Genomic DNA, 288,358 nt, shown 5'->3' on the forward strand with positions numbered 1-288,358 from the left:
TGGGAAGAATCAAAAAGAATGACGTGGCCTCCATGTGTCGTGGGGAAACACGACACCAGAAAATGAATCCAAAAGTGATCAAAGGTCTACCCAACTGCTTGTAGCAGAAAATTTTGCCTTTTTGCGGTGAGGATTTGTTAAGTCTGACAAGGATAAGCTTCGTCAGTTCACGCAAAAGATGATTGTCTGATACTTTTCGGATTTGTGGAGGACGTTTCCGTTTGAAAAAGTGTAACGTCATTAAAACAAAAACAACTGTTGTTTCATACTACTCTAACTTCATTGCTAATTAGGTATTATTCTCCTTTCCTCCGTCTCCTCCGTCCGCCTTGCTGACTTCTTCTGCTTCTCGTAGTTTAGCCTGAATTGCTGCCGTCAGGAAATTTGTTGCATCCCAATCCTCCTGATATTTTAACAATCTCCGAATACAATTTTCCGGTGATAGCATTTCACCTAGACTTTCCTTTAGATTTCTCCATCCGCGAGCATCCAATCGCAATTTGGACTCTCAGGTGAGGTGCCCAATTTAAACCTGTAGATGAAGTGGGGGTATCCTCCATGGACTGTTAGAAACTGGGTGAGATTATAACTGATCGCCCGTTGTTTCCCCTTTAGCGACTCGCCGATGGAAGGGATTAACTTATTTGTCCAATACCAATAGGAATAACGCTTAAATGATTTTCAAAAAGAGGATAGGGCACGTGATCTGCACAGATAAAATGCTTCTAAATTGTCCCATAACGATCCTATTGGCGCTCCCCGGAGGGTTTATGTACGCTTCCGAATAAAGTTCCCTAAAACATTCCATCTTGTTCCGGATGACTAGCTTGAGGTTCTTGCGGGCTTCCTTATCGGCGTGCTCCTTTTATCCCTGATTGGTCCTACGCCCTGCCCTCCGAGCTGCTCTTCTGGCCCGGTAGCAAGTCGTTCCAAGGCTGGCCATTTCTTTATTCAACCAGTAGTTCGGTCTTCTACTGAGGAATGTGCGTCTCCTAAGCGTCGATGCCTTGGTGTGCCATTGTATTATATGGAGGTCTTAGACTGATCTAGCCACATCTCCTCCATCCCTAACCGACAGACAGAAGACACGTGTACAAATTTGATAGCTGTCGAAATATTAGTTTGCGGGTTGGAACTTTTTGAGTGAAGCCACTCTTATTAGTTTGAAGAAAATTGGTAAAAAGGAATTTCGTGTGTTATCAACATTGCTTTTTAGCGAAAAAAATACTGTTAAAGCCAAGGATTGATTGGTAAACATTATCCAGACTTTGCACCAGGGAAACCACCATCAACATATATCTTTCGTAGCGATCTAGACGATGAGATCACCAGCATACTGAAGGAGCTTAATTGAGTTGCCGTTGGAAGTGTCCTTTGGGGTATCAGCTGTAAATAACAAGAAAATGGTAGCGAAACGTCGATGCCTTACGAGATGAGAAAGGACTAATGGTTGCCTTCCTTCCTTCCCATTGACTTGGGTCATGCATAATTGTGGGCTTTGAGAAAATGATTCGAACGAACGTCTTCAGGAGAACAGATGCTTTGCGGCAGGTTATAATTGCAACTGGCAGTTTTGGTATATCGCACAGAGATTTTATCTTTCTGCACGTATTTGAACTTGATGTCAGAAAAAATTTCATCCACAATCAGGCGGCCGTAGTATCGCTCATAAATTTCGTCGTCGTCGTCGAGTGGGGGGCCAAAAATTCTTCGTAGGACTCTTCTCTCGAACGCAACTAAGAATTCGCAATTTTTCTAGCTAAAAGCCCAGGTCTCTGAGGAATGCATGCAGACTAACAAGATCATTGTCTTGGATCGTTTTTGTTACCTGAAATAGGCTCTCTCGGCTGCCAACAACGTTGCGCAGATTTTGTGGTGGTAGCTGCTATCGGTTGTCATTTAGCATTACTCTGATCCTAGTCGGTGGCTATGCTTTATTTCTTGGTTTTTGATGGCTATAATAACCAAGTGTACTTTCAGGTCCCTATCCAGGTCCTCATTATGAATGAACCAGGGAGCGCCTACTATGCTTCTAACCACTTTATTTTGGAACGTTTGTCCGACCTTGAGGTTTGATTCTTTGGCACAGCTCCAGAGCTGACTGCCATATGTCCATATGGACCTTAAGATTAGCACCACCAACCCAATACATTTGTCTGTATCTGGTATTTAGCTCGTCCTTTTTTCTTAGGATCTTATCTATCTATGTACTGATAAAGGGGGTAAGTTGCTCTCGAAATATATATCTAGATTGAAAAATAAAAATTGTAGTTTGGAGGAATTCCTTCAATATTCTCCCTGAAATAAGTTCATAGTTCATAACTTAATTAGGAGGCACATTTGTTTTAATTTCTGTCCTCAGCTCATTTAGCTTTACACGACGCATCAGGTAATGGTACACTTCTCTGACTGGGGTTAAACATGTAGACGCTTGTGTATGTAGGGGCTGGAAACGAACCCATTCACCGTTTTCCTGTATAATGGGTGGGATTTGTTGTCTGAGTCGTTTTAGATCTTTCGCAGTCTTCCACAGTAAATAGCCTGTGTCTTTTGTTTTGTCAGATTTGAGGAATATCTGTTGGAGGACTCGTTTTAAAGGTTTTGTGTAAACACAAAACTTTATTAAAATCGGTTTACTGTCTGTTTGTCTGTTTCTCTGCCCGTCACGCGCATTTTTCTCGGAGACGATTGTAGCGATTGACACTAAATTTGGTAGAAAGCTAGGAACTGTAAACGCTCACGCATATAGTGAGTTATATCCTTTTACATGGAATTTGCCGGGGGTCCCCATACATGCAAAGAGGTGTGTTCATTTTTTTTCATCAAATATAGTCATGTGGGTTATCAAATTAAAGGTCTCGGTTCGTACTTTTTGAAGCCGTTCTTAGTTTTGACATTTATTGGAAAGGTGGGGAGCGCGGGGGGTTGAAAGTGATCATTTCTTTAACGGACCCCGGAACTACTTAATCGAAAAATCTGAAAACAGTCAAGGGGCTCTTACCGATACCTGTTCAAATTAAGTTAATAATAGTACATCACTATAATTTTTAGTAATTGGCAGGAAAACCCCCCTTAAGTTCCTATTAGAATCACGAAATTTTGTAGCAATGCAGGCTACAACATAGACCATGATCCTACCAGATTTGATGACTACTAACAAAGTTATAATAGGTCAAACTGTCGCTTCTATATATAATAAATTCAAGACTTTGAATGTATATTGACACTTGAAAGTGGATATTCTCACATAATATATGCATATTATTAGTATGTAGCACTAATAGGACAAATGCACACTCAAATTTCTTTATAAAAGAAATACACAAAACCTTTCATACCTGAAGCGTCTCGCTTCCGGTTTCCCGACTTGTTATATTTGCAAGGACTTTAGCTTGTTTGTCAGAAAGTCTAGGGTTTTCTTCCTTTCCGTTGTGGGGTTTCTTCGCCATAATTTGGGTGCTGTACGTTTGCCTGCAATTTGCTCATTAATCTCAACAGGACAGTCAGTATACATACAGTTCGTGATGAGTGTAAGTGCCTCTCCAAGCCGCCTCCTGTATCTTCATCGTTAGCAGATCATTCTCCTTATCGAGTTGATAAGCAGTGTTGATTTGATTATTTATACATACGTTTTCGTGGATGCGTTTTTTTTAATTCTGTCCACTTTGTCTTCCAATCAGCCTGGGAAGATAGTCTTTTCTTCTCACTTTTTCGCTGACCAGCATCATCACAGGCCAGTGATCGTACATTATATTTTCATTATTGACAACATGGATGTATTCGTCTGACATTCCCTTAGTTGTGAAAAAATTGATAACATCGGGTGTTTTCTTGCGTAAGTCGCCCATGTTGGCTTACCGTTGAAGTGGAAATTGCACTTTTATGCTCGTCCCGCTACAAATAATGCTCTGCCTCTAGTTGTTGTTAACCTAGATCCCCAGAATTCATCTTTTGCGTTAAAATCACTTCCTAAAATGAAGGAGCTTCTGATGAACTGGAAGAGTTGTGCGAAATCTTCTTTTTAAGGTTTTGTGTAAAACAAAGTTATGTTTAAGGGGGCTCCCCATACATGTGAATAGAGGGTGCAGAATTTTTTTTCATAAAATATAGCCATGTGAGCATCAAATGAAAGGTGACAATTAGTACTTTTCGAAACTGGTTCCATATTTGACATTGGGTGAAACATAGGGAGTGACGGCTCAAAATATGATCCCCAAAAAGTGTAACAGGTCTCGTTCTCAGAACCTACCCAACCGAAAAATCTGAAAAAAATCACAGTGATGCATCTCTACAAAATCTAGGCCTCAAAATACATCCGGTTCCCATATCTGCACAAATAAAATTAATAATAGTATATTTCCACATTTTAGAAATTTACCAACCTCCTTTATGTCAATCCCAGAAGTAAGAAAAGGCATGGGTGTAATAGATAACATAATGTACAATTTGGTCAAGTTTGAAGAAAATCCAACTATTACTAACAAAGTTATAAGGGGTGAAACTTTGCCATTTTTTGTGAATTTTGTGCATTCTACAACCTTTATGACGTCATCATCACATATCATTTCATCAATACCACAACGAAATGAGTACTTATGAATGGGGTTGCAAAAAATTATTTTGTTTTAGTTTTTCAGTCATTTGTATATGAATATCAATTACTCCAAACAGACATCTGTGTATGTAGTTATATTGTATATGCGTGCTAATGAAGTTTGCAGGTAGTGTGTAACTCAGTTAGATATATTTGTACATTAAACCAGCCATATTTAATATACGTACTATATATGTCCATATGTATGCTTTTGTGCCCGATCAGTTTATATACGTGCATATATATGTACAGTATTCGGAAATAGGCAATTTGTTTGTTTAGGGCGAGCATAATATCTATGGCCAGTCTTGTAGTTTCGAAAAATATGATGGAATATGTTGGATTTGTAGCTATGTACGAATAGAAAAATGTGCGTTGAAGTTTCTTACATAAGATAACACAAAACCTTTACACCCGAAGCACGAGCTTCCGGTATTCCGACTTGTTTAACACTAGATCGGGGCGGACAGTATATTGAGAAGATCTTCACATCTTCGTTAAATAGTTGTACACCAAGAGTCAGAAGCTGCATGTTTTTGTGGCGCAGTAGGGTTAGGAAATAAATAAATTTCGAATGTTGTTAATTCGACCGACAGATGCCACCACCGGTGTTCCCCGTGTCGGAGTAGGCCTTGACATCTGTTTAGAAGAAATTGTAAAAAAAATAATTGAAGTCTACAGTCAGTTCCCAACCGCTGACCGAGTCGGTCACTTTCATTTTCATTTCATTGGAATTAAATTTAAGTTGTTAATAAATAAATATAATAAAACATACAGTTAGTATAGTTATACAATAATTGGGGACTCCGAATAACTCGCAGCAAGGCCAGTTCGGACTGTTTTTTGTGTGCCGCTCGTTGCGAAGACAGCGAAAAGTGGTTAAACCGTGCGCCAGAAGGAGCCAGACGCAGCACCGCGAATGCGGTTTCGAATGAGCGGTCACAAGGAATTCTTTTCGTGGACCGCCGTCGTCGTGGTCGTGGCCGCCATGTAGTTGAATTCTGCGGAGGACGCTATCACTGCAAGCCGCCGCAGGCAAAACTCAAATAAGGCCACAACGAGGTATCATCCAACATTACCACCAGCAGCAACATAATCAACAAGCGCATCATCAACAACAACTTATATTATTAAATAGGGTTAAGTCATTATTCTTTTTGTAATTTTTTGTTAACATTAATAATCATTGTAGAGCCGCCGCAAGAGACGGCGACGACATTTTTTAAATTCGCCGTTGGCGTTCTCCTGGTCGAGTTTTATTTTGGGCTGCGCTTCAAGCGTCCGCTCCGGAGTGTGTCGGTGGTTTTTTTATTTCCCTGTAGTACGGGCATTTGGGGGGTACGGTCTGCCGTCTTCAAATTAGGATCTTTTAAATTTCGGTTTAGCCGCGTCATCGACTCAACTCACATCATTAAAGTTAGCTTTTGTCATGTCGCTAGACAACAAACACGCGGCACGCCCATCTGACCCTCAGGTGACCGCCCTCGCTGATGGGTACCTGAGTCAAATCAGGATTATAATTTCGGGCGAGTGCAATGCTGACCACAATGCCTCCTACTGTACTGTAGTGTACCGTAACGGCCTTGAATCAAGTGTTCTAACACACTTCAAGACCCTGGTCCAATATGGAATTTTGCCCAAACGATTATTATTATTATGATTCTATTTCGATCTTCATGTTAAGGATAAGTTTTGAATTTTGCTTAGGTCTTCATTATTATCGAACGTAAGCAGGAACGCATTTTTCTCGGAGATGGTTGTAGCGATTGACACCAAATTTGGTAAAAAGGTGGGAACTGTGTGTGTGGGAACGCTCACGCATATAGTGAGTTACATCCTCTTACGACGAATTTAAGGGGGGTCCCCATACATGCAAAAAGGGGGTGTAAATTTTTTTTCATCAAATATAGTCATGTGGGGTATCAAATTAAAGGTCTCGGTTAGTACTTTTCGAAGCCGGTATTAGTTTTGACTTTTGCTGGGAAGGTGGGGAGTGCGGGGGGTTGAAAGTGGTCATTTTTTTAACGAACCCATTCTCAGAAACTACCCAACCGAAAAATCTGGAAAAAATCAGAGGGCTGCCACTATATGGTGCCCAGGCTCCGAAATACCCTCCATATCGATACCTGTTCAAATAAAGTTAATAATAGTATATTACTATAATTTTTAGTAATTGACAGGAAAACCCCCTTAAGTTCACCCCACAATCACAAAATTTTGCAACAATGTAGGCTACAGTATAGATCATGATCCTGCCAAATTTGGTGAAAATCGCACTATTACTAACAAAGTTATACTAGGTTAAATCTGCGCTCCTCTGCAAATTCAAGACTATGAATGTCAATATCACTTGAAAGTGGCTATTTTCACATAATATATGCATATTTTACGTGCTACATGCTAATGGGACAAATGCACACCCAAAGCTCTTTATAAAAGAAATACACAAAACCTTTCATACCTGAAGCGTCTAGCTTCCGGTTTCCCGACTTGTTTTAATATATTCACGACGACTAGGATCTTAAAACCCTCTTCCTTTAGCTCTTCTACAAAAGTGTCTTTTTGGCACATTGGGTGCAGTCCTCTATGTAAATTTCTTTAGCTTGTTGAGCTTTTCGCTCAATTCCTCATTTTCCATTTCCAGAGGTGTTTTCGCTACATTACTTCTTGGTTTTATAGTTTTAGGTTTTCCTTCCTTTGGTGTTAGTAGTATTTTTTTTTAAATTGGGTTACAGTTTTGATCTATGATGGTGATCTTGTAACCTTCGAACTCCTACTAAAAGGGTCTATCAAATGCAATAAAAGGTTTTCCTCAACATCTGTAGAACCGACATCCTGAAAACGTGGATTTTCCAGTAAACTGGTCTGAAGTATATATTTTATTATTTTGTTTCATTGTATATGAGTCGGTATAATTTATACCTCTTGCCAGTTTCAGTGGTCGTTATATTAGAGTGTGCGCTGGGACGCCGCTCATTTTTGTTCACGGCACGTCGGTTATCTAATGGTTACCTAGGACTACCACTGGAAGTGTGAATCGGCTTGATCCAGACATGGACAAGGGTCACTGGCCTTGGCCGAGCGATCAGAAACTTTAATTAGTGCATCTGAACCTCTTCAACCCCCATAATACAATATATATCAATACCGTCAGCATAGGCCGGGTGGATTTGAAGAGGATGGTGCCTCTCGCATTAACTTCAGCAACGTGGCCCACTTTATGCGGTGCAGGTTAAAGAGGATGCATGACAGGGCATCTCCTTGCTTAGACCAATAGTCTCACTCCTCTATCTAGCAATCTTTCCAATTTGGCCGAGATACCGAATTCTCCCCTGGCCCTGTATAGCGTTACTCTGATTTTACTATCGGGCCTTGAAGTCGACGAAAAGATGATGCATCTGATTGCCATATTCTAACATTTTTCTTATCATCTGCAGCAGAGAGAAAATATGATCTGTTGCTGATTTGTATGAAGCCTCTTTGGTATATTGGTATTTGATATGCGGCTATCTGGACTAGTAACATAGTGGAGAATATTTTATAGATAATTGCGTGATATCCTGCTTTGTCCTTAAGCAAAAGTTGATGGGCCGCTTGGTGTGTTTAGCCACCTTAATATTTAACCAGTTCGGTTGGCGACTTATGATTTTTAAGCTGATGAATTGAGCACACTGTTTTTTCCATTCTAAATGATGCCAGCTTTTGTCCGTTCTCTACGGTTGGCGGGACCTCCAACTCGATGATATTTTGATTGTTAAGTGGCTCATCGAAGTATTCAACCCAACGGTCGAAAATCAGATTTCCCTCATCGGCATCGAGGTGTATATGGCTTCATCCTGCCGACATAACTGGCTAAGGATGCCATTATTCTACACGTCAGTACAAATTGAAATAAGGTTTACTTTTATGTAAATGACCCGTTCTTTGGCGTCTCCATATTTTGTTTAACCTGAACTCTGTATATTCTGATCATTTCCCTCCTTTCTAAGCTTATAAGGCTCACCCATTATTTCGTCAAATACAGTAAATTTCCCTTTCGTCCTGCAATGTCATCAGCTGTCTCAGAACAACCCGAGTGTCTTCAGTAACCTTCCCCTGCTTCGGTGTAAACTACCCCTATTTAAATTACAATTCCAGAAAATTTCCGGGAAAAATCTAGTGTTTGGTGAGATCCTGCTGGTTTCAGTTTAGCATTAAGTGAGCCGCAAAACTGCGACTTTGGCAGAAAACCAAATCAGCAAAAAAAATATTCACGAAAAAGAAGTCCTGCTAGAGTCCAAAATCTGGTAGCATATAAGGATATTGGCTAACTATAAATTTATCTACAATGACGGGAGAGTAAATGGTTAACAAGCAAACAAAGCCCATAGTCACCCGAACTTCCAACAAACCAAACCTTCCTGAAGGGGAGTTTTCCATGAATGTAAACCCGATTTCCTCTGCTTCCTCTAATCATAATGAGGAAGCTTCTTGGCTGAAAAGCTGTCGCTGCAGCCATAATCTAACACAATAAACTTCGCGTCTGCCCGAGTGAAATGAGGTTGACTTAATTGCGGTGCAAATGAAAATGTGCATATTCTCCAAACAACCATTACACGCTACAATTACCATCATTTTTCACCTATTGAACTACTGGATTAAAGCACTTAATTTTGGTGATTAATTCCCACAAAGCGGCTCAAAAGGCCGAAACAATAATGAGCACTGGCGAACATTATGCTGGAACGGTGTAGGAAACATCGGTGCGAGATGCGCTTGTTGCTTCTCAAAACAGTACCGTGGAGCCCCACAATGAGGCCACGTTGGGGCCCCGTTTGGTTTCTGAGCCACGCTGAACCGCCGCACATTGGCTTGGCGGCAATTCAGTTTTCGTCTAACGTTCGCCCCATTCGCTACGCCATGGAGTAAACAATACTTTACTTATCCGTGCCTCCAAGAAAAGATTGCCGAAGTCATATCGTCAAGTGCTTGAGGAAACGCTCAATTTGTGAGATTAGTGAACAATTGAACCAAATTTACAATCAATCGAATATCGAAATTGAAACCAAAACGCGGATTCGTGTGAACTTTTCGAGGTATTGCATGCAAGTCGTGATTGCTTTTAGAAAGGTAACGTTCGGATAGCTCCCGGGCTCCGTGCTGGATGGTTGCAACCTAAGTGCAGTGCAGTGCATTTGGAGTGAATGGAAGTGAGACCAACCTACTAAGTGCAGTTCTGCTGGCTTGACATTTTGCTGCTGTGCCTACTTATCCATGTTGAGACTGCAATAATGTGGTATTTAAACATTGTGCAATAAAGGTGTGGATTAAGATTGCAGATACTCCCAGGATAAAAGTGAGTTTAAGCAAGGATATCTTATGTTTGATCAATTAGTGCTGTTTTTTGGATTGCGAAATATTTCACTATAATCTGAATTTTATCTGGCAACCTAACGGTTAAATTTGATCAGACGTCCTATAGGGATTTAATTGCGCCCCGTATATGGTAGGACAATTGGAGCGTATAAACTGTTTGATACAATACATAATTTCACACATCATACACACAGACTGGCACGCCAATTAATTTGAAATATTGCATAGGAAACGCATACCAGACACATTTACAGTACAAATCCAAAGAATAAATTTTGCACCAATTTGGAATAAACTTTGCATGCGCTACATTCCTCTGTGCAGAGTTTTTAATGTAGCGGATATGTTTCTGATGTGTGGCTTTTAGTTTAAATGCAAAATGATTCCGAAATTCCAAATATGAATTATTCTTTTTCTTAGCAACCGTGTCAGGCATAAGGGGTATGGTGAAAAGCAATAAATATTTAACTCAATCATATTTTTTGGTGAGATACCCAACAAAGTTTTCAATTCCATTCTTGATGGAAAACAGTGATCTGAGAGCTGAACACGCTCTATTGATAACCATTTATTCTGTCAGGGAACCCACCGTGACGAACTGTTTATTATAACATTCATATAGGGTGAACTAGATGAAGCTCGGTTCATATAAAAAATTAAAATTCATTCATCAGAAAAAATAAATTCTTTTCCTGGCAACAAAAACTTGGTTGATTCATATAGTTTTTATGCCAAACTAAAATTAAATTAGCGTTTATGATAACCCCGCAGGTTCAGAAGTTTGATTTTCAAAATCACTTCCCCCGCAATAAATTGGTATACATAAGTGGATTGCAACCAGGAGAAATCAACAAGGATCTCATTTCCCTAGTCCTGTACGGTAAAGTACGGTTCATCAAAGAAAGGATTAGTGTTCAGTGTCTGACGGCACTGAAACAGGATGATCAAATGAAATCAGTTATCGTTCAGGTCTTCCAGTCAGAGTAGAGGTTGTAACAGGAAATACTTAGCTCTCCTGAATGATCATCAACTAACCATTGAATCTTGCAAAAAAATTCGACTTCAGGTCTTCCAAAACTACTCAACTTTCAATGGTAATGGGTTGGTTCCGCTTGAGGGTAAAATTACCTACCTGACGTAATTGGGGTGACGAAAGAATTCGAGAATTTTGTGGCTTAAAGAGTTTCACTTCAACTCACAGTCCATTTATAAATCTTGCATTTTTCTTATTTCGCAATTCACTCTAGACAGAACTTGCAATAATCCCAATGTAAAAATTTAAAAGAATGGTTCTTTCATATATTGTTTTCTGGAGTGGTTCCCCTTATTTGGAAGGTAAATATAAATGCCAGGAAATCTTTCATATTAAAGATAGTTTCAAGATATTTATACCTTTGTGAATACATCCTATATTTTAATCTTAGTCGTAACAGATTTCAGTCCAGAATTTGCTCCTGCCGCCGTTGAAGATCTGTAGCCCATTTTGAACCTTGGCCTTCAGGATGTTTTTCTTCCAGTCATCTCTACCCATCGATCGCGTCCTCCAATTTCGAAATCTGAACAGTGATGCCTTGCCTTCGCCAGCAGAATCTACCCAGTGCTTTCAAAGTTTTTCCACCGGCCTTCGTCCGAATACTCTTTGAGGTATCCGAGTGTCGTTCATACGTTGATCGTCGAACATTACTTTCTACAGTAGATTTCGGTAAATACCTACCAATATGCCTGCTTGAAGTCAACGAATATTTGATGGACGTCGATGTTGAATTTCCAACATTATTTTAACACCTGTTTGACCATAAGTAACTGGTTAATCGCTCATCTTCCAGTCCGAAAACCTACTTGGTATTCACCAATAGTCATGTCGGTGTACAGTCTAATTCTGCGTGAAAATTTTATAGGGCGTACACAGTTGTAAGTTGCACTTCAGCTTGTCACCTTTTTTTGCGGATAGGGCATTTCAAACTTTTTCACTATTCTTGTGGAGTCTATTCTTGGTTGCAGATGAAGAGAACCAAAGTGTAGATAGCTTTCATAATCCATGGATCGCCTGGTGTGATGGGTTCAGGGGAGATGTCATCTTTACCGGACAACTTATTGATTTTGGGCATTTGATTGGGTACTCTATTTCTTCTGATTATGCTCTGCCATAATTCTTGTAGACTCTGGTGATTGACTTGAATGCAAAGGGTTGAGTAGGTTGCCCAGTAACCGCTCGAGAAACCTAACTAGCGCTGTGGTGCGCCGTTTTGATGCCAAAAACCATGACTTCTATGGTAAAAGCAAGGGGGCGGAATCTATTCCGCTCAAGGCTCGTAATATTGACGACGGGAAGAGCTTTCCCATACTGCAGAACTAGAACTACTACTACTACTAGAAATCTCTCTGAGGTCTTCAAAGAATGGTTTACCTAGTGTCCGTAGCCTGGCTGGCTGGGCAACCGTCATAGAGGTGCCTAAGGGTTTCCCGTTCTTCTCCGCAGCTTCGGCAGTGCGAATTATAGAATATATCGAGTATGGCCTCCATATAGGCCAGTGGCCTCTCCAGACCGTAATCTTGTTTGCATTTGGACGCGTCTGGCACAAGAGCACTCGGTCGCTGTGACTCAGAATGGTTATGCTACGCTTGGGGTCAGGCTTCCAGTATCGCCAGTGCTGATAAATCCTGAAAGACGATAGGCGGGGTTGAAGAATTCTTGGAAATAAAAGGCCCATCTCTTACGTGTTTCACTTTCGCACCCATTCATTACCCCGTTTTGTACTGGTAGGTGGGTGGGTGGTTTTGGAATAATTCACGCATCAGGCTCTGCTTTTGTTGTTGCTCACAGCGTTGTCTGTATGTGGATGTATTTTCGTTTCTTTTGCTTTAATATTTTATTAGCTGCCCTTCGGAGATTTTCGTAATTATCTCTCTTGCTCCTTATCATCATCGTCAACGGCGCAACAACCGGTATCCGATCTAGGCCTGCCTTAATAAGGAACTCCAGACACCCCGGTTTTGCGCCGAGGTCCACCAATTCGATATCCTTCAAAGCTGTCTGGCGTCCTAACCTACGCCATCGCTCCATCTCAGGCTGGGTCTGCCTCGTCTTCTTTTTCTACCATAGATATTGCCCTTATAGACTTTCCGGGCTGGATCATCCTCATTCATACCGATTAAGTGACCCGCCCACCGCAACCTGTTGAGCTGGATTTTATCCACAAACAGATACTCGTGGTATCGCTCACAGATTTGGTGGCTATGTAGGCTACGGCTTCTTCCTTATGCTTTGCTCTATATATTGTTTGCCTGCCTTGTTTTTCTTTTGAAATGATTCCTGGCATTCATCGTTAAACCAACCGTGAGATTCTGGGAAATAGGACCTAATCGTGCTTCCAGTTTGGCTGCTATTATTCCGCTATTGAATTAAATTAAATTCAAATTAAATTTTAAGCTGGAAAAGTAAACAATTTTTTCAACTTCAAATTTTCGATTGGGTTAGTTTTATTCGCCAGGTGTTTGAAATTCGGCACCTGTAGTGTTTACCATGTAGTGGTTAGAGTCGCAATTTGCTCGTCGATATGATCTCACGTCGAGGATGCTGGATGACCATCTTTTCGTGATGGTCTGGATACGCTCATGCCTTTTGTGAATGCGCCTGTGTGGGAAGCATGGCGATTTTCTGATTAAATATCTGCTACTTGCAAAGTCAATGAGTTGGTCCTTGTTGTTTCCAACCTTTCGTAGGCAATGAGTCGTATAGTCTTTCTAGACTGTCATAAAATTATTCTTTGTTTACTTCAGTTAAGGTATATATGTTGAAAATCCATATATTACAATATTTTGCTTTAATGCAATCTTTCGTATATAGGTTTGCCCAAGTCCCCATCTACAATGAAAGCGACTCCTAACACACGTTTCCCTGTCGGCTTCCTACTTTTAAAGATTGGGTGTGATCTCATGCCATCTCGTCACCATTCCAATTCATTTCCAGGGCTGCATAGAATCCTGAACTTGTACTTGTTGGCTTGTTGAAGTAAGTCTTTGACATCACAATATTTGCTCCGTGATCTAACATTCCACGATCCAACAACGTAGTTATTCATTAATTTGCGCAGTCATTTGCATGATATCAATCCTGTCCGGGACTGTTCATTCTATCTCTATACATACTATTTGGTTTCTAGATGGATGAAGGGATGTACCGAACCCTGGCGGCCCAGGTCAATTGCATTATACCGCCTTGGCGAAGGGGTGTGATCAGGTAAGATGCAGTATGGTAGAGTTATGGGCATCCACCTCTACTTTTTTTCGCATTCCCCGATCACGGTTTTTTTGCTGAGGATAGTACTAATTACGTTGCCTTAAACCCCCCTCTTTTACCCGGGTTTGGGATGAGCATGCTATATACATAAGTTGGCAGAGTTGTAAGCCATCATGGGCTAATTAAATTTTTCTGATGATGGAACAAAATGATTCTGCTGATAATACAAAGACTCTCCCTATCTACTCAGATAGTATTTTGTTTAGGGATTGAGGAATCCTAAGTCCGCATCTACTTGATGTCGGACCGAACCAAATGGAGATTAACTTACTCCCATTTTTTATGGTCCACGGACTCCTTTTTTGTTTAACACCCAAAGTTCAAAAATCAAAAGAGGAACGAAGACGGCTTCGGTTTCGTACCAGGGCAGAGGCAACTCATCAGACGCTGCCTCATCTCTACAAAACACGCCAAAGATGCGAATTATATCCAACGTAAATCCGCCCACAGTTCGGATCAAAGCAGGTAGTATTACCCAGGAATGTTCCTCGCGTTCATCAATTAGAATATCCAAATTTTCGAGGGAGATACTGCCTATTCGGAAAAAAGTCCCATACATCTGGTTAAGTTGAATATTGGCTTCTTATCCACGATTATCAGTAGCCTAAAAGGCAGAAAAGATATTTCCCTATAATTCTCTATTGTATAATGTGGCAGACCACCATAAGATAAGGATACTGAAGTAGAGGAGAAGTCATTTTTTGCTATCAATTTGCTTAACCGGACCATAGTCACAGACATTGCTCCAGGAAATCTGAGAATTTGCCGTGGATTAGAAGAAGGGGATGACTGTTGCATTTCCGAAGAAGGACAACTATCCTGAGTACGACAGTCGCAGGGATATTTAAGTGATTCGGGCCACTGCAATCGACAAGAGCAGGTTAGCGTCCATTCTCGATCATCTTACACCGGCAGCATTCACACTCTTCGAGTCATTGTTGAGCAAGGTGCAGAATTTAGATCACGACTCCACCTGCTGTTCATCAATTCCGCCAGGCTTCTGTCACCTATTCACTCCTTTTTGCAGTATAGGGTATCCACAGGGTCTCAGTATCCAATATAACTACGTTTGCTCTACAAGCACTAAGCCTGCAGCAATAGAAGAACCCTAAATCGAAAACAAATATACATGGCAACCGGGGTTCAAATCTGGGAGAGATCGAGCTTAACAATTAAGGGTTTGGCTTTCCACCATGGTAGCGTAAGACCTACCCAATAATCATTTCCCATTTACAAATTCGCCAGGGTTGCAAATATGTATTTAATGCGCCTAGGCTATGTATTTCTGTTAACCTCTTTCATGTGAAAGCAATGATCTAATAAGTACTGCGCCAGGATGTTTGCTCTAAGGTTTAATTTCTTGCAGGCTTGCAGATCATTATGACTGGCATTTGCATCACTTATAAAATACCCGACCTAAAGAATCCTATTAAGTTCCCGCGTTAGATATTCGATGGCGCTTAATGCCAAGTACAGGAACTTCTTTCAGATTAACTTTCCTCCGCAGGCAATCCAGAGCACCTTTCCTTCTTATGTGAAGGTCGCGCGCTAACCTATTGTCAGGTATGAATGAATCACTGCTCGAAGAATTTGACTGAAGAAGATTTTTTCTTCTTCCGTTTGGCGCGTAGTTACCATTATCAAGTCCCAATGGCGGCTTACTTCGAACATGTTGCTTTATTTGCTTAGTTTTCCTTTGCAGAGAGTAGTCGTTACTGTAAGAGGAAATGAGACTTCTCTCTTTCTGGTTTGAGAGTATTTCAAAAATTCTTGGTGGCTTTTACAAGCTCCTCTTTCTATCCCACCTTAAGTTTTACTTACTCCTTATCAGATGTGATATTCTTCCGAATAGCGCCCTTAGCATTGTTGTCGCTAGCTGCTAGAAAGTTATTGTCTTGCTGAGATGACTCATTTACCTAAGGTAGTTCTCGGACATTATCAAAATGTGTATGAATGAATGGATAGATAACTTTTGTGGGGCCATGTTTTGGGACCTCAAACTGCAACCTGGCTGGTTATTTTATGCCCTTCTAATGGTCCTTGAATAATCCCGTCCCATTTGCGAGGGTTTGGAGGTATTCGTCTAGTTGCACCTGACCAAGCTCTTTTCAGGCTATGTCATTCCGCAAGTGCTAGGCAGTATAATATATTAAAAGAAGTCATCCCATTCTTCTTATCGCAAAGTTTACATTCGATCTCCACTAAGCACTAGGCACGCATTATATGCAGATGCTTCGATAAAAGATAGTAACTAGTTACTGAACCTATGAGTGTCATGATTTTGATTTTATATAATATGAGAATGCCATCCGTTTTGATTTGCTTTTATTCTGTAGCTAGAATTTACTATGCTTATTTAATTTCCCAGTCCAAGTGTAGATTCTGGTGCTTAACACTGTGATTGGTAGCCTTTCTTGCATTTGCATCTACTTTTTGATTACTATCAATGCCTTTATGTCTGCATTGTCCTTCAACATTACTTCGTTTTCAGTTGCCAGGATCTGAAGGTTTCGCCAATACCTACACACCAATTTACATCTGATTAGAAGTTATATACAATAGGCTTTAAACTTGCCTCACTGTCGGAAAAATGTGGATTTTAGCACGCCTGTACTTCTTCTCTGACACATTTCTATACGAGAAAATCAGCATCGCGTGCTCTCATTATGCCCCTCATCATCTATCCTACCTTTTCAGAAGCTGCACTATTAGGATCACGGTCTCCCAACAGCATTTGATGAAATTTTCACGGAGATATAATGATTTTCAGCTATATGGAAACGGACCTCACTACATGGCCCATTTTCTATAGAGCAAAATTGCCTGGTGGTCGCTTTGGTTACAGTTTCTCACTAACAAACTAGATCATTCTCTTTTCCAATGTGGCACTGACATATGTCAAATCAACTATTGAATACGAGCCTGGTATTAGTTTCAACATTGCCTGCAAACAAGAGAAGTGCGGAGGTCTGAAATGAGGCAGTTACTTAATCTCTAGCAGATAAATCGAATTCAAAATCGGGAATATTCAAAGAATATACACTACAACTTATATATGAAGGGTATCTTCGTCTATCCAAATATTCCTACATAAAAAAATCAACAAAACCTTTCATACCTGAAGCGCCGAGCTGTATGTAGACGACTGGGTGCCTGTTTGCTCATGCCCCTTTACTGTCAATACTAGGTATCCAAATCTCCAAAAATATCCAACCAAAAATCTTAAAAAAATCACAGTAATGCGTATAATGCCTTGGGTTCAAAGTTACCCTTAATTCCAATATCTCCACCAAATTTGTAAATCAACATAACTTTTTTTTTCAAATTGTTCCAAATTTTCGACTAAAATTATTTGTTGGCCTATAGAAGAGGTTAAAGGGTAGTATAGGTCGCAAGGCGAAACATGGATTGGTACCCACGATGAAGCATAAAACTTGGGAAACCACAACACCAACAGCTCTACCAAACCCTTTCTCCACCTCCACGTGGTGACCATTGGGAGTTCTTTCTTAACGAAGAGCTGCACACGAAAGAGGACAAAGGATAAACTATACCGACTGGTCCTCCAGGTTGGGGGTTGGGAAAGGCTGACAACCATGCACGGAAAACAACTTACTACGAAGCCACAAAAGGAGGCTCGGACTGAATTGACTGCACAACGGCGAACGTAATAACGAAAATGTAATAACGATTTGCACATTTTATCATGGAACGTGCGCTTCTTGTACAGATCGAATGTTGCCCAGCAGCTAGTCAATACCCTGTCCCAGTATAGGGCTGATGTAAATTAAATCTGCCGTTATCGGCTTTGAAAATATAAGCGAATGTCACTCTGCACTTGCGAGGCAAATTTCGAAATATAAGCCTCATTAACGTTCATACCCTACAGAGGAAACTGCAGAGTCGGAGAAGGATACCTCTATACTACTCTATACTAATAATATCAAAATCATACTCGGAGATTTTAACAGCCAGCTTACATAGGAATACCAATGATAACAAACTGAGATTCTTCAATTATCATTGTCACACGAAATGGTTGTTGTAAGAACCTGGTTTGCGCGAAAAGCGTTCCATAAACATACATGCCTTACATGTGCCATCAGTTGCACCATCTTTTCATCGACTTTAAGGCCACCTCTGATAACATCGCCAGGGTAAAACGGTACACGGCCATGAAAGAATTCTCTGGCCCAACGAAATTGATAAGGCTGACTACGCTGACTCTAACCAATGTGCGAGGCCAGATAAAAGCAGCAGAATCACTCTCGAAGCCATTCGACATCAACAACGGTCTAAGACAAGAAGGTGCCCTATCGTGCTCCCTTTTTAATTTGGCCGTGAAAAAAGTGATCCGTGATGCTGAGGTAAATCTGAGAGGCACCATCCTCATTAAATTCACTCAACTACTGGCCCATGCTGACAATATCTACATCATGAGAAGAACAACCTGCAAAGTACAAACTGCCATCATCCAAATCGAACAGGCGACGCGAGATCTTGGATTGCACATCAATGAAGGCAAGACGAAGTATATACTGGCAACTTCAGCACCAAAAACCAAAAAAACTAACAACATCAAATCGCACTGGTCAAACGAGAACGATAAAGACAGGAGACTACAACTTTGAGGCGATTCACAAATTCTCCTATCTAGGGTCGAAAATCACAGCCCATAACAACGATGAACGATGAAATCCACGCATGGTTGGTGTCAGCCAACAGAGCCTATTTTAGCTTACAACCGCTCCGCTCGAAACTACGCACCATAGGATCAAAGATCTAACCAGTTTTCATGTATTCTTCGGAGACTTCCGTAGCCTACACAACGACGAAACCTATGAGCGATACCATGATGGCTGTGGATGAAATCTGGCCCAATAGGTTGCAGTGGGCAGGACACCTAATCCGATCCAGCCCGAAAAATCTATAAGGGCAATATCTATGGTAGAAAAAAAGACTTGACAAACCCTGTTTGAGATGGAGCGATGACGTGACGAATCGCTGGACTTTGGCCCGAAACCAGGATGTCTTGGGTTCCTTATTAAGGCAAGCTTAGACCGAATACCGGTTATTGCGCCGTTGATGATGATAGCAGACTGAGGAGTAAAAATAAGTAGTCTGAAAGAGAAGTCTTTTTTTTTATAGATCGTTCTGGGGTAGCTGCGTCTTTATTCGTCTTCCGCTGTCTTTTCTTGGCCGTGTCTCGAAAACCCAGCGGGCCTGTAGAACCCGCGATTCCATGGCGTACGAATTTCTTTCATTTCTGGTTCCGAGCTGCTGAGGAAATCCATCTGGTTCTACGCAGCATTTCCACCTTTTGCTACATACGTATTATCTTTTATCCTTTTATCATCCGGTTTCGTAGATCCCTTCCCGCCTCCAAAAAATTTTATAATACTTAAAAATTTAAACAAAAACAACAACGGTAAAACAAATGATCGCCGTCTATTTTTCTTCACACATTTAGTATCACAATGCTATGTGATTTAGCATGCTCGTTTGCAATCGGGTGCATTTCTACCTAACGGTTTGATACCGGTAATTGAGACATTTTTAGGTATGTCATTTTATGAAATTATAAATACGCGCTGGTTTCGCGTTTCGCATGACGGCTTGATGAGATGATGGAATGCATGCGAATCAAAGGGATCGAGAGTTTGCGTTTTGTCAGGGCATGAAATTGGTTTAGCTAATATCAAGATTTCAACGAGTGTGGAATAAATTTAGTTAAGACATAATTTGAAAAACTTTTTATACCAAGGACTATCAATTTTCTGAGTATAATGGACTACTACTATCTGAGCACCCAGGGGCCGTGTCTCTGCCCAACCAATACAAACACACGTAATCAAACGCATTCCAATTTGTGAGCCAATTTGAAAAAGAAGATAGAATACAAGCAATATTGTTCAGCAACTACCTTTCTTTCCGATAATCTTCCAACATGAAAGTTTGAACTTCTTAATGAAATTCAACCTCGAGTGACGCACATCATTGCAAATCACTTTTTTAAACATTGGAAAGTGAATATATTTTTAGTGCAACACTACATAAATACAATACTATTTTTGTTCCTTCAAGGATTGGGAATAAATTAGCCGTTTCATGTTTCCAATGGCAAGTCATCGTTAATTTCTTTCTCATACAAATTGATCTCATCTGAATATTTTTGACTTCCAATTTCCTTGCACAAAAATGCACTTTCGGTTTCCACGCACAATACCAACCTTGCCCCACAAAAATCGCTTCATACCTCACTCAAGAAATGTAAACAAATGCAAATTAGCAAGCATTCGAAGTATCTTAATCAATGATAAAATCGATTCAGACTTTCACGGTCAATCGGAATTATCACCTATGCCGCTTCGATCAAGTTTTTGTTAACTTTGCCTGAGAATACCTCAAAAAAGTCTTCATCTAAAAGTTGATTGCTTGATCACATTATGCGAAGTGGATTTTCTCCGATTTCCATTGTGGCGTGGTCCACGCGACCATTCAAGCTTTCATCGCCGCGTCGGATTAGGCGACTGCTTTGTTGAGAGGAGTTCACCTATGGACCCTTGCGTCCACTGGATACCTGATCCACCTGAACCTACTCCTGATGATAATGCTCGGTACCGTTCAGATGGTATTTGCTTTATGAATTAATAAATTCAAACAATTTCTGATTAATTGAGCGTACTTTGAATGCAATCTGTATTGTGTGCACGAGTGTGTGTACGGAATGGGGTCTCACCGTTAAATTCATCACCGTGGATCCCAGCAAAGAAGCCACTGCTGACCGTCCAAGCATTAATTGCGTCAACGGATTATTGGCTTTGTACCGTGAGCAATGGCAACAATCGTCTTCAAGCGGAAGAGAACTTGTTTGGTGTGCGTTTTTGCTTTTATGCATAAAATCATAATTTATTATGCAATCCCATATAAATGGGCAACTATGACTCCGGCATGAATGTGCCTTTAATAACTTCATGTAGCCGTGATATGATTGGATGGTAATTGGTAACCGTTAAAACGAGTGCGCACTCTAACTTGCTAAATGTTTAGTATTCCCCGGACAGCATCTGGGTTTGCTAAATAAGAAAATCGATTCTACCTGCATTTATGATATAAGATTCATTCTCTCAGAATAACAAACGCAACAGTATTCGAGGGATTTTCTCACCTCACAGAGTCCATCAAAGATAAATAGATTTAAACACATTCTTAAATAGACCCAGAAGAAACAAAATGAATTTTAAAAATTGAAAACAATCACATTTTTCATAGCGAGGTAGGAGAACAGCTAATATAGTACCGAAAGCCATGGCACCCCCAGGAGGATAAATTAGCTGCCGTTCGCACTGATAACTTATCTTGCCTTACGAATCAGCATATCGACAACACCTACAAAGATGGCACAACTTAGGTAATAACTGGTCGCCCATTGAGCCGATTTTGATACGCCCGAATCCCGGTACCGAGATAAAACCATGTGCAGTATCCGCTTTAACCACCTGTTATTATATCTCCGAGAATGCTGAGTAGGAAAAGCAAATTCGTCCCGAACAGGCATGGTCTATTATTTTCGATGGTTCAGCAAGAAATGTTAACACCAAATTTTTCAACCTCGGCGAAAGCCAATTTAAATAAGTAAATGTTGTACTTCGTCATCAATCTTAATTGTATTCTCACACTGGAATCCACGGATATAAGCAACACTTAGCGAAGATGCAAACACGTTGACCTTTTCGGTGAATTGTTTCATATGGTTCATTTCCGACCACAAAAATATGCCTAAACCCATATTCATCACAGCGCACGAACTGCGAAAAAAATCCTTAATTTATAGTAAACAAACAAATCTTTTTAACGGGGAAATAATAGGAATACGCTTTTCTAACAAAACGGGGACAGCAAAATTACTTCAACTGCTATACATAATAGAATCTCAAAATCATGAAGACAAGATCCCGACGTAGCTGAGAACCGCTCAACGATACTAAAGGGGCCCTTTAAAAATTTTGGTAGACACGGTGTCAACTACCAGATACAGAAGATCTAGACAGCTGTGGTTCAAACAATTCGGCTGAATGAATTTATCGTCCATGCCTGTTATCGTGGGCTTTCTGCAGGGTACTCAATAACTTGTTCATAACCTACTTCCCGGAACTAAACAAGTTTCCTTTGCAAAACATTGTCAATCAATACCGAGTGATTGTGAAAAATAATCGATTTGTATTTCCGACTACAGACCCGATCTATCTATCATCCATGAAGTTTAACTTGTCTCCGTGTGGAGTCATCAATTAGCCGTACTAATCAAAGGAGCAAATCGAATACTCCATCTGTGAGTGACAACTAAGTAATGAGAACAAGCTTAGTAGCTAGAAATGCAGGCCCGATTTCTAATCGAACTTCAATCGTAATTGAAGATTATGCTGAAAATCTTCCCGACGCTAGACCAAGGAACCCAAAGCGACAGTTTTCTTCAGCAGATGACATCATGCCAGCGTTCATGGAATTTCGGATGATCGTTTGATTTGCGAAAGTACTGTGACATAGACTCATAGTCTGATTTGCAGCTAATAACGTTATTCGTCTCCACAATCAATGACCAAAAGAGGTTTGTGTTTTGGGTCCTGGACTCAATCAATGGTTAAAGGGAGAAAAGAAAAGCTTTCAGAGAGATTGCACATTACGGACGTCATGGCAAGTTACCACCTGTCCAAAAATATTCCAGAAACCTATTGCATTTTCTAATTGCAGTCGCCCATACCATAAAAGCTTTCAGCAAAGGACAAGAACACCTTATTCTTCTAAAATCAGAATATTTTATAACAATCTCATCAGTTTGGAAAGGGGAAGCAAGCCCCAGTTAGGTTAGGGGCAGAATTCTTGAGAAGCCAAGTCTGCAATTTAGAAAGATCATGAGTCTTATGACTGCTGTATTAATGGGGTATATACGTGCCAATCAGACCTACGTGCCATCTTTCACGGTTCGCTGAAATACGCTTTAACTCCCACAGGACTTCCAGAGAGATTGGCATTCCCCCTCTACTCTTCTGCGTCAATTGTTCTTATGATGACCCACTCATCGGCCATCTCGCCAGAGTGGGTTGCACTACATGGCGTAGGAGGCAATGTATTGGTGACCCTTCCTTTATGTGACGTCCACTGCCTTCCGATCACATCGCCCACCGGTGGCAGGTCTGTTCGTCGGCCAAGTTCTTTGTTTGAATCAGTATCAGGACAAAAAGGACACTAGCACAGATCAGTTTAAACTTGATCTTGGCATTGAGATGACTGCATTTCTAGATTTTAGACAAGGCAGCGAAAGTGGATCTTGCATTGTTGTTGCGTCTAGTAATATCCGGTTCGATGCCGCTGTCGGAAGAAGGATGCTTACTAGATATTCAAATTGATCGACTCCTTCGATGTACTCCTCTCTAAGAAAGATAGGGAAAGGGCGATAGCCCATCAGACTGAGAACCTTGGTTTTGTTAGTGTTTACCTTGAATCCAATCCTACTCGCCTCTCGTTCCATATCCAGAGCCATTTGACTAAGGTTCGTGATCCTGTAAGGGAGCGAACAGGTGTCATCTATTCAACTCCTCCCGTTGTTTTGGCCGGTGTTACTCTTTTATCATCGACCAAAAGCCCGGTCGAAACAACTGCCGTCGATGGTAAACGACCAAAAGGCAGCTGCAAGCAAGGAAGCAATGGTGGTTTGATACGCTGGATGGGGATTTGAAATTCTCTCGACTGCACCTAGATCAGTCTTTTAATAGAAAAAAATGGCGCTTGTGAATGGGGCAAAGGCAAAAGAAAAAGAGGAAGATGCAATCCTATCGATGCGCTTTGGATTTCAAATTTATCTGAGATTTTACCTCGGTGCAGCACATGGGATTTCGCGCCATCATTTGTCGCTCTGATAACAGCTATTAGTTCTTCAGCACGCCAGATACACTCCCTGTTCACGCTGTTAAAAACGTTCAGAAAATTGATGTAGAACAAATGAAGCGAAGATCTGAACTCCGTGCAGTTTTAAACAAGTCGGGAAACTGGAAGCTGGACGCTTCAGGTAGGAAAGGTTTTGTGTATTTCTTAGTACGTAGCACGTAATATATGTATATATTATGTGAGAATATCCATTTTCGAATGATATTGACATTCATAGTCTTGAATTTGCAAAGAAGCGACAACTTTGACGTATTATAACTTTGTTAGAAATAGTGCGATTTCCAGCAAACTTGGTAAGATCATGCTCTATGTTATATCCTATATTGTTACGAAATTTCGTGGTCATAGCATGAACTTAAGGGGGGTATTGTAGCGAATTACTAAAAATTATAGTAATATACTATTATTAACTTTATTTGTGCAGATATCAGTGTGGAAGGTATTTCGGAGCCCAGGCACCATATAGTGGCAGCCTCTTGATTTTTTTCAGATTTTTCGGTTTGGTAGTTTCTGAGAATGGCCCCCGTAAAGGAATGGTCACTTTCAACCCCCCGCCCTCCCCACCTTTTCAACAAATGTCAAAACTAAGACCGTCGGCTACTAACCGAGACCTTTAATTTGATACCCCACATGCCTATATTTGATGAAAAAAAAATTTACACCCCCCTTTTGCATGTATGGGGACCCCCCCTTAAATTCGTCATTAAAGGATGTAATTCACTGTATGCGTGAGCGTTCACAGTTCCCAGCTTTCCACCAAATTTGGTGTCAATCGCTGCAACCGTCTCCGAGAAAAATGCGTGTGACGGAGAGACAGACAGACAGACAGACGGACAGACAGACAGACAGTAAACCGATTTTAATAAGGTTTTGTGTTTACACAAAACCTTAAAAAGCATTCATCATTGATGTGGACCATGGTTGAGATCTCTTTCGATCAAGCTTCGAGGTGTTTTTTTGATGCGTTTTAAGATTATTTCCACACGGGTGGAAGTAGCAGATCTGCAGAAACTGCAGGTAGTGCAATGAACATCTCTGCGGGGAGACTGTCGAGCTCAGCGGCCTTACTCGGTTTGAGTGCATTGAAGGCCGAGATTATTTCGCTTCTGTTAGGAGAAAAAATCCGTAACCCACTAGCCATTTCATCTGTATGTGACACAGGACCATCAAACGATTTGCGACCACATGCAAGTTCTTTCGTGATGCAGTATACGCTTCTGAATTCATTGCATTTTGCAGCATTTTCCGCTTCCCTGATAAGCGCAATAACAAATTTCTTTTTGTCACAGCGCACACTGCATTTGTGCGCGTCACGCCCGCTGTCACTCGCAGCGGTCAGAAGAACCTTCAATCCCTTCCGTTAATCCATCCGCTCCTACGATTTCGCAGTCAGCTAGATCTTATGATGTCCTTTCGGGACGCAGATGAAGATGCCGGTTTGGTGGCGGTTCAATCTCCATCGATATTCTCAGGCAAGTTACTCAGGGTACCTGTCATCTGATCAGCAAAATAGTTCTCTCTCTGTCGAGCGGCAGCTGGATCATTCAAGCGGTCGGTGTTGAACTTGCCGAATCCTAGCTTTCGAGCACTACGAGAAGTGGTGGCCGCAACAGGCAAGCAAAAGTAAAGGACCAACTGATGGTGATCCCTTTCGTCGATTACAGCACCTCTCTTGTTTCGCACATCCAGGGAGACAACTCCGAAATGTACGACTGACTGCAAAGTGGTCAATCTGATTGCTAATGCTGTGTCGATCAGTTGAAATCCAACTGACCTTATGGCAACCTCTGTACTCCTGCTCGCTTCTCTGTGCTAACAACGACGAGGCAGCAGATGCTGCAGAAATTCACAAACCTCCCATCATTATATTTACAGTCGCCAAAACTGTCGCAAAATCAGGCCTGATTGCCCTTCTCGAGTACATGGACTAAGAACAGCGACTAAGTATTGGGGCAAGAAGCTATCCTCACACACCTCGGGTATACTAATCAGACGTAGAATCTTTTCCATTGAAGCAAATACGGCTTTTAAGCCAAACGTGGTATATATCGCAATTTATAAGAAACAATTCAATGTTTGTATGTATATTGACGACATCAAATTGTATACCAAATATCAAATAGCAGTTTGGCTTCATACTGAGCATCAACCTCTAATTGAGTAGAAAGATCGCCATATAGTTCCAACCAATTACAGCATGCTACCTGGCAGATAATAAATTGTCTCCTTTGATTTTGAAAAGTGCAGAATAAGATCCCATGTTGAATATACTTTTGGTCTAAAGAGAAGAACATCCACGAAGAGTGCATCAAACATTCATCATTGTCCGGCGTTAACATCGAATATATGGCTAATGGTGTGCTATTTTGTGTGAGAGAAACATTCTTTACAGCAATTCAAGACGTTTCGCTGTCAACAAATTATGATAAACGGCACCTTCTCTATGGCTTCTTGAATAAGTTCAGTTGTCGGTTACTCAAATGTGAAGAAGAAGCACATAATATCTACATGTAAGATGGTAGCTAGTACCGAGTTAAATAAAGATCATAATCCCGCTTGCGGGCATGGGGGACAAGAGGAATGATTCTCCACTCCATCTCTCCCTCTCCCGAATCTTTTCCCGGGGCTCCTAACAGTAATTTCAGGAGTTATTTGTCACCCAGATATTGTGCATAATTGTCACCCCTGGCACATTTTTTTTCTGTGACCCTAATATTATGCGGACTGTTCCAGTTTCAGTTTCACGCTGTGGATTGAAGTAGGGGTTTCTTGTCCTTAATGGACTGCTGCCCTCCACCGGATTACTTGTCTTTCTTGATTAATAACACCGACTTTGATACAGTGGCCAGAAGAAATATTCGAGTTATCCTCACTGGTGTCGTCACGTCCATTGAAACAGATGATCGAAGCTCATGAAACGTTCGGAAAAGCACCTCTATATGGCCTTACCTATATTAACAATTACAAAGCATAGATTGTGTCTCCCTGTTCCACTGATTCTACAATTTAATTTCACTTTAGGATTTCATCCTAGTAGAAAATTCCGAACTCGAGGTGAAAATCATACGAGCCGCCCCGCCGAGAAAACTCCGAGCCTAGAGAGAATCTCACCCGATTGCTCCTCTCCTTCTTTGGGGGGCCAGCGACTTTACGTGTTCATTATTGGTCAGAAGCGGTTGAGAGCTATCGGCTTCTAATGGCAACTCTTTTATTTGCATACGCGTTTTAAGAAAAGCTTCGATAAATCCGCCCCGTTAGCCTTTCCAGTGTTTCAGTTACACGTCACCATATCGCAAAATTATGGGACATACTTGTCAGCCACGATTGTCGTGCTGAGGCATCCCTCATTTGGAGGCTCATTCTTTGAAATGTCTTCTGTGAAATAGTTCTTGCGCTAAGCACTCATGTGTTACGACGAATAGAGTTACTGGGAGAAAATTCGTGGCTCGGCTGAAAATTATGCTCGTTTTCCTTCTCCAAACAGTCTATTAAATTTTTTTCGTGGGAATACGACTAAACACTGATCTATGTTTTCTAAAGGTCACAAGTGTGGGCCACTAGCCGTAAAGTTTGCCACTTCTAAAAAATGTTGTATATTTTTGCCTGGGACTTTATTTTAAGAATGCAAGTGGACTGAAGGATGACTTCACAATTTCCACGTCCAAAATCCTTCTTTACGAAGGCAGATTTGATGGGAGAGTGAGGTAAAGGGGATGATTTCTCCAGGATTCGAGTTTTTCTCAGAGAGCCAAAATAGAGAACATTTAGCAGCCTGATCCCTAACCCAGACAATGTTGAAAGAACCCGCATAATTTTCAATCCTGTCTGAAGGTTCTAGATTCTACCAAACGTGAGCTTCAAAGAGGCTTTCGCTCTTCCAAAGGATGGCATTCCAAATAAGGTCAGAGTCTACTTTTTAAAGATATAGGAATTTAAAGTAGATTAAAACGGTAAAAATAATGAATATGATATCAATTTTGTTGGAAAAAAGGATTTGGTTTTGACTGCTTCGAATAAAGCACAATCTACCATAGAAACTCAATTTTCAACCACTTCCTCAAGCGAATGGGACCATATATCGGGGAATGCTGGCTTGCAAAAGTCCAATTGTCTCTCTTCTGTTAGCGCAGTCTAAGCAATTTCACATATTCTTACAGTAACCAATTCGAAGGTGTAAAATTACCCCCGTACCTATTCGTGGAATTTGTCCCTTTCAATTTGTCCCTTTTCATGAACTGTGTTTTGCACGAGAGGTCGCGTCGGCTCATTAAAAACTCCGCTCTCCCATATATTACAAATTCAATTAAAAACCACAAAATTTAATAATAATGGATCTATGACGCTAAAGCCACCAAACAATAATTTTTTATGGATGCAATAACGTTTCAATAACAACTTGTAGATCGCATCAAATACAGTGATTTTGCTGTTTTTGCTTGGTTACATTGCTAAATGAAATGTTTGTTGGAAATTAAAAATAATCTCGTTTTCGCCATATTCACGCAGGCTACGTTACGCACATTGATCAAGTGGCATCAAATCTTTCACGAGCTAGATACTGTAAGCTTTTAGACCAAAATCTTGCCATCAAATCTTCCATAAAATAGAAAATAATTGAAAATAAATATCGCAATCACCCAAAACCTCAACCATCAAATATTGGCTGAAGCCACTGTTGAAGTGAAGCACATGATAAGCTTCTACACAATTGTTTCAAGATATAATTCAATAATTAAGATACACATAGAATATACTTTTGGTCTACAATTCCCCAGGAACAAAATTGTACAAATTCTTTCACCATATTTGGTCCTAAATGCTAATCGTGTATTTTCTATTATTGGAGAACTTCAATAAAAATTTTCAGTAAGATGGGGAATTCACACTGGGGAAAGCGGCACTCAGTTTCTACCTGTACTACCCCACCAAGACACAGTGAAGTTTTACCCCACCACCACGTCCATTAATAGATAAGGGGTAGCTTTCTCCAAACTACAATGTTTGGTTTTAAATGTAAATATTTCGAAAGCGACTTACCCGCTTCATCAGTACAAAGCTACTTTGTTTTGTTTTGTTGAGGATGTTGGTAGTCCTGAGTCCGCATCCACTTGATGACGGACCGGACCACTTGGGAAGCAACTTATTTCCTCTCTTGTGGTCCACGGAATCCTCTTTTTGGGTTAAACACCCAAGTTTATGAAAAATTTTGACTGACTGTTTCGTCCAGGGCAGAGGCAAATCATCAGACGCTGCCTCGATTCTGCGCTTCGCTCCATTTACATAAATATAATCGCAAACACGACATGAGTGCGAATTATATTGAAGTGAAATCTGTCCTAAGTTCAAACCTAGACCAGGCCGAAGTTAATTTTTTTGTTGAGAATGTTGGGAGTCCTGAGTCCGCATCCATCGTGATGAGTTGCCTCTGCCCTAAACGAAACCATCAGTCAAGATTTTTGATAAACTTGTGTGTTTAGCCCAGAAAGAGGAGTCCGTGAACCACAAGAGAGGAAGTAAGTTGCTTCCCAAGTGGTCCGGTCCGTCATCAAGTGGATGCTGACCCAGGACTCCCAACATCCTCGACAAAAAAATGCATTTCGATCTGGTCTAGGTTTGAACTTAAGACGGATTTCACTTCAATATAATTTGCACTCTTGTCGGGTTTGCGATTATGTATATATAAATGGAGCGATTACCACCTGTCGTTACTTTCGGTCACGATGCTCCCAGGGCAGAGGTGAAGCAGCGTCTGATGAGTTGCCTCTACCCTGGACGAATCCGTCAGTCAAGATTTTTAAAGCTACTTTGTACTGATGGAGGAGTAAGTCGTTCCCGAAATATATATTTACATTTAAAACCAAAAATTTTAGTTTGGACAAAGCTACGCCTTGTCTGTTAATTTTACGCTGGACTACAAGTAGAGACGAAAATCTAATCACGTCCATCTTAATTACCCGCCCTTTTGCACTCACCTTTATGACACCTCTTCTCTCCTCTATGAACCTTGAACAATCGACAAATATTATGTATTCTAAGTCATTTCATGTAAATATGCATTCAGGGCAGTTGGACGACTCTCCTGGATGGCAACCAATCGTATGACTTTAGCCACGAGTAGCTTGCGATAACATTTCAGACCTCCGATGTTGTATAAGCCAGCCCTTCCTTTCATGAGAAGTCATGAGCATAGTCTAAGTACCCTCTGAAACTCATCCTGCTATCGATTAATACCGAGTCACCAACCTGGACATTGACAATGCTCTTTCTATTGGATTAGTGGCAAGGCCCGGCGCCGATCTTGCCTCCGCAGGATCTAGTTTAACCAATGGTAACCATGTTCTGATGATTTAACAGATTTTTCTTGTCTAAAGCTCCACGTTTCCGATCTACTTCAAATCTATAACTACTGCCAAATTATTCGCAAAATTAGTAACGATCGCCTCTCCGGTATTTTTAGTCCGAGTATTCCATTATATGATACATTACGTTCTAGAAACGAGGGCAAAACATTCGACCTTGTTTCATATAGTAGGAGTTTCTCTGACAGTAATTCTCGATTATCCTAGTTTTTCCAAAGTGCCCTTAACCCAGCTTCTGTTGCTAAATCAAACGCATTTTAATATCCAGCATCACACTGCGTTATCACTTGTCTAAGACCACGGTATCCTGAACGACCGCATACTTCCGAAAACCATATTGCAGCTCTGACACCAGCAAGCAGATAGGGTCTTTGAATGTGATAACAAAAACGAATTCCTAAATTTTCTTGTTAGCGGAGAACACGCGAGATGTAAGAAAACTGAGAAGCAATAAAACCATCTATGGCAGCAAATGAAACGTGCATAATCTAACCTGCCTAGTTGAAATCAAAACCTTTCACAACTTATATATAATTCAAAATTTCTCCTAAAAATGGGTAAAAACTTTTTGAAGAAATATAAAATTCACCGTTCATCATACTTGTATTATGTCAGCTAGGATAATATCTTTACGATCAAGCCAAGTAAAAGCCATCGAGCTTACTTTAGTACCTACAAAACGTGTTCGGCAGAGAGCCAGCTGATTTCCGCTCTGCAACAACTTGTCCAGATAGCTGAGTGGTTAGAGCGCAAGGCTGTCGTACGGAAGGTCGCGGTTCAAATCTCACTGGTGACAGTGGAATTTCTATCGTGATTTGACGTCGGATACCAGTTGACTCAGCGCAAGGCTGCCAGAGTCTATCAGAATTGCTTCGTATTCCTAATGTTACTTTCATTATCGGTGGCGGCGAATTTTTGAGAAATTGAAGAATTTCATCGGCATACGACCGTGTTGACCAAGAAACGGAAGTGCCAATAGATAGGTCACATATAGAGAAAGGGCCGCAATTCCATGGCAGGCGAAGTCATGTAGAGAAATCTACTGTACCAGCACGGCCGATGAGTGGGTCATCTAAAGCTATATATTGGAAAAGGAATGCACACTTCTCGCGAAGTTCTGGAAGGAGCTAAAAAGATTTCAGCGAACTGCCAACCCTGGCGCTTAGACGTGGGATTTATGCGCTAGGCTCATCAAGGGGTTTATGACAACCATAAATATATAATACCTCGATTCAGCAAGGGCCTTTTCAACACAGGGAATCCTGTGTGACTACTCATTTAAGTTTCCCCCACATTTCCAGTATAATTTTTGTAGGTTAACCCTCATTCTCCTTATATGAACAATTATTTCGCAATAAGTCCTCCTATAAAGTTAATTTAGCGTTGATCAATCAAATAATCACGAACCATATGGCCAATACGTATTTTATGTAATTTTTGCTAGACATTCAGTATCCATGATTTTCACTAACAACTTCTGTGTGGCTGCTCATTAATCTAGAGCAGTCTAAGCACATTTGTAGCAATCATGTCTGCTTTTTTTTGTTGGTTCGTACATGAAGTGGACAACCGCTTCAGCTCTACCACATCAAAGTCGAGGTAGAGCAGGCACTTGTCTCTTCCAGCACAACCCCACGGGACCCCATCTAGGAATTACTTCGTAAGGTTGGTTTGCCCTCATCCTTCTGCTCCTTTCTGCCTCCTTTTTTCTCCTTCAGCAACCGAAAGCCTATTTCCTTCGACCTCAGCGTCTCAGCAACTATATTCTCCGAGCTTACGATCCTGAGCAACGCTTGGTTCAGATTCCCCCTCACCATTGTGAACCTTAGACAGTTAAACATCACATGTTCTGGATCCTCCGTTATGCCACTGCATTTAGGATAATTCGGTGAATCAAATAACCCAAAGCGGTGCAGGTTCTGCTGGCAGCAAGCACCGTGCCCCGTGTGGTACTAGATAATGTGGTAGTTAGTGTTAGTTAGCATTCGGCAGCATTTTTACGTGAATACTCTAAAGTGCTCCCTTAGGCTCAGTTTTTTCGTCAATAATCACCCCAGGTATTTGTTTGCCGCATATGATTTGATCGTATATCCATCCATTTTCACAGTAGCTCTTTCTAGCCAGGACTCTACCGCTCTCACTGTTTCCGTCCCGTCTCCACATCCTCTGGGTGCTTTGCTGTAACAACCACAGTTACATCATTCGCAAAGCTCACAATCGTAGTCCTCTCCGGGACGGGAAAAGCAAGCACTTACTCCATCACATATAGCAGCCCGCAGCAGAGCACCCAGTACTGAAGCCTGTGGTAAACCCCGCCGTGGTAATGCACTCTTTAGGGGCTTCATACGTACCGTACCATAGAGTCCTCTCTTAGAGGTAATTAGCTACCAGGCTCATTAAATACCCGTGTTCCAGTTGACCGAGTTGAATGCGTTTTTTTACATCCAATGTGAACACGCCTTTTACCAGATTATCCACCATTCTTATTGCATCCACCGTTATATGACCGAATTGAAAACCAGTAACTCCGACAAGTCATTGCTGTTTTCAACGATGGGTAGGAGTCTGTTGTAAATAACTTTCCATCATCTTCTCCATTGTATCCAACAGACGACATGATGCCGGATCTCTAGGTGGGTTGGATTTGGGAAACAATACCAACTTTTGATTTTTCCACTGAACAGAGAATATTCCTCGAAGGTGTTAGCGAGAAAGTCGGACCTAGTCTTCACTGACTCCAAAGCTCTGTTAGGAGCGTCATCCAAACTTTAGGCCTTGATGTCGCCGATCTGTTATTGGAGGTATTATGCCCTTGTTGAGCTGGACCAGTGTTTGCCTTCCGCTCTTTGTAGGATGAGGAAATAGAGTGATAACAATATCTTTCACCAGTCACGGGCAGGTCATATGAAGCGATCTTCGGAGCCTTTTCACCACTCTGTAGACCCACCCCAAGGCTGTGCATCGCCTAGTCGCACAGCTGTTTGAAGCAATTCTATTTTTGTTATTATATGTGTTTCAATCAAGGTAATATTTCAGTTTCTCATACTCCTATTCTTGTCTCCAGCAAGCAGCCTATTCTTTGAATTATCGACATCGGGAAGAAGAGCAACATAACTTCAAAGCGTAAATTTTGCCAGCATTTTAGTGAACACATCGTCTAGACCCGATTTAATTATACATCATTTTACGCGACTTGTTCGCCCATGTCGGTATTATCTTTGTTCCCGTTTGTCACAATTTTATACTTCTCCCAATTAATCTTGAACTCTCCCTCCTCTGTCCCTCACTGCCTGTAATGTCGCCAATATCGAATTAGATTTAACTCAACTCAATTGGCTTACAACTCGGAGTAACCCTCTCGAAGTGTCGAAATTTATTTTCTGGTTCAGTTATTTGCGCCTGGCCGAAGAGAAGAGCCCCGTCCATAGTGCATCATTTTCCGGAAAAAATACAGTTCACGTAGCACCCCACCAGTTGGTTAACCCTTTTAATACTCTATTTAATGGCTCAGAAAGGCAGAGTAGCTCTGCTTCCTCTCGCATTCTTTCAGGTCTAATGCAATCATCGAAAGAACAAACCTAGTTGGGATGCGAGACCAACTGTCAGTCTTTAGATATAAAATTCGTCCGGGAACTAAGATGGTGCAACTTCTATACACTGGGAATCATTTTGTGCCGAAAATCTCTTTTTTAAATTGACCAAATATGGAACCACTAGATCTAGAATGGAAGTCAGCCTTTCATTATATTCAGATGTTCGTTCCCAAGAACGATTGCCCTCTCTCGATATATTATTCTTCATAAGAACCAAGCGAAGAACAGCCATTGATGAAGAACCGCAATGAAAAAGGATCCAAGATAGATCCCTGGAAAACACATTTGGAGAACAGGGACAAAATAAACACTCAAGAAACTCGCAATATAATTGAAATTGGACATGGGTAAAGCAACACCTAGGAATTTAAAAACTGGCATCTGATGCTTCATTGAGTCAAAATGGCTGTTGGAAACTTGAGTCAATAAGTTGAGGCACTTAGCTAGATTGTCAGTGAAGTTAAATACTTTGGAGGCGGTACATGCTAAAACTATGTTCCATCGTACAATAAGACCACCTGAAAGTTGGCCAATCATTGGCATACCTCACAAGAATTTTTAAGCTGGGCAGAGGAGAGCGATGCGATGGTAATTATCAACAATTTAAGTCTTTCCATTTTCATGGGTAAGATTTTCAACGCGTCTTTTTAAAGCAGACAAACATTCCTTCTATACTAGAGGAAAGTAAATGCTACTAAGTTGAAAGGAGCATGGTGGCCAGATCAGCGGAAAAGTTAGCAACTAGTGGTAAGACTCCTGGACACAATGAAGAAAAGCATGATACCTACATATTGCATAAAAACTCTTCAAAAACGATAGCATCACGGACGCAATATAAAGAGTCTCGAAACTGGATTTTAGAAGGTAAACGGCTATCCGTTAAGCCGTGGTATAGTTTGCAGAGGACACAAGCATTAGCCAGAGATCTGAGCTATTTAATATTGCGGAATAGAATATTGCTGATTGAATATCCTTGTACCGCTAATACGAGGGCAGGACAAAACAAGACACTTTGCAAGCTCGACTAAGGATGTTAACATAATGAGAATTAAACCGACCGTGTCGAATCTTATGCCAAGATCTTGATACTTGTAAGAGGAAATTACTGAACGAAACTGGCCATCCAAGTAATAAACAAGTATCGGGAAAAGGAGATTCCAGGGAAAAAGCATTTATTAACATTAAGTGCCAACTTAACAACAACGTGACAAAGTGTCGAGGTTTCATTGCAGGTGATTAAGTTCTACAGGCCGTCAGGACCACAACCGACATTAATATCAGGAGACAGAACAAGAATGGAAGATGCATAAGGTGAAGAAATATCGAATTTATCCGAAAGCTCCGACATGAGACCAAAAGGGCTTAAATTCGCAGTGCTCGAGAGAGCCTTCAAAATTCAATAGCTGTTTGGAGCAAGCATTCCCAATTAGGGTTTTTCTGGACGAATGTAAGACTTTAAAGCTAACAAGATTCACTGCACTGCCTGTGTGACGAAATTTTAACCGAGGCCGGTGCTACGTCCGTAAGGTATCACGAATTTGTAGTCTGAACTAAACCTGGTATGCAATGGGGATAAATCATTGAAACAATGGTTGCAAGATAGAAGAGCGCTTAGGTCCAATAAACTGAGCTAAGAAATTCATTTACAACTAGTCGGTTTTGTGGAAACCGAAGTTGGGAGCCTTGTCTATCGGATCGATTTACACGTAAGTTCGAGAGGGAAATGGGGAGCATCAATTGGAGATAACTAGATCGAGGTGATGGTTATTATAGTTATGATGGATGTCAAATCGTAAGGCGGGATCGGAATTCATTAACGCCAGGGGAGCTAGAAAAAAGGAAGTGATATGTTTGGATGGGACTGGCAGACGTCTTCTATTCAATTGAGAGGAAATTGGAGTCCCCACAGAAGATGAACGAACGGTCCGGATATTTAGTTGAGAGAACATCCGCCAGCCTGTTTTATACGCCCAAAAGAAGCTGGACAAAACATGGAAAATAAACTTAGGAAAAAATGAAAGGATTCCAATTCAAAAGTGTAATACGAGCAGTGATTGCCTCATAGGGGCAAGTGCTTAACAAGGTGATAAGGACACCAGAAATATACTATTTCACAGAAACTAAAACACCTCCACCTATGAGTTTGGCTGAAATCTACACATCGAGGTCGCAACGAAGAATTGAGTGCGCATCAACAAGCTCAGAGTTAAAAGTACTACTGGCAAGCCACGTTTCAGTAAGGCAAATAATATTGTGCAATGCGGACGATATCCGCAAATCTAATAGCTTAGTCCTGAGATCACTCACATTTTGGTAGTGCAATGTGAACGGAATTAAATGTGTCACCGAAGATGCCGATTTCTTCGGAAATTTTCGAAGCGGTTCAGGCGGTTGAAATCTTTGGTAGAAACATCTGACGACTAGAACGATGGTAGATTCAATTCCCCGAGTTTGCGTGGGTATATTTTTTTAAATGACGCAATACATCGGCCCGGATTGCTGTTCTTAGTCAGTTATGTACAAACAAATGGAGATGGCAAGTACCCCAGTCTATGTCCCACCTAACTCAAAACGTATTCATTCGATGTATTGGACGCTAATCTGGATTGGAAACGTTATTTGGGGGGCATGACAGCACAAAAATTTGGAGCAGTCGTGGGGCTGATGTTAAAACCTCCTGAGAGAGTCTCTGATCTGATAACACAGAGTCTGAAGGAACTACTTTGCTGTCAGTGGTCAATGTAATATCTCCGCTCAATGCCGCCGGTAATGTGCCTTGGGTGGAGTTGTCAGTATACAAATTTATACCTGCAGTATGCAGAACCGCCTCTTTAGAAGTCATATTCCATGATTTTGGATTGATTGCACTCGCCGACTTGCTTGATTCATTGTTAAGTCGTAAGGTGCCCGGAAAAGATAATGCATAGGGCTAGAGCGAGACAGTTCCAGTATTACGAACCATTTTTCTTGAATTCCATCAACAAGAGTAGCACGGCCCAATTTCTATAGGACAACCGGGACAACAGTACACGCAGAAGAAGCTACCAAAAGAGTGTTGGTGGAGCTACACCCGCAGAAGCATCAATAGTTGGCTGAATATCAGCAAGAGTCACATATTGCAGATGTAACAATCCCACAGCAGGCTATATATCGTTATCTGAAAATAACACCCAGTTCATACGGAATGCTTTGCGATCACTCTCAGCTTACAAGCGAACAATAACGCGACATTCTCCCTCAAAAATTCCATTACTATATGTCGTTAAAATTGCTTAAGTGTTCTGTCAAAATTTTCACTACATCCTGGGGAAATAAGCATTGTTAGAGGATGTGCGTACATAAGAGATTAGATTTTCATCTGCTATTTGTAGTCTAGCCTAAAATTGATAAACAAGGGGTAGCTTCCTCCAAATTACAATTTTTAGTTTTCAATTCATATTTATTTCGGGAGCCACTATAACCCCCTTATCAGTATAAAGCTACTACTGAGTAGCGTTGTACTGGTGAAGCTACTATTGAGTAGCTGTGTACTGATGAAGGGGGTGAGTAGCTATGTACTGACGAAGGGGGTTAGCTCCTCCCGAAATATATATGCATTGAAAACTAAAAATTGTAGTCTTGAGAAAGCTGTCTATCGATGTATGTATATACCAAAAGCCAGCCATTATTCTTTCTGATTAATTAGTGTTAAGGTGTGTTCGCCTGCCCTTTATGACAACCAGAAGTCTATTAGTAGAGATCGTAAAACAAAAGGTGGCGGGGTTAATATTTTCGTTCGATGTATGGTTCAATGGAATTAGGTTGGGGATTGGCAACTATTTCTCCGAACGTAGGCGTTCAATTCGTCTCTTTCTGTGTTATCTGGACCCTCCTCCTTTTAGGTGTAGGTTTGGATTTGGCGTTACAAAGGGCATATGAAATGTGTCAGAATAATTTCATTTTCCATTTCATAACTCACTGACACTGACACAGGAAACCCAACGTAGCCTAGATTGCAACAAAACAATTTGAGGTAATTTCACAGCACGGAGCAGCGCAAATATAGAAAATCATCAAAACATTCGCACCAGCAGCACCTCATATGAGCCATAAAACTTTCTTCCTATGTTGAAGTCATTAACGATGGGCGCAATCTTTACTTATTTTGCAGGCAGTCAGCAGTAAAAGTAGAACAAACACATAAAGCTGTGAAAGAGATTTCAACAGAACTTTAATCCCCACGTACACAGCATCACAGCAACATTAGAAGCCACTTACACACGTTTCCCCATGTATGACTTTTAATTTGATAACGGTTGCAGTAATAGCTCTCAATCAAATATGGGTAACAAGATCAAATCAATATGTCGAGTGTTATTGCAGAAAGTAGTGCTAAATTAAATGGCTGACCATCGGAGTCAATTGAACCAGAGGGGAAACAGTGATATGTGGAACTATTTCAATTTCTTCGCTATTTGTTGGTTCTAGGTCTATTCGAGAAAATCTATGTTTTCTGACCGAATCCATTACCTCCTGACTTCTGGCCCAAATTAACGCCCACAACACTCTGTGTGTGGTGGAAAATCATATTTCCATCCCATTGTCTGAAATCCAGTCTTCAAGGGTAAATGATTCAGAAGGACTGCACTTCCCGCCTTAACTACTTTTGAATGACCGTAATAAGTGCACTACTCCTAACTTTTTCCCATCACTGTTCGCACCCTAACTTCCCATAATTGCCGCTAGCTCACTTCACATTTATGGCAGCATATCTAAGTAATATCTTGCATTCTTCTCAAGATATCATTGTTTCACTTGGGAACGGTAAAGCGAGTGAACATAGTACTCAACTGTTAACTGCCAACAGACGGCTTCCTGCCTAGGCAGCATTTACTCGAAATGCAAGCAAACTGACTTTGACTGGCTGAGAAGCGGCCGGACAACTTAATATTTGGAGTAGCGGATGTGCCACAACTAGCCCCAATGTGGCCAAGTTGAACGCTCCCCATGCGTGAAGTGGCTGCACAATATCCATCGCAATCTGAACATGGAAGTCCAGTATCTGAAATTGTGCAGTACAGTGTGCAATGCGGAACAGGTGCTCGAATAGATAGATTCTATCTCTATGGACTGCAATTTATTAGCTTGCTTGTAATCGCAGCGGAATATAGCCCAGAGATTGATTGATTATTAATAGGAGCAGCATAATGGCATGTTATCGAATTGATAGCCAAGTTACAGTGTTGTAAAATACACTTTCAAGCGAAATGAACAAACCCAGAAAAGATATGTTTCTTTCGCAAGCAAAATAGATATTTGCATTTAATTTATTTTAAGTTTACATCAGCTCACATCCAAGTGAGTGCAAAAATGGCTTATGTTCGTGTCGTGAACTACTTGCGTGTGGAAAATATTCAGGCAGATGTAGTTGTTCAATTAAGCATATATAACAAATTTCACAAGACCAGATAGGAATGCTTTTATGACTTCATAATCACCAGAAGCGTGTTACCGGTGCGAAGACATGGCACTGAAATAAATTATGAAACTAGATCAAATTGTTACCATGTGATCATAAATACATATGTGGTATCGAAATCGAACGACCTGCATAGAAAGCTGAAATGACCAGGCGAAACATGCGGATGATATCTAACAGTGACGAATATTTTGTGTAAAATAAGTAAGTGAAAGTAACTGGGAAATTCTATAATTTTATTGTCGTTGGTCCTGATAAACGAAAATAGAATAAAGTGCTACTCGAATTTGGATAAAAAGAGGTGAGAAACGAATAAAAGATAATATGACAGAAACAATAATCGAAGTCAAAATATAGGACCACACAAAAGTCTGAAATGGCCACAAATGGAACCCTTCGTCGATGATTTTGGGAAGTACTTAACTCTGCAATCGAATAAATTAGTTCAAGAATAAACAGATCGGATACCTGATAACCTCAAAGTTTGGAATGGCTCTCTTATGCAAACTTTCGACGAGATCTACACGTAATGAGGAAAACGATTGTATGTAATCTTTTTGCATTATTATGATATGCTGGCGGCCTACTTTGCCATGCATTCTATGATATTTCTTATTAAGAGTATACTTTGAGATTTTGTAATTTTACTCATATTGGACATAATTTTCACCAAACTTTCCAGTTTCGTTGCCTATTTTGCATTCTTTTTATATTTGATAAATTGATAAAATTAATTTGAAAGGATTTAGCTATTCTTATTGTAGATACAGCTCGATAATTAGAACTCACAGAAATTAGATAAACAATTCATTTACATGTAACGCTCTGAAATTAGAATAAGTGGTTCTAATTTCTGAATTTAGAAATTCGTTTTCTGCTTATAAGATCATTTTTAAGGTCTTGTGTAAAACAAAACCTTGTTAAAATCGATTCACTGTCTGTCACACGTACTTTCCTCCAAAACAGCTAAACCGATCCGAACGAAATTTGGTGGACAGATGGGAACTAAAAAATCCCACGCATACAGCATGACAGAAGTTTAAAGGGGGGCTCCCCATACATACAAAGGTGGAATTTACAATTTTTTCATCAGATATAGTCGTGTAGGGTATCATATGAAAGATCTCGGTTAGTATTTTCCGAATACTAATAATAATTTTCGAAGCCGCTCTTAGTTTTGACATTTGTTTGAAAGGTCGGGAGTGCGGGGGGTTGAAAGTGATCATTTCTTTAACGGACACATTCTCAGAAACTACTTAACGGAAAAATCGGAAAAAAGTCAAGAGGCTCTCCATACCGACACCTGTTCAAAGAAAGTTAATAATAGTAGTTACTACAATTTTTAGTAATTGGTAGGAAAACCCCCCTTAACTTCTTCCTAGAATCACGGAATTTTGCAGTGAAGTAGGCTCTAGGCATAGAGCATGATCCTACCAAATTTGGTGAAAATCGCACTACTGACAAAATTATAATAGCTTAAAAGTGGATATTTTCACATAATATATACAGATATTACGTGTTACATACTAATGGGACAAATGCACACTGAAATCTTTTTATAAAAGAAATACACAAAACCTTTCATACCTGAAGCGTCTAGCTTCCGGTCTCCCGAATTGTTTCATCTATATTTCAACGGTTGTACAATCTTGTCCACGATGGTAAAATTCATTAAGCCAGAGTGTTACGTCCCAGGTCTTCGTATTCAGAGCACAGATGTAATGTCTTTATGTTCTGTTTGTTCCCCTGGTTTCATTTGCTTAACTGACTCTTCAATTTCAGCTGTGTTGATAGACGGAATTTTTTCCGGTGATGTCTACTCCAAGAATTGCTGCCATCTCTGAGGACCGATTCACTGGTTCATCAAAATATTACTATTGTCATTAACACAATCGAGGTATTGCTAGGTACTCTGCTGTCGCCTTTTGACAAATCAAAAAAACTTCCCTTGCTATGCTAAGTATCCAATTTATTTTAAAACTCTTTGAAGTGGGTTGTTTGAGTAACAGCGATTGCCTTCTTTACTTTACGTTTAGTTCCTCATAAACTAGCAACTAAATAAGCAGTGTTTTATGGACAAGAGGATTGTAAAACAAGCTTTTTTTGTCATTTAGACATCGTCGTTTCGAAACCAAGTATCCCCGCCTTAGTGACTCTAGAAGTTGCGAAGGTCTTTCTATGCGCTGCGCTCTTGGGAGGATTCCACGTTTTCTTGTTCCTTGTTAGGTCCGCCAGCCACATTATCTTATCTCCTTTCTCGCCACTCAAAATATATAAAAAGGAATGGCAACCATTTCATAAACGAAATATTGATAAGTACAAGAGCGTGGGCACCTCCAAAGTCGAAAATGCTTTCGCCATCCTTATTGGGCGAAACCTACTTTACGTTCACCAGTTGTCATTTTCCTTTTCGCCGACATAACCAATTCCATGCATAGTTCTTCTCTACTTCCAGCAAACTCGTTAGATCCTTTGCTATTCTCAACTGTCTTAATTAAGCTGTTTTTGTATATTTTTTATTCGTTGTTGTGTATATGTTTTATTTCGTGATCTGATCTGCTTTTTGTTTCGTGATTAAAACCCCCTCACACTTAAAACACTACAGTGGGAATTCGCCCATATCCTTCAACTGATCGATTTCACGCTGCCCGATTTTCACCAACGCAGAAATTTCAGTAATGAATGTGTTCTCTCAATCTGTAACAATTTAATGGCTAATTTCGCCTGAATAGAAATTGTGGTCTGTAATACATCGTTCAATATACAAAATATGGACACCTTTGATGTGTTGTCCGCAGAGTACAGACACTTTTAGGGGACGTCAGTGCAACAAGCTACCTCCTGTACACCCTAGCTACTGGATAGTATGAATTGAGCTTAAGACTCTCATGTTACGTTCAAAGGTGGAGTGAACATGTTCGCTGAGTTATCCGGAAATCAATTATCTCATCTTATTTTTAAGATTTTGTGTAAAAGAATTTTATATTAAAATCGGTTTACTGTCTACTTTTCTTTTATTTAATCGTTAGAAGGCGGAAAGATTCAAAACCTTCTGTTAGCTCCTTCTTCTTTTACTCATTAAAGCCATTATGGAAAGAAGGCGCGTGTTGTTCCTTCTTTCCTCTTCTTCCTAGTGGCATGTGGTCCACGATATTCTCAGGTGATAATAGCGCTCGTTTGCACCACGGCAGTTTCCACCTCCGTGTTTGCTTATCAATTGCATTAAGTCGCAAATAACTTCGTCATTTAATCTACCTTGAATCATCTGGGACAATTCTATAGGTCTAGCGTCCTTTCGATAAACATTCTCATCTCCTTTACCATTCCCAAAATAGATTCAGTCCAAGCTAATTGCCAAGAAGATAGTTGGGTAAGCTGGCATTGCATATGTTCGCCAAGCTGTCGACGGGGCCATATCTACTAACACACAAACTCCTTCAGCGGAAGTTCGCTCTAATTTCTTTTCTTTAATGCCAATTCTTAGAAAACAACTGGATAAAGCAAGATCGAGTCAACAACTCTCGAGATAAGGAGAGGACGACTTGACTTGAACCACCTATATTCATCAACATTTTAGCTACCAATATGCTCATTTCAGACGCTTTTGTGTTAAATTTTCTAAATGTGAACTGAATTTTAGTCTTTAGTAATTCATGATTCCGAGATATTTGAACGCTGGTCCCGAATATATAGTTCACATGTCCATCCTAATCTCTGTAGATTCCTTCCTTCGTTACGTGATTAGATCTACCTCAATTTTCTTTGGGCAACAGTAACGCTAAAATGCCACCACAGATTATTATTCACAGAAGAGGAACCAGGGTGGATCCGTGCGGAATCCGTCATCCGAAACGTGCAAAAGGACTTCTATAAACATTCCCACCAGATGGGGGGGGGGGGGGGGGGGGGATGGATGGATGGGACTGCCTACTTTAGCTGAAGCCTCAGTTATTTTACTCCTACTCGTAAAATAAAGGACATTCCTCACATCGAGAGTAACCACCGCGTAAGATTTATTGGGCTGCAATGCTGCCTCCGCATTTTTGTTTACCGTACAGATCGCATTGACAGCAGATCTCGTCTTTCATAATCCATATTGTCTATCTGAAAGACTACTCTATTTTTTGCTATCGGTAGAAGCCGTTTGCCGATGCTATTTATTGGGTATATGTGTCAAAACACGGAGAATCGCCCAGAGCCCCGTTTTTCAAATGTCCAGTTTTAGTTCTCGAAACGACTGTTTGCAACTTTCGCGCCTTTCTATACTTCTTATCAGTATCGCTGGTGGTGGTTACTGTCGATATGTTCATCGATTACCAGCCATTCTTTAATAATGTATCACTGAAACTGGTTGCAGTGAATCCGTCTTCCGTACTGCTAGAGTTGACATGAGTTCTTGTGCTGCTGTTCTATGCGGCGATGCAACTTTTCCACGCGATGCAACTTTTATACACAATTTTCTCAAAACCGCCTGGATCGCTTGAAACGAAATTTTCTGAAAGTATAAATTTACAGGTAAAAATTAATACCTGGAATTTGTGTGAAATTTAAAAGTGGGCACTCCATCCATGCAAAAGGAGGTGCAACATTCATTTTCTCCTAATATAGTCGTGTGAGGTACCAAATAAAATTTCTCAATTAGTATTTTCACAGGCACGCCAGTTTCTATATCAATTGCAAAACAGGATAAAAAGGGGTCAAAAATTGTGAATATAAAATGAGACAGAAATCATTTACGGAAACTACCCCATCCGAAAATCTGAAAATAGCCACTATGATTATTATTATTCTGTTAAGGGAAAGTCGCACCGCGTCCTTAAAGACCTATTGTGCCCTTTTTACTGGTTATATTGCACCTATTGATCATAGTACCTCAAGCTAGCCTATAACTTTAGTATGTTCCCTACTTCCAGATCTTTCAATTTTGCATCTGGTATTAAGTGTGTGTTCTCCCAGATGCCGCAACCTACTTTGCACAAGTGCCGGAGAGGTTTCGTCACACTCCTGACAAAACCTGCAAGCAGGGTCCGTAGATATCCCTAGCTTCGTGTGTGGAGTCCCTGCTCCCTTCTTGGCTAGTTCGTCCGCTGCCTCGTTGCCTTCCAACCCAGCATGGCCTGGAACCCAAAATATCCAGACCTTGTTGAACGAGCCGAGTGTATTCACTCTCTCAAGTCATTCCCATACCAGTTTAGACTTCACCTGGTTGGAGCTAAGTGCCTTGATCGCTGCTTGGCTATAGTTCCTTTAGAGATTAAAGGAGGCAAATTTGTCTATGGCGTATATTTCCGTCTAGAATGTGCTATTGTATCTGCCACATTGACTCAAAGTACATTTTCCTTGGACCAATGACACCAGAACCCGCTCCCTCTGCTGTAAGGGAACCGTCAGTGTACCAAGTAATCAGTTGCTGGTTTAAGCCGTATGTCGCAGCCACGCTCTCCCAGTTTTCCTTGTTACTCCAACGTGTTTTAAACTTCTTATCGAAGTGAAACCTCGTTGTCATGTTATTCCTTGGTAATTCGGGATATCTCCTAGAAAGAATATCAATCTTCCTTCGATTTAGGCAGCCCCCACCTCACTGATACTACCGGTCATCCTGAATATTGCCCTCCTTCCCTGCATCTGTATGTGCCGATGGAGAGGGGTTAATCCCAGAAGGACCTCCAGGGATGTCGTTGAGCATGTCCTCATTGCCCCACTGATACACACGCAAGCCCGTCTTTGGAGCTTATGTAATTCCGTAGCTTGTGTGCTGAGTTGGGTTCTTTCTGCCCAGATTACCGCTCCATAAGTAATCATTGGCCTTACTATTGCAGTATATATCCAAAATAGTATCTTCGGGCTGCAACCCCATTTTTTCCTGCTATGAATCTACAAGTCATCAGAGCCTTCATGGCTTTCCGACATGTGTCTTCCAGAGTAATTTTTGGTCTAGCGTAATTCCCAAATATTTGACCTCTGTTTCTCGTTTCACCTCCATATCATGTAATGTTATGGCTCTCAAATGCCAGGGTGTTTCCCACTCCCTTGCGGCTTAGGGTATCTTGTATCTCTATGTGCGATATGTTATTGAATGCTCCTTCAATATGCAAAAACGTGCACAGTGCAATTTCTTTTGTTTCTATGGCACCCCGTAGTACCTCTGTCAGCTGATAAAGAGCAGTTTCAGTTGACCGTCCTGCCCGGTAAGCGTGTTGACAGTGATGCAGGGAATTACGCTTTAGAAAGTTAGTTCTAATATAGTTGTTTATGACCTTCTCCACCGTTTTGAGTACGAACGATGTTAGGCAAATTGGTCTGAAAGATTTAGGGTGAAAAGGATCTTTTTCCTCGCTCTCCCTTACCACCCTCAGAACAGACTCTAAGATAATTCCTAGGCCTCTCTGAATTAGTGCCGGGAAAATGCAATCTATTCCGAGAGATTTCAGCGGTTTAAAAGTTCCCACTGCTCACCTTAGCCTAGCTTCTGAGCATACCTCTTTTGCTAGTTTCCAGTTCTCCTTTCTTCCCCTTTTATTCGTTGTTGGAGTGTCAGGCAAAATGTTGTCGCCTGCCACCATGGGGAGCCCAGGAAATGAGTTCTGAGAAGCAAATGTACCATGTCCTCCTCATTCTCGGTAAATGTCCCATCTTCCTTCTTCAAACAGATAGATGATATTCCTCCCTCTTTGGCTACAGCCTTGTAAAGCCTGGTTGCTTCTGTAATCTATTCGATCCCTTCGGAATTCCCTGTAGCTGTTCCGTTTTGCTTCCCTGATCGCGTTGCTATACGCAGTCAGAGTGCCACAATGATGCGCCGATATGAGATCTAGGCCTCACATAATAGAATCATATATTACCAAATCTTTGAAATTCACTAGGAAACCATCTTAAAGTTTATCCTTGGAGTACCAAGAGTACCAAGTAATTGGAAAGGTCATGAAATTTCATATAATCTGAAAGGAATAGAACTACGTCTACGGTTTATTGCCTGAATTTATGGACGCATATGTTCTAATTGAATAAATTCATTTTTTTAATTTAGCAGAAGGGAGGAAGGAATGCGAAAATGACCTGCTACAACCCAATTTTTTTGCTAGGTACTTCTCAAAAAACACTGTACCGCGTTCTAGAAGTGTTTCTTTTCGTTACTGTAGAAGAGTGATTTCCAAATCTTGGTTTGCATTGTTTAACGGCCTTTTTAGCTCTATCATTTAAAATACAGAACATAACAAGGAGTTCCACTCATTATCGGATGTAATTATAACCTCGATTCAATGCTCAGTCGAAATTTAAGATATATTCTCGGATAGTTAGTGCTTCAGTTTGGATCTCACCGGTGCAAAATTACTTAGATGTTCTACTGACATTCAAAAGAATAGAACTCCAGCTACCCTCAAAGGCAAGGTCAAGATGTTCAAATTAATCTTACAAGATATAATTTGGACTGAATGTGTTCCACATTGAATGAAAATACCAGGGATAATTACAATTTTTGAAATATTGCTGTACTAGGTCAAATTAAGATTACTTGAAAATTCGTACCGTTTTCCATTTTCATCAAATTAAGATACAATTGCCGAAAACTACTTACGAAGATTACCTAATCGTGTTTGTAATACTTTCAAACAAAATCCGAACTGTTTTTTTCTGTATCTTCCTCCAGCGGAATCTTAGTTCAAACCTCATTTCAGGTTTTTTTCTTTTCTCTGGACCTTGTACGATCCAATTTACATTACATAAATTCCATTACAGAAAAAAAACGTATTGATTGAAAATTATACGATATTTAAAATCGCTAAACATTATTTTGGAACAATACAATCTGTATAAACATCATATAAAAGATGCAGAATCTGAAAACGTTTTCGATGTGCGGAGCAAAAACAACTACCATAGAAAAATGGAGTTTTGATTGAGTAGATTTGGGTAATCTGGAAAGTATTGGATGCAATAGTATTTTCATTTTTTTTAATGGTTCGGAGTTTGAAAATACATAAGTGGCTTTAAATTAGTAATTACCTTAAGATAGATGATAAGTTTTGGAAAGTTGATACGTGTAGCATAATTTACCGCACAGTACTTTCAATGATGTACCTTCAATTAACATACATTTTTTACAATCGTATACGCTAACTACTCAACAAAGTGAAATTGTTCGTATAATCACGAAAAAATATCCCCGCCCATACTATAGTGTTTTGTTTTGCAGTATACCGTTGAAGTTATTTAACAATTACAACGAAATTTAAAGCTTAGACATCTAGGATCTCTCTTAATTTTTCCAACACAATGACCAGCGCCTTATCAATATTTCGTTTCTTCTCTATAGAGCAACTGCTTATGACCTTTCATAGTGCGTCAGAAAACCGCCGTAGACCTCGATCGCCCCGCAACCTGGCTGACTATAACATTCATGTTTTCAACAAAAATTTTACTTTAGGTGGTTTCAGTCTCGCATGTCAGTTCAGATTGCTTTATTAATAATTTTCTTTTGCGGTAGGGAGGTGAAATTGCATTTGTGCACAAAGCACCAGACTCTTGTCCCAGTCAAACTTCCGGCTAAAAGCCCCACACGCCCCTTGAAGCTTCCAGGACTCTTAACGCGGAACTGTTTGACACATGACCTTGAGCATAAGAGCAAAGCCCCCAAAGGTTCAGACAGCCTCAACTACCATGGCATCTCCCATTTCCATCTACCTCTTTTTCGCCTTAAAAACGCCTTGAGTGTAACGTGACACTCGGCTCCACGTGTTTTCGCAACATGGCATCAATTATAAGGTCCGGGAACGCAAGGCACCCTCTCATCGGAAGGTTATGACTTCTGCAGAAGAAAAAGGTGTGGCAGACATCATCTACCACAACCTTGCAATAATTGCAGTCGGGCGACTGTGATTTCTCGATTGTGTGCGGGTAAGATTCAAAATTTCCATGTCCGTTGGTTTAGCCGCATGTCTTTGATGAGATGCGCGGTCCATCCACCCTTCGATGTTCTTTCCCAAGATTATTGTCATCTACAGAGAGTACGGGGTCTGTTTTCACAAGCGAGGACTTCCTTATTTCCTCCGCCTTTTCCGAGCTGTGTTAAGCTTCGATCGGCGGAATTGAGAACGATCGGAATAGTTCTCGCTATCACCATTACTGCTGGTTCTGAGACGACACGGAGACACAATTCGCAGAGCGCGTCATCTTTGTATTTGCGCTAGGAGCTTGCGGTGCAACTTCGGAACTGAAAAGAAGGAGGGACTGAATCGCATTCATCAACACGCAACGCCTGCTGGATAAGAAACGTCCGACATTGGACATCAGCTGGAAAATCGTAAATATTCTAACCGCAGCCTTGTCTGCGGTGTCTTTCATGATGCTGAGGTATTTCACCGCCGACTTCGACAAGACCATGGTTTCACCAACCTGAATAGGGAGGACTGTGACACTCCTTTGTCAGGACAGCGATATCGGTTTTTTCCAGCTTCATGTTCAGCCATTTATCTGCTTCCTCACCGCATCACCATTCCCACTGTGCGCTGAGCTTGCTCAACTGTGTGTGCGGTAACAAGTGTCTCAACGTCATCGGCGTATCCGACCAGTTGCGAATCATTAGGCATCTCGAATCGTATAAGGCGTTCTAAAAATCCGGACCAAGGATAGATTCCTGAGCCGCCCTCGATGTGACCTTCATTTTGCGCCGCTCTTCCCGAGTCTCGTTGAGCAGAGCCCGGTCCTTTAAATAGCCCCTCAATATCTGCAGTAGGTTTCTTGGAGTATGGAAACGATTTTTCAGCACATCAAGCATGTGCCACTACCTCACAAAATTGAAGGTATTTCTTACCTCTATGGTCACAAAAAGCACCACTCACCGACATTGGCGAATGTGTGCCTCAGTCAGTTTTACCGCTTGGACCACCTCTTCAATCGCATCAATTGTGGATCGCCCCGCTCTAAAATCATCTTGTGTTGGTGAGTAATCTCCCGCAGCGCGTATTGTGTTAAGCAGTCTTGGCTTGATGAGCTTCTCAAACAGCTTCCCAACTGTGTTTAACATACTGAGAAGACGGTACCCTGAAAGCGCCTCGGGATCACCGTTGGCCTTCCTTACGAGCACAAACTTCACAACCCTCAAGTGGTGGGAAAAAACACCCGCTATGAAACATGCGTTGAATAGACTGAGTAGGAGGTTTCAGCACTTCGCTGAGAATACCATCCGGTCCTGGTGCTTTTTTGTCCTTCATGGATAAGATTGCCTCTTCTAGTTCCTTTCCATTGAAGAATAGGCATTCTTCAGTACTCGCCCTTCCATCGACAGCGTCATATCAGTGTGCATGTTTTCTTCCGTCTTCGTTGCTAATAATTGGTTGGTAATAATCCGATGCCCCATGGCTCCTGGTTAATGTCGCTAGCTCCTGCCAGCAAGGTGCTTTCTGCCTGTTGATTTTGTGGCAGAGTTCCCTTTTCCACTTTTATATTCTTCGGATTTGAAAGTCGCCTCATCTTCATCGAAGTCTGAGACAGCTCCTTCGTAAATTTGCAGATTCAACTGTCCACCAGTACATAGGTATCTTCCTCGGACGGAGTTCCCTTTCCGTGAAATCTTCCAGTACCTTCCATTATTGGACTGCTGATACTAAGGACTAAATAGCAAAGGTTACGTGAAGAATAGTGCCCTCGCAGCCAACGCGTGGAAATGTCGGAGTGCGACCGATATGTCGGCATCACCAAAATCTGTGTGCCTCGAGAAACTAGTTGGTACATGTCCCATTCGAGGGCTCTGGCGCTAAAGTTTCATCCGACTAAAATTATCCCTTTCGTGTTTCTAATCTCGCCCTCTAAGTCGGCGAGCCTATTCCGAAAAGCAAACATAGATTCTTTCGATAGCTCTGTCTTGCACCATCTGCCCATCAGATCGTGAGCCGCTGCACCCCTGTGCATGTTTGCAGTATGTGGATTCTGGTGCTTGCCTTGGCACCGCTCGGAACCGAGGACATGAGCCACATCTTCTTTTTGTATACCGCGGTCCTTGCAAAGGACACAACATTTTGTCGACTCGCAAGTCTTCGCTTTGTGCGCGGGTTCGCCACACTTGTAACACAGACTGTTTCTGTCCTGCCCTTTGCAAGCCCCTGCTATCTATCCGTAGACCCAGCACTTAAAACCGAGGATGGGGCTGCCCGTTGCTCTATCCTGCAAATGATCTATACGATCTAAATTTCCCCAGATTATAGATTTTGGCTTGCTGTCTCCCCAAGGACAGTGAAAACGGTAAATTTTTGAGGTTGCTCAAATCTGGGTAATCCCTTTCTATCGCTTCCTCCACCTTTTCCGTGTTAGTGAGACAATGTAGATGCCGTATTTTAAGGGTGTACATGAGTTTCAGGTTGGATATCAGTGCTTTCGAGCCTAGAATGCTCTGAACTGTCTCGCAGAATGCACTATTCTTTGACCCCAGCTCGACAAATATATCACCGGTTCGAGCTCGCGGGGTAGATTTAACATCTACCTCATCGTCTTCTGGTTTGGCATTGTCGCAAACTTCTCGACGAACTTCCACGAAAGATCTCCCTTCGTTCGATCTGGTGAGGATGGCCTCTGACCGTGGTTTGCCCCTTCTCTTTTTCTTTGACGCTGATGTCGTCGTAGTCAACTTCGAGTTTACTTCAGTGGAGTCATTTCCGTCGCTATTGAACTTAGGTTGTTGTTGAGTTTTCTCCTTTTGCGACGCTGTTTGGTTACCACTTCGTGAAATGTTTCTTGCTGCGCCCTTATCGGCAGATCCACGCTGTTTTCTCTTCGTCTCCATTTATCGATTCTTCCTTCCCTTCGTTAGCGATGTTTTTTTTTTGGTTTTTCTTTGGTCCTATTCGGATTTTCGCTAGTATGTAATAAGGTCCAGCAATTCTTCCATCTCCATTATGCCATTTTTCACATCAATGGAAATGTTTCGTTGGAAAACGGTAGCAGCCTTCATTTCCCCTAGTACTGCCCCGCACTTCTTGAGTAGCCTTTCTTCCTCAACCCTTGTGTTTCAGATGAGGTCCACCCTCTCCAGTGAGATGACTTACGTTTCCGCCTGGTTGAGTTTGTCATCCTTTTTCACGAAAAACTGGTGTCGCCCAGATCGGAGCTTGCCGTCTTTTCTCGTGGTCCTTTCTCCGACCTGGAATTCGATATTTTTGGCCGTTGGGACTCCCTTTTTCGCAACTAGTCGCCTTCACCTTTAGGGCAGTGGCCCTTTCCACTTTTTCAGTAGTTGACCGTCGTAACTTCGCGCTTCTTGCAGAGGAACGTATACTGAAACCTCCCATTTTAGCTGCCAGAAGTGATGAGCATTGTGTATTTTTGCTCCTTCTGAAAATTTACGATAATCATCGGTTGTGTCGTTGTAATTGTTGTTGCTGTTATTGTTATCGATTATGTTGTCGTTGTAGGTTGGGTTCAAGCTGCAATCATTGTAGATATATAAAGCAGAGCAAAAGCTTCAACGATATCAGAAAATCTGAAAAGGAAATATCCAGGTCTGGATGTGTATGAGAGACCACTGATTCCCGCTTTCCGCCTCTAAAAGTGAAACAAATTTTTTGTACTGATTCGATACATCGTGATTGAGCAGATCTTCAAATCTAAGAAAAAAGAAAGCAGTGAGATTCAGGTGTGTTCGATAAAAAAAGTAATATTCACAAGAGAAACAATGCGACACTCCTTCAAAATGAAATAATACCATCGTAATTTCGAGCGAAAGTATATTCATACTTACATACAACACTCGAAATACTTTCTTTGACTACAAACAACCAAACATTACAAAGTGCCTTATGAATATCTAATCACCATCCGCGGTACTTTCTGTAAATTTTCTATCTTAATTTCATTTTATTCACCTCAAACCGCTATTTGTATTGCAATAGAAGCAAATGCTCAAATATCTGACGGAAATATCACGCCTTCTGCAAATGGCATGCAAGACACCTCCCTGAGGACATACATTAAACCAATACCTCACCTCAATAACAATTTGCATTTGAAATGAGGAGGCCAATTATTCAAATTGTGGATAGCATCTGATGACGAATGCTCATCTCAATCGTGGGTTATTCAAAGATGAGGCTATGCACACCCGCGATGGGTACAAGTGTTTCTTTGAGATACTCATAAGTGTATGTCGCAACACTTGTATTTAATAAATACATGGCCCCTGCATTACGGGCAGATGTTGTACGAAAGTTGTTTGACTCAATAGAAATCTACGGTAATTAAGAATATTGAGGCATCACGGATTCAAGTAGGCATCACATCACATCACATTTTGCTACTAATCAATTGATTCGTTCTGGAATTAAAGTAGGGGAGTGAGTAGAATATTCGGTTAGATTGATTAGGTGGTTATGCCAGTTTTCGAAGCAAACAAATCTCAATTATTCGCGGATATTTGAAGATGTTGGCAGAGCCAAATGGACCTTGATTTGAAGGATGTATACTCCTAATCAAGTCTATATTTGTTTTTTTTTTTTGTGCGTACACGGAGGTGGAAAATCTTAGAAAGGCACGTCCGCCGCCCGAACGGCGGAACTACAGCGGGCGCGTGTGGGATTCACACCCACTAAAAACCACCCCCGGTCTCTCCAGCCCCAGCCCCGCGGGACCACCATTGAGGTATTACTTCGCGGGGTAGGTTTGCTCTTAGGCACTCATCATTCTCCCATTTGCAGCTTTCCTCCTTCTTTGTTCCTTCAGCAACTCCTCCTGCATTTGGATGATTGCGGAGCCAACCGAAAGCCACTTCTCCTCGGACTCCAGCATCTCAGTAACCAAGCTCTCCGGGGTCCCGCTCCTGCCCAGCACCTGGTATAAGCTCCTTCTCTCCATCGCAAATCGTGGGCACTGAAACATCACATGCTCTGGATCCTCCGGTATGCCATCGCATCTGGGACAGTTCGGAGAATCATCCAACCCAAAGCGGTGCAGATACTGCCTGTAGCAACCACCGTGTCCCGTGAGGAACTGGGTAATGTGGTAGTTGGTCTCCCCATGTTTTCGCTCAAGCCACACCCTAATGTTGGGAATGAGCCTGTGCGTCCACCGACCTTTCGTAGACTCGTCCCATCTGCGTTGCCAGAAATCAAGCGACTCTGACCTTGCCGCATTTCTACGCTGTGCATGCCCCTCCATATGTCTTGCATTGTACAGGACACTCATTTCTTTGGCCAGAATGTCAACCGGAATCATGCCTGCCACCACCAATACTACCTCATCTGATGTGGTTCTAAAAGCACTGCAAACCCTCAAAGCCATCCGCCGGTAAACCGAGTTCATCTGCTTCCGTCTCTGAGAGTTTGCAAGCGACTCTGCCCACACAGACGACGAGTAAAGCAGGATGGAACGCACCACTCCGGCTAGCACCAACCTCCGGCAATGTTTCGGTCCACCAATATTTAGCAACATTTTTGCAAGTGCTGTGGTGGCACTGGCTGCCTTTTGGCATGCATACTCTAGGTGTTCCCTAAAACTCAATTTGGTGTCAATTATTACCCCCAGGTATTTGATACCCGGCTTTGATACGACCGTATGTCCACCGACCTCCACTTGTACAGTGTTATTTTTCCTGCGTTTCGTTATTAAGACCGCTTCCGTTTTCGCGTCCGCCAAGGTCAGCCCGGCCTTTTCTAGCCAGGACTTTACCGCTCTCACTGTTTCCGTTGCGTAAACCTCCACATCTTCTGGGTGTTTTGCTGCAACAACCACAGCTAGATCATCAGCAAAGCCGACAATCGTAGTTCCCTCTGGGACGGGAAGAGCAAGCACCCTATTATACATGATATTCCACAACAGGGGACCAAGTACTGATCCCTGTGGTACCCCGGCTGTGACAATGTACTCTTTGAGGCCCTCATCCGTCCCGTACCAGAGAGTCCTCTCTGAGTGGTAGTTTTCCACCAAATTCGCTAAGTATCCGGGGACACCTATATCAGCCAACGCCTCATTAATTCTATTGCAGTTGGCCGAGTTGAATGCGTTTTTGACATCCAACGCCACCACGGCACAGCAGCCGCCAGAAATCAGTGCACCTTTTGCCAGGTTTACCACCATGCCAATTGCTTCCACCGTAGAGTGGGCGCGTCGGAAACCAAACTGGCGTTCCGACAAACCATTGCTGGCTTCGACGATGGGCAGGAGTCTGTTGTAGATGACTCTCTCCATCATCTTCCCCATTGTATCCAACAGGCAGATAGGACGATACGACGCTGGGTTTCCAGGTTGCTTGCCAGGCTTCGGAAGCAACACCAACTTTTGCTTTTTCCACTGGGCAGGGAATATTCCTTCTTTTAGGCACGCCTCAAAGGTATTGGCGAAAAAGTCGGGCCTAGTCTTCACTGCCAGTTTCAAAGCTCGGTTGGGGATGCCATCCAAACCTGGGGCCTTGTTGTCACCGAACCTACCACATATTTCTCGCAGCTCCTCCACAGTTACAGACGGTATTATGCCGTCATTTAGCTGGACAAAAATTTGCCTTCCTCTATTTTCGTGGTGAGGGAACAGAGTGGTAACAATCTGTTTCAGGAGGCGCGGACAGGTTACCTGGGGTGATTTCCGCAGCCTTTTCATCACCACCCTGTAAGCCTCGCCCCAAGCGTTTATGTCGGCATGGTCGCACAGCTGTTTGAAGCAGTTCTTTTTGCTCCTCCGCTCCAGCCTGTCCAGCCAAGCATACCACCCGGCATTCTGCGAAAACTCTTTTTCGAGCTCGATCCGCCCTTGATCTCTATGCAGATTGCCTGGTGGTCGCTGTGAGTATAGTCCTCACTGACATGCCAAGCGATTCTACTAGCTAAAGTGGCGCTCACGTATGTCAGGTCCACTATAGACCCCAGGCCCCTTCCCCGGAAAGTGTACGAAGACCCAACATTCGCCAGTACCACGTCCAGCTCCGCGAATGCTTCGAGGAGAAAACGTCCCCTGACATTAGTTATCCGGCTGCCCCATTCAAGAGCCCACGCATTGTAATCGCCTCCTATTATGATCGGCCAACGTCCTCTGGCATCCAAAACAAGAGCAGCAAGCATCCGCTCATACTCGACGAGTGTAGCGCTGAGTGGAGCATAGCAGTTATAGATGTGGATGCCCTTCACCTTCGCTCTGATGAAGCCCTCCTCCGGGTGCTCCATTATTTCCTGGAAGGCTTGTTCTCCACAAATCCACAGCGCTGCTTGGCACGTTTGGTCTTTGACCCAAACGCTACCACCGCGGTTTCGGTATGGTTCACTTAGTATGGCCACATCGATGTTTTTCTCGCGGATGGTTTGCGCGAGTAGATCCTGCGCCGCCTCGCAGTGGTTGAGGTTGATTTGTATCAACCTCATCTGCGATTTGTGCTAAGGGCTCTCCTGTATTCCGGGCACCTGCTGCTGCCCGCAATGTGCCGATGGTCCACACCCTCCTTTCCTTTGCACAGTAGAGAATTTGGGTCAGCTCCGCAGTCCTTGCTGATATGGCCTTCCACTCCGCATCTCCTGCATTGCTTTGACCTGTCATTTGGGTTAGTGCATACCTTCGCAATGTGACCAAAGCCAAGGCATCTAAAGCACCGTTTTAACGCCACCTGTTCCCTAAGGCGACACATAACCCAGCCTATTCTCACTCTCCCTGCTGCTAACAGTTTGAGTGCGTTCTCCAGTGGTAGGCTGATGATGGCGGTTTGTGTTCCCCCATAGGCTTTCCTTAGCGTTTTCACCACTGACTCTTGTGGTCCGGCAAGATCGAACTGTTTCTCCAACGCTTCGCGAACCTCCTCCTTCGTCGTGATTTCATCTATATCTTTGCAGATTATAGTGATCTCCGGCCTGCTAGCTCCTATGTCGGTTTCCTGCCCTAAAGTCTTCCCGATTTGGCTTAAGAATTTGTCCACTGTTACATCGTTGGATTTCTTAAGTTCCAACATAAGATCTCCCTTCTGGGACCGTCTAATGCGGCTGACGTTGTCTCCCAAATTGGTGCGTTCGGGGTCTGCCTTCACTTTCCTGAGAATGTCGGCGTATGACCCTTCGCCCCGTTTGGAAATGAAAATCACCTCCGGTCTAATTTTCCTCCGATAATTTCTTTTCCGCGGTTCTATCTTCCTCCAAGCTTTCGCATCCGCCTTTGAAGAGTCGATCCCTTTTCTCGAGGTAGCCACTGCAGTATTTTCACTGGCAGCTCCAGACGTATTATTCATGAACTCCGCCTTTTTGGGAATTGAGTCCTTTTTTCTTTTCGGGGTTTGCTGGCCTGTTGAGTCATTCAGCTTCTCGCGCAGCCTCTTCCCCGGTTTCTCCCCTTTTGTGTTTTGAACCGGCGTAACTTGAGTTGCCTGGTTCACTTTTCCATTCGGCGACTTCCCTACTCGTTCATCCTGGGCCTTGCCGTACGTCAAACGGATGCCTCTTATCATGACCCTTATATTTTGGTGAATGTTCCTGCGCTCCTTTATAAACTCACACAGCTCCATGATCTTTTTACCGAGGGCAGTAAAGGCAGCTCCAGACTGATCATTGCCCAAAACATCGCTCGGGTGAATCGGCGTCAGTGATTCTTCCTCATCGAAGGCTCCCGCTATACGCTTCCCACTAGGGGTAGCGAACGTGGGGGCTTGTGCCCGTGTGGGAGGGGATCTGCGAAAAATCGAGCTCCTTCTGAACGGAGCCATCACTGGAGCCAGTTCAAGTTCCTCCCGTATGCTTGTAACATTAGATGCCACAGTAGCCAAGGTTCCCACTACTGGGGCATTGCGGTCGTTGGATATCGACGGCCGGGAGCCCGCTTGCTCACTCTCAAAAACCTCCGGTACTGGGTTTCCGAAGCCCTGCACCGTAACTTCATTCTTCTTCTGCTCCTCCATGTTTGGTTTTATTTCTGGGTATGCTTCCCATAGCCAATTTCTATCCACGGGTGGGCGTTTACTTCCCACCTACCCGGCCTGCGCATTAACATGCCCATACACGCACATCTCCGGATGCGTGCATGTACATGGCCATGACGCATTCGCCGAGCATTCCCTTATCCGCACGAAGGGACGCGCCTGATGGGAGATTTGGCAACTCCACACAGGAATCAAGTCTATATACTATCCGTACCAGGGCCTATGAACATTCCTTAATGCTATGAACTCCAGGAATGACCTTAATTACATATATTTACGTTCGGGGTCCACCATCTAGGATTGTTGAATCGTGACCACTAATGCCGGTTTCAAAAAGGGGCGAGTTAAGTCCGCCATCGTCGTTCAGTTCGGGTTGCCACTTAACCAGAAGGCGCACAGTGCACCCGGCCGCCAGTTGAACTGAAAGCACTATCCACGTATCGGCAAACCGCAACATCATTAGTTCAACTCTGGACTTGGAAGGCTTTGTGGCGCGGCAGGATTCGCAGCATTCGAAATTTATTTCGAATGTTGCGAGTGCGAGCAATATAGATGGCGCGGATCTATCCACTTTGCGTAGCACGCCAAGGGAGTGGAAGATCGCAGTAATTATGTTTTTCAGACCTGTCACTGATTTTTAATATTGGAGTTTGGAATTGACAAAAGAACACTGAAGTCTTTTTGATTTGGAAAATAGAATTGGAGTTGAGTTCGCTGACTAGAATTGATGTTGAGTTCGCTGATTAGAATTAGGACTAATAATATGTAAAACCATTAATATTAAATGTTCGCTTAAATATTTTAATAAAAATATAAGTAATGTTAATTACTTAATTGGTGACCCCGGAACTCGCACCAACAGCATCAACAACTAAGATCCCGAATTCCCAGAACCTGCAAAATTGAAAAACTCAAGCACATCATCATCCCCATCAACAAATCGCAGTCTGCGCAAGCACAATCGCTCAGCAGGCAGCCGCAACAACCGATTGGAGATAAGTAAGAGTTCCGCAGCCGCAGCCGCCATCGCTGCCGCAGCCACTTTCGCCGCCGCACTCAACTCCACCATCGCCGCAGAGGTCGAAGCCGCCGCCGTCACCGCCGTAGCCGCTACCGTCGCAGCCGACACCAATATCACCGCTGCAACCATCGCTATCGCAGCAGGAGCCGAAGGCTCCGCCACCATCGCCGCCTCCTCAGCAGGTGCCGCCGTTTTAGTTGTTATAAGTTAATTGTATTTCACTCTAAGTCAATATTAAAAGTGAATAATTGTCCACCATCGCCGACATTGGTGAAGTTCTATTAACGACAAAAATTCGTCCGAGCAACACGGCAGAAATAGAACTTCCAAAGACTGAGAAATCCTTCCAAAACATCAGTAGACCGTACGGCAAGCGATTTTCACGCGTTCGCATCTACAGTTGAGTGTGGAGTGATGTGGTAGACATCACGAAAACGTGTCGCATCTTCACATCCCGAGTCGGAGCAGAGGCAAGAAAAAAACGCGAGAAAACCTTCTCTACACAGTGTACTGCGCGACACACGTCGGACCCTCTCCAGAAGTAGATTTTTACGCGACTTCCCGTACGCACGCCCTCCTGCACAACACCTTTCACGCACCGGACTAGTCATCATTGCCACAACGATCAACAACAGCAACAAACGGACGTCCCCAGCACCGCCAACGCCGCAGCTGCAGCCGACAAACTCGACCAGCGCCGCCGTCAAGGAGTTATACTTAAGTGAAATTATTATTCATTTATATATAATATTTATTTATTCAGTTAAAAAAAAAATAGTAATAAAAAAATTGAAATCGCTGCAAGAGACGGCGTGCAGGTATTTAGCATCGCGAGTCCTCCATTCTCATTGGTGGTGTTTTTGGTCTGCGCTGGATAGCGTCCGCTTCGTTTTTTCTCGTTTCGTGCGTGCATTTGTGGGTGCGGCCTGCCGTGTCGGTGTAAAGTTCACCGTGATTCAGTATAAACTCACCGCGTCTACATCTCGTACTTAAGAAAAATGTCGTTTGACAATAAAGACGCGCCAGGCCCATCGGACCCACAAGTGACCGCCCTCGCCGTACGCGTTCCTCCGTTTTGGCGGCGGAACCCCGAGCTGTGGTTCGTGCATTTGGAAGCACAATTCCAAATGTCCGGCATCACATCGGACGCGACCCGCTTCAACTACGCGGTGGTCGGCCTGGACGAAGAGTCCATACTTCTGGTGTCCGACGTGGTGAAGTCGACATCGTACGTGCAGCTCAAGAGCGAGTTGATCAAGCGCCTGTCGGCAAGCGAGTCGGCAAAATTAGACCACTTGCTGGCGGGTTTAACGTTGGGTGATCGAACTCCCAGCCAATTGCTTCGTGAAATGAGGCAATTGGGTGGGAGCAAGATCGGCGACGATCTCATCAAGTCGCTCTGGCTGCGTCGGCTCCCGGAGGGCACCCAGGCGATCCTCGGTTCCTTGGAGGAACTGGCAGCGACGGCCGACCAGGTCCAGGAGGTGTACGTACGCCCAACCTTGGCGGCCGTTCAACCACCGTCGGATGAGGTGGGTGAATTGAGGCGCGAGATTGCTGCATTAACAGCCAGTATGGCCGAGATGCGGGCGACGTTGGACGCTCAGCGTTCGGGCGCCAGATCGCGAGCACACTCGCGGTCTGCCATCCGAAAAGGGCGATCAGGTAGCAGGTCGTCAAGACAGTCCACGGACCCAGGGATTTGCTGGTACCACCGCAGATTCGGGGATAAAGCGACAAGATGTACGCTACCGTGTAGATTCTCTTCTACCGCAAAAAACTAGGTCCGCGGGGGGTCTTGGCGGCGGCCACCCAGAACGCAGCACCACGTCGCCTAACTATTTTCGACCCCCTCAGCAGGCGCAACTACCTCGTCGACACGGGTGCGGAGGTTTCGGTTCTTCCCGTACCCCAGCATCATCAACTTTTCCCTCAACCGCTCAAACTTACGGCAGCAAATTCCTCCCGCATAAACACGTACGGGTATAGGCAAGTGGACGTGAGTCTTGGCTTGCGTAGGACGTTTTCGTGGCGTTTCATCCTGGCGGATGTCAGCTTCCCCATACTAGGCGCAGACTTCCTGTGTCACTATGGATTGCTGGTGGACTTGCAAAACAAGTCTCTTATAGATTCCACGACCAACCTTAATTCGTCGGGACATATGGTATCTCACCCAGGCAATAATCTTTCCGTTCTTTTAGAAGACATTACCGACTCTCGTGTTCGGGCACTTCTCCAAAAGTTCAGCCAGATTACTACCAACTGTGGTCTCTCCAAACCAGTGAAGCACAATGTGCAGCACCACATTATCACTACTGGTTCCCCGATCTTCTCGAAGGTGCGTCCTCTACCATCTCAGAAACTGGCAATTGCACGGAAAGAGTTTGAACAACTCGTTCAACAGGGTATCTGCAGGCCCTCAAACAGCTGTTGGTCTTCCCCACTGCATATGGTCCCTAAGCCAAACGGCGAATGGCGCCCATGTGGGGATTACAGAAGGCTAAATGCACAGACTGTTCCTGACCGATATCCAATTCCACTCATCCACGACTTTGCGCATCACCTCGCGAATTGCCGCATCTTTTCGACTTCGACCTTGGACTTAACCAAGGCTTATCACCAAATTCCAGTAGCTCCTGAAGACATTCCAAAGACGGCAATATGCACACCCTTTGGACTCTTCGAGTTCACCCGAATGACTTTCGGATTGTGCAATGCGGCGCAAACCTTTCAAAGGTTCATTCACTCAGTCCTGCGAAACCTCGAATTCTGTTTCGTATATTTGGATGATGTTTTGGTCGCTTCTTCCACTGAGTCTGAGCACTTAGCCCATCTCGAGTGCATTTTTCAACGTCTCCTTGAGGCCGGTTTAGTCCTAAACGTTGAGAAATGCAAATTCCTTCAACAACAGGTGAGATTCCTCGGCCATTTCATTTCCCCTGAAGGAATACAGCCCGACCCAGACAAGGTGCAAGCGATAACAAGCTTCCCGCGTCCAAAGACAGTGAGGGAGTTGAGGAGGTTCTTGGGCATGCTAAACTTCTACCGTCGTTTCCTGCCCAAGGCCGCCCATCTCCAGTCCATTTTGAACGCGTACTTGTCTGGCCCCAAAACTAAGGACACACGAGAGATCGTGTGGTCTGAAGAGGCTATCTGCGCGTTTGACAAATCTCGTCAACAACTGGCTGACGCTACGCTCTTGGCATTCCCTCTGCAAGATGCACCCCTAGCCGTTTTTGTTGATGCCTCTGACATCGCAGTAGGTGCTGCCCTTCACCAAAAGGTGGACCAAGTTTGGCAGCCGTTGAGCTTCTTCTCGAAGCAGTTGAATCCCGCTCAACGGAACTACAGCACCTACGATCGCGAACTGCTCGCCGCATACCATCATCCATCAAATACTTCCGTTTCTCCCTAGAGGGCCGGCCATTCACAGTGTTCACGGACCATAAGCCTCTCACGTTCGCTTTGAAACAGAAGCCCGACAAAGCGTCCCCTCGTCAGATTCGACACCTGAGCTTCATAAGTCAGTTTACGTCGGACATCCAGCACGTGTCCGGGAAAGACAACATTGTTGCTGACGCTTTGTCTCGTGTCTCCGAAGTCAACATCCCCGCCTCACTCGATTTCTCGGCTATTGCCAAGGCGCAAGTGGATGACGCAGCACTTCAGAGCCTCAGGTCCAACCCCAAATACAAATTTCGGGAGTTGCCCATCTTCGGCTCAAACCTCTCGCTCTGCTGCGAAGACTCGGAAAAGGGACCTCGGCCATACATTCCGGCCACATTTCGCAAGGAAGTGTTCCACGCAGTTCACGACTTGGCGCACCCCGGCATCAGGACAACAAACCGGTTAGTCACCGGAAAATACTTCTGGCCCTCCATGAACAAGGATATCAATTCCTGGGCCAGAGAGTGCATCGCATGCCAAAAGTGTAAAGTCTCCAGGCATGTAAGGAAAGAAGTGGGCTCATTCCCCCGCACTACCAAGCGTTTCCACACCATACACCTCGACATAATAGGGCCTTTGCGAGACTCGCACGGTTTTAAGTATTGCCTCACAATCATCGACAGGTTCACGCGGTGGCCTGAGGCAATACCTCTGAAAGACATTACGGCGCAATCATGTGCTGAAGCCCTCTGTCGAGAGTGGATACCTCGCTTTGGCGTCCCTGCAGTGGTCATCACTGACCAGGGAATGCAATTTGAGTCCACCCTTTTCTCCGAGTTAGGCAAACTCCTTGGTTTTAAACGCCAGCGGACTACGGCATACCACCCACAATCCAATGGGATGTTGGAACGTTGGCACCGGACGCTGAAAGCCGCCATTATGGCACGCGACGACCCGTCCTGGACGCAAGTCTTGCCTCTCGTCCTACTCGGCCTTCGTACAACCCGCCGAGAGGAATTTGCTGCCAGCCCCGCGGAGCTGGTTTACGGGGAGAACCCAAGACTCCCAAGCGATCCGGTCTTCGACAAGAGATCGGGTCTCACGGAGTCGGGGTTGGTGCGTCTGCTGAGGGACAATCTCCGGCGCATCAAGGCGCCACCACCCACTCGACACTCGTCCATACCTGCTTGTTCGCCCAAGGAACTGGACACATGCACGCATGTGCTGATCAGAACGGATGCCGTCCGGAAGCCGCTGCAGCCTCCATATGAGGGCCCGTACCGCGTTCTCGAGCGGGGAGAACATTTCTTCCAGCTCGAGATCGGTGGTCACAAAAAGGCGGTCTCTTTGTCCAGGCTGAAACCCGCGTGCGCCCCGAAGCAACGTCGTGTCCGCTTTGCGGATTAACGGCGAACGAAGTTCGGGGATCAGTCGCTGAAACCCCTAGGTTTCATCTGGGGGCGGAGTGATGTGGCGCGGCAGGATTCGCAGCATTCGAAATTTATTTCGAATGTTGCGAGTGCGAGCAATATAGATGGCGCGGATCTATCCACTTTGCGTAGCACGCCAAGGGAGTGGAAGATCGCAGTAATTATGTTTTTCAGACCTGTCACTGATTTTTAATATTAAGTTTGGAATTGACAAAAGAACACTGAAGTCTTTTTGATTTGGAAAATAGAATTGGAGTTGAGTTCGCTGACTAGAATTGATGTTGAGTTCGCTGATTAGAATTAGGACTAATAATATGTAAAACCATTAATATTAAATGTTCGCTTAAATATTTTAATAAAAATATAAGTAATGTTAATTACTTAAGCTTTGAGACGAGAATTTGAGATATTTTTCTGTGGGAAAGTTTATGAAAAATGTTCATTAGCAATAAAGATATCCATACAATTCTTGGTCAAACAAACGTGAAATCCTCGCTCACATCCTAAACAAACATGTATGGCCGGTTGGCCGAATCATTTTTCATTCAATCACCGACCGCCTGAACAGTCAAAACTGACTGATCAACGGTATTTGGAATTAGGATAATTTAGTAAAATATTTGTTGGGGATAAATAATAGTTTCTCGCATGTGAGAGTTCGGTTTGTATAGTCTGTGCAGTACGGAAGCGGTTGAAATTTTGTAAGGACCTGTGCGTCTAAGAACAACTTAGATTGTATCTAAAAGTTCAACCAACAATTGATGATTATCATATGCACAAATAGACTGAAAACCCCTTGTTCGTAGAACAGGGTTATGTACTAGATTACGCGCCTCTCATTCAGTTAATCATTTAATTGTAGGAAAAATACACACATTCACTGAAAATCAAACTTCCAGTTTTGTATTCTCCTCAGAGGGAAGAGCTAGTAAAAAGCTTATTATACGCTTCTTGTGTTGGAGAGGATTTAAGCAAAGCAACAAATCGTATGACATTTTCTGATAACTAGTGTCAGCTTGTTCACCAAGCACCAACGCATCAGAGTATCTAAATCGGATTGCAAGAGAGCACAACCTAGGAAAACTTCAGTGGATAAGCAACGAAGATAAGAGACTCTGCCTGATCGGTTAGAAAAGTAAAAGAGACGTCATCGTCAATGGAGCGTTTGGTGGAGTGCGGCAAAGATTTAAACTTCTTTGTGACAGCAGCGGTTATATACCTCACTTTCCGTAGTCTGTCACTTAAATTCCGAACAACAAAGTTATTTAGAAAGTGTAAGCGATTTTTTATTTCATAATACCTGTAGCGAGTCAGGAAGTTTGAAAGCGTAAATTACTTGCTTTGCTAAAAAAAGACAAACAACATCACCGAAGTATTCAAAAACCTGGTGCACCTGGGCAGACCTGGTGCCCAAAATGCCCATTCACATGCTGTTCTAGGCAAAAGCAACTAAGATATTTTTATTCTTTATTTATGGATCGATTAGTATTCGAACTTTGTTACTGGCTAGGCTCTAAATAGAACTTCATTTCTTTGGGTTATATGCCTTCACCTTGAATCAAGAGATTCCATTCCTTAGGTAGGATATCTTAAGAGCTTGTCATTTCTTCTGTTATTCTTGCCACTCATAGTCACGTGGTCATTGAATTCTATAATGGATTTTCAGACCTCTGCGACTGTAGGCTGAAAGGTATTGCCGTACAGATTTCTGAGGAGTGTCTTTGCCTACTTTAACGTGAAATGACCGTCATTACTTCTAAGTTTTTGAAATTTGATAATCTTCTTCGATGGTTGAGTTTAATCGTATACGGAAGCAATTGACCTAAGCTGTTCCTATTCCATCTTCACTGTGTTATCCTCTTTCTATTCTGTCATTCCAAATGAGGAAGATTGAATTTTCGCAATTCCCGTTTCATTGATAAACAACGCGGGTTAAGATGGCATAAAATTCAGTGAGTTCCGCAGATAGACTACTAAAAAACTCAAAATTTTGGGGAAGCTTAATTTCTTAGGTTTTGTGTAAAACAAAACCTTATTATTAAAATCGGTTTACTGTCTATCTGTCTGTCCGTCACACGCATTTTTCTCGTAGATGGTTATGGCGATTGACACCAAATTTGGTGGAAAGGTAGGAACTGTAAATACTCACGCATACAGTGAGTTACATCCTTTTACATCGAATTTAAGGGCGGCATATATTACGTGCTACGTACTAATGGGACAAATGCACACTCAAATGTCTTTATATAAGAACTACACATATCTGAAACGTCCAGCTTCCGGTTTCCAGGCTTGTTAATTTTGCTTCCTGCAATATAATTTTTAATTAAGTTTTTTCGCGTTCAATTTCATACGTCTTAGCTCTTCACTATTTTCGCTTTGGATGTTAAATTTAATTTACTCAGTTGCGGATAGCTGAGTGGTTAGAGCGCAAGGCTGTCGTACGGAAGGTCGCGGTTCAAATCTCGCTGGTGGCAGTGGGATTTGTATCGTGATTTGACGTCGGATACCAGTCGACTCAGCTGTGAATGAGTACCTGAGTCAAATTAGAGTAATAATCTCGGTCGAGTGCAATGCTGACCACATTGCCTCCTAGTGTACCTTTACGGTCTTGAATGAAGTGCTCTAACACACTTTAAGGCCCTGATCCAACATGGATTGTTGCGCCAACGATTATTATTATTAGTTGTGGACAAACTCTTTTCTTGACGACGCATGGGCTGTGTTTGATCCTTCGATAAGTTGAAGTTTCAGCTCGGGCGAGATTGGTTGCTTTCCAATCCTTGACCTCGAATACGCATCCAATCTATCAACCACACAACATCAGCCCGTCTCAAAATGCTTTGCGCATTTTCGTTAATCAGCATGACGACATATGAAGTACAGTCAAAATCGGTTATAATGACACCGGTTATAGCGACAAATCACTTATTACGACCAATCTTCCAAGTCCCAATCAAGAACCATACAATTTCTTCGCAGGTATCACGAAATATCGGCTTTAGCAACGCTTTTTTTGGATGAATTCCGGAAAAAAATCGGTTATAACGACTTATGAGGATGATCCCCTTATGCAATTCTATTTTTTGCGACAATTTCTACCATTTGGAAAGCAGAAGAAAAAATAAGGAAGAAACTAGATGAAGCTAGATTAAAAACTGAAAAGGTCGAAACCAGTGCACATCTTGATATAGAGGAACCATTGCTCAGTTGGTATAAATCCCCAAAGGAGTGCTAATAGTGTGATAGATGGACCGATTTTACAGGAGAAAGCAGACGATTTTGCAACATTAATGGGTAAAACAGATTTCATGTGCTCACAGGGGTGGATTCAGGGTTTTCGCGTATGTCACGGAACCGTTCCCATGCACTGGGGAACTTACTTGTGTAGTTGGAGTAAAGCTCCGAGAAAATTAGTCAGATAAGCAAATTTATAACATTGACGAGGTAGGGGTATTTTCCAAGATTACACCTTACACAGATCTCAAATTTAGAGGAGAAAAGTCCAACGGTGGGAAAATGAGCAAGGAGAGGATAACAGTTGGAGCAAGTATGAAAGGAGAAAAGAAAAACCTGATATTTATTAGAAAATATAATAATCCCCAATGCTTCAAAAATAGTAGGTCACTTCCAGTACAATATGAGAGTAATTCAAACACTTAGATGAATTCTAAGATAATATATTCGAAACTGGGACCAAACACTAGAAAAAGTAGGGGAAAAACAAACTATTAGTGGCTTATTTGGACATACCGGGTAAAACGACGTACTGGATATAATGACCAAATGCCCCGTCTCTTAAAAGTGGCTATACCCTGTTTTGACTGTATATAACTTCTTCGTACTTAACGACAGACATAAAGTAGGAGAGTTGGTGTTTGTGGACCCACGGTCATCTTCGGCCACCAATCAGTTCTTTTTACGCGTGTTCTCATTGACGAACTCAACCCTTCAGCTAGCTATTGAACTACCACCAGTTTGTCATATGGATCGAGTAGACCTTTTTTCGTGAGGATTTTCGCTAACAATTTGAGAGCTCATTAGATGACTGTTAAATCCGTTAGCTGATGCGAGGTTACATCCAAATTCCACGCGTCCGCTAGCCAATCGACTAGACAATTCTTCCGACGTACAGAAATAATTTGTCTACATGCTTTCCGGCCAGTACTTTTCGCGAGCGAGAAGAATCGTCTCTCAAAATATGTTAGTTATTCTGACCAATCACAAAGTTTTTCTCTGGAGAGGAGGTGGGAATGAAATGCATCTTAGGAAATCCTCAGTCTGTAGATCGAGTTTTCAGGTACGATCTGCTGGAATTATGGGCTTCTGAATACAGGCAAGCCCTTATGTCTAAGATGTTATGGCCAGCACCTTTCGCCAGTGCGAAGATTCGTTTTTCAAAATAGTTAGTCTGATCAATCACAAAGCTTTTCTCTGGAAAGGAGGTGAGAATGACATTCATTTTAGGAAATCCTCAGTTTATAGATCGAGTTTTCAGGTACGAATTGCTTGAATTGTGGGCTTCTGAATACGGGTAAGCCAAGATGTTACGTTCCAGAGTCCAGTTTCAGTATCGAACGCACGTGATTGCACAGATATTGTGACAACGTCTTCTGCGGTAACGTGGCAATTTGTCGTATTGAAGCGGCCCAACTCTTTAACTTTGACATAGAGCAAGAAGAACATCGATTGAAGGTGTGAGATGCCTCCTGGATCTTTCCTAGCGATCGTTGCATTCATCCAGGGCAGAGGTAACTCATCAGACGCTGCCTCACCTCTGCCTTAAAAGCAGCATGACTCAAAGTGGCGACAGGTGGTAATTACTCCAGTTTCTTTTCTTTTTCGCCCTCGGCAATGATTTTACTTTATTCCTTTTCATTAATTTTCGTTGCATTGTATCGAACAGACTACGTTATGTTCTTGCAAAAAACAATTGGCGAGTGTTCTTTTTTTGAAGTTACTCAATTTTCACCAAAAAAAAAATGACTTTGACGAGTCGTAAAAAATAGTTACGATAAACTTATCAAAAATTCCCCACGTCATTCTCCTCTTCTTTAAGTAAAAGGAAATCATGTTACGATAAAAATGCGTTTGAGTTTTGGTACACCTTTTTGACATGAACGAGGCCTTATAGGGGGAACTTTAAATTCGGTCGAAAAACTGTTTTCTTCAAAATTTCACATATCACTTCATATTCTTCAGAGTTCAAAGTATTTTTTAAGCCAATGAAAAAAAATCGATTCCTTGAAAATGTTACAGTGCTATTACCCCTTAAAAAAAGCGAATTACAAGAATGTTGCTTAGTTTTTAAACTAGACACAATAGCATGTTGATCATCCACTTCTTATATGCGACACGCAACTACTTGTTGGTCTCCTTGTCTGATGGTTTCAGAATAGTTCTTCGATTGCTTGCGTTTTATATTGTAGACTTTCTTCGTTGGCTAGATTGGATTTTGTTACTCGAATTTGGCGTTTAAGGACCTCTATAGAAACAGTTTACAGGAAAAGATTCATATCTTTAACCGCAGCTAATAAAACTCCTTTCTCTATCCTCTCCTCTAAAAGGTTGAAAGTTCTAAGTAGTCATTCCACTATCTCTTACACAAATAATTCAATTAACTGAACTCACCTCCTGGCACCATTCGTTACTGATCACCGCTCCAGTTGCGAATATGTGCTCCTAATATCACTTATAAATCGTTGAAAGTTGCCGCCAATTGATTTTACTACGCTCACCTACTTGTACTGCAACATCCATTGAACTTACCATGGAACCTGAAGCAAGTGATTGGACCTGCCTCAGGCTGTCTGCTCCGAGGTAGGCCTTGAAAGGAAGTCAATGTTCTAGTTATTGGATGCTGACTGCAAGCGTACTGCACTCTGCACCACTTACAGATAATAAATTCTGCAACACCAACTAGTTCGCTGAAGAAATCACCAACATTAATTTCACTATTAAATGGAGTAAAATGCGTAAAATGGAAATGTAGATTTCGTCATTGAACTAGAAAGGAGACAACTTTGTGTTTAGATGAAATATGACCATTAATTGATAAGAATTAATTCATGAAAAATCTATTTGAATTAAATTTATAAATTTTCGGAAGAGGTAGAAAAAGTGTACAATTCAAGGCAAATTTGGGTAGGTGGCGGACGATGTGACTAGATAACATGGACTAATTAACATAACAAAATCTTATCATTGATTTGAATGTTGGCACCGAACTTGAATAAATACGTTTGACTCAGCAATCTAGCAAGCTGGGTTACTAGGTTGCTGGTGGTAGATTAGGAAGTTGGAAATAAAAAATTATGAACTTTCCAAGTTGTTCAAAAAGATGAATGAATACTTTTCCTTATGATATTAGAAAAGCAATGGTGATACACCCGCGGCTAACTTTGTTACATAAAATTATACCAATCCTTAAGCAGTTTTCCCACCCTTTGGTCTGAAAAACTTCTGCTAAACTTTTTAGTGAATTGTAGTGTATATAATGATTTAATTCCTATTAATTTCACGCTCTCAATAATTGATTATAATGTTATAAAATAAGTTGGAATACCGGAGCTGGACGCTTCGGGTAAAAAGGTCTTGTGTTCACCTTGTGTAAGAAATACCCCATTTGCGTGTACCTCCAATTCAAAATGTTCCTTGATATACATATGTATTTCCAAACTTCAACTCCGCCGTTCATATGAAGATGGCGACATACACGTCTTAGAATGCAATAAATTCACGTTAAATAGACAGCCTTCTATAGCTTTGTTAATAATAGTGGAATTTTTGTCAAACTTTCCAAAAGTGTGCATTATTTATAACCGTGCCAAATTTTGTGTTTCTAGGTTGCACTTAAGGGGGTTTTCATGTAAATTTCTAAAATATGGTGACATATGGTACTATTATTAACTTTATTTAAGCAGAAATGGGAATGGGCTGTATTTTGAGGCCTAGATTTCGTATGGATCCACCATTGTGATCGTCACTCCACTATGCTTCACTCGACATAAAAAATATCATCAGTTTCGAAAAGTACCCAGTAGTATTAGTATTTGATACCCAATACGACCATATTAAGTGAAAAAAAATATACACTACCCTTTCACATATATGGGGAGCCCCCTTAAACCTAGTTTACCACCCCACACGTTCTCACCAAATTTCGTGACAATTGGTTTAGCCGTTTCCGAGTAAATCGGGTGTGACAAATAGACAGGCAGACGGGCAGATAGACATGGAATCGATTCTAATAAGGTTTTGTTTTACACAAAACGTTAAAAATGCTTTAAAACAAAAAAAAATCACCTGCATTGTAGGCAAGTCTGTTTATTCCTAGACCTTGCGATTACTATTATTGCATAAAAGCCGTCCGCTATAGAGGCGGTTTCATATAGTTTCTAGTTCTCATTGGAATTCTTTTAAGCTATCACTTCTGAGGTGATATATTTCTATTCTTTAGAAAATTCAACCCAATTTTAGGGATTTTTTTTCCTTTACTTTTTATCATAAGTCGAGAAACAAATAAAAATTTGATACAAAATCCATGTCATAACACCAGCAACAGGTTGAGTTTATTCCGCGTCAATGCTCTTTCTCACTGATGCAACGAAGCCTCATCTCCCTGCCACTGTGCAGGCCTCTGCACCAACGAAGTTCTTCGTTTGAGATATATTCATGCCAGCACACTCCGATGATACGTCGCAAACAGCTATTGACAAAAGCTTGGAGCTTTTAGGTAACGGTGGAGTTCAATTTCTATGTGTTACTCCCATAAAACAACACAGCAAGGACACTAGCACAAAACAATCTCAAGTTGGTGTTTAGGCAACTGCATTTCCAGATTGTAGACAGGGCGAAATCGATCGAAAGCGGATCTAGGGCTGTTAATGTTTAATCCAGTTTCTTGGAATCTTGGTTTTGTTGGTGTTGTTGTTATTTTCAGTCCAACTCCACTTGCCTCTTTTCTCAAATCCAGAGCCATTTAGCCAAGATCCAGAGAGAGTAAAGATATGTTATTAGCGTAGTCGAGGTGTTTGAGGAAATCTCGTGGTCCATTGAATTCCTCTACGTTCTCCGGACAAGGCAGCATGAAAACCGCTACTGATACAAAGAAGAAGTAATATCGGTGACAGGATACAACCCTGGCGAACTACGCTTTGGACCTCAAAATCCTCTGAGATTTTGCCTCGGTGCAGCACGTGACATTTTGCACCATTATATGTCTCTGATAATGGCTATTAGGATTTTCGGAATGCCATCCTGTGTAGAGCACTCCAGCTACACTTCCTGTTCACGCTATCGAAAGCTTTCTCGAGATCAATGAAGAGCGAGTACAGCAAAGATCTAAACTCCGCACGTTGTTCCAAAATAATCAGTAAGTGTAGATGTGATAAATGGGAAGATGCGGAGCGGAAACCAGCCTGTTCTCTATCAATCAAGTTTTCAAGATTTTCGTTAATGCATTCCAGAATTATTTTAGCTATTCTCTTTGCGACGGCAGGGAGCACGCAGATACACCTCCAAATGTCACATTCAAAACGGGTCCCTTCTTTGTGAATTTGACGATCATCCCCTTCTTCCACTCTCTGGGAACGATCTCGGATTCCCAAGATTTCCATACGAGTGCCAGCAGCAGAATTGCAGTAACTGCAGCCGCAGGGATAAATAACTCTGCGGAGAGACCGTCAAGTCCAGCGGCTTTAATCCGTTTGAGTGCATTGATGGCAGAAATGATTTCTCTTCTACTTGGAGGATTCATCCAATGAAATATGATTAAGAACTACGGCGAAGTATTCTTTCCACATCTTCAATTGTTAATATAGTGGATGAGAAGTCGACCGTTGATGTCCTTCACAGGACCATCGAAAGATTTGCAACCACACCCCTTTCGTGATGCGATATACATTCCTTAAATCATACCGATCTGCGGCATCTTTCGCTTCTCTGACCAATGCAATAGCAAACTCTTTCTTGTCATGGCGTATACTACGCTAAACTTCTCACGTTTTCGCTCGGTATCGGAGTTCGAACGCATTACACCCGCCATCACTCGTAGCGATCAGTAGAAACTTCAACCGCTTCCCTTCATCGATTCGCTTCCACGATTCCGCAGCCAGTCAAATCTTATGACGCCCCTTCGAGCCAAGGTCGATAACCTGAGTAGAACCCGAGAAAAGAGTATTTTTGTTGGCGACCTGCCTTTGAGTATACGCCTGGGAATTCTTCTGTCATCCGTACGCTCTACTCGATCTGTCCACTAAAGCGTGCGAATCTTTATATGGCTGGCAGCTTTTAGTTCATTATATATTAGGTACAATTCACCGTAATATCTCATTCATCGTCCGATAACGACTCTCTTTCGACTTTTTAGAAGAATTCGACCATTCTTTTGATTATTTTTGACACCGCTTTATAACATGTACATAACAATGTATATGGCATGGTGTGGTTTATTCTTCTACAGCTCTCGAAGCATAACCTCATCTCATTTACAAATAGGCCAATCTTCCGGCAGAGTTCAAATTAAACAGCGTTTGGGAGCTCATGAAGCTTGATTGTCATTCCCATACTTATTGTTTTTTGTAGCTGCGCAGATATTCCGTGCACACCCGGCGCTGCGCTATTTTTGGACCAGTAACAGTGGGGGTCATTTTCCATGTACTAGTTCCATATAGCAACACGGAAAGAACAGTAGCACAGAACAATTCCAAATTGATCTTTTTGTTGAGATAACTGCATTTCCAGATTTCAGACAAGGCAGTGAAAGCGAATTTAGTGCTATTAATCCACCCAGTTTGGTACTAACATCCGCAGCAACGAAGCTTCCTAGATATTCAAATTGATCCACGCTTTCGATACCATTAAGACTGCAGCTTGACATATCAAATATTGCAGGTATGCTTTTAATACCCAAATCTCACCTACGGCTTTTCTTGTGGAAAACTATGCCCTCTTGCCTTTGTTGATACGTACTCGGGGGTATTTGTTCCAATTGAGGTTATATTCAACAAGATACTTGGCTTCATTCAATAGATGAAACCTAGTTCAAAAAGAGATAGCAGTCGAATTCCTCCAGGTTTTCCCTTCTGATACAATATAAGAAACTGGTTGTGTTGGGGTTTATTGTCAGATTTCCTAGATCACACTAGCCTCCTACTAAAAGCAAACTATAAGAATGCTTTAATTATGAATCTCATAATTAAAATACTGATATCAATCGCTTAATCCTGAGTTTAACACTTTTCCCTGCCCTGGACGAAACTGTCAGTCAACTTTTTTTACTTTTCCCTGTTGAATAAGTCTATCAGTTCGTCTGCTAAAAGCTTCCACAATAGTGGCAGAACTCCACCTTTGTCTATAATGGTGTACATGATCTTACCGCATAAGGTTGTTTGAATAAGCTTGATATCATAAACTTAAACGAGTTGTTATCGAAAACCATCTCTTAGTTGTTAAAAGCAGTTTCAATCCTTGATAAAATCAGATAGGAAACTGTTTGGCAAGATTTCCCCGGTTGGTATGCAGGCTGGTTGGGGCAAAAGGGCAAACTAGTATCTCACAAGTTCTAAGAAGGAAGAGGGTCAAGCTGATTGCCTTGTAGATTTTGGAATATGTTTAGTCCCACATTGACTTTGTTAGGAAGGCCATTCCAATCAGGACGGGGGTGTCCGGCACTCCAGGGTTTCGGGTGCAAGACCATTTACCCTTGGCACCATTCACCCGTTGCCTGTTAATTAATTTGGTAATGGGTATTGCCCACCAAAGGTTTCATTGGAAGAAAAGTGAATGTCTATCTATGTGTTGCCCCCAAAGGGTTGAACAATGTATATATCCCTTGGTGCCGTATAGTGGATATTGGTCCCACCACTCGCACTTACCCGAAATGCGGCTCAGTTCCCCCCACGACATCTGGAGGTTCTCGTACCCCTCTACTGTTCTGCGCCAAGTGATCTAGGGGCAACCCACTCAACAGCCATCTTAATAGAATGGGTTCTACTGCATGCCGTAGCCAGAAATATAACTGTCATACTCCCTTCATGTGTAACCTACCCAATGCCACTTCCGCTTACCAAATTGCAGGCCTATGCGTCAACTAAGTTCTTCGTTTGTAATATTGTCAGGTCAACGTCCCCCAATGATACAACGCAGACAGGTGTTGACGAAGGCTTGGAGTCTACGAGTGACAATGAAGGTCACTTTCTATATGCTACTCCCAGAAAGAGCACTAGCACAGAACAGTCTCAACTTGATCTTGGTGTTGACATAACTGCATTTCCCGATTTTAAACAAGGCAGCGGAATGGATCTAGGGCTGTTAATACGTCGGGTAGCATAGTCGATTGAACTCCTCCACATCCTCCGGACAGTGCAACATGAAGCACGCCAAGATGCAACCCTGACTCAAATTCCTCGTGACATTTTGCGCCATCATACGTCGCTCTGATAATGACTATTAGTTTCTCCGGAATCTTCCTGCGTTGAGCACTCCAAATACACTTCCTGTTCACGCTGCCGAAAGCTTTCTCGAAATTGATGCAGAGTATGTGAAGTGAAGATCTAAACGCACTATTTCAAAATGATCGAAAGGTGTTGATGTGGTCAATCCCAGATGATCCAAAGTGGATACCAACCCTTCTTTGATGCGTTCAAGGATATTTTAGCTATTATCTTTGCGACGCCATCTTCTTCGCCCATCATCTGGGAAAGGTCGCGGATTTCCGTACGAGTAGAGGTATCACATCTGCAGAAATTGCAGGTGCAGCGATAAGTAATTCTGTGGGAAGACTGTCAAGCCCAGCGGCTTTACTCTGCTTGACTACATTGATGACCGAAATGATTTCCCACACATCCGCATAGCCATCTCACTAGCTGACTAGCCATTCCATCCACAAGAGGTGTAACTTCTCCGGATGTGATACAACCAAGAACCGTGGTGAAGTGTTCCTTCCACCCATTCAGCTACATGTCATTATAGAGGAGTCGATCATTAACCTTCTTCACAACATCATCGAATGGTTTTGCGACCACATGGAGGTTTTTTCGTGATGCGGTACACATCTTTATCTTCCCTGACTATCGCAATAACGAATTCTTTTTTGTCACGGCGCATACTACATTCGAGATTTCGCTAGGTATCGGAGTTCGAGCGCGTCACGTTCGCCATCACTTGCATTGATCAATTGAGCCTTCAATACCTTCCATTCATCGATCAGTTTCCACAATTTCCACAGGTAGCTAAATCTTATGACGCCCCTTCGAAACGCAGCCAATAACCTGCGTAGCACCCGAGGAAAAAGCATTTTTAATAGCAGTCCAATGCTTATCAATATTCCCAGGCGGTATAAGATAACTCTTCCCCAAGCGGTCGATTTTGAACTTGAGGAGTTGCAGTTCTCTAATGTTGCGAAAAGTGGTGGACGCAACACACAACTCCTCTCTCGATACACAGATTCAGAAGACAACTCCTAAATCTACTGCTGATCTCAAAGTAGTCAATCTGGTGACTCGTACAGTGTCCATCAGTTGAAATAGTCAAGTTGTAAGTAGATCCTAAATTATGTCTCTTAAAATTAACTTCCAATCTGCAGATCTCATCATTTATGTGCTTGCTTTGCGTTCTTCTGCAGATGTTATCGCGGCACCTTTTAATTCTAAATATCTGCCTCATTTGGCTATTGTAGGCCGCTCCTAATATTGTTTATATGCCGCGTTTTTCATCGGTTGCCTGATGGAACTCGATGAAACTTCGCCAAACAATTCATTCCATTTGCGCCGAGGTTAGTGGCCTATGGTTTTCTGTGCTTTCGCCTTCGCTGTGTTTTTCAGCTCACTCCACTTCGTGCCAATGCTATCGGTTTTTTTGACGTAGATCAATCATGTGCAGGATTTGGTCTTCTATCGCTCCTACATATTTTAATTCTATTTGGCGGTATGTGGGCACTTCAGGGACGCTAAATGCAGCCTGTTTCTCAGTGAGGGCTTAATCAATCTGGTTGGACATGGTACATTCCAAGTCCTCTTTTGGATCTTATGGTGAAGGAAACAAAGCGATGAGATTGCCATATTTCTGCTACAAGTAACTTCTATGAGGCATTAACGTTCTAATCAGGTGTATCGCGAAGGTAACGGCGGCCATAATCTTCTTCCGTAGTCTACATAACGACAAAATCTATGAGAGATACCATGATCTTTAAGGGCAATATCTATGGTAGAAAAACAAGACGAGGCAGACCCTGCCTGAGATGGTCCGGATGCCAGGAAGCTTTTAGGGATACGAAATTGGTGGACCTCGACGCAAAACCGGGATGTATGGAGTTCCTTATTAAGGCAGGCCTAAACCGGATACCGGTTGTTGCGCCATTGATGATGAGTCTTCCCCAGTAGTTCCAACGTGGACCAGCTCTTTTCCTATCTTTGCGTTGAAATCGCCGAGTACTATTTCCACTTCATTCGAGAGCAATGAATCAAATATTATTTCAAGGCGACTATTGACTTGTCTTTGACTGAGTCGTCTTTGTCTTCCGATGCAGCATATACGGTGATTAGTTTTCACTCGGACCACATACACTTCTGTCTGTGATGTTGCGGACGAAATTTTCGTCTGTGCCGCATTCTCGCCCTGATTGTGCTTTTCGGCTTTTGGAAATAGTGTTTGTTCGACGGTTAACTGCCTAAGAATTTCGTCCCCTAGACCGCCAGCACCTCTATGTTGTACTTGTCAACCTGTTCAATGAATAATCTAAGAGTGACAGTTCTGAACAGAGGGCATATGGTATAGGTTTGCATACTCCTTTCTTCGTTACCGTAGTCCTCGTTGTATTTGCGATCCGATCCGAAACTCAGTTTTGGCTTCCAAGCTAAATAATATTGTACTGTGAAAGGATAGCTAGCATGTCGCACAGTTTCTAGGGGAACTATGTGTTATCAGTAAGTTTGATTTATTGAATAATTAAGACAGGGCATTCTGCAGGGTTCGTTAAACTTCATATTCATTTTGTCCTTGAAGAGGCGAAACTTTTCCTATTTCTAATGTAAAATTTCAACAATTGATCATGCATAATTTTGCAAGTTGGCTATCGATATAAATATATAGGGCTCCGCCCTTTAATAGCTGTAGACGTAGCTGCTATAAACTCCACCGAAATTGCTGCAGTTAACAATTCACTGCAATTTATTTATGCAAAGTCACTGCAGCTTCCCACTCCTCGTAAATGAAAGATTTCACTTTCAAATCTGCCAAAAATATAGTGAATGCAAACCAACCCAAAGGCAAAATGCCAAAGACAGAGCACTAATTGATCAATCGGTTTTCGTTTATGTTGCGATTTATAACTCGATTTACCCCACATTTGCATGTTTTACAGCTCCCATAACAATAGTTGGCAGCGCACGTGAACCACAAATAAACACAGCATGAACAAGCTCAGAATGCTAATCGTATCGGATCAAAATGATTTCGACAAAAAACTTTCGAGTACAATCAAAAAATTCAGCAGCGAAAGAAACTTATTTTTCACGAACCTGTACAACAACTCGATGAACCTGGGCAGCATAACAGACCTGAACCACTGCAACGGCGGAAAGTCGTTTTCGAAAACCACTGGCAAATCCATCTTTCGCGGAACTCTGCTGAAACGCTGCAAAAGTTCAAAAGATATCTACGATAAATCCTTTGACCTTGACATTAAAAAGCTGAAAGACGAGGATCCCACTTTGCAGCGACAATCATTCAATTTGGACCAATCTGATATAAACTATTTATACTCGCAAAATAGACGCAATACAGTCAAGGAGCTTCGTAAGAATTTCGAGAATGTACCGAACAATAACCAGAACCAAGGCCAGGAGTCGACCAACACGTTGCCATCGAAACCTCCGGCTGGAAATAAGAAAGTTCCCACACCTTTCAAACGCACAGAATTGGCTGCCATTGAAACGGAAAAGCGTCTCAGTTTCCGTGAAAAAGCCAAGCATGAAGGAGCTCCCATGCCGAGGCGGCTTTCTCGCCATTCATTCTACATTCAACGAAACGGCTACGAAACCATCGAGGACTATGATGACTACGATGGTCGTGCTCGAGCCAAACTGAGGGCTCAGCACTTGATGAATAGCCGGGACGCGAGCAAACCACCCATCAAAGTACGCAACGGTAGCAAAATTCAAAATGGCGAAGGTGGAGGTGGCCGCCATATCAATGTCGAAGCCATTTTGCAATCACGACTGAATTTGTTGGAAATGCATTCGTTAAGTCGACGTTCCTTGAATGCTGCCATTGTACGTGACAACAATTTGTATAGGAATATATTGAGCGATAGTTTCGAAGATAGTAAATTTGGTATCAAGAAGAGCGGTAGCGTGAACAAAATCGATTTGGAGATATTAAAGAGTGAACTTGATGACTTCGTCGATCCAACATGGCGCGCTAACATTGCATTGGGATATGGCTTTCGGTCACAGCGGTCACTGAGTACGAGTAGAAAGGTATGAATTGGTATTTAATGTGAGCAATTGTTATTTATTGTCGTGTTTACTTGCCGAAGGTGACATTGCCCCAATGGCTGGGCGTACATACCAAAAATAATCCAGTTGAGTTAAGAAATATCAAACCAAAATAAAAAATGCTTCACTTTTCAACAACTTTAGGCCAAGGGTTTCTCTTTTATATTCGCAATGAAAAAGAAAATTTTAATACAGGAATCAACTCTATACTCAATTGGTACCTATGAAAATTTCTAAGCAGATCTTAAGTTACAGTTGGAGTACCCCACATGTTGCTCGCATTTCTGCTGAAAAAGAAAAGCTCAGTATACCATCTAAAGTGCCTTATGAGATATGAGAACCATCTTGGGCGCCTAATTGTAAGATAGCCTAAAAGAGGTAAATTTGACCGGACTCCCGATTTCTTATTATCATCATCTTGATCATCAACGGCGCAACAAACGATATCCGGTCTAGGCCTGCCTTTGACATTCTAGTTTTGCACAGAAGTCTGCCAATTCGAAATTCCAAAAAGCTGTCTGGCAGGTTCTTTTTCTAAAATAGTTGTTGCCAATTGGATTAGGTACTAGCACTGAGGAAGGAAGCACGTGGTCTCCAAAATAATTGTATGCGGAAGGAAAATAAAAATATTTACAGTATAAGGAACAATACCTAGTTCTTTTCTTAATTTATATATTAACTGTAAAAAAAAACATGGACATTAATTTCAACTTATTTATTGCCATTATTGATTGTCCGGGTTGGATGACCTTCGCCCATGCGGATTAAGTAAACCGGAAACGCAACCAATCGAACCGGATGTTATCCACAACCAGGTTGTAGTATCGCTCATAAATTTCGTCATTATAAAATCTACGGAATTGTTCATCCTCATATAGCGAGCCAAAAATTATTCAAATGATTCTTCTCTGGATTGCGGTTAAGAGCTCGCAATTTTTCTTGCTATGAACCTCGATTCCTTACCCCCTTTGATATTAAATAGCAAAAGGAGCGGTTATACTGAATACAACCTGGCTTACAATACACAATATATCAATTGCTTAATTGCTTTTTCAGGAGGCGGAAATCCTTAAAAGGCTTGCCCCGGGGTTTATGTGTCCTGAGAGTGTTGGATTTCTCCCGACTAAAACCACTACTCGCTAAGCTGCTAACTGATTACTCCTCACGAGATTTAACCCTTTGCCAGTATGCCCTTTATGAGAATAAGTAGTTCAGCTTAACTCTCTTCAGTCTCGACAGACCATATCAAGTTTTCAGGGGGCACGTGATATCATTGCGTAGTCGCGGGGTAGGTACGAGGCAGCTAACTGGCCCGAGCCCCTTGTGCTTCATGTATTGGGGTGTCGATGGCTTGAATTATTATAAGACATACTGCTGCATACTTGCAGCCATGTGCTAGCAACCACGTGGTCGCACAACAATTCACTGTATCACATACACAGCACAAACACCGCGAAATTTTTCACGCGCAAATAATCGAAGGACATGTGCAATGCTTTTCTTCCACCACACAAATTCAGGCAATGCACCGGGAACCGAATCTCCTGTGTGTAGTCTTCTTGGTAGATTCCCATTTCAGACCTCTCTTAAAAGATACCAGGGAGCGTCTATTGTGATTCTTAGTATATTGTTTTGAAGAATTTTAACAGCTTTCTAATTTGCTTCCGAATAACTTATTGTCAATAGTGAGCTATAAATTCCTCCCGAACAAACAGTACAGTATATTGGTCGGCGTGGAAGTGATGACGTAATTGCCCATTCTAATTCTGGCGTAATTTCGCTTCAGGCACTTTGTAATGAGGACCGCTTCCGTGTCTTTCTCCGCAAGTACCAGTCCAGCGCTCCCTAACCAGACCTTAACAGCTCTGATTGCTTCGCATGAGTATCACTCAGAATCCATTAGATGCTTTGTGACTACAACCAATGCTATATGATCGACGTAACCCACCACCGTGGCCTACTCCGGGATCGTAAAACTAAGTACATACTTATATTTTCATAATGTTCCACAGTAGTCGGCCCAGTACAGAGTCCTGTGTGACACCTGCAGAAACAGCGTACTCCTGGGATCCTTCATTGATATCATACCAAAGCCTCCTTTCTGCTAAATAGCAATCGACAATAGCAGCGAGCTAGGTGGGAACACCAATCGCTATCTGGGATTTCCGTATTAAACTCCAACTGGTCGCATTGAACGCATTTCTTACGTCCGGAGTTACCACCATGCAATATTTGCTGGAACTTCCTTTCCGTGAATCGCATTCTTGACCAATTCAGTAACCAATTTGATGGCATCTATGGTTGATCTGACTTTACAGAATCCGTATGTCTAGTCTGAAAGGTCTCATTCGCTCTCAATAACCGGGAACAATCTATTGTTTCCCCATAGTGTCTAGAAGACATATGATTCCATAAGAGAATGGCTAACTAGGCCTCCCTTCATGCCGTTCTATGTGTGTGTCTGTCGCATCTATTATTTTAGAAACGGTTATTTCGATTGGTATGAAATTTAGTAAAAAGGTGGGAACTGTGAATCCAGTTATATGCAGTGAATAACATAGCTCTACTTTCACCGCATGTAATCATGTCGGGTATCAAATGAAAGGTCTCTCTGCGGAAGGTGGATGTAAATTTTTTTTCATCTAATATCAAATGAAAGGTCTCGATTAGTACTTTCCAAAGCTGGTATCAGTTCTGACGTTTGCTGCGAAAGGGAGCAGTACGGAGGCTGTAAAGTAATTACCCACCGACCTTTCACTGACATTCTCAGACATTCGAACCCATTTTTGTCATTTGTTATTATTATCCTTATCTACAGGTACCTCTCAACTTGCTCAAATTATAATCGTTTAATGTCACATTCTGTCTGGTGAGTGTCTTCTCCTAGTTTGTGTCATAATTTTCGTTCGACTTATCACAATCTCATCCGATGTCGGATTTAACCTGATCTAGAACTAAGTGCCAAGCATTTAGGCTAAGACGATCCTAGCTACTTAAAAATGTGCAGGGGCTTTCATAGTGGTGGTCGGTAGTATGGTAGTGGTAGGTATATTTCTGCATGGTTTGAATCACACGGATGTAGGACATCGATTAGCCAAAGAGCTAAAGAGATTTCTTTGGTCTCTAGTGGCCTGTCCTACAACTACCGAGTCGGTTGTTCTTTGCAACCCCTGATCCGACTTAGCAGACCTTCTGCTCCTCGCACTCCTCCTCTTAATAATGGACATTATGAATTTGTAGATGTTTGGTAAGCAATTAATCGGTCCGATGTCTGCGGGGTCCTTCTTAGAGATAAGGTAGATAGTCCACACAGTAAGGAAGGATGGAAACTCTTCAACCCGACTAATAACCTGGATTTAGCTAAGTGAATGTGCTTTATTTCTCGAGTTATCACAATCTCGGCCGATGCCGGATTTTACTTAATACTAGCGCTAAGTGCCAAGCATTTAGGCTCGGGCGATACTACCTATTTAAAAGATAAAGGGGCTCTGGTGGTGATGGCCGGTGATAGGTTAACGGGAAAAATCGTCGAGAACTGCCCACAATATTGAGTATATATGCAGAATGGTGTATTTCTGCCTGATTTGAACTAGGCTGTATGATAGTTCCCGGACATCAAGGGAAACCGTGGGGGATTTAGGTACAAAACTCATAGCTGATAATATTATGGAAACTACAACCACCCGCTTGAGACCTCAAATTTCTTTAATTTCCAGCAGTAGTGGCTCATAGTTCACCTTTTTCTTCACGTATTTTCGTTCAATACTGCTATTATGAGGGATAACAGGGATAATATACGCGGAGCGACCCGCCTTATCAACAGACAGCACGGCAGGCTTGTTGGGAGTTGTATAGCGATTAGTTAGAGCTTGCTGGTCTCAATACATGCTGCAAGCAGAACAATCAGGTACGGCCTGCGGTTCGTACCGGTAAACCAAACAAGCTCCCGTGATCAGCCAGATATGAAATAATCTAACATTTCTAATGCGAAACCATACATTCTGCATTGGTCGCTCATCACTCGCTCTTTCACTATGAGCTTTTTATAAGCTCGAGTGGCGACCACACTGTCTTGAATGGCACTTATTAATCCTTTCGTCTTAGCAAAGGGCTCCCCAGCACACAACCATCTGTTCGACAAATGGCGGTCAAAAGAAATGCATATGTTTACCGAGCATTGCCTTTGTCTTCCATTCATCGCTCTTGGTCTTGTTTCATTCAATCCTTCAAGTTAAGTGGAGTCAGCCCGCAATCTGCCTTACAAAGAGCCGCATGAAGGGGATTCGCCTGCTCTTTGCTGTAAAAATAAGCGCCAAGCGAGTCGAGTTGGCGCTGATGTTGTGCCGCCACGTCAACCACACTACTGCCTCCGATGTCACGAGGCAGGTTTATTCGCTCCATGGTAGAATTTGGATAATACATTCGGAACTTGGGCATAGTAGACCATATCCGCCGCTGGACGTTTTCCAGATAGGTCTTCATTCACGGCAATATTCCAAATGCATACGCCAGTGAAGGGATGGCGAATACACGCAATGAACTTATTTTCTTCTTCCCGGAGAAATGCGATTTCAGCACCAGCTTCACATGCCGCAGTAATTCGGACAGCAGAGCATCCTTCAGATCACCAACTCAAACATGGGTTCCTTGCGAAATTCCTAGGTACTTGTAGAAATCTGCCTCGGTCATAGCTTGAATGTGGAGGTTACCAATGCTATGTCCGGCAGGCGGTTTCTGATGTTCTTTGCGGATGGCTCGAATTCGACATTTGTCTAATCCAATTCCTATCCGAATATTACGGCTAAACATGTCTATTATTCGCAGATGTTCACTAGTACCAGCAAACAGCTTGATGTCATTTAAGTAGATCAAGTGTGTCAGCTCGCACTTAGTACCTAGGCCATAGTTTATTGCGAAAGCATGCCTTTTAGTATCATTCAGTAGCCATGAAAGGGGGTTCAGTGCCATACAAAACCAAAGAAGACTCAACGAGTCACACTGGAAGAAGCCTCTCCGTATGTGGATAGGCTCTGGGGTGTGTACCCTCACATGAATGCACTGATAAGATGGTATGCCACCATTCCATGGCTGTCGCCAAAAATTCTATTAGTTTCGGATTAATGCGGCGCAGATGCAGGACATCGATTAGCTAGGTGTGCAGGACCTTGTCAAAAGCCTTGGCATAATGGATATAGCAAGTAAACAGGGGTGTGTACCCTCACATGAATGCACTGATAAGATGGTATGCCACCATTCCATGGCTGTCGCCAAAAATTCTATTAGTTTCGGATTAATGCGGCGCAGATGCAGGACATCGATTAGCTAGGTGTGCAGGACCTTGTCAAAAGCCTTGGCATAATGGATATAGCAAGTAAACAGATTTCTTTACCCTCTAATAGCTTATCCTATAACTACCGAGTCGATAATAGCTGCTATTTGCAACCCTTTGATGACCTGCTTGCTATGTGCTAACCGACTGTATATACTGGTGATCCTTTTGTATCAGAAATGTTGCACCCTATCAGAACAGAACCCCTCCAGTTCAGCTGTTTATAACTCTTCAGTAACATCCGCAAAATTCATGTCTAGCATAATAGCATGGCGGGCGCCTTCCGCGATAATCCACTTAGCATGATCAGTATACTGGGCGGATAACCCCCAAAGTCCACCCCAATATTCTTTCACTTCTGTTACCGAAAACTGCACTGTCTGGACGCTCTGTTGGGATTCGTTGAGTGATCTGAAAAAGCTCCACTGGTTCCTCGCGTACATTGCACTCTGAACCCGCCTGGAGTGACTTATGCCATACCATCGCAATCGTTCTCTTTTCTGCTTTAGTGTGTCCAGAATTTCAACAGCGGATGTCTCACTAAGGATGGCATTTTCTCAATAAACCCTCTGCACTTTATTTTTCACCCATCTACTGATCTACTGATTTCAGTTAGCCTAGCCTTTTCCTAGGATTTCTTTCTTCCTCCTACGACCTATTAAAAAACACACAGTTTGGGGGCCAAATTTTGACTTATCTTTGAAAGCTGCTTCTTCCTCCTATGAAATATTAAAGAGGACCCTAATGTCTTTCACCATGTTTTTGTGACTTCATGGACATTATGCTTTATAAGTTTGAACAGTTTTTGCTCCAGCCTGTATGAACGATAATTCTTACAGATCAGCTCTCTGTGAGCATTGCCGGATTACTCCTTTTAGATATACGCTAACCTTTCAATGCAACCATTTTGTTTTTATCTTACTGGGCTGATTCTAAAATTGACGAACACCTTCTGTTCTTGAACGAATTCACTAATTAAACTGATCCTTCTTCACCCTTTGTTATTGGTTTTCTTAGTAGGGTCTTGGTTAATTTTCTACGAATATTAGAACATTAGAAGCTTCGGTGGCCAAGTAGGCGTGTAGGCCAAGATATTGGTGCAAATTGTGGCGCAAAGCTTTAGTTCACTATTACACTATCAGTTGCGGTGACGATATTTTGAGCTAACCTGACCTGAAACTAATTATATTGAAGATGGCCAAAAACAGTTCATAAGTCGCCTGAGGCCGATGGAATTACAGCCGAATTGGTTAAATAGGGAGGCGACCGATTACACCAAGGGGTTCATCAACTTGTGCTCAAGGTATGGGATAGCGAATCAATGCCTGACGATTGGCAACGAGGCATTATCTGTCTCATACATAAAAAGGGAGATATCACACAGTGCAGCAATTATAGAGGTATTACATTGCTGAGTACCATCTATAAGATATTCTCCGCTATCTTACTAGGCCGGATAGCCCCATACGCCCAGAACATCATTGGCCCATACGAAAGAGGCTTCACTCCAGGCAAATTAGCAACAGATCAGATTTTCTCTCTGCGACAAGCGATGGAAAAACTGTTGAAACATGGACAACAGTTGCACCATCTATTCATCGAATTTAAAGCCGCCTATGATAGCATAACCAGGGTAAAACTGTACACGGCCATGAGAGAATTCGGTATCCCGACGAAATTAATAAGACTGACTAGGCTGACCCTGACCGATGTGCGAAGCCAGATAAAAGCAGCAGGATCACTCTCAAAACCAATCGACATCAACAACGGTCTACGACAAGGGGATGCCCTATCATGCGTCTTCCTTAACCTGGCCCTCGAGAAAGTGATCCGTGATGCCGAGGTAAATGCAAGAGGTACGATCCTCTTTAAGTCCACTCAACTACTAGCCTATGCTGACGATATCGACATCATGGGAAGAACCACCCGAGACGTACAAACTGCCTTCATCCAGCTGCACATCAATGAAGCCAAGACAAAATATATGGTGGCAACGTCAACACCGACGACGAACCAACCGTTGTTGGTTGGTTCGTCTTCGGTGTTGACGCACTGGTCAAACTGGAAGAATAAGGATAGGAGAATACAACTTTGAGACCGTTGATAATTTCTCCTATCTAGGGTCGAAAATTACAACCGATAACAGCTACGATGATGAAATCCGCGCACGGTTGTTGTTAGCCAACAGGGCCCATTTCAGCTAACAAAAACTGTTCCTCAACTTTTCAATATGGGATATTATAGTGCCGATAAAGAAAAGTTACTGGACAGGTCAAAAAGTCCCTCCTTTGTCATCGGTAGACACGTTTGGTCGCATCCACAACACTGCAGCAAAACTCAGAAATGATGAGTCAAAACAGTTCGATGCGAAACCAAGCGCAGTTGCATCAATAATAAGATGTCTGATGTGAAATTCGATTGAAATGTTTATAGTATCGAATCAAAAAAAAATGTTTGTGTCGATGTATCCGCGCAATTTAATTATTTGAAATAATTCTTCTTCTTTTTCTTCAGCCTTTGTCCCGTTCACAAGCTTGGTCGGCTCGTCGTGATCGGTTTCGCCATTTGGCTCTATCCAATGCCTGATCTGGGTGCAATCTCGAGGCTTTTAAATCCCCATCCAGCGTATCAAGCCGCCCTTGTTTCTGACGGCCTTTTGGTCGTTTACCATCGACTTCGATGTTCAGACCAATCTTGGCAAGTGAATTCTCGTTAGCACGAATTGCGTGACCATACCATCGAAAACGCCTTTCTCGCAATTTTTTTACGATCGATGCAACCCCATAATGATCGCGGATATCCTCATTTCGGATGTGATCAAAACCTGTCACGTCCAACGCAAAATCTTCGTCTCCATTACCACAAGACACCGTTCATTGTCTTTTATAGTTGGCCAACACTCAGAACTATAGAGAGCGACAGGACGGACGACATTGCGGTAAATCTTAGATTTAAGACGTTCATTGATACGTCGATCACAAAGAACACCAGTTGTGGAACGCCACTTCATCCAGGTTGCGTTAATGCGTGAAGCAATTTCAAAACGCAGTTCTCGCTGATAGCGTTGACCCGAAGTATTTAAATCGCTCAGTTCTGGGCAGATCACTGCCGCTGACAGTGTTGTTTAGATTCAATCTGAGACCGTGCTGCATGAGGCGATCATTCCATTTTTGAACAAGTTGCTCTAAATTATTTTTGCTATCAGATGCTAGGAAAACATCATCTGCATAAAACAGTGTATAGGGCGCTGGACGTTAGATATCCCATGTGACGGTCCCATAACAAGAACGAAGAGGAGTGTTGAATGTGGTGCGCTTCCTTGATGAACACCAATAGAGACACGAAGCGGTTTTGATACACCCGCCATACTTCGAACTATACTTTTCGGATCGTGGTAGAGCAATTGAACCCAACGCACGAGTTCCTCTGGCACTAAGTGTTGTCGTTAAGCATACCAGATGAGTTCGTGTATCACACGGTCAAACGCCTTCTCTAGATCCAGAAATACAATGTAAAGAGGGCGAAGCTTCTCAAGGTATTTCTCCATGATTGCGCCAGTAGTTTAACAGTTTTTGACCAATCCGGCTTGATTCACGGTTATTTCAACGATTTCGCGAATACGGTTGTCAAGAATGCGTTCAAAAATCTTCATGGTATGAGCAAGTAACCGAATCGGACGGTAATTTGAACATTCTGCTGGACTACCTTTCTTTTTCCATATAGGAACAGTGGTACTTTCTTGCCAATCAAATGGTGTTCTTCCTTCCTGAATAACCCGATTAAAGAATCCACTGAGCCACAGCTCTTCGATTTCCAGAGCTCAGATACGATGTCGTCAGGTCTTGTGGCGTTTATTCGTTTTATTACTATTCACTAGTGATATTTATTTATCTTGCAAATATCGATATTTCGGAAACTTCTAGACTTGTTAGCACTGATGAAGGCAACAAGTGGTCTCCGAAATATCAGTATTAGCAAGATAAATAAATATCATTAGCGAATAGAAATAGCAAATCTTAATTATTTCAAATTGAAAATCGGTATTACTTTTCGAAACCAGTAGTAGGGCTCGAAAAAGCACGTCTTTATATGAAATCTAGACTTCGAAACACATTCCTTTTCAATGTCTTCTCGAATAGAAGTGATTATAGTGTATTATTACATTTTGCAAATTCGTTGGAAATCCTCATTAGCATTAGATTAGAAAGTTCGGTGCAAATCCTAACATTATCAACGAATTCCTATAAACTTACTGCACTTAAAGTTATCGTATAATGTCGGTATCACATTCTGTGAACAATCTGTTATACCAAAGGCTAACATCCACTGCTGCAACTTTTGCTAGCTGTAAACTACTAGGCAATCTCTTTAAGATCTTGCGCAATACAATAAAAGAAGTAAATTTTGATTTTCCTTAGACTAGATGGCCCATTCTGATCCTACCTTTTTCAAATCTTAATTTCTGTGAAATTAACAAATATTACATGGGGAACATATACTACTACTAGTGAGGTATAACACCATCAATGACGCTTAAAACATATGTCGACCTAGGTAGGGAAAACCAAACTCTTCGCCTTTTTGAAATCATATCAATTATTAATATAAATAGACAACTCGGTAATCATCTTCTGATACCCCTTTTTCAATGGCGCTACTATATGCTGGATGTTTAGTTCGAGCAGTTATCTACCGATTTGCTGTCTGCGCCGATAGTGTGGTCCTACATCTTTCATGGCCTGTCTGGTGACCAATCGATCTATTCTCTCACATCTAGCTGGATCGTTATATTATACAATGCCAACGAAAAAATACCTCAATTCAAATTGAATAGTAACATTAGATATCTCTGGTTTTCGGAAGAGACTGGATAATTGGAGTGGCGAAGATAAGATTACAGAACGATGAATTTTGAAGAGAACTTCCTTTCGCAGCTCGTAAATATTAGTCGGAGACAAATCATCCTAAATGTCGACCAGATTCTGACCCTGCATCGTCCTCGTTACGAAAATATTATCCCCTATACGACCTGGTAAAATGATGGCATTCATGTTTGGGACCTGTTGCCAACCTGTTGCATGCTATGCGTCAACTGCGGTTACTCGAAACTCAGCTATAACAATGCAAATTGCCAACAGGTTGATAACACGAACATTAAAAAATTTAAGGCAAGTTTAAAATTCCACGACAAATGTTACCAAAGTAACGACTCTCTTCACTATGAATGTTTGTGAAGGCGAGCAAAAAAGTTTTGGGGGGATTTTTCGAGAGAAATAATTACAACATGGCAAATCCAAAGAAATTCTTCAGTATTTCGTAAAAACCCGTCTCATTTGAATAATTATTAGAATACAATGCAATTGAAGCCACCTAAATAGAAAACGAACAAGACCAAAATTAACCGCAATTTTATAATCAACTGATTCCAACTATTTAAAATGAGCACAGATCATTGTCACTGTTTCTCACAAATAAAATAACATGAAACCTACCTAATAGCCTGCAGTACTTCTCAAATGTTGCATTAATTGCTTGACCTCCTTGGAAAGCCCACATACTCTACAAATTTCTATTGGCTCATCGTCTCGCTTGCTATTCTGACGGAAGGACGGTATTCTAAATCGTAGTATAATGTGTGGAGCAATTACGCCTCTCAGTATACACGGCTGGTTCATTGTCTCGTAATTAAGAAATGGTCTAATTAGCATTCACCAAATGACATTATACGTATGCACTTGTTAATGTTCATTTGCGTAATTGTTGAATTATGCAATAAAATGTTGCATTTGCTGATATTTTCATCTAAGCGACAGTGTGTCGATCTTTCTGTGACCAGAATAGATTGTTTTGATTCCTCTTTCTATTCAATGATTTTCACGTATTTCAGACTTGTATTTTTTAGCGCAACTCTCTTCAGAGCTTCACAAATTTTTCAACTCAAAGTGAACCTCGACTCTATCAGATCACAAACTAAAAGCCTGCATGTGTTCAACATGCACCAGGGCATACGCTCATTGGCACCTAGGGCGAATACTTTTCTTCCAAAGAAGTAACTCTCACAAAACTAATTCCCAAATTTAGGAAACACAAAAAATTATCAAAAGAGCATCTCATCCACAGAGTTAATTCAAAGTTTTGACAACACAGAGGACCTACGTAGGTAGCCAAATACGCTTTTGAAATCTACAAATATTCCAAGGGCTTATTTGAGTGGAGAAAGAACAACCATTTTTTGTAAAGTATCATCCTGTCGTTGGACCATTGTCCCCTGCAGAGCTTTACGGAAGGCCGGAGAGAAAGATATGCCCCTATACGACCGAGGATTACTTCTATCCCTTTCTGGTTAATTAAAGAGCATAAGAAAGCTGGCAGTCCCCTTGAATGCTGGCAATATTCGTCCTGCATTAAGATTCATATAGACACTGGACACGAGATGGAGTGGCCCGTTAGAAGGTTTGGCAATCAGTCATCCAATCGCGCGCTAATGCTGCTTCGGTCGCTTTGGGCCTATCTCACGGTTCTTTCCATATCGCTATCCTGGGTGCATAATATTTCTGGTGCAACATGATAGCCTTACAATACTCTTAACTTGATCTCCGCGTTGAAGAAGCTGAGATTAATTCCCACCCGGCGCTCTCCCTCCTTCACAACTTATATCAAAACCAATATCGACTACAGAAAGAATTAATTGATACCTTTTATTTAATATCCCGTATTCGATGCAAACAAAATCAAACCCCCCTAATGTACGTATATCCCTCCCCCTTCTTTAAACTCAATTAACTACATGTGTGAGTGTTCGCAGTTTCCATCTTCCCACCCCGCACCCCAATTTCGTGTCAATCGGTGGGATCGTTTCTAAGAAAAGTGAGTGTGACAGACAAACAAATAATAATATAAGGTTTTGTTTTACATACACAAAATTTTAACAAGTCTGAAACTGGAAACTCAGTGCTTCAGGTATGTAAAGTTTTCTGCATTTGTTTATATAAATATATGTGGATACACGATGGATCCGTCTTTATATCCCTCATAACGTATATGCGCTGAATAAACCCAATATTCAATTCAATGTTGTACTGCCATTTGATGTCTTAGGGAGTCGAATTTGACGTGAAAAAGGCAAATTTAATCTACTATAACTCTATAATAATAGTAGAATTTCCACCAAACTTTCCAGCATGCTGCTTCGTATTAAAAGATTAGTGCAGGATGAACTTAAGGGGATTCGCAGTAAATTGTTAAAATAGAATATACTATCAGTAACTTTATTTGAACAGATGTCATAACGGATAATATTTCCGGGCCTAAATATGATCTGCATATGCCATCATATTTTTTTCAGATTTTTCGTTTAGGTGGTTTGGGGGGGGGTTCTTGGGGTAACTGACCCTTTTCAGACCCCCGTGTTCCCCCATTTTGCAACCAATGTCAAAACTAATACCTTTCTTTTAGGTGTACGGGGACCACCCTTGAATTCAACTTGCACCAATATAATTCACCGCATGTATGAGGGTTCCAACCTTTCTACCGGATTTCATGCCACTGGGTGTAATCGTTAACAGACAGTAAACCGATTTTTCAACAAAACCTTAAAAATGGGAGAAATGAGAATGAATCCCAATAACCTGCGGGGCTGTTTTGAGTTTAACAAATTTTCAGTCCAAATTTTGTTTGACCTGATCGAATCCATTTGACTTCCACCGATTTTGAAGCAGAAAATTTTTTCTTGCTTTTGATTACTAACTTCAAAGACTTGCTTGTGCTTACTTTTTGGCCTCTCCCTCTCTCTCCCCCAACTAACGCTTTTCTATGAAAACAGCTGGGCCAGGAAAATCGACTGTAAAATTTTAAAACTGCCAAATTCATATCAATTCAGTGTACAACTTATCAAGGAAATATATTCATTCTATGGAACCCACACATGAGCGATATCAGACACTCACAAATATTTCTTCCACTAGGAAAACTACAAGACCCACCATTTGCCACCAACCTCAAAAGGAAACCTCTATTCGTTTTTACCTACCTTTTTCTGTCATTTATTCTTCAGGGCAGCAGATGTCACGACGAAAATAAAAATTATTGGTAATCCAGCTAATTGTTCCACACAGAAATGAGAATTTCGAGCCTTGAAAATACTATGTTATCAAATCTCTTCCAGGTAAGCAACAATAGCTGAACCAATAGGAAAACAACTGTGTCTTCGAGAATCTCAAGCTGAATACCTATATGCCGTTAGGTTCAGGGTTCTTTTAGTGCTAAGGTACTTCTGGGGCTTTTGGGAAAATATGTGACTGCGCGCAATACCACTCCTGGGGTTTCAGGACTTTAGATCCATATCCATTGCAATATAAAAACGCTGCTTTCGAATTCGTCGAACCGAACTTCCCATTAATTCCACCAACCACTACGATCCTAATCCTTCTCATATTCAAATAAGGAATGAAGCCCATTAGCACATCAGAGCACCTACGGACGTGTAGCTCGACTTTGCCAGACAAATTTCCCAATTTCCATGCTACTGTACGTTCATTATTTTTACACTGGAAAATCAAGTACCATGAATTGGAGTTGGACCGTTGGCCCCAAAAAGGTCCCGTAAAGCAGTCTGCTAGCAAACTGAAGCAAGGTGGCGAGGATGGGGTGAAATAAGTTAAAGTATTGGGAGATGGCCCAAGGCACCCAACTTATAAGTGCCAGAAAACAATTTGGTTGATCCTTCTTGAATTCGGTCCCACGCCCAGTGTGATTAAAGAAGTTTGCGTGTTATTTGAACTTTCGTACAAATTATTTATCGGTGAAGTACTGTCAGTGAGCCCGGTATGATTGAAGGAATTCTCCGCAGCCTATACACGATTATTACAGAGTATTAAGAAAAGCCAACTTTCGGTTTGTACAAGAGCCCGACATGCAGGGCAAATGTTGACAACCTGTGACCACTGCCTTGTACAGGCCTTATGGAGGACATAACCGGACGGAAAGTGATATGAGAAATTCCTTCGACTACGTTTTCAAGAATAAAAACGGCCGAGCCTAACTTCTCAACACTCATTTCCAGGGATCACATGCAACAGTAGAAGACTATATTCATATTCTATTGTTTAGCCCTCCAACTTCAAATAGAGGGAGGAATAAAGTACACTAAAAATAGTGAAGAAGGTATGCTCAGAGGCTAAAGTAAAGTGGGCCCCGCGAACTGAAACCACTGATATTCGCCGGACGAATAAGGCGGATGCATTTCCCCAGCACTACTTCAGAAATGTTTAGAAGTCATTCTAGGTTTTCTTCCAATTTGCTTCCTTCGTACTAAAAAGAGTTCTGAAGGTCCTGGGCAACTACATTAGAACTAACGTTTGTGTGATTCCTTACAACCATATCAGCATGCATCTCGTCTGCAAAAATACCGAATGGCCTTCTCCGTAAATGAGTAAGGAGCATCCTGATCTTCTGGATAGGCAAGGAGCTAGAAAACCGACTAATGTAGGTAGCAGTACAATGTTTCTAGATGGCCTAGTTTCTAGAGGCTGTCGTAGCGGAAGGTCGCGATTCAAATTTTGCTGGTGGTAAAGGGATTTGTATCTGGATGTCAGACACCAGTTGAATCAGCTGTGAATAAGTGAATGAGGATAATAATCTCATACTTTAAAGCCCAGATCCAATTGAATTGTCGCGCCAACGATGATTAATAATATATGATAGAACTGATTGATATACTACATGAGGGCCCACCTATTACTCTAATAAAGCCTATTCCATGTTCTCACGAAAACTGTGGAATCCGGGAAAGTGATAAGTATTCTGTATAGTGATACTAAACGTCTAGTCCATTTGCCTTCTTAGGGTAAGAAACCTACCATGTTTTCATGAGTAATAAACCGTAACAAACCAACATTTGTTAATTATAGAAAACATAAATCGGAGGTTCATCACGTTCCGAAGAAGAAAATCGTGCAACACCTCGAAAAAGAAGAATTTAAAATCAAAAAGATTGTTTGGAGGCAGACCTACCGAGATGGGCGAGGAGAACAGGAAACTTCCTCGGACCTGAAGTCGAATTTCCTCGGAGGCCAAAACTTTTGGATTGATTGTTCTATTTCAGAGGAAACGCATGCCTTTCACTCCAAGCCCAGATTGTCTGGCGAAATGTTTTCATCTGCTTGGTAGAATAGGCTTCGCTCTCTAAAAGATGAAGTTTGCAATCTACAGGTCTTATTAGAAAATACTTCAAAGAATTAGCTTCTAACCAGACATGCCTCCGCTCGACTCCCGTGATAGTCAAGTCTGTCCAGCACCTCAGAATACCAAAGCATTGTGTGTTTATGGTGTACTACAAGAAGTTCAGTTTTCTATAAAGTAGAATGGGGATAAGGCAAAGAAACAGGTGTATTAAGTTTTATTGATTCCATAATCCCCACGTTGGTCGGCAAAAGGGCAGAACTTTAAACAAGTCGGCAAACCGGAAGCTAGACACACAAATTTATTAAGTGTCAAAGAACGCCCGAACAGACTAGACACGTGTTGCAAGTTTAACAGATATTAGTCATTAATGCTTTAAGGTTATGAATGTTTAGTCGTTATTGAGTTGATAATAAAACAAATGAGATCCTGGAAAAACAGAATGCATTGGGGTATCGAGGGTGGTTGAAGTCCGGTGAAGTAAAAGGTTGTCTGCGTCCTCCATCCGAACCGACCAGGAAACAACTTGACGCACGAACACATAGAAGCTACTCGGTAGTTTAAAGGTGTCTGACACCGTGTGTATCGGGTACTTCTCCGCGACTCATCTAACCATTGCGAACCATTGGAGCGTCGAAGGGTCATAATAAATCAATGCTAGAAACAAGAACGGAGGTGGCTGGAAATGCCGTGCCGCGAAGAAATTAAAACTATATGCATTATAATCTGACTCTAGCCTCCTTAAAGAAAATAAAATCTCTACTCAAAAAGATTTATTGAAGGTTAAAAAAGTATTATACCATTTACACTTAACCCGAATCCAGGTATAATCCTTACACCCGAAGATTATGTGTTTGTTAGTTTCTCTACCCATGTAAGTGTTGCGTTTGTCAGAATCTATATTTCCAAACCTTTTGAGAAAAACTTTGTTATATGTGTGATTGGTTTGAAGACGATTCAGTAATTTTTCTTCGGAAGATGCAAGCGTAGCCTCCCGTTAATTATGTGTAAAGCAACGTGAAAATCTATTCTCCCATTCTCTATAGGAGTATTTCTGAATTGCCTTTAGAACATTTACAGAGACTAGAGCCCAGAGCCTTACAGTCCTCTGCATGGGCGAGTTGATTTAATGCGCCGGGCAGCATAGAACTTTTAAAGACCTAAAAAGGGGAAAGAATGGCATGTATTTTGTCCACTATATGATGCGATGGCGTCGTTTGGTTGAGTAATTTACAAGCATGGAAAGAGTCTGTAATGATAGCATCCTTCTCCTTACCCATCCTGAAAGCGACCTTGATGGCACAGCAAAAAGTTCAGTCGCTTAAACAGAACTGACATCCATGGAAAAAAGTGACACTTGCGTCCCATCCGAACCGACTACGGCATAGGCACACCCACCACGTATGAATGCAGCATCAGACGCCAGAACCAGAAAACCGCTTGATTTGAGACCCTCCACCGACCTGTAACACGCAGCCGCCACCTGGACTCTAGCACAGGTGCCACATAAATCATGCGACAGGATAACCTGGATCTTATTAGAGGTTGCGAGAATAACATTGGGAATTACAGTGTCAAACGAACTCCAGAACAACTTTTAGATTGAGGAAAGACCATTTCCAGCATCCGGGTTCTGAACCACCAAATGATAGGTTTTGGGATTTCTTTCCTTTAATTTAAGAAGTTCTTTGGTTGCCGGGAGGGGCCTTCTGAAACATAGAGGCTGCTCCTAAGTCAAAGTAAAAATCAGGTGCCATGGGGTGGTTCAGGTCAGCACCAAGCATCTCCTCAGGGTACAAGCAGATATTGAGTTGAGCTTGTTCTCAAAGTATTTTGGCGGATTCATAGTGGACGTAGCGGCATACTCTATAATGGGCCTTACGACAGATCTATTGAGATTGATGGCCTTACGGGGTCTAACACCTCAAGAAAAACCAGTTGAAAAATTAATCAACTTGCCTGCCTTTACGGTTTTAGGAATAATCGAGTTCAAGTAGTCTCTGACCGAACACGTCCTTGTTATCTCCCTACCTAAAAAGGTAATGGATTTGACATTGTCAAAGGTAACATTATTAATTTTGTTACCCCTGTTACCCTGTTTCTCTTGAAGGATATAGATTGGGATTTGGTTATGTTGATTGGTAGGTGCAATCTTCGGGATTCATCAACAAATGCATTTATCTGTCTTTGCAAGCATTTGAAAGTCGACATCCAATCATCTCCAGTGGCCAAAGCGAGGAAATCGTCCGCATATTGGAAGATTTCAATGCTATCAGAACATTTATTATGCAGAGATGTTGCATAGACCATTAAGGGAATCATCTCGTGTGTCGGATCCGAGGAATCGAAATTTTTTTTTGGTATCAATTGTATTTAGATATAGTGTAGAATATATGGGCAAAGTGATTTTTTGATATTCGGAGTCGTTCGGAAATTATTGTGTTCAACAGGTGATAAGTCACATGCCAGATTTGTGTCGATCGCCGTCATGACTTTTTTAAACCGATAAGAATTGAAGCCAAGGCCGTACATGTGTTTCTTCAAGAAACCTAAGGTTTATGGACTAGGTATAGCATATTAATGATCAGTTAAGGTTTTATGGCTAAAAATCGCATCCTACTTTTTAAATGCGTTTTTCTCGAAACTGCATGTTGAAAATCGGCTGCCGCCATAGCCCAAACTCTATCCAACCAAATTCTTTGAAATTTTCACGACTTATTCAGAACATATTTCTACGGTCCGCAAACTAGGATAATTGCGATTCATTCAGTAGTTTTTCTTTTTTATTTATTGAAGAAGCCGTAAAAAACATCAAAATTCGAAAAAAAAAGTTTAATAAGGCACCAAAAATTTAGTTTTTGATATATTTTAATAATCCTAGTTTACGGACTGTAGTTAAGTCTGTACGTTAAAATGCCGTTTACTTTTTTTTTTTCTTTAAGATGATCGCAGCGCCCTCTAGCGTGGCAGCAGAAAACCACTTTTTTTTTGAAGATGGGTGTATAAATTGCTCTGTAATTCAACAACGAACTTTGTGATCGGGCTGGAAAAATTATTATACACGGTCAAGATATTAATAAATCTATGGTTCGTATTCGTATTTGTATCTTTCTCCAGTTCTTCACAAAAAAAGCCAAAAAAACGGCCTTCACACGGGATGACCCCCTTTAAACAACATCAGACTTAAAACGCATCCTTGGGGAATGCCATTTCTAACTTGAACGCTGTCCAACCCTAGTTGTAGGCGTCGATTGCACAATAATCCTTAACACCATAAACAATTTCACCAAGAAAGCGGAAATGTGACATTTTGTTGCCAAGGGTAGCCAAATCAACCTTCTCATAGGCACTCTTCACAGCCAACACCTGCAGACCTTTACCTTTTGCTATTGAAATGGGCACAAAGATATTATTGATGCAAGCAGAGGTAGAACTTGCATCCATCCGAGAATGGTTCCGTTAACGAAAACATCACTTACGACCGCTTTTCCAACAAATGTCAAAACTAAGACTGGCGTCAAAAAATACTAACTAGATCTTTCATTAGATACCCAACATGACTATATTTGGTGAAATTACAATATACGCCATCCTAAGGATTAGACAGGGAGGCTCTTTACCAAGAATAGCAGACAGATAGCAGGAATCTTCTGGTATACCTCAAAAAAAGAAATTTCAATAAATGGTCCTCAAAGGAGAACGAAGGGAAACCCAGTGAACGCAAACTGAATGTAACAAGGGTTAACCGACTTTAATCAATTACACACGTTTTTAATCCTTAATGCAGACTTTCGAGGGTCGCAAATATATCTAGCTTAGCTGAGACGTTTTTCATCGCTCAAGAAATGTCTATCATGCTCTGTACAACTAGGTCAGGTGAACATAGCACTGATTCTGATCAGTCTTTACAAACAACCAGTATTGGTACTTAAGCAAAAGTTTATTTACTTCTTTTGCCGGCGCATTCCTCGCCGCGTTGGACTAATGCTGCACCCCTTTGGGACTTGTATGCCAACTGAACAATTAATTAACTTGCACGCGAATAATACGGAGAGGAAAACCTGATCTGTTGCTGTTTGTTGGTAGCACATGTTCTAAAGAATGTTGAAAGCAACAACAGACTAACAGTTAAAGACTAGAAATTTAGAAAAACTCACTTGGCCAGGTCTCTTTAGGTTACTGTGCAAGAAAAGCCCATAAACAATTACAAGTCGTAAATGAAGTTAAGCCGGTTTCGCCTGGCATTTAAGCAACCACAAAACATTTACCAAAGAAGTTCTTTTGCTTTGCGGCTCATGTGTTGCATTAAGTGCAAATTATTCATGAATTGTTAATCAAACATGTGGTCCTGATTTCTCATCAATTCTAACTTCGGTTTTCCATAATCATTCCTTCTTTCGTCCATCAATTTATCGGAGGAAATTGCACACTACATCAATCACCAATCATGGAAACAGTTTTCAGTTAGAGAAATTTTTGGGGCCCATAAAGTTATTGCCCACATAAGTTCCATTTAGTTGCACTCGCAATTGCTCGCAGGGTCACTTGGGTCAGCTGAAATATTACTTCATAAACCCAAATGAGGTTCCCAGTTACAAAAGCTTTCAGCAGGTTCTGCTATGTAACGATTGTCTTCAAAGTTATGATTTTGTGTGACTTGTTATAAAGTTTTAAGCTAGTCGTAATAAAAATGCGAGTATACTAGTGGTAACAGTAATAAAACAGTTGTCCACACATTTATGTAATGCGAAGGTATGTTTTCTTTTATTTGGCAGGTTTGATCGTAAAATCGGTTTGATTTGCAGTTACGGTTAGTGTCGACATGCAAATAGTGTGGTCTTTACAACAGTGTACATACACTGTATTATGTATTCTCTTAACAGCGACCATCCATTATAGGAGCTCTCATGTGACTGCAATTTACCGGATGAATTAAAGAATTGTTCAACGGACCTTCACTTTTAAACGCTTGCTAATGCCCAGACACTACAGACTTGGTTATTATTATTCTGTTAAGGGAAAGTCCCACCGCATCCTTGGAGAACTATTGTGCCCCTTTTACTGGTTATAGTGTACCTATTGACCATGGAGACTTGGTTACGCTTCGCTATGATAATGTTTCCATCATTACAGACTTAACAAAGTAACCCACCGTGAACCATGCTATTATTACCTTTATTTGAACAGAAATCGGAATGTAAAAGGACACGCTGACCACATGTTCTCACCAAATTTCATGACAATAGGTTCAGCCGTTTCCGAGTAAATCGGGTGTGTCAGACACACATTGAATCGATTTTAATAAGGTTTTGTTTCACACAAGGTTTAAGGTTTTGTTTCACAAAAAACCTTAAAAGAGAGAGAGAGAGCTTGGACTATAACAGGTAGAAATACTCGCAAGCATCTAGGATGGTTAGCTGCCGAATAACGGGCATAACCTCTCCTAATATCGCTGCATTCATCTAGCGAACAATGCAAAAAGTTAAGATTTCCATTCAACGTAAATTCGATTCCAAGAACTAAAATGCATGTAGCTAGCGCGTTCTAGAGAAATGTGATTAGGCTGACCCTGACCAATGTACGAGGCCGGATAAAAGCAGCAAAATCACTCTCGAGACCATTCAACATCAACAAAGTGCCTGAGATGGAGCGATGGTAGGTCAGGACGCCAGACAGCGTTTAGAGATATATCGAGTTAATAAACCTCGGCCAAAATCGAGGTGTCTGCAGTCCGTTACTAAGGCAGGGCTGACCGGACACCGGTTGTTGCGCCGTTGATGATGATGGCTCTTTCACTGATTATTTTCCTGTTCATAGTTTGTGTATGAGAAGGGCTTCTACCACCCTGGAGTCATGAGTTGCACCACATGAAATAACCACAAAGGAACTCGCTCTTCGGTGAGCTGTGGCCTTTCCTCTGCCATTGCCAAGGGTTTTGTGTATTTCTTTTATAAAAACATTTCAGTGGACATTTGTCCCGTTAGTAATTAGCACGTAATATATGCATATATTATGTGAGAACATCCACTTTCGCATGGCACTGATATTCAAAGTTTTGACTTTGCACAGAAATAACAACTTTGACCTATTATAACTTTGTTGGTAATAATGCGATTTTCCCCAAACTTGGTAGCATCGTGCTTTATTTTATTACGTATGTTGCTGCATCCATGATTGTAGGATGGACATAAGGAGGGTTTTACAGTCAAAAAAAATATAGTAATAATATATTATTAACTTTATTTGAATAGATATCAATATGGAAGATATTTCGAAGCCTAGGGACGATATAGTGGCAACTTCGTGATTTTTTCAGATTTTTCGTTTAGGTAGTTTCTGAGAATGGGTCCGTGGAAGAAATGATCACTTTCAACCCTAAGGCCTGTCTCCTCCAGGAAGAAATGATCACTTTCAACCCTAAGGCCTGTCTCCTCCAGGAAATAAAATAGGAGAAACTGAGAATGTGCGCTGGGCTACACAAATCTAGCAATGCTCTAGCTCTCGGGAACAGGCCTTGAACGAAACCGAATCTGCAGTTGTGAAGTGTGTAAATTGTGGGAAAACTAGCCGTCTAGCTTATTTCTCGAAACGTTATGCTCAGCCTTACCTAATAAAATGCGTGAATCTTTTGTAAGTATGAACCAGATCCGTTTACTATAACGTTCAAATAAGCTCAGATAATAAAGGCAGGCGTTACTCACCTCTGTTTCCCCCCTCTTTGTGATTTCAATCATGACATCCTCAGATTTCAGCACTTCGCATCCTTCCATATCGGGTTACAACGCAATTGTACACAACGGGGACTTCGGGAAGGCTTTGGGAGTTTCATGTGAATACCTGCCATATAGGCATAATCGCACGGTCCTCTTCGGACACGAATTTGGAGGCCACAATCAGAGCTTCGCCATAACTAGTACCGCGGTACTCGTTTATACAAACTCAGCATTCATACCAGTGGATGAGAAGCCTACCTAATACCCGTACCGTAACTAATGGATCACCCGAGTTTTACAACGCAACTGAAGGCCTCCGGTGAAGAAGGCTTCCTACGACCAATTACACGAAGTTCAGTAGTCGCTTCCTAAAGGTGACATTGTGATCATGATTAGTGCTTTGCACGCCTTGCCCGGACATGTGATGGGTAACACGGGCCGGACATGTGATGGGTAACACGGGCTTGACGACCGTAATGATAATAATAGAAAGTTTCTGGACTTCTGCAGTTTCCACCTTCTTATAAATGGTGACACATTATTCGAGCGCAGAGCTTGCCTCTTTCTCTGGATGTGCGTAACAAGAGATGCTCTATTGATCGCTGCGAGTGATGGCGAGCATGACGCGCTCGAACTCGGAAACTGTGCGAAACCCCAAGAATTTCAAAGTAGTAGCCGTGACAAAAGGGAATTTGTTGCAAGCAGAAGCTGCCGCAGATAGCAATGATTTCGGCCACGTAAAACCGTAGACCGATCTGAAACAATTTGCAAATGGCCGGACATCTTTCGGTGGTCTAGTGAAGAAGTAGAAGGAATACTTCACTAAGTTCTCAATAGTATCACATCTGGTGAAGTTTCGCCTTTTGTGGATAAAATGGCTAGTCACCGTTACGAGCAAATGCGAACTGCTTCTTCAAACAGAAGGGAAATCATCGCGTCCTTCAGAGGTATTCACCACTACTCCTGCAATGTCTGCAGATTCTCGAATTTAGGAAATCCGAGACTTTTTCCAGAGAGTGGAAGACGAGATGATCGTTAAGATTTCAAAGAAAGGCACCCGTTTTGAGTGCTAGAATTGGAGGGATATCTGCAGTGCATAAAGGAATATCTCGAAAGCTTGATCGACAGAAAGCAGGCGGGTTTCCACTCTCAATCCTTCTGCATTGACCACACCAACACCCTGTAGATCATTCTGGAACAGTGGGTAGAGTTTAGGTTCCACTTCACATGCTCTTCATTGATTTTGAGAAGACTTTCGACAGCGTGAACAGGTAGTGTATCTAGTATGCTTCGGGCAGGAGGGGCATTCCGGGGAAAGTGGTAACTATTGTCAGAGCGACATATAGTGGCGCAGAGTTGCATCTTAACATCGATATTATTTCTTCCTGTTATCAGTGACGTTTTTCATGTTGTCTTATTCAGAGAACCTGGAGGAGTCCGTCGATCAAATTGTATATCTAGGAAACGTGGTTTCTACCGACGGTAGTACCGAGCCTCGCGGTCTCTAAAACTTGGAAATGCCATATCTCAACGCCAAGATCAAGTTGAGACTGTTCTGTCCTAGTGTTCTTTTTGTGTTGCTATATGGGAGAAACACATGGAAAATGACCACCACTGTCACTCAAAAGGCTTCCTCAACACCTGTCTGCAACGTATCACCGGAATACGTTGGTCTGAGATAATTCTATTGCACCCGCCGACGATATGATCGGGAGGCGGAAGCGGCATTGGATAGGTTACACAATAAGGAAGGGCGGCAGATCCATTGCTGGCTACGCCATACAGTAGAACAGATTCCACCAAGATGGCCGGCGAGTAGGTCGAGCCCTTGGGGCGGAAGAGTACAGCAGGGGTGCAGGCGTTTCGAGGAATCCTGGAGGCCGTTGGGGGCTCAATTCCATAGTTCAGTATTCCAGTAAAATCCTAGACTTCTTGCAGATTTAATAATAATTTGAAGGCTTTATAATAGTATAAAGGTTTACAGGGAAATGCGACCGCTACGTCGCCCAATTTACATTCCACAGGGATGCTTATTATTGCTTTGTGTTGCTTTGTATTGTGATATCAGGGAAGGAAAACTCCCCTTTACCCTTTACGTTTATCTTAAACAAAATGTTTCTTGATTTTCAGTGGATTATTGAGAAACTAGTACATCCGACACAGAACTCAATGATTAGGTTAGTTTAAGTGATGGTGTAAGATTTCGCATAGACCATGACGCCATAGTGATGTCCAAGAAGATGTTCTTTTTCACTGGCAATGTACAGTTAACAGCTATTCTCTTAGCTCAAAAATCCTGATCGCTGCAGGTCCCATCAATTGCGTTTTGATACCTGAAAAGGCATTTGTTCCTAAGGTTTTAACCCCCTTGAAATCAAGCGAATAACGGAGAATATCCTCTACGGCTAATTGGATTTACGACAGTGTTAAATGTACCTCTTCCTTCTCGCGAAACGTCCTCCAGTGCCACTCTGCCTATTCCAAGAGCTTGACATAAATTTCCCGATATTCACCTTCGTGGCATTCTACCCGTAGGGAGAGGACCGGGTTGGTGCACGCCACGAAATTGCGTCAACTACTTCGAACGCAATGTATTAATGGCCGTTTGCCGAGAAGACCTCTAGAACTCACCACACGTCCATCGTCGACACCAGTGATTCGAATGGGAAAGCTACGTCCAGAGTGTTTCCTTCTAGCCCTGTACACCAAAACGACGAATATTTAAGGGATTCGTTTCCTTTTTGGAATTTGTGTGAGGTATACCAAATTCCAGTGCCTTGCTATTAAAGCTCCAATCAGAATCCCTCCCCCGTGTCCAAGACAGACTCTTCCAGTGCTTCAAGCCTGCGTTGCTGTAAAACATCATCCCTAAACACCGCATCCAAACAAAGCCGACCAGATGGCAGTGGTACCCGAAAGTGCATCCTAGTTCTAGCACTGGTTGTTAATTAGCTTTTACATTCACAGTGAATTGCACTAGCAACCTGTAAACGGTGTAATTGAGGGAAGGGATGAACAGATTTTGTTTGGATTGGGTGCGGTTGAATTATGAGATTGATTGCAGTGGAAAAATTGGTTCGCTAACCTCGGTTTCGAAAACCTGGTCGCCGATGTGCAGAGTACAATGGTGTGCTTAGAGGAAATGTTAGCCTTTTGAGGTAGGGAGTTGATTTGTTGCGTTGTTTTACCCAGGCGAGGGCAAGTTTATCTGATTTTTCTAAACGTGACGGTATTAAAGTCGATGTTGGAGAGGAGTTTGTCGAGGAAATCGGTATATAAGATTAAAATTCGTCGGCAGATTGATCTGTCAAGGTTCTGGATTTCTTCAATGAGGTAAGAGGACTGCGGAGAGTATTTATTTTTAAATAGTCTCCACCAAAGAGTCCTTTTTATTTAATATCGTTGAGGATATAATTGGGAAACGAAATGGGGTTACGGTAGTTGAGTAGAGGCGCTGAAATCAGCTCATTACATACTTCCTGAATTACTTCAGTGTACTGGCGAACTGTTCGGTCGATGGTGTCGTTAAATACTATGCTGTTAGATAGGGCAGGAATGGATCAATAATAATAATAATAATAATCGTTGACGCAGCAATCCAATTGGATCAGGGCCTTGAAGTGTGTTAAAGCACTTCATTCAAGACCGTAACGGTACACTACAGGATTACAGTACCCTGTAGCAGGCAATGTGGTCAGCATTGCGACCGCCCGAGATTATTACCCTGATTTGATTCAGGTACTCATTCACAGCTGAGTCGACTGGTATCTGACGTCAAATCACGATACAAATTCCGCTGCCACCAGTGAGATTTGAACCGCGACCTTCTGTACGACAGTGGATCAAGGCTGGAGTTAAGTATCCGGCTAATGAGTTTCTAGTAAGCCTTCTAGTAGTCCGGAAATGAGGATGATTCGGAACGGATGGCTTTTTCCGGAAGTTTAACGTAGAGGATTGCAGTATCATGACCACCGATGCCAGGGGCGGTTTCCAGCCAAGAATGTACATATATTAGGATGAGGTCAACAGTAACGTTAATGCTAATGATTAGTAATAACAAACTTTATGGAGGTGGAGAGGGTTGAATTAACGTCTACAGGTTTATGCTTGGATGGTACGACCATGCATCAAGCCAAGATTGGTGTCTGGCATTGAGGTCTTCACCTATGTATTATTATGTACTAGACTAACACCTTGGGTGGAAGATGCAAAAGGAGTGAAATCGGTTGAAAATCGTGGGTATCGAGTTACGGGTCAAGACAATAAACGGCAGCAAAAAAGATCGTGAATGATTTAGTTTCAAAGGAAAGTAGGGCAACTTCGAGTGTAGATGTAGGTGATAAGACAGGAATTCCTCGGCTATAAGGATGGGTATACCACCACCGATGGAGTGAGAATTTTTGTGGTTTGTTGTGGAGCTTGTATTCGCCAAGAAATAACTCAAACTTGTGTCTGCGAGCTCGGCCGGAGTTAATGTTCTATTGAGATGATTCTAACGTCCAATGATGGAAATCAGGATACCAAACATCTGCTGGAATTCGTGCTGTTTCTTGGCGAATTCCAAGAAATTGGAATTAAATACGTTAATGGAGCTTGTTGAATTATTCTGGACGGATGTTGTGTTTGAGGATTCCTCCGTACTATGAACCAGGTCACGCTTAACGCAGTGGTAGATTATGTAGCAATTGGTTGCCGGATGACCCAGGCACTTTTAATTTGTTCGAAGTGAACAATGCTATGCTTAATGGCTTGAATATTTTTGCTATGTTCTTCGAAGAATGTCGAGTCAAATGTAACTAACCAGAGATCAAATTGAAGATTCATTGTTTTTGCCCAGATCATGACGAAGAACTTAAGGCTGATAACGCTGGACGCTCCCTGCGTTTTCAGTTCTTCAGCGATAAGATTGATTGTTTTTCGGAGGGAAGGGCGTAAATGAAGAACTTAGTGCTGTTCTCCACCACGATTTACTTGGCCGTAGAGTAGTCTTCATGGGTTTTGGTGAAGATTTGGTGGGAATTACCTAACTGCATCATTTCTGGTTGTAGTTGCCGACATCGTTTGAGGGTTGGGTCCCTTAAACGTTTGCTTTCCTCCTTCGTCAGAGCTAGCTCATTGACCCTCCGCTAAGGGCTGTCTTTTCAGTGTTCGTTGTTTAGTTGAATTTTGTTAATTTTCTTGACCTCAGTTTGGATCTGCTGGGTGACAAATTTTTACACGCACTACACTACTCCTGCTACTTTATTCAAGTTGAATTGAGGCGCTCGCGATCCGACTCGATCCGGCAGACTGGTGAGGCATAGAGTCAGTTAAGTCCTTTGGGTTTTAACGTAGGTACCTGTCGTGGAGACTTAATCATACGGTCTTCTTAAGACACGGATTGATTTTAGGACCACAATCAGAGCCCCGCTGTGACAACCAACAACGGTACCAGTCTATGCAAGTGCATGGCTTAGCATTCATACTGATGGATGCAAAACCTACCTAAATCTCTACCGAACTAAGGAGTACGGCACCCGTGTTGAAACGCAACACCTCGCCGAGGCCCGAAGGTCTCTTCTCGCTTGAGCATCACCAACAACCCCCATGAAGCTCCCACTAGGGGGCCAACCGCAAACAACCGAGATGAGTCCCCGTGCAGACTTGGGTCTGATCGCCCTAATTAAGCCTTGGAGCATTCGCCTACTGCATCACGGCCGGCAAGCCAATGCGATACAGCGTTTCCCGGTGCCATCACGTGGAGGTTCTCCTCGGCCACTTGGTTTTGGTTCAGCCGACAGGATTGCCGCCCCGTCTTCCTCCCCGCCAAATCAGAGCACCAGGCATAGAGTCACGAAAGTCCTGGGGGTTTAACGTGAGTACCTGCCGTGAAGGCTTAATCCCACGGTCCTCTTCGGACACGGATTGATTTTGGGACTACAATCATAGCCCCGCCATGCAAGCACAGCGGTCCTGGTTTATACTGAGTGCAGACTCAGCATTCATACCAGTGGATGCGAAGCCTATCTAACACCTCTGCCGCAACTAAGGGGTACGGCACGCGAGTTGTACAGCGCAACTCCACGCTTGAACTCCGAGGAGCTCTGCCCGCGATGTAGGCATAACCACAACCACCATGAAACTCCCACTAGGAGGCCAACCGCAAATAACCGGGCCGAGAGCACATCCGCCAGGATTTCTCCTGGAGCATATGCTCTCAGAGGGCCATCCCGGTTCCATGGTACCAGATAACCTCCGGTGAGGCTTCGTGGCAGAGCCACTACAGATGAGTTCCTTGCAGACTCGGGTCTGATCGCCCTCCTCGAGTACGTGTGGACGCAGGCATAGAGTCAGGTGGAAGTCCGGTTACTTTTGCTTTTCGCAGGGCATCTGTTGCTGTTCTTATTCCTGTAGAAGAAAAGCCGATCCAGGAATCTTTCCAGCTGCTTTTTCATCCCTTTACTTACGTTGTTTTAGAGGAAGATTGCAGATTGTATGCCTTTCACAACATCTGCGTATTTCCTCATAAGCCTTTCCTCTTTAGCTCTGGTAGCCTACGCGCTTACCCGACGTATTTCCAAAGTCATCTTCCCAGTTTCAGCAAACTCCTCTATGTTTCTTTCTTTGCGTGACTTCCTCTACATTTAGATACACCAAGCAATAGCAAGAATTTCACGATCCAACTGACTCAAACACGGATTCAAAGGTCGAAAATCGTCGGCTATTGGGCTTTCAAAGTCGTCATCGACATGACTGAGAACCGCGGGGATGGTATCTATTATCAGCACAATAGGTAGGTTTAGATCAAGAGGTATAAGTGCTTTATCACTACAGGGTTTGATGTAGATAAAAATTGCACAAGCTGTTAACTAACGTCATCCTTTGCAAGGGAACCAGAAGGATATGTAAACTTAAAGGAAAGAACAGAACACAAATTCAAAATTTCAATTTACTTCCAAGTTCAGTTCAATTATGTAACAAGATTAGGAAAATTCGGTTCGGTTTTTTTTTTCTTTTGTTTAAAATTTGCCTGGTAAAGGCAGTAAAGGGACATCATCAGTCCGAATAGCCATAACGCAGCCTTCCACAATGAGGCCAATGATCAGCGTGATACGTGAAAAAGCATTTCCCAATGACACCACAAAGAGGTATTCATTTGGCCGCTTTACTTTTACAAGTCGTGCGGGATCCCAACAGTTCTGACAGCCAGGCCGCCTGAGAAACCTTGGGGCCCGGACTATTAACATTAAAACGGGAAATTTTGGTGCAAATGTTGCTACTATTAACAAAAGTATTCTGAGTCTCGTTTCAAGGGCTCGGATATCCATAATGCACAACAAGCAACAAAATGTCATCAAATTAATGTAAACGTGGGTCCCATTTGTATCATTTTCTGTCCGCCCGAAGCATCTTTCTATTGCTCTCTAGTAACTCCTTCTTGACCAATTCTCAAAGCCACTTGGGGCAATTTTCAATTTGTTCAAAAGCAATGAATCAACTGCTCTTTTCCAGTTGCGATAAAAATCAGCTCAAATCGCTATTCATCATTTTACGTTAGCGGGAAGTAATTGACTGAGTAGACAATCAAAAATGTTTCTCTTGATCGTATTGTCTTTAGTCTCTTTTTTACTGGTTTGAAGTTACTACATTTGCTATTCATAAAAATTCCGTTTCTTATAATTCGCCACTACATAATAATTATCATATATATTTTTACATATGTGTATCTAAACACTGCATACATTATACTAGCCTCTAAGCACTTGTACATCTAAATAGCTATTTTGTTTTTCGATAACAAATCGCTCGATTTTTTGCAATAAAAATTAAATGAAATCCCACCCTCAGCTGGATTTTTTTTTAAAATATTTTTTAAATTTAGATATTTTCTATCCAACTCACAATTTAATCAATCTTCTTTTTCACTTTCAGGTACGTTTAATAAACTTTACGAGAGATTTCGAAGTCACTTTCCAAATGAGATTCGGTAAGTTTGTCACTCATAGGACTGAACGCGATCGCTACTACTCCAATGAACATTGACTAAGCGACTTAGCCAATGCACAAACCATCTGTGGACCGTAAGCTTCGCTCAATAAGCAGGTCTCATGGCCTTGATTCTTTTGGCTCCAATAATTAACGGAGCATGTGAAACATCGAAGAACGCTTGCATTTATTGGCCCCAATTGAGATTGACGCCTTTTCTATTGAAGCTACCAAGACTGCAGAGCCAAGTGAAATTAAAGCTGACGATAAAAATCTCAATCTCCAGAACCAAAACGAATATTAGGCGCCAACTGAAAACCAATTCCGATTCGCCTAAACAAATCGTTTTTTAACTCCCTTGTGTGGGCCCCACGCCGGGGAGGGAACGTAATCATGTAAATTTGTGAGTTTTTGATTAGCATTAACATTCACTTGTTAGCACACTTGTTTCCAATGGTGACAAGTGCAGCGCAAGGCAATCCGTTGAATTGTTGTAAATTGGAGAAAATGTGGGCGATACCACACACATTCCGTAATGCGTATTGTTGGGGTGTTTCGTGCAGACTTGACGCTGATGGCCACATCTTTAATGAGAAGTAATAATAAATAATAAAAGGGAATATAAGCACAAATGAAATCTACTTACTCTTGCTCTTTTTGAATAAATTCTTATTACTTGAATAAACTCACTCAGGTCATCGTAGTCAAATTGGTACAAGGGTTGGGAAGAAGTTAAGCAATACAAACCCATAAGAAGGCATCACAGTTGACTTAAAGTGAGCGAGTAGAAAATCTTCATGTGGGCAAAAATGCCCGTAAGGGTTGGCTTGCCCCTGATTGCGCATCATCACGACTGATGGCTAAAGGAGATAATGTACCTATTTGTAAGTTCAGATTTTTTCCACTCATGCCTCACCCACACTTCATATCCTTTATTTCGTGAGGCATCCCGCGGTTACTCCTGTTCGTCTCACCAATTTGTCAGCTTAGTTAGTTCGTTTAGGTTAGTGGTTCGCCTGTCGGCAGTAGTTCAAATTTCTCCATTCGGCTTCGTGAATCCGTGCAATTTCCCTTTTCAGAACGGACTTGACAGTGGATGACCGGATGCCAAACGCTGGTTCTGCCCCACCATTGTGGTTCCAAAACCAGTCTATCGGTTTCCTCATTACCAGCCATGTTTGCGTGCCCTGCTACCCACATCAGAAATGTTTTGTTCAGTTGGCCAAGTTCCAGCAGTACCTGATGACAATTCAACACCAACTGGCTTGACCTCTATTCTTGTCGCATTCTTCTGCTACCAATAAAATGGCATATATCTCCGACTGGAATATAGTCGTCATTTTTTCGATAGGGCGGGCGAGTTTCACTATCAGGTTTCCCAAGAACACCCCTGTGCCCGATCCGTCTTCTATGACTGACGGTGAAGATTATTAACGACGAATCTGGAAATCACAGGGGCCATTTTCATAGGGGTAAGATTTAGAGCAGTATCGAATGCTACGGTTGGCGTAATACTCATTGCTCCAGTAATATGTACTTAGGCAACCGAGCCTCTGAGTCTGCGTCAGCAGCATCCTGCTGTTGGCAAAGTTCAGTCTCGGCCACCAGACGATGCATACATACATCAAAATGGATTTTATTATGGATCTATACATCCAATGAATCCGTTTTGGTGAAAGTCCCCAGCTCTTACCTGCTACAGTCCTGCAGCACCAGAGCAATCTGCAGGATTTCTGATATTGTTCCTTGATATGGTGCTTCCACGTTAACTTGAAGTCGAAATGTGCTCATCCTGGCTGTCTGTATCACCTGGATTTCCGGCCCTGCTAAGGTGAGAGAGAACTCTCTCCCTGTGCGCATCCCCTAAGACATCCTACTTCAATAGACCTCTGTCCGACCAGGTTGTGCATCTTTCTCCACTCCAGCACGTAAAGAATGTGATTAACAGCGGATCGATTCCATGGTGTCTTGCTTCGTCACAAATCACCAAGAATGAGCCATAATTGAAGGCGCCTTCAATGTCTATGAATGCACCTAAAGCGAAGATCACCTTTTGAATGTTTAACGTGAGTTCATGTAGTACTTGAATTATCTGAAAGTTCTGGTAGGCATGTTGTCAATGTAGGCACTGTGGCCACCAAGTGATGTATATATCCCTTATGAACTTGCAGTCCCTTTAGTAGAAAGAAAGTTAGACTGATCGAATGAATATCACCTTCACATCACACCAGTTAATTGGAATATAAGCAAATGTGCTAGGCGGGCACGGTATAATTTCCGAATATGCAGACCCATGGCATTCTATACTAGAGCAGGAATAATAATAACTTGTATCTATGGAACAAGTTAAATGCCCATTTCACTCATTGCATTACTTTACACGCCATAGCCCAATTTTTCGATTGAGGGTTGTATCCATATTTTTGCCATAAGATGAGATTTTTGATGCTGTCTGGGAAGTGCACTTCTAGCAAATACTTTGCAGTTTCTTCATCGCTTTCTGTGTACCTCCCTCACTGTAAACGTAGATAACCCAGCTGCTGTCTACCTTCTTTGAACCTCAAGAGAGTTGGTCTCTTCATAAAAGAGGTCTGAGTCTCTTTCTTCTGATTCCATCCAGTGGCTGAATCAAATCTTAGAGCTCGGTTGTGGACCACCGCTACCGTTCTCTTCTCTTTCCCCAAATCCAAGTTCCACCATGGTGTTTTACCCTTCTTTGGTATCTCGAGTGGACAGCCCTCTTAAAAGCTTCTCTCAAGGTAGTTGCGATCATCTGGTTGTTATCTCAATTCCAGTAATAGATTTGATGCGTCTCCCAAGGATCGTAACTCGGGCGCTCAGTTCTATTTTATACGTCACCTAATCTGTCTTGTGTGGATTTCGAAATGAAATGCTTGGAGGTGGATATCGTTTGATACTCTACATTCTCCGGCAAGAGCCACAATGTCTAGAGATGCCACTATTATGTCGATGACCTCTCGCCTGACCCCGTTGAAGAAAATGATACTCCAGTAGTCTTTACCCTTTTATGGTGCTGTTGGAACTTTCCCAGCATATATGGTGGGCGTTCACATCACATCCTGCTATATTCCCCATGCATCCCCATCACATAGGTAGTTAACCAAGATGGCTTGGAGTGGAGTTTATCACTTCAATTGGCATAAAATAAGTCAGCACGCCTGAAGTGTAAGCCCCTAATTTCCCCACCGATAACCCATGATTCTTATATGAGGGGTATATATGTTTTTCAGCTATTGATCCCACGATTGATAAGTGCAAATTTATCTCAGAAATATGGCATTTGTAATGTGGCGGTCCCAAACCGGTAATAGGGCCGGTAGCCCGTTTGTTTCCGAACCGTCTTAATATGATTTTCAAGAACGCCTACCGGCTTTTTCTCCTGCTTTGCTACCTAGCAGCATCCAGGTGGAGGCGTTGAGGTCATTCTGGACACCAAGTTGTTCCACGACCTCAGCAACATTACATTCATGTTCTGGAAGCCAGAAAAAGCCCTTTTAAACGATAGAAACCCTCCTCAGGGTCAGTCGCGCACCCTCTCACACATCGTTGAAGGAGGAGCAGTAGTGATTGAGGCATTTGTTGGTGCTTTCGTCACAGCCCGGAAGTTTTGGTTTACTCGGAGGCGGTCTACTCGGTGGTGGTTTGCCGGAGGACGTTTAGCCGAAGGCGTTTTGCTTGGGGGCATTGTTTTGCCAGAAGGCGGTTTACCGGGAGGCAGTTTGCTGCCCAAAGCCTCACCCATAGGTGAGGCTTTGCCCTCAGCAGGTGGCGACTTGAGCCCGGGGTCAGGAGTGGTAACAGAAGAGACAGAAGATTGCTTCGTCTCGTTCGCTAATGACTGAGCCCTAATTGGATTGGTTTTCACTTGAATAAGTGGAGAATCTGAGTCTAAACGTAGTTTCTCCATCGATGAGCTCAATGTTGCCCCTTCGCTGGTCGGGTCATCATTTTTTAAGTTTATTTGCTATTTTTGCTTTGAAAAAGTATAAGAAATCGAGCATAACGTGTACCCTATTACCAAACAGCTTGCAGATGGTCATAAGCTATAAAGGGCATTCACGGTAGGCTTTTCATCCACGACAATAAACAGCTAAAGACATAAAAGGAGCACCTCATAACGACTCTCAGTTGAAAACATATAGTGAAGTTCCACGTCTCATGGAATGACAAGCCACTGTCAAATGCGGATACGAGGTTTGCAGGAACACCAAAGCCAACTCGTTTCTGTAATCAATGCATTCAGGCGGAGCCTTGACGGTTACCTTGCGGTATTATTGCTTCCAGCTCCTGCAACTTCTCGAAAACTCCTGTTTCCGCTTATTTTTCCTATTTACATTGACGGGCAGATTATCTCTGGTGTCGAACGGTTTCTATATCTTTTTTTTGCTCTCGGCGGCAGCGAACTCATGTTTGTGTCGTATCATCGAAATTCTCTGGTGTGCGTCCAGTGGACGTGTTGATCAGAAGGTAGAAGTGGAAGTAAATAACCCATAAATCATAAGGCCAAGGTGGCAATTCCATTGTAGACTAGTCCTGGAATCTTATCAACCATTGGCACTCCACTCTTTTGGAAACAATCAATGTCAACACATTTCGAGAGTTTCTCTACCAACTTTTTCTGAGTGGACCGAAAAATGATGAAAACAACGGGCTCGCCCGTTGAATATTTTCTGAAAATAGGTCTTTGATTTAGGCGTATCCTTTTAATCCCACTCTACTCGCGCTCTTTTACAACCAATTTCCAGAATAGGCCTCGTCGAGGATGTAAAATTTTCATTCAATGCACCCTGTAGTTATTTTCCGTTAAAATAACATATATCTCCGTCGAAGAGCTAGGTCATTTCCATAATCGTGTTTTCCGCAAATATTCCATGATCCCATCGTCTGCCTTCCATGACTGACCCGTTGATGGGCATTATTATGCTCGTAACCCAAATGATCCTTGATCGTCTGAGAAACATTCTTCGCTTTTTGGTGATCATAACAGAATATGTTTTTTTTTAAGGTTTTGTGTGAAACAAAACCTTGTTAGAATCGAGACGGTGTCTGTCTGTCCGTCTGTCCGTCTGTCTGTCTGTCTGTCTTTTTGTTTTTTTGTTTTTTTTTTTTTTTTCCCCGATGGAAGGTGGAAAGCTTCAAAAGCTACCGCAGGCTCCTGCCACACGGTTATGTGGGACTCTTACCCACTAAAACCACTTCCTTCTCCTTCCACTCTCCCCGCGGGACTCCCATTTGGTATTACGTCGCGGGGCTGGATCAGAATTTATTCTGCGCTCATGTCAACATTCGTGTTCCTCTCGCGTTCATTCTTTCGGATGACTTCCTCCTGCCTAAGCTTCTTTCCGATGGCTGTAATCACTTTTTCAACTTCGGTCCATATCCCCTTGGCTTTCACCATAAGCTCCATGATATTGTCGGGTGTAAAGTGCTCCCCGGTTGTAGCTTCTAATGTAGCCCTTTGGGTTTCGAATCTGGGGCAGTGAAAAAAGACGTGTTTTGCGTCCTCTGGAATGTTTACACACTGTGGGCAATATGGCGAATCATCGCGCCCAAATCGGTACAGATATGCTCGATAGCCTCCGTGTCCGCTCAAGAATTGAGTTAGGTCGAAACCTACTTCGCCGTGAGGTCGCTCGATCCATTTCCGGATATCCCATATAATTTTGTGAGTCCAACGGCCTTTTTCTGACTCGTCCCACTTCTCTTGCCATTCCGCGACAGTTTCAGCTCGTGCGAACTGTCGCCGACGGGCAGGAGATTCTCCGGTGAGGTACGTTCGATCGTAAAGTCGTTGTATTTCTTTCGCCAGAATCTCAATCGGGATCATTCCTGCTATCACGCAAACTGCTTCATTAGAAATTGTTCTGTAAGCGCAACATGTTCGGAGTACACTTATGCGATACGCAGCTCCAATCTTTTTTTTATTTATTATATTTTCCAGTGCATCTGCCCATACTGGGGCTGCATACAGTAGGATCGAACTGACCACCCTTGAAATAAGGAGTCGACGACTCGGCCTTGGGCCACCTATATTTGGTAGCATTCTCGCAACCAGCGCTCCGATGTTGTATGCCTTGGTTGCTGCACCCTCCACATGCAATCTGAAATTCAACCTCTGGTCAATCATTACACCTAAGTACTTAAGTGCAGGCTTGGAATAAATTGTTTGCATTCCAACTTTGATCTTCATGGAAGTGCACTTTCTCCACTTGGTAATAAGTACTACTTCCGTCTTATGCTCTGCGAGCTGTAGACCAGCATTCTCTAACCAGGATTTAATCTCATAGACTGCTTCATTTGCATAGAGCTCGGCTTCCTCGAGAAGGCGTGCAACAACCGTCACACCAATATCGTCCGCGAAACCAATGGAGGCCACACCAGTAGGAAGGTCTAGGGTCAGTACCCCGTTATACATAATAATCCACAAGAGTGGCCCTAGGACAGACCCTTGCGGAACTCCGCATGTCGTTTGGTAGGATTTCATTCCTTCATCTGATTCGCAGCACAGAGTCCTATCGATTAGGAAGTCGGCAACAATACGCACCAGGTACTTCGCCACGCCTAAGTTAATTAGGGACTCAAGTATCTTGCTCCATCTAGCGGAATTGAAGGCATTCTTCACATCAAGTGTAATCACTGCACAACATTTGCCCTCGTCAAGTGCGGTCTTAGCTGTGTTTGCTACTAGGACAAGTGCATCCGTTGTAGACCTCCCCTTTCGAAAACCGAACTGATTTTCGGAGAGACCGCCATCCTTTTCGGCAATTCGAATTAATCTGTTATAGATTACTCGTTCGAATAGTTTTCCAGTATTGTTTAGAAGGCATATCGGCCTGTAGGACGAAGCTTCACCCAAAGGTTTGTTTGGCTTGGGGACTAGAATTAATTTCTGCTTCTTCCATTGTGTAGGAAATACTCCTTCTTTAAGGCATGTGGTGAACGCCTCGGCAAACATATTTGGAGCTACTTTTACTGCTGCCTTCAGAGCTTTATTGGGGATGCTATCCAAGCCAGGTGATTTATTTCCAACAATTTTATCCGCAGCTTCGAGGACCTCCTTTTCGCTTACCGTGGGAACTTCCGCGGTGTCTATCTCGACAGTGGGAAGGTTAGCGGTACTCACATTCTGTGGGAAAAGATCCGTTACTATTTCATCAAGCAGAGTAGGGGAAGAGATCGATGGGGAGCGTTTGCCTTTAACTTTCGATATTACGGTTTTATAAGCGCCACCCCAGGGGTTCGTGTCAGCTTCATTACACAGTCGCTTAAAGTGTTCGCATTTACTTTTCATGATGGCCACATGTAGTTTCTTCCGAGCGTTTTTATATTCTTCATGTAACTGCTCGTATCCAGATCGGTTTCTATTTCGCTGACTGCGCCTTCTGGCCTTGAGGCAGGCCTTGCGGCATTCTCCGATTTCAGAATTCCACCAAAAGTTCGGAACTCGCTTCTGTGATACAACATACCTTGGCATGGATGCGTCACATGCTCGTCGCAACTTCTCGCCAATCTGCAGAGCTTTATTTTCTGCGCTTCCTTCAAGCGCTGTATTTTGCTGCAAAACCTCTCCGAAAATCTCCTCGTCAAACCTATTAGCTGCCCACCTTTCAGCTCTCGTCCGAGACCGTTTCATTCGTTTTTCATGTCTGATTTCAAAAATGATGGCCTGATACCACTGCAGATCCTTAGCTAAAACATCGCTAACAAAAGTGACATCTATTACGGACCCCATTTCTCTCTTACGGAAAGTGTTCACGCACACTGTGTCTGTCTGTCACACCCGATTTATTCGGAAACGGCTGGACCGATTGTCACGAAAATTGGGGAGAGTATGTAATCTGGTGATCCCTTTACATGCAGTAAGTGGCGCCATCTTGCGTTAAGTTTAAGGGGGGGCTCCCCATACATGTGAAGGAGGGTGCAAATTTTTTTTTCACAGAATGTAGCCATGTAGGGTATCAAATCAAAGGTCTCAATTAGTACTTTTCGAATCTGGTTCAATATTTGATATTAGATGAAACGTAGGGGAGTGAGGGTTCAAAATATGACCCACAAAAAGTGTAACAGGTCTCGTTCTCAGAACCTATCCAACCGAAAAATCTGAAAAAAATCACAGTCGTGCATCTCTACGAAATCTAGACCTCAAAATATATCCGGTTCCGATATCTGCACAAATAAAGTTAATAATAGTACATTTCCACATTTTAGAAATTTACCCGGCACCCCCCTTATGTTCATCCCAGAAGTACAAAATTTGGCATGAACATAATGCACAGTTTGGTCAAGTTTGAAGAAAATCCAACAATTATTAACAAAGTTATAGGGGGTGAAACTTTACAACTTTTTGTGAATTTCGTGCACTCTACAACCTGCATGACGTCATCATCACATATCAATTCGTCAATACCACAACGAAATGAGTTCTTATGAATTGGGTCGCAGAGAATTATTTTGTTTTAGTTTTTTAGTTATTTGTCAGCCAGACATGTGTGTATGTAGGTATATAATATATGCGTGCTAATGAACTTTGCGGGTAGAGCCTAATTCAGATAGATATAAGAAGTAAATCGGAAATATGGGTACGATCAATTTATATACGTGCATATATGTGTACAGTTTCTTTGTTTAGGATGAGCGTAATATCTATGGCTGTAATATGTACGTATGTCTCGTAGTTTGGAAAAATATGAAGGATTATGTTGGATTTGTAGCTATATACGGGCAGAAAAATGTGCGTTGAAGTTTCTCACATAAGATGAACACAAAACCTTTATACTCGAAGCGCGAGCTTCCGGTATTCCGACTTGTTTTTTGTTCGTACACAAAAGTAGAAAATCTTCGAAAATCAAGACCGCTTCAGCTTCGCCGCGTAAACGTCAAAGCTAGAACGGGCGCGTGTGGTATTCGTACCCATTCCGTACTCCGGATCTTCCCAGCCCCGAAGTACCACCACTTAGGTATTACTCCGCTGGGTGACTTTGCCCTTAGACTCTCGTCCTCTTCCTCTTTGTGTTTTCCTCATTCTATCTTCCTTCAGTATATCCTGCTGTACTTTTACGGAGAAAGCCGTATGCCAGTTCTCCTTCTCTTTCCTTAGTATCTTTTCAACTATGTTCTCCGGGCTCACCCTCCGTTTGATTCAGATTCCTCCCCTCCATTGCAAATCTTGGGTAATGAAACATCACAAACTTTGAATCCTTCGCTATGGCACCACATTCAGGACAATTCGGCAAATCATCCAACCCAAAGCGATGCAGATGCCTTTCACACCCACCGTGCCCCATGAGGAACTAGTTAATGTGGTAGTTGGTCTTCCCGTGTTTTCGCTCACATACCCTAACGTTGGAAATGTGTGCGTCTAGCGACCGTTCGTAGGCTCGTCCCGTTTGCCAAAGATCATACGACTGTGATCATGCCACATCCCTGCGATCTGTGCGTCCCTTCATACGTCTTGCATGGTATAGTACGGTCATTTCGTTCGCCAGAATGTTGACTAAGATCACTACTACTTCATCTGGTGACACGTAAAGAAGAATGGATCGCACCACTCCGGCTAAAAGCAGTCTCCGACAGTGTTTCGATCCGCCAAAATTCATCAGCAAGTAACCACCGAGATCTAGTTTCACATTGTTTTCGTCGGTAAAACCACATATTATCCGCAGCGCTTATGCAGTCACTGAAGGTGTTACGCACTCGTTGAGCTGGATCGCCGTTTGTCTTCCACTGTTTTCGTGAAGAGAAAACAGGGCGGCAACAATCTCTTTCAAGAGGCACGAGCAGGTCACCTGAGGTGATCTTCGCAGCCTTTTCACCATCACGCCATGGTCGCAAACTGGTTAGCAGACTTCAGAGTCACCTGATGTTTGCAGGACCAAAGCCTGTATGCATCATTAGCCAATATGGGAAAATTATCTTTGTTGAACCACTGGCTAGCAAATAGCCTCCATGCTTCAACTATGAAGAGGGAGGGTAGATTTAGAACAGCCTCGAATGCTGTGGTTACTGTAGTTCTTATGAATACAGTGAACGGTCCTTTGGATTTCTGCTAATAACTTGCTACTGCTAGTAAATTTTAGACTCGGCGACTAAAGGATGTATGTATACATGAAAAAAGACTTAATTATCGATGTGCACATCCAATGAACCCGCTATAATGAAAAACATCAGTCTTCCTAATAGATCTAATATTATTTCTGGATAAAGTGTTTCTACATTAATTTGCAATCGATAATACACTCCGAAAGACTTGACTTAGTAGGTTTTCAAATTTGCCAACATTAACAATGGCTAAATCGCGGTAATGGAGACGAAGATGCTACGTTGGACTAGTGGCGTCACACGTTTAGATCACATCCGAAATGAGGATATCCGCGATCGTTATGGGGTTGCACCGATCGTGGAAAAGTTGCGAGAGAGGCGTCTTCGATGGTATGGTCACGCAATTCGTGCAAACGAGAATTCACTTGCAAAGATTGGTCTGAACATCGAAGTCGATGGTAAACGACCAAAAGGCAGACCTAAGCAACGGTGGCTTGATACGCTGGATGGGGATCTGAAAGCCTCGAGATTGCACCCAGATCAGGCATTCGATAGAGCCAAATGGCGAAGCCGATCACGACGAGCCGACCCCGCTTGTGAACGGGACAAAGGCTGAAGAAGAAAAAGAAGAACAATGGCTAAATCGTCCGCAAACGCTTGTAAAGGACTTATCGTCGTACGAGCAATAACAAGGGGTTAGTTTATTGGGTTTTTTCCGACCACAGTCTTCATTTGCATGCACTTCAGCATGCAAAGAATTCAAGCAATAAACAACACATAAATTCCATTGCTTCAGGATCAGCTGTCTAGCGATTAGGTTTCTGATCTAGAAACCATCTCAAATGAGGAATAATTTAGTAACTTTTTCAGGGCTAGCAACCCTTTCGAGCTAGTCATACATCATCATCATCATCAACGGCGCAACAACCGGTATCCGGTCTAGGCCTGCCTTAATAAGGAACTCCAGACATCCCGGTTTTGAGCCGAGGTCCACCAATTCGATATCCCTAAAAACTGTTTGGCGTCCTGACCTTCGCCATCGCTCCATCTTAGGCAGGGTCTGCCTCGTCTTCTTTTTCTACCATAGATATCGCCCTTATAGACTTTCCGAGTGGAATCATCCTCATCCATACGGAGCTAGTCATACACCGTTCCACAATTTCTTGAACAAAGCGCAGTACTGCCTGAGCCGATCGCCAGTACATTTGGCCAAAGTTTGGTGCCATCTAACAAATCCCATTCGTCGACCTCAATAACCTTGTTTGTAACTTGGCCTTTGCAGCAAATTGGGTTGACAAGTTGAAGTTGTCAAAAAAGTACAGCTTGTTGACTTTACCCTTCGCCACAAGTGGTACGAAGCATCCCCTCCCCTCAGTCCCTGATATCTTCTTTTGATGGGCGGGTTCGATCGGATTCGATCTCGGTTTGTTTGTGGCTTCACTAAGATGCCTGAACATAGCGTACAGCCAGTCCTCAAGACCTTTTTGACCAAAAAATCTAAAATTTATGGTGATGAGATTCTAGCTTTGAAATATGGTATCATACATCCCTTTCCAATGTCGATCCAACTAAAGTAGATATATAATATTTATCGTATTTTGCAACGTGAAAAAAAGGGGACTCCTTCCTCACTATTTTTTTCCTAAAAGGGAAAAAGAGATAAACTGCTTCCCGAAATACGGTATCTGTTTTAATAAACTGGTCTTATTTCCACTGATTCCTCTATGGTGCGTTCAGGCATACCTACCGTGAAGTTAAGCGTGAAATGCGCTAACGCTTTCCGGCGACGGTATCGTGGCACTACAAAATGATTGCATGGTCAAACTTCAGCGATACAAGCTGAACATTCCAGAATTAAGTGAAATAAAATGTTAGGTGTCCCGATGACTCAAGTGGTTAGAGTGCTGGACGCTCGTAGCGGAAGGTCGCGGTTCAAATCTCACTGGTGGCAGAGGGATTTGTTATCGTGACTGGATGTCGGATACCAGTCGACTTAGCTGTGAATGAGTACTTGAGTCCAGGGTAATAATCTCGGGCGACCGCACCACATTGCCTCCTGCAGGGTACTGTAAATCTGTAGTGTATCGTTACGGTCTTAAATTAAGTGCTCAAACACACTTCAAGGCACTGACCCTCTATGGATTGTTGCGCCAAGGATTATTATTATTATTAAAATGCTGGGAATTTGAGAAGCGCTCCTATTCCGCTTGGGGCTTCGTCATCAGTGGTACATTGTTTGAGCACAGTTCCTGCCATAAAGTCAGTTAAGTCTTACCTGACTAACAACATACGATAAAGCTAATCAGATCTACACAGTCGATTTTGGAGTTGTCTTCTGGATATGGGAAACGAAAGGCACTGACATCGACCTCGAGCGAAACCATTAGTTGATGATCGCCTACCTTCGCTGGCGTATCGCGTTCGCATCATCCACCAGGAATGGGAAACTTCGGCCCCGAAGCTGAACACAATTCGCTTACCTCACCTCACCTCGTCGTGACTATCGAAGGCCTAATCTAGATGCAACCGCGAGGCTTTAAACTCCTCATCCAGGGTATCAAGCAACTGTTGTTTCGGCCGGCCTTTTGGTCGCTTACCATCGACTTCGATGTTCAGACCAATCTTGGCAAATTAATTTTTATTATTTCGAATAATCGAAGACGCTCCTCTCGCACTTTTTCCACCATCGATGCAATCCCATATTGATCTCGAATATCTTCATTTCGGCTGTGGCGTATCACGCCACTACTCCAACGCAACATCTTCGTCTCCATTACTGCAAGACGCCGTTAATTGTTTTTATAATCGGCCAACACTCAAAACCATAGAGAGCGACAGGACGGATGACATTGCGGCAAATTTTAGATTTGAGACGTCGATCACAGAGAATACTAGTTGTGGAACCTCACTTCATCCGGAGTTCTCCATTGGCTGATAGCATTGACTCGAGATATTTAAATCGCTCAGTTCTGGGCAGGTCACTGCCACTGACAGTGATTGTGCCTGTTTCATGGGGACCGGTCGTCAAAAATTCAGTTTTATTTAGATTCAATCTGAGACCGTGTTGCATGAGGCGATCATTCCATTTTTTGATAAGTTGCTCGAGATCAGTTTTGCTATTAGACACTAGTAAAACTTCATCTGCATAAAGCAATGTACAGGGCGCTGGACGTTGGATGTCCCGTGTGACGATGTCCATAACAAGAACAGAGAGAAGTGGTGAGTGGGCGTTCCTTGATAAATACCAACAGAGACACGAAGCGGTTTTGATACACCCGCCACATTTGGAACTTTACTTTTCGGATCGTGGTAGAGCAATTGAACCTAGCGCACGAGTTCTTCTGGCACTAAGTGTTATCGTAAAGCACACCAGGTGAGTTCGTGTGGTACACGGTCAAACGCTTTCTCTAGATCCAGAAAGGCAATGTAAAGAGGGGGATGCTTCTCACGGTGTTTCTCCATGAGTAACCGCGCAGCGTGTATTGTGTCAACGATTTCACAGATGCGGTTGTCGAGAATGCTTTCAAAAATCTTCATGGTATGGGAAAGTAACCGGAGCGAACGGTAATTTTAATATTCTGCTGGATTACCTTTCTTTTTAAGGTTTTGTGTAAACACATTAGAATCGAGTCGGTGTCTGTCTGTCTGTCTGTCTTTTGTTTTTTCTTTCGGCGTTGGAAAGTGGAAAGGTTCAAAACCTACTGCTGGCTCCTGCCACGCAGTTATGAGAGACTTCTACTCACTAAAACCACCCCCTTCTCATTCCACTCTCTCTACGGAACTCCTATAAAGTATTCCATCGTGGGGCTGGATCAGGTTTTAACTGCGGCTTATTATGGTCCTCTGCCTTCCTTGTTTTCGTCGTAGTTCTTCCTGCCTAAGCATCCATTGACTCCAGCATGAACTCCAAACGCCTGTCTGGAATCGCTTCCATTCGTGTTCGGTGCGCGGTGAATCTGGGGCAATCAAATATGAAATGCTCCGCATTCTCAGCCACGTTATCACATCTTGGGCAGCATGGTGACTCATCGTGACCAAATCGATTTAAATAAGCACGATAACCTCCATGTTCACCTAAGAATTGTGTTAACTGGTAGCTTAATTTCCCATGGCTTCGTTCAAACCATCTCCGAATATCCGGAATGATGCGATATGTCGAACGACTAGTTTGTGACTAGTTTCATCTCTTTTGCCACTCTTCGATAGATTCCCACCGTGCCAGATGCCGTCTAAATACGCTAGACTCCCCAGCTGCATACGTTTTGTTGCCAGCCATTATCCGCCAAGATGTCTATGCGGAGCTAGTACATATGCTGCTTCTTCTGATGTCGTCCGATACGCACTGCCTACCCGGAGTGCACTTAGCCGATACGCCATTCCCAATTTTCGGCAGTTCATTTTGTTATCCAGAACAGTTGCCCGAGCTGGAGTTGCGTAGAATAGCATGGAGCTGACTACCGCGAAAGCAGAAGACGTCGACTTTGTCTTGGCCCACCAATGTTCGGTAGTATCCTCGAGATCGCTGCAGCGATGGAAGAAGCTTTGCTTGCGGCGCACTCAATGTGTCTTTTGAAGTTGAGTCTACTGTCATTTGCACCAACATAGAGGGCAGTCTCATGCATACACATGCCAAGCTCCATGAAAATCCAACTATTAGTGTCAAAGTTATAGAAGTTTAAACTTATCAATTTCGTGCTAATTAACAGCACCCTAAGCCATACAAATAAGATGCTGACGTCATAATTAACGAGAATAATTGAAATTCGAATGAAATATTAAAATTCCATTCGAGAGGAATCTAATTCTCCCTAGCCCTTTTTAAAGTTTTGTGTAAAACAAAACCTTATTAAAATCGATTCAATGTCTGTCTGTCTGTCTGTCATACGCATTTTTCTCCAAAACGGCTAAACCGATCCGAACGAAATTTGGTGGACAGATGGGAAGTATGAAATCCCACGCATACAGTGGGTGGCATAAATTTAGGTGGAATTTAAAGGGGGGCTCCCCATACATGCAAAGGGGGGATTCAAAAATTTTTTTCACCGGATATAGTTGTGTGGGGTATCAAATGGAAGGTCTCGATTTGTACTTTCCGAAACTGATATTAGTTTTGGCATGAATTGCAAAGTGCGTGAGTAATGAGTCAAAATGTACGCACTTGAAGTGAGACAGGACTCATTTTCGGAAACTACCCAACCTAAAAATCCGAAAAAAATCGGAGTGGTGCGCCTAGATGAAATCTAGGCCTCAAAATATGTCCCATTCCGATATCTGCTCAAATAAACTTACTAATAGTATATTACTACTTTTTAGAAATTTACTGAAAAACCCCCCTTAAGTTCATCCTAGGACTTCCGAATTTTGTACCAGCATAGGGGACAATATTTCGTATATATGTGCTAAATTTCATGAAATCAGGTAATTAACGCCAAAGTTATAGCAGTTCAAACTTAGCAATTTCGCGCGAATTTACCGCTTCCAAAGCCATGCAAATCAGATGCTGACATAATTACCCGGAATAATTGACATTCGCGTGGAATATTAAAGTCACATTTATGAAGAATCTATTTATCTGTAGCCCTTTTTAAGGTTTTGTGTAAAACACTTATGTGAAATCTAATCTTCAAGAGATGTCCCATTCCGGTATCTGCTCAAAAAATTTACTAATAGTATATTATCAACAAATAGACTAAAAAACCCCCCTTAAGTTCATCCTAAGTGTACTAAATTTTGCACCGACATAGAGGACAGCCTCGTGCATACACATGCCAGGTTTCATGAAAATCCAACTATTAGTGGGAAAGTTATAGCAGTTCAAACTTATCACTTTCGTACTAATTAACAGCATTCTAAGCCATACAAATAAGATGCTGACGTCATAATTAACGAGAATAATTGAAATTCCAGTGAAATATTAAAATTCCATTCAAGAAGAATCTAATTCTCCCTAGCCCTTTTCAAGGTTTTGTGTAAAACAAAACCTTATTAATATCGATTCAATGTCTGTCTGTCACATGCATTTTTCTCCAAAACGGCTAAACCGATCCGAACGAAATTTGGTGGACTTCAAATCCCCATCCAGTGTATCATGTGACCATTATTTTGGCCGGCTTTTTTGTAGCTTACCATTGACTTCGATGTTCTGACCAATACTGGTTGTTGAATTCGCGTTAGCGTGAATTGCGTGACCACACCATCGAAAACGCCTCTCTTGCAGTTTTTCCACGATCGGTGCAAACCCATATCGATCGCGGATATTTTCATTTCAGACGTGATCAAAACGTGTCACGCCACCAGTGCAATGCAACATCTTCGTCCCCATTACCGCAAGACGCCGTTCATTGTCCTTTATAGTCAACACTCAAACTATAGAGAGCGACAGACGTACAACATTGCAGTAAATTTTAGATTTGGGACGTGCGGTGATACGTCGATCACAAAGAACACCAGTTGCGGAATGCCACTTCATCCAGGTGGCGTTAATGCTTGAAACATTTCATTACGCAGTTCTCCATTGGTTGGTAGCATTGACTCGAGATATTTACATCGCTTAGTTCTTTCAATGGCAGTAATCTGCCCCTCCAGATATTTAAATCGCTGAGTTCTGGCAATGGTGGTAACCTGCCCAGAACTGAGCGATTTAAATATCTCGGGTCAATGCTATAAGCCAATGGAGAACTACGTTAAGCTCCTCACATAAGGAAACACAAAACCTTTTATACCTGAAGCGTCAAGCTTCCGGTTTCCCGACTTGTTTCTTTTTGTTAACTCTAAATGGGATTTATTTACCTAAAACATACTGCATAGTAATTGTATTTCTAACCACGTGCTTTTATGTAGTAGTTGTGCACCCAAAATTACAAAACCGTTTATACCTTGTCTATTATATTATAAATTCGTTAAACCACGTGCCATGACTCCTAGCAGTTTATCTAAATCTAAACAAATAAATCCATTCATAATAAGAACTTCAAAGTGAAGTCATCGGAGCAGATATGGATTGCGCTCTGTTTACAACTAAAACTATCAGTTTCCAACTTTTATCGACCGGTAACACTGAACCCATTGCCCAGCGGCGGCGGCGACCGCTCTCCGTGTTGCCTTTGCGGTTTAGTTCACTTTCATCTTCGGTCGGTGTGTAACGTAGACGAAAGTCGGTCTGTGTCTTTCGTGGTTGTTATCCCAGGAAACAGGAGTTCAGATTTGTTTTCGGGACGCCGCCGTCGCTGTGGGAAGGACTCCTAACGCCATCAAATCCCTATGTTTACGGACGAATAACAAGCAAGCGCGTAAACACCCCATTGACTAACGTAAGAAACTTTACTCCGTCTAGTGAGAACGCGGAGGTTAATTACTCGAAGAAAGATCGTCTCAAGTGCGATTCAGATAGTTGTGATTGTGACGCTACTCCTGGATCGTGTGTTGTGAGGCACGGGTCAAGCGGTCAGACACAGCTGTTCGGCGACCGGATTGTAATGATGTCATCAATGACGCCGTCTCCAGTTCATTGAAAAGTGCAGTGTTTTGTGTTTGGCTCAGCATTACAAGTCGAAAGTGGGTGCAGCCGTTGCACATCGGGAAGTGCAAGAGTGCAAAGTTAGGGTGAGATCTGCGAGGAAAAAGTGACTTCAGACGACCTGCGAGGGCATTTCGCAGTGGATATGTTGAGTCGATTTCCTGCCAGGGTAAACGAGAAGGACTGCGTGGAATCCTGAGGACCCCCTAGGTAGTTAGGCGTATACCAATGCATTAGTCCTTTTAGCAGTTGCCTTGGCAACTGGAATTTTATTCTTATCAAAAACGAAAACCAGGAAGAGGCTCGTATACATAAAAAGCAACATAATTTCTAAATTGAGTAACGTGAATATGGCTAGGCGAAAAAAAAAATACTTTACTTAAGTGATAACAATCTTAGATTCCTAAAACACAAAAAACTACCCTTGGACATATCAAACGATGAACAATAATTCTGACTTGGAAACATAAAAGACATTTTACGTTCGTTTCGGTTGTTAAGAGAATATTCTCATGATGGCGTCAGAAAGTTAGAAAGTCACGACAGAAACAAGCCGGAAATCGAATGCTCGACGCTTCAGTTATGAAAGGTTTTGTGTATTTCATATGCAAGAATATATCGACGCCGGCTCTATTTATATTTAGCTGTCAGAATGTTCACTTTTTTGTGAAACCGACATTCTATGCTGTCTTTGCGTACAGTAAATTCACACGAAGCAGACAACTCTGATCTACTAGAGTTAATAATGATGCGATACTCTCCGAACTTTCCAATATCCGTCCCTATGCTATGGTTGATATTTTTGCAAAATTTTGTAATCCTAAGATAGAGTTAAGATTCTGGGATTCTGGACCATTCGCTATGCGGGCATCACCGGGTGGGTATTTCCTGGAAATGGGTCCTGTTTCACTTCAACTTGAACTTTTTAAACTCTCACTCTCATATTCCGCAACGTCAAATCTAAAACCAGTTCCGAAGTGCTAATTTTTAAATCATTCGGTACCCTGCATGATTATATTCGAAAAAAAAAAAGAAATTACACCTAACTTTTATGTGGCTAGCTAAACAGGCAACATTGTCGGATTTCAACATATGAACAGCCATAAGTACTTTAAAAGTACCTAATACTTCTAAAGAATTTAACTTTCCGATGCGGCTTTCGTGTCAGTAGTGTTATTCAGAAGTATTAGGTTGTTGCAAATGAAATGTCAATCGTCATTGAAGTTCCAAGTAAAACTCAAAGAAAAAAGCATGGAAGGGAGTCAAAAACGTCTACTTTTTCTATATGAATTTAAACTTGGTCACAACGCAGCGGAGGCAACCAGAAACATTTGCAGAGCATTTGGAGCTGACGCAGCAAACGAACGAACGACACAGCGGTGGTTCGAAAAATTCCGATCAGGCGACATGACCCTCCAAAGTGAACCTCGTGGACACCCAGGACCATCGATCGACAACGATGAGTTGCGTTTGATAGTGGAATCTGATCCCCGATCATCGATTCGTGACATTGCAGAGAAAATAGGCGTACACTATTCGACAGTATCTCGGCACTTACAACAGCTTGGAAAGGTGAAGAAGCTTGATAAGTGGGTTCCGCATGAACTCAACGAGCAAAACATGGCGCTGCGAATGGAAATATCCAGTTCTCTACTCAACCGCAACAGAAACAATCCCTTTTTGCGCAGAATAGTGACATGCGATGAAAAGTGGATATTGTACGACAACCGTCGCAGATCAGCGCAATGGCTAGATGCCGATCAGCCTCCACAACACATGCCAAAACCGAGCCTTCACCCGAAGAAAGTAATGGTAACTGTTTGGTGGTCTGCATCTGGAATTATTCATTATTCGTTTTTGGAGCGTGGTGAAACAATTAATGCAGAGAAATATTGTGCCCAACTTGATGAAATGCACGAGAAATTACGTGTTCAGCGGCCTAGATTGGTCAACAGAGATGGATACTGCTCCATGATAACGCCCGACCTCATGTTTCCAGAATGACGGTCCAAAAATTAAATGAATTACGATATGAGACTCTTCCTCATCCACCATATTCACTCGACCTCTCGCCAACCGACTACCACTTTTTTAAGCATTTGGATCACTTTTTGGCGGGGAAACAATTCAGCAATAAAGTAGCTGTCAAAAGTGCCTTTGAAGATTTTCTTAGCTCTAGAAACCCAGACTTTTACGAAACTGGAATAAATGCCCTTGTATCTCGTTGGGAGAAGTGCATTGAAGCTGCTGGTTCTTATTTTGACTAATAAAATTAATTTTCATAAAAGTTATAGTTTTTTGAAATTTTACTCAAATATCCGACATTTCATTTGCAACAACCTAATAATTCTTTCCATATGACAACGAACCAGTTGCTATCAATGGAGCTGCTTAACCAATTACTTTTGAGTATTGAAGGAACCCTGAATCCGCATCCACATAATAACAGAGAGGACCAATTGGGGCAACTGACTTCACTGTTTTAATCCACAAACTTTGGGCAGTACGCCCATTTAAAAAAAAACTACTGACAATTTCGCCCAGTACAAATTTATTAGAGGCTACCTCACCTATGCGATTGCGAGTAGTGTTTCCTGCTATATGAGAGCAAATAGAAACAATTACTCTCCATTTTGTCCAGTCCGTCGTGAAGTGAATGCGGGATCAGGACGCTCTCAATCCTCAGTCAAAATTTTCTTGACTAACTTAGGCCTAAGCTAGGCGATTTTGTCCTCGTATATAATTCACACTCATGTTGTAACCACTCTCGAAAGCGCTACTCGCAGGGCAGAAGGCACCCATTGTCTATTAAGTTGCCTCTGCGCTGAATGAAATTGTCAGTCGTTTCTTAGATTAATTATGTTTTGGGGAAGGGATTAGAACTGAAAACGATGGCACTATTATTTTTTATGCTACAATAAGCCTCTATGCCAACCAACTAGAAACTTTAGACGACGTTCTTGGGAAAATTTCTGGGATATCGATCGATTTATGCGAAAAGTTCTGAGAAAATGAATCCAACTTCATCAACTCATTCAGGTTGTTTCGTGGAAAAATTTCAAATTCCATTATACTAATGCAGTGTTTGTTATTCACTCCTTAATGGAATTTTCGCTATCATCACAGTTAGCGTCGTGCAGTTGATAGGCTCACAGTAGCAAGACAAGCACTAGATGAACACAGGTACCCATGACGACTGGGACTAGAACCCAGAGCACCGAGATTGAAAAGCTGACGCTCTACCCCTTCAAACATCGCGCAATAATATTACTACAATAAAAATAATTAATCGCAATCAATTTTACTTAAATTCAGAAGAAAATTTTCATTAATATATAAAATACACTTCTTTTTGCCTCAGAAAATGCTGTTGAGCTCTCATTGTTGTAGCGACTCAGCCATGGCTAGGTTCATTATTGACGATTTCTGGGAAATTGAATTTTCAACCAGAACTGCCCGAGAAGCCTGCAGGCCTTCCCCCAATGTTCTGCGTCACATAATTTTAGAGCGTTTCAATTGTCCAACATTCTGCGGTTCTTACTTTGTGACCGATCTGCTGCCATTTCCAAACTCTAATCCACAGATCAATTTGGCTTCATTTGGTAAATGTGGAAAATTATAATATAAAAGTTAGCCTTCCAAGTATCTGTAAGGCAAATTTTCCAATGTTAAAGTTGGGTTTGTCGAGAAAGGTAGTTGCGCGTCGCTTTCTGGCTTACAATTTCGCTCACATTACAGTTTCAGAGAAATAAACTTGCTGTAGCCGGAACAGAAGATGATACTCTAAGCGACCTATCTTTCATCAGATTCCGGGAAAATGTCAGATTCTGCTACCGCTTTCCCAAACGGTATAGGCGATGTGCCGAACTCACAAAGAAGTAACCCTTTTTGCAGCTCGAAATTGTCTTCATCATAGCATTTATACAAAGTTCTTCGCCCGGGGAGGATACTCCATCCGTTGTGTAGATCTCTTTCTCCTCTTCACCTTCTGAAGAGGGATAATTTGACGGTCAAAACGTTACTTTGGACTGGGGAGGTAGTTCTGTCGAACTAATAGCTAAACTACTGATGACAACAAAGCCAACAGCACTTCCTCAGCCTTACAGTATTTTGTCAGAATAGCTTTTTTGTCACATAGGTAAATTTCCATCTCTTGAAGTCGGTCAATCAATTTCAGTGTTTTCCCATTGTAGGCATCTCTTGATTCGATGAAATTGAATGGCAAACGCTTCAATTCGGAAAAGTTTACCACATTCGGTTTCCACAAACGACACAAAAATCTGCATTTGTATCTCAGCGTTTTCGGTTTTCCGTTCCCTTGATTAGTTTTTTGTCAGCTGAACTGATCACTCCATCGACAGTTATTAGAAAGACTCCTTTTCTCTCCTTTTAGTCTACGCATACAACTCCTCGTGCACAGCAGGGTTGCATGCAACTTTACTCGCATTTAACTGATTATCTCAGACTGCAATCATCAAAATGTCCACATATCGTCTGAGATGCCCACCTGCTTGTCCAAACTAAGCTTTACCGAGGGAATAGGAGGGCATTATATAATAAATATTGTAAATGTGTTTTGTTAAATAATGTTTCTGATAGGTCGTAAAAGAATCTGAAAGTAACGCAACGTAAGCAAATTAATCATTGAAATGTTAACGAAGAAAGTGGGTAAGGGCAACAAGGTTTTCCTTCTGAATAACAACTCCTGGACAATTGGTTGGCCGCCCCGGGGTAACAATAGCACAAATACCATAGCCAGTAACTGAACTTGATTTGCAATGGGATGCAATGTCTGCCATGATTTATTTCTGAAGGGTGCTGTCAATTTTAGCCTGAGGAAGGATAAGCAGCACGTGATCAAACCATTTCTCATTGATAATTATTTGGGTCAGTTTCGTGGGGACCTGATTGAAAAACTTCTGACATTACAATAAAGTGCCATCGCATTATGACCACTGAGAAACTTTTAATACATTGCCTTTTGAACTGTGAAATAAAATAAATTATGCTTCAAAAAGGTAGTGAATTTATTAAAACGGGGGATATTAAATCAAATATACTTATTTTTATCCAAAAGTTATTAATAATTTGTCCATCCACTTTTGTTTCAAATTATGCTGTCAATTCTGCGTGGCATACTCTGAATACAAGATTGAATGCATTACGAGATCAATGGATTGCCCAGGCATACTTCGCGGATATTTTGTGTTAAAGCTTTCTTCATAAGATTTTGCCTCTCATAAACCTTTTGTTTTAAAACACTCCAACCACTTTCAATTGGGTTGATGTCAGGAGACTCTGGTAGCTAAGGAAAAGCGGCGATGTTTCGACTGGACAAAAACCCCTTGACAGATTTCACGATATGGTATTCTGGATTCTGATTGCAGAATCTCCTTTTCCATCCATTCTTTGTTTAAATGATAGAACACCATCGTTTAAGAGTTTCAAACATTGTTATATGTTCTGGGCGCCTTCGAGAAAGTGCAAGGGTCCAGGACAACTCCCCAAGCCACCAATGAATGACGATGTCCGACAGTTATTTGACCGCAGGCATGGTGGTACTTTTCTTCTTATCGTCGTTGAATGAAAGCAAAGTGGTCTGTCAATGCCTTCAAAGTGGATTCATCACTAAATAGGAGCCAAAACAACGACATAATTGGTATCTGTCAGACAATCTGTCTTATGAATTTCCATAACTCCATAAATTTTGAGCTTTACAGCCTTGTGTTAGAGAAAGAATGAAATCAATTTGAAAGGAATCAATAGCGCAAATAATTTATCCATATTTGATGTAATTCCAATGTTTATACATGTGTACCAAGTATAGCTATAAACTTTATATTGTGTTTCAACGATTTACAGACGCGACGAAAATTTATTTATGCTTACAGGCACTTAACGTTTATAGTACACGTCTGCCGTACAGTTCTGAAACTATGAATACTCGCACAGTCAATATATTAAAGAATAGTTTAGTGTCTGCGACGGTACGTGCTACTTTGCCTACGCTACGTACTGATAAGTATGATACAACTTAAAATGTTTAGGCCACTTATCGATGGATCCTCGCAGCTTTTTTAAGGACGATAACTTTTTTTAATGAATGCAAATTGAGACATACTAGGAAGCTATCATCTCCAACTCAGTCCAGAGGCGGCTGTCCAAGGACAACTGCTAGTGCAAACTCTTAACATTTTAGCTGTTAAATTGCTCGTAGATGGTAAAAACTTTTTTGCCCACAAAGAGAATTCAGGATTTTTGCACCATTCCAGACGTTTCTGTTCAGTATATCGTTAATAATATATATGGCCGATAAATTCGACACGTCAATTTTACAGCGAGGATTGCGACGAATGCCTTCATGAGCGGTTTGCACGACTTTCGGTGTATGCACCGAGCGTCGCCGCCTCTCCCTCGGTTAATCAACCCCATCGTCAGTCTCACGGTTTTAAGAGTACAAAAAAATGAATTGGTCATTTGCAAACAACAGCTTGAACGTTTTTTCGATCTGTTTCGCACTATGCCTGCACTGATGTAGTACCACTATTACGATGCGTTTATCATACACTGTCAATTTCCTTGTGCCACTGTTCACGTTCTTCAGACTCATTCAACGCCAATTCTTTTTTAAGGATAGGATACTACTATTCCATCCACCAGTTATTCCCACTCCATATTTCCCGATTCCGGGCATGATTCATTTCAATGAGAGAACTTACGGCTATACTAGGTAAGTACATAAATGAGGATACTTGAACTTTAAACAGCCTAAAATAGCCGAGGCGACCTGGTGGAGGAGTACTAAGTAATAAAAAGTCATACTCACAATTTGGCCTAAGCTCAAAACAATTGCACAAGATTTGCATCTAATTTAGGAGTGACATTTTCACTTCAGTTTGTTTAGAACCCGCATTTTCCACTTCTGAAGGAAAACAATTTCTTATCCTTTAGCCTAGGATCTAGTCAATACAGAGACCTGACACCCATACACAGTGCGATCGGAAGGTGGAACTGGCAGTGGATACGTCACACATTAAAGAAGGGTGACAATTACATTGCTGGCTACGCCATGCGATGGAATCCGGTCTCCCAATATGGCCGACGGGGGGGTCGCTCCAAGGGCTCGTGGCGCAGAAGAGTAGAAAAGGAGTGCAAACGTCTCAAGAAGTCGTGGGCGAAACTGAATCGCATTTCAGGTAACTGCAAACGATAGCGTATAGGGCTATACCCCACCAAAGGGGAAGTGGCAACATATATAACCTACCATCTAAGTGCGAAATTTCTTTTAGCCACAACATCTTTATCGGTAATAGGCAGTGGCAGACGTAAATTGTTATCAATGGAGGAAATCTTCTACTGCCCTAGGACCTTCATTTCTTAAAGCGCTGGAGATTAAAGTAGTGTGCCAATTTATAGATGATCTTTCTAACAAGTTGGGAAACCGTAAGCTCGGCGATATAAAGAGTATTTTGAAGCCTGGACACCGTATAGGGGCAGCATGGTTTTTTCAGATTTTTCAGTTGGGGAGTTTCCGAGAGTGGGTTCATTCAAGAAATTATCACTTTCGACCCCTTCCACTCCCCGTATTTCCAACAAATATCAAAACCAAGACCAACTTTGGAAAGTAGTCTGATACCCAACATGGCTAAATTTGGTGAAAAAAAATTTTACGTCCTCCTTTTGCATGTATAAGGACCCCCCCCCCCCTAAATGTCAACGTAGAAAGATGTTACTCACTGCATGTCTGGACGTTCACAGTTCCCGCCTTCTCACCAAATTTCGTGTCAATCGGTATAGATGTTTCTGAGTAAAAGTGCGTGTGACAGAAAGATAAACAGACATTCCACCGATTTAAATAAGGTTCCGTTTTGCAAACAAAACCTTAAAAATGCAGCAGCGATGCATAAGCTCGTCGATATCAATTGAATTTGATTTTACTGCGATTGGGTATCCAGCTACTATCGAAATAAATTTTGAATCCTGAAATGTTACGAGACATTCTGGTGTCATATTTCGTATAAGGATACTCTTGATGTCACTACCCAATAAAACTTTATGAATATCGATCCTCTATCATTTGCGAACATTGCGAAAACGATTGAAGTTCCTCTTCTTTAGCCTTTATATCATTTAGTAGCGTTCGTCTCAAACGATTGCACCATTTTTTTTCTCGGTCACATGGTTCATTGGGAGACTATCAAATTATCATCTAGCATATCAAGGCACCATTGATGCGGTCGACTAGTTGGCTCTTTCTCATCGACTTCAATGTTTAGACCAACCTTAGCAAGTGACAGCGCAAATTACATGACCATAACATCAAAGACTCTTGTCTCGGAATTTTACCAAGTTCAGTGAAACCCCATATCGATCATGGGAATCCTCATTTCGAACTTTATCGCCGTCTGTTGTGCCACAGATCCAAGCCGACGCCTTCGTCTCCACTATCGCGAAGCGATGTTCATTGTCTTTAACAATCGACTAGCACTAAGAACTGTACAGACGGACAAAACGGATGACACTGCGTTAAATTTTGTGTTTAAAACTTTCGTTGATGCAACAACAATGAGTCTCAATTGATGCTTTCCAATAACTTGAAATATAAAATCAGTCCAGACCGTTGGAAGCAGTGCGTCTCACACTAAGGAAATGACGTTCAATTCAAATTTTGAATTTTTTTTTCCTCCCATGAAGTACCTCATTCATATTTGTTTCTGCTTATCTATCACGCTAAGCTTCTATCACCAGGACCGTTGTTCTGTCAGATATTCCAATATTACCGCAGCTGGGAGACGTTCAATGCGAACCTCATTACAAACCGAGGAAGGCGTTCATTCTCCTGAAACTTGATTTTTGTCTCCCGCAACCTAATCACTTGTAGGTCACCTGCACTATTTCCTTGTTTATAAACAACAAATACAAATATTATAAAGCAGAATGGAACTACCTCGTTTTGTAGATATGAGAAATATGATAATAGTGCTAATCAGCACTAGAAAGTGTCTACTGAGAGCATCGGGCCGGCCAGCTACCTGAGGTCCCTAAACGATCCCTCGTATACAATCATTTTGCCATCTAGTCTAAATGACTAACTATTTTTCCTAAACCAAAGGAAAAAATGTTTCAACTTAAATTTATTTCATGGGTCATGTTGGCGAGCTTTTAAGGTTCGGCTTATCGATGCAGCAAATGAATTTCCAAATTGAAAAGATCAATCATGACTACGTCAATTGATTATTTACGGAGCCAACATTTGCATATTTCATAATGCTCATGGACTCAGCGCAAATTTCAGCGTGTTAAGTGATTGGTCACGATCACATCGTCTACTGTAGAAGAAAGCTTGCAAATTGCTATGGATCCATGGACTCCTCTCTCTGTTACAATCTATCTGAAATTTCATTCAAAAACCTCTTGCCCTTCGATTTCGATTCAACAAATTATTTAATGCACAGCTTGAAAGATTAATCATGAAATGTTTACATCCTACACTCGGGAAAGTAAAACCGTCCAAAAAGATTCTCCCATTGCCGAAACACAAAGCACAAAAAGTCGACGCGTTGTTCGCGGTGTCAGAATCTTGGACCTCGAAGATAGGTACTCATAGATAGGTAGGAACTAGTACGCTACAAGCATACATGGGTAGACATGGTTAAAACCTGTTTCTATATGAATAAAATCATAAGCGTACATAAGACTGATTATTCAATTTATTTGGTTTTAACGGTTGAGCGCTATACGTAGAGAGTCTCTGGCAGTTTGGATAAAGCCGAAGTCGAGGAAATTCTCTCTTAAGTGGTCCCGGCAGTATGCTGAGCACTAAAGACAATCGAATCGTGGGTGGCAACAGTTTGCTATCTTCTGAAGCAAAATGTTGCTGGCCTTCTACACCCCCATAATGGGATTATAACAGCTTTTGATGAATTATTTCAAATGACTCGATTTGACGGAAATGTAATACAATGAACTGCCGATCCCTAAAAGGAAAGCGTTTTTCTGAGCTGGTCGTATTATCAGATTTCCGGAAGACTTCAATAATTGCTGGACTACCTGATGGAGTCATTGAAATATCTGACTAGATTGCCCAGCCGGCACTCAATCTTTAATTTATGGCCTTTTACCTAATCCCAATCGGCGCTGGTTTGATCTGCAATACATCTATTGGAAGTCGGCCCCGTCAAAGCCGGTTTCACAGCGTGATGCAACAATTAAAATCCAATATCGAATCTACCCGATTCTGGGTTGCAGCAACTCCCAAGTTCTAGTCTGATTCAAATTTGTTATCGGACATAACATGCACATGCGCGTGATGATAAGTTTTTGAAATTGGGTTAAATACACGAATAGTTCTATCTATTTAGAAAGGTTTTAGCTATAAAGATAACAGATATGCCTAGTTGCAGTGATTGAACCTTTAAAGTGTTGGAAAAGGGGGGGGGGGGGGCGTCTTGACCAATGAAAAAAATTTATTTTTTGTACACAAGTTAAATGATACGAATCGCTTGCGGTTGGGAAACTGACTCATTTCAGGGAAGGCTGCATCATCAGATACATCATGCGCTTAATTTAATTTTACCTTTTTTTTCTGCTGCGCAGCGCGATCTGCCTTTAAAAAAAAACAAAATAAGTCTGAAATGATGGAGAATGACTTTTGCTTTGTTCACCACTTCTATCTAACTGAAGAAAATTAATTTACGCCAATTATTTTCACCGGAATTCTAATCGGTTTTCCACTTTGAGATTATTGTTTATAGTTTCTTATCTGCTTAGGTCATACGTACCGCCTTTACGATGAATAAGTCCCTTTTTCTCTTAGTTTGAAGTCCAATCTATTATTAATTTATATCTACACGCTCATAATTTTAACAATTTAGCAACGAATAAGAAATACATTATTAATCAGTGAAGAGTTAGTGGTAACTACTGCTTAAATCGAAGCCTAGATAGGCTAATGTACTTTTTAAGGCTTTGTGTAAAACAAAAGTTTATTAAAACGGTTTTACCAATTGACACCAAATTTGGTGGAGCTGCGAACTGCGTACAGTGAGTTAGATTATTCTACATGGAATCCATCCAAAAGTCGATGTTGTGTGGTCATTTCTTTCTCGGACCCATTCTCAGAACCTACTCAACCGAAAAACTAACAAACAAAAGTCACAAAGCTGCCACTATACGGTGCCTAGGCTCCGAAATACCCTTAATACCAATAACTATTCAAATGAAGTTAATAATAGTATATTACTATAATTTTTAGTAATTATAAATAATAATAAGTGCGAGCTGACACCCTTGATGTACTTAGATGACATCAAGCTGTATGCTGGTACTGACGACCACCTTGAAGTCTGTTGCGAATAATAGACATGTTCAGCCGTCGTATTCGGATCGAATTTGGATTAGACAAGCGTCGAATTCAAGCCATCCGCAAAGGTCATGATGAGCCGCATGCCGGACTTAGCATCGGTGACCTCCACATCGAAGCTATGACCGGGACAGACTTCTAAAAGTACCTAGAAATTCTGCAAGGAAGCCATGCTCGAGTTGGTGATCTGAAGGAAGCTCTGCTGTACGAATTCCTGCGACGTGTAAAGCTGGTGTTGAAATCGCATCTCTCGAGGAAGAATAAAATAAGCGCGTTGAATGTATCCGCTATCCCTTCACTGGCTTATGCATTCGGAATATTCGGTGAACATAGACCGATCTGGAAAAGTCCAGCGGCAGATACGGACAACTATGTCCAAATTCCGAATGCATTATCCAAACTCTGCCGTGGAGTGGATGAACCTGCCTCGTAACATCGGAGGCAGGGGTATGGTTGACGTCGCACCACAACATCATCGCCAAGTCGGCTCGGTGCGCGTTTATTTTTACAATAAAGAGCGGGCGAGTCCCTGACTTAACTTGAAGTATCGATCTTTCAATCCTCTGAGTGGGGTGAAATCGGATCAAGAGCGGATCAATCAATGGAAGACGAAGGCAATGCACGGTAAACACGTGAATTGTCTTTGGCAGCCATTTGTCTATTTCCATTTGTCGGACGGACCAGTACAGAATGTGTGGTTCGGCTTTAGAGACTTTGGACCACCTCATTTGTGGCTGCACTGTTATGGCGCCGGTGCAATCCCGAATAGGCATAATGCTGTATGTAAGGGGATCCATCAAAACATGGCATACAAGCATGGGCTGATCACGGGAACATGTCCGGTTTACCGATGTGAGCCGCAAGTGGTACTTGATAGTTCCGCTTATAGCATATATTGGAGCAGTACAAGAAGTTCCGCGTATATTATTGATGTTGCTATCCCTCATAACAGCTTCATTGAACGGAAAGACGTGGAGAAGAAGGTGAACTATGAGCCACTGGCTCGGCAAATCAAAGAAATTTGGCGTCTCGAGCGGGTGGTTGTACTTCCCATAATATTGTCAGCTAAAGGAATTGTACCTAAATCCCTCACGGCTTCCCTTAATATCCTGGGACTCTCACACAGCCTGGTTCAAACCATGCAGAAATATACCATTCCGTATACGTGCTCAATGCTGCAGGGACTTCTCGATGGATTCTCCCATTGACCTACCACCGGCCACCAGCGGGATCGTCCGAGTCTAAATGCTTGGCACCTAGTGCTAGTATTAGGTAAAATCCGGCATCTGCCTCTCGGAAAATAATAATAATAGTGGGCGCAATAATCCAATTGGATCAGAGCCTATGTGTGTTAGAACACCTAATTTAAGACCGTAACGGTACACTATAGGATAGCCTGTAGGAGGCAATGTGGTTAGCATTGTGATCGTCCAGGATTATTATCCTTGATTTGACTCAGGTACTCATTCACGGCTGAGTCGACTGGTATCCGATGCCAAATCACGATATAAGTATCATTGCCGCCAGTGAGATTTGAACCGCCACCTTTCGTACGACAGTCTTCTGCTCTAACCACTCAGCCGTCCGTAGTAACGGACTGCAAAACCCTCCTTAAGTTCATCCCAGAATGAAAGCAGCAAAATAGGCTATAAGATGATGAAGATAATCTTTCCAAGTTTGGTGGGAATCGCACTATTATTAACAAAGTTACAACAGATCAAAGTTGTCGCTTCAGTGCAAATTGTAAGACTTTGAATATAAGTAGCACGTGAAAGTGGACAGTCTGAAATAATGTATGCATATACATTACATGCTAGGTACTAATGGACAAATGTCCACTCAAATGTTTTGATATAAGAAATACACAAAGCCTGGGGCAGCCATTTTCGTATAAAGAGAAACAAATATTACAAATGGTGACGATAAAATGAATTAAGAACAAGCCAAAAGCTGGTGGAAAGTTTACATACGGAAAGCTTTGGGGCTTTCGTAGCTAAAAAATGTTGGGTGCCCGACTGATCCACTTACACGCTTAGTGCTTATGCCCGTAATACAACATATCAGAATATTTACTTCAGTTTACTGGCATGATAGTGTCTTATGGTGCAAAGAATTCTTAATTCCTGTTAATTATAGTAGAATTAAGACCATTCTTGCCAGTAACATTCGCTATATAACTGCTGCAAATGATATTTCTAATAAATTCATCATCATCAACGCCGCAACAACCGGTATCCAGTCTACGCCTGCCTTAGTAAGGAACTCCAGGCATCCCGGTTTTGCATCGAGGTCCACCAATTCAATATCCCTAAAAATTTTCTCGCCTACCCCATTGCTCCATCTCAGTCAGAGCCTGCCTCGTTTTCTTTTTCTGTTATAGATATTGCCCCTCTAGACTTTCCGGGCTGGATCATCCCCATCCATACAGATTAAAGCCAAAACTTCTTCTGAGAATTCTTCCCCCGAACGCGGCTAAGTGTTCGACATTTTTCTTGCTAAGAACCCGAGTCTCCCAGGACTCCATGAGGAGTGGCAAAATCATAGTCGTCATGTTCTTCCCATAATGTCAATGTCGTCAGCATACGTCAATAGTTGAGTGGGCTTGCATTAACATCCGCATCGTGGCTCAATTTTTCCAGGGTCAGGTTAAAAGGGATGCACGACAGGGCATCTCTTTATTTTAGACAATTGTTGAAGTCTAATGGTCTCGAGAGTGATCCTACTGCTTTTATCTGCCCTTGGTGAGGGTCAGCCTAGTCAATCTTCTATCTCATGGCCTTGTGTGATATCTCCCTTTTTATATACGGGGCAGATAATGCCTATTTGTCAGTCATCAAGGATACGGGATTCGCTGTCCTACACCTTGTACATAAGTTGATGATTCGCCTGTTGTAATTGGTCACCTCCATATTTAACCAGTTTAGCTGTAATTCCATCGGCTCCCGGCGTCTTATGCTTTTTAAGGCGATGAATTGCACGGACTGTTTCTTCTTGGTGGTAACAGTATTTGTGTCTACAGTTGGCGGACTTCCAACTCGCCGATGTTGTGGTTGTTGAGCAGTTAATCAATGCAAAACCTATCGCTCCAATATGCCCATTCTGTCGGTAATCAGATTTGCCTTTTTTCTCAAAATGATGTGCATCCTGCTGACTTGTTGGTAAAACTCCCGCGCCTGGTGTGGTTGCTTCCTAGTTGATACAATTTGTCTCATTTTTAGGAGCGGGAGACTCGCCTTCTCCGTCTGCAGATTACATTAAGAAGGAACTCCCAGCAATCACTACGTGAAGGTGAAGATAGGGTTTGGTAGTAGAGCTATTGGTGTTGGTTCAGCAGGCGTTTCCCTGATACTGGAAAAAATCACCAGTCAAATATCTTTTAGTCTGAGTCCAGGGACTCCTAGGAAACTCACCTGGTTTCCCAAAACATTTTATAACAGGAATAGTAGATAGTGCTCAGTTGTCTTTAATATTATCTGTTCCTGGTACATAGTCTTTGGCAGTCTTAGATTCATGCTGATTAGACATTTTTCCGAAGGCCGGGTAACTTTCTATCTATCTAGACCGGGTAACTATCTATTTGTTACAATTAACGTTTTCCTCAAATTTGTCTATAAAACTGTGGGGTTTTTCACGAAAAACACCACGTTCTAAAAGTTGCTGTTTCTGAAGCAAGCCATGCTAAAAGTGTACTTCTTGTAATCCTAACCCCCTATATTTCACAGGAGAGCCGGAAAAAAATTAATGATTTGAATTTGAGATACACTATTTTTATAAATTTGGATAGGCAGTTAGCTCAGTCGGTAAAGCATAAAGTTCTTCAATTGAAGGGTCTTCCTCAGGGTCAATGTTCAGAACTATTTGCAGTGAATCGTGACCAAGTCATTACAAATGCGGTTTCAGGAGAATTCGTGATCACTACTACCGGGGAGGGTCTGAGCTTCAAATTGGTATTTAGTTTGGGGAGTCCGAGTGCCAGGAAAATTGCAGATTTTTGGAGGAATCTTGGGAAAAACTTTAAACACTTATACCTCCGTTAATATTGAGAATTTCGCAAAAAAAAGCTTAATTCGTGATAGCTACTACGGGGGAGGGCCTGAGCTTCAAAATGGTATATAAGTTGGGGGGTCCGAGTGCCAGGAAAATTTAGTGCTTTCAGTACTCGAACCTTATTTTGACCCTTTTTTGAGAATGGTTATTTGCAGGCTTTTGACTCGTAGCTATATAACACCAATAAGTAAAGAACCCAATCCATAAATAAGTAAAGATGAGCCCACCAGGACCTTTTTTAGTTCAGACAGTCTTAATTGGTGACAATTCATTAATCCAGTTAAATCATACATAAATTATAACTGGTTTCATTACAAAGGCGAGGACTGCCCATATAAGCAATTAAAATTATGTGATTCGTTCAAATTGAAACCATTTCCAACCAACTGAATGAATCATTCAATAATACAGAATTAGACTTATGCAAATTGCGCAGTTACAGCTTGTGGTTGCGGTATCCTTCAAAGTGCTGTATTGCTGATAGTCGTCTTTGTGGCTCTATTATTGGACATACTGCGAATAAACTACATGTGCGAGAACTCTATTAACATTTCCAATGGACAGTTAATTCATTCTTTTATAGCAAAAAAAAAACATTTGCAAAAATGAATTCATTTAAATTGTCGGTTTTTTATTGATTTCAGGGTACTATGTTGTTTAGGCAGGTTGCAATTTTTTTTCTAACATTCCTAAAAAGTCGGTAGCAGTTCCGGTTAAAACCCACTCACCCACCCCAGCATGGTTTTTCCATTACCACATTTTGTAGACCTTTTGTCCCTTTGCCTTGGTTAAAATCTTCTACTTCAACTTCCTTCTTCGATTCGTTGCACAGACAGTAGAGTTCTCAGTCGCATTAGCACCTAAAGCAAATTACATAATATTTTTCTACCAAAAACGGTACTGAATTCGGATTTGCCATTTGAATTTTGCGCTTGCTGTGCATAGGACTTCCAACGTTTATCATCAGGTTCCTGGGCACACCGTCAATTTGCCTTAAATTAGCGCATGTTTCACTTGAGCCCAGAAATTTAGCTTCGGCTCAAGGAATATGTCCATATACTTAAACTGCTCCTTACTTACAATGTTGTATCCTGTATCTAAATTTCAACTTTGAACGTTTTTTATCGTTTCGTTAGAAGATACTATAAGTTCGATTATTCTTTGACAAAGTTCAAACTATGGGCGTCCAAGCCTTACAATTACCAAATTAACTTTCGCTTGGCGTCTTCCGTACTACACGCGATATCACGGCCACCTATATGACAGTAGATAAGCTTAACCTGACATATCTATGCGTAAAATCTCGCTGTATGCTGTATTCAGAGATAAATTTGATCCTTATGCTGCACCAAACGTTGTTTCTTTTCGTCAGACGTCATGTACTACATGTCGCACCTGCACCAATCACTTTTCCATCGCTAGATTTGCTTTATGACTTTTGTATGACTATCTTGTAGCCTAGTTCTCAAGGTTTGTTTTTATGGTTGTTGCAGAGGTCTTCCAATTTCGCCTTTTTGATCTTCAGTATAGCCAACTTCAAGTTCTACTTAGCTTGTTTCAAGTTTTCTTCTTCTGTAATCGCCGTGGTAAGTTTTCTGGATCCGATCAGTATTCTTCTTCTTGTGTAATTGCATTTATTTTCTGATGTCCACCGGCTCGAAACAATCCTAGACATCGATGAGATGCAGCCCTGAACAATTCATTACGTCATGGTATTGGCCAGCATCCTATCGTCGTCATTTACTTCGCGTTATCTCTGTTTTTATCTATTTCTGCTAGTAAGACTTCACATCCCAGTTTTGAAGCACTCCATTCTCTTGCACGTGATCTTTTTATTTTATTATATATTTTCTTGCATCTGATCTTTTCATTACGAAAATTGTTTGAGCTATATATATACATAACGTCAGCATCAAAAACGAAAGAACGAACAACATGAAATTGCACTGGTCAAACGAAAACAATGAAGATAGGAGACTACAACTTCGAGACCGTTGAAAATTTCTCCTATCTCGGGTTGAAAATCACAACCGATAAAAGCTATGAAGATAAAATCCGCGCATAGTTGTTGACTGCCAGCAGAGCCTATTTCAGCTTACAAAAACTGTTTCGCTCGAAACATCTCACCGTAGAGTCAAAGCTCTTACTGTACAAGATTATGATCTTGCCAGTCCTTATGTATTCCTGGGAACACTGGGTTCTTAGCAGAAAAAAAAAATTGCGAACTCTTGGCCGCATCCGAGAGAAGAATCCTCCGAAGAATTTCTGGCCCCCCTACATGAGAATGGACGATTCCGTAGCTTATGTAACGACGAAATCTATGAGCGATACCACACCGTAGGGTCTGAATTAATGCAGTTAATCTCTCGTAAAGACGCGAGGTTGACCCCACTATCAATGTTCTCCGTTTGCAGGATGGCTAACTAAGTCGTTGGTTTTGTATCGTTAGGGCTGAGGACATCAGCAAAATACGACGCCCATGTTTTGTTTACCCTCCCTTTTTCGGTGATGATATTGCCGCCTTTATGACTGTGTACATACTTATTTTCATTTGGAAGCCCCCCTCCCTGCTTTGTAAGCTTGTTTTATTAATTGTCATTTGTTCCGTAGTGTGTCGTCAAAATAGTGTATTTTCTTTTTCTCGACATCCTAACTATTCTCTAAAGCTCGTAGCATGCATATACCTCCTTACTTCTAGTAGGTCATCTCCTATCGACTATCATCGCTCTCCACATCAAACGCAAATCGGTCCTCCTGAGACACTGACATTTTATCGCCCTCACTGGCCACGAAACCGTTTCCTATGATTCTATCACACCTCAACATCCGCCGTTGATTGTTGAATTGCGAATCAACCCGCCCGTAAAACAACATGAAGAACGCATTGGCCCATCGCGCACTAAATGGCGACGATTCCATGAGAAAAAATGAAATTATCTCACTCGCCCGATTACCAACCATTACTAATGTCGGCGAAACTTGTAACCTCGGGGTCACCAAGCCTGGTAGCCAGTTCATCGATCGAGATACTTGACTTTGGAATCACGGTGTCCAAATGAAGGCCATGAAAAGAAACTTCCACCTGTCAATGCCACTAAGTTCGAGAAAGCGAAATTGGGGAAAATAGCATGAGCTAATGACATCACATATCAACTCTAGGAAGCGAATAGCTAGTACTAACACTGTGGCTCAGTGAGTGCTTCAATCCCGTTATTAAGGAAGGTAGACCACCATCTGACTGGCAAGAAAGCATGGCCGTTTCAATATGGAAAAAGAAAGGCTGTCCAGCAAAATGTTCAAATTACCGACCGATTCGATTTTTGATTTTTGGACGCATTATTGACAATCGTATTCACGACATTGTCAAAATGACCGTAAATCAAGTCGGGTTATACATGCTCGTGATTACGTCTGACCGTGTGTCACACTGTGTCATCTGGTATGACCTGCGGCAACAGTAGCTAGTGTGGCGTATATATCAAAATTATCACTGCCTGTCTCTGTTCATCAAAGAAGCCCCCTATTACCACTTGTCTCTGTTTGTATTATGAGCACTGTCAAACGGGACATCTAGCGTCCAGGGCCCTATACACTGCTTGATGATGTATTCCTAGTACCTTATAGCAAAGCTGACCACGACCAGTTTGTTAAAAAATGAGGTCGTCTCATGCAACACGGTCTCAGGGTGAATCTAAATATGAATCAATGAAACAGGCATCATCACTGTCAATGGCAGTCACCTGTCCAGAACTGAGCGATTTAAATATCGCGGATCATTATCGCATTAGTGCAACTTGAATGAACGTCTCAAATTCAAAATTTACCGCATTGTCATCCACCCTGTCGCCCTCTTTGGTTCTGAGTTTTGGCCGACTATAAAAGACAATGAACGGAGCCTCCGAAAACTGAGACAAAGATGTTGCGTTGGACCATTGGTGTAGCACGTATAGCATTGCACTGGGCGTGGAAAAATTGCGTCTTCGATGATATTGTCATGTAATTCGCACTAACAAGAATGCACTTACGAAGATTGGCCTGAATATCGACATCGATGGGAAATTGCCAAAAGACCGGCTGAAACAACGATAACTTGATACTCTGGATGGCGATTTGAAAGCATCGCGACTGCATCCAAATCAGGCTTTTTATCGAACAAAATGGCGGAACCGATCAATACGAGCTAATTTCATTTCTAAATGGAAAGAAAACTCCTTATCAAAGCAATTGTTCCTTCGTTTACGGGGTTCCGTTTCCAATGTCAGCTCCGTGGCGGTTTTAATAGCATCCCTTTTGTCCATATGTCATTGACGGGTTTTGTGTCAAAGAGGCGTTGTCTATTGTCATTAGTGGTCTTGTGAAGGTTGTGTTTTTCGATTATTTCTAGCATGTCCTAGTCTCAAATTTAGGCGTTAAAATCCGCGAACAATATTTTAATGTCGTTGTGATCTTGTGAATTTTACGAAGTTTCTAGTAGCTTCAGTTGCAGCGGGTGGCATCACATCCGCTAACGGAAATTCTGTGTCTGGGATATTCCGTTGGACGGCAGAATCGAGTATAATGGCCCACTAGGGTCTGAGTGATCAGAGACAATATCTCTCCGCCATCTCAAACACCCAAAACACACACACACCAAATTTAGAGGTGGAAACCCATTTGACAGAAAAAAAATGCAAAAAATACCCCAAATGCAGTAGAAACAAATTCTAAACCGAAAGTTCAGCGCTTCATGAATGAATTTTTATCCACGGTAACTTTATAATAGCAGGATTTCCACCGAACTTTTCAGGATTGTGCTTTAGATTATGATCTATATATTATCTTTCTGGTATAAACTTAAGAGGGTTTTCTAGTGAATTTGTAACAAGTAGGATTGTATTATCAACTTTTTATGTTAGAGTTAGAGATAGCTTCGACCTTCACAATTATAATCGAAACCAGGGTCTGTTCTTATAAGTACTAATCAACAGTCAACAATAGTCCCCACCAAATTTCATATCTATAGATATAATTGTTTTCAAATAACATACCCCACATGTGATAGAAAGGAAAAAGATTTGGCTCCAATAGAAAAATTGATTGCCGAAATCGAGTTAGCAAAGGGTATAGACCGTAGCAATAAATTTGACCGTACCTTATATTCCAGTCTCTCTATAATTCATCTCAGAATGCAGCAGGACTTCTTTAAAACGCTACAATTGACTCAACACACATAAATCCGGCTAGTTCTGGTTCAGTAAATATTTAATTCAGAACATTAATCATTAAAATATGTGGAACAACAAGCTTGCATTGAGCACGCAATCCACGCATACATAGATAAATTCATTTATGACCATTGGATGCATAAATAAATTCATTTCCAGCCCCATTACGAAATGACTTCGCAAAAGCGTTTATCATGAATTATTATTCTTTGCGGTTGGAATATTTAAAGCCTGACATACCTTTTGCTTACTAATTCCTAATGATTGAATTTTCCGGCATACACAAGTTTGCAGTACTCAACTACTTACAGCACAACAGTAGTTGGGAGTACTTTCAGCAATCAGGTTCCAGCTTTGTCCACTATAGCCTGCATGGCGTCATAGAACAGCACAGTCGCCAACTAGTCATTTCGTTGACAATAAATGACTGTTTCTAACCCAGTCGCAATCTCGCTTGGTGTAGATAAAAGCTCGTAGCTTAAGTGTTCTGAATTTTCTGTCTAAAATTATGATTTTCGGAAGCTGGTATATGCTAATAACCCGCTTGGCATTTAAAGATCAGTGCAAGGTTAAGATAAAGACAAAAGATATGATTCTTTCTGATCGACAAAGGAAACATTTTATTTGTTCAGACTTCCCGAAAAAAAATTCACTGTTATTGCAATTGTGTTAATATTTGAGGAATTTTTATTATCACCCCCGGTAGCTTAAAAAAGCAACAGCTACTTTATCGCTGTGTAAATTTGCCAACAAAAGATATGAGAAAAATTATGAAACACATACCGAGCAATTTGGCTGCACATATTTTTCAACAACTTGGCCTTGGCATTGGTTGATATCATTTTTTGGAAGAAAACAACATTGATGTTTCATGACATAGAGCGAGGGGTTTTAGAAATCACGTCCCCGGTCTCCCAGGCAGCTCAAATGACTCTTACCTTCAAGAATCTATTTAAAGAAGAACTTCCGCTGGGCGTCTAATGAAGCCACTAAAACTTTTCAGATACCATCTCCACAGAAAATCCCTACAATAATAAAGCGATAATATATGGAAATTATCTGGTTACTTGCGATAGGAAGTCTGTGATCGGAATTTCAATTGGATTCTTCACATTGTCCATTCAACAGTTCCATCCTTCTGTCCATTGAAATGGAGAAATCCAAGAAATAGCTGTAGCCTATCCCTGCATATGTGGGGGAGATGATTCATTTCACTTCGGATAATTTTGAACATTGGGGGACAAGTCATTAATGTATTACATCATGGATTGTGGAGCCGCTGCGGGTGATATTCTTGTTTGTATGCTAGCCACAACCAAACATATGTTAGTTTGCAGCTTGAATAAATTATCTTTGACTTGATTTTATTCTGAATTCATGCCTATGATTGCATTTGACAAGCTTTTTTGTTTGTATTTGAAATTAACGGCTATTTAGCTGGAATATGAGACAGTACCCTTCGTGCTTACAGTGCTTTTCAAGCGTATCTCATTTGCATCTATGATAGATATTGTAAAGATAAATGAATCAATATTGTTGATTAGCTGCGGGAATTTCCATTTTATAAGTTTACTTTACCATTTTGATTGCGTAATTCCCTAGTTACCAGGAAGTTGTAATGCAATCTCCGTTACAGTCTCTTAGTGCATCAACTTAAAATGTCATTCAGATTTGCATTTCATAGGAATTTGAAAATACCATGACATATGATCGACAGAAAGCAAGCTTCCGCAAGGTTTCCGCTCTGGATCCTCCTACGTTGACCACATCAACACCTTGCGGATAATTTTGGAGCAATGCGCGGAGTTCAGATCTTCACCTGTTCTTCATCAATTTCGAGAGGGCTTTCGACACCATAAACGGGGCGGAGAAATTGAAAGCTATTATCAGAGCGACATATGATGGCGCAAAATATCATGTGATGCATTCACGTAAAATCTTAGGGGAATTGGATTTCAAAGCTCTCACATTAAGGAGGGACGACAATTCTATTGCTGGCTGTGCCATGCAGTGAAACCCACTCTTCCAAGATGCCCGATTGGTGGATCGCCCCAAGAACACCGGATGTAGAACAGTCCTGGGAGGACCTGAAGGGCATTTTAGCGGACCGTGTCCTATGGTGTGTAGGGGTGGTTGACGCGCTCTGTCTCACTAAGGGGTGAATATGAACCATTTATAACATAGATGGGTCAATTTCGGGAAATGGCCAAGGCAACAAATATGTTCGAGAAATTCCTTTTAAATTATTTTAGTATTTTCTGATCGATGCTCTAGGCAGACTTGGAGGTGGTTTCTGATGAATAGTTACTTCCCCTAACGATTAAAGGGCCAGAAAATAAGAAGATTGTCCTTCCAACTTAAAGGGGAAGTACGTATCAATTCAAAGTGCACGCTAGGTATTCATACTAGTAGATGCAAGCTCCTATCTAACACTTTGCTCAAGAAATTCTCCCTTGCAATTTAAGGCGCCATGTCTACATGTCTAAAGTTTTTATTTACATTGTTTTGAAGATCAAATCTGTTAGGTGACGTCCCCCATTCTTCATACATTGCGTAAAGCGATTTCTGGCGTTTGTCATGACTCTTGTTAGCATAGCAGGTGTTATGTTGGCGATTTCTTTTTGGATGTTGGTCTTCAAATCTTGTAGGGTTCTTGGACGGTTCACATAAACACGGGATTTCAAAAAACCCCATAGAAAAAAATCACAAGGGGACAGATCGGGAGAGCGTGTCGGCCATTCCAAATCGCCTTTAATTGAGATAAGGCGCTCTGGAAAGTGTTCCCTCAAAACAGCCATCGATGCTCTTGAAGTGTGTTCTGTTGCACCGTCTTGTTGGAACCAAGTGTCCCCCAAATCCAAATTTTCTAGCCGTGGGAAAAAAAATTCTGTAGCATGTTTACATACCGGTCCGAATTCACTGTCACTGTAACCTCATTTTCCTCAAAAAACCAGGGACCAATAATTCCAGCTGAGGAAATTGCACACCACACTGTGACTTTGGGTGAATGCAAAGGCTTTTGATGCAATTCTCGAGGGTTGGTGTCAGCCCAGTAGCGCATGTTTTGTTTGTTAACCGACCCACACAAATGAAAATGGGCTTCATCGCTAAAAAAAACAATAGCACCCTCGGGAACGACATCAAGAAGAAGCTCACACGCGTTCATCCGAGAATTGAAGTCACGTTCTGAAAGTTCCTGCACTATCGCCATCTTATAGGGATGAAAATGAAGATCATCACGAAGAATTCTTCTCACAGAACGATCGGATAGTCCAAGGGCAGATGCGTGTTTGCGCGCAGAACGCTTGGCGATCGCAACATTGACGCTCTCACTGCTTCAATGTTCTCAGGTGATCTAACGGGCCGAGGGACTCCAGTTCTTCCTTTTGTCGCACTTGCAGTTTGTCTGAATGTAGTGACCCATGTAACAATTGATTTGCGGTCTGGGACGGGAGACAACGGGGCTAAATTAAAGCGATTCCGAAATGCACGCTGTGTTGCAATAACCGAACATCCGCTTGAAAAGTAAACCTCAACGGCAAAGGCACGCTCCTCACTATTCCAACGCATGATGGCGACTGAACCGTGTCGGGATAAAACTTTACAGTATCCCCTCTTGAACGAGACCACTAGCGCTCCGCTATGACATCAAATAACTGAGTGGCGCGCATTTTAAAAAAGGAAGTTATGCTGCCGCACCCTGTACGGTGCCATAGCAAAACACTCCTAGAGCATATAACACAATAGGGAGTTCACGATCTTGTTTATCGTTCCAAATCCAAGTTCGCTTGTGTCGCTATCACGTTTCTTAATCCTTTTCTGTTAATTTAAAACCTCATGATTATTGAAGGATTCTATAACAAGCCAAACTATACAGTCAACATTTAGAAAGGTTTTCAGGTCTGTATTGTACATTCTGACTACTAGCATTCAACGCAACTATTATAATTACAGCATGCTCCTCGGCTATTGCCGGGGGCAGGCTTCTTACTGGTAAGCAAGGAGAGTATTTGACTGTCAGGTGGTAAAGCTAATTTTGTTTGTTTGTTCACTTAACATCTAAATCCTTTTTTGAGACAGCAGTTTTTATTGAATTACCGCATATACAGTGTTTCGGGAACCATTTGTTTCCTCCGGACGAAATCCGGTCCACTAGTTTTTTGTCGTAATCCCTATCCAACTATTCCTTTATTACCACAGTTTAGAACTCCAGGACACCTTTCTTCTCCAACAGAAACAACTGCTAACCCTATGTCTTTTCATGAGCTTACGAATTAATAAGGAAGTCGCAACCAGCACCTACCATCACACTACTTCTAAGGCAAAGGCTTAACAACGCCCCAAATATTGCTTCTACCCCTTTTTTTCTAAAGTAATTTTTTTTAAAGTAAATGTCAGCGTAAATACATGTTTTACTACTGAAAATTGTGCAATTTTCGAATTTTCGACGAATCAATTTCTACTCTTATGGGTGCACATACAAATGGTGTTGGTCTCAGAAAGGGTCTAGTAATTAGAAATTGACAACCAGTAGGGAAACCCCTACTGCAATCTAAGATTTACTCTTCTCTAGCTACCTCTTATTAGCTGCTTGTGGATAGCCCCCGGGACAAACATCAAATTTACCAGACAACTGAATCATTTCTATTGATTTGGATTCTTTGTTTCTCATTTTGGCAAGATCTCCCAAAATGATTAAATATGCTTGCAGTTTTTGCTGCAAAGCACTCTCTGTTATTTGTTTGTGTCTCCGTCCTTGTGGGTTTCACACTGTTCTGCAGTAACTGCAAATTATGCTTCCTTTCACGTGTTTAGTTCTCACAGCTTTCGCAATAACCACATCCTGATTGTGGTTCTTACCCAACACCTAACAAATGCTTCCTTTATCTCTTAGTGACTTAGCCTACTCGAAAATTGATGTCCAATATCCGCCTCTTGAAAATTTCATATAAATCGATCCATCGACGCGAGTCACTCAAATGTAACTTCCGTAAACTCGATTTCCTTGGCCTGAATAAGATTCTTTTACAATTGACTGGTGACATGCGCTGAAAGATGTATCAAATTTCACAATTCCTAGATAATCTTCCTTGCCTAGTTATAGCGCCTTTTTTTATTCACTGGGCAAATTCGTGATACCCTATGCGCGAAACAACGTTCTTGGATGAATTATGTATCAAAGTTGGACTAACTTTTCAGTCTTATGTTCATGACCAAAAACTTTGATCGGAAATACGTTTTCCTGGTCCTGGTCTTGCTTCACACTTACCAATCCGCTTCTGAATGCTTCTATTGCCTAATTACTTGCTGACAGAGCCAATGATAATGACTACAATGATCCGGACAACCTTCCACATATTGTCCTTAAAAAAGTGTAAAAATTTCTTCAATATGGGGTTGCTATGTAACCGTCAATATGGTTTGATCAGTTTGCTCTTCTATATCCGTTTCAAACAAAGTCAAAGTAAGATCTTAGCGGATACACTATCGGTTCTGCTTCTAGAACAATATGGAATTAAATTATTGCTGAATATAGTACATACATTAAATAAATAGGTAAAACAGATAACCAGCAAAAATAAGTGCCGTTGGTAATATATGTGTTTTAACCACACGATGGTCTAATACCAGTGTAGAGAAATCAAACGAATTTAATGAAAAATAATCCAAAACAACCTATTTGAAAACACTGGCGTTATAAGCAATAATCTGACATTAGTTCGTCTGAAGTCATCGTGAGACGATTCGGTAAACTTTACTGTAAGCTTGCCGGGGACTCAGATGACACAACACCCAGGGGGCGACCCTTTATGTCATTTTTTTTACAAAAGTTCGTCCGAAAATACCTTTCCAGTTAGATTTAAGGAGAAGGCCCTTGTTTTAAAAAAAGGTAATATTACTCTGATCCTCCTTCCTCTATCTTCAAACTTTTCCAGAGATACGTAAATGGCTAGCGGCGAGTCTTTGCCACCTTGTTGAGAAGGTTCAACTAAATTGTTTGACTGTCACCAATTTGTTAGTGTTTATTGCAAAGTGTTTGAATTAAAGAAAAGATTAACATATTTCTCCATCTCGATTCTCTCTCTAGATCCTGAAATGCAATGTAGAAAGGGCAATGTTCCTCACGGTATTTTTTCAGGAGTAACCGCGCAGCGTGTATTGCGTTAGTAGTTTTGCAATAATGACAAACTCGTTAAGGTTCGCGGTTAATTGAATGGTGTCGCGAATATAGCTGGTACTTTAAAAGTCTTCATGGTAATTTGTATATTCTGCTGGACCACTTTTCTTTTGCCATATTGCAGTCGTGCTTTCTCGTCTGTCAAATGGTTTTCTACCTTCCTCAATAATCCTCTTGAAGAACTCACTGAGCCGCAGTGCTGGATGCCAGCCCTTCACTTTCCAAAGCCCAGTTACATCGTCAGATCCTGTTGCTTTACTGGATTTAATTTAATAAATGTAATGTTCACATAACATTTCAAACTTCAATCGTCGAGCTGCCAATTTACGTGTTGTAACGTTGTTTATATTGATTGAACTATGATATATGTTTTTTTTTGGCTCATCCATGGGTCTTGAACTTTCGAATAGTATTAGCGGAAACCACTGACGTGCACGATGATGTTCATCTGTTCCTAGTCTCGGCTTCGGTCTTCGGTGAAACGAGGAGTGGTCTCTAAACTGGTTGTCTCAATTGTTTCAATCTCGATGTTCGATTTTTGCGGGAGCTGTGCCCCAGGAGTTTGCATCAGCTTGCTGCAGAGGTTTTAAGGCTTTCGCCTTTATTTTCCGCAGGTCGTGCCTCAATTGTTTTAACGTAGTAAGCTGTTCTTAGAAGTCAAGTCTTCCTTCCGATCGTTAAACAATTCTTCGGGCATTTTACCCTGAATTTCTTTATTTCTTCGTTACACCAGTAGCAAGGCGAGCCTCGCCTTCCAGGTACTTGTTGTTTGGCCAATATTTCTGTTGATCCATAATTCATACGGATCAAAAGCATCTTTGTCGAAGAAGCTATCCTTCCATTTCGAACTGTCAGCTTGGAATTTTATGCCTTCCTGTATTCTCTGATCGCCAACATTACCATTTGATGATCGGTGTATGTAAATTCTTCGTTTACCCACCCGCTCATCTTAGGCAAAGGAGAACAGCTGGTGAAGGTGATCTCCATGATACAACCTACACCGGCTTTATGATGTGTGTTTTACTCACCGTTATTCGTAATTCCTATTTCCAGAGATACAAACATTTCGAACAGATTACGAGCTCTGATTTTGGTATGCCTGCTACTTTTCCACGTTGAAATCACCGTCGATAATTAGTGAATATCTAGTATGTGCATCTGAAGCTACGTCTTCCTCTAACATTGTCGAACTGGGTCTTGCGAAACAACGAGAAAATAGGTGCCATTTATTTTACCCCGGACGAAACCCTCTGCTCGCTCTTTGACTTCTTGGAACGCTTGCTTCTCGCACACCGGCGTTGCGATTGCAGCTTGTCTAGTCCCGTCGTGAATCTATGCATTACTCTCAGAAATGGCTCGCAGATTAGAACAACGTCCGATCATCTATTGCAGCTTCTGCCAAAAGAAGCTGATGCATACAGGTCCAAAGCTCCGCCGATCTGACTTCTGAAGTAAGCTGATTTTTTCCCTATTTCGCTGAGTGTGTGAACCGCTCCTCATTTTGAGTTCTTCCAATTTTGGATACTGCTTTGCCGATTTCTTCCACTTAGTTTGATTTTTGTTGCGGCGCAGTATATTCGCATACATTTCGCATTTTGTTTTCCTAAAAATATCGGGTTTTGCTTTTGTTCGCCATTCGCCTTTTTTCTATAATTCCTCCTTCTCCTCTATCGTTTTTGGTTAATGACGTTTGTTTGCCTAGCTGTATTCTTCGTTCTCGGCTTTGGTGTCACTTTTTACTTACGTTTCTTCACCCCGAAGGCGTTTAATCCAGGAGTGGTTTCTCATCGCGCCAGTCAATCTCCATTAGTTTGTATAAGAGCCTACTGCTCCCAGTTCTATCCATCGTCAATTGATGAATGGAACATAATAATAATTTGTTCCTCAAGTTTCTGAAAGTTGCTTCCTTCCGTGAGAGACTTCCATCTCCAAGTTTAGTGGTATCTGAGGATCGTTTTCATTAACACTTCTTTTTGAGTTTGCGCTCGGTGATTTCAGGAATTTGAAGCATCTTTCGAAAGGATTTTTCTTGTTTGCCGGTTTCAGTTCGCCGTTATTTGTATTGTCATTATTTTTAAAATTGTTCATATCCATTGTAGCTGCGTCCCCACTCAAAGCGGTTATCAGTGTTCGGATGTGTAATCACTAAGTTATCCCATGGTGATCTATTGAAGGAGTGAGGCCATGCAAGGGTTAATGCAAATCCTTATGGGGTCCTGCGCTTAGAGTCAGATCATGTTTATCAGGTACGATTCGCCTAAACCTGAACTACCAACCTAATGATAATGAAACATTGAGCGTTGCAGGTTTTTAACAGGACGGCGATGTTCACAGCATTGGCCTGCAAGAGATTTCAATAAGATTTCACATTCAGCACTCTGGTTACAGAACACCGCAAACGTCAGTACAAAGCCAACAGTTAAAATCATGTTCCAAATCGTACCCCAGTGCCGTTTCTCGTCGTCCTCCTTATGTTTATTTTCAGGCAGACCTTCCCGTAGCTTGGTATGACATAAAACCTTATTTTCTGGCGCAAGGAACTGTCGCTTACTCTCTCTCTCGTTAGTTTGAGATGCATTGCTCAGGCGATTACCATGTGGAGATGAGAGTAAAGTTTGGTAGCGGAGCTATAGGCAGGAAACTAACGTGCAGATTTTCATCACAGTGTTTCCTTGCATGTGGCATACCATGCTGAGGCATATATTCCTTTTAAAACTCCTAATTGACCTATATGTAATCTCGCAAGCGTGGCGATAATTGATCGCCCATGCGACCCTTTGGACACACAAAGCTAACTACTTTGTGGAGAACAGAATCGAAACACCTTCTTAAAGAATCGTCCAAGATTTGTAGAAATTTTCAGTTTAGGGTGAAAATGGGAGCGAAAAATGAACTGCAAGAATCAGCAGTGTCATGAGAAAACTTGAATTTGAAACAGAGTTTCGCATCATCCTTGGATTGATTAGTATTAGTTCCCTTTTTCTTTTTACTGTCTGTTTGTCTGTCACTCGCATTTTTCTCGGAAACAGTTTTAACGATTGACACCAAATTTGGTGGAAAGTTGAGAACTCTCAACGCTGACGTATACAGTGAATTACATCATTCTAGGTCGAACTTAAGGGGGCTCCACATATGCAAAGTTCATCTTACAGTAATGTGGGCTATGACAGGAAGCATAACGCTGCCAAGTTTGGTGGAAATCGCACTATCACTACCAAAGTTGTAATAGGTCGAAATTAGCGCTCCTGTGTAAATCCAAGACTTTGAATGTCAGTATCATGCCAAAGTGGGTATTCGCACATAATATATACATATACTATGTTCTGGGTTCTAATGGGGTAAATATCCACTCAAATATTTTTAAATAAGAAATACACAAAACCTTTCATACCTGAAGCGGTTTGAAGGTTTCTCGATTTGTTTTTATTTTTAACGGTTTAATTTGCTCTACAGCATTTTATAAATTCATCATATATATCAGCGAAAAATGAGGTGGTAAGGATAGGAATTATCCTCTTTCATTTTGAACTCCCAGAGGAATTTATTCAAATAAAATCCGGGATCTATTATACAAAGGATAAGACGATGAAGATGAAACGTCAAAAAATGAAATCTGGCCGAGAGATGACCAGAGTCTGGAGTAACTTATAGGGTATCAATACAGTGGTCAGTATCCACTAGAAGAATATAATAATTGAAAAAATCATATTTGGCAATTGAACCGAGTAATGAGAAAATAATTGGAAGATGCCCGGACAGATATTAATGCAGCATTACTGGTGAATTGCTTTCATAGTGCACCGGAAAATATAGTGATGTGGATTCAAAAAGTAAAATCAAGAAAAAACTAAAAAACTTTTATGCATACCTAGAACTCCAAAAATCCACAAGAACGTCAGTTACCTGAATAGGTTCCGAATGAGTTATTCAAACTTAAATTTGAAAAACATCGTAAACATTCCATGGACAGCATTCGAAATTTAAATTCAATCACCTTATTTCAATGGTTACAAAGCAAAAGCTGCGAAATGATCTCATCAGGCCCTGCAATACAGTTGGTCATCGAATATAGTTATTATGACCAATCTGGAAAGCATTTTGTAATACTCTGTGCGATCTACTTTATTTTGCTGAACGTAAATGGGTCGAAGACCAACAATGACTCCATGAAGATGAGAGGAATTTGTATGATTTTGTATTTTATTTGCGAAAGTAGATAGCAACCACTGTTCTTTTCAATTTAACAATTAATTCCGCTGACTCAACATTAAATTTCGTTTCATCTTAAACGGTTTACCACATCACATCCCAAGACCCGTCAGCATTTTCATTTGATTACTGTGTAACTGTCTATATATCATCATGAATATTTTCTTCGATTTTCAGTACTAATCTAACGCACGATTCATATGATTAATGTCCAGTCTGTCCAGTCTATTCGTCTTAGAAACGAAACTGAATACATCAAAGAAGAGAACCTAACTATGAAACTTTACCTTTATCTAACATTGAAATTGATAAAATAAGATATAAAGCGAATATGTTAAGTCCTTCAGCGGATATGACCTATGGTATCTGGATGGACTAAAGAGAAACCCTCCAGAAAACCTTAATTTGCCAATAGTTCATTGAATTTGTTTAGGAAAATAGTTATTCAGAAAAAGCTATAATATACACAGAAAATAATATAAAGATAGTTCCAGACTCCTTAGTGTTGCATAGAATTTACCAGCTACCGCAAGAATTTATTTCTAATCTGTTTTGACGTCAGCATATATACCGACTCTGTTTGGGTAAACCAAATTTGTTACCGGATAGTGTTTTTTTTATCAAGATAGCGGCGAAATAAACTACAAAACCTTTCTTTACTAATGTACTATTCGCACACTTGGTATCTATATACTCGTATATTTGCCAAGAAAATTAAATTTTAATCTTGTAAAGTAAATATTACGGATATTAGCGCAACTGAGAACACGAGCCTCTTCCCCGGTTTATCTAATAGTTGGCGAAAACAAAAGATTCCAAAATCTAATTTTTGCTATCTCCTATCTACAGGTTCTTGTTCGGAAATTTTACACATGGTTTAATCACTTACTATTTAATATGACTTAGGGGAATTTATCTCAGATACTGGTGTGGTGAAAAAAGTGTTCAAATGTCACAAAAATAGTGTTCCTCTTTTGAAATTTAGTGATAAAAATAACCGTTCAAAGTTACCTCGAAAACATGGAATCGTGTTTTCCGCCCCTTGCGGCGGCTCTATCCTTACGTAGTAGTAGTAATTCAAAATCACAAAGAAATCGTCACAATTCCGGCGGACCCATACCAAATGATATCTATAGTGTTGGAGATACCAAGAATGCTGATGATCAAGAATTCAATGCAAAATTGGAAGTTCTACAAGATCTCGATTTGTATTATATTAGACAAATTGCATCTAGTCTCAAGGTAAGTTTGATACGAATATATGGCATTTTGTATTGATTATCTTTGTATTTGGTCTTAAAAGATTAGTAATAAATTTAATCAGTTCAACAGTGATGAAGAAGGCATTACATGAAAAGGGTTTACTTTGCCATCGGTGCTATTTAGTGACAGGTGTATGTTGTGCTCCCAAAAAAATAATAATAATAATCGTTTACGCAACAAACCATATTGAATCAGGGCCTGTAAGTCTGTTAAAGCACTTCTTTTTTATTGCGCTGATTTGACTCAGGTACTCATTAACAGCTGAATCGACTGATATCCAACATCCAGTCACGATAACAAACCGCTCTGTTACAAGTGCCTTCGGCTACGACAGCCCAGCGCTCTAACCACTTAAGTCATCCGGACATCGATCCTAAATAGGACGAATAGAATTAATTTGGGAAGTCAGATGAGATGAGAGTCCTTGAGAGTAAAAAAAAAACACTGAGAAGATAGTGCCTTGCCCTTGGTCTTCATTTCTACTCGTTGTGTAACTTTGACTGAGTTTAGTATTTCTCCCAAAGTGAAATGAGGGAGACACTTACGTTGTTTACAGGGATTTAATAATGTGCCTGTGTTTTGAAATTACTTTCGTTCCTGGGGTCTTCTCTTTTTAGAGTTTTTGACAGACCATCCTCGAATCTTAAGCTAAATTATCTCCTCTTGAAGTTTCGCTATCTCGACATGAATAATTTCCGAAGTCTGGTTATCTGATACACTTTAGATGAACGACAGCTTCACTTCGTTTATTTTCTGAGCCAATGTTGCAAGTTTGCCCAAGTGCATCTTTTAATGATTTACTTAAAAGATTGCTTAAGTACGGTAGAGGTACGTAATGTGGATTGTCAATGTCAAACGTGTGCATTACAGGTTAGCAACAGCAACGTGAAATTAACGATTTCTGAGAATTAACGTTGCAAAAATTGCTTCGTCTTGATAGATGCGCAACGCTGGGAAAGACTTCCTCAATGACAGGTTACGAAAAAGCGATTGCCAGCCGAATACATGGTAGCCTGATTGCTTTCTTCGATTCTTTAGAGATTCTCGCTACCATAATATCGTTGAAATTTAATGAAGCGATCGCTGAAAAAGACCAATGAAACGAAGCTGTGGGTACGATAAATTAAGAGTCCGCAGCTGGGACTCCTAAAAGTGAAGTGGCGCTTGGGCTGGTTGTCTTCTACTCCAACCTCGGATGGTTGAGCCCTAGATGATCCTCTGGGTGGTTGTTTATCATTAACTACTTAGTTCACCGATGAATAGCTAACACAATGAGGAAAATAAATAAACTTAATTTAGAGCTATTCTCAACCTCAACATGCTATTGGAGAGGCATTCCGGCCATTTTACCATATATAGGGGCCCCATTCAATAGAAGATTGTTGGAACTCTTTCACTTTTATGAAGTGCCAGGACCTGGATGTTCGTTGAGCTTTCTTCATAAATTCGAAGCTGGTATCGGTTCAGTTATGCTTGTGGAGGACGACGTGCCGTCTACAGCCCCGATGAAAATTAGCTTGAGGAGATATTTTTCCCATTTATTCCTAGCTTCTAGCTATGGCTTGCAATGCGCTCTAGGATCTTGTGCGAGCCTTCGTGTAAACGTTCAAGAGATGTATTTGTCCTATTGATACGCATGAAAGCATCAAACTACTCATGTGGGTTGAGATACATAATCAATTCTACAAGGAACCTGCACCATTTTTTACCATGCTAGACAGAGCGGGGTGGCAGACATCGTCCAGATCTGCGTGAAACCGAAGAAATGGGCTAATATTTCAAAATAAGGACCTAAAACCGTAAGACCTTTTCGGTTATCGAGGAAGTTTTATTGGAACGAGTGATGCAGATCCTCTAGAAGCATTGGCAGCTTTTGATACAGTTACTCTTTCTCATCGTCTGAAGCTTGCATCCTTTGGAGGACTACAACGGGTCAACTATTTCACCGCGAAAGTAATCAAACTGTCGGAGTAGAATGCAGATTTTCTAATAGAATAAGTGCCCTGTGGTCTATTTTAATTTTTTATGACATGCAAGACAGGATCGTGTCCTACCATGATAAGCATGTCAAGACTGTTGATTCTCGACAAACCATAGACCAATTTGCGGAGATACTCAAGGACCGCTCTCCAGTGGCTCCCGTGTTTTCCGGGTGGCTTTAAAGCAACAAGAATGCCGGCATGCATCATGAACCAGAAATTTAGACCTCGTAACGCATCATGCTTGTCAAGTTAACCGTCAAACAAGCGATGCAGCCCTACGAAAGTTGGCAAAATCATGTATATGAGCGAATATTTTTTCAGTAGGTAGGTAGCGCTTTGGTGCGCCATTTTGATACCACAAACTCCTAAGACTGTGACTGTTGTTATAGGAACAGGGAAGCAGAGTCCAGCTGGCTCGGATCTTCAGAGCCAGCGCGTAGCATTCACGAAGGAAAGCAGCTCTCCGACCCTGCAACTAGGAATCTCACTGAGGTCCCCAAAGAATGGTTTACCCAGTGTTCGCAGCCTGACTCGAGCCAGAGCTGGGCAATCGCAGAGAAAGTGCATGAGGGTTTCCCTTCCTTCTCCGCGTTTTTTCAGTACTATGGCATTATTTAGCGGCCGTTTGCCTTGAGAGCCACGTATAGCGGACTAGCGTTCGCGTTCTATAGCCGTAATAAGATCCTAGACAATGGACTATGGCACACGGAAACGGATCTTCACGAGGAACTTTATTGTGCGCTTTCCAAACAGAGCAAGGCTATGACACACACATATTTTATATTTCAACGGATACACACAGTGTAGCCGAGTCGTACGGTCTCTCAAGATTCACTAATGTATTCCAAGCGGAAGTGCTCGCGATACTAAAAGCCTCTTGATGGGTGCGACATGATTCGAAACCGAAGCGTAACATAGCCATTCTGACCGACAGCCAGGCGATCATTAAGGCTCAGTGGCAACATCCTCCAAACTGGCAGGGCAGTGTAGGAACGCATTGAATAGTTTGGGCGGCACGGCTAGACGGGCAGGAGTACGACTGTCTACACGAGGTAAAAGCGTATAATGGACCATGCCGCCAGATTCGTCATACCCTACAATTCGCATTGCCGAAGCTGCATCGAGGAAGAGAAACTCTGCGGAATTTCCTTCGCGACTGCTCAGCTCTAGTTAGAACCAGACTGTGGGGATTAGGTAAACAATTCTTTGGGGATCTGAAAGAGATCTGATATCTACCTACCTAGCACAGTATATGCCGCAGATTTTGTGGTCATTTGTGCTGGTGTAAAATAAATATCTAATGTTAATATTACAACTTCTATATAATGCTTTCATCAAGCACCATGAGCGTTTTCCCAGCTGTGATGCGATGGTATGATAGTCGATTAAGGATGAAAATTCCCTGACATCAAAAGTAGAAATCGAACTCATTAAATCTCCACTATCAGGACTCCATACAGGTTTGAATTATTTCCATAGTAGCCATTAAACCATGTCTGCTTCCCAGCGAAACAAAAGTATTTACTCATCCACGTGGTAGTTCCAGTATATGTAGGAGGGTAATGAAAATGGTGTGAAAACATCTTATTTAACAGCCATATTCCATTTTAGAGTCCATACTTCATTTGTACCAGAAATAAATAAAAATAAACAGGCATCTTTATAATTCCTGCAAGGGGCTCATCTGAGGTGACTCTTGCCACGAAGCGTCATTTAGTACCAGCCGAGGTGGCTCTCTGACAGACAACATATGTTCCCGGAGAGTACCTCGAGAGTGACCTCCATGTAACCGCATTAGAGAGTTCATGCCCATGGTATGGTTTCATGTGTGAAATTGTCGGTCAAACCCTTTATTTGCACCAGAGATATTGGATTGGTTTCGCATCTACTGATACAGTTCTGATTGTAGTCCCCAAACCAACCCGTGTTCGAAGAGAATTGTGGAATTATGCCTATACAGCAGATACCCATGTTGAATCCGCAGGACTTTCATCCCCACCTCACTGATTCGCTACAAAATAAGTAACAATGAAGAGAGCGAAGTGCGACCACTGCCTTTCTAACGAAAAAGTTGAGGCTAACCTACATCCTGAAGTGACTAGGAACAAATTTTTCCCTCAGAATTGTCATTCTTGTGCATTGAGTGATTCCAAAATTCGCTGTTATTTTTTTTTTTGTTTTGCATTTCGTCAATACATTCTATAACCTACCATTCTTGAAACCAGTCTGAGTGTTTTGTAAAGATACCACTAGTTATTTGAAACAATAAAAACAACAGCTGAAACTGGTTCTCGAAATTGCGAACTGTTTTAATATCGATAAAGCACAATCTTTCTGAAGGTTATTCACTAATTCATTGATAGCAATCGAGTATTTTCTATTGATATTGTAGAACCAAACTTCTCATTTGCAAATAAAATTATTTACTATAAAAATGTTACTAAACTGACCAATCGCTCTAGGTGCCATTAAACGTGTTTGAATCAATTTCATATCATAACTTTTCTCCCAAACTTATTGAGATCGGTGTTGTATACCTCAAGAGCTACATCAGGTGTATGACTTTAGCTCTCCCGTCCACAAAATATGTTAAGCCGATTCAACAAAACACCACCAATGAGTTCAAGGATACATGACCTAAAACCAGTCCCACGCGAATCCGTCCGGTTTTTCGCCATATTGCCTATCAATTTTTCCAAATCTGCATACCGAAATCATTGCGTTTCCTACTGATCGTCTTATCGAGTGGTAAAAGCATTACCTGGTGGGACCAGCCATCTAATGTTGGTTCAATGTCACCTGGCCGCAGTCTTGATTCACCTGAATGTTTCTCTGTTTGCGTCATTTCTCCCATACGATATGCATGTAATCTTAAACGCGTCGTGAGTGTGCTCTTAAGATGCTGTGAATATTGTCTTCAAGGTGCCTATGTGCTTGGAGCATGTAAGTACGGATGCTGGGGCATTAAGGTTTCTGGGTTCATGTTGTACGTTGTGCAGCCCACAAGATCACCGCTACTGCAAAAGAACACCTTCTGAGCCCAGTGCAAGATTATGCACCACAATGGAGCGCTGAAGATACATTCATACTAAATTACATGCGTTTTTCAATGAAACACATTAGAATTGCATGGTGTGACTTTATCCGCTTAATTGTTGGCCATATTGAATGTAATAGCTTGGTAAATGCTTCACTTACTGTGGAATGTGCGTGCCTTGTTTCGCCTGCGGATTTCTTCACGCCGACAACCATACTTTTATGCAATCGGCAAGTTCTTATTTCCCAGGGCGATTGTGATGTTAAGTAATTTGAACAGCTGCCTAGTTTGGTAGTAACTTAGCGAGCCGCATATGGGGAAGGGCCCAAGCTGCTTCCAAGTAATTTAAAAGCAAGAGCAGATGGGAGGGTTCACAAATTCATACTTTAGTTTATGGATCAGATCTGTTTTCTTCAGAATGAATTAAGGAAATAGTCCCTTCCTTCCTCACAGATAAAATCAAATTCAAGTCGGCATTATTGGTTCTCCAGGCTGTAGTTTTTTTAGTTCTCGATTACGTATATGGATTCTGTGGCAAATGTATAATGATATTGGACATTATCGAAGGAATTCCTTGAAAAGAACTCTCCAGAAAGGTGTAGAAAATCGATGTCATACCGTTTTTAATCAAAAACTGCATTACCAGAGGTCGGTATGGGCCAGCGCGTTATCATTATGGAAAAGCCAGTCGCGTTTGCACCAAAGATCTCCGCTGTTCTTTCAGATACCCCCCTCAATTTTTCAAAACCTCCAAATATAACTTCGGGTTGACAGTTTGACCCGGGGGAGGGAACTCTGCGTCCACAACACCTCTGCGATCGAAAAAACAGATGAGCATTTTCGTGATGTCTGACTTGGCCTAGCGAGCTTTCTTTGGGATCAGGGGAGTCGCCTGTCTTCCATTGGCTTGATGCCTGCTTTGTTTCGGGGTCGTATCTACAGCACCACGATTAGCCACCGGTAATCATCCTGAAAAAAGATTTGAGGGTTCTCTTCGAGCTGATTTTGAAGCTACCTTTGCTCGTCTGTGAGAAGGCGGGGGACTTAGCTGCAAATCTTCGGATAAAATCCTCTACATTGAAATTCATGAAATTCTAGACATACTGTTCCAGGAATGATCTTCACCAACAAGGGCATTGATTTTGTCGAGGTTTTCGTCACTTTTTGGCGTTTAGGGGTTGGCTTTTGACTGACATTTCTCCGTTTCTAAAACGTGAAAGCCACTCGTTTTTTTTTTTTTTTTTTTTTTTTGGAGTAGGGTAGGTAAATGCGTTTACGCACAGAGTGTTGGACTCCCGCAACAGCACGCTGGCGGACTACCAACTAAACACCTCCCTGTCATCAGAGAACTAGCCTGGAACCGTTTGACACATTACTTCGGGCTAGCCCTCCCGCTCTCCCGGCCTTGGGAGCCTTCAAGTCAGGGAATTCCTTTCACCAACAGGAGGGGAGGGGAGGAAGGGAGTTGCTAGTTCAGGGAACCCCTTACCGTCCGATCCCTCTGCCGGTCGAGTTCAGTCTTCTTCGTAGTAAGAAGAGCCCGAACATAATGCGCAATACGATTCCAGCTGCCAGCGCTCTTCAGCATCTCTCTGACAATGTTGTCTGGAGAGAGCTCCCCTGTGTCTGCATAAAGCTGCTGGCGGAGGCCATCCCACCTCTCGCAAGAGAAAAAGGTGTGTTCAGCGTCATCCGGCACTCTATTGCAGAACACACAATCAGGAGATCGCGCCTTCCCAACCCTGTGCAGGTAAGACTGAAAACCTCCATGCCCACTTAGAAGTTGGGTAAGGAAGTAATCAATCTCACCGTGCTTTCTGTTCAACCACGGGTCTAATTTGTCGATGAGCCGCGCAGTCCACTTGCCCCTTGGCTCATTTTGCCAAGAAAGTTGCCACTCGTTAAGGGTGCGTTGACGTTCTTCACGGGCAACCACCTCTCTTAAGTTTTCGCCCTTACGGCGATAGATAGCTTTGCGCTCCTTGGCAAGGAGGGCAACGGGGATCACTCCCGCAATCACCATCACAGCCGGTTCGGAGACAGTGCGATAAGCAGACGCCACTCGCAAAGCTCCCCGCCTCTGCACTTGAGCTAGGCGTTTACGATGCACCTCCTTGTCAAGGGCATCAGCCCATACCTCCGCACCATAGAGAAGGACGGACTGCGTTGCTCCCATGAGGAGACGTCTCCTAGTTGATATAGGGCCGCCCACATTCGCCATTAGCCGACTCAAGGCCGCGACTCCTGCTGCAGCCCTGTCCGCGGCTGCTTTGATTTGCTCGAAGAAGCTCATCTTCGAGTCGAGCATTAAACCAAGGTATTTAACCGCTGGTTTTGACTCTATAGTCAACTCGCCGATCGATATGGGACGCAAGGTCGGGATTCTCCTTCTGGTCAGGATGACTACTTCGGTTTTTTCCAGCGCAAGGTTGAAACCGTGAGCAGTCATCCATCCGCTTACCCGTCGCATCAATATGCCAAGTCTGCTTTGCGCCTGTTCAACAGTGCGTCCGGCAACAAGTGCCGCAACGTCGTCTGCATAACCGACCAGGCGCGACTCTTCAGGCATATCGAGTCTCAGCAGACTATCGTAGGAAGCGTTCCAGAGGTCCAGCCCTAGGATGGATCCCTGCGCTACTCCCGACGTGATTTCCATCTCTGGCCCTCTAGCGTCTCATAGAACAGGGAGCGGTCTTTCAGATAATCCCTCAATATCCGCAAGAGATAGCTTGGCACGTGAAAGGAGTTCTCTAGTGTGCCCAGCATATCTGTCCATCTTACGGAATTGAAGGCATTTCTGACGTCAAGCGTTATGAGGAGCACTATCCGTCGAGATCGGCGGCTGTGCGCCCCGGCTCGATTAAACGCATCTACGACCTCCATAACAGCATCCACTGTAGATTTCCCTGTTCTAAACCCGAACTGCCTTGCGGATAAGTCCCCGGCAGCACGGATCGCTTCAGCGAGTCTACCCCTGATGAGCTTCTCGAGCCACTCGTGGACGCTGGTTTAACTTAGGACAGTATCCCCATAAGCAGTCTTAAACATTACAATAGTTTTTGTGGTCGATTTCCCCAACATGAAACCAAATTTCATAGCTGCAGGTTGCTCGCGAGAATCTACCGTCACGTTTTCGGCGAAATTGAAAAAAGTGTTTTACTACTTACGGTCGAATCAATGCCGTCACAGCGGCACAATTTCGCACACTGACTCAGGTGGCGTAACCGTAACGGAAACCTGGTCGAAAAATGAATTTGCCTACCCTCCTTCTCCATCGCAGTCAAATTTCTACTACTTTTGAGTCTCCCAAAGCGGAGCGCTACCAATAAAAAAGATTGTGGAATTCTCCAGCAAATGTCAAAACGTCTTCCTAAGGATCATAGATCAGAAAAGTTTACAATTCTGTTACCATCATTATCGTTTTGAATTCAGGATAATGTGTAACTACCAAACTTCCAATTGATAATCATCTAAGAGGCTTTGCCAAGAAAGAAGAAGAAATTTTTCTGTAGTTACGTTTTAGTCACGGTACGGTGACTCTAAACGAAGAAATACACACTTATATGATAAATATCTGCCATGAAAACTACAAAGAAGTGTACATAGGATATAAACTAAATGTAGGTGTCACGATTTCATTACTTATACTAGGTAAGTACTAAAAGCGCAGATCTGGAGAAAAGTAAGAATGTATGGTAATGTTCTCTTCTTCACTTTCTTTTTCATCTACCATGTGTTACTCTACTCAGATGATAACTTAAGTCGGAAGAGTCCTTTCCTTGCCAAGTTCAAATTTTGTAAAAAAATACATAACTGCATTCATTCATACACATATATATTGGGCATATTTACACATAGGGTAGAAAGTTAGTCATGTAGCTATTGCCCGATCTCGCCCAGATTTTAAACCTTTAGTGTATCTCATCTGACAAAAATGGAGGTCATAATGCCTATTGATAAGTATCCATCTTTAACCGTACACAAGCAGCAAAGGTGTGTGTCCGGATAGCTGAGTGGTTAGAGCACAAGGCTGTCGGAAGGTTCAAATCTCACTGATGGCAGTCGAATTTGTATCGTGATTTGATGTCGGATACCAGTCGACTCAGCTGTGAATGAGTACGTACGTGCGAGTAAGCTAAATCAGGGTAACAATCTCGGGCGAGCGCAATGCTGACCACATTGGCGCCTGCAGGGTGCTGTAATCCTGTAGTGTACCGTTACGGTCTTGAATGAAGTGCTCTAACGCACTTCAAGGCCCTGATCCAATATGGATTGTTGCGCCAACGATTATTATTTATTATTAAGCAGCAAAGGACAGGTTCTTTGAGAAGTCAATTCGGGCGAGTCATCTCAATGGTGCAAATGTGACTCGACCTTGCAAACTAATCGGGAAATTGAAACAATCACTTGGTAAAGTGAGAAAGAAATATCTCTCCTTTATGAGCCAGGGCATCCGCAATGCAATAATCATACTTTAGTTTCTAACTTCTGGACGACTTGTTCCAAACCATATTCAGAAATATTTTAATTCGTTACATCTATACAACTCTATTCTCCAAAGGACATTTTAAATACTAACTTCCTATGAACCATTCCAACCGCTTCTATGGAGTAATCACAGGGCTTGAATCTTAAATGACGACTACGATAGACTTTATTGACAATCTCGGGAAAAACGGTCCTACTTTACCCGGATTGCTGATTATGAAGACGTCTAGAAATCGACCCATTCCGGATTGAATTGGAGTGCACAGAAGGAGAAAACAAGGATAACCTCCTCTGCAGCAGGAATAAGTTCTAATATCAGGGTATCACGAATCAGGCGGAAGTGGTATCAATCATGCTGTGTGAGGTTCCTACCAGCGAGAGCTTCGATCAACGCCTAATTGCTCTAAGAATAGTCCGTTGATTTAGGAGAATATTATGTGAGGCAGAATGGCTTGTAGTATTTTAATCAGAAAGGGCACACTTTATACACAATGGTAATCTGTACCAACCCTTCTGGTCGAAGCTAGGTGTCAAACAAGGGTGCTCTCTCTCCCCAATACTATTCAATACAGTATTGCACGAAGCAATTACTAAAGCCGTCTTACAACCGAAACGTATCAAATGAACATCATTCAGTCGGCAGGAGGCTTAGGATATGCAGGATACACAGTACTGCCATTAAATACTCCGAAAACAATGCTATAATGGATGGAACCGATAACAGATAGATAATAGACTGAAACTAGCGGCGATTGCGTTTGGTAGAAGTTGCCTGGCGATTCTCGCAAATAACATGAAACTTTAATTGTTCCACCCATGAGTCAAGGAAACCTTGCTATACGTCGGCAAAGCTTAACGCAGACAAAATACAAGCCTTTGTCAGCAATTAGACAATTATAGGATATTCTGGTGAAGACGAATAACACGTCAAAAACTATGGGATGATTCAAAGGGAAAAGCCTATAGTAGTTTAAATTGAAAAACGCAACCGTGTTCGGGTCAGAAACCCTCTGCAAAGACCGGCAAGAAACATAGCGAAGAAATTGGAAGATATATTCCTTTATTTGCTAATAATTATGTAAAATAGGAAGGGGACAGCTCCCGAAATACTGTATTTGTATCTATTTTACATAATTACTAGCCAATAAAGGAAATTGTTTTTCAGTTTCTTTTATTTTAAAACTTTATGTATAATATCATGAGAAAAGCAATTTTGTCAACGAATTTTTCTGTTAGGATAATCTCATATCAACTCTAGCCAACATTGTCACCTGGACTATGGTTTACCAGATGTTCCTAGAAATGCTACCAATTACAATGCGCCTAAATCCTTTCCATGATCCTTAAACAGCGACCCTATATTGGCAATACTGACCTGATCCAGAACAAGACCTCCTTCTCCAGTTGGGAAACAAGTCATTTGCATATTTACTATTACCTATCCCATTCTGATCAATCGTAAAACTGGTTTCAGCTACCGACTTCACCTTCTTGCAAGTGAATATTCGAACCGAAATACAATATTCCCTCTATAAGAGGAACTCATCATACCCTATAGGAAGGATTAACAAGGCAGTCGTTTATCCCCATAGTATAGTTCTATGGTGTGGGAACCTGTAGTTACTTATTGATTTTCGACCGAACTAAACTTTCGAACACACTATTTGGTCATGCAGACAAATAAGATACAGGTATAGAAAAAGAGTCTAGGTGGCCGCTGTTTCACATTTCCCCATACTCTGCGGATACCATATTAACCAGTAAAACAGGTTAGAAGATACGATTTCAAAAGGGGGCTTATTATTTACATTAGGTCTGGTAATTTTCAATGTTTTAGGGAGAACTCTTTTACTGTATGTCTGTCTTTTTTATGAAGAAATCCATCATGAATATGCATCTATTATCAAAGACGCGCAGGTCGAATTCCTGCCGACTAAACTTTCAATGTTTTCTGCACGTTCTCCCCTTAAAACCACAGCTCTGGTATTGCGTCACGAGGTTGTTCACTTGTCAACCGCTTTTCTTAGTGGCCACTAATTTACGTGGCTTTTGCATTAATTCCTTTTTTACTTTACTTTTGACCACATCGTCGCAACTTCATGCTCACGGTACATCCGATCCTACGATTTAACTTACCTGTGTTTCCTAAATCCACTAAGTCCAGTTAAGAGATCCGTCAGATCATAGGTCGTCTGGCTATGATGTCGCCTAGTTCACACACTTATACCTGGGTTAAACCTATGTTCACCTAAAGGTACTCTACCGGGATCTTCCCTACAATTATGCGTATTGCCTCATACGATGCTACCTGGTAGACGTAGCATGTTCGGATTGTGCTTAGCTGATTTTACAATTTTCTATGGTGTTGATTGCTGATGCCCACACTGATATCGCATTTAGAAGAAGCAAACTGACGACTCGCGATATAATTAATCGTCAGCTGTGTTCGGCCAGCCTATACTTGGTAGATTGACCTGATGATATGTAACTGCTTTCTGCCTAACTTTTAAGTTCGGTTTCATATCGAAAGTTACCCCAAGGTATTTCAGTGATGGTTGAAAGCGAATAACAAAGAAGTAAGTTTTAACCCGGAGTCTACATTTTATCGTCCAGATAGTCTCACTTACATAAATTTCAACTTCCTCACCGTCATCTGCGAATCCGAAGTCAACGACTTGCTTAGACACTTTCGTAACCGTAGATAACTAAAAACAGATTCCTATGGAATACTAGCCGTTATATTATATGTTTTCCACTCTTCGTCCGAATCGTACAGCATTGTTCGTTGTGAGAATAAATCAAAAATTATATTTAACATATACATAGTTTAACGCTAGTGATATGATAGCACGGTCCACTTGGGAGAATCAAACGCGTTCTTGATATCAAGAATCACCAGTGCGCAGCATTCCCTTCGTCAAAGTCATTCCTGGCTACATAATAAGCCACTTGAATCGCGTCAACAGCCGAACAAGCCTTTCGGAAGTTAAACTGGAGATGTGATAACCACCGCTATCCATTATTAGGGATAGCCGTTTATAGATTATCCGCTCTAGAACTTTATCTATTATATTCAGAAAGCAGATAGGTTTATAGGTTGTTGACTCACTATTCTCACTATTATCCAACAGGCTTTTACCATTTTCATTCCTGTGCAAACATACTTGGTACCGTTCCGAATGTCGGTTTCAGAGCCTTATTAGCGTTATTTTGGACTCTCCTTCCTGTGAACATCGTCTTCGGTCAATGAAGGGATGTCTTCGGTACTTACTGTTACCGTTGGGAAGGTCGTTTCCTGATGGTGGAAAGTTAGCGTCTGTATATTTAGGAAACAATGTCGTGATGTGATCCTTTTATTGATGACATTTTCGACTTCTACATATCTACTCATGTCGAAATCTGCCTTTTTACAAACTCTACTACTACTATAATACTATACTATGTTTTTTGGGAAATTGATTACGTATCTCCCTTAAGCTTATCCTAGAGTCATAAAAATTTGCAATAATATCGACTATAAAGTGAAGTACACTGCGTACACTCTGCGCTGACATGCCAATATAGATGCTTGATCAGCAACAATTTAAGAAGGTAAGATCTGCGAAAGAGCCTAATTCTTAATAGCTAAATGTCTTTACATTTCCGACATTGGCCAGAGGGATGTTTAGACAGGCTAGGACCTCGAATAGGCTGTCTGATTGCCCGTTTGCTTGTTTGTTTAGCTGTCACATACACTTTTCTTGGAAACGAAACGAAATTTTTTTCTGGGTATGGGTATGATCTGGTTCAACTATAATATGTCGAAAATTTTCCAAAGATGAAACTAAGAATGCATTTTCGAAAATTCAGCATTTTCCTAGAGGATAGCCTTGAACTATTCTGTAGATATTGTAAACGGCTCTTATCGTCTTATTTGCAATGAAAGCGGCTGTCAGAGTCGCATGAATTCTCTGTTGAATAACCTGCAATTTATTCAGTATGCAATTTAAGTTCTGGATGTTCCTCTTATCCGTATGCAGTCAATTTCTCATTTGGGGGGAGGAGGGCATTTATGAGGGAACGAGATTACGAACAAATGATAGCACTTAGCCACATTGTTTAATTAAATAAGTCAAACCCGGGAAGAGATATTAGGATTTCTCCTTTTAAAGTTATTTATACAATTCATTAAAATAAATTACATCTGCTTGGAGACGGAACTGAACTCTTATCAAGATGATTTTCAGTTTTCCAATTCTAGATGCTCCTCCAAATTTAGTAATGTTCGATGCCCGAAAAATTCCACAGTCATAGCCCGCTAATTTTCCACTATCGAAGCCATTTCTCAACCAGGCCTTGAACTAATTCCGAGTTCAGTATTCTCGCTGGTTAATATGTTTTTAAGTTTCCGAAACACTTTAATTTCTTTTCTTTATTCCGACCAGAAAAAACTCATTGCAACGCCTCTACAGTAAACTCATGGCACTCGATAAGAGCCCCATTGGATCGTTCCCCCTAATTACTCGCAAGACACTTTAGTGAGTAGTATAAAAGTTTATTTGGAAGCCATTGAATTACATCACCATCAATTTTAGCTACCAATTTATGACCCAGTAGTTTGAGTGTATGGCGGTCGTCGGCCATCTATCACACTATCAGGGAAATTGAAATTTATGCTTGCCATTTGTTGCCGGCTAATTTCTGAGGCTTCTTCATTGCGTGAATTTTATTTGCAATCCAATTCTGATTGAGTATGGAAATCAAGGCGGACATAAGGCAGTCACATGTTTGGGTATGGATTTCACTAACATTTCCTTTTTGATTAATGGCAAGTATGTCTGATAACAGAAATTAATACCAAATCAAAATACGAGTTTATCATCATAGTATAGTACATTTTTTGTCCAGAGGTGAAAGTATTGTATTTGAGTGGATCATTGACGTAAAATCTATTTTTGTACTGATATTTTTATGTCACCCATAAACCGTCAACTTTTAATTCAAAAGATCTGAATGACCCTCATCCTCACTTCATTTAATTTGCAATCCTAATCCAAATCTAATACCTCAAGTCGCAGTTTATCAGAAAATGTGAAGTTACAGAGGAAGGAATTATATTCTTAAGGATATAACATCTGAATCAGCCTTGCTTTAAAAAAAGGGATTCTACATTTCGGGGGATAGCTATATATTTTCTTCAGTATTTCCAGTATATCTTCCCATAAATAATATGCTACTTACAAAGGATTAACTTCATTGGTGACAATTTCGTGATAACTGTCAAAGCGCTCTCCGCAAACTTTAACGGCCAAATAGATGGAAAGACCCGTCAAAGAAACTATATTTCCACAGAGTTTACAAATTATTTAAAAAGATACAAATTTATATATTGGCAGCTGAAATAAGCGTTGAAAATGCCAACTGAGCTTTTAGCCCATCTAACGTCAAAATACGAACTTAAATATATTATAGTATACCAGTTTTTATTTTACTCTTCAGATGATTTTTGGTCCTGATTTACACGAATTCCAGTCCTATATTATGGAATATTTCCCTCTTGAAATTGATTTAATTGCTAGGGGCCCTTTCGAAAATGTAGTTTGTTTTGATGAGGACGAGGAAGAACGTCAAAGAATAGCAAAGAGCCAATTTGTGGAGGAATTGCCGCAGAGAAAACTTCGGGCACGAGATGATCATTAAGCGGAAAATCCAGACCCGGGGTGAAAACTATGTCGATATCCTATTATCCCCCTTCTTAATTGAAATTTCTATTCTGAATTTACAAAAAAGGATTGGACCCGGAGAGAATCTTCTCAATTAGTTTTGTTCACAACGACATTTACATATAGTATCCATCGACTTTGGAAATGTCGATTTCCCTCTTGACGTTTTTTAATTAATTTTCAATGTCAGTTATCGCATTACTCCATAACGAACTTTGGCTTCCAAAAAAAATCCAACTTCCAATTTCCACGGTCCAATGATCGCATCATCCAATTAAGAAGACGTAGCGGAGTTTTTATATCTCTGTCTACTGTCCGCCCAACATATGTATGTGGTTGTTCCTGGGGTCGGCTTCCTCAGCTGCCTTCTACGTTCAATATGCTTGGGTGGGGGAAAAGGCAAAGCAGAGCATACAGAACTTAGTGGTCCATTGTACTCGATTCCCCCATCCAACGAAATATCCTGGATTCGTTTATGTATTGCAGGATTTCCGTTAGTGGATGTGATGCTACCCGCTGCAGCTGTAACACATTAGCACCAAAAATCTAATGTCTGATGCGTCCATAGACGGGACACTCACATAGAAAATGTTCCGTGGATTCCGCTTCCTCATTACAGGATGGACACGTATCATTTTGTTGAATTCCTATTCTGAACATATGGCCAGCAGAATGTCTACAATACTTCCACAAGTCTCCCTGCTTTCTGACAGGATAAACTTTGTTGTATGTTTGCTTGGTTCTGACAGTTCGTGTGTTTAGCAGCATTAAAGCTCAGCCACTTGTCATTATGGGATGCTTGTTCCTAGTATTTGATAGCAGCATTAACCAGTGCTACTGACACCCCAATTGCTGGTTCCGGTCCGGCCATGGGGAAAATTGAACGCTTTTCTGCTAAAACATCCGAGATTTCATTTCCCTCTACACCACAATCACCGGGTACCCAGAGCAGTTCCACAGTATTGAATCTAGAAACAGAGTTCAATCGATTTCTGAACGATTTTTGAAGTAATCAAAGGGCTACTCAGCGCCCTAAATGCCGTTTGACTATCGCTACAGATTCGAGCGCCTGGCCGTAGGATCGCATACACTTCAGCCTGAAAGCCCGTTGTATACTATCCCAAGGGAATAGACCACTTCTTGCTTTTGTTCGAAAACTAGATTCAGTTCTCCCAATAACTCTTCCAATGCTCTGTGCCTCCCACGTCCACTGTGATACCCAGACAATGTTCAGTTTCCTCCTTTTTGAAAAAAATGCCATTGTGATTTTTTTTTTTTTTGAAATTACTGAAAGTCCATACCTGAGGCACCAACTGTCAATCAAATCAACGGCGCGTTGTGTATTTCTACACACCATTCCGAGATCTCAACCAACAGCCAGCACAGTCACGTCATCCGCATAAGCTTGACAGATTTTGCATTTCGCATAGTAGTAAGTCGATCATCATACTCCACTGAAGTGTTAATAGCACACTCCTTGAGGACAGCCTTTCATCGCTTCTGTTGTTAGGTAGCGCCCAACACCCACTTCAGCACACAGCAATCTCTGCGTTAGCGTAGCGTAGATCCACTTAATCAAACATTATCAACACCATGCTCTCTGGCGACATGACAGAGCTTTTGGAAGGGCGCATAGTCAAACACCCCTTCAATGTCCACGAACACCCCCATCCCGTACTCGCCTTTCAAAGTTGAGTCCTCTATCTTTGAAATCGAAGAGTGAAGATCAGACTCCCAGGACTTTCTGCGTTGGTAAGCATGTTGGTTTAACGCCATCTCGCGAATGTGACGCTCAACCAGTCAAATGATGTTAAGCTGATTTGCATGAAGTTCTTTGGATTTGAATAGTCATCTTTCCCAAGCTTTCTTTTTTTTCAGCTTCAGTATGTTTAATAATAATAATAAGTTGCATCGCGTCCTGGAGGAGCTATTGTGCTCCTTTAATGATCCTATAACGAAAGGAATTTCAAAATGTTTCCTGATTCAAAATATTTTAGCCTGGCATCTGGTATTCTCCGTGGTGCCTTAATCTACTTTGCACAAGTGCTGGATACTCAGAACATTTATGAACATTTCGTCATTCTACTCGTAGAATCTGCAGACTGTGTCAGCAGATATTCCCAGCTTCCACAAGGGATAATTCAGTCCGCAATGACCAATGAGTATTCCTACTATGATCCTGAAGCTCTTCTTGGTGAGGTTTGAACAATCCTTCTAGCGATTGGGTTCGCATCTCCCTATGAATACCTTGGACTGCTTCATTTCTAGTAGATTCGCTCAATGGAAGCTATTTCTCTTTATTCTTTAGCGTCATAGCTATGAACCCCTTTCTGATTCTACAGAGTACTCTAGTTCATACAGCAACGTCCCCCTTCTTTCCTAGCGAGCTCATCTGCTATCTCATTGTCGTCTGACTCAATACAGCCTGGAATTCAGAGTATTCAGACCTCATTGGGCGAGCCGACCATATTCAGTCTATTAAGGTATTCCCATATAAGTTTAAACTTCTCCTGGGATAAGTATGATTGGGCCTTTGTACCTTAATAGCCGCTTCGCTGTCGGTTAGAATAGTTCCTTTGGAGGTTGAAGGAGGGATAACTATCAGTGGCGTATATTTCCACCCGGAATATACTAGTGTGCTTAGTTCAAAGAACGTTTTCCTTGGACCAATGGCCCTTGCGCCTTCTGCTGTAAGAGACCCGTTAGTGTATTAGGTAGCTGATTCAAGCCGTAGGTCACTGCCACGATCTCCCAGATTGGCCTGTTACCCCAACGTGTTCTAATTTTTTTTTTATGGAAATAAAACCTTATTACCATACTATCTCTTGGTATGAGTAAGTTGGGATACTACCTAGAAGCAATGTCAATCTATAGAAAGCTGCCTATTCTGCCTCGCTGATATCCCCGTACAGCCTGAAGATTGCCTTCCTCGTCTGCATCTATATGTGAACATGACAAGGAGTCAATGACAGAAGGTCCTCCGGGAATACCGTTGGACATGTCCTCATTGCTCCTGTGATACTCACGCAAGCCAGCCTTTGATCGCCCATCATAAGATTTTGCCTGTTAAATACAATAGTTCCTGTTTAGATTGAGCACTGTGCTTTCAATTTTTCAACATTCCGTGTGATTTCTCTAGCCGCCGATTCCAGGGCTTTCATCATACACAAGAGTGCCCTAGTCATCATCACCATTGTTCCCATATACGACTAGCGATGCAAAATTTATTATGTGTCCCATGGCCAACACTGCCTCTCTGCTTCAAGCTTAGGACTGACTGCAGATTAGTTCCGTTGGGAGTCCTTACTCCATATGATATTATCTGCGTGACTTTCAGTCATTTTGTATTAACTTTCGTTAACACTTTGAAGGGTATTCCTCTATAGCTTCCACATCCCATTTTATATGGCGCAGATAAAAAACAGGTTAGATTGAAACGTTGCGAACAACTTTTGCATGTATCACACCAACGTTTTGGCGCCCTGGCTGCTAAAGATGCATTCCGGACGTAATCTCCGCGTCAGAATGACTGGTGTCATCGGTGGAGGGGTAACGAGTTCTAGAAAATTTGCCCGCACTACATCTCAACATAGATCTGGCAGGGGCTCTCCCTGCACATAAGGCGTTCCAAAGGTGAACATTGAAGATTCAGAGACGTGCTGGATGATAGTTCGTTGAGTGGAAGGGCAGCAACTTTTACTACCGTAAACTCAGTTATGAACTTCCTGACGTCACCCAGCTGTGAAGAACGTTCCATGTTTTGCTGAGCTGCAGATAGAGTATCATAAGCTCCACCGTTTGGCACAATATTTAATAGACAAGGACAAGGCATACAATAGAATGGGAGAGCACAGATCAGCTAACGAGAAACTTTGCAGCACAGGAGCTACTAGACAAGATAGTTGGGGATCCATTGGGGTTTGTCACCTGAAAAATCGGGGCGTTACGGAAACCCTGCTGACTAAAATTTGATTCTATGGACTGGATCGTATGAGCCTTATCCCTTACGCATCTCGTTCAAGTTGATGTCTACTGCGAAATAACTGACGAGGATTGTCCACTTTCCACCGTGAAAAAGCTGGAGGTGGCAGTCCTCTCTATGAAAAATAAAAAGTGCCAAGAGTCGACAATATTCTGGTACACAAACTAGAGTTTTATCATGAGCCGCACCTACTGCTCGATACATTCAACGCTTTCCTAAAGGGTGGTGGGAAGCATTTTATCTTGGCAGAGACAAAGACAAAGGAGACTCTCAACTGCCACCTATATGCCGAACACTCTGTTCGCTTGTCAGGCTAGGAGCGGTAGAGTAGGCTTGGTGAAATGATATGTGCTGCCGGGGACTTATCGGTTTTAAAGCAAAAAAATTTACTATGAATGCTGTCACAGGAGTCGTTGCTGCGATTCCTCGAGCTCGCCGATCTTGGCAGATAGTATTCTCCGTAATGGGCATTTCTAACAGCCTTCAATTTCACAAAGTGGGCAGATATACTAGACATACTACAGAATTCTTTTAATATGCCGGTTTACCTCTTGCCCTCTTGGAGGGCACAGGGGTCCATCCAAAAGCCAGATCTCTGGAACGCTGCCAACATATCAGAAAAATCGCGCCTAGATGATTATCCGAATGATGTTGCAGCGCTTGTTGCAGGAGGCACTATTGATTTTTAAGGGAATGGGTGGTTGCACATAGTTTCACCCTTGCGCTATAAAAAACCGATGAACCGACCGAAGAAAGAGGAAGTTCCGCACCAATTGGCGAAACGATTATAGAGTCAAAGCCAACGAATTTGTAGCTTGAATTGACACTCGCCTCGAAGGTAAACTTTTTCGACCAAATCAAACCGGTGGTGGACAAGGCTGCAGCAGGAGTGTCCATCTTGAGTCTGTTAATCCCAAAATTTTGGGGCTCTACCCACAGTAGAAGACGTCTTCACATGATCGCGATACAATTCGTTCTGTTCTAAGGGACGAGATATGGGTTCATGTTCTTAGTAAGAAGCATCTTGAACAAGTGCAGAGACAAGAAGTTTTCCAAGTGGTGTCTGCCTAGCAAATTGTCACAGGAGTGGGCCCCGTCGGCATCCCTGCTAAAGAACACAAGACCACAAACGGAAGGGAGTTTTCTCTAGTGAGAAACGGGAACATACATTGAATGAATGGCAACTCTCTTGAGGAGAACGAGTCGAGAAGTAGCACCTGGACCGAAAATATGATGTGCTTCTAAACAGACTAAGGGATTTTCAATTTTATCTGCAAAAAATTGATAACGCACGATCCGTTTACTTTGCAACGACATCGACCACACCTTTCCTTGTGGAAGGGAGGAAATTGGGAATTGAAGGTGTGTTGCACATTATGTTTGAATTCTTCTCGCGGAGAAGAGTGTGTTCGAACGGCAGAGGGAACGGATGGTTCTCTAAACTAACTAGTTTTAATAATACTAATGAAAAATTGAAAAAAAGCTAAATACTAGGCATAATCCAACACTGGCGCGAATGTATTCATTTAGAAAAGATAACAAGTCGGAAGCTGGACGCTTCAGGTACGAAAGGTTTTGTGTATTTCTTAGTATGTAGCACGTAATATATCCATATATTATGTGAGAGTATCCACTTTCGGGTGATATTGACATTCATAGTCTTCAATTTTCAAAGAAGCAACAAATTTGAGGAATTATAACTTTGTTAGTAATAGTGCGATTTCCACCAAACTTGGTAAGATCATACTCTATATTATAGCCTATATCACTGCAATTTCATGGTACTAGAATGAACTTAAGGGGGTTTCTAACCAATTAGAAAAAATTGTAGTAATATACTATTATTAACTTTATTTAAACAGATATCGGCATGGAAGGTATTTCGGAGCCCATGCACCATATAACTAGTGGCAGTCTCCTGATTTTTTTCAGATTTTTCGGTTTGGTAGTTTCTGAAAATGGCCCCGTTAAAGAAGTGACTACTTTCAATCCCCGCGCACCCCACCCTTCCAACGAATGTCAAAACTAAGATCGGCTTTGAAAAGTACTAATCGAGACCTTTAATTTGATACCCCACATGGCTATATTTGATGAAAAAAAATTTGCATGTATGGGAACCCCCCCTTAAATTCGACGTAAAAGGATGTAATTCACTGTATGCGTGAGCGTTCACAGTACCCACCTTTCCACCAAATTTGGTGTCAATCGCTATAACCGTCTCTGAGAAAAATGCATGTGACGGACAGACAGACGGACAGACAGACAGTAAACCGATGTTAATAAGGTTTTGTTTTTACACAAAACCTTAAAAATCGATTCGGATTGTCTTTTAATTTGATCAGCAAGCGCTGTGTCAGCAATCAGAGTTGAGAGCGGATTGCGCTAATTGGAAAGAAAGGCTCCGGCCGAAGTGCAATCTGTCCTGGCTGTGAACTCAGAGCTCCGACAATCAATATTGCAATAATGTGGACGATAAACAAAATGATGAAAGTTGAAGATACTTTACTAATACTTTCTGTATATGTTATTTTCTACTTACTGGGGAAACGAACTACTGTTAATCCGTTGGTCTGTCTTATCTGGGACACTACTATGTTTCGCTACCATTGCTTGGTATATTTAGGTAATGCAACGAAAAATATATTAAAAATGAATAATATACTCTTGATTCACAATAAGAAACCGCATTGTCGTCGAATCTGTGACTTCTTCATTGATTAGCTTCGTTTATATTTAGCACACTTTAATAGATATTGTATCTTCTTTACATTCGTTTATTTCCGCTTGTCAGATATGGAAAAAGTATTTCAATGCTACTTTTATTATTGTTATTGTTATCACTTTGTACAATAGCTTTAGTTTTGGTGGCTTTATCATGTGTAACGAAATTTCGATTTTGGGATATCTACCCTTTCAGTCAAATACTGTCCCCGGAAATTAGGGCAGCCTTTTTTGCGCCCAGAACATGTACGGTGGGAGTTGATGGAGTGTCAGTCACTCGATTTCATGCCTCAGTTTGTTATGAATATTTGTGTGTACCTTTGCGCTTAAGAATGGTAAAAATGAACTTGATAATTAACAATACCAAAGAAGAGGCTGTGGATAACCTGTGCTCCAACAAAGAGTAAACAAGAGACATATATGTTATGTGTACATGGTATAAAGGATGTCAAAAAATGTGTATCTTCCCCTCGACTTATTTAAAATTATTCAATATAATGCTGGATTTTAGGAGGCTCACTGAATTGAGTGGTAACCAGACTAACGCGGACCGATCATCATTCTACTACAAGTTGCTGCTTGATTTATCCATTTTTAAGGTTTTGTGTTTACTGTCTGTCTGTTCGTTACACGTATTTTTCCCGGAAACGGTTGCCATTGATACAAAATTTGGTAGGAAGGTGGAAACTGTGAAGGCTCACGCATATAGTGAGTTACAAACGGAAGCCATTGATACAAAATTTGGTAGGAAGGTGGAAACTGTGAACGCTCACGCATATAGTGAGTTACATCCTCCTACGTCAAATTTAAGGGGGGTCTCCATACATGCAAAAAGGGGGTGTAAACTTTTCTTTCATCATATGTAGTCATGTGGTGTATCAAATTAAAGGTCTCGGTTAGTACTTTTCGAAGCTGGTCTTAGTTTTGACATTTGTTGGAAAGGTGGGGAGTGCGGGGGTTGAAAATGATCATTTCTTTAGCAAAAAAATCAGCAGGCTGCCACTATATGGTGCCTAGGCTCCGAAATACCCTCCGTACCGATACCTGTTAAAGTTAATAATAGTACAATACTATAATGTTCAGTAATTGACAGGAAAACCCCCCTTAAGTTCACCCTAGAATCAAGAAATTTGGCACTTGGCAATTTGGTGCTATATAATAATAGGAAAAATGCACCCTCAAATCTCTTTATAAAAGAAATACACAAAACCTTTCATACCTGAAGCGTCTAGCTTCCGGTTCCCCAACTTGTTGTTTTAAGTTTTTTATTCATAATCGCTTATCTCCTTTAGGACTGGGCACAACCAACCATTTTTGGAATACATTCCTTGCATTGCGTTTTATTGTTTGAGAATGATTCTAACTCGTGATTCCAATATTCAATAACCTTCAACCTCCGTAAAGAAGTACCACTCCAATTCATCCTAGACAATCCAATAGAACTCCCAATTTAGCGCACGTGGAACCACTTCCCGTTGCTTACGCACAATAATCAGCCTACAATACTACTATCGCTCAGATCATCAATTAACTCCGGAGTGACAGCATTTCCCGACTTAAATGACATTAAAGTGCATTTAATCCAAAAGAACCCCACTTCGAATATCGTCAACACCTCGAAGACTAAGCCGCTCCGGATTATCTATTTATAATTCGCCATTGGGTACGAGCCCATACCCCATAATGCAGCATGCATTTCTCATAGTGAAAAGTGCTGTCTGCGAGTATGTTTCCTTTCTGAAATGAGTTTGAGATCTTGTAAAAGAAACACGCGCCGTTTCCTCCCTATTCCTTCGGTTCGAGTTGCTGCTTTCTTCGCTAAATATAGATCGAAATCTCTATGAACTTTGACGGTTGGGTTGGTTTAATATACTTGAAATCGAAATCGACAACAAGTACTTGTAGAAGAGTTTTGTAAATTGTGTACGCATTTTTCGACATTGAAAACAGCTGATGGATACAAATGACTTCAGTGCTAAAGCTTAGAGTGGATACCCTGCGCGTTTTCAATTAGTGAAGCAACGGTTTCCCTCTAGCCACACACTTGATACGTTTGAGAAAGTCTGCACGGATAAACATCTATTTTTGAATGAGTTTCTCAATATTAAAAGTGGGATTAGATTTAGTTGTTTATGGTCTTTTAATGATGATAAATAATGCTTTTTTATTTAAGCGTTTATCGCCGCTTGAGCCTCCCCAATTAGGTCGCCAGGAACTATCTATTATAGATAACAGCAGATTATCTAATACCAAATATTCATGAGTATTTGCTTAGTGATTAGATATGAAAGTAATCATGGTTTGTCAATGTTAGAAATATAATCATGGCGATAATTGGTAAAAGCTTCGATTTTTTCTTAGCCAGAGTGCCGGCTATAGCTTCTTTAGGGACAACAATGGCCACGTAACTAAGTGCCTATAAGGATAATATACTAATAATAATAATAATCGTTGGCGCAACAATTCATATTGTATCAGGAACTTGAAATATTTTAGATCACTTCATTCAAGACTTTAACGGTACGCTACAGAATTAGAGTACCCTCTAGGAGATAATGTGGTCAGCATTGCGGTCGCCCGAGATCATTTCCCTGATTTGACGCAGGTACTCATTCACAGCTGAGTCGACTGGTATCCGACCTCAAATCAAATGGGACTTTCCGTACGACAGCCTTATGCCCCTTATACCCCTCAATTATTTAGAGGGTGTAAGGATAATGATTTTGTAAAACACTAAGATGGAAGTATGTATTACGTTATGTAATCCAAACCCTTTGAAACTATAGAGTTCAAGCTAGAATTCAATCTTGCAGAAGTGGATACGAAGACGTTTTCAAGACCTCTGCTTTTCTCCTTCCTCTGTTTCAAAATAAAATACCTTTCAAACCAGTCTTACTCCTCAATTGTCTTTTGTCGCTGTATTTTTTCAAAGCATGGTCACTCTACTTATCCACAATGGATTCATTCAGCTCCCTATGTACTAACAGATCTATTAATTTGTACCTTAACTCAACCCCACTCTTTCACACATTTTTCAACTTCAGCCATAACTGCTGATCTTTGCTTCTCATTTTCAAGGTCTTACTCTTTGTTTAAGTATACATCATGTCTATTTTTTTCTTGTATGGTTGCCGTAAACTTCTATGTGAGACATATCACCTCAAATACACCTGTGTGTCATATCTATCGATTCCTGGCAAGGTGTACAATTTTCCAAGAAACTTGCACTCTTCCATTGTTCTACGCCACGTAGTTCTAGGACGGCTCATTCTGCCACCATCCTGTAATAGTAAGTTCCATTGCATGACATAATTCTCAATGGAATTGTTGCCCCTTTGCAATTTGTGACCTATCCACTATCACTTTCGCTTTCTGATCAACATGTCCCCGAATATCTGGCCTGAATGGCGATAAAATTCCTTTTAGTTATTTTTTCAAGTCAGAGTACCCCGATGACACGACACAAGTATGAATTGTTGATTGAAAGTTTAACACTTTTATAACAATGACGGTCATTTTCCATGCACTAGGGACCAACCTCGACTTGATGTTACTGTTGAGGAAGTTGCATTTCCAGATTTTGTACAAAGCAGCAAAAGCGGGGATAGCGCTCTTAATATACCGAGCGGCATCAAGTTCGGTGAAAGCCAATTTTTCTTCCTATTAATGCAAATAGGAAAAGTGGCCAATAAAACTGAAAACTAGAAGAAGACGGCTTTACGGTTTCTTACCAGGCCAGAAGCAAATCATCAGATGCAGAACACGACATGACTGCGAATTGCCAATGCACTCAAAGTTAATTATATAAGGAAATATAAGACCTTTCATACCTAAAGCAATGTTTATTCATGATTGTAACTACACCGCACTTGGATCCACTGAACTCAAGTTCACTCAGTCCCTAAACTTACATACGAATCTTATTCAAGTTTTTTCAAGATATTATGGATCACTACTACTGTGATCTTTTTTAATATCATGAGCAATTAATCCAAAAAGAGACGTTCATGGATCACAAGAGTGAAGGTAAATTAGTTTTCAATTGGCTCGATGCCTCATCAAATCGATGCGGACTCAGGACTCTCTCAATTTTCAAATAGATCTAAGATGCATAACAAGAGGAAGTCTCTAGCGAGGATTGATGTTCCCATTCCTATTTTGATGACGTGCCATTTCGTAAGTGTCCAACAGGGCTTTATGTTAGATGCGCTATTATAAAACACCATATACAACTATTTACCTACTTAATCTTCTAGTTAGAAGGATACCACAGTAGTGAATTACAATGACAATATATCATTAGTTGTAATTACAAAGCGGCGGATGTTGAGTAATTCTAATGCGAAGCAGTCGATGCTGTAAATAGATGGTAATCATTCAACTTTTGTAGCCCCACTCTTCGCCCACGAGAAGACAATGACCATATGAATTCTAAACAAACTTTGTTTGGTTGTTGACAATTATAACCATATCAAACCATGTTTGTCAATGGTGCACTCCAAAATTTTCATGGTATGGGATAATGACTTAATTGGGTATTAATTTGAACGTTTTGCGCGACTTCCCAGGTTCCATTAGCTTGATTACCTCTACAATTTATGTGCACCTGATAGATAGAATTGCTCTAAATATTGTCAGTGTTTTCTTCTATCTGTTCGAAGTATTTTCGTCATCTATCAACATCCTTGTCATTAAACATAGTAGAAGTGCTTGATGTCCTAGGTACGCTGATGACTGAGAAATACTCTCCATGACGATATCTGTTCAAAAAAAGTTAATAATAGTATATTATTATGATTTTTAATAATTAACTGTAAACCCTCTTTAAGTACATCCTTGAACCGCGAAATTTTTCAGCAATGTAGTTTATAATATAGAGCATGATCCTACCAAGTTTGGTGGAAATCACACTATTACTAACAATATTACAACTTTGTTCAAACTTGTCACTTCTTTGCACACTCAAGATTTTGAATGCCAATATCAGCAAAAGTTCTCACATACTACATGCATATATTACGTGCTAGGTACCAATGGGGCAAATGCACACTCAAATGGCTTTATAAAGGAAATACACAAAACCTTTCATACATGAAGCATTCAGCTTCCAGTTTTCCGACTTGTTTAAGCTCGAAATCTGATTCCTATATCGAATACCGAAAAAATGATAATAATCGTTAGTGCAACAATCCAATTGGACCAGGACCTTCACTTAGAGTACTTCATTCAAGACCGCAACGGTACACTACATGAATACAGTACCCTATAGGAGGCAATGTGGTCAGCATTGCGTTCGCCCGAGATTATTACCCTAATTTGACTCAGGTAACTCATTCACAGTTGAGTCGACTGGTATCCGACTTCAAATCACGATACAAATCCCATTGCCAGCAGTGCTCTAACTATTCGGACGACCGTAAAAGCAACAAAGAATTAGATGAATTCCTCCAGGAGTTAATATTTGCTAGATTTCAGTCAACATAACTCGCATTCGCTAGTGAAAATTGTGGCATGAACAAAACTCTTCGCACCTCACGGACGCTCTCAAGCTGCGTGATTACACCTTGCGTGCGAACATTCGCTGGTGCATTCATTTCCTTCATCATCAACGGCGCAACAACCGGTATCCGGTCTAGGCCTGCCTTAATAAGGAACTCCAGACATCAGTTTTGCGCCGAGGTCCACCAATTCGATATCCCTAAAAGCTTCTGGCGTCCTGACCTACGCCATCGCTCTATCTTAGGCAGGATCTGCCTCGTCTTCTTTTTCTACCATAGATATTGCCCTTATAGACTTTCCGGGTGGGATCATCCTCATCCATATGGATTAAGTGCATTCATTCATTTCCTTGTTTCATAAAAAGTAACGGTGAATCACGTCTTGCGGCTTTAGGGGTGGTGGGAAAGCGGCGGTCTATTCTAAGGATGTGGTCAATCTGTCTTTTACTGTAGGAAAAAGTAACAACCGTGTAGTAAATCATGCATTCACTGGTACGAGGTCATCAATGCCAGCAAAATCGACGATAAACTCTCTACCCTCATTATGTGTGCTGGAGCCTTTACGCTGGTGGCATCGGCTGCTATTTGTCGCAGATATGACATTTAATGGAACTCACAAAGTGGATGTAGTCGTTAGTAGGCACCATTACATGTCGTGACCAGAAAGCGCGTTTCTCAATATCGTATCTACCTGTCTGTAGAAAGTAGTTGGCAAAGAAATTAATCGTGTATTCAGCTGAAACCATAATGGTATTTATCAGCCGTTCACAAGGTCGAACGACTTCTTTTGCGGTGTCGCGGATGCTCTCAGCGATGACAATACCAAAACAATATTGCGTGTGTGGGCTACCAAAGTAGAGAGGCGTGTAGCATCGTTAATCGCTTTTATGCCAAAACTCTTGGTAACACACCAGCGCTTTCAGAGCGCATATATGGATGGATCTTCTCCAAAGGTCGTTCGCAAATTCTTCTAACTTACTGATGATGGTATCAATATCAATCTTGCAGATACGAATTCGTATAACTCTTCCGATTTAGATTGCGCCTCGACTACGTTGGATCCCCTAGAATTTTTTCAGGCTTCATGATAATTTTTTTCTTATCGGCTATCGTGGAACCTGCCACCAGGACAAATCGAGTAGGTGTCACTACTACTCTTCCGCCTACTTTCTATTTATCTCATTTCTTGATGTCATCAATTCTATTTTAATGAGGATAGTACTAAATACATTACATCAAATCCCCTTGTTTACTCGAGCTTAGGTTCAACATTCTATCTAAATAAAATTACAAAAATGTACTATTTACGAAAAGTATCCAACACAAGCACAAGACTCCCACGAAGATGATGCTAAACGTAGGGGGCCGACGCTATGCTTCTTGCAGGTTGCTTATAGGAAAGGTGATAAACGTCCTCTTACCTCATGTAGCATTAATTTGGACCAGGGCACTACATAGCATATATTATGCACGAAAAGTAAATAAAAGTAGAGCCGTAAAAGTGTAGTGCGCCTTCAGGGTGGTCTAGAACTAGTCACCGCAGAAATCCTGGTAAATGGAATGACAAGCATATATGATCATATCTCAGCTCCTCGTTAGTGTACTTGAAAAATGCCAAAAAGGGGCGATTTATTGGTAGTAACAGGGATGAGAGTGTTAAAAACAGGATCGGTTTACTGACACTCACAAGAAGATCAATTATAATTTCATCTAGCTTCTCACGCGGTATCGTGAATGTCGTGAATACCTCTACAGATTTGAACTGGATACTTCGCCTGATTGTCCAAGTCAAGCGCGCCGATAAAGGATAGGAAGGGAACTATCACGGGTAGTGAGTTTTCTTGGGTGGAAAAGACTGATTTAATGCCGCTTACGCGTCCGGATAGCTGAGTGGTTAGAGCACAAGGCCATCGTACGGAAGATCGCGGTTCAAATCTCACTAGTGGCAGTGGAATTTGTGTCGTGATTTGACGTCAGATACCAGTTGACTCCTGTAAATGAGTACCTGAATCAAATCAGGGTAATAATCTCGGGCGAGCGCAATGATGAGAAATAGACTCCTATAGTGTACTGCAGTGTACCGTTACGGTTTTGAATGAAGTCCTCTAACACAATTCAAGGCCTTGATCTCATGGATTGTTGCGTTAAATTAATTTTTTCTTCGACAGCAAGCAAATATTGTCCGCGTAATCAAGATATTTAATTCCGCTGAAGTAAACTTCAAGTTCGAGTGGAAAATAAACAGGAACAAATCAATACCATTTGATTGTAAAAGAAAAACAAACAGCAGTCCTATCGGTTGCAATGTTCACTAACAAGTTCGGCTTACTTTCGCCAGTAAACCTAAATCTTTCTAAAAAGACGAAAATCCAAAATACGATGATGAAGAGTTTGAATTTAGACTCAAATTCTCCATATTTCCAATACTGAACCAATCCTACTCATGCCATTGGAATGCAGTTCCAAACGCATAAGTCGAAGTAGTCTTTTCCTGGTAGTAAAGTTGGCACGAAGCTTTTCGAGCTACCTGCTGAGATCCACATCTGAACCATGGATAGGAATGCCCATTCTAGCAAAATAACCCCATTGGGCACACCTCTCTGTATGTTGCATACCGTCTTTGGACAAAAGCTAACTCAAACCTTCGTGTTGTATCGAGGTTAATCAGAAAGGATTATCGAAGGCATTTAAGCCGACAATGGATGGGTTTTGTGTGCCAGGATCAATCCATCGGGCTACGATAGTGAGCGGTAAGAACAACCTCGTAGTTGTGAGAATTGCTTCAATGCAAGAAGTCAAGCACGACTAGCCCTGAAAATGTTTACCAAGCTGCATTAATTCAATAATGGTTGCTTAAATATTACTTGGCGATAAACCGCGAAAAGGATCTAGTAGGCCGAAAGTTATTTTGAGTATCGACGTTTTCGAAATGAATTTTAAGAAAATTCGGTAACATAGGCTGCCAATTCTTTTACGAAATTGAGTCCATTACCTTAGAATTGTCAGCTCTTAAGGCATTTGGAGTATGTACAGTCCGCAGTACTCCCTCATCAATAGATGACCGTGAAAATGGGAGAAGTGTAAATTCTCTAGCACAAGCTCTCATCCCTTGAGGACGACTATGTGGTATTTTCTCGGGTTTAGATTCAGTTTTCATTCGATAAAATAGTGGCAAAACTTTTGTAGATAGGGCCCTAAACAAACATCGCTAAGTACTATGTTCCTTAAGGTGATGAAGTTGATGTTGTCATCGGCATATTGCAGGCTCTTGATCGGATTCGGTGATTGGTTATTGTATCGGCCTAATTGGTTGGCGAACCGGACGTCTGGAATAGTGTTATTGCTATGACTTATCTATTGTTAAACATTTTGATATAGAGCATATCTTTATGAGTTATTTAATAGACACCGTTTGAGTTTTGACGAAGTTAGTTTCCGAGATTGAAATCTGTTTGGGAGCAAAAGAAACCGGAAACTCTAAACGACCTTCAGGGAAATATTGTGAGACAATTCTCAACCCAATTTCTTACTGCTTCATCTATTTATTTATTGCAATTTATCGAATATCAATGAAACAAAAAATATTCCTTGACCATATGTTATTTTCTAAAAAAATATTTGTCCCGCAAATAAGAACACCCTCGATCGCATGTAGCCAAGCTCCATGTCAACCAAACAATCCACAATAGTCTGTCTTTAATTGGCATAAAAATGCAAAATCGACAAATATGCTAATCATGCCGCCTACTTTCTTGATTTATTTCCACTACTGTTACAGATAAGCTCCATTAACGTCCACCATCCCATTTAGAAACATTGCATTTCCACTATCTTTCGTGGGAGGTTGCAAATAGCGTAAAACCTGAATGGCTCCAAGTCCGCATGTCTGAATTTGCTGAGATCCACTTGTCTCTGAAGAAATAGTCGACAGCATTCAGAAAACTATCTAATCATTAATTTTTGGCATGAACATTAACCCACATTTGATCGAATCATAAAGTCTTGTGAAACACAGCACCAAGTGCGAAAATAAATAGTATTTGGGAGCAACGGTTATTCAACCTGTAAGCGTGAATTGGATGCTTCAGATTGATATCTTGCATTTGAATATTTATTTGGTCAATTATGAATTTTGTATTGAATATGGACCAGAATTGATTTTCAGATTCTTTCAAAGCAGAACAGAAGAGTATTTATGGCTCTACAGTTAGAAATGTTAATGACTCCGTTCACTAGAATAAATTTTCCTTTAAGAGCCGACACATAATCGATGAAAATTCTTGCTCCGGGGAGAAAATCTATTCCATGGAACTTTGATATCTTTTTTCCAGAAATAGTAACAAGAAACACGTTTTTAGATAACGTGAAATGACAAATTCAATTTCTTGTCCTCAACAACTTCATTCGCGATGGGATGACTCCAACTTCGAATGGCTCGAGCATGTTTTCAGTTTTTAATTTGAAATTTGTCTGTTTTTTTTTTATTTTGGAGAACGTTACAAGATTATTTGTGTTTATGTTTTTAAAATGACGCATTCTTTTCGCCCCGTTGATAAAAGTGATTCACACCACTGTGCATATGGTCCCTAGCATTGAGGGGAGGCAATAAATATCTTGAAGACTTGTCATTTCAACAACAAAAATATGTGAATGTGAAATTTTAAAAATAGTGGGACAGTAGAAAAATTAAAGAAATTATATTGTAGGATTAAATATACAAATATTCATTAAAAGATTATAAGAGAAACGGACCTTCAAATCACTAATGGTACTCCTTTTTTCGTTTCCAGGAACTTGATTTAGAGCAAAAAATTGACTTAGAAATTAAAATGCGCGAAGGATCTGCAAAACTGCTGGCAGCATGCAACAATCCGAAAAATCTATCATCTTCTGGCGTGGTTAATGGAAACAATTCAACAAATTCGCACAATACTCAAATTCTTGAAGCCGCCAAAAATCTTCTGACATCAAATGAGCGCATGACGGCCTATTTGGCGGAATTACAGCGAAGGAAGCGCGATCGCGATACAATTGCTAAAGCAAAACCATTAGCAAAAGTATCATTTAGCGAGCTCCGAATGCCACTCATGTGGCGGGATAGTGACCACTTTAAAAATAAAGGCGATTACAGGAGATTCGCAGTGTTCTGTTTGGCGAAAATTGGCACTGAAATTTATGACACATCACTCTTGTGTCCGGTGGATCGGAATCTAACGGACATCTGTTTCAACGATGCCATTTTGTTGTAAGTTCTTGTTATCAACTAGGAAGAATTTTATTCGTTAACTGATTTTTTTGGTATTCTTTCAGTACAAACGTAACTCCTGATTTCGAACTGAAATTAGAAGTTTACGCGGTGATGATGGAATCGGACTTGTCAATAGCATCGACCCGACGAAAAATTAAAAACACCATCCATTCCTCTATAAGTAGAACAGTAGGCAAGCGCCTAGCTGCCAATCTAAACGATGAACTAAATAATACAAAAATGTAAGTAGTTTCTCTGGAGAACTATTAGCTACCCTAAATGTGAGCTGAACCCCTAAATAATGGAGGCACATACACTGCAACTCAAATTCATAAATTCAGACGACGAAGTCCAGAAGTTGATTTATGTTTGTTATTCGCTCTCAATTGGAAAAGAAGGCATCTATATAGCCTTCTCTGATCTATCACTATCCTTCATAATTATTTTTAAGATTATGAATTCGTTTTATTATCCTTTAAACGAAATTTTGTTAAATGGTAAAGTTGATGCCTGACAAGAGAGTCAGTGCTTGGGGTGATTAAACGATCATCCAGAGTTATCTATTATCAACCACAAAGCAAATCTATAACTCACATTGGAAACCTATCCTCACACACTTGTCTGCTCCTGTGTTAATTCTTATTTGGGCAGGATTCTGGGAATTTCTGTTTCTCACATTTGTTAACCAAAATATTGCTTGTCTTAAACAACAAGCTTTGGACTAAATTGATGACATCTGCTTACCTTCTCATTGAGTCATAGACATTCCTCCTCAAATTCTGTGAACAACATTATGTTCAGGCAGTTCTTCGTCAATATTCTCTCTGTACTGCCATATGGGAATAGTACATGGAAAGTGACCGCTACTGCTACTCAAAATTTCCAAGCAATCGGCAATTCATGTCCTGTGTGGTATTGGGATAACAAGTGAAGAATTTGGCTGACGCAGGGATCATATATCCGTGCGTATGTTGATCAGAAGGCGAAAGTAGTGGGTAGATCGCACATTGAGAAAGGGCTACAACTCCATTGTAAGTTATACCATGCAATGTAACTCACCATCCCAGATAGATATGTGGTTCGGTGGAGCAACAGTTCATGGTTGTCGGAAAATCGTAGGGAAATTGAAGTACATTGCCAGAAACCACTAGAAATGTCTCGTGTTAACGTGTTATGCTCTAAATAGGAATTTATATATGCAAAGCGCGTCTAAACTAAAGCGAGATGGCTGAAACGCCAACATAACCGAAAATAGGACAATTATATATGGCTTGACAGAAAATGAAACAAAATATCGATCTCGTCCGAGCGTGTGGAATCAAATATTTTGTTCCCCGAATAAGGCGATCGGTACGAAGTTAAACTATATTTTGTATTCTCTTCAGCCTCACCTTAGACCCTTTCATTCACCTTGAAATCTTTGGGCCTCAGTCGTAGAGAGGAGAACCATATGAAAGCAAGTAACAACAAGTCCAAAAGAAATTAACAAAATAAGGAATTCATGTATATTTAAAATAGCAGCAAAGAAATGTAAAATTCAATAACAAAACAAGATGGCAAAGGAAGAAAATAAACGGTTTCAAGTCAAATATGTAAATATATATGCATCTAGAAGAATTTAAAAAAAATGCATTCTAAATGACTCCTGTTTAATCTCTGAGAGTTGGTCCGTTTACAACAAAACCTAACGTTCGACCTTAATGATTAAGAGTAAAAATGTCCACTACCCTATATTAGGGTCTTGCCTGACAGATCGAAGATCCGCCCGGACAGTCTTTAACATGGTTCCTTGAAGAATTCATTCATGATTCAAAACATATTAAGTTGTATTATTTAAGATAAAAGTAACTGGAATGTAAATGGATCCAATGGCTGTGAAGATTACTGACGTGACCTTTACAAAAAGACGCGAATGTTCTTAAAGTACAATTTCAATAGCCACACTCGTTGAAAGACAAAGTTCTTTCTTCAAAATACAAATCAATTCTGGAAGATACCAAGGAACCCTGAATGTTTGCGTCTTTTTGGAGAATAATTCATGTTTTCCATTTAAGTGCAATAGAGAATTCGTATCGAGTTTCTACCACTATCGTTAATTTGTCTTAATTCGAAATCTCAAAAACAGATTTTTATGGAAAGCGCCGGATACTTCTAGGCAGCAATGCCTACCCCGTTTCATTGGGACGCATTTCATCCACGTATTTCAATCTTGTTGCGGATTTTTTCAGTGGTTTTTCTGTGGCAAATTGAAATCTTCAGTTAGTAGAAATTAAAAGTCGAACAGTTTCTGCAAATTCCATATTTTTGCAATGCAAACAGATGGCAATTACGATTCGTACCATCAGCTGCGGGTTTTCCTCTCGGACACCACTTTGTTGTGGTGGGGAAGCCGGTAGTAGTTTACTACTAAACTAAAGGTGACCAAAACACACGAAGATGGAAGCAATTGATTATAACTCTCCAAGTGATAAGGAGTCACAGTCACCGAATCCACCCATGACTTTGAGAAATCAGGTCGCGGTCGAAGCATGAATTTTGGAGACCCCATCAGATTCATGTTCCCCCACGGAGAAATCCGTGGAAGACATAGGAAGCTGATGAAGTGAACACAACTGGTCTAATACGTGCATGTGGAAACAAATCCATGCACCCCGGACACCGCGAACCTAGGGAGTCTTCCAGCCGACGAGAATGGAAAGCACTAAAGAAGACGAAGTAGCCTGGAAATGAGGGCATTGTTGCTACATCAACCAGACATTTGAGTACAACAACTCCCTTAAAGAGAGGAACTGAAAATCTGACTACGGCCGGCCTACCGGTAACAATGTTGCCTAATTCTTCCAAAAAATGAGAGGAGACTCGGCAGAAGGCAACTCTAGCCGCAAAGGAGAGAGGATTACAGGATAAATCTTGCCTGTCAGAACCTCCTCTTCCGCCTCTACCAGGAAGAAAGGAAAGCTGGTGAAATGATCGCAACTGGTCTAACATCGGCATGTGGAAACAGATCCATGTATGTATGAAGGCTCTCAGCTGACGACAACAGAAGGCACTGCGAAAGAAGACGAGGTTTCGTGAAATGGGGACATGGGGGTTGCTGTACGACCAAGTGTGACAATATCCAGAGAAAACGGACGCAAGAAAGCAGAATATTCTGCGGAAAGTGAGGACAAGCTGGTAACTCCAGTGAGATCTGCATTGGACGCAGCAGACTCTTCAATTTTTCGCATTAGACTACACTTATGTGCACAAACATAAAGGTTAGTCAAATTAACCTGCAGCATATCAAAATCTCTTTCTTCCAATCTATAGTATTGGATCAGTAAAGGGAACTAGGATCTTCTTCGATGAGGAATCCTCGAGGCCAAAAGAATGCGCCCTGATGGTTTCATGCTTGTAGGAACAACAAGAATGAAATCGGTTAAATTTCTGAAACTCAAGCGTGAACTTCTTTAGAGCATATTGCGAGGAATTGGAAGGAAAAATGGAGATTTCCCGGAAGTGCAGAGCCGTTGCCTCTTTTTCCAAGGTCAAAGATTCTTGGCCAAGAATAATGGAGGTATGTGAGGAAAGATGTTATGATCCATTGGAGTCATCCACATCCTCCAGACAAGGCAACAAGGAGGTCACCAATAACAAAATAAGGAATAAATCCGCTTCGAACTTATAATAATTCACTTGATTTCCACAAAAAAATGAATTTATTAGTTGCCTACTAGTCTATACTTCTAAATAGGGTTTCTAGCTAACATGCAAGAGTGAATCTGCGTTAGCAACTTCCTGCTGTTAGCAAAGTTCAGTCTTGGCCACCAGACGATGCATGCATACATCAAAATGGGTTTTATTGTGGATGTATACATCCAGTATATCCGTTTTGGTGAAAATCCCCAGGTCTTACTTATCGCATTCCTACAGCATCAGAGCAATCTGCAGGATTTCTGATATTGTTCCTGGATATGATGCTTCCACGTTAACTTGGAGTCGAAATGTACTCCATTTTATTTGAATATAAGCGTGTGCTAGGCATGCGCGATATATAGTCCAAATATGTAGACCTAGGGCATCCATTCCCTCTATTACTTACGCAGGAATGATGCCATCCGGACCTGCAGACTTGTATCTATGGAACGAGTTAAATGCCCATTTTACTCGCTCCAGTGATATTACTTTGCATGCCAGATTCTTCATCTTCTTCTCTCAGTTGAGAGCTGTATGCACCTGTTGGCCCCGAGATTAGATTTTGGATACTGCCTGGGAAGTGCACTTCAAGCAAATGGTTTGCCGTTTCTTCATCGCTTTCTGTGTACCTCCCGTTCTGTAAACGTAAGCTTCTCTCATGCTAGTTGTGATCATCTGGGTTGTCTTCTCAATTCCAGCAATGGATTTGATGCGCTTCCCCGGGATCGTGACTTAGGCGATTAATTCTATTTTATACATCACCCAATCTGTCCTCCGCGGATTCCGAAATGGAGTGAGTGGAGGTGGATCCATGCCCATTACGAAATCAATGCGTGTGTGATATCGTTTGATACCCTCCACTCTCCGATCAGAGCCGCCATGTCAGGAGATGCCACCGTGATGTCGATAACCTCTTGCCTGATCACGTTGAAGAAAGTGGGTTCATTACCCAAATTAAGGATCTGCAAATCGGTGCCTACCAGATACTCCAGTAGTCTCGATCCTCTTGCATTGATGTTCGAGCTTCCCCAGCATATGTGGTGAGCGTTTACATCACATCCTGCTGTTACCCCATGCCTCTACTTTTGGCATATTGGATAGCTCTGATGAATGTTTCACTGGGAACGTGTTCTGCGTCATAGGGAAAATATGCAAAGCACTATAGTATCTCTTTATCACCCTGTTGACATTTTATGGTTAGCTTAGCCGATATGGTGTCGCCATCACATAGATCGTTAACCAATAACCAAATTAGCCTGGAAATCTTTTGAGACTACCATGCAGGAGCGGGCTCGATCACTTCCATTGGCATACAACAGGTCAGCATGTTGGAAGTTTAGGCCCCTGACTACCCCACCAACAACCCACGGTTCTTGTATGAGGTATATAAATGCCTTGCAGCTATTGATGCGACTACTGATAAGTGCAGTCGCCGCTTTACAATGCTACAAATTTGTTTGGAAAATGTGGCAACTCATCTACGTTTCATATGAAGATGCTGAAGGGCTGCACGTCCTCTTCAATGTTTTTAGGAGCCGACACTTGTAACGTGACGGTCCCTAGCAGCCCGATTTTTCCCGAACCTTCTTAACATCGGGTTCGGGAACGCCGATAGTGAGAAAAGTTCCCGTCCTATCGGCCCTCTCCCCTATTTTGCTGTCTAGCAGCAACCAGTGTTAAGGTTGTTCTGCACACCAAGTTGTTCCAGAACCCCAGCACCATTCCGCTCTTCTTCTGGAAGCCAGAGGAAGCACTTTTTGATCGATGGAAGCTCAGAGACCCTTTTCAAGGTTAGTCGCGCACCCTCCTACGCATCATTAAGGGAGGAGCAGTACAGCCCGAGCCACTCGTTCGTGTCTTCGTCGGCAAAGTTCAGCCATTTTACGGTATACGCCTACCGACTCAAAGCAAAGCTTAATGACTTGCGCGGATGCAGTCCGTACAGCTAGGAGGAGTTTCCTCCTCCTGTTTGCACTGCTCAGTATCGTAGCCGGATGGATTAGAGTCGTCATACAGAACCCATCCATCGGCTTCGATAGCCTTGGCTGCAAATGAAGGCCTATCCGTTGCCGGCCAAGCCCTCTTTGTTGGCTTTTGTGTCGAAGAGTTAGGATCGTCCGAGAACCGCTGCCGCTTCGGTTTCCCATTAGCCGCAGGTGCCCCGAACGTTCTTTTCCCCTCAATCTTGACACAGCTCTTGGGTTGTGCGTTGCCCGGAGGCGGTTTGCCCGAAGGCAGTTTCTGTCCGTGAACAGGTGCGTACCCATGGCGCCGATTAGAGCCTGAGGTCAGGAATGCTGACAGAAGGGGCCTGCTTCGGCTCGTCCGTTAAGGACTGAGTCCCAATTGGATTGGTTCCCACCTGAGTAAGTGGAGAATCTGAGTCTAGACTCAGGTTCTCCATCGATGAGCTTAGGGTTGCCCCTTCACTCGGGGTTGGATCATCACGATCGAGGTTTTAATGTATTTGCTTTACAGGTTTATGTTTTCGTTTTTTTGTTTTTTCATAATTGGCTGCCATGACCTCAGAGCCTCTTTTTGCCGAGACAAGGCTAGTTGAAACTGGGGGTCGCCTAGTACCCAGAGTTCATCGTTTACGGCCAAATCCTAACCCCTGTGACCATTCAGCTCTCGGCACGGTAATCACACCTTGGCTTGGGGTTTTGATTACCGCTTGGCTTCAGGTGTCACTTCCCGTTTCCTGGAGGATCTTCCTTACTGAGCTCCTTCATCACGACAAGGTAGGTAATCGTCGAGGGAGTTGCGGAATTAAAGTACATTCCAAAGATAAACAATCTCACGGTTCCATTTGTCTATAAAAACAGGCGACAAATCGTAAAGCACTGGACCAATTACATGGCACTAAGCATCTAAGATAAATTTGGGCAGGCAGATTGTATTTTCTCAATAGCACACATCTCAAGCTTCCATATAATGGAACTTTCAAAATGTGATGAAAACACTTTTTTTAAAATTTTTTTTGGAAAAAAATTCCCTTTGCATGTTATTATTAAGTAGTAGATAACAGCTACGACGACAAAATCCACGCACGGTTGTTGGCAGTCAACAGAGCCTATTTCAGCTTACAAAAACTGTTCTACTCGAAACGTCTCACCATAGGGTCAAAGCTCTTACTGTACAAGACCATGATCTTGCCAGTCCTCATGTATTCCTCGAAGACTTGGTTTCTTAGGAAGAAAAATTGCGAACTCTTGGCCGCGTTCAAGAGAAGAATCCTCCGAAGAATTTTTGGTCCCTACGTACATAACGACGAAATCTATGGGCGATGCCATGACCGTCAGGTTGTGGATAAAAGCCGGCTCAATAGGTTGCGGTGGGCTGGTCACTTAATCCGTATGGATGAGGATGATCATAAGTCTATAAGGGCAATAGGCTTTTAGGGATATCGAATTAGCGGACCTCGGCGCAAAACCGGGATGTCTGGAATTCATTCAAATCCATTGCAATTTGGTCAATTTTAATTCCCATTAGGTCCATTATTGTCAGATATGTTCTTGATCCTTCATTGAAAGCGCAAGCTGCAGTCCAGGATGCGATTTCCACAACATCGGCAGCGACGACTTCGTTTTTCTTTAAAATTAACACCCCTCAATTGAATGTTATTTCCCAACGTCTTTAATGCATTTTTAACTAATTTGCAATAAAATCAAGTAGGTGCTTTTTCACGAGAGTTAAACAACAACTTCGAAGCTTTCTAATATCCATAAATATGCAAGGTGTACGGTATGAGTAGAAAAAGCTAGTGCGAGCGCTCCAGTTTGAAGCGGGTAAAGGTTATAGTAGAAGTATATATTTCATGGGATTTGGATAAACCAAAGAGCAAGAAGCGAATGGGTGTCTCTTGTGTGGCCTACGAGGAAAGCGAACACAATTTAAATTCTAGGTTGGCCCCATATACAGGTTTGTTAAACAATTAGACGCAATTGCGCATCGTCCGAAATATGAATGGGAAATGTGCACGTTTAGAAAGGAATTGCACAGCAGAGATAGCAACACGGTGATTACAATAGCAGCAAAGATGCAAAATGGCGACTTGATCGCGTTCGAAAAACGAAACATGATGAATGTGCTGGGGTAGGCCAGTGCCCTCCCTGTGAACTAATACTTGAAAGTGGGTCCCTAGGACTATTAGCACAAGAGGGTCACTTTTAAGATTTTAATAAAAATATGATCAAAGGGTCGCAGTATCTCTATCAAAAAATGTCTGTAGTATTTTTTTACGGATGTTTACAACTTCATATAAATTGTTTCCCACTAAATAAACCTTTATTACATTTTTACATTAAGATCAAAAACTGTTGTTGTCACTAAACAATTTTAACGATTTTTTTTTTTTCTAAAATTCCAGCGGACCAAAGTTTGAGCTTATTGCAACGGCACAATTAACACTCAACGAGGCATCAAGTGAAGCGCACACCCATGACTTAGTTCTAGCATCGAACAATGCAACGTTGAATGTTAACAATAAGTTGCCACTCTTTGGTCATTTTTGTTGTCGATTGGCAGTTTGCCCGGATTCGTACGAGCAGGCATCCCAAGCAGGGCAATTGTCTTTGCTTCCCAAAGGCCCGACACGTCAAGTTGATGGCTACGCCAGACTGCAGGCATTCCGTATTGAAATATGGGACGATGAGAAAGCCTTCCAGGCAAATTGTCAGTCGAGACGTTGCGTCAACATCACGAGGGATACCAAATTGAAGTTGAAGGGAGAGACTGACATAGTTTTAACGAACATGGAGGAAGGTGTGGTTGAGGTAAGTCGTTACATTCTTTTTTTAATAAAACGTGATGCAGGGTCATGAGACAAAAGCATTATTATTATTTATTATTTAATGTGATAAATGCTTGTCAAAATACAACCTATAGTCTCTATGCAATTGGCAGAATCAATCACGCATTTAATAATTTACATGTGAGTTTGCTAACCTGATCATTTAGGACTGATTTAGCATTGTAATTGCTCAAACTATAAATAATTTGCAAAGCAATCATTCATTCATCCGAATGTATTGAATTCAGAAAAAAATGAAAGATAAAAGAAAAGTGTGAATCAAGTTAGTGTGTTTTACCAAATTCGACAAAATAATTCTTCTTCTCGAACTTTTCATGCTATTGAACTATTTACACTGGGCTACTGAACAATAACTGAAGATTCTATGTAGCTAAAAATATACAACTTAAAATCAAATTTTTCAAAGATGCTACAGAAATATACGGAGGTAATTCTGAATTCATCATGTGTCTTTCTGTTAATCGACAATGATGGAGTTTGTTTAGGAAGCGGTAGTACTGAATGTAAATCAATATTTGCACACATTGTGGAGGCTCCAGCAATAAGCTCTGCTAAGAAAAATAACTATTATTGTGTACCTTAAAAGGGTTCCTCAAGTCTATAGAGGATTCCTAGTGGCAGCCCATGTAACCATAAAAACAAGGAATGGTCTCATCTCATTAATGACTATTTTTTTCATGAAACTGCACAACACTCGCAAAGGTGATGGCAAAAGTGAGCCGATTTCATATCCCTAACCCTAGCTTCCCCAATTTTTTTTTAAATTTCTAATCATTAACCGATGCTATACTGGTCGGTTGAGCGAAAGTCTTCACATTCCATGACCCGGATTCGAAGTCCTGAATCCTGTTTTTATGGGGGATGCATCAGCAGGTAAGATTACATTCAAACAAATTTTAAAGGTATATGAACTCTACATCGTTATCTCATGTTACAGGCTCTGTAATAACTTAGATTAGGCGATGACCAAAAGATCTTCAGAGTTTGAGGGAGTCGACCAAGAGGAAGCTGTCCCAATAATCAAAATTGGCGAAATGCACCATGAAAGCCCGCCCACAAATATATAAGTACCACTGAAGTATCCTATTGACACGCGCTCGCATGCCTCTACGCTAGTCAGTCTCGAGAATGTATGGGGAGGGAGTAATTTTGAACACTTCAGTCTCCCACGTGTTATCATACAAAACATCACAAGTTCTTTCACTGATGCAAAGGATCGCACAGGAGCCTGAAAAAAAAACCCGCAAAGCTGAACCTGAAAATAGAAAAAAATACATGCTCGATTGCGTGCGTAGAGCCGTAAAAAACGCGAGAGTTGATCAAGAGGAAAGATCCACGATGGATCACATCTACAATCGATGTTTCTCCTGCCTCAAATATTCATGAGGTGGCCTGAGCTTGTCTTGGAGGATGGTCTTTCTCTACAAAAGAGAATACGTGGCGCTTGGTCGACTGCTTCCGCCTAACTGTGTTGGTCTCCTATCATCCTTTTTCAGCAATGTCCCGAAGAGATACAGATACGAGTATATTTCCCTTTTTGTCATTTTTGTAATGTGTTTGGTCGCCCTTTACTCCTTGGTGGGGTATAGCGCGTCAACCGCGCCTATACGCCATCGCTAGCGATTATCCGAATTATGCTTTAGCTCCCCCCAGAACTTGAGAATAGCCCGACTCACACTGGACGCATATGTAATATTTGTGCCGATCTCTATATATCTTTCGATTTTATATAATATAATATGTACATCATTTTTTGTCTATACCTGCAACACATTTAATTTTCTTCTCGGAGATTAAGTTCGGCTCCACCGTACATACGTACAACATGATCAGATCACTAAGGCGCCAATATTTGCTATCCTGGCCAATTCTAACATTTCAATATAAAAAATTCATATTTGCAATCCAACAGAATTCGTATTTATACTCGTAAATACGAATACGTTTGTATTCACTTTCAGACGTTAGAATACAGCCGTATGTGTATATACCGAGATACGAATGCAGTATTGATAGAAAATCATCGTACGAATTTATTCGTATTTCATCATCATCAACGGCGCAATAACCATTATCCGGTCTAGGCCTGCCTTAAAAAGGAACTCCAGACATCCCGGTTTTGGGCCGAGGTCCACCAATTCGATATCCCTAAAAGCTGTCTGGCGTCCTGACCTACGCCATCGCTCCATCTTAGGCAGGGTCTGCCTCGTCTTCTTTTTTTACCGTAGATATTGCCCTTGAAGTCTTTCCGGGCTGGATCATCCTCATCCATACGGATTAAGTGACCCGCCCACCGTAACCTATTGAGCCGGATTTTATCCACAACCTGACGGTCATGGTATCGCTCATAGATTTCGCTGTTATGTAGGCTACATATTTACGAATACAAATATGCCCAACACTGGCGGCCAATGACGAGGCGGTAGAAGCGCGCAAATCCCTTACGATTATCGTAGCGGTCACCGAGGGCACTTTTCTCCTCATCTTGCTACTGACATTTGTTTTTTTTCCTTTTTCGTCTTTATAACTAACCGAATGCTAAATCTTTGCTTCTTTTTGCTTTGTTTGCGTCGTCTTAATTTCCGCGTTCACTTCCCTCGCAGTTATCGGCTGCTGATTCGTAATTGAATCTCTGAATTGTGTTTGTAAGAAAACGCGTGAAAGAAAATAACAATGAACGAGACATTAAACAACAGGTTTTCCGAATTCAAAAATGGCCACTCATTTTCAATCATCATAATCATCAACGGCGCAACAACTGGTACTGGACTGTTTCTTCTATGCTTAGTGGTGGCAGCATTTGTCCGTCGTCTTCAGTTGGGAAGACTTCCAACTCATCGATATTTTGGTTGTTGAGCAGTTCATTAAAATAATCAACCCATCGCTCCAATAATCCCATTCTGCCGGAAATCAGATTTTCGTCTTTGTCTCGACAGGGTGAGCATCGAGATGTGAGAATGGCTTCGTCCTGCTAACTTTTTGGTAAAACTTACGCTCCTGGTGGGGTTGCTCCCTGTACTTTTCGAGATCACACATCTGTTGGTTCTCCCAGGCTTCCTTCTTTCATCTGTGAAGTCGCTTCTCCGCTGGACGGAGTTCTTGGTAGGTCTTCCCGCGTTCTTTGAGAATGCAACATTACTCGATATGCAGCATTCTTTTCTTCAGTTGCTTGCTTATATTCATAGTCAAACTAGCCGTTTCGACTTTTCTTGCGACTGGGGCCAAGTATGTTTGTGGTCGTATCAATGATGACGCTCTTCAGGTGATTGTGAAAATCATTTATTGATACTTCATCTCCAGGACATCTGTTAGTTACGGGTATTGCCGCACCCATTTTCCCCCTTATAAGTGTTACGGAGGGCTGTATTGTGAATGGCTTCAATATTCATTCTCACTTGATTGTCAGAGGGTTGCAGATGGTGTTGTAATTCGAGCCCAGAGCACTATGCCAACGAGATAGTGATCCGAGTCTATATTGGGCCTTCCTATATTTTCTGACATTAATCACGGCTGAGCGGTGGCGGAGTTCAATCAGCACGTGGTCAATTTGGTTAACAGTGGTCCAATCTGGAGAGGTTCACGTATGTTTGTAGAGGGCTTTCCGCGCAAACCAGGCACTTCCAACAACCATTTCATGCGATACTGCTAATTGAATAATCCGCAGTCCGTTATCATTGGTATCCCTATGTAAGCGGAGCCCGTATTCAGGCGATACGTCGGATCGCTTGGATACGGGCTCCGTCCCCACTTGACTGTTGAAATCTCCAAGAATGATTTTGCTACCATACTTGGGACAGGCTTCCAGGTCAGCGTCCGCTCAACTGCCTCGTAGAAGGTGTCCTTCTCCAACTCTGTAGTCTCCTCTGTAGAGGCGTGAACGTTTATGAAGCTTATATTTCTAAATTTGCCTCGTAAACGCAGAGTGCATAGCCTTTCGCTTATATTTTCAAAGCCGATAACAACAGGTTTCATTTTTCGGCTGACTAAGAAACCTATTCCGAGCACATGGTTTACTGGATGGCCGCTATAATATATGATGTAGTGGCTCTTCTCCAGGAAACCGGCCCCTGTCCAACGCATTTCCTGCAACGTTGTTACACCAACCATATATTGGGACAGGGCATCGGCTAGCTGCTTGGCAGCTCCATCTCTGTACAGGGAGCGCACGTTCCATGAGAAAATGCGCAAATCGTTATTTCGTCGTTGTTGCCGAGTTCGTCGTTTTAAAGTCCCCGTCCCTGCCTCTCTTCATATCCTCTTACAAAAGTTTTCCAAAACAAAATCTCTCAACATGCAAATTGAAATTATTTTTCGTCAGTAAACATAACATTATACATTTCAGGAGTACATTTTTCGGGCATCATCAAACGAAGTACAAAAATGGTATTCATCGTTGAAAAAGGCCATCAAAGAGCACATTCAATGGGGTCACATCATGCTATCGGAACCAATGCAATTGGCAGTTCCTGGTAATGCTAGAAACTATTCAGTTCGAAGTTCGCGGCAAGGTTCCCTCTATGACCAAGTTCCCATACTAGGCAAGTTTTGTTACTATTTACATGATTTCAGCCATAATATCTTTTTTTTTCCATTCCTGCTTTTTACAGAATCCACTGATATTCGTCAATCGTCACGTCCAACAGTTCATGATATTTTCGCAATTCCAATTTCCAGAAACACATCGCCAACAATGAATGAGTTTCGAAGTCGAGCCTACTCATCCGGGCGCAGTAGCACGCACAGCAGCAGTACAATTAGCGCAGGAAGTGTTGGCTCCATAAGCTCTCGAAAATCACATTGGCCATTTAGCAATAAGTAAGGAAAGATTAAAAGATTTTATCTATAAATATGATTCCCGAAGTTTTGCAATTCTTTTTATATTTAATGATGAGTACATAATTTCTGTGAAATCTAATTATCAAATGAAAGACAAAAGAGATTTAGGATAAAAAGTAAATACGAAATAAATAATTTAATTTTTGACTGTAGTAAGGAATGAGTTTATTCTTTAGGTCCTTGTCTTGTCATCATCATCAACAACGTCATCAATCAGCGCAAGAACCGGTATCCGGTCTAGGCCTGCCTTAATAAGGAACTCCATACATCCCGGTTTTGCGCTGAGGTCCACCGATTCGAGACCCCCTAAAAGTTATCTGGAGTCCTGGCCTACGCCACCGTTCCATCTCAGGCAGAGTCTGCCTTGTCTTCTTTTTCTACCATAGATATTGCCTTTATATACTTTTCGGGCTGGATCATCCTCATCTATACGGATTAAGTGACCTGCCCACTGTAACCTATTGAGCCGAATTTTATCCACAACCTAACGGTCATGGATTTCGACATTATGTAGGCTAGGGAATCGTCCATCCTCATGTCGGGAGCCGAAAATTCTTTGGAGGATTGTTCTCTCGAACGAGGTCAGGAGGTCGCAAATTTTCTTGCTAAGAACCCAAGTCTCCGAGGAATACATGAGGGCTGGCAAGATCGTCGTCTTGTATAGTAAGAGCTTTGACCCTATGGTGAGACGTTTCGAGCGGAACAGTTTTTGTAAGCTGAAATAGGCTCTGTTGGTGGCTAACAACCGTGCGCGAATTTCATCGTCGTAGCTGTTCTCGGTTGTAATTTTCGACCCTAGATAGGAGAAATTATCAACGGTCTCAAAGTTGTGGTCTCCTATCTTTATTCGTCCCGTTTCACCAGTGCCATTGGATGTTGCTTGGTTGGTTTTTGGTGTTGACGTTGCAACCATATATTTTGTCTTGTCTTCATTATTAACCAGACTCAGGGATATAGTGAGTGAGTTCGATATGAGACTAGACATTCATTAGCTTTCCAAAAAGTGGATCTATGCCTACTACGGCTCACAACTGCATTTTGATAGACGAGGATACATCAGTATACACAGACTAAATACTACTAGACTACTTTTCTCTTGTACAGAAGCCAGAATAAAGGGAAATCACAGAAGAAATATCCTCCCTACTCCAACGCATCTTTCTATTCGAATTTCCCATTTTCCGGATTTGCCTTTTCATAAAAATTCGTCTAATTATTTTTTTATTACGAACTTTGAGTTGCCTGTTTCCAATTCTTTGCTACAATTGTGGTAAAACAGACGTACTACCCTAATGTTAACTTACTCAGCTTCAACTCCGCTTTGACAACTTGCAATCTCTTCTTATCGGAAATTAAATTTGGATTTATTTTGTTGGGGGATTTGGAAAGTGCCAAGCCCATCATCATCTTGCATGGATTGCAACTTGCTGTGCCAGTTTTTATGCGCAGACCTCTTGTTCACAGACAACCACCCAATGGAAAAAAAGGAAAAAGGCTAGGCGGTTTCGTTCAAAAAGGTGGCATGACGAATAAAGATAAGAAAAAAAAACTACACGGCTACTGCTTTCCGGTCAAGCCGCTGACAAGATGGAGGCCAAGTAGCGTCTGATGTATACTATGTCTCCATTTTGAATAAAAAATCTAGCCCTTTTCTATTTTTTTACTTTCATCTTTAAATTGAATAACGTCTTACCTCGGAAAAGGTGATACAGCATCTAATAATCATCATATCATCTAATAAGAAAAAATGCTAGGTCTTTGATGGAATTGACTAATAAATAAAGAAAGTTAATCTCTTTCTAATATGAATTCAAACGTGTTGAAATTTGGAGCCGTCTTGGGAGCAACAATATTTTATTGGTGTTTGGATCTATAATTCTTGATAAACAGGCTTTTAAACTATATATAAAAACATCAAAGGGCCGAAATAAAATAGGTAACAATCGCACACTCACATGGGGGGACCAACCATAGTGATTTTCAAGGCAGCAATACGATATTGAACGACAGTAGTTGTTGACAACTTTGAGGCTTACAGCCAAATGAGCTATTATTGTATCGTACGTCCAAAAGACAGTTAAAATAACAAAACAATTCTAACATCTTCAAACAAGCCAAGAGTGCCCTATGTGCTGGCAAGATTGGAAGTTTAATATTCCGTAGAAACGTTATTTTTTTATTTTCATTTTAGGTTTAGCTCGCATGATGTTATTTTGGTAGACTCACGAGGATGATATTTCGGAATCCGGTGCGGACCCATGTAACGGTAAAGGACACGTAAATTTTTGTATAATGACACATGAGGAATCGAAGTGGGGAAAGGACCCCCATACATTCCTAAGCCTGGCCAGTATAGAGGCATGCAAAAACTTTTCGGCGGAGCATTTCGATGTAACTTCAGCATTTGCGGCGGATCTTCACGATCAATATCGGTTTTTCGGGATAGCTCTCCCCTCTTGGTCATTGTCACTCAGAATGGTCTTCTGTCCATCGTCAATCACATTTAATCACTAGAAGACACTGGCATGGACCCACCAATGTATGGAATTTTTAACCGCTAAAACCACCCCAAACTCTCCCTACCTCGTGGAACCGTCTTCAGGTATTACATTACGGGCGGTGTTAGGTTACTTTAGTTAGGTCTCCTTTCTTCTATTCATGGCGTATATGACAGCACCTTCATAGCCTCTTCCGCTTTTCGAAATTTCGTTGCGATGATGGAGTTGATCTATTGAGTTGATTGACATATCCTCCATGACTGGTGAAAAAATGAGTAGGATTTTAATGGATCTGCCCATGCTATTCCTTCAGGCACTCCCCGATAACAGGGATCAATCTGTGCATCCACCGATCCTTTTTTGAATGCTCCCATCGCTACTGCCATCTAGTTATTGATCTCTCCCATTGAACCCTCCCTTTCTGATAAAGGATAGATAGAGGTTATATATGTTCATTAACTCGTCTACCAAAATGTCAATCCGCACCATTCTCGAGATGACGAACGCCGCATCATGTAAGATGGTCCAGAGGGCAGAACACACACTTCGGGCTGTTCCTCTGTGGACCGCACTCAGTTTATGTGCGTTATGTAAAACATACAGTGCCGTTTCCCAAACTGGGACTTATATACAGCAAGATGGGCCTGGCTACAAGCAGCCTGCCAGAGCAATACTCGCGGTGGATGGCTTAAACTTCACGTGCTGCTCAAAATTGAGCTTTGGCATTTATCATCACTCCCAAGTGTTTCATGGCTGGCTTAAAAATCATGATATGATTCCCAATTCTAATACGAGTGAAAGTTCTTTTTTGGCGCTTGATGATGAGAACGCATCCGTCTTTTCATCCGCAAGAGCCAACAGGAATTCTTCCGAAGTATGTGAATTCAGGGGCTATCCCAGTTCCTATGGTACCAGTATATCCCTGGTAAGGTTTCGTGACCTACTGTCACTTCGGATGAATCCCCGTGCAGACTCGTGTCTGATCGCCCTAATTAGGCCTTTGGAGCATTCGCCTACTGCATCACGGCCGGCAAACCAAAGTGAGTACAGTGTCTCCCGGTGCCACCACTATGGAGGTTCTCCTCGGCCACTTGGTTTTGGTTTGGCCGCCAGGGTTGCCGCCCCGTCTTCCTCACCGCCACCTCTGAGCACCAGTGACGCTGACAGGTGGAATTGCTCCAAATGTTGGCAATGTTTGTGAAAGTGGAAGATGAACAAATGATTTCATTGAAATCTGCTCAAAAAATTCTCGCCATCTATCCGTTGCGGCTCGTCGGTCAGTAAGTAAAGTACCGTTCTTTTTACAACACAACAGAAGTGCAACCATCGTGTACCCAAATATTGTTACATAAACAATCAACAAAACCTTCTGACGTGTTTATATCTGTTTGAAATAAACTGGTTCACACTTACTAATAACATTCAACTTCTACCGCGAAGCATATGAATTTTGTATTTGTGCAAATGGTTCTTCAAAAATAGTGCCCAATTGAATTTTAACTATTTACAAGCGAACTGCCATGCACGCATCTTTAGTTGAAACATTAAAATCATGTTTCTGTGTTCGATGAAACGTTTAGATTTTGCTCCCAACCCCAAAGGGAGAGTTGGTAAATTTTTTAGCTAAAGTTATGGCTGATGTTGAAACACTCTGCACCCCAAGTTTTGTCTATATTAATAGAAGCGAGCGCAATTCTGAAGTGAAAAAATTCCAATGTAGTGAATTCAAATAGCAGAAATTGTCGCCAAGATACAAACAGCCATGACGCATGGTCCTCTCCAAATTGCACCACCCGACACTCTTAAATCAAAAATGAAAATATTTTGGTGTAGAATTAATGGAGAATGGCGCTAATTGATATCCGCTAAATGCCAGCATAACATGCTTGTGTAGAGACTGCGCAAAATTATCGGCGTTTGAATTAGCTAATAAACAAATCTGTGCATTGCATCTAGAAATCATGGCAATCGATATCTGACCGATTCATAAATTGAAATATTATAATTCTCACAGTTATCTCCAGAATTCTAATTTAAGTCGTTCCAATTCATGTCGGACACGTCTTATGTTACATCTTTAAATATTTGTACTCATGATCGGTGGTCCTATTTGCTCCGTTTTCTTTTTAAGGTGTTATTTTGAAATATGTAACATGGGATCTGCGCTAAAATGGAATCATCTAACTCTTTTGTGAATCAAAAAGAAGAAGGGCCTAATAAAAAGAGTCTGTTAATTGAATATCTTTACATTTTATTTGTTCGATTTGTCATTGTCAAGACTTAGTAGTCAAATCGTGCGCTCAAAATGAAAAATATAATAATGTCATTTCATACATTCAATATAAAAATAGCAACCCAAAGAACCCCATTTGCTACTACCTAACTAAACTAACTTTGACACGATGATATGCATTACTAAGCACTCCCCTCAAATTCCACGTATTTTCAAATGTTTCCGGCTGACAATTATAGTTCGAATCCACAGCCTTAGCCCAAATTTCCACTTCCTGCTTCCCTTCTTCAACTGGAATTTTAATAGTCCACAAAGTCCAACTGTAATGTCTTCCTGGATGCGCATCACTTTGCTCCAACTCAGCTACGTGCCAGGACTTCCCTCCGTCCGCTGTGATGTCCACACGTACAATTTTGTTTCCGCCTCCAGACCAAGCATACCCGCGAGCCGTAATGAAACCATCGACAACTTTAACTTTCTCTCCAGGCTGCGGCTGGCAAATGGCTGAAGTAACTGGTAGATTTTGAATTGCAGGCGATTTAGAGAAATCTACGGTGTCCCAATCTGTACTCGGGCTGAATCCTTTGTAGTCTTTTTGTTGCCAATGCGAATCGGATTCTTTGTCGGACACAACGACGCGAGCAAGCCATTTCACATTGCGAGAACCTACAACTCCAGGTACAATTGCTCGAACGGGGTAGCCGTGATCACGAGTCAAAGGTTTGCCATTCATTTCATATGCTAGAAGAACATCCCCACGTTCATCCATGGCTTTGTAGAGTGGGATGGAAGCTGCATATGGTGCTGCTGTAGGATCAAGATCGTGACCTTCCAAGATAACATGTTTATTTTCATCGTTTTCAACGCCCATTGATTTCAACACATCGCGTAATCGCACTCCTGACCATGTCGCATTGCCAATGGCTGCAGCACCCCATGATAGACCCTTCACTGGTTTAACCTGCAATAAAATATATTGTTATTAAACATAATACAACTTTTACATATGTCATGAGTTTACCGCATGCATGTCGGATCGTCTATTTCCTCCACACTGTATGGCCGCAGTTACGGAATATTTGGGCATTTTTTTCAATTCATCTAAACTGAGCGTTAGGGTTTTTTCACTACCTTCTACTTCAATTTCCAACTCATAAGATTTCTCATCTATTACAGGTACAGGTAAATGATTTCGGACGTAGAAAAATTCGCTGGAAGAACAAAAATGTTACCTAGAATAATATCAGATATAGTGGAAACTACATTAGTTTATATCAAGTTGAACTAGCTCTACTCGAAATAGTTTTCACTACTGAGACAGGAATTCACTACCCCGTTAGGGTCAGTGACATTGCGACCGAAATGGGTAATTCAAATGCCAAGATGAACTCTAATAACACCTTGCTCGGACATATGATAGAGAAACATGGTCTTGGGACCTAATGACTGGTGAGAAATTAAAGGTTTGCTACAACTCCCCACTGCCTCGTCATTGGCGACATATTGTTCGAGCACCGAGTCCGCCATAAAGTCAGTTGGGTTTCAAGAGCGTACATCTAACCAAATTGACCACATCATCATTAGCAGTAGATTTGATAATTATCTACTGTGTGCATTATGAGAGGCATTCAAATCGGCGCCGAAAAGATTATCATCTGATAGGCACTTGCCTCCGCTTAAGTTTTGCTCCACATCTTCTCGTTGGTCACACCCAAAAGGGGCGTCCTAAGATTGGGCTGGCTACCAAAACTTAGAAGCGGATCGAGGAGCGTAGGGAAGTAAGGGCTCTTATTGGATTTTGCGAATCGGGGCGAAATGGCGCGCATCAACTCCAGCAATATGACAAATTTCGGAAAATAATAATTTCGGTACCATATACCGCATCATGAAAGAACGCGCTGATGGTTGCAAGTGTTCCGATAGTCCTGTGAAGAATGATAACCATCGACTTCTCATCCACTATGGCGAACAGCTTAAGGAAAGAAAGAAACATTTCACCACGAACCCAACCAAAACGGAACTGATATTCACCACCAAGACCAAGAATGGACAAAGACTGGTTCTTCCCTCCAATTTAAAGTATTTCGGTGCAATTGGAGATTGAACATAGAACTGAGGGTTAAGAAGACCTGCATAGCCTTCTATGCCTGCAAGAAAACCTTCGCAAAGAATAGGGGTGCGTTCAATCCCAACGTACGTCTCTATTGTATAGTGGCAGACTTTGAACAAAAAATACAATAGAACGAAGCTTAATAGAATTCAAAGAACCGATGCAGTCCTGCCCGGCAGATCCTCTCAATGAATTCCTGCATCTCCTCCCCCTAGTCCCCGACATTAAATACGTTGTAGTGTGCAATGTCGTCAGACTACGTGAGTCCGGATGCTGGACAGCGAAGCCCTACGGCCACAATAACATCCTAGTATCCGAAAAACTTTGCTGTGGACTTTCCAACCAGGGCAGACTGGAAGACCGGCGGCGTGTTGCAAGGTTATGACACAGTATTTTTCACCGACGGATCAAAGATGGTTTGTGGAGTCGGTGCAGAGTTTTCTCGAATAAACACAGTGTATCCGAGTCGTATGGTTTCCCATTTTTCGCCAGTGTATTCCAAGCGGAAGTACTGGCGATACTGGAAGTCTGTCGATGACTGGAGCATGATTCGAGGCCCAAGCACAACATAGCCATTCTGACCGATATCCAAATGAACATTAAAGCCTTGTACTCAGCAACGACATCCTCCAGGCAGAAAGGGCAGTGCAGAAATGCGATTGCTCAGCTCTAGCTAGAGTCATGCTGTGAGCACTGGGTAAACCATTCTTTGGGGACCTCAGTGAGATCTCTAGCTGCAGGGTGGGAGAGCTGTTTTCCCTCGTGAATGCTTCCGGCTGGCTCTGAAGATCTGAGCTGGCTGGACTCTGCCTCCCTGCTCTTATAACAGCAGTCACGTTCTTAGGAATTTGTGGCATCAAAACGGCACACCACAGCGCTAATTGGGCTCCTCGGAGGGGCCACTGATACCTACCTACCCAATCGTTTTATAAATCTTGTTTAAAGGTGCATTCCAGCAAATTCATCCTCAATAAGCGATACTAATAATATCTACTATAATTATTGTTCGGGTGACTCAAGTGGTTAGAATGCTGGGCTGTCGTACGGGAGGTTGCGGTTCAAATCTCACTGGTGTATATATAGTGTACTGTGTACCGTTACGGTCCTGAATGAAGTACTCTGATACACTTCAAAGCCCTGGTCCAATTGGATTGTTGCGCCAACGATTATTATTATTAATGCTATCAACTTTTCATTTTCGTACTCTGGTTCCGAATCATGTTATTATCCCCACATTGTAAGTCGGCGGGAGAACTGAAGAGGCATCCGTGGAAATGGATTACTTGCTAGGGGACGACAACCGGATCTCACCAGAACAATTCGTTAGGCTGAAATATTGTTAGAGGAGCGCGCTAACATTTATCTCCGACTATCATGACAACGCACATAACTAGCGTAGGAAAGATGTCATCAAAGGACATACCCTGGTGTAAAAAAAAACCTAGCGAATAAGAGCAGAAGTCCAAAAACAAGCACAGACGAAAAAAGTGTCTATGGTCATTAGGAAAGAGGAAAGATGTTTGATAAAAAAATAAAAATAATACAACATTGATATCGGTAATGAATATATTAGGGTTGTCCTTAATTAAAAAACGATCTGCTCTTTCTATTCAAAAATTGGTAACTTTAAGTAACCTGCAAGCAGCAGATCGATTATTTCCGAAGCTGTAATACTTTTTAAGGTTTTTCACCCAATATAGCCATATAGAGTATCAAATGGAAGATCTTGAGGAGTACTTTACGAGACAGGTATTGGTTGCAAAGGGGAGAAGTGAGGGGACTCGAAAGGATCAATTATTTCAAGGGCCCATTCTAGGCAAATACCCACTCAAAAAATCTGCGATATCTGCTTAAATAAAGCTAATAATAGAATTCTATTATACAGGGTGCGGCAGCATAACTTCCTTTTTTAAAATGCGCGCCACTCAGTTAGTTGATGTCATAGCGGAGCGCTAGTGGTCTCGTTCAAGAGGGGATATTGTAAAGTTTTGTCCCGACACGGTTCAGTCCCCATCATGCGTTGGAATAGTGAGGAGCGTGCCTTTGCCGTTGAGGTTTACTTTTCAAGCGGATGTTCGGTTATTGCAACACAGCGTGCATTTCGGAATCGCTTTAATTTAGCCCCATTTGCTCCCGTCCCAGACCGCAAGTCAATTGTTACATGGGTCACTACATTCAGACAAACTGCAAGTGCGACAAAAGGAAGAACTGGAGTCCCTCGGCCTGTTAGATCAACTGAGAACATTGAAGCAGTGAGAGCGTCAATGTTGCGATCACCACGGCGTTCTGCGCGCAAACACGCATCTGCCCTTGGACTATCCGATCGTTCTGTGAGAAGAATTCTTCGTGATGATCTTCATTTTCATTCCTATAAGATGGCGATAGTGCAGGAACTTTCAGAACGTGACTTCAATTCTCGGATGAACGCGTGTGAGCTTCTTCTTGATGTCATTCCCGAGGGTGCTATTGTTTTTTTTTTAGCGATGAAGCCCATTTTCATTTGTGTGGGTCGGTTAACAAACAAAACATGCGCTACTGAGCTGACACCAACCCTCGAGAATTGCATCAAAAGCCTTTGCATTCACCCAAAGTCACAGTGGGGTGTGCAATTTCCTCAGCTGGAATTATTGGTCCCTGGTTTTTTGAGGAAAATGAGGTTACAATGACAGTGAATTCGGACCGGTATGTAAACATGCTACAGAATTTTTTTTTCCCACGGCTAGAAAATTTGGATTTGGGGGACACTTGGTTCCAACAAGACGGTGGAACAGCACACACTTCAAGAGCATCGATGGCTGTTTTGAGGGAACACTTTCCAGAGCGCCTTATCTCAATTAGAGGCGATTTGGAATGGCCGGCACGCTCTCCCGATCTGTCCCCTTGTGATTTTTTTCTATGGGGTTTTTTGAAATCCCGTGTTTATGTGAACCGTCCAAGAACCCTACAAGATTTGAAGACCAACATCCAAGAAGAAATTGCCAACATAACACCTGCTATGCTAACAAGAGTCATGACAAACGCCAGAAATCGGTTTACGTAATGTATGGAGAATGGGGGACGTCACCTAACAGATTTGATCTTCAAAACAATGTAAATAAAAACTTTAGACATGTACCTACATTATAAAAAATAAATAAAGATTTTCCGATGCATACAATAGTTTTTATTGAGTTTTGAAAAAAGGAAGCTATGCTGCCGCACCCTGTATTTTGAAAATTTATTGCGACCCCTTAAGTTAACACTATCATATTGGAAAAGATCAACAAAACCTTTCATACCTGAAGCGCGCTCCCGATTTGCAACTTGTTCACTATTTGCTGACTGGTGCTATAGTGAAGAGCGAAACTAAACAATACGTCAATTAGTAGTATTTTCGCTCTTCTTTAAAGTTTGAGAAATAATTTTATTAGAGACGAAAAGTCTTATTCTGATGCGGAGGGAGATGTACGGTTCGGTGTTTGAAAGAAGAATTTGCAGCAGGGCCAACATATTTGATACAAGCGGGAAGGACTGTGGGGAGTTGCGAATGTGAAACCAAAAGAAGTTAAGATATCCGCGCTCTCATTCCATGCTCACCAAGTATCACTCATGAGACTTTTTGATTTCATAGCACAGGGCTAAAAAACTGATAAAGCCAACTAGATATCCGAAAGGCAGATATTTCATTATCCGTGTTAGCTGCATTTTTTAGGCATATATTTTTTGGATCTCTCTAATAATCCGATTTAAAAAGAGTGCCGACTTGAACAAGGGGCGTAACTGGGAAAGGAGGTAATAAATGTTGAGAGCTTGTCCAAACATAAAGCTAGCTAATATGCGATCTGATCAAACAGCTAAGTTTGCTTTGCACGCAATGGGGACTTATATGGGTGGAGTTCCATTCGAATTCGACAGTTGGATGATGGGCGTCAATTTTGAAATATTGAAATTTACAATGAAATAGAATAGAAGGAAGAGAGTGGCAAGCTAGGATAATTAGACCATATAAGCGCGGGGAAGTTAAATCACGCCAATCGATTCGGTGTAACAGTAATGAAGAAATAATAATAATAATCGTTGGCGCAACAACCCATATTAGATCAGGATCTTGAAGTGTGTGTGTGTGAAATTATTACCCTAATTTGACCCAGGTACTCATTTACAGCTGAGTCGACTGGTATCCGACATCCAGCGACGATAACAAATCCCTGTCACCAGTGAGATTTGAACCGCGACCTTCCCTAAGACAGCCCAGCCCTCTAATTACTTGAGCTATCCGGACAGTAATGAAGAAAGCAATCATCAGGTCAGAGTTCTAATCGTTCATTAAGACGTGACAGAGGCTATGGTGAGCAAACCCTCCAGTACCAGGTTCGAGGAGGTAACATATGGCACTCTGGAGACAAAGGATTGCTTTGACGGTGATTTCAACCTAGCACCATTTGTAGACGCAGAAGAAATACAAGAATTGTCGATGTTGAGTCGATGTCTTATCGAACACTGAATACTGTAAAGCCAAGTGATACCAACATCAAAACGATGGCGCTTTCTTTTTGCTCGTTGCGGGTTTTGCCCATCTAATTATGTACTGTGGTCGCATAGAATCGGAGAAGATGAGGCCGATAGGTTGGCAGATGCTCTTGGTACAGTGAAAGGTTGACGAGAGTCGTCTTTTTTTTCTTCTTTAAATTCAAAGTCATCTGGGTAAGGCGTATGATTCTAGAAGCCCCAGAATCACAGTGTTTGAAGTCGAAAATCTTTGCACTTTGAGTTCTCTTTTTTCATTTTTCATGTAGCAAAAAGCGCTGGCTTTTCTTAAAATTACTATTTTCTCATAACGTCTGTAGGCTTTAGTTTGGTTATCATTATAACTAATGTTACCCAAATGACGAACTTACAAAATCACACACAAATAACCAAAAACACTTACAAGTGAATCAAAATTTGAATTTTTGGAGTGTATGAAAAAAAAAGTTGATGCTCAATAAATTTGGTTATTAAACTACCAACTCTGACTGTTTTCTAACAAAGTGCCGAATTATTAGGCATTCGGTGCCCCATCTTAGGTAAACTGAATAAAATTTTATATGCTACTGCAAAAAATGGTATACTATACCTATGACGTTACAAGAAGAAATAATAAATGATGACAATCTCTCAATGACGCTCAAAATGGCAAATTTACTTTACACTTTACTTAGCACAATCTGATTTCATCAAAAACATCAACAAAATTACTTACACTGGAGTGATGAACTTTTGAACTAAAATATCAAGCGGTGGTTCTGCATTAAAAGGCGTCTCTGCTGCCGGCTTTAACACTGGATGTCGCTTCGGTTCATTGGCCCAAGGTGAGTCCAAATCTTTTGTTCCGACTTCATCTTCAGGATTCAAATTTCCTATCCGAAACGTTTCAAGAAGTTCCAAAACCTGTTTAGTATTGTGCTGCTGATAGGTACGCCAGAATGGGTCGACTGAAGATCCCGCTCCAAGCAAAATCTTATCACCACCTGGATGCTGAGGTACAAATTTGGTTATGTCGTAGACACCTATCCCGTAAGTGATCCAAACTCCTTTTTCTCTAAAATGAAGATATAAGATTATTTAGCTGATATATTTAAAATAGAATGTATATTAACAACAATTTTAACAATTAAACATTATAGGAATCAATAGTTCATTTAGTAGAGCAATCACGAAACAAATCACAAAAAATTGGCATTAGTCTCTTCGTTCTCGTGCCTCGTTTCGAATTGTGATACTGGGCACTGTTTGCGTGGATGTTTGTGCTTGTCCTGCTGCTAAAGATTTACCGCTTGCATAGCATTAAGAATGATACTATTAAAATTGGAATATAATCTCAATATCAAAATGAGAATGAGAAAGGTTACTCTATGTGAATGTCCCACGCTCCACAAAGGAGTGAACCGAAGACATACTACATATGTGTCTCTTCGAAATTTCGTCATGATGCGATAAGACGCTCCATGAATGGCAGTCTCTTTCAGTTAAGTTGGCATACAAACTCCCCATAGAAATGTATAGATTATGGTTCCCAACTGATGGCGTTAGCATAAAGTAATTTTCTACAAACGATTTCAGCTAGCCGAAGAACATATGAGGGACAATATCTCTGCAAATTGCAACAGGGTCTGTGTGCCTGTGAAAATGCTTACAACACAAAAAAAAGATTTATGGGAGTTAGAATATCCTAAGCCTAGTTGGAAAACTGGTTTCACACGTTTTATTGCTAACTACTGATAGTAAGTGCAGAAACTGTTAATTAATTAAGATCCTTTAACTAACATTTGCTGCATCCACGACTACTAAAAGGTCTGACGTGATTTAGTTGCAAATTTTGAAAATATGAAATTGGCAGCTTGCGAGATCATTAGCTAAAGTTAAAGTTTTACCAGTTTTTGCCAGTTTTGGCCGATTAGCCAAACCACAAAGGCTGTTTGAGGAATGACCTGTAAGAGAGTGTTTAGGTGTAGATACTCCCGAGGAGGTACATACTATAAGATTGATTCTGCAACTATGCATGGTATGGCTTCGCATCTTAGACACAGTGGGGAACTACTTGAGATGCTCATCAAACCAAATTTGATTGCTTCAATACTTGCTAAGGAGACTTCTCGCCAAAACAACGTGATGGGGTTGAAGAAGTGGTCCAGCGGCGAGACTGGCTGAGGTACTCAGTTGCCAGTGACGACGAATGATATTTCTTGTGACGCTAGATGTAAAAACGCCTTCAATTCAATTTGTTTCCATATTCCAAACTACCTTTTTCGGACATGAAAGGACTATTTAAAGGACCACGTCTTACTCTACGACACCTTGGAAGGACAGCGCAGAATGAAGGACACATCGTAGGCAGCTCAGGGATTTTTACTTAGTCCGGTCCTTTGAAATGCCTCATACGACTACAATTCGAGATAGCTAATGAATTGCATATGGACAGATATGCGGATGACGCTGCGGCAATAGTCCCGCACGCAAGGCCGAACAAGCTTAACGCGCTCTGGAAATGGTGATGCGACAAGTCAGCAGATGGGTGACTGAACATGGATTCTCCCTAACTCTCCCTGTTTCTCTTTAGGTTGTTGAAATCATGGTCTTGTCGAAGCCGACGATGAACTACCTCAGCATTACAGTAGACAGTAAGATGAGCTTCTTCAATCAGATTCGTACCACGATTCGCAGATAAGGTTGCAACTAGAATGTTTGCGATTTGGCAGTTGATATCCAATGTCTAAGGAGCTTTATCCAGTAGGCGTCGTTTGCTGATGATTGCGTTTCAGTCCGTCATACTCTGCGGTTCCGAAGTAGTATTTAGTGCAAATATAATGGCGAAGGACTTTGCGTACGTCAACCTATCTACCGTCTCGGAGTTAATCCGATCGCTGTCCATACTGCGGAGAGATGTCTATATACCTCAGAAGCCGTTGCTTGTGAATAAAGAGCCCACACTCTCACCTGCTCACCGGACACCGTTTTTTGGGGGCCTTATCTGTACAGAATTGGGATACGGTGGATCAGGGATGCCGTGGATGAATCCTGCCACAACTTTTTCTTCTGCAGAAGATGGGAGTGCCATTGCCTGTAACGAAAGGAAGCCAACTGTCTCCGGACACAATGATTGAGGCTACGCTGCAGAACTAGGACACATGGAGCAAAGCGGCAAGTTAGGCTAAAGACATTTTTAAAGATAAAAAGGAGGAGATGCATATGGGAGACACCATGGTAGTGAGGCTCCCTGAACCACGCGAATGTGCTCCTGCATTGAATAGGCCCGCCCTAAGGTTTCGAGTTAGTGTTCTAGACACAGCAGGGGGTGTTTTACCCAACAATCTGTCTGAGGCAGGAGTCCGGCACTTTCTGCGTAAATGCATTTCACATCGCTATCCGACAAAAAAACGCTCCGCACATAACTGTAGCTGGAAATGAGTTTATTTGCGATCATGACCAAAGATTTCCCTAGAAAATTTAAAGTTTGCGAATGAAGAACCCAAAAGATATTGTAATTCACAGGATCCACTTTCATCGGTATCGGTAGAAAGGTTATCATATTTCGATTAAGGCGAGGGCCATTCTCTGAGGTAAATAGATGACGTCTACGCTATTGTGCAACTAGATCATTCACTACAAGCCTCAAAGTTAAACTAATAACCAATCGGCAATTTTTTAAAATTAATTGTGAAAAGGTAGATTCCGTTATTGCATTCGAAAGCTTTTGATGAATGAAAAAATTAGTAGACAACATGCTGTGAAATAAAAGAGACTAATCACAAAAGTTTGGGATTCTCTAAGCTAAATTCGATACAGTTTTGGGTTCTTCGTGCTTTTTTAACTGTACTAGATACGTATATTTGCAGATTCTAAAGAGACCTAGATTAGGGTAAATATGTAAATAAATATAGTAAATTTATATATATATATGGTTGCCCCTTTGTGGGGTAAAGCGCGTCAAGCACACTTACGCGCAATCGTTCGCAGCTCGTTGAAATCCACTTCAGCGCCCCCAAGATTTCCTGAGATGTCCAAACTCATCATCTCTGTTCTATGCCAAGTGGTCTTGGGACGACCCACTCGTCGCCAACTTGAAAGAGTGGAATCCACTGCATGGCACAATCAGCAAAGCAATTGTCACGCCTTCTTAATATATGACCTATAAACTGCGACTTCCGCCTTCCGCTCACATGGCCTCGAGATGTTCTTTGATGCCTCCGAGGATTATTTTAATTATCTTATCTTTTGCGACATCAGGGAACACGCAGATACTCCTCCAACTTTCACACTCAAAACGGATGCCCTTCTTTGAAATCTTAACGACCATCCCATTCTACCACTCTCTGAGAATACGAGTGGAAGTAACAAATCCGCAATAACTGGAGGGGACCGTCAAGCCCAGGAGCTTAGTCTCTTTGAGTGCATTGATGGCCAAGATGATTTCTCTCCTGCTTGGATGAACAGTCCGTATCCGCATGTTAGAGTGACTAGCCATTTGATCCACAAGAGGCGGAACTTCACTGGATGAGGATTTGCGTTTCGTGATCTTCCGCATCTTTCGTTTAATATTATTAACGAGCGCAATAACAATTTTCTTTTTGTCGCGACGTACACTAGACTGTACTTCCCGATATTTCGTTCGGTATCAGAGTTTGAACGTTATCGAGGAGCGTGCGCACATTCCAGAAGCCAATCATAGTCCGTTTTTGATAGCCAAAGTTCATGTCGATGAGGTCAGTAACTATGCGCTGATGAACGTGGTTAAGAGCACGCAACTGTGCATGAAAAATTATTTGATAACTTAATCGAGAAGTTCGATATGGACTTTGGACTCAACTATCCCGAACACATAAATACTTTTTGCACCGGAATTTACAATAGATTGCCATTTCATTTCCTTTCTAATGACCGCCTAATCCCAATTGGATACCCCACCAGAGATTTGACCTAGCAAAACTTCCAAAGTAGCCTGCTGGAAATGAACTGCTCTAAACGTTCCCTTCCGGCAAAGTTTGCCTTATCATGGGAATGCATGCTTGGCGTGGAGTTACGCCTTCAAGCTGAAGGTGGGTATATAAAGACAACGAAAGTATTAGGTAGTCCTCACTTTTCACTGGTGCTCCCCTTTTTGGGCAGTGGAGTTAGGGGCTTTTATTTTCCTTCTCTTTGGTCTTAAAAAATCTTTTTAAAGTTAATCGAAAGTTAACTTGAAGAGACGCACCTAGGAATATCACTCCAAAGAAGCTCATAGCTATTATCTAAGGGATATAGTTTAGTTTTATTGCTGCGAAATAAATTTCTTGAAGTATGCGTTAATAGTTGTTCTAATGAGGATAATCTAACTTATTGACACGAATCAAGAATGAAATGTGCTAGAGAAAATCTGTAAGCAAACTCACGGGCTGTTGTGTTGTTGGACGTCCGTCATTCTGTACGTAGGCAAGTCACTTCGAACTTTTGGATGCGAAAGATCATTTTTCGTTTCAGAATCACTTTTATCGCCCGAATGTTGAACTTCATTTGCGACGTCATCATTTTTAGGAGTATCTATAATTTGTGACCTTTTATCATCTGAAAAGAAAACAACCAAAATTAATTAATTTCAATCTATTCATAAAATATATAAATATAGTTAAAGCCAGCATGAGATATTGAGCTACACAATGAAGGGAAATCGAAGTACAAGCGGACAATGTTAAAAAACGCCAAAAACAACAATATCCAATAGCATCCAACAGCATTTGAAAATAATACAGATAGGACACCATAATATTAAGAACGTTAAACATTTTTCCTATCTAGATCGAAACCCACAACTCATAAACTTACTAAAACGAAATTCGCGTACGGCTTTTAACAGGCAGCAGAGCTTATATCAGCTTCGAAAAAAATATACTCGAGACGTCGTACCATCGTTCAAAGGTCCTATTGCACAAGACAATGATTCTGGCTTTTTTGAAGACGGATAGTGTAAAGCATGAGATTTTTTCAGTGATGGATCTTCTATCCCGAATGGATTTCATCCATGAAAAGAGGGAAGCAGTGGTAGCTGTAGGGTTCCTTTGTATTCTACATCATATATATCCTTTATATGGTTGCCCCCATGTGGGCCTTACCGCATAAACCACATATTTCCGCACCACCGCTGGCAGTTCCAAGCTCCCCTCTTCAGCCACTATTCTGTGCTCATTCATTGGCCACTCTAGGATAGTGGGTTATATTCCAGAAGTACTCTACAGAATCCCATAATCTTACCTCGCTTAGGCCCACATTGTCCGGCCTATATTGTCGGAATTCTCGCGGTGAGTATTCTAGTGATTCTTGACATCGCCATCGAGTGAGATTGAGATGGAATCGCGAAATCGAGGTTACTTTGGTAATGCACATGACACACCAACGTTTCGTGAGCCAAAGTTGGTTGGCAGAAAAATGAATTTCTGATTACGTATTGCCCACAAAGGGTGGAGCAATATACATGGTTGTCATTTACCTTTTGGTGGCGTATGGTGGATCAATCACAACTACCCAGAGCTTTCCGAGGTTCTCGTACTCCTCCTCTACTGTTTTGGACTAAGTGATCTTGAGGCGACTCGCTCATCGGCCAACATGGGAGAATGGGTTCCATTGAATGGCATAATAAGCAATACAATTGGCATCATCATCATCAACGGCGCAACAACCGGTATTCGATCTAAGCCTGCCTTAATAAGGAGCTCCAGACATCCCGGTTCCACGCCGAGGTCCACCAGTTCAATATCCTTAAAAACTAGCGTCCTGACCTACACCATCGCTACATCTCAGGCAGGGTCTACCTCGTCGTAACATTTTACGTTCTCCTGCGTAGAGCACTTCAGATATCGAAAGCTTTCTCGAAATCAATGAAGACCAGATGAAACGAAGATAAAAACTCCACACACTGTTACAAAATGTAGAAAGTAGAAAGATTCGGAGCGGAAACTAGCCAAGATTATTTTAACTGTTATGTTTTCGACGGCAGAGAATACGTAGAAATCCTTCCAATTGTCATCCTCAAAGCGGAGGCCCTCCTTTGAAATCTTAACGATCATCCCCTTCTTCCACTCTCTGGTCTCGGATTCCTCGGATTTCCGTACGAGTGGAAGTAGTGGATCTGCAGAAGCTGCAGGTTCAGCGACAGGTAATTGTGCTGGGAGACCGCCAAGCCCAGCCTGCTTTTACAATTTCATATTCAGCCAAATCTTAAGTCGCCAATTCGGGATGTAATCGACGACCTGTGTAGTACCCGAGAAAAAATGCACTTTTCATGGTGGCCTGATGCTCATCGATATTCTCACGCGAGTTACTCACTATTTCTATTCTCCGATGAGCAAGAGAGTTCCCCACTGTCGAGCAACAGCTGGATCATACAAGCCGTCGATATTAAACTTGGGTGATGGAAGCTCTCCAAACCTATGAGAAGTGGCGGACGCAACACGCAAACTAATGTAAGCGACCGTCAGATGGCGATTTCTTTCGAGGCTTGTTATGCACATCCAGAAGACAACGCCTAAACCTACTGCTGATTGCAAAGTGCTCGATCTGATTGCCCATATGGTGTCGATCGTTTGAAACCCAACTGACCTTATGGCAGGGTCTTTGCTCGAGCAGTGTGAAAGCAATGACGAGACGATAAAAGCTGCAGAAATCCAAAAACTTCCCACCATTATCGTTACAGTTGCCAAGACTGTATTTCATCATCACATATCCGAGCAAGGTGTTATCAGAGCCCACCGTTGCATTCAGACCATTCATCACAATCGCAATGTCACCTTTAGGAAGCCACTCCTGAACTGCGTCTAATTGCTCGTAGAAAGAATACTTCCGTTGGTGCACAGTACTATACAATTGTGATGCCCTTTAACAAGGACCGAAATCTTGTAGTCAAAATCCTGTCAATAATCGGCTCTCAAGACAAAAAAGCGCGCTTTGGGGTAACCGTAAGTAACAATTCGACTTTCACGTCTGCTACTACTTGGCTTTCCAGAGTACAAAAGCGCATTGCCATTAGTGCGACAAGAGGGAGAGGAGTACTCTCCGCCATCTCCCGTTTAGGCTCAGAATATCGAGATTATATGATTGGAATGAATTCTCGCTACCGTTGCCGAGCAGTGTGGGCAATTCTCAAAAGCCAATGATAGTCCGTTTTGAATAGCCAGAGGTTGTGAGATCAGTTCTATCTGAGGCATTGCTAGCTCACAAATTCCTATCTCTTTTAGTCGCCTTTTACGATGAGCAAGAAAAACTTTGAGTGTATTCTCAAGCCCCAACCCACAGCGCACGAGGGAGGAGCAAGGAAGTCACTAAATCTACCCTATGAAAAGGGTAGAGGTGCAATCAAAGTCAAAGGAACCAAGCTGTAGGGCATTGTAGGACTGCATAATCTCGGAATCAGCAAGTAAAGTAAGTTGTCGAGTTCCGTGAGCTGAACTGCAAAAATGCTAGCACTGCATGTGGCACGGAAGACCGAGGAAAAGGAAAAAAAGAGTACACATATCAAGAAAGATTCGGTGTTATTGCAGATAAGGGAGACCAAGAGTGCAGAACTGAGGGAAGAGTACACAAGCGGAAAGTTCTTTCCATAAAAGACGGATTGGGGAAATTTGCGTTGTGCAGTTTCAAGAGCGATGTAACGACAGTTGCGGAGGAGAGGCTAAATTACAAAGCAATATACACGGATATCTCTAACGAAGTGGTTGGAAAGGGTCATTGAGGTAAAATCGGAGGAGGAACGTAGGATACAACAAGTCATTTTGTATTTTACTTAAAAAGTTAATGAGTGAGGACTATTTTACTTAAAAAGTTAATGAGTGAGCACTGACTCAAATTCAAAGGACCGTCTATAAAAGGCGTTTGAGAAGAAAATATATGGTAAATATTACTGAAGTTCAAATAAGTGGACCATAATATTGGGGAATGGACTGCAGAAAATACCGGTAGATAGATTAGCCACGCGAGTCGACTAAATGCCTTCCCGATGTGCATCGACGAAAGGTTTTTTAAGCAAGTAGCATATTTTTTATCACTTAACATATTTACTGTTTTATTTCAATTCAAAATAAAAAGTTTAATAGAAAAGTACTAGTTGGCTTCTTTTTCAGAATTGCGGATAGCCACTTCATCAGATGTGAATAACCCTTGAAGATTTGATTGCGATTTATAATTCCGGAAAAAGTTAAAATTATGAAAATTATTTTGTGTTTATAACGCTTTTGCTTTGCAATTATCAAAAAGTTGCCGAAACGTGTACGCCCGTTGTTAAATTTGTTGCGAAATAAAAAAAAAATCGGGTTCGTATTACGCCCAGTACTACTAAAAGACTCGTATGCAACCTGCAACAATCCTCAGCTTAAATAATCCACAGAAGAGGACACATAGGTAGCCAAAATTTCCACGACTCCAACGAAAACACACCAATGGGTGATGTTCCATGTTTTCCTTTGGGACGTGCTGGAAGTCTTGAGCATACAGCTAATTGTTGCACAGCCCATATCTAATTTAAAGAACGTTTCTTCTTAATTAACGCAGCTTATGCAGCAGTTACCAATATAATAATAATCCCAGCGTATTTTTAATGCGTGACTTTATATTCAACTAGATAAGTCTAACGTCCGTTACTATTTTTTACAACAGAAGCACAAATAAAAACAAGATTTATCAATGGTAAACTAGGCAAACTATTTGAATATTTGCTTTCATAATTGTCGAAACCACAGTTTCTGTTCAGGTTGTTTTGAAACCCTATAAGAGCCACGATTGGTGGACCTCGGCGCAAAACCGGGATGTCTGGAGTTCCCTATTAAGGCAGGCCTAGATAGGATACCGGTTGTTGCGCCATAGATGATGATAACTAAATTGAATCGAACTCCACTTAAGAGCCAATTGAAAGTCATATGTCCGTTACGCTGACTTCTTTTAAATTGCCATACCAGGATGACTTGGAGTCAAGTTCTTGATCGCCTTTAACTCAGCAAAGGCTACTAACGATGATTGTATATGCCTAAATGAAGTCAACTCACGCCTCCCAAGGATAAGGTGGTGAGCAAACATGAGTGGCGTCCCAATGCACACTCTAATACGTCCGGAGGACGTGGAGGAGTTCATCGGACGTTGACATCTTTCCTCAAACATCCAGACTACGGTAATGACCTCTGTTGGTTCTCTCACCGGGTCATCAAACTTTTTCTTTTTTTTGGTCAAATGGTTCTGGATTTGAAAACAGAAACAAGTAGAGCTTTTAGGGATATCGAATTGGTGGACCTCGGCGCAAAACCGGGATGTCTGGAGTTCCTTATTAAGGCAGGCCTAGACCGGATACCGGTTGTTGCGCCGTTGATGATGATGATGATGATGATAAATACCAACAAAACCATGTATTAGTAGGCAGAATATCAAACACGTAAATCAATTTATATATCTAGGAAGCGTGGTTTCTGCCAACGGGTCACCGAACTGGATTTGGCCCGACACATTAACAACGCTAGATCTGCTTTCGTTGTCTTATCTAAAATCTGCAAAGTGAAAGTGTACCCCACTGTTACTCAAAACTCCAAGCCTTCGAAAAACACCTGTCTACGTCGTGTGTGGTGTGTCGAGAAGTGGGCCGTGCCCTTGCACTTGGTGCAAAAGAGTAGAGTAAGAGTGCGAGTATCTCGGGAAGTCGTGGGGGTAGCTGAAGCGCATTTCATGTAACCACGAACGATGACGCGTAAGTGTTGTTGACGCGCTATACCCCACCAAGGGATAAACGGCGACCATATATATTCAATGGAGTAAAAGAATGGATTAAATACCACAGATCACAGACCTCCTATGAGGCCGCTTCTACATATTCTGGGGAGGAGCATTTATTGTACTTGATCGACCCTTTCATTAGAAGTTCAACGGTTACAAAATCTAAACCCAAACCACAGAAAACATCATATTAACTGCAAAGGATAGAAAATCTTGAGCTGTAAAGCCAATTACTAATGTAGCAAAAACAGACTAGAGAAACTTACGTTAAAGCTTAGTTCCCAAATTAAAGAACTTCAACAAAATGAAATCCTCAAGAGAACATCTCAGGTGAGGTCCCTAGCGAAAAGCAAATAGGACACCACCCAGGTGAAGAAAAGAGTTCAAAACCTTTCTCCTACTGAGTAAATAGGTATACGCCTTATCTTAGAAAGCCACCTTACAAGAGCGACCAACAATAAGATCCGTGGCTTGGCACATCGAAGTCAACAAGTAAGAAGAGGAGGATATGCAGTTTAAACGCGCTGGTCTTTCTTTTTGGACACCGTAGTATGTCGCTAAGTGAATCATCTGAGTTTTTAATTTATACACCTCCCAATTTCATTACGTTCTAATACATCTATATACATACAGCACAATATTTAGGCACTCTTATCGTATAACAATGATTACTCTTCCTTCCTGCAGGTTATTAATCTCCCAATACCCATTAGATGATTGCTGCTTCTAAACATTAAATACAGGCGCCTTCCGCACACACCCGGGGGAAGCATTTACCATGTGGCATCTCATTAATGATGTTTATATTTGATTATTAGCCCAGTAAACTACTGATTAAAACCACAATGCGGTTTGTTTACCAGATAGTGGATGCTAATAGTGTGAATAAATATTTACTAAGTAAAGTTGACAGATTTTATAGTCCTTCGGAAGCGATTACAGAAACTGCGAAAGAGTATGAACAGTAAAAGACATAAATTGTTAATAAAAAGAAAGTGAAAATAGAAGGCATGCCTATGAGGTGCTACTAAAGATTCAACCACTTTAGCGATAGAAAATGAGAGAGAATCTGGGTTTTGAACTTGCAGAGATCTGAATATTAATAGCTCGGATAAAAAGGAACTGGACAAAATCATAATTACGAATTTCATGACTGGCTGATTGTCTTTCGTGATTATGATTGTAATCACGTAATCATAATCATGTAACCTCGTGTATTTTCAGTCACGGTTGCTTAATCTTGCTATATTGTTATACCTAATTCTTAACCCTAAAAGCTGTGTAATTATATTATCCTAATAAGTTTAGCCTGGAATCCTAGATCAGTGTTTAGAGGGGTTTCCTAGGTTTTTCTATCAAAGAGAAACTTTCGTAAGAGTCAAAGTTTGCTTGTTGGCCCTCTTTTAGTATTTCTACCTTGTCCATTACTTGCCTTTTTTCTATTATGTATTTCGCCATGGATGATCTTATGTGCTGCCTATTCTGACGTTTGGCTAATTCTGCCTCATTTAGGTGCTCTTTGACCCGGACATGGACCAGTCTTTTTGTCTGGCCAAAATACGTTTTAGGACAATTATTGCACTTCATCCAGTATATCCCATTCTTTTGTTTGTGTTGTTTTTGGTCTTTCTCTGCAGTTAACGTATCTCGTCGAAAAATTCCTTGGAGTAGGTGATACTTATCCTATATGCTTTGCTTTACATTTTAAGGTTTTGTGTGAAACAAAACCTTATTAGAATCGATTCGATGTCTGTCTGTTCGTCTGTCTGTCTGTTTGTCACACCCGATTTATTCGGAAACGGCTGGACCAATTGCCATGAAAATGTGTAAGAGTGTGTGATCTGATGTTCCCTTTACATATAGCAAATGGCGCCACTTTGTCTTAAGTTTATCATCATCAACGGCGCAACAACCGGTATCCGGTCTAGGCCTGCCTTAATAAGGAATTCCAGACATCCCGGTTTTGCGCCGAGGTCCACCAATTCGATATCCCTAAAAGCTGTCTGGCGTCCTCGCCTACGCCATCGCTCCATCTTAGGCAGGGTCTGCCTCGTCTTCTTTTTCTACCATAGATATTGCCCTTATAGACTTTCCAAGTGGGATCATCCTCATCCATACGGATTAAGTGACCCGCCCACCATAACCTATTGAGCCGGATTTTATCCACAACCGGACGGTCATGGTATCGCTCATCGATTTCGTCATTGTGTAGGCTACGGAATCGTCCATCCTCATGTAGGGGGCCAAAAATTCTTCGGAGGATTCTTCTCTCGAACGCGGCCAAGAGTTCACAATTTTTCTTGCTAAGAACCCAAGTTTCCGAGGAATACATGAGGACTGGCAAGATCATAGTCTTGTACAGTAAGAGCTTTGACCCTATGGTGAGACGTTTCGAGCGAAACAGTCTTTGTAAGCTGAAATAGGCTCTGTTGGCTAACAACAACCGTGCGCAGATTTCATCATCGTAGTTGTTATCGGTTGTGATTTTCGACCCTAGATAGGAGAAATTGTCAACGGTCACAAAGTTGTATTCTCCTATCCTTATTCTTCTTCGTGTTTGACCAGTACGGTTTGATGTTGTTGTTAAGTTTATGGGATGCGTTTTTTCACAGAATGTAGTCATGTGGGGTATCAAACCAAAGGGCTCAATTATTACTTTTCGAAACTGATTCCATGTTTAATATCGGGTGAAACATAGGAGAATGAGGGCTCAAAATATGACCATCAAAAAGTGTAACAGGTCTCATTCTCAGAACCTATATATCAAATCGAAAAATCGGAAAAAATCACAGTAATGTATCTGAGCGAAATCTAGGCCTCAACATACATCCGGTTCCGATATCTGCACAAATGAAGTTAATAATATCATATTAGCATATTTTAGAAATTTTGCTGGAAACCCCCCTAAATGTTCATGCTAGAACTACAAAATGTTGCATTTGTATAAAGGACTACATAAGGAACAATTTGGTCATGGTGCTGGTATGAGTGGTTCCATGTACTTATGATAGTCCTTTGTGTCGAACTATCTTTACTGAAGATATCAAATTCTACTTTATTGCTATTATAAATTGAATTTGGGGAGTAGCTGGTTTATATTCTGTAGAATAATCTGCTTTTTGCTATCTTTAATTATAGCAAGTATATCGTCCACATAACATATCCATACCCTATGCCTTATGTTGTTGGCTGCCTTTTTCTTCTCTAGGTTAGCCATAAATATCTCACTTATCAGAGGTGAAAGTGGGTTATCTATGGATGATACGTCCAAATAACCGCTACAGCGTATTTTCAAGGCTATTATATACACATACTTCGTTGGAGATTCTCCACTCCTCCTAAATATGGTATTTAACTTCACTTTCACTTCAGGTTTAACGACTTTAGGGACAACCTATTGCCTTGCGTAAGTTCATAATCTGTGCAAAAGGTTTGCATCAATCGCTCTTGTATTCTCACCTGGGCCGATGATCGGTTCGATGTCGTCGCGATCACTACTGTCGCATATTTTGTTTTGAAACAAAACCTTATTAAAATTGATTCAATGGGTCTGTCTTCATTTTTTATTTTTTTTTTTAAAGAAGTGGAAATCTTGAAAAAAGTCTGGACTGGGCACGTCACTAAAACCACTTTCAACCCACCCCGTGGAACCACCTTTAGGTATTACATAACGGGCGATCTTCTGGGACTCCGTGGTAGTTTGTACAATTAGGTGAGGTATCCAATTGACGTATTGTCAGTATCCCTCATGGCCGGTGAGAAACTAGTTGAGATTATAATTGATCTCTCCATGCGTTCTCTCCCCGGTGGAAGGGGTAAACCTGTAATTGCGACTCTTTTCTGAATAGCTCTATCGCTGTTGCCATTTGCTTATGGATCTCTCCCTTTCGACCTTTATCATCGATAAAGGATAAAGATGGCCCTGGTGTGATATATGCTCATCATCTCGGTTACCAGGATGTCAATCGGCATCATTCCCGAAATAGCGAACGCTGCATCATTGGAGACGGTCCTGAAGGCAGAACACATCCTTAAGGCTGTTGTTCTGTAGACCGCACTCAGTTTATGTGCATTGCCTAAAACATGCGCTTTTCCCCAAACTAGGACTGCATATAGCAGGATAGAACTTACCACCCTGGCTATGGATGTCTGCAAGTATGCCTCGGCCCTCCTACGCTCGGCATCACCCTTGTCAGAGCCATGATTGTGGTGGATTCTTTTTCACAAGTATGCTCTGTATGCCTCTTTGAAATTGAATTTCCCGTCTATCATCACTCCCAAGTATTTGATAGGTGGCTTGGAAGTGATGATACGATTCCCAATTCCAATGGAGGCAAGATTTCTCTTGCAGCACTTAGTGATGAGGACCGCTTCCAGCACTCTCTATCTAAGCCTTAACAGTACTGATTGCTTGAGCACAACTTGAAGGTTGAATGCATTCTCGACATCCAGGGTCGCCACCACGCAATATTTGCTGGTACAACCCCTTTCGTGAATTGCATTTTCGGCCAAGCCAATAACCACTTTGATGGCATTACTGGTCTGGCTTTACGAAACCCATACTGCTGATCTGAAAAGCCTCCTTGGCTCTCTTATAAATTACCTACTCCAACATTTTCCAACTCATTTTCAAACTCCAACATAGTATCTAGAAGACATATGGGTCCAAAGGAGGCTTGCCAGCCTTAGGCAGCAGCATCAGCTTCCGCCGCTTCTATGGTATAAGACAAGAGCTCCGCGAGCTTATCCGATTTACATTTGACGGCAAATTTGAAGGCCTTACTCGGTGTGCCGTCCAGACGCGGGGCTTTGTTGTCACCTATTCGACTGCAGATCTCCAGCTGCCCGTCCGTGGTGGCTGGTGCAATCGATGCCATTTCATTGGGGGATGGAAATAACCCCTGGATTATTTTTAACAAGAGTATAGGGAACGTGATCTGCGGAGATGAACGGCCTCTGAATCATCTTGTCACGGTTTTATAGGCACTACCCCACGGATTTATGTCCGCTTCTGAACAGAGCTGCTTAAAACATTCCCTCTTACTCCGCTGGATGGCGAGGTTGAGATTCTTGCGGGCTTCCCTATAGGCATGGTCCTTTTGCCCTTGATGGATCCTACCTATTGCCCTCTACGCCGTTTGTCTGGCTCGGTTTCAAATCGATCGAAGACTGGCAAGTTCACTAATCCATTAATAATTGGGTCTTCTAGTGGGGAATGAGCATCACCTAGGCATCGACGCGCCACATGCTTTAGAGATACTTTAATTGTTTTGCCGATGCGGCCCCTGAAGGTGGAGTAGTTTTCTGTCATGCATATAGCTGATAGTTTCTTCAGTAGTTTGGCTTTTTCTACTCCTTTCTGTATTATGTCCAGTAAGACTAACAAATCTTCTAGATTGGAAATAGCTTCTTTTATAGGTGTACTAGTGATTAATGCCATTACGTCATACGAAACTATTATTTCGACTGTAATTCTATATTCTTAAGTTTAATTCTATATTGTAATTCTATATTCTTAAGTTTATTGACCACTTAGTATTCTTCACTGATGTTTCGCTGTAGATTATTCCAAGTTTATAGATTTCTTTAATTACTCATTTTGCGATGTTGTGTGTGGGTGAGTTGAAGTCGATAATAATCTCCCTCATTTCATTGCCCGGTTTATGGATTTTTGGTTGGCATAGAATTCGCGCAAGTGACGGGTTAGACATTCTAAACTTCGCAAGATTTAGGATAATGCACATTTTCTACGCGCTTAATGGATTCTGGAAGTGGATCGTTCCTTAATTCGAAAAGATTTCTCAATCTTAACTTTTCGAATATTAGTTCATCGTAATCTCTTTTAGCCATGATTACTATGTGGTCAGCATTGCGTTCGCCCGGGATTATTACCGTGATTTGACTCAGGTACTCATTTACAGCTCAGTCGACTGGTATCCGACGTCAAACCACGATACAAATCCCACTGCCACCAGTGAGATTTGAGCCGAAACCTTCCGTACGACAACCTTGTGCTCTAACCACTTAGCTGTCCGGACAAAAGAAAATTTAAAATAATATCTGAAATAATTAAAAACTTGTTGTTTCTATTTCATTGGTGTAGATATTTATTCTTGCAAATATCGATATTTCGGGAACCACTTGTTCCCTTCATCAGTGCTAACAAGTACTTGTTGACAAGGAAATAGAAACAACAAGTTTTTTATTATTGCAGTTTATTAATCGTTGGAAACACCGCATAATTACACTCAGATATAATAATAATTAATTTTGCTATTTGCTGACATATCCATTTATATGACTTCAACCTGAGATGTGGTTGGAGAAATAATATTAACGGTAATGATTTTAGATGGTTGGTGATAGTGATTGTCTGTCTGATACCTGAGACAAACAAACACAGCCACAGACTTTGCCTCAAATAATTTTTCTGAGACAAACATTTGTCTGTTTGATATTTGGAACAGACGTTTGTCGCTCTAATGTCTGAGATACACACTGACATTTGTTTAAAACAAGCACGGATTTTTGCCTGATATAATAGTTTGTATTGAACAAACAGTTACTGGAGACAGACATTTGTCTGTTTGATGTCTGAAATGAGTACAGGCATTAGTTTTTCTGGTGTCAACTTGCACGAAAACATCATTTCCACTGCATAAAGCACAAATGACACTACTCATGGTCCATGATGATTTCACGGTGGTTAAGATTATGATTACAATCGAGGAATCACGTAATCATATCCACTTTCTGATTATAATCGTAATCATAATCATGATTACAATTTTGCTAAACTATACTGAGCGGTTCCAGCTGCAGTAAGGACTAATCCAGATGTAATGTTGCATCAGCAAATTCCTCGAATTAGCTAAATTTTCTAACTGCTATCAGCAACTGTTTCTATTGGGAGAGGACTGTCTGAATCGTATTTCATATTTTATCATAATTTACGAACTATAACTAAAATTATAGTTGCTATTTCATTATTCGCTTCTAAAAACCTAAACCAAGTTTTGAGCAAATATGTTATCTAGCAGACAAGACAGGGAGTGGGAGAATTTAGATAGTGGCTATGAGTTTCTCGGAGTTCCTCAGAATATGGTAATAAGTATCGACAATTATCTATAGCGCAAACAGTTGGAAGGGGGACGGGAATTCTATTCACACCATTTATACGTTTAGCCTTCTTTTGTTTACGAGTGGCTCGCTAATCAACAAAACCTCAACAGGATTCTCAAGGCTTAATAACTATGTGGACTTTTCAAGTTACAAGCAAAAACCTTTCCACTATCTTTCCAGAGTCACGCTAACGGAGGCTATTTTTTCTGATTTTCGTGATTTTTGCATAGAATGCAGCACACGGTTAAAAACCAAGCTCCATGCAACCAATATCAAAGCGCCCTACAAAACTAAGTTGGAGCCACCCAGCAGAATCACCGGAGAAGGTAACCCAAATACCCTCAACCGGTTCGGATTCACAAAGGCATCTCAAACAAGCCGCGGACGAGCCAAGGCTACACCAACAAATGTGAAAGAAAAACATAAACACAGTGGCTTGCAGGAGAATATCCAGATACCTGATAACAAAACAACGGTATGTCGTCTAACGCAAAGATCTACATGTAATCATCACCGAAAATAAAATCTGCTAGAACTGGAACATGTGCAGGAGTCAAACTTGAAAAAACTGAAGAGAGCATACGGAAGACAACAATCATAACTACATCTGAGGTATCGTCATGCCGAAATTATGAAAAAGAAAACTATTTAATGAAAAATTATAATAAGGACCATAATTGTTCACTCCACAAGTGTTCAACCTCAATTATGTTGCAGAAATAGCAAGTGGCCGAGGACTTGCTAATACATATGGTTTCTGAAAAGCGAGTCGTCGTTGCTATTATCTTCAGGCAATGTAAATATCTCCACCATGGGGGCGTGCTTATCAGAACGTCAGCTTGACTTATGGAAGGGTCGATTAACTTTTAATGCACCTAAAATGGTGCTGTCGTCGGCTCAATTCTTTTATAGACAATATCAATATGAGTATCGGCGCTCAACATCGTAGACTGATATAAGTAACAATATGTATTTGATGTAAGTAACGATAAAGGTATCGAGCACTTTTATCCACTGCCCAATATGTGAAAGTATAGCAGAAGTTGGAAGACATGTCTTCCTTATCTGTCGAAAGTTTGCCGTGAGGAGGAAATGCGTTATATGTACGGATTCGATGGAAACTGAGTCGCAATGATAGCTGCTGTAAAGCCAATAAACCAGCTTCTGAAAAAAGCCAAAATAAATTGAACGGAACGGAAATTGTCACAATAACCTATGTGTACCCATGCAAAGTTTCTCCACACATATCGAAAAAAAAAAAAAAGTGAAAAGCCTTCTGTTCACTCGCGTCAACAAAATCTATCGGAGATATGGGGACTATCATCATCCCATATTGGTTGAGTTCAAATCACTTCTAAAGATCGCGCTTGATCTTATCCGTCAACATTACGTAAATGAAGTGAACTTCCAATGGCGGGAGAAGTTAAAGGGTATTTCACCAAGCGATCCAGATTCCATGTTTACTAAGATAAATACGTTATTCCGGAAGAAGTCACGAATAACTGTACCGAGAATTAAAGTCGGTGGCAGCGATATACAACACCTTATTGACTCAGGTATAGACACGAATAGTGTAACTGCTGATGCGCAAGGCAATTACATCGTGATGGATGATGCTCTAAAACTCGAACTTATAGGGGAGCACTTTGAATCGGTGCATCGGCCCAGAACGGACTTAGAGCCAATGCGACTTCCGGAAATTGTAGAACGAGATGTCCATAATTTCAAATATAGCCTGAACGGCACCACAGTTCTCCAATTTAGCTCTGCGTTGCAGGCTGATCTCATACCGAGTGATAATCTGCTTGATTACTTTGTCTCATGTGTAGAGTTAACTTCCATATTCAGAAGAGTAAACAATAAGAGATCATCCGGTATGGATGGCATTCCCAACGTGGTCCTCAGGCATTTACCAGACATTGCCATTCGTAATTATTGCATTTTGTTCAATAATTTATTGAACAATTCCTTCTTTCCAGGACAATGGAAGAAAGCCCGAGTATTCCCGATTTTAAAGAGAGGGAAGGATTCATCCAGCCCTCAAAGCTACCGCCCAATCAGTTTGCTGCCTAACATCAGCAAGGTGTTTGAGGTTTTGGTATTGAAAGCCTTGAACGGGCATATAAAGAAGAAGGAATTATTGCCGAACGCGCAATTCGGATTTCGATCTGGACATTCGACAATACATGCAATAACGAAGGTAACGTCTGATATTTGCTGGCGGATTAACAATGGTGAGTGCGTAGGCGCTTGCCTTATAGACATGGAGAAAGCCTTTGATACCGTCTGGTTGGATGGACTGATTTTCAGGCTCCTGAAGAATGAGTTTCCCAGTCACCTCGTAGCGATGATGTGTAGTATGCTGTATGGCAAGTGCTTTGTCATTACGGACGGAAATCTCACTACTAGCAGAGAATTTCATGTGCTGAATGGATTACAGCAAGGGACAGTGACTGCGCCTACACTTTTTGCGGTATTTGCCGGCGAATTGCTCAATTCTTCCGATTTTAATAAATCTCCTAAAAGGTCGTTGGTTGCCTTTACTGACGATCTGATAGCCTACATGGCGCACAAGAAGGTAACTGAGGTGCAAGTTGAACTTCAGAAGATGTTCAATGATATTAAGTTCTTCACGAACAGTTGGCGGATGAAAATCAATGCGCAAAAGTGTGAAACGATTCCGTTTCGAAATTCCTTGGCGTATGCCAGTAGAAACTTGAAAAGGAATTGCAGAGATTTCCACATTGTCGCGAACGAGGATAGTTCTGAGCGCATTCCTCATAAGAAGTGCGTTAGATACCTGGGTGTGCGTCTTGACGAGCGTCTCCAATTTAACGAGCACGTTAAAGTCGCGCTAGAAAGCGCTCGCAAGGCATTCATGTCTCTTCGAAGACTCTTTTATGCTCCACATCTTAGTCGGAAGGTTAAGATTATTTGTTATCTTACTTTGGTTAGACCGGTGCTCACCTACGGGTGTGCTATCTGGTTTAATTTGAGTGCTAGCCAAATGGAGAAAATAAGGATCTTTGAAAGGAAATGTCTGCGTGCTTGCATGAGGCTTAATAGGACTGCTTCGTCAAACTATGAGCACTATATAACTAATGAAGTGATGTATGCAGCTGCTGCTGTGCCAAGAATCGACACAGTTATCGTCAGATTGATTCGGAATCATATAGTGCGATCTGCTTCGCATGGTGAGAACCCTTGGGTTTCGCAGCCGTTCTACCCAAATTATGGGTATTTCGAGAAAACTCTCACGACAGGCTTCATTCCTCCCGAAGCGTTCGTGTATCTTGACAGGAATGGTCTAATTCTTGATTCTGCCGGTGATCCGGTTATGTATCAGATACATAGACGGGCCACGGACAAAAGGATAGAATACCCCCCGAATTTGACAGTGGCGGCTCCGGGATTCGACTGGAGATACTCCAGAGCGAGAGCAATTGATATTAAGCGGGATGAAAAAGAGAAATCTTGGTACTGGTGGCTGCGGGATGCCGATTAGCGATGGCCGTGCTCAGTTCTGCCATTTGTTTCTTGGTGGGGCTTTGTAAATACGTACATATTGAACGGGTGCTGATTTTATCTCCAGTTTTAACTTATAAATACATACGTTATTATTCTTTGTTTTTTTTGTATGGATGTTATTGTAAAAAAAAAAATATATAATATAAAATATATAATTATGATAGTTTTAAGAACAATAATTTAAGTTAAAAGTATTTTTTGAAGCGATCAAATATTTATTAATACTTTTATGTTTCTTTATTTGCCACTAAGGCCAAGTGAATTCTGTCGGGTTTTTGACCATTTCCCGACAACTTATTGTAAAGTTAGATTTTTATTTCTTACTAGTTCTCTTCTCTGCCTGTAAATTGTTATTCGAAAACTTTGAGAGCCCACAGGGGCCATTAGATTTAAGTTATTTTTGTTATTTGAAAAGATTGTTTTTTATTGTTCATGTTTCCAATCTATATACTATTGTTACCTATTTCTTAAAAATAAAAATGATTTTAAAAAACAAAAAACAAAACCCATGCAAAGTTTCTCCACACATATCGCCCAGTTCTGTCAGCGGCGATGAACTAGCCAGAACTAAGCGATTTAATTATCTCGGGTCAATGCTATCAACCAATGGAATCAGCCAATGGAGAACTGCGTAATGAAATTGCTTCACGCATTAACGCAATCTGAATGAAGTATTATAGCATTCCACAACCGGGTGACGTAACGCTAACGGGTATTCACTTACTAATATTAGTCTGAACATCGAAGTGGTAAGCGACCGAAAGGCCGGCCGAAACAACGGTGGCTTAATACGCTGGATGGAGATTTAAAAGCCTCGAGATTACATCCAGGTCAGGCGAAATCGATGACAACGAGCCGAACACGCTTGTGAACCGCATAAAGGCTGAAGAAAAGGAAGAAGATGTGAGGAGCGACGAGCGCAATGACAGCTCCATGTCACATAGCTAAAAATTCCATTCATCTCTATTTTTTAGAAAGCTATTTAAACAAATCATAAATCATTGATTTAAATGATTATTTGACGCTTCACACTCTGAATTTAATATTATTAGCAAATGCCAAGAATTTAACTGACACCAGATATTTTAGCATGCGTGTAATGAAGAACATAATTCTTCATTACACGCATGCTAAAATTTTGTACTTCTGGGATGAACATAAGGGGGATTCCGGGTAAATTTCTAAAATGTGGAAATATACTATTATTAACTTTATTTGTGCAGATATCGGAACCGGATATATTTTGAGGCCTAGATTTCGTGGAGATGGTTTTTTTTCAGATTTTTCGGTTGGATAGGTTCTGAGAACGAGACCTGTTACACTTTTGGGGGTGATATTTTGAGCCCTCACTCCCCTATGTTTCACCCAATATCAAATATGGAACCAGTTTCGAACAGCACAAATTGAGACCTTTCCTTTGATACCCCACATGGCTACATTCTGTAAAAAAATGTGCACCCTCGATTCACATCGGGAGCCCCCCTTAAACTTAACACAAAATGGCGCCACTTACTGCATGTAAAGGGAACACCCGATTACATACTCTCACTAATTTTCATGACAATCGGTCTACCCGTTTCCGAATAAATCGGGTGTGACAGACAGACAGACACCGACTCGATTCTAATAAAGTTTTCGTTCACACAAAACCTTAAAAAGGGTTGGGGAGAAATAGATTGTTCATGAATAGAATTTTAATATTTTGCTCAAATGTCAATTATTCTCGTTAATTATCTTAAATCTTATTTGTATGGCTTAGGATGCTGTTAATTCGCACGAAATTGATAAGTTTGAACTGCTATAACTTTGATACTAATAGTTAGATTTTCATGAAACTTGACATGCTTATGCACGATACTGCCCTCTATGCCGGTGCAATTTGGTACTCCTAGGGTAAACCTAAGGTGGTTTTTCAGTCTATTTCTAAAAGTTGGTAATATACTATTAGTAACTTTATTTGAGCAGATTTCGGAATGGGACATATTTTGAGGCCTAGGCCTAAGCGCACTTTCCTGATTTTTGAGATGGGTAGTTTCCGAAAATGAGTGTGTACATTTTGACTCCTTGCTCACGTACTTTGCAATTCACGCAAAAACTAATGCCAGTTTCGAAAAGTACAAATCGAGACCTTTCATTTGATACCCTACACGATGATAACCGGTGATATTTTTTTTTAAATCCCCCCTTTATCTATATAAGGAGCTCCCTTTAAACACCACCTAAATTTATGTCACTCGCTGTATGCGTGGGATTTCATAGTTTCCATCTGTCCACCAAATTTCGTTCGGATCGGTTTAGCCGTTTGGAAAAAAGTGCGTATAACAGACAGACAGACAGTGAAGCGATTTTAATAAGGTTTTGTTTTACACAAAACCTTGTAAAAACAAATTTTATTTCTTAATACCGAGTAATGAGTTTTTCATTCCTCATAAACCTGTATTTCGAGGACCAGTTCTCCTCTTCCTCAGTGAGTTTTTGTCAGTCAAATAAAAAATTCACTATTCAGCATTAAGAAATAAAATGTATTTTTTTCATTCCAACTTCTTTTTAATTATTTAGTATAAAAAAGCAACAATTTTGAAAATCATATATTCATTTTGTTATTTTTGTCGATTCAATGTTCCACATCACGCGACAAGCTTAGTGACATCAACTATTTCTCAAGGGGTCTACTTTGGTCATAAAAACAAAAAAATTAATGTAAAATTAAGTAAACAAGAGTTGTTTCTATATTTTAACATTTCATTAAAATCATATTCTCAATGCCGACCACATTGCCTCCTACAGTGTATCGTAGTGTACTGTTACGGTCTTGAATGAAGTGCTCTAACACACTTCAAGGCCCTGATCCAATATGGATTGTTGCGCTAATGCTTATTATTATTATTAAAATTTCAATTGATCCTGCATTATTTTGTTGTTTAAAAAAATAAGAAATAATGTGGAAATTTCAGGCGTCACAAAACACCGTACTACTGCCTGCAGTTCCTAATTTAAAGTGGTTTAGCGCATTGACAAGCACGGAAAATTTTAACTGGAAATGGTTAGAATGTTGTCGGTGAAGTGACACCCGGGCAATCATAAGGCACGCTGGAAAACTAAGGCGTGGGCGGGCTGTCAATCCTGCCAAATTTGAGTCAGAAACAAACTGACTCTGGCTCGGCTGAATTTTTGTTCTACTAATTCCCGCTGGTTTCCGGGACTTCCAAGTTTTTAGTGCCTCAGTGGCTAGTAGCGTTTCTAAGGCTATGCAGCAAAATTAGTGGCAACCGCTTTTGGTTCAGAAGCACTAAAATAATTTTGATTAGATCTGATGTTTGAGGACCCATGTTCAAAAGGTTACAATAATTGTTACAGGACTGGGATTATACCCGATTACAACCTGACTGCAGAAAAATAGCATATACACCAAATTTCCCCTGAGTTTTATTCACAGAAAACAACAAAATGTCTTAACATTTTTGTGGCAAGCAGATTATCTATCGGCGATTGCTACGATTTATAAACTATTATAAAAGGCAAAATAAACATGATTGGGTAGATAAGGCTAAAAACTTTCTTTCTGGATTTGCGGCAACGACAACTTCCCAAGATGTTGGCCCCAGCCTTCTTCTGACCAGCACGACCGCAAAAATCAACTTACATAATCATGAAAACAACATGACCGTGATTGATATTGTGGCAAATCGCCACACATAATCTAATTCACCCACTGCAGGTGTTTTTGGGACTCCGCTTATTTCATAAAAGTAATTGAATCGATTATTTCTTCAATCTGGACACAAACATATTTGTTTACTTCCATTATCATTTTAATCTCCTCGAGCAGCACCAGAAGTCGATTTCAAAACCGCAATTCGCAGGGCATCGTATATCATATGGCCATTGCCTAGCAACACAGAAACTCTGAGAGGCGAACCTCCAACTTACCTAAGTATTTGAACAGCACGAAGCCACTAGAGACGCCCGCAATCGCTAGCAAGCCATATGTGAAATTCTTAAAGCTCCTCGTTCCGTTGCCATCGTTCCCACTGTGAGAGTGGCGCACATCGACTCCGGCAGGTAGGGTGTCTCTGGCGAGGAGAAAGCTTCCGGCGCGAGCCACTGTCAAGTGGTTCTGCAAAGACCTGCAAGATACGATAACGTTACTGACACTCGCTTCCACCTTATCAACTCGTAAGGGATTACCGGGCGTCGAACGCCAACTTCCGCAAGCCGAACATCGTTAGCTCCAGCCACGGATTCGCACCAGATTTCGCACTTCCGACACAGACGCTCAACGGCGAGGAGGCACTGCAAGTGGACTGTCCCACGGACTTTCGCTGATAGTGACCGTGTCACGAAGGCGACGTAAGAAACTACTCCACGCGTAGCCGCTCGAGCTTTGGAATTCAACTGGCAGATACTATTTGCTGATAATTCGGGAGTCGTTTAAAGTGAATGAAATGTGCTACGCTTCCATGAATCAAACTAATTCTTCCACCTCCCGCTTGCTACTAACGCACGTAGTCCACTCGCACGCAATTCTCTGTGGCGCGGAACTTCGGTGGTCGCAAGCAATGGATTCGAATTTGGATTATGGAAGGCCCCCGATGGCGAGTGCGAGCGGTGCTTCTCCTTATCAATGGTTTGCCGATAGAGAAATGGCTTTGTGAGTCCAATTGCTTCGCAGATTAAACGGCAATTATCCGACTCAAGCCCTGGGCAAACACTGATACGATTCACAATCACTCGTGCTTAGGAATCGAATGAAATTCTCGTCCACATACTCAGTAGCTGCAGCTAATGAATAAATTCAAATCTGAAATAATCTAAGACAATTTTCCTTGGCCTCAGCAAGATTGAGCCAATCGGCTCCTCCTTATAGCCAGGTATATTCCTTGCAGCTTCAAGACCCTCCGAGATAGAGTGGGTTTCGCGGCAAGGGAAGTGCCGCAAATCGTCATTCTAATTACGCACGCAGGTTCCATGAGGTCTCAATTATATTTCAGATAACAATCGACCTCAGGTTTTATGTCGTCCGAATTTTGATTATGAATAAAACATGCAAGGGAACTAGACGCTTCTACCCACTAATAATTGCTAGAAGAAAATAATTCTTTCGATGGTAAGCAGTGGCGTCGATACGTTTGGGGCATTGGAGCGAAGCATTGTCATTCTAAAAGGTCAAACAGGTCCGCTAGTTCAAAAAGACAGCTTGACAGAGCGAATCAATCGCTTCATGAAATCATTAAAAATTGCCAGAAGAGAAGGAAGATTGCATTAACCAGTCAAATTGAGAACCTTGGTTTTGGTGGTGTTTATCTTCAAATCGACTCTACTTGCCTACTGCAAATTCAGAACCATTTAGGGAAGATCTATAACTCGGCTAGAGAGCGAGAAGATGTCATCAGCGTAGTTAAAGCCTTTCAGGAAAGATGCCATGGTCCTTAAAAGTCCTCCGAACAAGACAGCCTACAGAATGCCACAAAAAGAAATAATGTCGGTGACAGGATGCAGCCCTGTAGGACTCCCCTTTTGACTTCGAATCGTTCTGAAAATTTGCGCGGAAGCAGTGCCTGAAATTTTGCGCCAGCATATGCCGTTTGTTACGTCCATATAATTTTCGTGGTCGCTTTCGAGGTTTGGATATTCAAATTTGAAATTGGAGTCGTCAAGCTTCCGCCACGGAAGGTAAATTCATTTTTGTGGCTGGCCTGCTTTACTTTGCCGCGCTACTTGGTGGTGGATTTTTTTTTGAAGGAGAGAGCGGGAGGAGAAGAGGGAAGTGCGCTGAGCTTCAGTTGGTGTGTGGCAAAGTGTCAACTTGAAGTGAAAAACCAAGATTCCACAATATAACTAACTAAATCATTGGAAAATTTAATTAAATTATCATCGGAACTCAGCAAGATCATTCAACATTTGAGAGCCTATAAAACTTTACTAACTGGTCCTGTAACCAAAACATTATATTTCATCAGAACGGACCTAAATAAATTCAGCTTTAAACAACAGAAAACACGTCAAGCAAGAAGTAAATCGCAAACTTAGATCGTGCTGGTCATCACAGCAACACGACAGTATCAGGAGTGATAGTCACTTCCATACGAACTACAACAGCAAATTCTATCTATCTTTCGGTTATAGTAATTCCAAAACTATTGGAGAATATTGCATTTGATGGACGAATACTATGACATTTACACAATAATAACGATACAAGGCTATGCCATCAGAATTCAATAGATTATATCAAGTGCTAAACAGGGAGTTATGCTGAAACTAGATAAAAGATAAGTCAGGAAACCGAAAGCTGGACGCCATTTGTCCGCTTAGAACCTAGCACGCAATATATGCATATATTATATGAGAATACCCACTTTCATGTGATACTGACATTCATAGTCTTGAATTTGCCCAGGAGCGACAACTTTGACCTATTATAACTTTGTTAGTAATAGTGCGACTCCACCAAACTTGGCAGGATCATGCTATATGTCATAGCCTACATTGCTCCATTTTGTGGTGCTAGGATGATCCTAAAGGGGGTTTTGCAGCCAATTGTTAAAAATTATAATAATATACTATTATTAACTTTATTTGAACAGATATCGATATTTCGGTGGCAGCCTCCTGATTTTTTTCAGATTTTCGGTTGGGTAGTTTCTGAGAATGGGTCCGTGAATGAAATAATCACTTTCGGCCTCCCGCACTCCCCACCTTTCAAACAGATGTAAAAGCTAAGACCGGCATCGAAAAGTACTAATCGAAACCTTTCATTTGATATCCCACATGACCATGGTAAAAAAAAAATTACCACCCCCTTTCGCTTATATGGAGACCTCCCCCTTAAATTTGAGAAAAATGCGTGTGACAGACAGACAGACAAACAAACAGACAATAAACCAATTTTAATAAGGGTTTGTTTTACACAACAAATGATTGATATAAATTTCTTCAACTAATCAATTTTTTATTTTCATTTCCATTTATCATTCAGGAAGATTTCTTGAAAGTTTCCTTTGAAATATTTGAAAGAAATAAAAACCAACCAGGAAAAAATGATACCAAATTTACATGTATTATAGTCATAATTGCCTTTGGTTCTCTTGTGATTAAGATTATTAGATACAAAAAGGGTTGAAAACGATTATATGGTTTCTCAATTCAATATTTCTATATTAAGCATTTTGGGTGCAGACAACACAAACAAAAATAAGTAGATCATTCCTATCGAGAAAAGAAAAATGTAAAAATAGGAATTTAAATATTAAGTTTAATCATGCATTGACCTTATTCGTTTTTTGCTCTAACCCTCCCTAGGAAGGTGTCAGTCCTCTCAGATAATTAGGGCCCCCCCCCATTATATTGAAAGTGGCAGAGGTGAACATTTACGTTGAGGTGGGCTACCGTGTCATCTGGCTCCCCATGAAGAGGACAAGAAAATGGGAGCACTCGTCGAGTAGATGTCGGAATCGACTCAGAACTAGTCCCTTCCCGTCCATCCTGCGCGCGTTAGTCTCTTTGTGATTGTGTCCCCTTCCTTATTAAGCCGTTTGGAAGTTTAGTCACTTTGAAATTGAAATTTTCGGTAGTATCAATCCGCCTCAAGACTATTAAGTCAAGGCTTGTGATAAAATCTCTGGGTCCTGACAGGGAGGTAATATTTGAGAACCAAGAACCTCGGCCCTCATCTCGCCGAACTGCTATTGTTCGGGTTAGCACCAGCACATGCCGTCTAGTATTACCTGGCGCAATCGGCGTTCACGACTGGCAAACCTGTTAGAGGAGCTTGGTTGGTTGACAGCCTTGGTGACCGCGTTGGTGGTAAGGTGATGCAACGCTGGACTCACATTGTAGCAGATTTGTCGTAGACCACAGTTGTTGCGTGCGTAACGCGTAGAACATTCCATACTCCAAGTTCACGCTGCCAAGTTCACGGCCATGATATAAATTCTGTACACTGTTCCACAATCATCCGAAACGTGTTGATATGGTCGGTACAGGAGGCTCCAGAACGGAAACCAGTCAGCTCACTGTCGATCAAGTTTTCGGAGTGCTCCTTGATGATTTTAGTTAATATCTTTACGAAAGCAAGAAGCACGTAAATGCCCCACCATTTGCTGCTTTCAAGGCGGGTGTACTTCTTCTTTACTGATGGACGACAGGCGGATCACAAAGACGGCCGAATTTCGTGGGCTGTTTCCCCGCCAACAAATGCAATAATGACACAGAAGTGAAAGTAAGCGACTATCAGAGGATCGTCCCTTTCGATACCGATGTGAGAACCCGTTTTATTATGCATATTCAAAAAATAGCTGCTGAATCTATTACTGATCGCGATATGGTCGATCTGATTAGATGTTCGTAGCCAGTCAGTCAAAATCTAACTACCTTATTATAGTGCCCGAGCAGTGTGCTTCCGATGGCAAGGTGGTGAGAGTTGCAGAAATCTACAAACCTTTCGCCGTTATTGCTATGGTCATCGAGACCATTGCTTCCCATCACATGTCCGAGTAAGGTGGTATCAGATGCTTCATAACTGACTTTGAAACGCAAGCCACTAAGCCAAATATTAATCATATTCCTTTTTTCTATGATTTGATCTACAAAGCCTCCCTCTTTTGTTTCGCTAAGTCAATCTCCTCTCGTTTAGGGCTTAGCACCCACACTTTGAAAAAAAATGTCAGGCGATGGCGGCTTTGCGGTTTCTTACCAGGGCAGAGGCAAATCGTCAGACGCTGCCTCACCTCTGTCCTGGGAGCAGCGTGACCGAAGCGGTTCTCAGATGTTAAATGCTCCTTTATATAATTCGCAGAACACAACATGAAGAAGAAGAAACCGTAAAGCCGTCATCGCCTGACATTTTTTTTAAAACAACTATCAATTTTACTTTGATAATTATTTTACCACTTTGCCACTACTTGTATATTTGGCAAATGAAGGGATTTTCAGCGTTGAATCAATAAGGCTGATTAGAATCCCGAATTGTAAATTGCCTAACGAAAGTGAAATGATGAAAACTAAAAGAGGGTCTTGTGTCGAGTTTGTTTGTAATGCTGAAGAAGTCGATATTACAACTGTTTCTTAGAAAGAGAACAAAATTATAAAACTTGCATCAACATTTGTTGGTGATCTTCCAAAACGTAGTATAAAAAGTGAAGTATGTTGAAATAGAATGTCCATCCATTGTTGGTCAACACAATTTCCACATGGGAGGAATAAATGACACTGACATATTTATGGGAAGATATAAAATTATGATTCGAAACAAAAGATGGCAAGCGCGGCTGTTTTACCACCTTTTGGATTCGATTATAGCGAACTCCTGGCTTTTATATAACAAAAATGAAGCAGCCAACAAAATGGATAAGCTGCTATCTTCGGCAGACTTTCCTTTGGGGATAGCTGAGACGCTGTTAAAGCTCGACACTGGGTCCCATTTAAAAAAAACTCGGTCAATTGAACTTGACATTCAAGCAAAAAAAAAACACCAAATTCCCAAAGTGCCAATAAAAATAATAACTGCTTTCGTTTATATCAATTTTAACAATTTTTCAAGCAATGTAACATTACTGTCACAAACAGCTTTTTTTTAAAAATAAATAAGTAAATAATAGTTTTAAAAAGTTTCTAAATGCACATGATTTCTAATTTTGAATTCATCATCATCATCAACGGCGCAACAACCAGTATCCGGTCTAAGCCTGCCTTAATAAGGGACTCCACACATCTCGGCTCTACGCCGAGTTCTATAAATTCCATATCCCCAAAAGCTGTCTGGGGTCCTTAGCTACGCCATCCCCCCATCTCAGGCAGGGTCTACCTCATTTTATTTTTCTACGATAGATATTGCCCTTATAGACTGGATTATAGGCTGAATCATCCTCATCAATACGGGTTAATTGAACAGCCCGCCGCAACCTATTGACCCGAATTTTATTCACAACCAGACGGTCATGCTATCGCTCATAGAGCTGGTTGTAGGGGGCCAAAAATTCTTTAGGTGATTCTTCTCTTGAACATGGCCAAAAGTTCGCTTGATATTAGTTATCGGAAAATCAACATTTAAACTCAAACTGTTTTGTTGCCCGATAAAGGCTTAACTCCGTTAAAGAAAAGGGTAACAAAATTTTATTTGGTCAAAACGGTAAGTTTAATTTTAAACCCCAGGAGGGAGAAGCAAGAGATATGAGTACTTTCTCTTGAACCCTGCCAAAAAATTGTGGCGGCTATCTCTCTTTAAAAAGTTATGACACCTCAAAAAGGGGATACTTTGATGTTATAGTTGTAAATTTTGAATTGCCAATCCTACCTCGCCGAAAGTGGAGGTAATGAGGAGGTTATATGGAAGAAAGTTTAAGGTCCCCCTCTTTAAGAATTGTGGTGAATTATGATGCCAAAAAAGGAGCTATATTCATATCATTAATAAGCTTCTTGGTAAGGCAAATTTTGCCACGATTTGAAAGAAGGGGCCGCCCCCCTCCCCGATAACATCCCCAGTAATAACCCCTGAGGAGGATGGGGTTAAAAATAAATTTTTTACCGAAAAATGCAATATTGAATATTGTAAGAAACTGGCTCAAACATAATTATCTCGAAAATGTAACCAAATTTTTTTTTTAATGAAAACATGTTTCAAATAATAATCGAAATTAATTACCAATTTAAGATTCAGATATAATTCGTCTAGCGTCACCATTTGCTTGCTCTCTACGTGTTGTGTTGGCGATATCACTTAACATTGAATAAACATTCGCATGATAAACACTTGGCTTCTGGCAAGCTACTACAGAAAAAATGAATTTAGTGAAAAATTATTGCATTGTTTATTGATAATGGGAGTATTGTAAAGAAAAATTTAATTATCGTGAAAATACATTGCATTATGAAAAATTATATTTACTGCCAATGTAGATGATGTGATGTGATAACGAGGATTAAGGCATTCGAATGACGTAGATTTTGTAATTTGAATTTTATATCGTGACCTGGCCTCTGAGGAAAAAGCTTGTCACATGATGGGCTTTATATAATACTATTGTTTATTTCATCAATATCCGAAAGTAGTGCAATTAGGATCTTTCATTTAGTATCCCTCATGGGTATGTCAGTAGAAAACACCAGTATCTGTTCCTATACAGAAGGGGAAAATGGAGCGTAATTAGTGACCTCCTGTAAATATTGGGAAGGTCAAAATGTTAAGAAAACTGGCGGATATCAGCACAGTCAATTATATATTGTTGCCCCTTGGTAGGGTAAAGCGCGTCATCGTTTACGGCTCGCTAAAATGCACTTCAACTCCTTCCAGGACTTCCAGAGACTGCGCTTCTCTTCCATGCCAGCTGCTCTTGGGGCGACCCGCTGGTCCTTCATCTTGGCAGAGTGGATTTGAACGTCCACGGGTAACTGGCCTGTACTCCAACCAAGTTGTTTGAGATAGTATCAGGCCAGCGTATTTCGATGATAAGCCGCAGACAGGTTTAAAAAGGTTTAGAGCTTTGAGTAACAATGAGAGTGACTCTCTGTTACTCCCATACGCCAACACAGAAACAACATTAGCACAGAAGAGTATAACTTGAACTTGGTTTTGAGATAATTGCATTTCTAGATTTTAGACAAGGCGGTGAAAGCGGATCTAGCGCTGCTAATCAGTCAAGTGACATCTTCTTGGTAAAAGGCAGAAACCAAGCTTCCTATATATAAATTCTTCGAAGCCTTTGATGCTCTGCTCATTAATGCAGATAAAGAAATTCCAAGCCTAGAGCCATTTGGCTAAGGTCCATTACCCGGTGTTCTTTCACCAATGTCATCAGCGTAGTCGACGTATCTGAGGAATGATATCGTCGTTTATTGAGCTCCTCTGCGTGCTTCGGTTACTCATGGAGAAACACGTGAAAAGCATCGCCCTCTTTACGTTGCATTTCTGGATCTAGAGAAAGCGTTTGACCGTGTTCCATACGAACTCGTCTGGTATGCTCTACGACAACACTTAGTGCCAAAAGAACTAGTGCGCTGGGCTCCATTGCTCTTCCACGATCCGAAAAGTAAAGTTCGAAATGTGCCAGGTGTATTAAGATCGCTTCGTGTCTCTGTTGTCTGTCAAGGAAGCGCCCTCTCACTCTTTGTTCTTTTTATGGACACCGTCACACAGGACATCCAACGTCTAGCACCCTATACATTGCTTTATGCAGATGATGTTCTCCTAGCATCTAATAGCAAAAATGATCTCCAGCAACTTGTCCAAAAATGAAATGATCGTCTCATGCAACGCGCCCTCAGATTGAATCTGAATAAAACTGAATTTTTGACAACCGATCCCCATGAAACAGGCACATTTATTGTCAGCGACAGTGATCTGTCCAAAACTGAGCGATTTAAACAACTCGGGTCAATGCTATCAGCCAATGGAGAATTGCGCTGTGAAATTGCTTCGCGCATTAACGCAACCTGGATGAAGTGACGTTCCACAACTGGTGTTCTTTGTGATCGACTTATCAACGAACGTCTCAAATCTAAAATTCAGCTCAATCTCGTTCGTCCTGTCGCCCTCTATGATTCTGAGTGTTGGACGACTATAAAAGACAATCAATGGCGTCTTGCGGTAATGGAGGCGAAGATGTTGCATTGGACTAGTGGCGTGACACGTTTTGATCACATCCGAAATCCACTGATCGTGGAAAAACTGCGAGAGAGGCGTCTTTGATGGTATGGTAACGTAATTTGCGCTAACGAGAATTCACTTGCCAAGATTGGTCTGAACATCGAAGTCGATAGTAAACGACCAAAAGACCGGGCGAAACAACGGTGACTTGATACGCTGGATGGATGGACCTATCACGACAAGCCGACCCGCTTGTGAACGGGACAAACGCTGAAGGAAGAGAAGAGTATGGAGGACGTCACCGATAACAAGAAGATATAATATCGGTGACAAGATGCAACTCTGGAGGACTCGGCTTTTGACTTCAAACTCCTCTGATATTTTATCTCGATGCAGTACGTGACATTTGGCGCCATCATATTTCGCTCTGATAATAGCTATTAGTTTCTCCAGAATGCCTGCGTAGAGCACGCCAGATACGTTCGTCTTTCACACTATTGAAAGATTTTTTCGAAATTGATAAAAAGTAAGTGAAGCGAGTATTTAAACTCCACACACCGTTCTAAAATGATCTGTAGGGGTGTTGGTGTCCATCCAGAACGTAAACTGCCCTGCTATCTGTCGATTTAAGTTTCGAGGTGTTCTTTGATGCGCTAGGAAATTATTTTAGTTATTATCTTTGCGACGACAGGGAGCACGCAGATACCCCTCCACTCAAAAAAGGTACCTTACTTTGGAATGTTAAAAATCGTCCCCTTCTATCACTCTCTGGGAAAGGTGTCGGATTCCCATTTCCGTACGAGTGGGAGTTGCAGATCTGTAAAAATTGCATGGGCAGGGATAAATAACTCCACGAGAAGACCGTCAAACCCAACGACTTTACTCCGTTTAAATGCATTGATGACCCAGATGATTTACCTTCCGCATTGAAGGACAGTCCGTATCCGCATATTACGGTCACTAGCTTTTCATTCAAAGAGGTGGAACTACAGTGGATGCGATACGGTTAAGAACTATGGTCGAGTGTTCCTTCCGTTTCTTAAGTTCTTCATCATCGTGGATGAGAAATTGACCGATACCTCTGTTTATATTTACAATTCGAGGAAAAGAAGTGTCTGCACTAATGACGGGTAAAAATGCTTGATGAAGTAAAGGCAGTAAAGGCATTTCTTATATTTTGTTCAAACCGATCACAATACGGGGAGTGGCGCTCGAGCAAATAGTTGTAAGCTGGCCTCGTAAGTAGTACCCTTGAGAAAATTTCTCGGTGAAGAGCGAACCATTAGTGATCGATACACGACGGGATTGCGAGTTCCAGAAGTGTACTGACGTTGATGGGGTGATGTGAACGTAGTTGTCCCAATGTGGTACTTGTCGCATGTATCAGGAGCGAGCCCCTTCGAGGCCATGGTCGAGTAATGTGTATTGAACCAGCATTAGTAGACCATGTCACCGCCACTGAGCGAATTTGTTCCCGAGAGTACATCAATTCGAGTTTTTTACGGCTTTTTTCGTTGCACATGATGGTATAACTTGTGGACGACGACCAACACCCCTTTTTTTTGTGGAAGATGGGATGAGATTCGTAAAGACTTTTACGCAGACACAGAGGAGCTCTCTGAGGATAACTCCGTCAAAGAGATGTTGAGAACGCCGACAGATGGAGCCGTGTTGCGCATTACTTTTAGTTCTTATTATTGAGATTAAGATGGATACTAACCGGTAAAGAGATAAGATGTCAAAAGTTGCTTGAAATAACAATTCCCTTCCTGCTGTTCCCTATTCAAAGGCGAAAGGAAGTAATGTGTTAAACGGTTCCAGGCTAGTTCCCTGCAGATGAGAAGGAGTTTAGTTGATAATTCGGCGTTGGTCCAAATGAGCTTATAGATAATATAACGAAAGAGGAAAGCAGAATTATTATTTCAGTAATGGAATAAAAGACGTAAATATAATACACTCGTGGGTAAATCTGTAAAGTTCAGCTCAAATTCAAAAACTACAATCGTACGTGGAACCGAAAAACTCGATTCTGGGGGCGAACGGGAGATGAAGGATCCACGTAGGCATTTTCAGATGAGATTGAAGCCCACTCCCGTGCTTGTCTAAATTATACTGAAACGCCTCTTTTCATAAAATAACTGATTCAGCTGATGTAAGCTAGCAACGGAAAGGAAGAATGCCGCATACCGAGTAATTTTGCATTCTCAAAGAACGCGGGCACGCACAGAGATTTATCAGGAATTCCGTCGAGCGTAGCAGAGACTTCACAGATGGAAAAGGGAGGCCTGGGAGAACCAGCAGGCCTGTGAGCTCGAAAAGTACAGGGAGCATTCACACCAGGCGTGCAAGTTTTATCAACAAGTCAGCAGCATGAAGCCTTATGCACCTCGATGCTTTGATTCGCGATGCAGATGTGCGAGAGGCACGATCTTCTTCAAGTTCACCCAACTACAACCCGAGATGTACAGGCTACCTTCATCCAGACCGAGCAGGTGGCACGAGATCTTGGGCTGCACATTATGGTGGCAACGTCAGCATCAAACACCAAAGAACGAACAATATCTAATTGCACTGGTCAAACGAAAACAATAAAGATATGAGACTACAACTTTGAAACCGTTGAAAATTTCTCCTATCTAGGGTCGAAAATCACAACCGATAATAGCTATGATAATAAAATCCGCGCACGGTTGTTGTCAGCCAACAAAGCCTATTTCAGCTTACAAAAACTTACAAACGACGAAATCTATGAGCAATACCACGACTGTCTGGTTTTAAAATCCGGCTCAACAGGTTGTGGTGGGCGGGCTACCAAATCCGTATGGATGAGGATGATCCAGCCCGGAAAATCTATAAGGACAATATCTATGGTAGAAAAAGAAGACGAGGTAGGCGGTGCCTGAGATGGAGCAATGGCGTAGGCCAGGACAGGGCTTTTAGGGCTATCGAATTGGTGGACCTCGGCGCAAAATCGGGGTGCCTGTAGCTCCATACTAAGGCAAACCAGATACCGGTTGTTGCGCCTTTGATGATAATGATCATGAACTGATTTCGTAGATGGGGGGTGGAGGAAGAGGAGCAGAAAAACATCTTCAAAGCTAGAGGCTAAATTAGATGGTGGTCACAAATCTTGAAATCAATGATACGGCAAATCCTCTTCGTGTTTTAAGTAGAGATTGAAACTTGCTAGAAGATATCGTTTTTTTCTGCTTTGATTTAATTCAAAGTAGCACCACCATCTCCGAGACGTGAATATGTCCATTGTGAATTATAAGTGTAAATTGTTAGGCCCTTGTCAAAGAAACGTGGTAGCTTAACATCCCCAGGAGTATAATTAAAGCAATACATACATGGGAACACCCATCGAAGTTCTCAGGCCCCTCCCAGGCTGTCTGACAATCTCGTAAACACGTCAATAATTTTTCAGAACGACGATGGCTGCTTTTCGGGCACTTTCCAGGCTCATGTTTGTAGGCCGAAATGTGCTTATCTCATACTAATAGAGATGATAGGTGATTATGTAATCCAAAAGCAGAATAGACTAACTGCAGAATTACACTTAAGGGGGGAACTCTCTGTAAATGGCCGATTTTCAATATTTTCATTTCATTTCATTTCAAAATTGGGAGCATGTGAGAATAAAAACTAAAATGGCGATTCATCAAAGCTGACTCCTCGCATCACTTTGCGGACTATACAGAAACTTTTTAGGCTTCCTATAAGACTCCAGACACTGAAAATACATTCTACAGATGGTAATAAATTTTTAAAAGAAAACTCACAAATAAAAAAAAATATTTTCACAGGGCTTTCTCTCCTTAAGTACAATACAATAACGTTCCCCCCCTATATACCGTCTTGCAGGTACTTTTCTCCGTTAAACTAGTTACCGTGCATTTTGCGTTTTCTTCAAATTTTCAATATTATCAGAGATACAGCCGTTTAAAGTTTTCCAAAAGATTCGTCTATTTTTCATCTAATTCTCTAGTTTTTAGACCTGTACATATCGCATCCTTTTTACCCTTTTGTGTAGGGAAGTGACAAAGGAGTCAATATTAAATCCTCAGTCTGACATGGAACATGTTGGTTGAAAAGTAGCCAGTATCAGCTCAACACTAGTGACGATGCTTACCAATAGAGGTGGTCCGTCAATTGTAAAATACAGCAAACAACAATCTAAATCAACGAAATTCAGTGAAAATGGTCTCAATTCGAAAAAAATCAAATATAATTCATCAAAAATCGATTTGGCTGCTCTGAGTCTCGATGGAACATTCTTGTGATAGGATTATAATTAGCATCTACTGAAGAACTGCATAACAGACAAGAAAATCGTCAAAATGTTCGAAATGCAGAACGCAAGAAGATATAAGTAGATAAGATCTGTCCGAAAGCAGGTCGGGAAAAAGGCATCAAGCAAGGTATACATCAAATTACCACCGAGTGGGAACGCGCATTACCTGTTGAGAAAATCTACCTCTAGCGAAATTGTATTTGAAACATACGCTCAGAAATGGTCTTGGCGCTTTAAAGTTTAGTCTCTAGTTTAGCCAGTAAAGCACGTCAATTACACGTGGCAGAGCATGTATAATTATGCTACAGCAGCAACAACAAAAACTTGTAGAACTTCCCAACCTTGGGCACACGCTAAGTTGTTATATTGAAAAACTATGCAGCTCAGATGTCCAAAAACGGCTACCGGTAGCAAAAGGTCTCCAAGTCTGAAACTGGAGTGGTGAAAGCGAAGAAATCGAGTCAATAATGTACCCCATTTGAAAAACTTACAGTACATTTTCGCTCGAAAATAAGGAACGTCCCAACACCCAAAGGCAAAGGGGTTTCATCTGGCAAACTCAATAACTAGAATGTTTCTAAGATTACGTCTCATAACTCAAGCTTGTGGAGAAACTTTACAGTGAAATTTAGGAACTTTGAGAAGGACACCATCAAGAATAGATTAATTCCGCGAAATTTCACGAGTAATTTACATTTATTTTGGAGATACAGCAGATCAAAACTCTTTGCAGAAAAACCAAATTTTTTAACATTGATTTGTTCCCTCTTTTATTTTAACTTGAAATGGGATGAATATTTGTTGTTTACCCATAAAATATAGGGTCTCGGATAATCTGTAAATTCTGGCAAACACAAAAATATTTACTTCAGCTGTTGCTATCCAGAACATATGGAAAGAAATCTAGTAAATACTAACGAAACTCATCTTCATCATCAAAGGTTAAAGAGTGTTAAAAACAAATTAATAATAATACTTCAGATTAAAAGGTTTTATTTGCAAATCGATTACTAATATTAAACTAAATATAAACTCTTACATTGTCATCCGTAACCCACCAAAGTTATATCACTGCTAGAAGCGTTGGAAACTATTTTGTTGCTGCTGGGTATTATTGAACATCATTTGTTGTTGAGATTGCTGGTGATGAAATTCTTGATTTTGGTTCATTTGGCCTTGTTGTTGTGGATGTCCTGTGGGGCCTGACAGCCGAACACGTTTATTATTTGGTCCCTCGTGATGTTGACTCGATTGTTGTTGATTCTGTTGTGGCATCTGTGAAAAAGAAATTATTGCACTCATTACTAGTTCAGGTAAATTCAAGGGGGTCATTCCTTACATTTTGTTGTTGATTCTGGCGTTGTTTGTTATCCGACTTATCTTCTTGATCGTCGTCAGTCAAAAACTCTCTCTTTGGATATGGAATGGGGCAGCCAGCGAAAACATCTTGTGTGGGTAGGGGCTCTTCTGTAAAGTACGGATCCTGCATGGCTTGCTCTGAAGTTATTCGCTTGTTTGGATCCATCAATAATAATTTTTGTAACAATAAAAACGCTTTGCTATCTGGCTTGATTTTATGCCGGTCCATATATTTGGCTAATGAGCAACTGGCATAACTGGAAAAGCGGATAAATATTAGAACTCAACAGCAATAGGTAGGAATATTGATAACAATAGACAGTTTTCGAGGTTTTTAAAGTAAGATTTTCTGATAATAATTAAGGGGTTCCTATGTGACGGTTTCCAGAAATCGATTTTATGTTTTACATTTGCTTTGAAAGCAGAATATGTTGGGAGTATAATGACGAAATTTTGGATCGAAATTCAAATTATTTACCAAGTTATGGAAAATTGAAGAGAAAGCGGCATGCTGACGTGCAAAAAAAAAGAAAACTTTACACGTGTTTTCTCGAAACCACATTTTCTCAACCGGTGGGAAGCACAACTAAAATGCTATTCAACCGATCATCTGCAGTTCTAGTCTGAACCACGATTATGTATTTTCATTAACAATATCTTAAAACCAAAGTAAAAGGTTGTTCAATGAAAAAAAGACGCGGTTTGAAAATTTATTTTTATAACTCCGCCATTATAATGTTTAGGAAGGTAAAATTATAATCCTGGTTCGGACGATAGAAAAAAAATAGAAAAAAAAAATGTTGGAAGGGAAAATCCCTTAAGGGGATCATCCCGTGTGAAGGCCGTTTTTAAGGTTTTGTGTAAACACAAAACCTTATTAAAATCGGTTTACTGTCTGTCTGTCCTTCACACGCATTTGTCTCAGAGATCGTTGTAGCGATTGACACTAAATTTGGTGGAGAGGTGGGAACTGTGAACGCTCACGCATACAGTGAGTTACATCCTTTTACGACGAATTTAAGGGGGGGGTCCCCGTACATGCAAAAGGGGGGTGTAAATTTTTTTTTCATCAAATATAGTCATGTGGGGTATCAAATTAAAGGTCTCGGTTAGTACTTTTCGAAGCTGGCCTTAGTTTTGACATTTGTTAGAAAGGTGGGGAGTGCGGGGGGTTGAAAGTGATCATTCCTTTAAGCGGGCCATTCTCAGAAACTACCCAACCGAAAAATCTGAAAAAAATCAGGAGGCTGCCACTATATGGTGCCTGGGCTCCGAAATACCTTCCATAGTAATATCTGTACAAATCAAGTTAATAATAGTATATTACCATAATTTTTAATAATTGACTGCAAAACCCCCCTTAAATTCATGCTAGCACGAAGAAATTTCACAGCAATATAGAGTATAACATAGAGCATGATCTTACTAAGTTTGGTGGAAATCGTACTATTACTAACAAAGTTATAATACGTCAAAGTTGTGGCTTCTTCGCAAATTCAAGACTATGAATGTCAATATCATCCGAAAGTGGATATTCTCACATAATATATGCATATATCACCTGCTACGTACTAAGAAATACACAAAACCTTTCGTACCTGAAGCGTCCAGCTTCCGGTTTCCCAACTTGTTTTTGCCTTTCTTTGAAAAATTATTTTGAAGGATTGGATAAAGATAGAAACGTGATTTTTTCACCATATGTTTATTGATATCTCTAGTATATGTGATAAATTTTTCAGCTTGATTTCGTAGCTAATTTTCGGAATAGGTGTTAATTTATGCATCCATCTCCAAAAAAAGGTGTTTTTCTGCTGCCACGCTGGAGGACGCTGTGTTCATCTGAGGGAAAAAAACTAAACGGCATTTTAATGTGGACAATATTCCACGGTCCGCAAACTAGGATAATTAAAAAATATTAAAAGGTAAATTTTTGGTGGGCTTTCAAACTTAATTTTTTGGATTTTGGTGTTTTTTACGGCTTTTTTTTATGAATAAAAAAAACTACCCATCCGATTGCAATTATCCTAGTTTGCGGACCGTAGAAATATGTACTAAAGAAGCCGTGAAAATTTCAAAGAATTTGGTTGGATAGATTTTGAGCTATGGTGGCAGCCGATTTTCAAGATGCAGTTTCGAGAAAAACGCATTTGAAAATTTAAATGTGATTATCAACAGTAAAATTTTAGCTCACCATTAATCTGCTATACCTGGTCCATAGAGAGCACCCTCCGTTTCTTCAAAAAAGTCTTGTAAGGCCGATTGTTGCTCTCTGGTGTCAATTGTGGCTCTTTTAGCAAGGTCAGTCGATCGTCATTCGGACCGCCAAATTAGCGCTTCATTACGGCGGTCGGCATAAACCTGACATATGTGACCAACTTGACTTCCAATTGTCACTAGGATTTTGAGAATGCCATTGAATCCTTCATTGAAAATAATTACAGCCAGAAAAGTGGCGATTTCTACCACCTTGGCCCCAGAATGAAGGTGTTTAGGAGCGAAAGTCCAGATCAATGCATTTAACGACTCATTGTTATGACCCAGAATGCTCCTAAACATCTGTTCAAGAGATCATCTCGTGACAAATCTTCGTAGATTGGTTTGATGACTGTTTGAACTTCTTCAGTCAAAGGTGCCTTCTCGTGGTGAAAACTATCCAGTTCTCCTTTAGCTTCCGCTTTGCGCCATTTGCACCAACTGTCCTCGCCTGCTGGACAATTTTGATGCTGAGGATTTTCGTCTGTAGAACATTTATGGAAGAAAGTTGCCCAAATTTCTTGCTTCATTCCTTCTATCGAATTTGCGTGTCGACGAATAGCCAGCCCAGGAAATGTAGTGAGGTCCTTATCAGTAAGTTTTCCAGCCCCTTTTCCACCAATGCCTTGTGATTCTTTTTTGCATTTCTAAGCCGCGTTCCCATTCTTTCCTCGACATGTCCTACGTATTCCTTTTTTACTACTACGTATATTTTATTATTTGCAGAAATACCGTAGACAACTCCAGCAAAATTTAATATACAATATACAAAACTTGTCGCAGTTGGAACATCCATATTCATGCTTGCTAAAAGTTTCTTTGCTGATGTTAATGCGAAGTCCTTTTTCTTCTCTAATAACTATCGATTCCCATGAAATACTCGTTTTTTAGTGCGAGCATGACGTTGAACGTTAAAGCGATCTCCCTTCGTACGATCCATTTAAAAAAATCACTGAACACACAAACAGCACAATACTTACAACAAAATATAACTGAGTATAACTTGAACGCCTTTCAGTGTTCACTCTAGACTGGATTATCCTTTTTATTCTAAACAGCAAATAAGTTTAGACAATTGATTGGTTTTCCATTTTTTTATATTTATGCCTGTGTTCGAATTTATAAGGCTCAGGTAAAAAACTAACAGGTAAAAAAAGATTCAATGCTCTTTCTCATCGAGTACTCTAGCCGCGGCTGCAAACTCCTTACCTGTTTAACACTGTAATTTCTGAAGGACTCGGAATATCGGAAAATCCCTTTACCCACATATTCTCCACTATATATAGATACAATTCATGCAAAAAAAAATCGATTTCTCTAAACCGACACACGGGATGACCCCCTTAATCAGGTACGCTGGTAGCGTGAAAACTCATGACTCGATCACCACCATTGCCATCTGATGTGAACACACCGAAAATTTGAAATGCGTTTTTCTCGAAACTACACTTTTCAAGTTGGGCAAACTCATAACCCAAACAAGTTTGGTATTTATAATTACAGTCTGCACGGAAGTACATAGCGTTATTGCGATTCATTATCTAGTTTTTTTTATTATTTTCAGACGGGTTTTGTTGAAAATTTTGAAGTTTTTAAAGTTAAAAATTATAGGTGCAATTGGTTCGTCGGCCACGAATGCTTCAAAAAAGAAAGTAGCGATTCTCTTTTGCGCAGCTTCGAAAAAAAATTATTTATACAGTCTATTATATGTACAATTAAGGACTTTTTGAAGAATTTTGATTTACTTCATTGTCCCGCTGAAGAAAAGAAAAACGTGCCTATTTATTACAGTGACCTAACCCCTTAAAGAAAGTTTAATTAAGGGAATCCTTTTCTCCCCTTACCCCTCAATTACAGTGGCCAGAAGCAGGAAGGGAAAATCAAAAGCTGCAATCTATTGTCTCCTGAGGCAGAAAAGCATAAGATTGTACTCCGTCAAGAATCTTTCTCGTCGATTGTGACACAGAGATCACGTGATTTCCGACTCTACGCACGCGGTCGAAAAGGTTGGTTTTTGTTTTCCATAGATCTTCCTTGTGATTTACCACAATTTACTGCATTAGGTTCTCAAGGTTACATCAAAATTTTGTCAGTGACGTGAGAGAAACTGAAGTACCCAAAATCACTCGATTGACCCGGATAACCACTTTGACCATTCTCAAATTCAATTTTCACTACAAAATTTATATTATTTACTCCCCTTTTACAATAACCACGGAATTTTAATCTCCAAATCACAATGCATTCAGTTAAAAGTTGCGTTACTGACGAGATCGACAGCGTCTAGCTGCTCATGAAGGGATGTCAGGAGAAACATCACTTTCTATATATAACTTTTCCCGATCTAGAAACATGCACTGAGTAGTATCTAGTGCCAGAGTCCCTATCAATGTTAAACTGCCCTTTTAAGCCCCAAAGAGTAGTAATAGAAGAAAAGCCAATATATCACAATCGCTCTGAGCCTTCACAAAGAAAACACCCTCCCGTGTGCCACACAAACTCATCTGGTATGCTCTACGATAACACTTAGTGCCAGAAGAACTAGTGCGCTGGGTTCAATTGCTCTATCACGATCCAGAAAGTAAAGTTCAGATTGTGGTGAGTGTATCAAAATCGCTTCGTGTCTCTGTTGGTGTTCATCAAGAAAGCACCCTCTCCCCACTCCTTTTTGTTCTTGCTATGGACCCTGTTACATGGGAAATCCAACATTCAGCGCCCTATACACTGCTTTTTGCAGATAAAATTTTCCTAGCGTCTAATAGTAAAACTGATCTCGAGTAGCTTGTCCAAAAATGAAATGATCGCCTAATGCAACATGGTCTCAGATTGAATCTAAATAAAACTGAATTTTTGACGACCGATCATCATGAAACAGGCACAATCACTGTCAGTGGTAGTGACCTGCCAAGAATTGAGCGATTTAAATATTCGGATCAATGCTATCAGCTGCTGGAGAACTGCGTTATGGAATTGCTTCACGGATTAGCGCAACCTGGATCAAGTGGCATTCCACAACTGTTCTTTGTGATCAACGTGTGATCAACGCAATGTTGCCCGTCCGTCCTGTCGCTCTTTATGGTTCGGAGCGTTGTCCGAATATAAAAGACAATGAACGTCGTCTTGCGGTAATGCAGACGAAAATGTTGGACTAGTGGCGGCACATTTTTTGATCACACCCAAAATGAGGATATCTGCAATCGATATGAAGTTGCACCGATCGTAGAAAAATTGCGAGAGAGGCATCTTCGATGGTATGGTCACGTGATCCGTAATTCATTTGCCAAGATTGGTTTGAACATCCAAGTCGATGGTAAGCGACCAAAAGGCCGGCCGAATCAACAGTGACTTGATACGATAGATCGAGATTTAAAACCTTCGCGATTGCGTCAGATCAGGCTTTTTATACAACCAAATGGCGAAACCGATCACGACGAGCCGATCCCGTTTGTGAGCGGGACAAAGGCTGAAGAAAACGAAAAAGACAGGAAAAATATCATCATCACTTTGGTAATGCGGTGATATTGTAATGTTAGGATCGCACTCGGTAATGATAATGTCATATTACAATTTAAGGTGGTATAACTTTTGTGAAACTACATGCATTGCCTACCCATCTCTACTCTTATACTAATTTACACAAAAGGTTCTCCAAGTATAACATTGAACAAAAATATCTGATCGTTTTTAGGCGGAAATATGATTAGGAATGGGTTTGATGAAGGAAAAAATGTTGGTTGAATTGGGCTGTACTGTAAATATTTAGCGGTTGTTGTATATTCGATTCCAACGCTGCAGTGGTTCCTTCAACGGACCCTACTAATTATTTCAATTCGTTAAAATTATAGCATTCATTGGCACTCCTATCCTGCTGCTTACTGCATGCATCCACATGAACACCACAGTTGATTGGAAGTAAAGAGACACCCACATTGCAACATTTATGGGTCACAACGTCGTCGTCGCCCTTGATACCGACAGCACCCGAAAATTGCTTAGCCAAACACAGTAATTTCAAAAAAGTAACGGTAAGACGCCGGTACTCAAATTGCGATTTAAATAACATTAATTTCTAGAGTCTACATTTCATATGGTCGATACAACAACAAAATTAACAATATAAAGGTATACAAATTTCAATATGTGCCATGCCACTTTTTTAGCGCAAAATTTGCTTAGCTGCAGTGTCATTTTAAGCGTCCTGTCCTGCCGTTGTTTTCAATTGTCAGTATTATGTAAATATTTCCGAAAAACTAATTTCCCAGGATTATTTCAGGCGCGGAATATTAAAGCAAGGGAAAACCTCATAGAAGAAGGGGGAGAAACTGCAATTTTGAAAGGGTGGTTGGATTTGGGCATAAGGACACTTCAAAAGTTAATTAATTTACCGCCAAACAAAATTTTCCTAAAAATTGACAAAAGTAGTGGCCCAACTACTTACTAGAAACTCAAAATTCTCAAAACTTCTCGATAACATTTCAATATTTTGACAATTATAATATAATAATTGTAGTTCACTTCATATTTTCAAAAATTGCAAGTGTTTCTGTTTTCTCCATATTATTTTTCTTTATTAAATTAAAATCTTCAACAATTACTTTGTACTGATAAAAAACTGTCCGGCTAAGCAAATTTCGCGCACTGTATTCAGAATTTTCGGATATCAAATATATACAAAATTCTACACGTTTAAAACGTTTCTCACTAAAAAAAGAATTTCTCAGAAGCTGAAGTAAGAAACCCCCTCCTTTCCTTCGGATCTTACTGTCCGTCACCAACACTTCACTTCACTTCACTTTCGAACTATGCAATGTTAGCGGAAATAAAACTAAGTCCAACCAACCAACCAATAGTAATCGCAAAGTGGATGTTAATCGTGGCATGGGGAAACGCTTTTCAAACTTAAATTAGACAAAATAATCAGCTTCACAGCTGTCAAATGCATCACTGTGATTCAGAAATGCGGAAACAAACTGCTAAGACTGGCCAGTATCATGCAGGAAAACTTGCATGAACCATACCAGGACTAACTGCAACCTTCAACCCTCCTCCAAGTATCGCCACGGGGGCAAACGACTCCTCATAACCCAGTACTTCAACTTGGCAAATTCATCGATTCAAGACAATCCGCAAAGAAAAGACACTCATGAATAGCTTTCTGCCATCACAAAGACGGAGGTATTGCGTGTACAAATAAAAAATCCACCATGCACACTTTTGACATAGTTACAGTTCCTACAAACGCAACTTTCGAACTAATTACCAGCATTCGAGAATATAAATTCATTCATTCCATTCCGAAGCCCGAATGCCGTTTCATTATCAAACCGATTTGTGCAACATTATCATTGTGTAAAACTTACTTTGTTCTTTTGAAATCCTTTACGAGAGTGTGGTGCTCTGGCATCTTCCTTATGTCCTCCCAATCTTTATCCTGAGGAAATCCCATCACATTGAATATCCTATCCAACTGTTCCTGGTGATAGGGGTTGCTAGTCTTGATGTCTTCTTGTCTACAGTGGAAAATTGGTTCTGACGTCAGCAACTCTGCGAAAATGCATCCAATAGCCCAAATGTCAATGGCCTTTGTGTAATGCCGAGCGCCCAGCAGAAGCTCTGGAGCACGATACCAGAACGTTACAACCACGGGATCCAAATCTGCCAATGGTTTCAGGGGCGCATTGAATAATCGCGCAAACCCCATGTCTGCGATTTTCACTCGACCTCGCTCATTTCCATCGCCCATCACAAGTATGTTTGCAGGTTTCTGGTTGAAGACCGTGAGGAAATTAATTTAAAAAGTATAGACGAGTAGGTTACATACCAAATCCCTGTGAAGTACCCAATTACTGTGCAGGTAGTGGATTCCGTCCAATATCTGGTAAAGAAGGCTTTTAACCATTCCCTTTGGCACTCCTACGGGTTTCTTCACAGCTTTAGCCGCTCTATGGAATTTAATGATGTGCCACAAATCGTGCTCGGCATAGTCAATAAGGAGAAACACCTTGCGGTCATTATGCGAGAGGAAGACCCGAATCAAATTGATGACGTTGGGGTGTTTCAGTTCGCGCAGCAGCTGGTCGGGATTGAAGAAAATAAAGTGTGGTTCATAATTTCACCGGACTGGAAACTTACAGCTATTTCCCGACAAGCCGACATAGACAAACCCGTCCCGTCTATCTGCTTTAAGGCGTACTCTTTGTCACCTCCTTCTTTCCGTCGCGCTTTGTAAACATGACCGTAAGTACCGCGTCCGACTTTACAACCTTCATAGATGAATAAGTCTTCCACCTTAGTCCTTTCCGCTTGCGTTTTCATTTTAAAGTCATAATCCATTTTGGTTTATTTATATTTATAGAAATATTGGCCAGAATAGTTCATGTAACTCCAACTAGTAAACAAACGAGATTAATGACAAATGACAGCTGCCACCGGCACAGATGCTGCCTCGCAGGTAGACCAACGTGCCAACGTGCGCGAACCAAAAACTCATGAATGGAGTTGGCAATGCTACTTCCTGGTACAAACGATCGAAATTGAGTAACGTTCGCTTTATGGATATGAAATCATCCGCAGTTTGCAGTAGCTAAAAAGAAAAGAAAACTACAGGGTCTTGATCTAATAATTAATGAGAAGCTGCGTTTGATTTTTTGGTCTCAACATCCAATTCAGTTTTAACTATGAATCTTTTGATCTTTCTTGAAATTAGCTATTTACACAAATTTAGTTGAACAATATTCAACTTGCAATAATCGCATCCCTAATTGATTCTGATATCGCTTTTAAGTCCGTTCTTAGCTAGAAAAACATTCGCCCAGGGTGTTAACAAGCAAATACATAGCATTGTCCACAGAGGCGCGCTACAGGTTTTCATTATGCAATCTTATGTTGAAAGAACTGGACGCGAACTCAATTCTATGGAAGATTGCGTCATATATAAGGGCGGTTTACACATTTTTATTCAAAGAAAACTATATTCGAATGATGAGGAAGAAAGTTCTCAGTACATGTACTACACAAAGGGTTCAAAGCAACCTCGTGAAAAATAAAGTTCAAAGGATTTATGGGAACTATATCATTCCCAACGAGACACCCTTAGTTGAAATTCTGAACACACTTCTGCTCTGAACGAACTAAAGCTGTTGTATACAGTCGGTTAAGACGGTATGGAAAAAGTCACTCCACACGTGTTCAGAATGCAACGTACGCCAGGAATCAGCGGAGTTTTTCCAGATCTCGCCAAGAATAACAAAAGAGCGAAAGAATATTGGGGTGGACGTTAAGGGTTACCTGCTGAAGACACACATCATGTCATTATGCCTGGCATGAAATTTCCGTATGTTACCGAAATGAAGGTTCGATGAGCCATAAATGGCTCGAAAAACTGGAGAGGTCCTGGTCTAGATCGAGTGCAGAATACACGATCGGTCTACTTGCAATATTTAGCAGCCGCGGGCCTTAGATGGGGTAGACCAGTTGTGCCAAGTCAAAGAGGATTTGGCCCGCTTATAACATAGCCCGATCACGAGAGCTCCTGTGCCAGACGCGTGTAAATGCATTCAAGATTATGGCGTTCTGCACGGAACGGCCCATAGGGGACCATGAAGCCAGGCTCAGCATATCCTACAATTCGCATTGCCGAAGCTACGGAGAAGGGAGAGGGTCTTCATGCACTTTCTCCGTGATTGCCCAGCTCTAGCCAGAGTCAGGCTACGGACGCAGGGTGGGTGAGCTGCTTTCCTTCGTGAATGCTACGGGCTGACTCTGAAGATTCGAGCCAGCTGGACTTTCCCTTCCTGTTCTCATAACAGCAGTCACGGTTTTACGAGTTTGCGGTATCAAAACGACGCACCATAGCGCTAATTGGGTTCCTTGGATTCTTGGAGCGCTTAGATCCATCCCGTGTCATTCTACAAAATTCATGTGTTCTATACCGATGCATGGGTCTGCACCGGATATTACAAATTTCGAACAAACCAAAGGAATTCGCGTAAGCCTATCGAAAGAAACCAAAACGGGAGTTAAAACCTGAAAAATAAAAAAAAACGACGGCTCGATCGCGTGCATGGAGCTCATCTCCGGACACGATTGCCGCAATCGAGAAGGGAGTAGGAAATCCACGACGGATTACAGTGCCAATCCCTCTTTACTCTGCCTCAGATATTTAATAAGGCGCGGCATCTGAGGTTTCTTCCCTTCCTTGACATCCTCAGGCTATTAGTCTGGAGAATGTCCCTTAGTTAAAGTTTTGCGGGATTCAGGAGGAAGAGAAAAGAAGGAAGCCCTCAAACTGACATGAGAGTTAATTCATTATATTAAGAATATTTCAAATTCACAAAAAAACAAGTCGGGAAACCGGAAGCTGGGCGCTTCAGGTACGAAAGGTTTTGTGTATTTCTTAGTACGTAGCATACGTAATAAATGCATATATTATGTGAGAATATTCACTTTCGGATGATATTGACATTCATAGTCTTGAATTTGCAAGGAAGCGACAACTTTGACGTATTATAACTTTGTTAGTAATAGTGCGATTTCCACAAAACTTGGTAGGATCATGCTCTATGGTATAGCCTATATTATTGCGAAATTTCATGGTGCTAACGTGAACTTAAGGGGGGTTTTGCAGCCAATTACTAAAAATTATGGTAATATACTATTATTAACTTTATTTGTACAGATATCAGTATGGAAGGTATTTCGGAGCCCAGGCACCATATAGTGGCAGCCTCCTGATTTTTTTCAGATTTTTCGGTTTGGTAGTTTCTGAGAATGGCCCCCTTAAAGGAATGGTCACTTTCAACCCCCCGCACTCCCCATCTTTCCAACAAATGTCAAAACTAAGACCGGCTTCGAAAAGTACTAACCGAGACCTTTAATTTGATACCCCACATGACTATATTTGATGCAAAAAAAATTTACACCCCCCTTTTGCATGTATGGGGACCCCCCCTTAAATTCGACGTAAAAGGATGTAACTCACTGTATGCGTGAGCGTTCACAGTTCCCATCTTTCTACCAAATTTGGTGTCAATCGCTATAACCGTTTCCGAGAAAACTGCGTGTGACGGACAGACAGACAGACAGACAGACAGACGGACAGACAGACAGACAGACAGACAGACAGACAGACAGACAGACAGACAGACGGTAAACCGATTTTAATAAGGTTTTGTGTTTACACAAAACCTTAAAAAGAATACTCATGCAAACATGTTAGCAAATTAACGATGTTAAGAACCGAAATACGTACATTTGAATAAAGGTATTATATAGAGAAGGAAAGAAAATAAGTAGTAAAACCAAACAAAACATTAAAATAAATCCCTCACCCAGAGCTCTGGTGATCACAATTTGTTTTACAAAAAAATAATCCCAAAATCAAGTGGAACTAAAAAAACGTCGAATTGTTGCTTTTTTCCTTTTTACCATTCAATATTACGTTGGATATTACGTTTAATGAGTTATGGATCGGGAATTACAGCACCTTACTTCTATAGCAAAATGATTCATCCAATACTTCAATTATCTGTCTTTTCAAGTGTCTTTCTCATTTAGACTGAAACTTCTTTAAATGTTACTCTTGTCCACGATTTGCACTTATTATCGCATTTCTTTTTCATTTAAAATGCATATGAGTCATGGGTTCATCATCTAACACAGTCTTGGGAACTGCCAAACAATTTACTGAGAACCGATTCCACGCGAAAAACTATTCCACAAGGACGAAAAATCATTCTTCACTAGTATTATAGTTACTCTTGTGCATATATTTTGGTATACCTTCACCGAGCCACTATTACCTTTGAAACTGAATTATTGGATATATGTCACTCGGTCCTCGCTTTTTCTTTCGCTGTAGCTCTCATTAATTCTCAGTCTGGGCAGCCAAACAAAATTATTGGGCTGATTGGACGTATTGCATCGAAACTGTCTAACGTCGCTATTCTTGTGCTTTCGTGGGACCGGTTGCTCCTTTTTCTTTGTCTTCTGAAGACTATTCCTCATCGAAACTTTCACGTCTTGTCCAAAAATCAGCAAGAGCCTCTCACTGTTGGTTTGCCTCATGCCGTTGCTCGCAAGCACTTTTTCACTCCTCCTCTTTTTACGCGTCACGAAGCTGCAGCCAGCACAATCTTGTCAGTGCGTACATCTGAGAGTGCTTACCTTCAGAGCCCATCCGCATACGGAGGGGCATTTTCCGAAAAATCCATGGAGTCCTCTTTTGTTTTGTATAGCACTGAAAACCCTTTCATGGTTGTTGAACGAAGCTAGAGGGAATGGTTACGCTGTAAAATATGGCCTACACGCTAAGTGCGAGCTGACACACTTGATGTACATAGACGACATCAAGTTGTATGTTGGTACCGACGACCATCTTAGAAGTCTGTTACGAATAGAGGGCATGTTTAACTGTGGTATTCTGATGGAATTTGGATTAGACAAGTGTCGGATCCCAGCCATCTGCAAAGGTCATCACGAGCCGATGCCGGACATAGCATTGAAAACCTCCATATTTAAGCTATGATCGAGACAGACTTCTACAAATACCTAGAAAATCTGCAAGTAATGCCATGCTCGAGTTGATGATCTAAAGGATGCTCTGCTGTCCGAATTCCTGTGACGTGTGAAGCTGGTGCGGAAATCACATCTCTCGGGGAAAAATAAAATCAGCGCACCGAATGTGTTCGCTATCCTTTCACTGGCTTATCCATTCGGAATATTGCCGTGGATGAAGACCAACCTGGGAAAAGTCCAGCGGCTGATACGCACTACTATGTCCAAATTCCGAATGCATCATCCAACCTCTGCCATGGAACGGATAAACCTGCCTCTTTATATCGGAAGCAGGGGCGTGGTTGACGTAACGGTACACCATCGCCAAGTCGACTCGTTATGCGCTCATTTTTACAGCAAAGAGCAGACGTACCCCTTGCATTCGGCTGTTTGTAAGGCAGATCGCGGACTGACGTCATTTAACTTGAAGGATCGATCTTTCAATCCTCTGGCCGGGGCGAAGTCAGAGCAAGAGCGGATCGATGAATGGAAGTCGAAAGCAATGCACGGTCAACACCCCTCTGGCAACCATTTATCGAACAGCTGTTCGCTAGGGAGCTCTTTGTTGAGACAGATGGATATATGCCTGCATTCAGGACGGCGTGGTCGCCACTCGAGCTTATAAATTTTCATAATAAAAGAGCGGATAGAGAACGACCAGTGCAGAATGTGTGGTCCGGCCTTAGACACGTTGGACCATTTCATTTCTGATTCCACTTTAATGGCACCGGTGGAATACACGAACAGACATAATGCTGCATGTGAGGTAATCCATCAAAATGAAACAAGTCTGGTTTATCGGTATGAACCGCAAGTAGTACTCAGTAGCTCTGCTTACAGCAAGTTCTAACTGATCACCATATAGCACAAGACAAGCCTGATGTGCTGTTAATTGCCAAAACGGGTCGTTCCGCGTATATGAGCCAAAGTGGCTGTTGTTCCCATAATTTTGTCAGCTACAGATATTGTGCCTAAACCCTTCACGGCTTTCCTTGATGTCCTGGGACTTTCACTCAGTCTGGTTCAAACCATGCAAAAATAGACCATTCTGCATATGCGTGCTTGATGTTGCCAGGAGTTCTCGTAGGATTCTCTAAGTAACCTACCATTAGCCACCCTCATTCATTTTAAATAGGTAGGATCGTCCGAGCCTATATGCTTGGCACTTATTGCTAGTATTATGACAACTTGGAAATAATAAATCCTTTCTATTAGACACATCAATTGAAACTTTCGAAAAATTTGAAAAAACAATGTCGTCTGGTTTATTGTTCGACCCTATATAAAACATAAGCAGTCTTAATAAAGATGGTCTGGCCTTCTCGATTTTCCACACTTCAACATTCGTGTATTCGCCCTGTATAAAAGAAATCCCAGAAAATACTAAGGTACTAGGCTGCGTGACAAATTTCAAAACATTATTTTTTTTTGTTTTCAACTTCTTATACCTTTAAATTCGGCCGTTAAAATACTTTACTGCATGCGCCAAAGCATACATATGTACATACGTATATAAATTCAAAAAATGAATACCACTGGTATTAACGTAGATGTATAACCATCTGGATGGAAAACTACCCGCAAGACAAAACTTTGTGGCTGGTCGGTTTCGAATGCAGTGCGGAGGCGATCTCATCAGAAGCTGCCTCGTGCCGAAGCTTGTTTAGGGATGAGTGGTCCTGTGCCCGCCGTCTACTGGAGCGAGTTGCTTCTCAGAACCACTGGAGTACCATGAATTCACGTGGAATACAAATTTTTGACTTTCTATAACATTGTTATTAATATTTAGAGTGCCTTCAAACTTTCCAGAATTGTACCTGATAGATTATTGCTTATACTGATGCCAGATTTCATACTTCTAGCTTAAACTTAAAGCAGTTTTTCGGGTAAATTTCTAAAATATAGTAATATGCTGTTATTAATTTTGTTTGAGCAGATATCGTAATGGAACATATTTTAGGACCTAGCTTTTTATCGATACATTACTGCGATTTTTTCAGATTTTTCGGTTGGATAGGTTCTAGGAACGAGACCTGTTTCACTTTTTGGGACACACATTTTGAGCCCTCACTTCCTGAGTTTCAGCCAATACAAGACAGAAGATCACTTTCGAAAAGTACTAATTGCGCGCTTTCGTTTGATACCCTATATGACTACATTCTGTGAAAAAAATTTTTGCTCCCTTCTTTCGCATCTATAGGATATATAGGGAGCCTCAATTGAACCCAACATAATGCCACTCGTTGCATGTGCAACAGCTCATAGACGACATGTTCTCACGTGACGATAGCTTTGACTTTTTCGGAGTAGATCTCGTTTACAGAGGTATAGGTAGACGATATTAAACCGATTTTAGTAAGGTTTTGTTTCACACAAAATCCTAAAAATCGGAAAAAAATTTGACCTGCATAAAACGACAGTAATAAAGGTCGGTTTGACAAACTTTTTGCAAAGTTCCATTATTTTCCTTGACTCGATTTTTCTTCACGTAAGAGACCTTGTACCTTAAAACTCACTTCGAATTCAACTTTCGGCTGTGCGATGAGGTACTTTTCGTGGTGTCAACTTTGCCACCCTTTATATATATATATTTTTTCGCCTTTTATTTTGTTATAAAAAGGCTTGAGCATAGGGTTCATTTCAAGCCAGACGAGATATTATTGTTGGTATATCAATAGAATGTTTAAATGTATATATTATCAATGTCCTAGGTGGTAATAATAAAAATTAAAGCCGAAATGTTCAACTGCATGATTTTGTATTTTTTACTTTTTGAAAAATAAAATACTATAGCGTACATAATTTCTTACAGTTAACTATTAGAGCTTACTTAATAGTATACGTAAAAGAGTCGTTCACTTTTCTTCAAATAAAATCTCATATGAAAAGTTGTATTTATTACGGCAAGGCCGAATAAGAAATATAATAATTTTAGATGACAAAGATATAAAATTAACTTATCAATGATACTGGAATTCAACTAATTAACGCCACAACAAGTATAAATAATTACGTTCGCTCGAAAGGAAACAATATTGTAAACAATGGAGGCGTAAAACTCTTGAATACTTCACAGAGATTGATTTGTTTTGATTCCTCTCGTTTGTATTTTCCTACCAAACTCAATAAATTAGATATCATATGCTTTCAATTAAGAGGGGTATTTTAAGTTTCTCAATGTTTGTGAATATTATATTCTAAAAACTATACAAGATAAAAAAAATCTTAAAGTATGTTTACATGGAGGTCGGAGACCAGAAATTCATTTCCCTTAATTCCGAGGGTTTCGCCTTCAGTGGCTTCTGACTCAGGTCTTTTGTGCTGTTTGTTTTGTCTGTACTACTTGATGTGTTGTTATTTGCCTGTCGATATGCGTCCTCTGCTTCCTCGTTCACGGATGTGGTTGATGCAGCCTCTCGCTGTACGCCCAGCAGAGAGGACAGGAACCATCCACTGTAAGAAATATGAACAAAAACCTGTTAGTTACGTGTCATGTCATTAATTTAGGCTGTAAGACTTACCGTCCTTCGGAGTGATTTGCAGTGGAAAGTGCAAAACTTCCAGTAAAATAGGGGTTAGGCTGATATTTCCTCATTGATTTTGGTGAGCCGAGTGGGGATGCTGGAAGAGATTTTGAACCGCGGCGTGAATGCAAGCGATTGTTTGGTGACTGTTTCACTTCAGAATCAGTCGAATCTTGTTGTTGAATAAGTTCACTGGTTTGATGCTGTTGATCTTCGATTGTTGTTGTATGTAGAGGATTATCTGCTTCGAAATCAGATTTTTCAATACTGTAAGAAAGCAAAAAGTTATACCATGATTAGTCTCTGCGATTGTCATTAGAATTGGTTTGAAGAATTGCATACGAATAGGAATAAGAAAAACCTCAGATATTTTGTATAACTAGATTTAAACAAAAAAAAAACAAAACAATCAAGCCTCTCTGCATTGTGAAAACAAGTTGATTTTTGTACACTATCCAAAATCGAAGGATGTCGAGGATGGGAGAGAGACCAAAAGAAATTAGTTCAGGGATACAATCCGTCATGGATTTCTCTCCTTCGATCGCGGTTCCGGGTCCACGAGGATCGGCTTCACGCACGCTCGTTTTAGGAACTTTCCACGATTTTTTCCAATTTCGCGTTAGGTTTTCAGATTTGGGTGGGGTCACGATACTACTTGTATAAGACAAATGAGAGTGGCTCGAAGGACCCCCTCTTTTATATTCCCGAGTTTAGACAGCACAGAGGAGTAGAGGGCATTTCGAGGGGACAGTTCCGTGGAGCTGCACTTAAATGCTGGCGAACCTGCGCAATCAACTTTCATCAACTCCATTTTTTTGGAATAGCTCCGCCTTCCTGTTGAGCTTAGCAAAACCGGTCATTCTGGCCATTCCTAACATCTACGATTATTACCAACTTCTTAAAGAAGATGAATTTTCGTTGATGTGCTGCTCTAAATAACCTAATCTGAAGAAGCTTTCTATATAAATCTCTCTCTATATTACGATAAATCAAATTCTCAAGCACTTCGACGTTTGTGTGGAAATGGGATTTAATTGGATTTTGTATGTATGAATGATGATATTACTATATCGTCCAGGGTCCAGGAGCTGTCAGTTTTACAGCTGAATATGAGCAATCACTTAGTTGTTTGAACAACTCGACTGCAGCATCATGTTCATATTGCCACGTTATGTTTTCACAGCCGAATTGAAAAACTTCATCTGAAGTTGCAGCGGATCCTTTCTTCTCAGGTTACTTTTCACTGTTTCAAATTCCATACATTAATCTTGCTAAGAATGGGTGCTGTCATTAAGTAATATGACTAATCAAAATTAGCGTAGATAACTAAATTTTAATCAGATAAGGTGTATGTATAAGTTGTCAAGTCTAACCAAAGATAGCTCATACAGCAATAACTGTTTCTGTTAAGAGTATATAACAATTATTATAGCGCAAAACGTTTGTAGGATGTTTACAGTTGTCAGGGGAGCTTCAATAATTAACATTGTAGATTTCGTAAATCTCTAGAGATACCAGCTAATTTTACTCTAACAACCTTTGAAAAAGAATCTGCTTTATTTTTGCATTGATGCCCTCTGGGAGCAGCTCACATAAGAACATGCTTAGAAATTGTTCTACATTACAAAACAAAACCTTGCCGACAAATCCTTTAAGATAGTGGATATCGTCGATAGAATCGACGAAGCTGCTGGAACATCATCGACGATGTTGCCACTCGAAAATTGAACTGTATTTGAAATTTCAATTAATCGATTCCTAAAAGATAGATTTTGTGTATGAGATAATGCAGTGACTTTGAACTAGGTTTCTCGTTTTATACATAATACCGACTCATTTGGTGCTGAGTCTAACACTATCCCTCCTAGCCAAAAGTACCTGATCCCTTTCGGTAAAAAAACACTAATGATGGAGGTTACACCTTCTAGAAAATGTGAAAGTGTGGCAGGTATCGTCATCCTCTCCTTTAAAGTAAATGCAGCCAGACGATTATGATTTGCCAATTTTGTGTTGGAAAGATCGTAAATATCTGTGCCCAATTATAGCTGGGTTAGATATCAACCTGCCACCATCTTAAACATTGTCGTACGTGTCTGATAAATTATGCGGTCTATTTACCCGTTGATTGATTCTTCTAAGATTGCTGCCATGCACTAAGGGTACGAGCCCTCTCTTTAGGAACGCCTTCTTATTCTCCTCAAATTTTTTGAGGCAAATAGATTCCTGGTCTGCAGCGAGTAGATCGATCAGTATTACATCTGCTATCATTGACACCGCTGGCTCTCAGGGTAGTAAGCAGAGCCATAAAGAAGAACGGACTGAACCGCGCCCGTTAATAAGCGGAACTTACTGGATACGGGGCCGCTGACGTTAGGCCATTAACGAGCCGATCGCAAACAATAATGCTTGAAGAAGCTTGTCGTCTAGTCTATCATAGTATTCACAAATTTATATAGGAAGGATTATAGAAATCCGCTTTCGATTGGGACGGTCATTTTGGCCTTCTCCAGACCTAATGAGATTCCTGCCGCCTGTGTATGGGGGGCTTGGTCGGTTGAACGACTACATTATCCACGTATCCGTCCAAGTATGAATAGTCGGATCTTAATTTTCAATAGACCATCATATGAAATGTTCCAAAGATCCTTGGACCCGCCCTGATATGATCATAATTCTCCGTTGTTCTTCTCGTTTCCCGTAGAAAGGAAGCGATCCCTTATAATCCCTTAAACTCTGCCATATAGTAAGCCCATAAATTCCTTTAGTGCCGGCGGAAAGCAATCGAAACTAATACTGATCAAACCAATAGTTTCGATAGCTTTCCACCGGTACCAAAGGTTTTTACGGTAATGAAATCAGAAGTTTTGATCACTTTCCACCGGCATCAAATATGTTTATGGGCGTATTAATGGCAGAGTTGATAAACAAATTATTAACCCATATCGACGAGACTTTCTTAATACAGTCTGGAATATGATTAGCAATTGGACCACCTTTGCATTTCTATCGACTTCAAGAATTCCAACAATAGCATAGCCGGAATAAAATTTTATACAGCCTTTAGAGAATTCTAGATCATAACAAAATCGATTAGAAAGGCTTTGCGAATTGATGGTGGCTAGAGCTGTCGATGTCAGCTAGTTTTACCAACAACATCATACATATCTGTGAATTTGCATAGTCGCTCGGATAAATTTTGTTTTTAAATGCTCAGCTTTACTAGCTTTTACATGTCTGTGCAGCTAAATTCTACATTTTAACTGAGCGGAAAAAAAAAGAGGGATGGTGGGTTTGAGAGCCAGGAGACCGAAAGACAGCGTGTATCTGGTAATCCTGATAACATTCGTCTGTAACGAAATAACGAAATCTCCTTGAAATAAAACTATTAAAGATGTGAGGCTTCTAATCACTCTGAATCTATCTTGATTCCTTGTTTTGGCGTATCAATCCTTCTTAATTGTTCTAAATTCAGAATTTATTGTGTTTTTACGATCACCCAGCTTTATCCGACATCATTTCAAAGTGATAGAAAGAGAACGAGGGTGCACAGTTGTTTTAGTAGTGACTTCATAGCGCTTAATACGTAAACTATTTGCATAGTAGTTGTTTTTACATTTCTATCGGATATTTTTGTGGGCGAAATTGATCAAAATATGCGCTTTTATTGAAAATGTCAATTTATTTTCAGACAAAAGCAAAAAAGACATGTGTTAAACATCGAATGGAACAGTTGCGTAAGAGACTACGTAATGAAAACGTGGCCACGAGGAGCGAATTCAACCCCTAGAAACAAAAATGTATCCGAAAAATAAATGAAAAAAAAAAATACCACATGCATATGCCTAAACTTATAAAAATTGAATGTGAACTGAAAGTCACCCCATAATATGTCTACCAAGAAGACGCCCAAATTCGATAATCTAAAAGAAATAGAGTAGAAGGAAAGTATTCTCGTAAGGAGAGGAAGTAATTTTAATATCTTTGATATTTTTTCTGGATTTGTAAAATAGTACAGCATTCAGTCCCCCACATAATGACAATAGTTATAACAATTTTGCAAGTATTGCACTTTAGTCAAATGGAATTTTCGGTCACACATGAGTGGAAGGATTTCTACCGATTTCTCCATGAAGCGCTACAAGACATTAGTCACAGTTGTACTCATCGTTAATAATCGACAATATGACGGCTTCGAAACTCGTAAAATTGCCATTGACACTTGGCAAATGTTGAAAAAGATTCTACAGTGAGGAATTGCATGAAATGAGGTGCATTTCAAGTAATTTATTAATTTAGAAAGTGTTGTCGACTAATTAATTGCACAGATAATGATAATGAAACAGCATCTGATCAGCTTCATTGAAATCAAATAGGTGGAAAAATATTAAAGAAACTCTGGATGCTTTATACTCCACAAAGGAATGAACGAGAGACATATAAGAGCTCTTGATATGGGGCCACACCAACTTATCTTCAAATCGACAAATAACTCAAGGTGGTGTTACTTATGCCAATTTCAAAACAATCGTTAATAGGTAAGCAGAAAACATATGGAAGACATAGGTTCCGCCCAGGTAGCATTTTTGTAATAGACGAAGATGACTTACAGTTTCATCCGGGACAGAGGCGCTACCTCACTTCTTCTCTGGGGGAAGCATGATCGAAGTGGTTCGCATATGTCAATCGCTCTTTTTATAATTAGCAAAACACAAAATGAGAGACCAAATTTTTGCTTTGCTAGAATTTTTGGGGGATTAAAGGATCGTAAATCCGCATCCACTTGTCGTTGGAGCGGACCAATTTTGTGATCTATGGATCGTTCTTTTTGGGCTTAGCACTGAAACAAGGAAAAAGTACAAAACGAAGAAAAATCGAGAGGTGAATCACAAAAGTAAGAACAAGTTACTTTCTATTTGGTCTGGTCCGACATCGGGTGTATGTGGACTTAGGATCTCTCAATCGTCAAACAAAAAATTCTAACATTTTTGTGTTTCTGAAAAGTTAGAAGAACTGACAGCATTTTGAGAAAATTTTCGTTAAAAATGGGCGGTTTTCAGAGTAGTTTCCGTAATAAATTTTAGTAATCTTGTGCTCATGAAAGGCGCCTGATCCAAGATTCTATGCTGATAAAAGAAGATGACAAGATGAAATTCTGACGCAAAATGCACTGGGTAATATCTTATAATAGCTTATTTTGCAAAACCTGAGACAAATCAATACTTAGCAAGGGTGCTATGAGGTGAAACGGTTATGATTAAGAACATGCCTTTATCTCTATAAGAAAGCAAAATAAAAGAACTAGCGAAGGTAAACTAAAGAAACAGACGCAGATACCGTAAAACAACCGAAAGACAGATTTCTCCTTTTGTGAGATCAAAAATGGAATACAGTCCAATCCGATTTCAATACCGAATTTTTAGGTTTACTTCCAGGTACGTTGCACAAAGTCATGGTCACATTAATTTATTATTGCTGAATCACTCTCCACCAATTTTTCGATTATATTACCAACCGAAATAAATCCTGAACATAAAAACGACTGTACACTTTGATATTGAATAAACTCGTCACATAAAAGCCGATATTTACACTGTAAACACAACACCGTCGAAACAACAGATGCTGAATCAACTACCAACTAATCCAAAGTGGTCGACTATGCATCATCGCAGCCCGCATTGACTTTCCAAAAATTCCAAACGCACGCGACCAGGTATGGGTGAAGGCGAAACAATTACGCAAGGTTACTACTACATTAGACATGTGCATATTTTCAATACTCATTATTCTTCAAGTACTCACTTGGCCACAGTAAATCCACGCGAAGATAGCGAGCGACCACTGACCATAAGCTGGGCAACTTTTACTATTGAACTGCCACAGGCGGCGCTAGGACCCTTAAATCCGTCGTCAGTTCCAAATGGTTTTGGTGGATTTTTGACACCGTCTATTGGTGCTGTTATGGTTTCTAAAATGAAAATAGAATGAAATTTCATCAGATCTCCTGCTAATTTTACAGTAAATATAAAAAAATTAAATGAAAAATATGTAAAATGAAGAACACTCACAATAACCTATTAAATTTTAGTAATCCCGATAACTTTAATGTGTTATTAGAAACTTAAATTGCGATAACTTCGCGGAAATTATTGAACTAAGAGTTCAAGAAAGCTTGCGAAACTCGTGGATTTGAGTACAAAAGAGATGCGTGTTCAAGGTACAGCTTGTGTTTGCTTAGCAACCGATCGCCAGCAAATTTATAAATACGAAAAAGATCGACTCGAGACCGTGCTGGATGATAGCCGAAGTAGTCTTCGGCTTGGGGGTTTCGCGATTCCACCTGAAGAGTACTAGAAACTCGATTGTCTGCAACTTCGTTACGTGGATATGACTCACTTGTTGACTCCGCGGTGTTGGCTTTGACTCGAATCTCACTATTTCCCAGACTGTACACCTCTCACATCTCGATAAAACGTTACTTTGACCAAATTGGGGCCCATATTCAATGGCTTGCACCCATATGATGTCATCGAAAATTATCTGTAAATTCTCAGAAACGAGTTCGTCTCTCCTCGAAACCATCCAAAACGAGATATTGAAGTATAGATAGAGCATTGACGTCACAAAGATGCGGATTTAGGAGGTGTGTATGGCTAATGCACCAATCAGAGGCGAGTCCGTTGGTGTCAGATCTCGTGATATCGGTGCTGGCGGAAATAGACGGGGAAAACAACAAGTTCGAGATATTTGCAAACAGCGGGAACAAGAAACAACTCGTGGAACCACGCGATTGATATTTTCGAGCCAAAGATCAATGTAGAGTGTGTGCATGTTTACGTTCCATTTATGTTATTTATGCGTTTCTTGTGATTGTCGAGGGAGATTCCGTTTATTATTCGCACGCTTAAGCGTTATGTTACACTTTCCGAGATAAAGGCTGTAGTTTGGTTCTATATTCATTGATAAATATTTTCCAATATTATTATCACTGTAACGTTAATGATGCTGTTTATCTTTTTTTCTCACGGCTCGTGCAAAATATTTATGAGAAAATATTAGCCGATTATTGAAGGACAGCTTCTTTGAAACAACATTTTACTAAAAAATGTGTCACATTTTCCATATTAAAGTAAAACACTTTTTGTCTAGGCTAGAAATATATAGAAACTTAAAGTAATGAAAACGAGGCAACAGAGTAATAGTACTTTCGCGGTTGGAATAGCTGTCAACAGACTTTATGCCTTAGTACATAGGTCGTGGCGGTGGTTGTAAACAAGGTTTTCTCCAGGTTTGGGGGCATGCGTTAGCGTTCATAATATATAATAGAACGTAAATTGCGATAAGATTGGAGGAGTCTTTGTAGGTGATAGATGTACAGGGTCATAGTTTAACATGGAAATATGTATAATTATGGTGTGCTGGTCAGTAAGACTAGCACGTTTCATTAGCAATACAAGATATATTCAAAAGATAATTGTTATTGTGCAACTTCGGGAATTATACTGATTCGATTCTTTCTGTATTTTAGGTTTTATGTAAAATATTACCTCCTAGCATCGATTCACACCCTGTTTGTCTATTCTATATTATTTATTCAGATACTTTTTGGACATATTTACACGAAATTCGATTTGGTTTGGAAATCTAAATTTCAAGAATGGTTTTGTTATTGTATTTAATTTAAGGAGGATATGAAAGTGGGATGTAAAAGCCTTCTTCATTGCAGAGTCATGTGCGCAAAAGGTCTAGATGAGCTATAATACTAAGGGTACATTTGGAGCCAATGTGATCAGCATTGCACTAATTCGGGAGTATTACCCTCATTCGGAGTAACAAATGAAATAAGTCGGAATATCGGCAGCTAAGCGCTTCAGGTATAAAAGTTTAGCGATCATCTTATGTATGGAACTTCCTATGCATGTTTCTTTTTGCACAAATTTAAAATATTCCTTCATATATGTATTTTATTAAGGGCGTAAATATTATGCTCATCCTAAACACATCTTCTTCTTTTTCTTCAGCCTTTGTCCCGTTCACAAGCGGGGCCGGCTTGTCGCCATTTGGCGCTATCGAATGCCTGATCTGGGTGCAATCTCGAGGCTTTCAAATCCCCATCTAACGTATCAAGCCACCGTTGTTTAGGTCTGCCTTTTGGTCGTTTACCATCGACTTCGATGTTCAGACCAATCTTGGCAAGTGAATTCTCGTTGGCACGAATTGCGTGACCATACCATCGAAGACGCCTCTCTCGCAAATTTTCCACGATCGGTGCAACCCCATAACGATCGCAGATATCCTCCTTTCGGATGTGATCTAAACGTGTGACGCCACTAGTCCAACGTAGCATCTTCGTCTCCATTACCGCAAGACGCCGTTCATTGTCTTTTATATCGACCAACACTCAGAACCATAGAGAGTGACTGGACGGACAAAATTGCGGTAAATTTTAGATTTGAGACGTTCGTTGATACGTCGATCACAAAGAACACCAGTTGTGGAACGCCATTTCATCCAGGTTGCGTTAATGCGTGAAGCAATTTCATAACGCAGTTCTCCATTGGCTGATAGCGTTCTGGCAGATCACTGCCGCTGACAGTGATTGTGCCTGTTTCATCCTAAACACATATTGTCTATTAACGCATACTGATGTATACATATATATACGCACATACCTATCTAAATTGATAACATGCAACTGAATATTTCTACTTTACTGTATGCGCCAAAGCATACATATGTACATATATAAGTACAAAAGTTGAATACCGCTGATACGAACGTAGGTATATATCCATCTGAATGGAACACTACCCGCAATGATTGTGGCTGGTCGTTTTCGATGAAGGGTGGATGTGATCTCACCAAACGCGCCTCCTCCTTGAGGAGCAGCGTGACCAAAACCGGCTACGAGTGACATTTTGCTCTATTTTTGTTTAAATCAAAACCCGACAGGGGTAGGAATTATTGTTCGAAAACCCCAGCTTGACACCTAGACTAGATTCAGCTAATACCACAAATACATCTTGAGCCTACCATCTACTGAAGAGCGGAGCGGAGCGACTTGATATTCAAATTAGTGCAGCGCGTCATTAGGCGAGCTCAGAACCATTGGAATACAATGAATTCACATGGAATACAAAACCTTCTATAACTTTGTTAGTAATAGTTGAATTGCCTTCAATCACATGCATGCAAAAACAATGTCAATTTTTTTCACCCATGAGTCTTGTGGGATATCGGATGTTAAGGTACGGTTCTACAACAGTAGAATAACACCACTCTTAATAGGAGCTGCGTGTGCTATCGAGGCTCTGCAGTCCTGTTCTGTCCCTAACCTTTCAACATTAAATACGCCGTAGGGTGCAATATTGTCAGACTACCTCAGTCCGAACGTTGCACACCTAGGCCATAGTCACATTCTAGACGAAGTATTTCGGGAAACGATAGGCTTAATTGTGAAATCCTCCAGGCTGGTGAAACAGTGCATGGACGCGTTGAGTAGTCTGGGCGACAGGCAGAAGAGGGTGACTTCTGGGTTCTCGGTTATAGGAACATACAGAGAGAAGAGCTAGAAACCCTCAGGCACTTGTCCCGCTCAGGCTACAACCAGACTACGGGCGCTAGGTAACGGCCAGTTCTAGGACGGTGAAGTTGTTATCTTTCGTGAATGCTTACATAAGAAAAACCCTTTAAGAGCTCAATATTTCGTTCACATAAAGTCCAATAAAATGTAATGCAGTACAGACAATAAAATTAGAAAGCTTTGAAGCTTTGAAGGCTATCCTTGACTTCTATGACCTTTCCGACTATAATCTGAAACTACTTATGAGTGCTAATAACAAATTCAAAATCCATTTGGAGCTAAATTCCATTTAAATCAAAAAACCTAAAAAAAATGGCCGACCACAATTCATAGGTTTTGCACCAGAATAATGCATCTGCCCATATTTTATTGATTTTGATTGCATATTTTACTGAAACGAACATTGCAATAATGGCTTTGATTACAAGATATGCCAACGTATAACTTCTGATTTGTTTCTAAAGTAAATTGCTGTCGTTTTACAACCGTAAATGAAAAAAAAACAATGTTGAAAGCTTTCCTAATTGTCGAGCTCTAGAAGTATGTCTCCTAACTCAATTAGTTTTCTATAACTCCAAAAAGGAGAATTAAAGAAAAGTTCGAATAGATATTGTTCATTTGTGACTCCAAAAATGTTCACATCAGAAGAGCCCATGCTGGCATGTATGGAGAGCTAGACAGCCCATTTCACTTAGCTGTTATCTCACTTCGTATCAGAGGAATACAACCATTGAGTGTAAATAAAATATGTTAAATTTTAATGCGTTCCTGCGCAAATAAAACTTCAACGGCAAAATATACAATCCCAACTTCTTTACAAAACGAGTTTCAATTAAATTGCATGTTATAGACAGACAATGAATCGATTCGTAACAAAAAAAATATTATTCCCACAACTTCTAAAAATGCACTGAAATCTCGAGATGTTATGACGCATAATCTGTTTTAAATTCCTAACACAGCCTTATATAATAAATACCAGCGTAATATATTTTAGAGTTCATGGATAAACCCACAATTGTGGAATTCATTATCAGTGGCTCAGTAAATCACCAAACAATCAATTTGAAAATAATGAATACGTATAAATTTGAAGGACGCATGTAAGGAAGAATCGAAAATTTTTAATCAGTATTTTTTAGGCAAGCAACAGGATGGAAAATATTTACCATTAAATTTCGTTTGATAATAAAGTGATTCACCCAATATTGTATAATAAATACATGTTGGAGTTTATTTTTAAATTGATATCATCCACTGCGGTAATAAATGGAGTACTACGAATTGGAATTCATCTAGGAATTGGATTTTTTTGAGCTGTTGTATTGGAAACAACTGCTCATATTTGTTTCCAAATGCTTTATTTCTCGATATTAATAATACATATAAAATATAAAATACTCCCACAAAATTTCAAACTGATATTCAATTTGAGTCCCGCATTATAATTTTCCGATTCAACATTGCCTTGCCTGCGGGAGAAAGCGTTTTTGTGTAACAGTTTTGAAGTTAAATTGAAATTCAAGTGTTTGATAATAAAAAAAAGGCTTGCAAATAAGTATATTCTTATCTGAAAAGATTTCGACATAATAGAGATCGGAGGTCCAGGTCCTGTAAAAGATGATATCATGGCAATGAATGGCAAATTCAATGATAAAAATACTACAGTTCATCCAAGTGCCAATTCTAAAAAGCTCCCATTTCTAACGGAAGGATGAAAGATGAACAGTATAATCAAACTTAACCTTACCATTTTATTATTTTTTTTACTGTCTTTGAAGAGTTAGCACTTACTTGCCGTGAGTATAAAAAAGATATTAACTTTGGAGAAACTGAGAATAGATGCCTTGGATTTAAAATTGTTTTGTTATAAAGTCATGGCAAGCGTCCATTATATCTAGGGTCCTTTATTCATAATGGATAGGATAATATCGACTAGTTATGTGTCATCTTGGTATTCGCAAAGAAGATTAAACTCATTTTGCAATCTAATCAATAATTTTTTATCGGTAATCGCCATTGAGGAAGAAAAGTGAAAAATAACCATAATGGGAAAGACTTCCTTTGAATTGGTACATTTTTTGGCGATATATGCGTAGAAGCCGCAAAGTCAATTCAGACGAAAGTCGTTGCAATGAAAATAATGAAGGAGAAATACGTTTGGAACATTCTGAATATATTGCTCACGGCGACACAAAAATTTTCAGTATACATCTATAGGTATAAGATTCGGTGTGTGAAAGGACGAATGCGTTGGCCACTTTAAGAAACATGACGAAATATCCAAATGCTGTATACATAAGTTCGGTGGGAAAGCTAGAGGCAAATTGACCCGCAGACTTATCGAACGATTGACGAAATACTTTTCGTCTATTTTTTGTAACAAAAAAAAAATCTTATAAAAATAATTTACCATCTGTCACACGTACTTTTCTCGGAAACGGCTGAACTTATTACGGTGGATTTTGCGGATGTATGCAGACTATGAAATCCCACCGTGCCAGTGAAAATGGGATGCACATTTTTTTTATCCGCATACAGCCATATAAGGTATCAAACGAAAGGTCGTAGTTAGCATTCGACTAAATTAGTACAAATGTAAAGTGGAACAGAACTTATACTCCAAAAATGTAGATATAAATCTGTAACAATTCGGGAAACCGGAAGCTAGACGCTTCAGGTATGAAAGGTGTTGTGTATTTCTTTTATGAAGAGATTTGAGTGTGGATTTGTCACATTAGTACGTAACACGTAATATATTTTGTGAAAATATACACTTTCAAGTGATATTGACATTCAAAGTCTTGAATTTGCAAAGAAGCGACTGCTTTGACCTATTATAACATTGTTAGTAAGAGTGCGATTTTCACCAAATTTGGTAGGATCATGCTTTATACTATAGCCAATATTGCTGCCATCGTGATTCTACGATGTACTTAAGGGAGTGGGGTGGGGGGGGCCACCATATAGTGCCAGCCTCCTGATTTTTTTCAGATTTTTCGGTAAAGCAATTTCTGATAATGGGTCCGTTAAAAAATGATCACTTCCACCCCTCCATATGTCCATATGTCTTTTGAAGTTACCGAAGAGTGGACCCATTTTCAAAGAAATAGAAGTTGTGCTTGCCCAGACCTATACCATTGATGAGAACAAGTCAAACAAACAAGATGCATTATTTTTGACCATCATTTATTACGCAATAAGAATTGTAATGAACCAGGGTAAATTGGTTCGAAATGACCAGTTAATCAGTGCTCCTCAACAAGAAATATCGACGAAATCTTTTTCAGCTATTGTTAAAAAATATCCTAGAACAAGATATATTGGTCCAGTACTCGCCGAAACACTGTTCTTCACCGCCAGGCTGAATCTACACTGAGGTCCAGAACGAATTCCGAAAAAGCATATATGAAATTTCTGGAAATGAAACCATTGCGTTTACAAGGTTGCTCGAGCTATTTGCATCTTTAGCGATATTTTATATCAAATCAGTGCGGAGTTTTTACCGACAATATATAATCCCAAGGGAAACGCTCAACGCTGCAATTTTGGACACACTCAATATACACGGCCAGTTGACACATAGTATAGTTATGGAAGGATGGACGATTCCGTAGCCTACATAACGACGACGAAATCTATGAGCGATACCATGACCATCAGGTTGTGGATAAAATCTGGCTCAATAGGTTACGGTGGGCGGGTCACTTAATCCGTATGGATGAGGATGATCCAGCCCGGAAAGTCTATAAGGGCAATATCTATGGTAGAAAAAGAAGACGAGGCAGACCCTGCCTGAGATGGAGCGATGGCGTGAGTCAGGACGCCAGACAGCTTTTAAAGATATCGAATTGGTGGACCTCGGCGCAAAACCGGGATGTCTGGACATCCTTATTAAGGCAGGGTTAGACCGGATACCGGTTGTTGCGCCGTCGATGATGATGATAGTTCCAACTTTCATGGTTTCTGAATGATACTAGAGAGCACGGTTTTACAATTAAACATCGCTTACATATTAAGTGCGAACTTGAACACATGTTCAGCCCTGATATTCGGATGAAATTTGGTTGAGCAAGTGTCGATATAGCGGATATAACATGGGTAGCCTCCTCATTCAAGCTATGACAGAGACACACTTCTATAAAAGCTTTTGAAATTCTGTAAGGATCCTATACTCGGGTGGATGATTTTGAGGATGTGTTCTGGTATTCAAATTACTGTGACGTCGACCACGGATTTAGAAAACTTCCAGTTCTAGATGCGGACTACTATGTCAAATTGACAATTTTTGCGTCATTATTCTGCAAATTCTAAGTGATCAAATACCTTTAGCTAGGAGGGCCAAAAAATATCCACGGTTCAGTACCGACAAGTTCGAAATTCGATTCTCTATCCTAAATTATATTCTTCCTCTACTTTAATGTCAAATTTTGGTGTGTTTTGTTCTAAGTTTCGCAACGGAGTGATTTGTTAACTGATCATATCAACAATTTCTAATGTAATATGTTAGCGATGTTCAAGAAGTACGCCACCGTTTGATTGAATTACGAACCAGGTACCGTAGGTAGACCAATTATCTACGCATTGTTGTTTCTTGAGGATTGCAATTTTGATCAACTGCTTACAACAGTAAGTCGCAAATAACCTGCGTGAGACAATTCCATAATCATGGAGTAAGCCAAAACTATCTAACGGATGGATGTTTGACATAGTAGCACATAAAATAGTAGCTCCTGCTCCTAGAAGCCAGCGCTCTAAAGTAAAAAAAGTGCTGATGGGCATCTCCTTTTTCTTTGTGGACGGTTTTTGGTGGTAGAGTTGTGACATTTAGGTATAGTCCAGTCGATTTATCGCGAATTTCATATCAATGGGTCTTGACTGAAAGGATTCAGAGGTTGAAAACTTGAATTACTGGACTAGTAGGAACAGAGGGAAAACTAACTACCGAGAAGGTATTCCAGGATAGCGAAAATGTTTAGTTGATTAAAAAATAACAGGTTTTGTATCTTCTGCTAAATTTGTTGGTGAGTCTGAACTATCCTATGAGAATCGAAGCCCGAGTCATAATTCGAACAACTGTTTTTTTTTTTAACTGAATTACCATTTATCAATAGAAGCACACCAAGTATCGGGCGAGACAATTAAGGTAGATAACTTTGCGGACTTGCTAATAGAGCTGTTCTTTCTGTACAACCGGCATCAATGCTTTCGTTGTGCTCTGGGGACTCATTTGTAAATAAAAGTGAAGGTAAGTAGTAGCCAGTAGGTTTCAGGTGTAAAATGTCAATGCCTGAAGATGTCTGTTTATCACTTGTAAATATGTTTTTCTCGTTCATCCATTTGTGTTTAAAATCAAACAATTGCATTTAATCGTTTTCTTGACTAAAAGATGCAATTGATAAATTACTTTTCAGCAAAAAAAAAAATACTTTGAGATAATAACAACAAGAACAAAGATTTGCTTTGCTCAATTGAAGCAAAACAAAAAATCGAATGTGGAAAAAAATGTCTTATTTAAATAATCTACTTGACTTTTAAGATTATCTTCTTCTATTTTTACTAAGCAAACATTGTTATCATTATAACCTAACATGAGGAAGTGTCACAGATAATAACTCTCTGCTGTTGGTATTTTTTTGTGATTTTCAGTATTGTTTCACTTTCTGTCGATATACCATATATTCATTAAACACTGAAAGAAAGATTTGATAACTTCAAATAAATATTCGTACTAATCTACATATTTGATTAGTGTTTACATGCTCTTTTAGCTTATTCTGCAATTGAAAAATAGATTCGCTGCTGTGTTCATACAGTTCATTTAGTTGGGAAAGTTCCATAGGTTCACAAGGACCGAGATTCATACTTGAAGGTCGTCGTGTAGGCCGGACCTTATTCGATTTGCTTGTCGCCTTTATTTGATCTTAATTACCAACATTCATGAACCTTGAGCTTGAACGATAGATAGCTTTCTTGTCAAATGTTAAAATTTAGTACCACTATATACTACAGTCGCAACAAATGCGTCTTATTTCATATATTTTTCTTTCATGGGCACCTATTTTCATTGAAAATGAGATAAGCTAAACCTTCGAAACGAGTCACAAAAGGCAAGTGATGACACATCTATAACAACCAGTGTAACCACATCTCCCAATACAAGCCCAATAGCGGAAAATGAATATTTCAGATACCTCTGCAACGCAGTAGTACCCATCTAACATATTCTTGTTCATGTGAATGAAATGTTGCCATGTAACTATTTAAGTCATGCACAACGGCCTACACTGAAGCCATTGCTTAAGGCCAAAATCACCATAAATTCCGTGGAAAGTTCAGATCATTTCTCAAAAAATCTCCAATTTACTTATCAAAGGTCAATATAGTAAACTGAAATAATTTCAACGAAGAATTACATCAGCCACAATCTAGCCATATTCCAGTGCAAAAATATGGCGTATTTTTTTAATTTTTATTTCCAGAAAAACTTTGGATTTGGGGTTCAAATATAATAAAATATTTTATGCATGTCGTCTAAGGAGAACTTTAGAACTTTTCACATGCGAACTGCGATATTATTATCACCTAATTCCGAATGATAACATCTTTGGGGTCCTGATTGCATTCTTACCTATAACACCGAAGTGTATAATGGGGAAGTTTACCTCA

General features: G+C 41.1%; 4 protein-coding genes across 5 annotated transcripts in view; 1 reads left to right on the forward strand and 3 right to left on the reverse strand.

The window, feature by feature from the left end:
- The first annotated feature begins 9,439 nt into the window (after positions 1–9,439).
- LOC119653795 (rhotekin-like) lies at positions 9,440–204,967 on the forward strand. Of its 2 annotated transcripts, none has more exons than XM_038058806.1 (7): positions 9,440–9,929; positions 77,671–78,787; positions 191,030–191,484; positions 191,550–191,729; positions 199,532–199,937; positions 204,318–204,513; positions 204,583–204,967. In XM_038058806.1, the coding sequence occupies exons 2-7, from the start codon at positions 77,720–77,722 to the stop codon at positions 204,792–204,794; spliced, it is 2,517 nt and encodes an 838-aa protein (XP_037914734.1). In that variant the 5' UTR covers positions 9,440–9,929; positions 77,671–77,719; the 3' UTR covers positions 204,795–204,967. The 2 variants fall into 2 exon arrangements, with proteins under 2 accessions (XP_037914734.1, XP_037914735.1); XM_038058807.1 differs by lacking the exons at positions 9,440–9,929; positions 77,671–78,787 and adding exons at positions 126,169–126,776; positions 158,416–158,808.
- A 4,583-nt stretch (positions 204,968–209,550) lies between these two features.
- On the reverse strand, positions 209,551–242,241 carry LOC119653796 (sulfite oxidase, mitochondrial). The gene is made up of 6 exons (XM_038058808.1): positions 241,728–242,241; positions 241,470–241,666; positions 221,540–221,711; positions 216,874–217,212; positions 210,564–210,753; positions 209,551–210,503 (listed from the first exon to the last, which is right to left on the reverse strand). The coding sequence occupies exons 1-6, from the start codon at positions 241,760–241,762 to the stop codon at positions 209,685–209,687; spliced, it is 1,752 nt and encodes a 583-aa protein (XP_037914736.1). The 5' UTR covers positions 241,763–242,241; the 3' UTR covers positions 209,551–209,684.
- Positions 242,242–255,392: 13,151 nt separating this feature from the next.
- Positions 255,393–264,465, reverse strand: LOC119654518 (cyclin-dependent kinase 8). The gene is made up of 5 exons (XM_038059958.1): positions 264,161–264,465; positions 263,850–264,101; positions 263,389–263,792; positions 255,756–256,032; positions 255,393–255,691 (listed from the first exon to the last, which is right to left on the reverse strand). Exons 1-5 carry the CDS (start codon positions 264,359–264,361, stop codon positions 255,491–255,493), a joined length of 1,335 nt encoding a protein of 444 aa, XP_037915886.1. The 5' UTR covers positions 264,362–264,465; the 3' UTR covers positions 255,393–255,490.
- A 6,858-nt stretch (positions 264,466–271,323) lies between these two features.
- The window catches only part of LOC119653609, a 63,103-nt gene continuing 46,068 nt past the window's right edge, over positions 271,324–288,358 (reverse strand). The window contains exons 4-6 of the mRNA XM_038058371.1: positions 277,909–278,074; positions 272,104–272,373; positions 271,324–272,035 (exon numbers count right to left, since the gene is read on the reverse strand). Coding sequence (XP_037914299.1) covers positions 271,819–272,035; positions 272,104–272,373; positions 277,909–278,074 — 653 coding nt within the window. The 3' untranslated portion in view covers positions 271,324–271,818. The remainder of the gene's footprint in view (positions 272,036–272,103; positions 272,374–277,908; positions 278,075–288,358) is intronic.

Source organism: Hermetia illucens, chromosome 4 (assembly GCF_905115235.1).
Source record: "Hermetia illucens chromosome 4, iHerIll2.2.curated.20191125, whole genome shotgun sequence".
NCBI lineage: Eukaryota > Metazoa > Arthropoda > Insecta > Diptera > Stratiomyidae > Hermetia > Hermetia illucens.

Coding starts and splice junctions, on each gene's coding strand:
- LOC119653795 (XM_038058806.1), top strand. CDS start 77,720: ATGAACAAGCTCAGAATGCTAATCGTATCGGATCAAAATGATTTCGAC. Junction 191,730..199,531: donor GAACTAAATAATACAAAAAT/GTAAGTAGTTTC, acceptor CTAAAATTCCAG/CGGACCAAAGTTTGAGCTTA. Junction 199,938..204,317: donor TGGAGGAAGGTGTGGTTGAG/GTAAGTCGTTAC, acceptor TATACATTTCAG/GAGTACATTTTTCGGGCATC.
- LOC119653796 (XM_038058808.1), bottom strand. CDS start 241,762: ATGTTCGGCTTGCGGAAGTTGGCGTTCGACGCCCG. Junction 241,667..241,727: donor AAGTTGGCGTTCGACGCCCG/GTAATCCCTTAC, acceptor CGTATCTTGCAG/GTCTTTGCAGAACCACTTGA. Junction 221,712..241,469: donor CGTGCTGTTCAAATACTTAG/GTAAGTTGGAGG, acceptor TTTTCTTTTCAG/ATGATAAAAGGTCACAAATT.
- LOC119654518 (XM_038059958.1), bottom strand. CDS start 264,361: ATGGATTATGACTTTAAAATGAAAACGCAAGCGGAAAGGACTAAGGTG. Junction 263,793..263,849: donor GGGTACTTCACAGGGATTTG/GTATGTAACCTA, acceptor GTCTTCAACCAG/AAACCTGCAAACATACTTGT. Junction 256,033..263,388: donor AAGGATTTCAAAAGAACAAA/GTAAGTTTTACA, acceptor CCGCTTTTCCAG/TTATGCCAGTTGCTCATTAG.